The sequence below is a fragment of the Ceratotherium simum genome, chromosome 20, assembly GCF_057802395.1.
Source record: "Ceratotherium simum simum isolate JZ-2026a chromosome 20, ASM5780239v1, whole genome shotgun sequence".
Lineage (NCBI taxonomy): Eukaryota > Metazoa > Chordata > Mammalia > Perissodactyla > Rhinocerotidae > Ceratotherium > Ceratotherium simum.
The window spans coordinates 55,481,325-55,737,490 of NC_141919.1; the positions used below are offsets into that span (position 1 = coordinate 55,481,325).

Here is a 256,166-nt window from a genome sequence, read left to right on the forward strand (position 1 = left end):
TTGTTTCAAGTAAAGTGAAAGAGAGCCCCACTCCCACCCATGTAATTAGCATGTACTGGGAGAACGGCAGGCAGGCTGCGGCTAAGCCTGGATCTGTGACCCTGGCAGAGAGCGGATTAATCCCTGCTTGGGATCTGAGCCTGTAGCGTTTACCTAGCACTAGGCTCTAATCTGTTAATTGATTGTCAATTTAAATTACCTGGCAGAGCACACAGGTACCTCTACAGTCTTGAGGATTTTGTTGTTTTGTTTTGTTTTGGTATTCAGGAATTAGAATGTGCTTTTTGTCTTTAGTTATGTAGGTTAAAAGTCCTTTTCACAGGTGTGAATTCATTTACTCTTTCAACCATAATTTTTTAAACAGGTATACAGTTATAGTTTTAAATTTAAGTCAGTGGGAAAGTAAGCAAATTTCTATAAATTCACATTTCTGATACTCTTCAAGAATAGAGGGAGTTCCCAAATGCGTGGCTGACAAACATTTTATGTCATCAGCTGGTTACCATCTCAGCTGAAGGGGCGCTGCCCTCCCTGGTCACTTGTAGTTCTCCCTTCCCTACGACAGTTGGGGGCACTGTGGTGCCCATTCTTTCTGAAGTCTGCAAAGGACTGTCTGTGTCCCCTCTCCACCACTTATGGGAATGCCCAGAGGCCTTCCCAACGCTTCCTGGGCATCCAAGACCTCTTCCTCCCCGCATCCATCCTTCCTGACACCAGAGACGTGGGGATCAGACTGTCTTGACTCCCACCCTCACCACTGGGAGCAGCTGAGGAGCAAGTGGACCAACATGCACAGAGATGCCTTGGAAGACAATATTCAGTTGTGCATATATGCTCTCTTATTTGGATAGAAGAACTTTATAGTCTTAAAATACTACCTGATGGAATCTTCAAAATTCTTTTTTTTTTTTTAGTAAACTAAATTTTATTTTTAAATATGGTATAAATCAATGAGAAACTTATGTTTTTAAACCAGAAATTCCCATTCATAAGCACAAAACCATTTTAAGATTTCATCATCTGGAGACTAGTTATTATTAAATGGTCTATTAGATTTATGCAAACCATAAAAATGTTTCTGGAAGGAGCAGTTCTCTCACACCAGAATAAAAAGCACCCAGGCCTGACCAGGCTGGAACACGTGAACCTGACCTCCTCCAGGGAGTCTCAGACACAGGTGGGAGCACACAGTCATCCTCCAGAAACTGAGCTGAGGCTCCCGGCACAGACTCTGCTGCCAAAGGAAGAGGTCAGGGTTGCCTGCAGAGCTACAAGAACACAGTGCCCCTGGAATGCGGGGAGAAAGTTCTGCCTTAAATGCAGATGCCCTCAGGGTGGAGCAGTAGCCTGAGCCTGGGAAAGAGCTGAAGGCCAAAACGGTCCCCTCCTCCCCTGCTCACCATGGCCTCCTCCCCACCCTCTCCCTGCAGGTCCAAGGTGGGTGGTGCAGGCAGCACCAGCCCAGGCTGGGGGGCTGGGGGCTGGGGCATCCATCTTCCCCGTCAGTGCAATGGGGAGTAAGGGTTTCAGCACAATCATGAAAATTGCCTTAGTCCGTCTTGTAACAGACATTTTTGTTAAACCAGGAAGCACTATAATGTTTTAAAGTAAACATTTCCATGTCACTAAAAAAGAGAAGGTTATAGACTCACATTTACTTCTCTTGAGCTGCACTGTTCAATAATACTTTCTGCGATGAGGGAAATGAGCTGTCCTGTCTAATATGGAAGCCACTAGCCATGTGTGGCTATTGAGCACTTGATGCAGACAACTGAGGAACTTTCTAATTTTAATTTTTTATTTCATTTAATTTTAATTAATTTAAATAGCTACATGTGGCTAGTGGCTATGGTCTCAAAAGGTTTCAATTCCTAAAGAACTGAGCAATTGCATCAGCTTAGCCCCATATTACATTACACTTAATGTAATTCGATCAATAAATTACTTAGTAACACCTCAACATAACATCATGTTTGTATGGTGCTTTATAGTTTGTAAATTGCCTTTTCTTTAAAAAATCTCCTCAGCTCTCTGATGGATGGCTAGCTACTTGTAGAAATGTAGAAATTATAAAATAAGCCTACTTCCTCTATTTTCAGTTTTCCAGCCTACATTATTTCTATCATGTAGCTTGTAGAGTTCTCACCACCTAGGACATACACTACCAGATGCCTTTCCAGCTTGTCAGTAGTCTTAAGAATACTTTGCTCACTGAAGATACCATACCGAAGTTGCTGCCTGATCAGCACAGTGTGCATTAAGACTGACTTCCTGAGATCTGGGTAGGTCTGTGAGCGCAGCCCAAGCCTGTGTTCACTGCAGCAGACCTTCTTCACAGGTTGCTCACAGTGACTTTTAGTCAACTCAACAGCCAGCTCAACTGAAAAGACCATGTAAAACCCCACGCCTGGACAAGCAAGATTGCACATTACACTGTATCAGTTTGGGATCTTATGTCACAAGCAACAGAAACAACTCTCTCTAATATAACTCACTCTAATATTACAAGAATATTAGGAACTCATACATTAATTTATGAAAGTTGGAGAACCAGGATTAGAAATGCGTGGGAATGAGGAATGACGATACAGCTGGGGTGCTGATGAGGATATGAACGCACTCCAATCCTTCCTTATCCTGTGGTCACTTGCTCAAGATTCAAAGTCATGGAAAAGCAGAGTTGAAGGGACTAAGCTTAGGTAAAATGTCTCCAACCTGACAGTGAAAAGAACATGGCTCCTCTGGTTCTAATATGGAGAAGGAGTACCTGGATTGACCGTCTCACCGAAACTATAGTGTACAACTTCTGAGGAAGATATCTGGGTACCTTTAGGAAGGAGAGAGGAACACTGAATGTCCAAAATAGACATAGGTTCATGACTCATGTGACAAGACCCTTCCTATACCCTGTCCTTAAAAGACATAGACACTATAAAGCCATGCCTTCTAAATCTTAAGCCACTGATTGTATACTGAATCACTGCTAAACCACGTGTCTAAAAATCTGTCCTGTTTTAATTTGATCCATTTGCCTTTTTTTTGCATGTATTTAACTCACCACAAATCCACTTACCTACACTAAGAAACCAATTTAGGTATACCTCGTTTTATTGTGCTTTGCTTTATTGCCTTTCGCAGATACTGCATTTTTTAAAAGACCCTCGACCAGCAAAACGATTATGATTCACTGAAGGCTCAGATAATGGTTAGCACTTTTTAGCAATAAGATATTTTTTACTTAAGGTATGTACATTGTTTCTTTAGACATAATGCACACTTAATAGATTAAAGTATAGTGTAAATGACTTTTATATGCACTGGGAAACCAAAAATATCATATGACTAGCTTTATTGCAATATTTGCTTTATTGGCGGTGATCTGGAACCAAACCCACAATATCTCCGAGGTATGCCTGTATGTGTATCTTATCACAAAGTTTCTCATAAGAAACATCATGGAATTCCTTACAGCTATCAACATACATTATGATGTTTCCATGACATACAAGTCTAGAAATCCTATGCCAAATAAGGGTAATTTTTAATAGTTTAATCCGTTAGGAAAATGCTTATTACTCAGCCATAAGAAACAATGAAATCCAGTCATTTGTGACAACATGGATGGACATTGAAGGTATTATGCTAAGAGAAATAAGTCAGAGGGAGAAGGTCAAATACTGTATGATCTCACTCGTAAGTAGAAGATAAAAACAATAACAAACAAACACATAGAGACAGAGATTGGATTGGTGGTTACCAGAGGGGAAGGGAGGAGGGAGTAGGATAAAAGGGATGATTAGGCACATGTGTGTGGTGATGGATAGTAATTAGTATTTGGGTGGTGAACATGATGTAACCCATGCAGAAATAGAAGTATAATGATGTACACTGGAAATTTATACAATGCTATAAACCAATGTTACTACAATAAAAGAAAGAAAGAAAATGCTTATTAAACATTCATATTTTTCATATTTGTAAAGTACCTATTGTGACTCAGATTTATATCTTACTCTCCAGAAGCTCACAGTCTACTAAGAAAAGATAAAGTATGTGCATATATAATTTGTATTACCAAGAAAAGTGTTGATTAGTACCGATGGGAAGATCAGAGAATATATCCTAAGAGATCATATGAAGAAGAAATTCATTTTAAATTCGAGCTTCAGCCTTTCACTTTCAGCCACAAAGTAGCAAAAGGGACTGATTACCCTCCCACCTAAAACAACAATAACCACCAGAAAATCCCAGACAAAATATATAAAACAATGGTTCTTAAAACATTGAACATCAATCAATGAAGGCCAGAGATCCTTGAGAAATGGGAAACGAAGAAGGTGAGCCCTACAATTGACCAGCTCACTGCCTGGTGAAAGTTTCCAGGCCGTGATGTGAGGAAGGGAACCCACAGAGCCTGGCAGCCTCCCCAAGTGGAGGGGATGGAACTGGGAATCTGGGTGGGGCAAGGTGGCTAGAATTCACAGGGCAGAGTAATGAGGAGAGGAATGCTGTACAGGGAGAGGAATCCAGAGATCTGCAGAGGCTCCTCCTCCAACATGCAGCTGAGAATTGATTAGTGCACGCATGTGAGCAAGCTGTCCAGGGCAGAGGAGAAAACTACTAGGCGGGATGAGAGGGTACAGTGCCTGAAGCTCACACAAGGCCAGAAGTAGTGCCTGCTCCCAACAGATTGGAAAATCACATCATTCAGAAGTCATCAGCTAGAGTACTAAAAAGAGTCTTCCTTCAGTAGTGAGATAAAATTAACCCTAGCCAAGGATTCTGGGAAGATGGCAGAGTAGGAAGCACCAGAAATCCGTCTTCCCACCTGGATAGCAATTACACTGACAGAATCTGTCTAAGGTAACCATTTTGGAACTCTGGAGTTTATTGAAGGCTTACAACTTCCAGGGAAGGCTTGGGTGGTAAATTGTGGTTAATTTTGGTCATTTTTAGCTCTTAGCACAGCAGTAGCTACCCATCACCCATTCTAGCCACATGGCAGGGAGCTGTGCACGTGTTGTTGAAGCAGCTTGCACGCAGCTTTCAGGAGCCAGGGTGGGCAAAAAGGATCCTGTCCTCCAAATATTGGGGACCTGTGCTCTGATCACTGCTTCTGATCACAGAGGTACAGACAAAGGTGGGCAGCCATTGTTGCTTCAGCTCCCCACATTGTTGCAAGCCCCTCCTCCTCTGGCTGAAATGACTTCCAGGAGATTTAAAAAGCTAATGCCCTTTTTTTCCCCCTTCATTTTTTCTTTTCCTCTTTCAGAAGCCAGACATTACAGACTTGGACATTCAAAAACAATTGCATATATGGGGAAAATTAGAAAGAGACTGTGCATGCCCAAGAAAAGACTCAGATAAGACCTAAGAAGACATTATGTTTACATCTCAGGCTGATCTTTGGCACACAGAGAGCCTACAACAATCAGAAAAACAAAAACAATTAATGAAAATAATAATAAAAAGAGCAAACCCTGGGGAAGGGAGGAGAATCTGATTTCCAGAGTTACTGCATTATTAGATTAAAATGTTCAGTGCTTAATGAAAATCACAAAGCATACAAAGGAACAGGAAAGTACGATCCATTCAAAGGAAAAAAATAATTCAACAGAACCTGTCCCTGAAAAAGACTTAATGTCAGGTACATTCAATAAAGACTTTAAAACAACAGTCCTAAGATGCTTAAAGAACTAAAGGAAGATGTGGAGAAAGTTAAGAAAATGATGTATGAACAAAATGGAAATATCAATAAAGAGATAGAAAACCTAAAAAGAAACCAAAAAAGAAATTCTGGAGCTGAAAAGGACAATAAATGAAATGAAAAATTCACTAGAATGATTCAAAAGAAGATTTGAGCAGGCAGAAGATTCAGTGAGCTTCAAGATAGGACAGCAAAAATTATCCAGGCTGAGGAATAGAAAGGAAAAAGATAGAAGAAAAGGAACAGAGCTTAAGAGACCTACATGAGACATCATAAAGTGTATCAACACACTCATCATGGGAGCCCCAGAGGGGGAAGAGAGAGAGAAAGGGGCAGAGAAAATATTTGAAGAAATAATGTCTAAAAACTACCCAAATTTGATGAAAGACATGAATATAAACATTTAAGAAGCTCAATGAACTCCAGGTAAGATGAGCTCAAAGAGACCCACACCAAGACACGTTATAATCAAACTTTCAAAAGACAAAGAGCAAATCTTGAAAACAGCAAGAGAGGAGTGAATCATCACATATGAGGGGTGCTCAATAAGATTATCTGCAGATTTCTCACCAGAAACTTTGGAGACCAGAAGACAGTGGGCTGATATATTTGGAGTGCTAAAAGAAAAGAACTGTCAACCAACGATCCTATATCCTGCAAAACTATACTTCAAAAGTGAGGGAGAAATTAAGACATTCTCAGATAAACAAAAGCTGAAGGAGTTCATGACCATTAGACCTGTCCTGTAGGAAATACTCAAGGGAGTCTGGCAGTGTGAAACGACAGGACACTGGACAGTAACTCAAAGCCATATGGAGAAATAAGGATTTTAATAAAGGTAAGTACAGGGGCAATTATGAAAGCTAGTATTATTGTAACAATGGCTTGTAACTGTACTTTTTGTTTTCTACACAATTTAAGAGACTAATACATTTAAAGAAAAAAACATAATTATTAGTATAAAAGCTAGTATTACTGTAACATTGGTTTATAACTCCAGATCTTGTTTTCTACATAATTTAGGAAACTAATGCATTTAAAAAAGTTATTAGTTTATGTTTTGGTGCACACAATGTATAAAGATGTAATTTTGTGACATCAACCACTAAAAGAGGTGCAGATAGAGCTGTAATGGAGGAGAGTGTTTCATGTTATTGAAGTTAAGCTGCTATAAATTCAAATTAGAATGTTACAACTTTGGATATTAAATGTAACCCCCATGGTAGCCACAAAGAAAATAGTTATAGAATGTACACAAAAATTAAGAAGAAATTTAAGCATTTCACTATGAAAAATCAACTAAACACAAAAGAAGGCAGGAATGCAGGAAATGATGGACAAAAAAGCTATAGAGCGAACAGAAAACAAATAGCATAATGACAGAAGTACCTACTTATCATTAATTACTTTAATTGTAAATGGTTTAAACCCTCCAATCATAAAACAGAGATTGGCAGAATGGATAAAAACACATGATTCAACTATCTGCTTCTACAAGAGACTCACTTGAGAACCAAAGACACAAATAGATTGAAAGTAAAAGGACGGAAAAAGATATTCCATGCAAATGGTAACCAAGAGAGCAGGAGTGGCTACACTAATGTTAGACAAAATAGACTCTAAATCAAAAACGTATAGGAGAGACAAAGAAGAACATCATATACTAATAAAAGGTTCAATACAGCAAGAAGATATAATAATAATAAACCTTTATGTAACTAATGACAGACCATCAAAACATATGAAGCAAAAACTGGCAGAACTGAAGAGAGAAACAGAGAGTTTTACAATACTAGTTGGAGACTTCAATCCCCCACTCACAATAATGGACAGAACAACCAGACAGAAGATAACTAAGGAAATACAGGACTTGAACAACACAATAAACCAACTAGATCTAACAGACATATACAAAACACTCCACCCAACAACAACGGACCCATTCTTCTCAAGGACACATGAGACATTTGCCAGGATACACCATATGTTAGACCATAAATTACATCTCAATAGATTTTAAGAGATAGATATCATACAAAGTATCTTCTCTCATGACAACTGGATGAAGTTAGAAATCAATAACATAAGGCCAACTGGAAAATTCACAAAATTGGGGAAATTAAATAACACACTTTTAAGCAAACAATGGATCAAAGAAAAAATCATGAGAGAAGTTAGAAAATACGTAGACACAAATGAAAATGACAAGACAACATACTAGAACTTACGGAACACAGTGAAAGTGGTACTAAGGGGAAAACTTATAGCATTGATGCTGACATTAAAAAATCAAGAAAGATCTCAAGTCAACAATCTAACTTTACAACTTAAGGAACTAGAAAAAGAAGAAAAAACTAAATCCAAAGCTAGCAGAAGGAAGAAAATAATATGACCATAATGCTGTGAAACTAGAAATCAACTACAAGAAAAAAGCTGGGAAAGTCACAAATATGTGGAGACTAAACAACATGCTACTGAACAACCAATGGGTCAATAAAGAAATTAAAGGAGAAATGAAAAAATATCTGGTGACAAATGAAAATGAAAATACACCATTTTGGGATGTGAGATGCAGCAAAAGCAGTCCTAAGAGGGAAATTCATAACAATACAGGCCAACTCTAACAAACCAGAAAAATCTCAAATAAGTAATGTTAAACCACACCTAATAGAACTAGAAAAAGAAGAACAAACAAAGCCCAAAGTCAGCAGAAGGGGAGAAATAATAAAAATTAGAGCAGAAATAAATGAAATTGAAACCATAAAAACAGTAGAAAGGATCAATGAAACTAAGAGCTGGTTCTTTGAGAAGATAAACAAAGTTGATTAACCATTAGCCAGACTCACTAAGAAAAAAAGAAAGACGGCTCAAATAAATAAAATTAGCAATGAAAGAGGAGAAATTACAATGGATTCCACAGAAATACAAAGGATTATAAGAGAATATGATGAAAAACTATATGCCAACAAATTGGACAATATAGAAGAAATGGATAAATTCTTAGACTCATACAACCTCCCAAAACTGAATCAAGAAGAAATAGAGAATCTGAATAGACCAATCAAAAGCAAAGAGATTGAAACAGTAATTAAAAACCTCCCAGGCCGGCCCTGTGGCTTAGCGGTTAAGTGCACGCGCTCCGCTGCTGGCGGCCTGGGTTCGGATCCCAGGCAAGCACCGCTTCTCCGGCTATGCTGAGGCCGCGTCCCACATATAGCAACTAGAAGGATGTGCAGCTATGACATACAACTATCTACTAGGGCTTTGGGGGGAAAAAATAAATAAATAAAATCTTTAAAAAAAAAAAACCTCCCAAAAAATAAAAGTCCATGACCAGATGGTTTCTCTGTAGAATTCTACTAAACATTCAAAGAAGATTTACTACCTATATTTCTTAAACTATTCCAAAAAATTGAAGAAGATGGAACGCTTCCTAACACATTCTACGAGGCCAGCATCACCTTGATCCCAAAGCCAGACATGGATAACACAAAGAAGGAAAATTACAAGCCTATATCACTGATGAGCATAGATGCAAAAATGCTCAACAAAATATTGGCAGACCAAATACAGCAATACACTAAAAGGATCATACACTATGATCAAGTGAGATTTATACCAGGGACACTGGGATGGTTCAACATCTGCAAGCAATCAACGTGATACACCACATTAACAAATGAGGAATAAAAACTACATGATCATCTTAATAGATGCAGAGAAAACATTTGACAAGATCCAATGTCCATTTATGATAAAAACTCTCAAAAAAATGGGTATAGAAGGAAAGTACCTTAACATAATAAAGGCCATATATGACAAACCCACAGCCAACATCATAATCAATGGGGAAAAACTGAAAGACATCCCTCTGAGAACAGGAACAAGACAAGAGTGCCCACTATTGCCTCTCTTATTCAACATAGTACTAGAGGTTTTGGCCAGACCTATTAGGCAAGAAAAAGAAATAAAAGGAACCCAAATAGGCAATGAAGAAGTGAAACTCTTACTATTTGCAGACAACATGATTTTATATATAGAAAACTCTAAAGAATGCATCAGAAAACTATTAGAATTAATCAACAACTACGGCAAAGTTGCAGGGTACAAAATCAACTTACAAAAATCAGTTGCATTTCTATACTCTAATAATGAACTAACAAAAAGAGAACTCACGAATACAATCCCATTTACAGTAGCAACAAAAAGGATAAAATACCTAGGAATAAATTTAACCAAGGAGGCGAAAGACGTATACAATGAAAACTATAAGACATTATTGAAAGAAATCCATGATGACATAAAGAAATGGAAAGATGTTCCATGCACATGGATTGGAAGAATAAATATAGTTAAAATGTCCATACTACCTAAAGCAATCTACAGATTCAATGCAATCCCAATCAGAATCCCAATGACATTCTTCACAGAAATAGAACAAAGAATACTAAAATTCACATGGGGCAACAAAAGACCCCAAATAGCTAAAGCTGTCCTGAGAAAAAAGAACAAAGCTGGAGGCATCACAATCCCTGACGTCAAAATATACTACAAAGCTGTAGTAATCAAAACAGCATGGTACTGGTACAAAAACAGACACACAGATCAATGGAACAGAATTGAAAGCCCAGAAATAAAACCACACGTCTACGGACAGCTAATCTTCAACAAAGGAGCCAAGAACATACAATGGAGAAAGGAAAGTCTCTTCAATAAATAATGCTGGATAGCCACATGCAAAAGAATGAAAGTAGACCATTATCTTTTGCCATACACAAAAATTAACTCAAAATGGATCAAAGATTTGAAGGTAAGATCTGAAACCATAAAACTCCTAGAAGAAAACATAGGCAGTACACTCTTTGACATTGGTCTTAGAAACATCTTTTTGAATACCATGTCTACCCGGGCAAGGGAAACAAAACAAAAAATAAACAAGTGGAACTTCATCAGACTAAAGAGCTTCTGCAAGGCAAAGGAAACAAGGAGAAAACAAAAGACAACCAACCAACTGGGAGAAAATAGTTGCAAATCTTATATCTGACAAGAGGTTAATCTCCAAAATATATAAAGAACACACATAGCTCAACAACAAAGAAACAAACAACTCAATCAAAAAAAGGGCAGAGGATATGAACAGACATTTTCCCAAAGAAGATATACAAATGGCCAATAGGCATGTGAAAAGATGTTCAACATCATGAATTACCAGTGAAATGTGAGTCAAAACTACATTGAGATATCACCTTACACCCTTTAGAATGGCTATAATCACCAAGAAAAAAAATGAAAAAAGTTGGAAAGGATGTGGAGAAAAGGGAACCTTCATTCACTGCTGGTGGGAATGCAAACTGGTGTAGTCACTACGGAAAACAGTACAGAGATTTCTCAAAAAATTAAACATAGAAATACCATAAAACCCAGCTATTCCACTACTGCGTATTTATCCAAAGAACTTGAAATCAACAATTCAAAGAGAGTTATGCACCCCTATGTTCATTGTGGCATTATTTATAATAGTCAAGACCTGGAAGCAACCCAAGTGCCCATCGACTAATGACTGGATAAAGAAGATGTGGTGTGTATATATATACACACTAAGTGTTGGTGTTACCAACTCGTCCAAATGGGGCAATTGAGCCCGGGCCCTGAAAGTGGCTGGAGTAATTACACACTGGAGTAATACTCAGCCATAAAAAAAGACAAAATCGTCCCATTTGCAGCAACATGGAAGGACCTCGAGGACATTATGTTAAGTGAAATAAGCCAGAAAGAGAAAAACAAACACCATATGATTTCACTCATATGTGGAAGATAAACTAACACAAGGACAAAGAGAATAGATCAGTGGTTACCAGCAGGGAAGGGGGTTGGAGGGTGGGCATAAGGGGTAAAGGGGCACATTTATATGGTGACTGACAAATGATATGTACAAGTGAAATTTCACAATGTTGTAAACTATTATGACCTCAATAAAAAAAAAAACAAGAAAGATCCCAAGTCAACAATCTAACTTTACAACCTAAGGAACTAGAAAAAGAAGAACAAATGAATCCAAAGCTAGCAGAAGGAAGAAAATAAATATTAGAGCAGAGATAAATGAAATAGAATATAGAAAAACAATAGAGAAAATCAATGAAACCAAAAGTTGGTTCTTTGAAAAGATGAACATAATTGACAAACCTTTAGCTAGATGGATTAAGAAAAAAAGAGAGAAGACTTAAATTACTAAAGTCAGAAATGAAAGTGGGGTCATTACTACTGATTCTGCAGAAATAAAAAGGATTATAAGAGAGTACTTTGAACAACTGTATACCACAAAAATGGATAATTTAGATGAGATAGACAAATTCCTAGAAATACAAACCTTATCAAGACTAAATCATGAAGTAATAGAAAATCTGAATAGATCTACAACTAGTAAGCAGATTAAATCAATTATCAAAGATCTCCCAACAAAGAAAAGCCCTGGAGCTGATGACTGTGCTGGTGAATTCTACCAAATATTTAAAGAAATCTAACACCAGTTCTTCTCAAACTTTTCCAAAGAATTGAAGAGGAGGAAACACTTCCTACCTCATTCTTTGAGGCCAGTGTATCCCTGATACCAAAGCCAGACAATGACACTCCCAGAAAAGAAAACTACAGACAAATATCCCTTACGAACATTGATACAAAAATCCTCAACATAATTCAGCAGCATATTATAATGATTATACATCATGACTAAGTGGGATTTATTCTTGGAATGCAAGGGAGATTCAACGTATGAAAACTGATCAATGTAATACGCCACATCGACAAAACGAAGGAAAAAACCACATGATCATCTCAATTGTCACAGAAAAAGCATTTGACAAAATCCAATGCCCTTTCATGATAAAAACACTCAACAAAATAGGAATAGAAGGAAACTACCTCCACATAATAAAAGCCATATATCGAGGGGGGCCCGGTGGTGTAGTGGTTAAGTTCACGCATTCTGCTTCGGCAGCCCAGGATTCACAGGTTTGGATCCTGGGTGTGGACCTACGCACCACTTATCAAGCCATGCTGTGGCAGGTGTTCCACAAATAAAGTAGAGGAAGATGCGCACAGATGTTAGCCCAGGGCCAATATTCCTCAGCAAAAAAAAAAAAAAAAAGCCATATATGAAAAAACCTGCAGCAAACATTATATTCAATGGTGAAAGACTGAAAGCTTTTCCTCTTAGATCAGGAACAATGCAAAGATGCTCGCTTTCACCATTTCTATTCAACATAGTACTAGAAGTTCCAGCCAAAGCAATCAGGCAAGAAAAAGAAATAAAAGGCATCCCAATTGGAAAGGTAAAATTGAAATTATCTCTGTTTGCAGATAGGATGTATATGTAGAGAATCCTAAAGACTTCACCCCAAAAAAGCAGTTAGATCTAATAAATGAATTTAGCAAAGTAGCAGGATACAAAGTCAACACACAAAAATTAGTTGCATTTCTATACACAAACAATGAACAATCTGAAAAGGAAATTATAAAAACAATTCCATTTTGTCTTTTTTTATGGCTGAGTAGTATTCCATTGTATATATATACACCACATCTTCTTTATGCATTCATCAGTTGGTGGGCACTTGGGTTGCTTCCACGTCTTGGCTATTGTGAGTAATGCTGCAGTGAACACAGGGGTGCATAAATCTCTTTGGTTTGTTGATTTCAAGTTCTTTGAATAAATACCCAGTATTGAGACAGCTGGATCATATGGTATTTCTATTTTCAATTTTTTGAGAAATCTCCACACTGTTTTCCATAGTGGCTGCACTAGTTTGCATTCCCCCAGCAGTGTATGTATGTTACTTAGGAATTAACTTAACCAATGAGGTGAAAGACTTATACAGTGAAAACTATAAAACATTGCTGAAAGAAATGAAAGAAGACATAATAAATGGAAACATATCCCATGTTTATGCAGTGGAAGCCTTAATATTGTTAAAATGTCAACATACCCAAAGTGATCTACAGATTCAATGCAATCCCTAACAAAATCTCAATGACATTTTTGCAGAAATAGAAAAACCCATCCTAAAATTCATTTGGAAACTCAAGGGACCCCAAATAGCCAAAACAATCCAGAAAAAGAAGAACAAAACAGAAGGAATCTCACTTCATGATTTCAAAACTTACCAGGGCCGGCCCCGTGGCTTAGCGGTTAAGTGCGTGCGCTCCGATGCAGGCTGCCCGGGTTCGGATCCCGGGCGCGCACAGACGCACTGCTTCTCCGGCCATGCTGAGGCCGCGTCCCACATACAGCAACTAGAAGAATGTGCAACTATGACTTACAACTATCGCTTGGGGCTTTAGGGAAAAATAAATAAATTTAAAAAAAAATTAAAAAAAAAAAATTAAAAAAAAAAAAAAAAAACCTTACCACAATAAGATACCACTTCACACTCATTAGGATGGCTACTATCAAAACAACAGAAATCAACAAATGTTGGTGCAGATGTGGAGAAATTGGAACACTTGTGCACTGTTAGTGGGAATATAAAATGTAAAATGGTACAGCAGTCGTGTAAAACAGTATGGAGGTTCCTCAAAAAATTAAAAACAGAATTACCATATGACCCAGCAATTCCACTTCTGGCTATATACTTGAAGAATTGGAAGCAGGGTCTTGAAAAGATATTTGTATACCCATGTTCCTAGCAGCATTGTTCACAATAGCTAAAATGTAGAAGAAACCCACATGTCCACTGATGGATGAATGGATAAGCAAAATGTGATATATACATACACACAATGAAATATTATTCAGCCTTAAAAATAGAAAAAAATTCTGCAATATACTACAACATGGATGAACCTTGAGGACATTTTGCTAAGTGAAATAAACCAGTCACAAAAAGACAAATGCTGTATGATTCCACTTACATGACGTACTTAGAGTAGTCAAAATCACAGAAACAGAAAGTATAATGGTGATTGCCAGGGACTGAGGGGAAGGGGAAATGGGGAGTTATTGTTTAATGGATATAGAGTTCCAGATTTACAAGATGAAAAGAGTTATGGGGACGGATGGTGGTGATGGCTGCATAACAATGTGAATGTATTTAATACCACTGAACTGTATACTTAAAAATGGTTGAGATGGTAAATTTTATGTTACATATATTTTAACACAATTTTAAAAAATTAACCCTAGACAAGACACAGCTCTGGGCCTGCGTAACAAAGCTTAACAACAAGCTCAGAAACATTTGTAGGAATACAAAAATATACAGCACTCAACAAGGTAAAACACACACTGATATCTAATAAAAAAATACCAGGCATGTGAAGAAGCTGGAAATCACAAACTTTAATGAGGATGTATTAGTTTCCCATTACTTTTGTAATAGGTTACCACAAGCTTCATGGCTTAAAACAACACAAACATTATTTTATAGTTCTGGAGGTCAGAAACCTACACTGGAAGCTCTAAGGAAGAATGTGTTTCTTTGCCTTTTCCAGGTCCTAGAGGCTGCCCACATTCTTTGGCTCATGACCCCACATCATTCCTACCTCTGTTTCCATCATAACATCTCTCTCACTCTGACTCTGATCCTTCTGCCTCTCTCTTATAAGGACCCTTGTGATTACATATGGCCCACTGTGATAACACAGGATAATCTTCCAACATCAAGATCCTTAATCACATCTGCAAAGTCCTTTTTGCCATGTAAAGTAACATATTCACAGGTTCAGAGGATTAAGACATAAACATCTTTAGTGGGGGATGTTACTCTGCCTACCACCAGCAGATAAATCAAGCAATGAAACTGACCGAGAAATGGAACAGGTGATAGAATTAGCAGAAAAGGAAACTGACAACAGTAATTATGACTGTGTTCCATGTTTGAGAAGGTAGAGGAAATATTAGGCATATTAAGTGGAAAGTTTTAAAATATAAAAAAGATCCAGATCAAACTTCTAGGGATGAAAACTACAATGTCTAAAATAAAAAGTACGCTAGATGAGATTCACGGATTAGACACGGCAGATACTGGTGACATTACAATAAAAACTCTCCAAAGTGAAACAGAGAGCAAAAAATGATTGGAAAAAAATTAAAATAACACAGCATCAGTGTGTGGAACAATATCAAGCTGATAAATATACATGCAATTGGACTCCCTGAACGGGATGGACTGAAAGAATATTTAAAGAAATAATTTTTCAAATTTGATGAAAATTATAACCCTACAGATTCAAGAACCTAAACAAACCCCAAACACAAGAACTGTGCAGAAAACTACACCAAGGAGCAATATAATCAAATTCTTCATAACTAGAGAAAAAGAGAAAATCTGAAAAGGTTCCTCTGCACCCCCAAAGATCCATTACCAAAAAAGATAGAAATGACACCAGATTTCCCATCAGAAACAATGCAAGCCAGGGGAGAGTGGAGCAACATCCTTAAAGTACTGAAAAAAACGAACAAAACAAAACCTCTCAGTTATTACTCAGCAAAATATCTTCACAGAATGAAGGCAAAATAAGGACCTTTCAGACAGAAAATGCTAAAGAATTTGCACTACAAGAAATATTAAATGACATCTTTCATGCAGAAGGAAATGATATCAGAAGAAGCCTAGACTGACACAATGAATGAAGTCTACCAGAAATGATAACAACATGGCCAGATGTAATTTTCTTATATTTAAGTCTCTTTAAGAGATAATCAGTTTGTCAACTGTTTACTGAAAGTGTAAAGCAAAGTAATAACAATGTCCATTAGTCCTCTTGGGCTGCCATAACAAAATACCATACATTGGAGGGCTTAAACAATAGAAATCTATTTTCTCACAGTTCTGGAAGCTGGTAGTCCGAGATCAGGTCTTGAGTATGGTCAGGTTCTGGTGAGAGCCCTCCTCCTGGCTTGCAGACATCAATCTTCTCACTATGTCTTCACATGGCAGAGAGAGAGCTCTCTGGTGTCTCTTCTTATAAGGACACTGATCCTATCATATCAAGGCCCTACCCTTATGACCTCATTTAACCTTAATGACCTCCTTATAGGCCCTATCTCCAAATACAGTCATATTGGGGGTTAGGGCTTCAACATATGAATTGGGGGGGAGGGCGACACAATTCCGTCCATAACATCATGTATTGTGGGGTTTATAATATGTGTAGAAGTAAACTTTCTACATATGTATGACCACAGTAACACAAAAGCTTGGAGAGGAGAAATGAAAGTACATTGTCATAAGGTTCTTCTGCTATATGTGAAGTAGTAATATATCACTTAAAGGTAGAGTGAGATGAGATGAAGGTGTACACTGTAACCCTAAAGCAACCACTGAAACAAACAACAAAGAATAATAGCTCCTAAAACAACAAAGGAGATTAAACAGAGTCATACAAAATACTCATTTGATCTAAACAAAGGTGGAAAGAGAAAAAAAGGAACAAAGAATACATGGGACAAATAGAAAACAAACAGCAACATGGTAGATTTAAACCAAACCATGTCAATAATCACATTAAATGCACATGGTTTAGGAATCTACTTCCAGAAAGATGTAATAGAATTACTTTTACCTTTGCCTCCTGCTAAGTAGAACTAAAGTCCCAAGATTACATGTATAATAAGCCTAAGAAACCTCTGAAAGATGGGGAGAAGAAGGCAGACTCGCTAGGTACCTCCAGGCCCTATGAACAACATGGTAGTGAGTTCCATGGGTTTTCTTTTTGCCCATGTATCCAAGATTTGTTAGGGAAGCTAGCAACAGGGAAACACCAAGAGGCACAGACCAAAATTCAAAAAGCTTCAGTGGAAGGCAGCTCTCTATCTAACCAAAGGACCAGAAAAGGGGCAGCCTAGAAAAACAGAAAACTTTCAGACAATAACTGCTCTATTCCAGCCAAATAACACATAAGAAACTGTAGCATGACCTCCAGCACCACCAGCAAAGGCTGAGAGTGGGGCCTAGTCTTCCACCTTCATCAGGCACTAGAGAAGCTCCCCAAGTTCCCTACAAAGGTGGTTTCAGAGAAGCCTGAGTACGGAACCAGCACTTTCATCTCTACCCCATGGCTTCACATGAGACTACATGGGGAGCCTGGACTTCCACCTCAACCCTCACCTCCATGCTAGGGTGGTGTCAGGGGAGGTCTAGTGGAGAATCACCCACTGATAATGAGTCCACTCCTCTGCTGTGACATTAGAGGCCATGTGGGGAGCAGTAAGGAGGCACCCCAACCTCTATTAGCCAGGGTAGTATCAGCAGAGGCCTAGTGGGGAGATGAAATTCCCATGCTTGACTACTAGTGGCAAGGAAGCTGAGGGGGAACCTGGACTCTCACCATATGTGGCAGTCACAAGGCAGAGCTCCACCCCTCCTCTGCCAAGGCAGTGTCAAAAGAAGCCAACTAAGAAGATTTAAATAAGAACTAGTGTCTTGTAATACAGTACCCAAAGTGTCCAAGTTTCATTCAAATATATTTGTCATACGAACACCTAGGAAAATCTCAACTTGAATGAAAAATGTCAATCAAGAAATCCTAACACCAAAATAACAGAGATGTTATAATTATCTGACATGAATTTTAAGCAACGATCATGAAAATGCTTCAACGAGTAATTCGAACACACTTAAAACAAATGAAAAATAGAAATTTCAATAAAGAAATAGAAAATCTTGGCAAAGAAATAGAAAATCTGAAGAGCCAAATGGAAATTTTAGAATTGAAAAATATAATAACAAAAACAAAAAAACTCAGTGGATGGGCTCAATAGAAAAATTGAGGAGATAGAAGAAAGAATCAGTCAACTTTAGGATATAACAATAGAAATTACCAAAACTGACCAAAAGCGAGAAAAGAGACTGAAAAAAAAAGAACAGAGCCCCAGGTCTGTGAGACTATTACAAAAGATCTAACATTCATGTTATCGGAGTCCCAGAAGGAGAGGTGAAAGAGAGCAAGACTGGAAAAGTACAAGAAGAAATTATGGCTGAAAACTTCCCAAGTTTGGCAAGACATATAATCTCACAGATTGAAGAAGGTGAGCAAACTCAAAATATGATAAACCCAAAGAAATCCATGACAAGACACAGCATAGTCAAACTTCTGAAAACTGAAGACAAAGAAAAAAATCTTGAAAGCAGTGAGAAAGAAATGACATTTTACCTACAGGGAAAAGCAACTAGAATGACAGTGTATTTCTCATTAGAAATGATGGAGTACAGGAGGAAGTGACAAAATATTTTCCAAATGCTAAAACAAAGAACTGTCAAACCAGAACTCAACATACCTAAGTAGGAAGGAGGAATCAAGACATTCTCAGACAAAGGAAAACTAAGAGAATTTGTTGCCAGCAGATCTACCCTAAAAGAATGGCTACAGGAATTTCTCCAAACAGAAAGGAAATAATAAAAGAGGAAGTCATGGAACACTAAGAATGAAGGAAGAAAAGTGAAAAGAGTAAAAACGGGGGAGAGGTAAATGCAATACATACTCCTTCTCCTCTTGAGTTTTCTAAATCATGTAAGATGGTGAAACAAAAATGATAACAAGAGTGATGGTAGTTTACAATTACAGAGAGGGAATATTTAAGGCAATTATAGTATAAATAGTGGAAGGTACAGGGATACAAAGGGAGGTAAGGCTTCTACACTTTAATGAGTAAGATGTTGACACCACATAGAGAGTGATAAATTACATATACATGATGTAATACTTAGAGCAACCCGTAAAGAAGATATACAAAGAGATACACTAAAAGTACTTTAGATAAATGAAAATAGAATTCTAAAAATTATCAAGTATCTCATGAGAAGGCAGGGAAAATAAAATAAAAAAACAAAAAATAAAATGGCGAGTCCTAACATATCAATAATTACATTAAATATAAATGGTCTAAATACACCAATTAAAAGATAGAGATTGGCAATGTGGACTAAAAAACTTGACCCAACTATATGCTATCTACAAGAAACTCGTGTCAAATGTGGTGATATGGGTAGGGTGAAAGTTAAAGGATGGAAAAATATACCATGCAAACAATAATCAAATAAAGCAGGAGTTGCTATTTTAATACCAAAGTAGATTTCAGAAATAAAATTGCCAGAGACAGATAGAGACATTGTAGAATGCTTTAAGGGTTAATCCACCAAGAAGACATAGAAATCCTAAACTTGATGCACAAACAAAAAATAGAGCTGCAAAACATGTGAACCCAAAACTGATGGAACTGGAAGAAGACAGATGAATACTCAATTATAGTTGGAGACTACAGCACTTCTCAACAACTGATAGACTAACTGGACAGAAGATCAGCAAGGATATAGAACAACTCAACAACACCATCAGCCAACAGGATCCAATCAACATTTATTGAACACTCCATCCCATAACAACAGAATACACAGTCTTTTCAAGTAGCACAGCATATAGTATACACCTAAATATACCTAAATCAACCATATCCTGGGCCATAAAACAAACCTCAACAAATTTAAGAGAATTGAAAAGACACAGAATGTGCTGTCTGATGACAATGAATAAAACTAGAAATTAATAACATAAGGCTAAGAGGGAAATCTCCATACACTTGAAAACTAAACAACACATTCTAAATGATGCATAGGTCAAAGAAGAAGTCTCAAAGAAAATTTAAAAATACATTGAACTGAATGTAAAGGAAAACACAACATATTTAAATTTTGGGGAGTCTGCTAGGGCAATGCCAAGAGCAAAATTTATAACACTAAATTCTTTTTTTTTTTTTTTGTGAGGAGATCAGCCCTGTGCTAACATCTGCCAATCCTCCTCTTTTTTTGCTGAGGAAGACTGGCCCTGGGCTAACATCCATGTCCATCTTCCTCCACTTTATATGGGACGCCACCACAGCATGGGTTGCCAAGCAATGCATCAGTTCGCGCCCGGGATCCGAACCGCCAAACCCTGGGCCGCTACAGCAGAGCACACACACATAACTGCTTGCACCACCAGGCCAGCCCCATATAACACTAAATTCTTACATTAGAAAAAAGAAAAATTCTCAGATCTAAACTACCATCTCAGGAAACCAGGGGAAAAAAGAGTTAAATAAGTCCAGAGCAAGTAGAAGGAGGGAAATAATGAAGAAGAGCAGAAAGAAGTGATATTGACAACAGAAAAAATAGAGAAAATCAATGAAACAAAAAGTTGGTTCTTTGGAAAGATCAGTAAAATTAACAACTTCTAATAAGGCTGACAAAAAAGAAGACACAAATTCCCAATATCGTAATGAAACAGCCCTACACATATCAAAGACAACAAGGGAATGCTACAAAAACTCTACGAATGTAAATTTGAAAACTTAGATGAAATCTTGAAAGGCATAAGCTACCACGTCTCACCCATTATGAAACGGATAATTTGAATAGCCCAATAACTATTGAGAATAACTTTAAAAATCCTGAAAAATGAAATCTGCAAGCCCAGATGATTTAACCATAGAATCCTACCAAATATATCAAAAACAATTGACACCAATTCTACACAATTTTTTCCAGAGCATAGAAGAGGGAACACGTCCCAATTAATTTTATGACCCAGTATTACCATGACAAAAAAAATCAAAGACAGTACAAAATTAAGGAACCACAACCAACATCTCTCATGAATATAGACACAAAAATCCTTAACAAAATATTAACAAATAGAAATCAACAACATAAAAAATAATTTACACCATGACCAAGTGGGGTTTATTCCAAGAATACAAGACTGATTCCATATTGGGAAATCAAAATCAAGCTAAAAAAGAAAAATCATATGATCATATCAATTGATGCAGAAGGGTTTGATAAATTCAGCCCTCATTTTTGAGAAAAACTCTCAGAAAAAATAGGAACAGAAAGCAATTTCCTTGACCTGGCAGAGATCACCTGCAAAAAAACAAAAAATAAAACAAAACCTCACAGTTAACATTATATTTAATGGTGAAAGACTGAACGCTTTCCCTCTAAGATTGAGAACAAGGTAAGTGTATTTCTTCTTACCACTATTATTAACCAAAACATTGGAAGTTCTAGCCAGCACAATAAAGCAAAAAAGAAAATAAAAGTCATACAGATGGGAAAGGAAGAAAACAATTGTGTCTATTTACAGATAACATGATTGTGTACATAGAAAAATACCAAAGAATCTACTAAAATCTCATGGAACTAATAAATGAGTTCAGCAAGGTCACAGGATACAAACACAACACACAGAAAGCAATTGTATTTCCATATACTTAGCAATGAGTATGTGGACATCAAAATAAAAAATATACCATTTACAATTGCTCACAAAAATAAAATACTTAGGTATAAATCTAACATAATATGTACAAAACTTGTATGCTCAAAACTTCAAAATGCTGACGAAGGAAATCATGGAAAAATCTAAATAAGCAGTGATATACCATACTCATGTGGAAATGCAAGACCTACAATAACCAAAATAACTTTGGAAAAAACAGAACAAAGGTAGAGAACTCACATTATCTAATTTAAAGACTTACTATAGGGCCAGCCCAGTGGCGCAGCAGTTAAGTGCACACGCTTTGCTTTGGCGGCCCAGGGTTCACAGGTTCGGATCCTGGATGTGCACAGAGGCACTGCTTGTCAAGCCATGCTGTAGCAGTGTCCCATATAAAGTAGAGGCAGATGGGCACGGATGTTAGCCTAGGGCCAAACTTCCTCAACAAAAAAGAGGAGGACTGGCATCGGATGTTAGCTCAGGGCTGATCTTCCTCACACACACACACACACACACACACACACACACACAAGACTTATTATAAATCTAGAGTAATTAAGGAAGTACAGTACTGGCATCATGATAGAGAAAGAGATCAATGTAACAAAATACAGAGTCCAGACATAGATCTTCACATTTGGGGTTGATTGATTTTCAACAAAGATGCAAAAGCAATTTATGGAGAAAGATAATCTTTTCAAGAATTGGTGCTTATATAATTGAGTATCCATATGAGAGTAAAACAAATAAATTTGATCTATACCTCACACAGTGTACAAAAATTAACTCAAAATAGTTGTTACATCTAAATGTACAACCTAGAACTATAAAAGGTCTAGAAAGAAACACAGGAGAAAATCTTTGTGATCTTTGGTTAGTTAAAGATTTTTAAATTGTGCCAAAGGCATGATCTATAAAAGAGAAATTGGAAAAGTGAACTTCATTAAAATTAAGAATTTGAGCTATTAGGAACATACTGTTAAGATAATGAAAAGACAAGTAACAGTGGTAGAAAATATTTGCAAATCATATATGTGATAAAGGACTTGTATTCATAATATATAATAAACTCTGAAAACTCAATAAGAAAAAAAAACCCAATATATAATTTGAGCAAATAATTTGACCAGACTCATCACCAAAGAAAATATACAAGTGACAAATAAGCACATGAAAAGATGCTCAAGATGCAAATTAAAACCACAATGAAGTGATATCAGGTAAGACAGCAGAGTAGAAAGCTTCAGGAATCCATTTCTTCACAGAAACAACATCTGGGCTGGCAGGAACTGTTTGAGCAACTCTTTTGCAACTCTGATCTAATACAGCTCTTGCAGCATCCAGGGGAGTGCTTGCTGGTAAATTTCATAAAATCTTAGTGAATTTCAGCTATTGCATGGTAGTGGCTAGCCATCCCTCATACCCCAGTACCCCCACAAGCAGCAGCCCAGTTCTAGTGTAGCTTGCTGGAGCCAGGGTGGAGAATAAGGACCTAGTCCTCCAGAAATTGGGATCATGAGTTTTGATTGTTGATCACTGGTTTTGATCACCAAGGGACTGGCACAGAAGTTAGCCAATGTTTCAACCCCAGAGGGCTGAAGTGCTTCCTGACTAGGTGAGGATTTAAAGATACAATACATATTTTTTCTATTTTAGGGAGCCAGATATTTAAGGAGATCTTTGTCAGGTTGCTGGTTGACTGCAAAGACAATGGAACAGAAACTTTAGTGATCACACACAACAAAGAGTACATGCTTCCCAAAAATAGTTTGGAAAAGTTACAGTTGTAAGGCTTCAGCCTTCAATAAGCAAAATCCAACAATCCCTGGTAAGGGGGAGAATTAGAATTCCAGATTCCCACAGAATTATAGTTTGAGTTACCACGACTCAAAATGTCCAGTTATTAACAAAAAATTACAAAACCGACAAAGAAACAGTAAAGGATAGCCCCTTCATAAAAACAAAAGAATTTGAGAGAAACCATCCCTGAGGAAGTTCAAAAGTTGAAATGATCAGTCAAAGGTATTAAATCAATTTTCCTAAATATGTTAAAGGAAATCATGGGCAAAGAACTAAAGGAAATCAGGAAAACAATGTCTGTACAAAATGAGAATACAAATAAAAATGAACAGTAAAGAGATAGAAATCACAAAAGGAACAGAATAGAAATTCTGGAGCTGGAAAGTATAATAACTGAAATGATAAATTCACTAGAGGTGTTCAACATCAGATTTGAGCCAGTAGAAAAAAGGATAAATTTAAGATAAGGACAGTGGAAATGATAAAATCAGAGGAGCAACAAAAAAAATGAAGAAAAATTAACAAAGCCTGAACGACCTTTGGGATACCATCAAGTGGACCAACATATGCCTTATGGGAATCCCAGAAGGAGAAGAGATTGAGAAAGGAGCAGGAAAACATAGTTGAAGAAATAGTGGCCAAATATTTCCCAAATCTGATGAAAGACATGAATATAAACATCTGAGAAACGCTACCAACTCCAAGCTGGATATACTCATAGAGATCTACACCAAGACATATTGTTATCAAATTGTCAACACCCCAAGACAAAGAGAGGGCTTGAAAACAGGAAGAGAGAAGTGACTCACCATGTAGAAGAGATCCTTGATCAGATTAACAGCTGATTTCTCTCCAGAAACCATGGAGGCCAGAAGACAGTGGAATGACATGCTTAAATGACATGCTTTCTTTCTTTCTGAAAGAAAAAATCTTGTCAACGAAGAATTCTGTATATGGCAAAACTATCCTTCAAGAACAAAAGAAAAGTTAAGACAATCCCAGGTAAACAAAGGCTGAGGGATTTCATTATAATATATCTGCCCTACAAGAAATGCTAAAGGGAATCCTTCAGGCTGAAATGAAAGGACACTAGACAGTAACTCACAGCCATAAGAAAAAAATAACAAACACTAGTTAAGGCAACTTCATAGGTAAATATAAAATCCAGTATTACTGTACTTTTTGTTTGATTTGTAACTTCTCTCTTTTCCTATACAAATTAAATGGCAAGTGCATAAAACAGCAGTCACAAACTCATGTTAAGGAGACTACAATGCATAAAGAGATAATCTGTGATATTAACAACCCAAAGGGGGAGAAATGGAGATGTATAGGGGCAGTGATTGTAAACTATTAAATAACAGTTAATAGTAACAATAGTAAACAAATAGTTAAATGCAGAAGTAAATTTTTTATCAGTAATCACATTACAGGTAAAAGGATTAATCTTGCCTATTAAAATACAGATTGGGAAGATTAGATTAAAAAACAGGAACCATATATATTCTGTCTACAAGATATTCACTTTAGATGTGAGGACACAAATACGTTTAATGTAAAAGGAAGGAAAAAGATATCCCATACAAATAGTAACTGAAGTGGCTATATTATTGTCAAAAAAAATAGACTTTAAACTAAAAAAAGTTATGAGACAAAAAAAGAATATTAAATATTGATAAAAGATTCAATAAAGCAAAAAGATATGACAATTACAAACATTAGAAATCTACCATCTTCCCATATGTTTTCTATTTGTCACATATGTTCTTTGTTCCCTTCTTCTTCTTTTTTTATCTCCATTTGGATCAATCAAGTATTTTGTATGATTCTATTTAATCTCCTTTGTTGTTTTAGTAGCCGTTATTCTTCATTGTTTATTTTAGTGGTTGCTTCGGGGTTGTAGTGTACATCTTTAACTCACGTCAATCTACCTTCCAGTGATATTGTACTACTTCATGTACAAAAGAAGCCCCAAAATATATGAGGCAAAAATATATTGAGAGAGAAATAGACAGTTCTATAATAATTGTTGGAGACTTCAATACACCACTTTTAATAAAGCACAGGAAAACAAGACAGAAGATCCATAAGAGACTGTAGGACCTGTACAACACTTTAAACCACGAACAGATATATGCAGAACGCTCCACCCAACAGCAGGGTACACATTTTTCTCAAGTGCACATGGAACATTCTCCAGGATAGACCATATCTTAGGCCAAAAAACTAGTCTTAATAAATTTAAAAAGATTGAAATCTTTTTAAAGTATCTCTTCTGATCACAACAGAATAAAAGTAGAAACAAATAACAGAGGTAAACTAGAAAATTCACAAATATGTGGAAATAAACAACCCACTTTTACACAAACAATAGGTCAAAGAAGAATCACAAGTAAAGTAGAAAATCTTTGAGATAAATGAAAATAAAAACAATCTACAAAAACTCATGGGATGCAGTGAGAGCAATGCTAAGATAGAAATTTATAGTTGTAAATACATATGTTAGAAAAGGAGAAATGTCTCAAATCAATAACCTAACTATACACGTTAAGAAACTAGAAATAGAATAGTAAACTAAACCCAAAGCTGGCATAATGAAGGAAATAATGTTAGAGCAGAGATAAATAAGAGTATAAAAACAATAGAGAAAATCAATAAACTCAAAAGTTGGTTCTTCAAAAAAGTCAACAAGATTGACAAAGATTGAGTGAAAAAAAGAGAGAAGACTAAAATTACTAAATTCAGAAATGAAAGTAGAAACATTACTACCAATTTTACAGAAATAAAAAGAATTATAAGAAAATACTGTGAACACTTGTAAGCCAACAAATTGGATAACCTAGATGAAATGGACAACTTTATAAAAACACACCATCTACAAAAAGTGAATCATAAAGAAATAGATCTCTCTCAATAAATCTACATCTAGCAAGGAGATTGATTAAGTAATCAAAGGCCTCCCAACAAAGAAAGCCCAGGACCAGACGGCTCCAATGTGAATTCTACCAAACATTTAAAGAGAATTTAACACCAATCATTCTTAAAGTCTTCAAAAAACTGAAGAGAAGGAAAGACTTTAAAACTCATTCTAAGAGACTAGAATTACCCTGAAAACAAAACTAGACAAAGACACTGCAATAAAAGAATATTATAGACCAACTTCCCTTATGAATACATGCAAAAAATCCTCAATAAATTACTAGCAAACTGAATTCAGCAGCATATTAAAAGGGTTATACATCACGACCATGTGGAATTTATTCCCAAAGTGGTTCAAGGGTGGTTCAACATGAAAAATCAATCAATGTAATACACTGTGTTAATAGAATGAACGGGAAAAAAGCCCATGATCATCACAATTGCAGAAACACCATTAGAAAAATTCAACACACTTTTCTGATAAAAATACTCAATAAGCTAAGAATAAAAGGGAACCTCCTAAACACAATAAAGGCCATATGTGACAAGCCCACAGCTGACATCATACTCAATGCTGAAAGACTGAAGGCTTTTCCTCTAAGATCAAGAACAAGACAAAAGTGCCCATTTTTACCATTTCTGATCAACATAGTACTGGAAGTCTTAGCTGGAGCAATGAGGCAAGAAAAAGAAATAAAAGTCATTTGAATTGGAAAGTAAGAAGTGAAATTATCCCTACACAGACGACGTGATCTCATGTATAGCAAACCCTAAAGAATCCACACAAATGTTGTTAGAGTTAATAAATGAATTCAGCAAAGTCGTGGAATGCAAAATCAATATGCAAAAATCATTTGTATACCTATAGACTTGTAATGAACAGTCTGAGAAGGATTTTTTTAAATTCCATTTACAATAACATCAAAGAGAATAAAATACTTAGGAATAAATTTAACCTGGGAGGCAAAAGACTCATATACTAAATCCTACAAAACATTTCTGAAAAAAATTTAAAAGATCTAAATACATGGGAGGATATGCCATGTTCACGGATTGGAAGATTTAATATTATTAAGAGGACAATACTACCCAAAGGGATCTACTGATTCAATGCAATCTGTATCAAAATCCCAAAGACAATTTTTACAGAAATAGAAAACTCATCCTAAAATTCAAATGGCATTTCAAGGAACCCCAAATCATCATATCAATCTTGAGAAAGAACAAAGTTGGAGGACACATACTTCTCAATTGCACAAGTTAGTACAAAGCTACTGTAGTCAAAACAGTGTGGTACTGACATAAGCATAGACATATAGACCAATGGAATAGAATAGAGAACCTAGAAATAAAATCTCACATAAATGGACAATTTTGAAGAGGGTGCCAAGACCATTCAATGGAGAAAGTACAGTCTTTCCAACAAACGGTGCAGGGGAAATTGAGTATCCACATGCGAAAGGGTGAAGTTGGACCCTTACCTCATACCGTATAAAAAAATTAACTCGAAATGGATCAGACTGAGACTTAAGAACTAAAACTCTTCGAAGAAAACTTAGGTGAAAATCTATGACCTTGGATTAGGCAGTGATTTCTTAAGTATGACACCAAAAGCACAGACAATAAAGAAAAACAGACGAATTGGACTTCGTCGAAATTAAAAACATGAAAGGACAGTTATGAGGAGAGTGTGAAGACGACCCATGTAGGTGGATAACATATTTGCAAATTGTGCATCTGATAAGGGATTAACACCTGGAACATGTAAAAACTCCTACCCCTCAATAAAAAAAAAAGCAAACACAATTCAAAAGTGTATAAAGGATTTGAATCTACGTTTCTCCAAAGAAGATATACAAATGGCCAATAAGTATGAAAAGATGCTCAACATTATTAGTTTTTATGGAAACGCAATTCAAAACCGCAATGAGATACACACACTAGAATGGCTACAATTTAAAAAATGGCAAATAACAAGTATTGATGAGGACATAGAGAAATTTGAACTCTCACATATTGCTGGTGGGAATATAAAATGTTGCAGCCACGATGGAAAACTGTTGGTTCCTCAAAAAGCTAAAAATAGAATTGCCATATGACGCAGCATTCTGCTCCTATGCATTTACCCAAAGGAATTCAAAGCATGAACTCGAGCAGATATGCCAATGTTCATAGCAGCATTATTCACAGTAGCCAAGAGGTGGAAATAAAACGTGTCCATCAACAGATGAATGGATTAATAAAATGTGGTTTATAAATGCAATGGAATATTATCCATCCATAAAAAGGAATGAAGTACTGATACATGCTACAATAAGGACGAACCTAGAACACATGCTAAGTGCAATAACCCATACACAGAAGGATAAATATTACACAAGTCCTCTTACATGAAATATGAAGAATAGGCAAATTTGTAGAGACAGAAAGTAGATCAGAGGTTACCGGGGCTGGTGGGAGGGAAGAATGGGGAGTTATTGCTTAATGGTACAGAGTTTCTGCTTGAGGTGGTGAAAACTTTTGGAACTGGATAGTCGTGATGGTTTCACAACATTGTGAATGTAAGTAAAGCTACTTAAACTGTGCACGTAAAAGAGTTAAATGGGAAATTTTATGTGATATATATTTTACCACAATTTAAAAAAAACTAATATTGTAATATAGCAAAAACTATCAAATTGTACAAACTGCATGAATTGTATGTGAATTATGTCTCAATAAAGCTTTTTAAAAACCACAATGAGATCCTACCACACGTCTATTAGAATCGCTAAAATTAAGAGAGCCTGTTACCCAGTGCTGATGAGGTTGAGGAGGACCTGGAACTCGCACACTGCTGGTGGGAAAGCAGGCTGGAACTGTCTTTAAAAAGTCTGGTAATAAGGTCCCTGTGAGCCAGAGAGGGTGGCAGTAATCCCTATTTTTTTTCTTTCTAATCTATTTTCTCTCTAAGTCTTGATCTGAAGTCGACCCTAAACATGGAGAAGCCCTGCAGAGGCTAGTGGGATGACATGGTCATCTCAACCCTGAGAGAAAACCTGCCGTTCCAGCCAGGGGAGGCAGGAGGAAGTGACCCCGTGGTCTGAAGGATGTGCAGGGAATCCATATTTATTTTTTCTCTGTTTTGTCTCCTCATTTTGTCTGAGGGCAGTTCCTTCTGGCAAAATCATGGGGCATGTGGGCAAGGAATAAGCAGAGAGAAACCCCATCTTTCTAGCCAGAGCATCAGGAGAAGGGACCCCAGGGAGCCAGAGAGTCTGGGGGACATCCTAGAGAGGAGAGACCTGGAAAGGGGGCTCCCCAATTCTGTGTGTGAGCAGACACACATGTGTGCTCAGCCCAGAGCTGCATGTGTGGGGCAGAGCAGCAGCACTTTGAAAATGAACTGACATTGGAACTGCCACCAACAGAGGGCAAGACAGGAGCTGCTGTCTGAGGCTGACCAGGGTGATTATCTGCTAAAACAAAAAATAAACGTCCCCCAGAGAATTCTTTAGAATTTTAGCACAGAGTCTCCCAACATAAACAGACAGTCCTTGCTTCGCACAGCAGTACGGAACGGCAAAAATGGCCATGCAAGCTGAAACCGTGCCCTGCAGCCTTAATAACCAGTGGGTAAAATGACGATTTTCTGTGACTTTTAGAAATTTTCATCAAAACATTAAAAACTCATACTGTCAGTTACATATGTATAAGGAAATGAGCAAAATAGTAAAATTGATATTTATTTTCTACATTGTAATTGAAAACATTAGCAACACTGAGAATTAAAGTGTTTTTAGTGTTTGTAAAAAACTCACCAACAGTCATCTATCTAACAGTGCCTATCTTCCTAATAAGTGGTGTAACTTATTGGACAACTTGTCGTACTCCTTTCTACGTTTGGATCAGCTTCCAACATTTTCCCTTTTGTGATTTTAAGGTCATGAAATATCTCCAGGTTCCTTTAATGTGAGTTTTTTTGCTGGCGTCCCTTCCTCTGGGACGTCTTCATCCTTTCTGTCACAACCTCTTTCCTCACTTCTTTGGTAAATCCACCTGACTCAGTTCTTTTGGCTGCATGTCTGCAGCGTCAGGCCCAGCAGCGATGGCAACATCCCCACAGCTGCTATTTCTTTGATGACCCCATTTCTGTTTGTTTTGAATTTCACTCTCACTGTTTCCAGCTTCCATTTCTTCACCACACTTTTATCCTTCTTGGCCAATTCCCTCTTTGGATGATCCACTTTTGTAAAGTCGTATGGGTTTATCACTGGAGACAAGGAGGCAACACAACCACACGCTTTGCTGTCTGTGTGTGAGCTAAGAGATGTGGAGTGACCAGTCACCGACAGACTCTACAAGAGGCCACGTCCTTGGTCACCGAGCATGACGCCATCTTATTTGTGTGGTGATCTGTGGACTGGAGAGCTAGCAGCACAGTTTGCAGCAAGTTAGAACTTTACGCAATTACTCACAGTTAACATACTGAGGCAACTGAAATTTGGTCCATGGTGTTGGGGAACTGGTGTCAACTAAATTGTTAACTGAAATTTCAGAATCATAAAATGTCGTTTCTACACTATGCTGTTCATTAGACATGAATCTCTAATTCTGGCTCACTCTCAAAAGGAGGGGAATTAAGCTCCAGCTTTTGAACGGAGGATGGTCAATGGATTTGTGGACATATTTTAGAATGACCACATTCCCAAAGAATATTTTCACTGAATACAGAATTTTGGGTTGATGGTTGTTTTCTGTTAATACTTTAAAGATAGTGTTTCTGGCCACTGGACTTTTGATTTGATGTCCGTGGGCAGTTATCCCCAATTCAAATGGTTGTTCCTTGTGTTGAATGTGTTGTTTGTTTTCTGGCTGCTTTCAAGGTTTTTTATCTTTGGTCTTCAGCAGTTTGACTACGACATACTGGGCATCATGTTTGGATTTTCCCCAAGTTTCTTGAGCCGTAAATTTATATTATTCACCAAATTTAGGAAATATACAGCAGTTATATCTTCAAAACATTTTTTTCTGCATCATTTCCCCCCCCCCTTTCTGGGACTCCAATGACGACATTTTAGGCCTTTTGATGTTGCCTCACAGGTTCCTGAAGCTCCGTTCATTTTGTTTTATCTTTTTCCTCAGCATTCCTCAGAATCAGTAATTTCTATTGATCTGTCTTCAATTCACCGACTCTTTCGTCTGTTATTTCCGTCCTGCTATGAAGTCCATCCATTACATTTTTTTAAATTTCAGAAATTATATTTTTCAGTTATAAAATTCCTATTTTGAATTTTTATAGCTTCTATGTCTCTGCCAAGAACTTCTATCTTTCTATTCGTCTTAAGAGCGTGGTTATAATAGCTGCTTTCAAGTTTCATCTGATGATCCCACATCTAGGTCATTTTTGGCTTAACACATGTTGATTGTCTTTTCCCTTATGAATGGGTCATATGTCCCTGGTCCCTTGTGTGTGCAGGAAGTTTGTATTGTATCCTGGACATTTTGAATATTGTGTTGTCAGGCTCTGCAACCTGTTAACATCCTCTGGAGAAGGCTGATTTTACGCAGGCAATCGACCCTGTTAGGTTCAGACTGCAAACTCGGTCTCTCCTACTGCGGTGATTGTTCTAATGCAGTTCAGGTCTCAAAGCTTTTGTTTGCCTCTTTGGGTCTGTCCGTGCGTGTGCGGCTTCGGCTCGGCTGGGACTCGCGCCACTTCACACGCAGAGGCAGGTCCCCTCTCCAGCACTCTCTTCTCTAGAATTCACCCACTCACACTGCTTGGCCTACAGTAACTTCTAGGAGTTTTTGTTGCCCATCCTGCCTTTTTCTAGAACCAGGACTGGGGTCTCCCTGAAGCAGGGCTGAGAAGAAAAGGAAGCAAGACATAGCTATACAGTAGTTCCCCGTGACTCATGGGGTATAAGTTCTGGGACCCCAATGGATGCCCGGAACTGCTGATAATAGGGAACCCTGTGGATACCATGTTCTTTCCTAACTAGTGGGCTAACGGGTGGGGAGTGCACACCATGTGGATCCGCTGGACAAAGAGATGATTCATGTCCCAGGCAGGACGGAGCCAGACAGCACCAGATGTCATCACACTACTCAGAATAGTGTGCAGTTTAAAACTTATGAATTGTTTATTTCTGGAATTTTCTATCTAATGTTTTCAGACCACAGTTGACCACAGGTAACAGAAACTGTGGAAAGTGAAACTGACGATAAGGGGGGACTACTATATATATCTTTATATCTATATCTACATCTATATTTATCTATACGTCTGTATCTATGTCATCTCTATCTATCTAGCTATCTATTGAGAGAGAACACACAGGGATGTCCCCCTGCAATCTCTTTGGCTGGTAGGGACCCTTTTTCCCGGTCCTCCGGGCAGAAAGACAGGCCTTTTCTTGGCGTTTTTGGTGCAGATGCTGCCTGGGGAGTTCTGTGACTGGGGCCTCTTTCATGTCAAAGCTGGAAGAGTTAGGAGAACACCCTGGGAACCTCACTCCTGCACAGGTCGCTTCTTCAAGTTTTGACCCCTCCCTTCCTTTGCCTGCCATTATTTACTTTTCAGAGTCTGCAAGGAGTTGATATATAATTTTGTCCAAAAATTTTAGTTGTAGTGAGTGGGAGAAAATAGGCTGTAGTGTGCTTTCTCTGTCTTGGTCAGCATGAGAAGTCTCCAAACTTTTAAAATCTTATAAAATTTAAGCTTGAGTTTATTTTATTTTTTTGGGAAATCAAGTGTTTTTACCAAGTGGCTGCAGTGTTCTTTTTTCTCTCCTTCCCCAGCAACAGGGATTGTTAGAACAGTTTGTTTGGCAGGTGAAGAATTCTCGATGTTATGGTCTTTTATTACTAAATGAAAAACTGGCAACTTTACCTGCACTGCATTTGCTCCTGGCTGCTGAGCTTCCGGCTCAACAGAACTGAGTTTTACTGTTTCTTAGAGATATTTTTTAAAAGTTTTTGATTTCTCAAAGCATCATAGTACCGCATTTTTGAATCCCACATTGGCTTCTGCTGTGTATTTGAATTTGATATAAGATATATGAAGATTAATTTGTCACTACTCTCTTTATTCGAAATGCTATTTATATGAAGCAAATTTTCATAAGAAAAGGTATTTGGAAGAGTTTTCGTAATAAGCTTAAAATCATGTCTATTTTCTTTGGTTTAAATGTACGGTAAAAAGATTTAGGTTATTTCAATTAAAAGGAATCTTTTTAAGCAAAAAGATTGTTCTAAAATCAAGCCAAACAAGTACACAAATTTTAATAAGAAACATTTGACTTTAAAACATACATTTTCTATCTCACTGCAGTTTAAAGACAGACCAAATGATGCAGCCTGCAGTAATATAGCACAAGAAGCTGTATCTGCAGCCCTTGGGTGAGTAAGTGCACACACGTTCTGCTGGCTCCTTTGTAGCTGCCACAGGAAGGACGAGCTAGTTAACCTGTTGCTAAGCGACAACACTGCAGAGACCAGAACTCCTGGAAACCAAAGGGCCAGTAGGGGTATGGACTGTCCAAATTCACAAAGAGACAATGAGGGTGCAGTGCCCACATGAATAGAGATCCGGGAAACTACCTTTTGAAAACTAAGCAAAGGCAATTCAAATGAGTATTTGAGAAATAAATCAAAGACCCAATTCTTGAGTTGTTCCGCGCACATAACACACACTGAGCTCTAAGGAGCTCTGCGAGTGTAAAAAGATTAACCCCCAAAGAGCTTAACCAAATAAAATAATAATGATAATAATAATAAAGTGAATTTTTATTAACACACAAGGTGTTTTGCTAGAAATGCTACCTTTCATAGGTAGTGAAACTAAAATTTTACTAAGAGAGTGTTAAATTTCAAATCTGAAGCACAAAGAATTCAGCAAAATCAAATGGGAAGGTTAACATTGTTATAGATTTAAGAACTGGATTTTCCCTTAAATTACATTGCTAATACTATAGAGAGAAAGTGTTTAAAGAAAAATGTGAACATTTCTGTTTTACCTCAGTTGTGAAGACATTAAAATTTCTGTGTCCTTTAGAAAATCTTAAATATGTAAATACAGGTTCTTTTCAGGCAGAACCACCAAGTAGTCCCTGGCCCATAGCCTTTCTGAACTTGGGAACACATTGAATCGAGAACCAGGAGAATAGTTGGGATGGAGATACTGTTATCCTGAGTCCTATGGTTACCAAGTAATTTTCCTTTCTTTTTTTCTGGTTTTATTTTTAAATTTTTTTCCAGCTTTACTGAAGTAAAATTGACACATAAAATTATAATATATTTAAAGTGTACAATGTGATCATTTGATATACATGCACATTGTGACAGGATTCCCACAGTTGCATCCATCACCTCAGTAGTTACCTGTTTTGTGTGTGTGTGAGAATGAGATCTACTCTCTTAGCAAATTTCAATTATACAACATGGTATTCTGAACCATAGTCACCACGCTGTACACTAGACGCTCAGAACTTACTCCACCTAAAACTGAATGTTTGTGTCCTTTTACCAACATCTCCCCACTTCCCCCTCCCCAGAGCCCCTAGCAACCATCATTCCACTCTCTGTTTCTGTGAGTTCAATTTTTTTTTTTTTAGATTCCACATATAAGTGATACCATGCAGTATTTCTCTTTCTGTGTCTGACTTATTTCACTTAGCATAATACCTTCCAGGCTCATCCATGTTGTCACAAATGGTAGGATTTCCTTCTTTTATAATGCTAAGTAATATTTTATTGTAAATATATATACACCACATTGTCTTTGTCCATTCATCCATTGACGGACACTTAAGGTGTTTCCATATCTTGACTATTGTGAATAATGCTGCAATGAACATGGGAGGACTGATATTTCTTTGAGGTAGAGATTTTGTTTCCTTTGTGGAATTGCTGGATCCTATGGTAGTTCTATTGTTAATTTTTTGAGGACCCTCCATACTCTTTTCCATAGTGGCTGTACCAATTTACACTCCCACCAACAGTGCACCAGAGTTCCCTTTTCTCCACATCCTCACCAACGCTTGTTATCTCTTGTCTTTGTGATAATAGCCATTCTAACAGGTGTGAGGTGGTATCTCGTTGTGATTTTGATTTGCGTTTCCCTGATCATTAATGATATTGAGCACATTATCGTGTATCTGTTGGTCATTTGTATGTCTTCTCTGGAAAAATATCTATTCAGGTCCTTTGCTCATTTTTTAATTGGGTCATTTATTTATTTTGTTTGCTATTAAGTTGTATGAGTTCCTTATATATTTTATATATTAACCCCTTATTGGATGTGTGGGCAATATTAACCCCTTATTGCAAATATTTTCTGCCATGCCATAGGTTGCCTTTTTATTTTGTTGATGGTTTCCTTTGCTGTGCAGAAGCTTTTTAGTTTGATGTAGTCCCAATTTTTTATTTTTGCTCTTGTTGCCTGTGCTTTTGGTGTCAAGTCTGAAAACTCATTGCCAAGACCAATGTCAAGGAGCTTATCCCGTATAAACATAGGAGTTACACAGTTTCAGGTCTTACGTTCAAATCTTTAATCCATTTTGACTTGATTTTTGTGTATGGTGTGTGGGATAGGGGTCCAATTTCATTATTTCGCATATGGATATTCATTTTTCCCAACACTATTTATTAAAGAGGTTATCCTTTCCCCATGTGTATTCTTGGCGCCTTTGTCGTAGTTTAATTGACCATATATGTGTGGGTTTATTTCTGGGCTCTCTGTTCTGTTCCATTGTTCTATATGTCTGTTTTTATGCAAATACCACTCTGCTTTGATTACTGTAGCTTTGTAATACAGTTTGAAATCCAGAAGAGTGCTGACTCCAGCTTTGCTCTTCTTGTTCAAGATTGCTTTAGCTATTTGGGATTGTTTCTGGTTCCATATGAATTTTAGGATTTTTAAAAATTTCTGTGGAAAATACCATTGGAATTTTGATAGAGCTTGCTTTGACAAGGATAGGGATCTATTGCTTTTTTTAGGGATCAGTAGATGGCTTTGGGTAGTATGGATATTTTAATAATATTAATTCTTTCAATCCATGAACACAGAATACCTTTCCATTCATTTATTTCTTCTTCAATTTCTTTCATCAATGTTTTATAGTTTTCAGTGTACAGATTTTTCACCTCTTTGGTTAAATTTATTCCTAAAGAATAAACAGTATTTTATTCTTTTTGAAACTATTGTAAATGGGATTGTTTTCTTAATTTCTCTTTCCAATAGTTTGCTGCTAGTGTATAGAAATGCAACTGATTTTTTTTTTTTTTGGTGAGGAAGATTGGCCCTGAGCTAACATCTGTGCCAATCTTCTTCTACTTTTTGTATATGGGACGTCACCACACCATAGCTTGCTGAGTGGTGTGCAGGTCCACACCCAGGATCTGAACCCATGAACGCCAGGCCGCTGAAGCGGAATGCACAAACTTAACCACTACACCACTGGGCCGGCCCCAAAATGCAACTGATTTTTGTATATTGATTTTGTGTCCTGCAACTTTACTGAATTTGTTTATTAGTTCTAACAGTATTATGATGGAGTCTTTAGGGTTTTCTATATATAAAATCATGTCATCTGCAAACAGAGACAATTTTACTTTTTCCTTTCAGATTTGGATGCCTATTATTTCTTCTTCTTGCCTAACTGCTCTGGCTAGTACTTCCAGTATTATATTGAATAGAAGTGGCAAGAGTGGACATTCTTGTCTTGTTCCTAATCAGAGAGGAAAAGCTTTTAGCTTTTCACCATTGAGTATGATGTTAGCTGTGGGCTTATCGTATATGGCCTTTATTATGCTGAGGTACAATCCATCTATATGTAATTTGCTAAGAGATTTTACCATTAAAGGATGTTGATTTTTGTCAAATGCTTTTTATGCATCTATTGAGATTATCATATGATTTTTATCCTTTATTTTGTTAATATAGTGTATCACATTTATTGATATGCATGTGTTGAACCATCCTTGCATCCCAGGGTTAAATCCCACTTGATCATGGTGTATGATCCTTTTAATGTGCTGTTGGTTTCAGTTTGCTAGTATGTTGTGGGGAATTTTTGCGTCTATGTTCATCAGAGATATTGGCCCATAATTTTCTTTATTGTAGTGTCCTTATCTGGCTTTGGTATCGGGTTAATTCTGGTCTCATAAAATGAGTTTGGAAGTGTTCTTTCCTTAATTTTTTGGAAGAGTTTGAGAAGGATCAGCACTAATTTTTCTTTAAATATTTAGTAGAATTCACCAGTGAAACCATCTGGTCCTGTACTTTTCTTTGTTGGGAGGTTTTTGATTACCAATTCAACCTCCTTACTTATAATTGGTCTGTTCAGATTTTCTATCTCTTCATGACTCAGTCTTGATATGTTGTATATTTCTAGGAATTTATCCATTTCTTCTAGGTTATCCAATTTGTTGGTGTATAATTTTTCATAGTAGTCTCTTATGATCCTTTGTATTTATGTGTTATCAGTTGTAATGTTTCCTCTTTCATTTCTTTTTTTTTTTTTTATAAGATTTTATTTATTCATTTTTTTCCCCCAAAGCCCCAGTAGATAGTTGTATGTCATAGGTTCACATCCTTCTAGTTGCTGCACGTGGGACTCGGCGTCGCGTTGGACGGAGAAGTGGCGCCTTGGGGCTTGCCCGGGATCCGAACCCGGGCCGCCAGCATCAGAGCGCGCTCACTTAACCGCTAAGCCACGGAGCTGGCCCAACCCTCTTTCATTTCTGATTTTATTTATTTGTCTTCTTTTTTCTTAGTCTAGCTAAAAGCTTGTCAATTTTATTTATCTTTTAAAAACACAGCTCTTAGTTCTGTTGATCTTTTCTATTGTCTTTTTGTCTCTATCTCATTTTTATTTGCTCTGATCTTTATTTCCTTCTTACTACTAACTTTGGGCTTATTTTGTTCTTTTTCTAGTTCTTTGAGGTGGAAAGTTAGGTTGTTTATTTGAGATCTTTCTTTTTTTTAAAATAGGCATTTATCTCTATACACTTATTTCTTAGAACTGCTTTTGGTGCATCCCATAAGTTTTGATATGTTGTTTCCATTTGCATTTGTTTTGAGATTTTTTTAAATTTCTCTTTTTATTTCTTCTTTGATTGATTACTTGGGAGCATGTTCCTTAATCTTCACATATTTGTGAATTTTCCAGTTTTCCTTTTGTTATTGATTTCTAGTGTTATGCCATTATTGTCAGAAAAGATGCTTGATATGATTTCAATCTTATTAAATGTGTTAACACTTGTTTTGTGGCCTATTGTGTGATCTATCCTTGAGAATGTTCAAAGAGTGCTTGAGAAGAATGTGTATTCATCTTCGGTTGCATGAATGTTCTGTAGCTGTCTGTTAGGTTCATTTTGTCTAAGGTATAGTTCAAGTCCAATGTTTCCTTATTATGATCTATCCATTGTTGAAAGAGGGGCATTGGAGTCCCCTACTATTATTGTATTGTTGTCTATTTCTCCCTTCAGATCTGTTAATATTTGCTTTATATATTTAGGTGCTCCAATATTGGCTGCATAAATATTTACAATTGTTACATTCTTTGATAAATTGACACCTTTATCATTTTATAATGACCATTTTGTCTCTTGTTACAGATTTTGGCAGATACAAGCATAGCTATACCTGCTCTCTTTTGGTTTCTATTTACATGGGATATCTATTTCCATCCATTTGCTTTCAGCTCATGTGTGTGCTTACAGCTGATGTGAGTCTCTTGTAGGCAGCATATAGTTGGGTCTTGGTTTTGTTTTTGTTTAATACATTTATCTACTCTATGTCTTTTGATGGGAGAATTTAGTCCATTTACATTTATGTAATTATTTATAGGTATGGATATACTGTTTCCATTTTGTTAATTGTTTTCAAGCTGTTTTGTAGTTCCTTTGTTCCATCCTTCCTCCCTTGCACTACTCCTTTGTGATTTGATGACTTTCTGTAGTGTTATGCTTTGATTCCTTTCTCTTTATCTTTTATGTATCTACCATAGGTTTTTGATTTGTGGTTACCACAAAGCTTGCATAAAACAGCTTATAGTTATAAGTCTAGTTTAAGCTGATAACAACTAAACTTCAAATGCATACAAAAGCTCTACATTTTTACTTTCCTACCATTTTATGTTTTGATGTCATAATTTACATCTTTTTATATTGTGTATCCATTAACAAATTATTGTAGCTATGGTTATTTATAATACTTTTATCTTTTAACTTTTATACTAGAGTTAGAAGTGATTTACACATCACCATTATCATATTAGAGCTCTGATTTTAACTCTATATTTACCTTTACCAGTGAATTTTACACTTTCATATGTTTTCATGTTACTAATTAGTATCCTTTCATTTCAGCTTGAAGAACTCCCTTTAACACTTTTTATAAGGTCTGTCTAGTGATGATGAACTCTTTCAGTTTTTGTTTGTCTGGAAAACTTTTATGTCTCCTTCAAGTCTCAAGGACAACTTTGTTGGGTAGAGTATTCTTGGTTGGCTGTTTTGTTTTTTTTTTCTCTTTCAGCACTTTTAATATATTATCCCACTCCTTTCTGGCCTGCAAGGTTTCTGCTGAAAAATCTGGTTCCCTCATATATAGCAAGTTGCTTTTCTCTTGCTACTTTTAAGATTCTCTCTTTGCCTTTGACAATTTAATTGTAATGTGTCTTGATGTTGGTCTTTTGGATTCATCTTTTTTGGTAGTTCTTGGGCTTCCAGGATCTGGATGTCTGTTGCTTTCCCCTGGCTTGGAAAGTTTTCAGCCATTACATCTTTGAATAAGCTCCTGTCCCTTTCTCTTTCTCTTCTCCTTCTGAGACTCCTGTAATGCATATATTGGTCCATTTGATGATGTTCCATAAGTCCCTTAAGCTATCGTCACTGTTTTTTTTCTTTTTGTTCTACTGATGGATGATCTCCAGTGACCTGTCTTCAAGTTCACTTTCTTTCACTTTATGTAGTATGCTGTTAATCACCTCTATTGAATTTTTCATTTTAGTTATTGTATTCTTCAGTTCTATGATTTCTGTCGGTACTTTTTAATATTTTCTATCTCTGTTGAAATACTCACTTAGTTCATGAATTTCTCTCCTTACCTTGATAAATATCTTTATGACCATTGTTTTGAAATCTTTGTCAGATAAATCCCTGATCTCTGTTTCATTAAGGTTGGTTTCTGGAGATTTATCTTGTTTTTTGTTTGTAACATATTCCTTTATTTCTTCATTTTCCTTAACTTTCTGTGTTGGTTTCTGCACATTATATAAAACAGCCACTTCTCCCAGTCTTGACAGATTGGCTTTGTGTAGAAGATGAACCTTGTCAATTCACCTAGCTTGAATTCCTAGTTGCCTCTCAAACCTTGTGATTGTTCAAGCCACTGTCTTAGTGGCTCCCAATAGATTAGGATGTGCCAAGACCCATCAGTGTCCCAAATGTGTGGGAAATCCCCATACACTTGTTTAGGCTACCCCTTCAGTTCCCCAATGCAGGTTAATTGGAAGCCCAACCTTCAGTCAGGAGCAGGGAAAGTCAGGACATTAGTATGCAGTCTACCCCCTATCAAGGGGAAATCGGGAACTGATGTTTTCGCCTTCTCACTGTCTGCTGAGCCAGAGGGAGTAGTCACTAGGAGTGCTTGTGTGCCCAAATAGACCCATCTTTTGGGGGCTTTTTTTGTGGTCCTAGGGGATTCATGAATGCCAAGCCCTTTCAGCTCCCAGAGCTAGGTGATTTGGAAGCCAGTCTCTCAGGTGGCAGCCATAATACTTGGGGTGCTAGATGTGTGGACAAGCTCCTTCCAGGGAGAAGTTGGAGACTTAGTTTTACTGTTGGAATGAGCTAGAGGAAGATGGTGCAGATGAGCCCACCAGCTCTTTCAGGCTCCTGGGAGGACCAGACAGCTCCCATGTGCAGGCAGATTAGAAGCCAGACCTTCAGGCGGCAGCTGGGAAAGTATGCAGTTGATCTTCTCCTGGGATAAACTGGGAGGTGGGCTAATTTGTCTGCTCCCTCTGTGCTGAGCCTGAGGGCAGAGGTGTGAGGAGTGCTTATGTGCCCATTTAAAAACTGCTTCCTTACACTTGAAACTATTATAATGTTATGTGTCAATTATACCTCAATTTAAAAAAAGTCTTTGTTTTCTATGGTCCTACAGGACTCATGAAGGCAAGCTCTGTTTGCTCTCAGAGCTAGGTGATATGAGGGCTCAACCATCAGGTGGTCACCATAAAAGTTGAGGTGCTGAGTGTATGGTCCAAACGCTTCACTCTTCAGACAGAAAATGGGAGTTGAGGGTTCCCTCCTGATTGCAAGGTGCTGTACTGGGGGTGGGGTTTATGGTGAGAGTGTGTCTCAGCCTTTTCTACTCATTTCAATGTAGGTATTTTCTCAGTCACCTGATGCATAGGTTCTGGATTTCTCTTGGAGGGACTTGTTCTGTGTGTAGCTGTAGATTTGGTGCTTCAGTGGGAGGAGGGAAATTCAGGAGATTCCTGTGTCACCATCTTGGTGATGTCCACTTAATAATTTTCAAAATCTCTCCAGTTAAGCCCGCATAAACAATTTTATATAGTAATGTAGCTAACTATACTCATTTTGCCTTTCTCTGCTCCATTCATTCTCTACCGTTCTCTACCCTGCTCAGTGCATCAGGGGCTGACTCCTGTGGGCTGCACCACATGTATGTCCCTCTTTGTGTGCTTCTGGTTGAGTTTGGTCAATAGATGAAGGTCAGAGAGCAAGAGGAGAGAGGCGTTGGGATATTTCAACCTCCACTCCCTTCCTGCCTGTTCGGGCTGAATCCCACTAAGATAAAAGTTCCCCCCCACCAGTAGCTCCACCGCTCACTAGTCAATAACACCATTTCCTGCCCTTGCCCTTTCAGGCCTAGTCTGGTAACAGCTTCCCACTCTTGCTAGTCCCTTGGTCCCTCAACATCCTTTGTTGGTTCCCTTAGTCCTACCCACACCTCAGTAAACAAGCCCTTCATGAAATTCTCCTCTAAGTCCAAGAAGAGTGTACCTTCTATTTTCTGAAGAATTCAAACAAGTACAAAAATTATTTAATTATTATTAAATATAAATAAAGTAGTAAATAAAGAATGTAAATAGAAATAATAAACAATTGTTTATTTTGCATAAAACAAATCTAAGAATTTTAGTTTATAGTTTTTAAATGTAAGGAAAATTTTCCCAGAAAGATTGCTATCAACCCATCAAATTGTATCAATCATAAAGGGAAAATAATCAGTTCTATTAGTTATCTTGATATTGTTCATATCTGTCTTTCAAAAAAGGTGTAATGATCAAATGCCACTCCATTAAATAACTGTGCTGAAATAAAACAATTCATAGTGTATTGGTTTTAGAATATTGTGATGAATATAATAATAGAATATTTTTCAAATTATATTGGAATGTGTACACTTAGCTTTAATAGTGAATACTACAATTATTACTTTTTCTAACCAAAAATCAAAAGAAAACTGTATACAAAGACTTTTTGATGGAGAAGCTTCAAATCTAGATAATAGAGTAACCAACCATTTCATCTCCTCTTCCTCCTGAGACCTCACTAAAACTAGAGGAACAGAATAAAAAATATATTAAATCTACAACTATAAAGAAAATGGGTAACATCAACAGATAATGGATATTTTGGAGAAGGAGAGCACAGAGCAGAGGTTATTGGCTTAGCAGAGTGGAAGAAGCCAAGTCCTAGAGAGCTTGCTGCAGAACACACCAGTGGGGAGACAGCTGCTTGCCTGGCAGAACTGAGTGTTATCAGGCTCCAGACACCAAATACTTGAGAGCACTAGTCTAACACAAGGCACCTGGGTGAGAGTCTACACGCAGAGGAGTTGATTGCCCTGAACCCTCCCCCAGCACATGCAGTGAGGTGATCACTCCTTCTCTTGCCCCAGGTGAGAAACCATAGATTTATCTTCTGTAGGCATTGAAAGGTAGCAGCTCCAGACACAGGGCCAGCAGACACAGATGAGAGGTGAGGCTCTGAGCTTAAAAGAGGAAAAAAAAAAAAAGAAGGAAAGCATTAAAATTAAATCTGTATACTGAAAATGAAATCCTTAGCGTTCTTCCTTCACCTCTGCTGGGTCGCTTCTGGTCTTGAGGCTGATGTCCCACCCCTCACACAGGAGGGATCAAAGTGCCTACCACACTGGGCTGATGTGGGCCTGCCCAGAGTGAGCCCTCAACCGACGACAATGATGGCCTTCAGTGTGAATAAAAGGTTAGGCAGGTTCCCCCAAGGTTCATCTGGGCAGGGTTTTAACATGACCAATAGATGCTGGTCAGCTAATTGTCTAGATTAATCACTTGAAAACAATTATACATGCACACGCATGTTTGTGTTATGCACACTGTTTTGTAACATGATTTTTTCAAGATAATAAAATATTGGAACAAAACTTTATGTCAAAATTACACATCTAGATCATAATTTTTAAGTAGCTACATTGTATGGTGATATACAAAGCAGTATTTAATGAACCTCCTAATATGGGGCATGTAAGTGGTTTTCCATTTTTTATTATGTAAAATATTTAGTGGAAAATATGTGTATGTTTACAATATCATTCCCTTGTCTGATTTTCCAGAATGTAATTCTAGAACTGGAATTCCTGGGTCAAAGGGTATGCATATATTTAAGGTTTGTTCCTGTTAATGTTGGAATTTTGCTAAAGAAATTTTACTAAAAAACTAATATAGCAGATTTGTGAATAAGTTCTCTCTTTTTAATTGTGGTAAAATATGCAAAACATGAAATTTACTACCTTAACCATTTTTAAGTGTACAGTTCAGTGGCATTAATTACATTCACTTTGTTGTACACCACCACCTCAATCCATCCACAGATCTCTTCTCATCTTGTGAACTGAAACAATGTGCCCATTAAAAATAACTCCCAAATTAGTTGAAAACTTATATCCACACAAGCCTACATATGGATATTTATAGTAGTTTTATTCATAATTGCCAAAGCTTGGAAACAACCAAGATGTCCTTCAGTAGGTGAATGGATAAATAAACTGTGGTCCATCCAGACAGTGGAATATGATTCAGTGCTAAAAAGAAATAAGCAATCCAGCCATGAAAAGACATAGAGGAAACTTAAAAGCATATTACTAAGGGGAAGAAGCCAATCTGAAAAGGCTACATATTGTATGATTCCAACTCTATGACATTCTGGAAAAGGCAAAACTATAGAGACAATTAAATGATTACTTTTATTGGGGGCCAGGGCTTAGGGGGAAGGGAGGAATTAATAGCTTCAAAACAAATAATATGAATAGCCCCACAACTATTAAAGAAGTTTAATTAATAAAATTGAAACTTTCAAAGAAAGATCTCCAAGCTCAGATGGTTTCATTGGAGAATTCTGCCAAAAGTTTAAAGAGAATTAATACCAATTCTACATAATTTTGTTTTATAATTGAGCAAAACATTTATCTACAGAGTTCTAAAGTCAAAACCATAAAACAACCCAATAAAAAATGTTATAACAAATGGGAAGAAGGAATTGGGAATGCTCTGTTAAAAGGTATTGGCACCATCCAGGAAGCAGTGTAGTGCTATTTGAAAGAAGAGTAGATTTGTTGTATATGTAATGTTGACTTTAAACAAATAGACAACCAGTTACTTCTCCAGCAAAAATGGGTTTATTCGGGATCAGCAAAGAATTGCAATTCGGGATGTGCATGCTATGGTGAACCATAGGCAAATCCAGAGAAAAAAGGAGGGGGCTTATTTTTATAGAGCAAAGCAGGGCCAGTAAAGACAGGCTATTCTAAATGAAAATCCATTGGAGGAAAGTAACAGTTCAGGGCGGCAAAGGCTTCTCATTGGCTGAGCTGTGGCGTGTCTGATTGGCTGGGCTGTTGCCAGGTGGGGGGGGGAAGTCTTCCCTCAGTAGTAAAGTAGTTTTACCTCCTGTCAGAGATGCAAGTCGGTCTCTTCCTGTTTGGAGTAATTGACTTCCTGTTTGGAGTAATTGATGATGTGTGATGGGAGTGACAGCTCCCCCTGCAGACTTTCATCACCCAGTTTAGCTGAGGTTTCTTTTATTAATTTCTACAGTAGGAAACAACTAAGAAAAATTTAAAGAGAAGTATAGCTGATATGCTAAGAGAGGAGATAAAATGGAAACATGTAAAATGCTCAACTAATACCAGAGAAGGCAGGAAAAGAGTGGAAGATGAAAAGAAACAAAGGACCAGGGCAACTAGTGGAAAATAGTAACAAAATATGATTGACATTAATCCAAATAGATCAATAATCAATCTACATATCAATGGTCTAAATACGTGAATTAAAGATGGAGACTGTCAGAGTGGATCAAAAGACAAGAGGAAACTCACTGTAAATATCAAGACACAGAGTGAAAGAAAAGGGACGGAGAAGGGGATGCCGCGCAACACTGGTCGAGGAATCTGCAGGATCTGTATCACCAACAGACAGGGCGACTGCAGACAGGAGATTGTGGGGGGTTAGGGGAGGGAGTGGGGAGCAGGTGGAGCTCGGGGCATCTCGGGCGGTGAAACTCCTCTGTATGACGGCGTCGTGATGGATAAGGACATCACGTCTTCGTCAAAACTCACCGAACTGCACAACACAAGGAGTGAACCCTGTGTAAACTGCGGGTTTAGCTGATAATCGTGTATCAATACTGATTCGTCAACTGTAGGAAATGTTCCCACCAATGCAATTGCTAATCCTAATGTGCAGGGGAGGCAAAGGGGTAACGGGAACTCTCCATACTTTCCTCCTGATTCTTCTTTAAACCTAAATGTTCTCTACAAAATAAAGTCTAATTAGAAAGAAAAGGAGAAATACTTCTCACTTCAGGCCTTTGCCCACCTCCTCCCCACGCCCAGCCTGGCCAGAGTCTCTTTTCTCTGCATCCATGGGGCCCCTGTGACCTGAGCCCTGGCCCCTTCAGGATGTGCAAACTGGCTTCAGCTGACCCTTCTCTCATTTCCCTCTAGGGGAAAGTTCTGGGGATGAGTTGCTCACGGCAGAGTCCCAGGGGCAGGACGAGGAGGCTCTGAGCCTAGGTCAGCCTTGGAGATAGTAGGAGAGGGAGCATAGAGTCACCCCCTTCCAGGAACACTTGGATTAAATGGGGAAAAACTGGCTCCACTGAGATCCTGAAATTTGAGCCCCTAGTTTCATTGACTTCTCCTGAGTTGTTATGATTGGAATCTCGTCTCTTAGTTGGTGCTTTTGGGGAGACTCATCAGTCCTGTGCCCCTGCCCACCAGCATTGACCTAATACAAGGACAGAGGGAACCTCAGAGTGGGGAGATCACTGAGACCTTTGTAGCAGGACCACGCTTCGTGACTCAGCAGACTGGGCCTCACCCAGGGATGGGGCCACCCCTGTGCCTGACACACTCGAAGAAGGGAGATGTCAGGGTCCTAGATGACCCTCTAGGTTTCATGTAGGGCCAGCTGGGCAGAGTGGCCCAAGCTCCAGTCTGCAGTCAGCCCGTCCCACCTCCCCTGAGCACTCAGTAATAATACCACTCTCTATCTGTGGGAAAGCTCCCCAGGCTGAGGAAAGAGAATGTTCACCTCAAGCAACACTGGCTGAAGTCGAGTCAAGTTCCAGCCTTTCCCAAGTGCTACTCCTGCCGCTCCGCCTGCCGCCCAGGGACACAGAAGTCCCCGGGGCTCCCCAGGTCCTGGTCTCCCAGGAGGGGGGATCACACTGGGAGGGCTCTGAGGCCCGGGGTCATCTGCAGGTTTGACTCAACTTCACAGCAGCTGGGCCCTGGACACCCACAACCACAGCAGATCTGCCTGTGCTTCCTCCCCTCGAGTCATTTGATTCTCTTGCGTGAGTTTAGATCCTTAATTTAACTGACGCTACAAAAGTTCTTATCAAAGTTTGATATTGCATTGTAATTGTAAGATAGTATTTTTCAGTAAAGGTTTATTTAATATAACGGTGTGAATACATTTTTCTACGTCATGAGATCGTCTAGAATGACTAAGCAGTGTACTTAAATTCTCATGCAGAGTCCCTATTGCTTCACACATCATGAAGTTTGACGTGGACTGAGACGTTTAAACCACTGAAGATCATTTGGTGTACTACGAGCTGTTATCATAAATCTGCATACATAAATCTACCGGAATAAATTTTAACAGGTTTTTAAAAACAATGCAAAAAAAGAAACATAAACAACAAACCCCCTCCATTCAACGTCAGAATGTTGTTGCTAGTGTAGTGTGGACATTCACGGACTAATTTAAAGGGTGACAATTTACAATTATTTGTACTTTTTCATACTTTGTTTTGTTTAAAATAGTATTTTTTGTTTGACCATATCTAAATTTTATGCAGTCAAAATAAAAGTTTTCCCTTGATGGCACATGCACGCACGCACACACACACACACACACACACACACACACAAGCACTATGCAGATACAAGCATCTAGTTGTAATGCCTGTATCTGAGGAAAAGGTAAAACTAAGGGGAGCTGTAAAGTTTGAAAAATGTTTTTAGACAAATAAGTAAAGGGAGAAAGAAAACATTGCACACCACTATTTGTATATGCCCCAAATCCCTAGCTATATACACACGAAGGGGAGTTCCCTGATGAATCAGACAGGATTCCAGCAAGAAGCTCCTCATGCAAGTGTGAGATGGAGAGACTGTGATGGAGGCACAGGTTCCTGAGCGGAGGGCAGGATAAGGGATGGACAAGGGATGCAGAGGCCCCCAGACACCAGCAGTGGGGACACTGTTGCCATCCTGGGCCTGGAGGGAGGGAGAGGAAGAGGTGTCATCTGAACCCAGTGAGGAGCTGTCCAGGGACCAGGAACCTTGCCCACCATCTCTCCTCCTGTCTTCCCATTTACTGCAGGAGCAGCAGGCAGTCAGCTCCCTGCAGGGCCCGGAGTGTGCAGCTCAGAGGAGAGAGCCTCCTGGGACAGAGCCGGCCAGACTAGGGCCCAGAACACATTGGGAAGTGACCAGGACACTTGACTCTCTAACGTCTCATGTGTGTGTGTTTCACTGCCTCATTTGCGTCCATTTATTTAATAAGTATCTCGTGAGCTTCTACGATGTCTTCAGCACTGTTCTAGGGGCTTGGGAGGCAGCGATGGATAAAACAACCCACAGAGGCCTGTGGAGCCCCAGAGCTGACGTTCTAGTGAGGGGCAAGTTCAGACAATATAGAACAAAGAAACAAATGATGGTAATCCATGCTCTGCAGACAATCACAGCAGGGCGATGGGTTCCGATGCTGATGGGGTGAAACCCAGGAGGCGACATTTAGCTGAGATTAAAGGTAAGAAGAGGCAGCCGGGAGGGTCAGGGGGAGAATATTCCAGGTAGAAAGCTCAGATTGTGTAAAGGCCCTGAGAACTCGGCTTCTGGGGCTGGGGAAATGGAGCGAAGGTGACGAGGGAGGAGGGTGAGCAGGGCCCAGGGCACAGATGTGATCCTAGTGCAGGGTGATAACCCCAGGGAGGGTTTAGTCCTGCGGGGTGGGGGAGGTGGCAGGAGGACAGGTGTGATGTGTGTCCACATGGATCTCCATGGCTTGGAAAGAATGCAGTATGGGGGGGCGGGATTGGGTGAGGGGCCTTACAAGGGTCTGCGTGGGGGCCCTGGGGACCGAAACTGGGCTGGTCGTTATGGAGATGGGGAAGGGACAGAGGGGGCTGAGTTGGGGTGGTTGAGGAGGCAGGGAAGAGGAATGAAGAGGACTCACATGTTTTCTAGTAATCATGTTGGGCAGTCCTTTAAATAAGCCTAGTAAAATCTCCACAGGAGACCCTGGGCAGTCAGCCAGGCATGGATGTGCCACCCCCACTGAGGCCTGCTTCTCTGTGGACTAACAGGTGCAGAAGTCGCGAGTGTCTGGGACTCCATTGGTGTCCACCATAGCTAAAGCCCTCAGGACCACGTGGTTTCCCCTCTGTGGGGCTCCCACAACAGGGACTCCACATGTAGGACAGGAAGGCTTGAGTGCTGTGAAGGTTCTCCAGTGTGAGACACCTACAGCCTGTGTTGAGTCCATATGATGCTACTCTTGGGGACACCAAGATGCATAAGAAGTTTAGTCCCCAGAGCTCACAGCCGGTGGAAGAGAAAGACTCATGAACTACAAATGCTCATGAACATGGGGGGTGCACTCATAGCTGGGTCTGTGCCTGTTTCTCTAACTGTCCCTGCTGGAGGTGTGGGAGGGGTGGGAAGGTCAGGGAGGGCTCCCTGGAAAAGGAGGCCCTGAAATAAAAACTTAAGGATGAGTAGGAGTCTCAAATGCCCTTGAAACTTCAGGTGCATGACAGTCACTTGGAGCCCTTGTTACAATCAGATTCTGATTCCTCAGGGTCCTGAGGGGCCTGAGGGCCTGCATTGCCCCATGTGACTCCAATTCTGGGACGAGATGTGGACTGCCCGGGACCTTTAGATGATTATGTTGTAGGAGTGGGGTGAAAATGAGGAGAGCAGGGACATTGCAGGCAGAAGTCACAGCACAGGCCAAGACAAGGTCATGAACAAGCCGGTCTGGGGAGTGGGCAGGGGCCAGTTTGTGCAAGTGTCATTGGGAGGAACCTAGTCCCAGAACACCTCCTGTTTCAGAGGCTCCGAACAAACCACAGACCAAGACTGTCCTTGGGGAAGCCAGCTGTGGAGACCCGTCTGCCTCCAGAATCCCCTGGGTCAGTAGACAGCCCCACGTCCTCTGCGACGTGCAGCCCAGGCTCCCAGGAAGCCTCCTGACCCATCCTTGTTCCTCACCCTCTACATCCAGGCCATCACCAGATTCTGCCTCCTAACTCCTCTCTCCTGTCTTCTCACCCCTAGTACCCCTCTCCAGTGCAAACACCCGGGAGCATGTCTCTCTGTGACCGTCCCTCTCCTGGGCCCCACCTCACTCCTGCCCCTCCCATCGATCCACACCCAGCAGCCACAGCAGACCCCGCAGCCAAAGTCCCAAGCCTGGTGAGAATGCAGCCCAGCCCGCGGTGAAGGTGCAGCAGACCCTGCCCTTGGTCCAGTGTCCTTGGCACTGGTTGCACTCAGCAAGGTGAGCACACGTCTGTTGTGCCTCGGACAGGCCTGGAAGGGACTTGGTTTGTGCCTGGCACACTATTAATAGCTCCCCTTCCCACTCTTACAATTGATCCGGGCAGGACGATAAATTATATGGTAACAAAATGATGACACACTTGAGTTCAAACTTTTCCAAAGCTGCCACATTTTTAAAAATTATACAAGCTCATGAACAAGACAGACAGCACGAGCTGAATCTGAATGTAACAGCGGCCATGGCGGTTGAAGAAACGCTGTTGTTTTGCCAACTCAATTAACTTGGAGGACATGATGGTTTTTTTACTGAGGAAGATTCGCCCTGAGCTAACTTCTGTGCCAATCTTCTTCTATTTTGTATGTGGGTTGCTGCCACAGCATGGCTGCCAATGATGGTGTAGGTCTGCACCTGGGAACCGAACCCAGGCCACCGAACTTAACCACTAGGCCATGGGGCCAGCCCTGGGACATGACATTTTTGGTTAAGATGATGCCATCCTCTTGAAGGCCAAATATAAGCCATCTTAGTTTTGAGAAGGTCCTAATAAAAACAGAGCGGTATGTGAAATCCACACATTGCCGAGCGTGCTTGGGCTAAAGTTAAGGCCCCTCCAATCTATTGTGGAACCAGGAGAGGCTGCAGTTATAATCTTCCACAAGAGCCTATTTCAGTGGGAATTTCATGTGACACAACGTGCATGTGAGTTACAGACAAACGGCTCATCTGTTTGACTCAGACTCAAGGGCATATTTATGGTGAAGACAGACACTGAGTCTCACGATGTAAAGACACGCAGTTGCTGTGCCAGGGGAAGATCTCCCAGAGAGACAAGGCAACTAGGAAGACAGCGGGCAGTGGACATGCACTGTCCGGGGCCCCTCCCTGACGCTCGGACTCCCTGGCCCTTGGGTGGGGCCTGGACATCTGTGTTTCGACAAGCTCCTCCCCGATTCTGATACACAGCAAAGCCGGGGACCCATGGTTGGGCATCAACTCATGGCTCATCACAGGGAAGAGCCATGCCCCTCCTCTGACCCAGTGCAGGGCTCCTTGCTCCTCACAGCTCATGGTCTGTGGTTATCGTCGGTCCATCCTTCCATCTCCGCTCTCCGTCCTTCTCCACCCTGCTGTTGGCTGCTGACCTGCAGGACACTGACCACAAACAGGTTCCTGTCCTTCCAGATTTCTTGGCGTCCGGCCGCTGGGGAAGCCAGAGGATCCTGGAGGGAAAAGGGTGGCGCAGGCATTTAATCTCCGGCTCCTTCCTTACACGGTCACCTGGAGCTGGCTGTCCCTGGGTCAAGGCCATGCTCCTCTTTGGAGGCTGAGTCTACATGGCGCCCCCTGGGGCCTCCTCCCAGCAACCCTGCCCCTTGTCCCTCAGGCCTGGTGGTGGTGGTGGCTGGACTCATCTAGCCCAGGCTCAGGCCTGTGTTAGCTTCCTGTTGCTGCTGTAACCAATCAGCACAAACCTGTCAGCTTAAAACAACACAAATGTAGTACCTTCTGGAAGACAAAAGTCTAAAATCAGTGTCACTGAGCTACAGCTCAGGTATCAGCAGGATGTCAGGCAGCTTCTGGGGCTCCTTCTGCCTTTTCTAGCTTCTCGAGGCTGCCTGCTGTCCTGTGTGGAGCCCCTTACTCCAGCCTCAAGGCCAGCTGCACAGCATCTTCTCTCCCCTCCGATCCCTGCTTCTCCTGTCACAGCTCCTGCCATGACCCTCCTGCCTCCGTCCTGTAGGGACCCTGTCATTACACCAGGCCCATCTGGATAAGCCAGGATAATCACCCCGTCTCAAAGTCCTTTACTTAACCACAGCTGCAAAGTCCCCTTGGCCACATGTAAGGTAGCATGTCCACAGGTTTTGGAGATTCGGATGTGGCCGTCTCTGGGGGTGCACTGTTCTATCTACCACTCAGGCCTCACGATTGCAGCTCCCTTCATCCTCACCATTAAAAAGTCCCTTGGTTTAGAAACTTTCCTCCAAGGAATGTATTTTCAGTGTCATCTGTTTCCCTGACTGGGTGTGCCATCCTTGGCACTTATTTCAAAAGTGGATTGAAAAGATAAACTCAATTAGCATTTAACAAACATCTTTCCAAGGAAGTAAATAGATTATAGTACTTTACTAATAGTTAGAGGTGCCCGTGGAAATGTCAAAATGTAGATGGATATGTTGGTGGTTACCATGAACTCAAGCTGATGCGGCCTGACAGAGTTGAAAGAGAGAGAGAGAGAGGGCGGGAGGGAGGGAGGGAGAAGGGAAGAGAGGGCGGGGGGGGAGGGAGGGAGACTCAGGTCTCAGGTGGTTTCAGTCTTCGTTTCCCTCACATCTTGTAATGAACTGATTGGCCGTCTATCTCATTTTGTAAAATGTCTGTTCGAGTCCTTGTAAACTGAATCGTTTGCCTTTTTATTATTGAATTGTAGCAATTTTTTTTTAAACTTTATTTATTTATTTTCCCCCCAAAGCCCCAGTAGATAGCTGTATGTCATAGTTGCACATCTTTCTAGTTGCTGTATGTGGGTCGTGGCCTCAGCATGTTCGGAGAAGCGGTGCGTCGGTGCGCGCCCGGGATCTGAAGCCGGGCCGCCAGCAGCGGAGCGCACGCGCTTAAACTCTAAGCCACGGGGCCAGCCCCGAATTGTAGCAGTTTTAAAAAATTGTTCTTGACACAAGTCCCTTGACAGATATATGTGAATATTTTCTCCTAGTCTGTGATTTGCCTAGTTTCTCAATAATGTCTTTTGATGGGCAGAAATTTTAAACTTTGATGAATTCCAATTTATCAAAAAAAACGTATGGCTAGTGCTTTCTGTGCCTCCTCTAACAAATTTATGTCCACTCCTGAGTCATGAAGATATTCTCCTAAGTTTTCTTCCAGAAGCTTTATAGCTTTATTTATTTATTTTTGAGGATGATTGGCCCTGAGCTAACATCTGTTGCCAATCTTCCTCTTTTTCTTTTTTCTCCTCAAAGCCCCAGTACATAGTTGTGTATCATAATTGTAGAGTGTAGCTCTTGTATGTGGGACACCGCCTCAGCATGGCTTGATGAGCGGTGAGTAGGTCCACGCACAGGATCCGAACCAGCAAACCCCGGGCCACCAAAGTGGAATGTGCAAATTTAACGGCTACATGACCGGGCCGGCCCCTAGCTTTATTTTTATAACTAGGTCTATGATCCATCTTGGCATAATTTTTGCGTATGGTGTGAGGTGGAAGTTAAGATTCTCTTTCTTTTTTCCATACAGATATCTAGTCATTTCCACATCATTTTTGGAAAAATATTTTCTTTTTCCATTGAATTGCTTTGGAGTCTTTGTTGAAAAGGTCCTTTGACTATACGTGTGTGGGTTTATTTCAGGAACCTCTGTTTTGCCCCATTGATCTATTTTGTCTCTCCTTTGTCAATACAGGACTCTCGTGATTACTGTAGCTTTATATTAAATCTCAAAGTCAGGTAGAGCAAGTCCTCCCAATTTGTTCTTATTTTTCAAAGTTCTTTTGCTTATTCTAGGTCCTTTGCATTTCCGTATAAACTTTGGAATCAGCATGTCAATTTCTGTTTCTGTCACCGGCTGGGACTGGGGTTGGGACTGCATTCCGTCTACAGGTAAATGTGGAGAAAACCGACATCTCAACAATATCGCCTTCCTGTCCGCAGATGCTGTGTGTACTCGTGTTTAATGAGGCTTCCTTTTATTTCTCTCAGCAATGTTTTATAGTTTTCACTATAGAGTTCTTACATACCTTTTGTTAAATTTATCCCTAGATATTGCATGTTTTTGGATGCTATTGTAAAGAAAATTTTTTAAATTTTATCTACAAATGCTACCTAACTCTGTGTGTGTGTGTGTGTGGTATAACACTTTTAGAGCAGACTTTAATAAATATATATTAAATATTCATAAATAACCATATATACATGGATGTCCATTGCTCAGAAGTGGATAAATTATATGCCTCAGTCCACGGCACAATCTCATCATCGGTCCATGCCCAGCAGATACATTTCTGCACGTGTGTGTGTTTTTGGTAATGTGATAAGCACCCTCCAATCTGCCTTCCCAAACAAAAGCTCACTGATACTAACCTGCATCTCACCATATGGTCCCCTCTCCCCTAAATCTTATCACCTGCTCCTGAGTCAACCGGCAGCATCCTGAATCTGCCCCGGAGTTTCTGAATCTTTTTCCTGTTACTGAGAATTGATACCTCCGACTTGAGACTGGGAGAAAGTGGTCTCTCCCCAGTTGGGCAGAGAGTAGGTCTCGGAGCAGAGACCCAGCCCGGATCCCACGTCTGTCTCATGACACGAATCCCGGCAGGTGAGCAGCCAGGTGAGGCTCCCACTTTTTTCTGGTTTTACCACGTGTTTCAGAGATACTTATTGAGTAATTCTTTCCTAACATTCTGATTTGTGGTGTTTCCTTGATTAGATTCTAGGTTTGAAGTGTGCTAGAGTCTGGTTTTAAGCTGTGTCTTCTGTATTATTAATTTTTCTTTTGAATTTTCTGCCAAAATAGTGTGCCACACTATTTCACTTATCATAGGTTTATTCAATGATTTAACAATAAGCAGTGTAAGTTCTAATTACTCTTCCTTTTTCTGGACTCATCTAGTGTCTAGCCCTTCTAGCGACTTCTCCTGGGACAGACTTTATTTCTAGGTGACAGGCTAGAGGGCGTCCTCCTGGTCCTCCACTGAGTGCACAGGGTGCGAGAGCTCTCGTGGTCGGCCCTCCCCCGGAGATGCCCACGTCCCCTGCAGGAGCCTGCGAGCTTGCCCCGTCCCATAATAGCAGGGTCATTAAGTTAGGAACCTTGAGATGAGGGAGATTATGTAGGTGGGTCCCCGATAATTACGAGGGTCCTTACAAAAGGGAGGAGCAGGGTGGAGTCAGGAAAAGGGGGTGAGATGACACGAGCAGAGGTCGGAGGTCAGAGCAACGTGGGCTGAAGGTGGAGGAAGGGCCACAAGCCGCGGATCTGAGGCCTCTGGGGTTGGCCGGGGTCGGGGACGGACTCTCCCCGAGCCTCCAAGGGGGCCCCGGCCCTGCCCTCTCCTGGATCTGAGCCCAAGGAGACTCGTTTCGGACTTCTGAAGTCCGGAACTGTAAGGAAGCACTGATGCTGTTGTGAGCCCCGAGTCTGGGGTACCCGGAAGCAGCGGCGCTAAGGAGCTCCTCCCGACCCTCTCCAGGGCACCGGCGGCCCTGCAAACGTGCGCCCTCCACCCTGCCTCCCCAGGGCCTGTCTGGGTTTTCAGTTAAGTCAACATCATGACTATGTAAGTATTTTTCCCTGAGAAAATAACGAAATATGATCACGTTTTTGTCTGGCACAATCGTTTTTATTCAGGTTAATGACTACCCTATTTTTCTCCGGGCCGTAATGGCTCATCTTCGGAAGCTACAATCCCCCTGAAGGCCTCTCTCGGTTTTATTTTCCACACAGACGACACGTGGGTCGATTTTTCAGTTCTGTGTCTTTCCTGCAGGAGTGCTCCCTGGCTCCCTTGGTCTCCCTGCTCCTGGGGACCCCGGCTGGGGCTCCGTGTCCACCTCATGCTCAGAGCGCTCTCTCATCTAGGGGGGCACGTGCCCAGGAGCTGCTTGAGAGGGGGTGCAGGGGAGAGAAATTATTCGAGAGCTAGAATGCCTGCAGATGCTGGTTCTGACCCCAGACTTGTGAAGTCTGGTGAGCAGGGAATTCCACGTCAGGGGCACTTCACCTTCAGCACGTGGAGGGGCACAGGACAGACGGCTCCGGCACCTGCCAGCTCCCTACGTGGCGCTGGGGGTCCTAGTCACGGCCTGAGGTGAACATTCTCCTTCCTCAGCCTGTGGAGGTTTCCTCTGTCGACAGAGCTGCCACGTGCTTTCCTGAACGCTTTTCTCTCACAGGAGGATCCCTTTTGACAGGAGACTGTGTTCTCTCAACTCTGCCCACGTCTCCAGCCGTCTTCCTGGAGAGAGTGCGGGTCTGACAGGTGGACTTTGGCTCCTGCCCGCTTTGGGAAGTTTCTTCTCCATTTCTATGCAGTGTGTTTCCCCCTCAGGTGAATTTCTCTCAAGTTGCAGGACATGTTCTTCATGTAATTCAGGCATATTTGAAGCTTCAGCTGGAGCTTCTGAATCTCACTTTCAAGCTGGGAATTTTCAAACTGCAAAGATGCTTCCTCAATTTGGAGACTTGTTATTTGTCCCGTAAGCTCTTCAGTCCTCTGATCGTCTTCCAACAGTTCTCTGGATAGTTCTTCTCTTTCCCCATTAGGAGCGTCACAGGGCCACTGAAGTTACCACCATCTGTGACTCCCTTCAGATGGACTTCTGACAGATGGACAGGGCAGTCACGATTTTCTACTTCCCTCCTTCTCCTTCCGAGTCCCTGTCAGCCCTGTCATCTCTAATGAGCTCAAGCACATAGGTCATGTGCAGCAGGGTCTGGCCCAGGGACGTTAATCAGCTCACTCAATCTCTCACAGCCTGCTGCATCTGTGCATTCGGGAGCTCAGCCTTTCTTTCTCCTCCTCCTTTCCCTGCACTCTCTGCTTCCATCTTGCAGTTTTCTGGGTGAGCAGTTCTGGACTTCCCTGAAGATTAAGGATGTCAATCGAACTGTCTGTTATTTCCCTCCCAGATGGTTCTCCATTGTCCCGTGATGCTTCTAAGGTGGGATTCTCATCAGTCACTGAGGAAAATTTAGGAGGCTGTCTGTTCCATCCTTCTTTTAGAAATTCTACAGTGTGCTCAAGTGAAGGCCAGCTCTGACTTCCATTCAGTGTAGCCAGAGAGAGGGTTTGTAATGTTGGAGGTCTGGCCTCCCCCACAGGCGACATGAGGGCTTCACTTGTTGTGTCACTGGTCCAGTCTTCTCCACGACTCTCCCGTAGGCTTCACCCTGGGCAGATCGCCTTCTGGGCTGCTCTTTTCCTCTTCTGAACTATGTCGACTCTCTACTATCAGCCCTGCCACAGCAGCACATACCAGGATCTCCTGGGGAAACCCAAAGACTCCTGGCACATGTCTCAAGCTTTCACACATCACCAGCAGGGCAGCCGACAGCTACTCTAGGACCAGCTCGGGAGTCCTCTCGGTGGCCACCAGCCAGCCCTCCATGTCTCCACAGGGCCTCACAGCTCTGCCTCCGATTGCCTGTGTCCTGTGGGCCCCAACTGACCACACAGAACCCTGTGGGGGGATCCGTCTCAACACAAACAAGTGCCTGGCAACCAGGGCTAACCAAGATGGCTGGGGGAGGGGACGCCAGCTGGGTTCTAGAAAACAGGGCTGCCTACCTTTGCTCTGCACAGATATAAAGTGATATTGTTACAGAGTGCACTGAAGAAGTGGGATGGGCTGACTGCAGACTGGAGCTAGAGCCACTCTGCCCAGCTGGCCCTACATCACACCTAGAGGGTCATCTAGGGCCCTGACATCTCCCTTCTTCGAGTGTGTCAGGCACAGGGGTCGCCCCATCCCTGGGTGAGGCCCATTCTCCTGAGTCACGAAGCGTGGTGCTGCTACAAAGGTCTCAGGGATCTCCTCATCTGAGGCTCCCTATGTCCTTGTGTTTAGTCAATGCCGCTGGGCAGGGGCACAGGACTGAAGAGTCTCCTAAAGGCACCAACTAAGAGACTAGATTCCAATCATAACAGCTCAGGAGAAGTCAATGGAACTCAAATTTCATGGATTTTCCATGAAGCCAGTTTTCCTCTTTCAATCCAAGTGTTTCTGGAAAGGGGTGGCTCTTCTTTGAGGTGACATATATCACTTTCCTTCAGTTTGACAAAATTCTTTGTTACTGTCTTTGCAAGGCTGGTGTACCAACCACAAATTCCTTCAATATTTGTATTTTCCTGAAAGTCCTTATTTCTCCTTCATTTTTGAAGGATAATTTCACAGGATACAGAATTCTAGTTTCAATTCATTAATATTTCGTCCACTCCCTGGTTGCATGGTTTCTGAAAATAAGTCTCTTGTAATCCTATCCTTCTTTCTCTGTAGATGAGGTGCTTTTTCCTGTCTGAATTCTTCCCAATTTTCTGGGGAAAAGTTGGGAAGAATTTCTTTCTTTTTTTTTTTTTTTTTAATTTTTTGTTTATTGCAGTAACATTGGTTTATAACATTGTATAAATTTCAGGTGTACCTCATTATACTTCTATTTCTGCATAGATTACATCATGTTCACCACCCAAAGACAAATTACAACCCATCACCACACACATGTGCAGAATTATCCCTTTCTCCCACCTCCCTCCCCCCTTCCCCTCTGGTAACCACCAATCCAATCTCTGTCTCTGTGTGTTTGTTTATTGTTGTTATTATCTACTACTTAATGAAGGAAATCATACGGTATTTGACCTTCTGCCTCTGACTTATTTCACTTCGCATAATGCCCTCAGTGTCCATCCATGTTGTCACAAATGGCTGGATTTCATCGTTTCTTAGGGCTGAGTAGTATTCCACTGTGTATATATACCACATCTTCTTTATCCATTCGTCCCTTGATGGGCACTTAGGTTGCTTCCAAGTCTTGGCTATTGTGAATAATGCTGCAATGAACACAGGGGTGCATGTATCTTTACGCATTGGCATTTTCAAGTTCTTTGGATAAATACCCAGCAGTGGAATAGCTGGATCATATGGTAGTTCTATCCTCGATTTTTTGAGGCATCTCCATACTGTTTTCCATGGTGGCTGCACCAGTTTGCACTCCCACCAGCAGTGTATGAGAGTTCCCTTCTCTCCACATTGTCTCCAACACATGTTGTTTCCTGTCTTGTTAATTATAACCATTCTGATGGGCATGAGGTGATATCTCATTGTAGTTTTCTGTGTTTCTTTGATTTCTGGTAGTTTGAATGTGGTACGCCTATGTATAGATTTTTTGGTATTTATCCCGCTTGGTGTTTCTGAGTTTCCTTGATCTGCAGGTTGGTGTCCTTTATTTTTGAAAATTCACAGCCATTATTTCTTCTAATCTTTCTCTTGTTCCTTTTTCTCTCTTTTCTCCTGATATTTCCATTACACGTTACACCTTTTATAAAGGTCTCAGTTTCTCAGATATTCTGTTCCTTTTTTTTCTGATTTTTGTCTTCCTTTTTCAGTTTGAGACATTTCTATTGCTATATCTTCACCTCACTAATTCTTTCCTTGGCCATGTCCAGTCTACTAATGAGCCCATCAAAGGCATTCTTCATATCTGTATGTATTTCCAGCATTTCTTTTTTATTCTGTCTTAGAATTTCCATCTCACTGCTTACATTGCCCATCTGTTCTTGTATGCTGTGTACTTTATCCATTAGCGCCCTTAGCCTATTAATCATAGCTGTTTTAAGCTCCTGGTCTGATAATTCCAACACCTCTGCCATATCTGAGTCTGGATCTTGTGCTGTCTCCTTCTTCAAACTGTGTTTTTTGCCTTTTAGTATGCCTTATCATTTTTTGTTGCAAGCTGGATATGATGTGCCAGGTAAAGGAAATGCTTTGAATAGGGCTTTAGTGATGAGGCAGTGAGGTGAGGGGCTTGGAAGTGTTCAAGTGTCCTGATTAGATCTCAGTCTCCAGTGAGCCTGTGCCCCAGGGCTGTGATCTTCATAAATGCTTCTCAGGAATTTCCCCCTCGCAGGTGGGACAGGAGGGCTGGAGGGGGCTAGAGGTGGTATTTCCCTTCTCCCAGGTTGATTAGGTCCTGATAAAACCCCTATACGTTAGGCTCTGGTTAACTAGTTTCCCCTGAGGATGGTCTTGCTAAGAAAAACAGAATGCTCCAGGGATTTTCAAAATTGTTCCTTTTCCCCTTGCTCTGCTGGAAGCACAAGTGGATTTTTCTCAGATCTTCACGCTGAGAACCTGGGAGGGCTCCTGGAGGTAAAACTTACAAAAGGGTCTCACCCTCCTCTGCCCCGACGACTGGGTCCCTCAGAGTTTTTCGCTCTCAGGCTTGTCTGAGGGTTGCTGAGCCTCCAGCAATTTGTCAGTTATGGTTCAGGATCGCCGCCCCCAGCACTGGTTCCCACAGTGCCATCTGCTCTGGTAAGTCATGTTTCTCTGTATCTGCCTGTCTATCTCTCCAATTTTGGGGGCAGTTGTTTGTCCCGCAACCTCTCTTCTTTGACAAGTCTAAGAAGAGTTGTTAATTTTCAGTTTTTTCAGCTTTTTAGTTGTTGTTAGGATGGAGTGACAACTTCCAAGCTCCTTCTATGGCAGACTGGAACCCAGAAGTCTTGACTCTGGTTTTGAAAGATATTATCCCTGGTACACAATTCTGGACCCACAGCGTTGCCTTCACCACTTTAAGATGTGGCTCCATTTACTCTTCACTTGCATTGTCTCCAGTGGGAAATCTGCTGTTACCCCTCTATTTCTTCCTGCATGCTTAAGCCGCCTTTTTTTGTCTGGCTGTTTTATATATTTTCTTTTTATAGCTTGTTTTGAGAAATTGGATTCAGATGTGCATTGGTGTAGTTTTCTTCATGTTTCTTGTGCTCTTGGTTCATTGAACTTCTCGGATTGAATTTTTATAGTTATTATCAAAATTGGAAAATTTTTAGGTATTATTTATTCAAATATTTTCTCTCCTCCCCAATGCCTTGGGGATACAAATTCCGTATAAATTAAACTCTTGAAGTTTTTCAACAGCTTATTGATGCTCTATTTTTTCAAAATATTTTGTATCTGAGTTTCATTTTGGATAGTTTTTGTTGCTCTGTCTTCATGTTCACTAATCTTTTCTTCTGCAATTTCTAATTGATGCTAATCTATCCCAATGTATTCTTCATCTCCCAATTGCAGTTTTCATTCCTAATAATTCAATTGGGTGTTTTTTATATCTTCACGTGTCTCTATCTAACTTTTTAAACATATAGAATACAATTATAAATACTGTTTTAATATCCTTGTCTATTAATTTCAACATGTGTGACAGTTCTGGGTCATTTTGGATTGATCGATTAATCCTCTCATTGTAGGGTCTTGTTTCCCTACATCTTTGTGTACCTGGTAATTTTGATTGAATGTCAGAGATTGTGAATTTTACCTCGCTGGGTGCTGTGTATATTTTCCTATATATATTCCTGACCTTCTTCTGGAAGCAGTGACGTGTCAAGGTTAATTCTTTCAGGTCTTCCTTTTATGATTTGTCAGGTGGGTCCACAGCCCCACTTGGTCAATGACTCATTGTTCTCCACCACTGAGGCACCACCTCTCTTAGCGTTGTGCCCAATACCCTGTGAGTTATGAGGGGTTATCTGTCAGGTAAGTGGGAACAGGCATTATTCTTGGACTTGCATGAGGGCTGGCACTTTTCTCTAATTCTTTTGAGTTTTTTTTCACAGTCTCAGGAAGTTTTTTCCTACACTTACTCTGCTAAGTTCTCTGCTGAATGCTCAGGAGACCCTCTGATGGTCTTGGCCGTTCTCTCTCAGTGCTTTCTTTCTCTTCAGAATCCTGTCCTGTTGAGCTCCAGCTGCCTTGAGCTCCCTGGGATCACAGCTCCATCTCCTCACTCAGAGAGCCTGCTGCACCCCACCTAGGCTCCCCCACACTGCTGCATGGAAACTCTCTCAAGGCAGTGAGCTGGTGCAATTGTGGGGCTCACCCTTTTGGTTTTCTGTTTGTCAGGAACCATGTTCCTTCATTACTGAGGTCCACTATATTGAAACTATTGTTTCTTATATGTGTCTGCTGGAAGCAGATTTGATCAGCGCTCCTCAGGTCAGCTGGAGCCTTGCAAGGCCTGAAATGGGGACCAAAAGAGCTTAGTACTAAGAGCGGCAGCTTGGGGTGTCAGAGTACATGGCAGAGCTGAGTAATGGGGACCATGGTTGACCAGCACTGCTTGTGGCACCGATCAGCTGGGCACTGGTCATAGTGGTCCTCTCTCATGTGGGTGGAAAAACCAGACCCACCCTCCTTTAGTTAGTAAGTCCCAGGGTTCCTGGTCAGTCACAGGGGAAGAAGCTTCAAGAGGGAGATGCTGGCTTTCTGACCAGTAAGGGAGAGCTCGCTGGAACCATGAGGTGTAGCCATATGTGCACTGCTGGCTGTGGAGCCCTTTGCATGAAACAAGCAGTGATGTGCCCACTCCCCACTAACAGAAACTTACTCTCCAGAGTCCAAATAGCCTTCTTTTCCTGAGAGCCACAATCTGGCCTGGATATATCAAGCCCCAACGTCTAATTGGAGGGTGGGAGGATGGAATTCAGCTCCACTACAGAAATGGCATTTGTGGGGCAGCACACACCATACAAAGGGATCCTCAGCTCCGAAGAGGAAGCGCAGAAAGCAATCTGCTGCCCTAAATGAAGGGGAGACTGTGCGTCTTGGCTAAGAGCACATTCTTAATGGCCCAGTCTCCAGTACACCTCAGCAAACTTGATGGATGAGTCAAGAGAGGCAGTTCTGAAGAAAGATAAACATCACGACATAGCAGTTTGTGAACCGTACGATATTAATTCTCTCTCGGCATGTGGGAGGACCACTAGCTACACAACTACAAGTAACTGAATACAATGTTCCTGATGCCAGCTGTCTCATTGTGCATAAAGGGCCTTTAATCCCACTGTGGAGCTGCGTTACTCATGTTTTCCAACTGGTGCACTCATTTTGAGTCCAGGTCTGCTCTCCACACCCTGGGGACCCACTCAGCTCCTGGGAATGTGTCCAGCATCTCCATGAGTGATGTCGGCACTTTGTGCCCCAGTGAATGGCAGCTCTGAGCCCATCACCTTCAGTTCAGGCCATCAGCCAGGTATGGAGCCTGCTGGCTGGCCCTGGACTCTCCAACACTTCTTAGTTGCTCCTGGTTTGCAGCTTACAGCCATCACGCCCGTGATCGGGCAGTAGTTTGGCTTATTTTTACAAGTGCCGCCAACTGCAAAATCTCACGTCAGCTACACAGCCTGCATCTGAGACAACAAATGAAGGGTGAAGACCGGAAGGTGCAGGTTCCAAGGTTACCCCACGGGGACTGTGAGCACCTACCCACGACCACCTGCCATGTTCAAGACCCTGGTGGCAACCAAAGAAGGCCCAAAAGACACCACAACACATGTTTGAAAAACTGTAGGGAGTTATTAGCAAGAGATAGTAAAGGAAATAAAGGAAGCAAAAATAAATCATACTGTCTCATTGTTTAAGTAAAAATGGATAAATAAACATTTAGTGGAGCTCAATAAAACTTTAAAACCCTTAAAAACTTTTTCCAATTTTAAGCACAGGTTCTTTTTTCACCCCACCAAAAAAATTTTCACTCATGCTATACTATTGATCTGCAAATTTAATTTCCGTAAATAAGACTGTTTTTTTTTTTTTTTTGGTGAGGAAGATTGGCCCTGAGTTAACGTCTGTGCCCATCTTTCCTCTGTTTTTGTATGTGGGACACCTCCACAGCATGGCTTGATGAGTGGTGTAGGTCTGTGTCCAGGATCCAAATCCATGAACCCAGGCTACGGAAGTGGAGCATGCTGAACTTAACCACTACACCACCGGGCCAGCCCAAGATTGCTTTTTTAAGAAAGTTAATTAATTAGTCATACAATTTGTTCATTATGAAAAGTTAGAGAATACAGATAAGGAGAAAAGAGGAAACTAACAACCAGCTGTAATCCTAACAGTCAGAAAGCATCACCAGTAACATCTTAGCACAGTTCCCTGCAGTTTCTTCTCTACATACATGCAAGTAAACAGAATGTTTGAATGAAAATAGGGTCATTCCACACAGATGGTTGTGTAGCTTGATTTTTCATTTTTGATTTCATGACCATCTCTCTGTACCAGCATCCTTCCACGTTCTCATCCCCATGACTGCATCATATTTGATGTATGGATGAGTCATTATTTAGACAGGTTGCTGTCTTAAAATATTTTTTAATTTTGAAACAACCCAAACTTACAGAAAAGTTAGAAGCAGAGTACAAATGTTCTTCCTGAACCACTTAAGAATAAGTTGCCAACTCAATACCTCAGCACCCTGAATACTTTAGTGTCTCTTTCCTATAACAAGGAAGTTTTCTTACATTAGGCAAAACAACAATCTGAATTGGGAATTCACACTGATGCGTCACTGCCATCTAATCATCAGACCCCATTCAAGTTTTGTCTCAATGATGCTTTTTATAGCAAAGGATCCAGGTCAGAATCACGTTTGTGCTAGTTGCTGTTCTCATTGGTCTCCTTCTATTGGGAGCAGGCCTCCGTCTCTGTCTTTCGTGCCCACTGACACTTGTGAGGAGCACAGGTCAGTTATTTGTAGGCTGTTTCTTGATTTAACCTCGTCCACTGCTTCTCTGTGATTCAATTGAGGATGTGCATCTCTGCAGGACCTTCACAGGAGTGATGCTCACGTAAGAGTGTGCATTCTTCTCACTGCGCCCTCTCAAGTGGTGCACAGTTTCCATTTGTCCTATTACTCAGGATGATCACTTGATTAAGGAGGTGTCTGCTAGGCTATCCTTTTCCTCTTTGTAATTAACAAGTATTTTGTGGGGAGGTACCTTGAAACTATACAAATATCTAATTTCTCATCCCACTTTATTCATCTTGGTCAAATCTGTTTTAGCTATTGTAGGGCTTATGCCTTTTCATATAAGTTTTAGAATAAGCTTACCTATGGTTCCAAAAAATTTGTGGAGATTTTGATAGGAAATTGCACTACGCCCATAGATCAGTTTGGGGAGAAGTGACATCCGTGTTCAGTCTCCCAATCCGTAAACACAGTATGTCTCTGCCTTATTTCATAAACAGTTCGCAATTTTCAGCATACAAACTCTATGCTCTTCTTAACTTTACACCTAAGAGCTTAATTTTCTTTGGAGCAATTATAAGGGGTATTATGCCGATTATTTCAGTTTACACATATTCATTGCTAGTATGTAGAAATATGACTACTTTTGTGTATTAATCTTGTGTCTGTGACTTTGCTGAACTCAATGATTAGTTCCAGAAGTCTTTTTTGTAGATTACTTGGGATTTTCTACACAGATAATCACGCCAGCTGCAAATAGGGAGAGTTTTATTTCTTCCTTTCCAATCCATAAGCCTTCTAATTGTTTTTCTTGCCTTATTGGAGTGGGTAGAACTTCCAGAAATATGTTGAACAAGAGTGGTGAGAGTGGACAGCCTTGCCCTGTTCCCAGTCTTAAGGGAAGACGTTTAGTCTTTCACCAGTAAGTGTGATGTCAGCTGTAGGTTTTTTGTAGATACACTTTATCAGATTGAGGGAGTTCCCCTCTACTCCCAACGAGCTGAGGGTTTTTATCATGAATGGGTGATGGATTTTGTCAAATGCTTTTTCTGCATCTACTGAGATGACCATACAAATTTTCTTCCTTAGCCTGTTGATATGTTGTATTATAATGACTGGTTTTCAAATGTTGAACTAGCCCTTCATAGTCATTATAAATCCCACTTTGTCGTCGTGTATAGTTCTTTCCTTACATTGTCAGATTTGGTTTGCTAATATTTTGTTGAGGATTTATATTTAAGTTCATGAGCAATACTGATCTGTAGTTTTTTGGGGGGGGGGTTGTACTGTCTTTGGTTTCATTATCAAGATAATACTGGCCTCATAAAATGAATTGAGTTTTCCTTCCTCTCCTATTTTCTAGGAGAAGTGTGTAAAATTGGTGTTAAATCTTCTCTAAGTGTTGGCTAAAATTCTCCAGTGAAGCCATCTGAGCCTTTGGGTTTCTTTTTAGGGAACTTCAATTTCTTTATTACAGGATTATTCTTGTTATCTTTTTCACCTTGTGTGAGTTTTGGCAGTTTGTGGGTTTTGAGGAATTGATCCATTTCTTTAAAGTTGCCCGATTCATTAGCATAAAGTTGTTTGTAGTATTCCCTTACTACCCTTTCACGGTGCAGGGTCTGTACTGATATTCCTCGTCTCACTTCTGGTCTTGGTGATTAGTGCCCTCTCCCCTTTATCTTTGTCAGTCTGGCTAGTTTACCAATTTTAATAATTTTTTTCAAAGAACCAACTTTTAAACCAAAGCTGATTCTCTCTGTTGTTTTCCTGTTTTCAATTTCATTGATTTCTGCCCTTAATTTTATGATTTCCTCCCTTTCGCTTGCCTTAGGTTTATTTTGTTCTTCTTTTTTTCGGTTTTTAGTTTTCTAGGTTATTAATTTGGGACCTTTCCTCCTTTTTAACACGAGGCGTTAGTGCTGCATATTTCCCTATTAGTACTGCAGTCACCGTGTCCCACACACGTTGATATGTTTCATTTTCCCTTTCATTCAGTACCTTTTTTTTTTTTTTTTTTACTTCTTTTAATGTACTCTTCTTTAATGTACGGATTATTTAGGAGTGTACTTTTCTAAATTTCCAAGTATTGGAGATATTCCTGTTGTCTTTTTCTTATTGGTTTCTAGTTTATTCCATCATGGTCTCTAGCATACTCTGTATGAGGTATTTTTAACGGCCCTGCATATGGTCTGTCTTGGTGAGTGTTCCACGGGCTCTTGAACAGAATGTGCATTCTCCTGTTGTGGGGTGGAATGTTCCGTGACGTCAGTTAGACCCTGTGGGCTGTGTTGTCTGATCTCCTGCACCTTTGCTAATTTTCTCTCTAGTACTCTCAGTAGTTAGTTGAAGGCCCTGACTACTTTTGTGCATTTGTTTACTTCTTCCAGCTCCGCCGGTGTTTGTGTATGTATTTTGAAGCTCTGTTGTCGGGTTCATACACGTTTAGAATTTCTATATCTTCTTGGTATTTGACCCTTTTTTCATTATGTAATATCCCTCTTTGACCCTAGAAGTTTTCTTTCTTCTCAGTTCTACTTTATCTGATCTTAATATAGCCGCTCCTGCCTTCTGAAAATTAATGTTAGCATGATATACCTTGTTCTATCCATTCATTTCAACCTACCCAATGCATTGTGTTTGAAGTGAGTTTTTGGTAGACAGCATATAGCTGGGTCAGGTTTTCAAATTCTCTCTGCCAATCTCTGTCTTTTAATTGATTTATTTAAACCATTTACATTTAAGGTAATTGTTGATGTGGTAGGACTTTAGTCTAAGCCTCTAGTATTTGTTTTCTGTTTGTTTCCTCTTTTTCTCATTCCTCTGTTTGTTTGTCTTTTCTTGGCTTCCTGTAGGCTTCCTAAACTTATGTTTAGGATTCCATCTTGTTTATTTATGCTATTCTTAGTATAGAGCTGTGTAGAGTTTTCTAGATGCTATAATATACATGAACAACTCATCATGGCCTGCAGGTGTTGGACTTTCACCAGTTCAGGTAAAGTACTGAAATCTTCCTTCCACCTAGCTTCCTTTTCCTCCCCCACTGTTTAAATATAATTGCCTCCAGCCCCACAGCTGATGTTGTTATAGTCTTTGCTTCAATCATCAGATATGATTTAAGAATTTATGGGGATAAATACGTTTATTATATTTACCTCTATTTTTGCCCATTCCATTGTTCTTTCCTTTCTGAAGTTCCAATCCTTCGTCTATTATCATGGCCTGTATGTTTGGAGAGCCTCTTTGTCATTCTTCTGGGGTGGGTCTGCAGGCAACAAATTATCTTAATTTTTCTTCCTCTGAGAACGTCTTTATTTCCACTTCATTCCTGAAAGATACAGAAAGACAGTTTCACCACACGCAGGGTTCTCTGGTGCCCTGACTGCATGTATGTGAGATAAAAATAAGACCCAGGGAACACATCACGTTGTTTTCTTTGTATGCTAAGGTTCCAAGTGAGCCTACCCTCCTCTTTCCACTTTCTGAGTCCTTTAATGATTGCCTGTTGGATTATTTCCAGGTTATTTAGTTGTAGGTAGAGGGGAGGGGCCGGGAAAAGTGGGTCTATGGCCTCTTTTCCTGGAATGCAGGTCTAGAGTGCTTTCTAGACAAGCTTCATCATAAGCATGACAGAGCAGTCTCCATCTACACTCGGCTGTTGAAATTTCTGCCTTCCTCCCATGCTTGGCAGCCCCCATCCCACTGTCACTTTCACATTCCACTTCAGGGCACTGTACACTCTCTGACTCCTCCATTCATAACCGACCAAGAAATACAGCAGAACACTGGTGGCAGAAAATTTAGAAAACCTGGGTTCCAACCTAGCCACTTGTTAAGTGATCTTGGTTAAGTCAGACACTTAGTGCCCCTGGGTCTGTTTTGTTATCTGTGGAATGAAAGGTTTGGATGGGATCAGTAGCTTCCAAATGCCTATGGGGGCCAGGCAGGTCATAGAAATGTATGAAGCCTAACCAGGTCTAAGACAACACAGAGTGGTGGAGTCTGTGGCAAAGTGGAGATTCCCACCCTGTGTAAGGACATTCAGGCCAAATCTTTAAAACGCCCAGTAGGTCCAAGTTAGTACACAAGCCTTCATCAAAGTGTCTTCTTTCAGGAGCTGAAGAGATGAGAGAAGCCCTAGTGCTGACCGCAGGGCTCGATCCACACCCTCCCTCTCTCGGCAAGCTCTTGATTCCCTTATTGTGTTAACACAGCAGAAGAGCCGGGGCTGAGTCCGTCACCAGCCGTGGTGTGTACGCTTCAGAAAATCAAGAGCAGCTGTGTGCATTTGGCTTATGTTTCTACCCCTGAGCTCCACATTGGTCTCTGTTTCGGGGACTCAGCGACAACTCACCAAGTCCTGGATCCCAGATGGGGCAGAGACGGCGTGTGGCACGTTACGGTGCAGCATCTCATGGTGGGGGCAGTCGTGGACTGAGCCTGGGGAACACGTGGCTGCCACACTTCTTGCCGTCCCCGAACACAGCAGCTGCTGGAGACGGGCCTCCCCGATTGGGCCCGAGAGCTGCTGGCCCTGCAGCTTTACTTGTAACAGCCGGGGTCTGGAAACAGCCCAAGTGTCCATCAACAGACAAATGGACAAACAAGTGGTGGTCCGTCCATAGCATGGAATTCAACTCAACAATAAAAAGAGATGAACTATTTATTCACAAAACGGGATGACTGACCCTCAAAAGAATTATGCTGAGTGAAAGAAGCCAGACAAAAAAGAATATATACTGTATGATTGATTGCCTGTGTAGAAAACTCTGGAAAATGTAAATGTAACTAATCTTTGGTGACGAAAAGCAGATCAGCGGTTGCTGGAGGGGAGTGAAGGATTACAAAGGAACACCAGGAAACTTCTGGAGGTGATTAATAAGTTCACTATCTTTATTGTGCTGACATTTTCACAGATGTATGTGTGTGTGGAACTTATTACACTGTACACTTTAAATATGTGTTGTTTATTGGGTGTCAATTTTACGCCTATAGAGCTTAAATTTTTTTTAATAAAAAAAGAAAAAGATGTAAGAAGGACACTGTTCTTGTCAAAGTTTCTTCTTAAGTCATGAAAACAAGGTGGTATCCTTGCTCCCATGGCTCAGCGCAAGCCCATCACCACAATAAAACATGCTATTTTTATCTCCGTCCAGGTTGCGTGTCTGATTAGCAGGTCAGTCAGAGGTCTCCTCCTTCAAGAGCATCTGGGTTTGCAGGGAGCTCCCCGCACCATCCAAACGTCTGTGAACCACCCTGGGAGGAAGACACAGCCCTGGTCTGGGAGCCACGGCTGCTTTCCTGAGGGGAGGCAGTACTGGTGTGCCAGTGGATCTCAGGACCCCGGAGTAAAGCTTGTCTACACTGAGGATCCCGGAGGAGGACAGAGCTCAGACCGCATGGTGACCTGGCCACATGCTGGGCAGTGCCGCTCAGAGGCTGCTTCCTCCCTCCCCCGTGCTCTCTGTCTCCGGTCTCCTGGAGGAATATGACAGTCTGTTGGCCATGCAAAGTAAAATGTGTCCCCCATCCTCAGGAGGACTGTCACCCACCTGTGGCTTGGAGCTTGGGCTAAATTTGGAGTTACATTGTCTGGGTCTGGCACCCCACGTGGCGTGTTCCTCCAGGTTACTGCAAGCTGCAGTGGGTTCCGAGGGGCCGGGCCTGCCTCTCCCTGTCCTGCCTCCACTGGGTCTGAAGGCAGGGACTCCATGTCAGCACTTCAGGACTGGACCCTGCCTGGACGCACGAGAGAGCATTTTATGGCTAAGAATCAGAAATTCGGAGAGGCACAGTCACGGGCTAGTCATCCAGCACATGCGGGAGGAACGTCCTGGAGCACAGGGCTCTTGCCTTCCTGGTCATTCTCTCTCACTGGTCAGTCTCTCTAAGGCCAGCTTCTTGCTGGTCAGTGCTCTCTCATTGGTCCGTCTCTCTCACTGCAGCCCTCTTTGTTCATTTATCCCACAAATGGTCTTTGAGTGCCTACTATGTGCTGGGAGCTGGGGATTTGACAGTGACACAATGGCTGCCCGTGTGGGCTTCCCCTCCACGTGTCTGTGTAACACACTTGAACCCAGGTAACAGGGTTCTCGCACCCAGGAGCTGTAAATCTGAGGATGTCCTGCCACGCGTGAGGGTGTGCAGTGGAGCTCCTGGAGACGTCCACTAGGAACGCGCCCGGGACTGAGCCCTGACCCGCTAGACTTTTCTCCATCCACTGACGACTGTCTTTTTCCTCACAAACCCTCCAAAATATCCAGGCTTATATTCTCCTCTCCGAGTCTGACATTTTGAATGTGTGTGGGGAGCAGGAAGGATGGGAAGGCAGGTCAGAAGTCAGTTCTGGACTGAAACAAAGTAAGTCCAAAATTCAGCTTCTCGAATGAAGTGAGAAGCTAAGTCATTCCAAACGAGCACACGATTAATATGGAGGCAGCTACGGACAAGCACAACATCACAGCCCAACGCTGTCGGCCTGCCAACAGCCAGGCTGGAGCGGGCTGGACACTCAGACAGACGTGTCCACGGGCACGGGCCAGGGAGACTCACGTCCCCCTGCTGCTCATGACCTGGGCCGGGCTCCTGCCCTCTGAGCGTCAGTGTCTGCGCACGGGAGTGAGAACCGGCCTTCCAGGGTTAGAAGAAGCTCTGCACATGGGAGTTTGGCAGCCCGGCCAGGAGCACTCGCCGACATGAGCATCCTTCCAGAGCAGGAGCCACTCGTCCACCCCAGAGAGGCCTCCTGCTCAGAGCACAGGCTGGCCATCAAAAGTGGTCCAAGAAGCGCAAACCTTTCCCTGAGGTTTCTCTGCGGACATGACCCAGGGCATGCCACGGTGCTACCCGGACCCCTGATGGTCCACGTGTGTTAATAAAACCACATTGAACGTCCAAAAAGCCATCTCATCAAGAGGATTTTATATGGACATTTCTATTTTGATAGCTGTGTATTTTTAAAATACGAATTAGACTAAATATAATTAGAACGAATAATTATGTTCTAAACCATATCCTATGGATACCATTTAGCACAAGGCTAAGGTGAGAAAAATGAGCTGATTTAAAGTAGATTTAAAGAGAAGAGAAATTCAGATCACTTAAGAAATGACAAAGCGTTGTGAGGGAAGTACCTAATGACTAAAGTGGGGGAAATTTGCCTTCACCCACGATTTGAAGCATTTCCCTTTATTCTCCTAGGGCCTGTCCTTCTGGGGCCCTTCCCTTCACACCTGGCCCCGGTCCCACATGATGGCGGGAGCCAGAGCTCTCCTTACACTGAGAGAGGGGCTGGTTAGACGAAGTCTGAATTCTGTTCAGAGGGTGGGGAGGGAGGGCACACACTGAAGGTGATACCTGGGATGTTTGTGTTCTCAGACAAATAACAATGATTTATTTTACAACTCCTATAGACCAGCGTGTTCCCACAGAACCTTCAGCGATGACAGAAATGCCCTGGGCTGTCCAGGATTGTGGCCCCCAGTCACATGTGACTTTTGAGCACTTGAGATGTGGCTAGTGTGATGAGGAACTGGATTTTTTATTTTATTGCATCTTAGTTAATTTAAATGTAAGTAGCCCCGTGCAGTTCCTGGCTTCCACATTGGACAGGCAGCTCTCAGGGGCTGCTGGATGCTCTGGAGCGCTTAGAGCAAGGTCTCCTCTCTGGCGGGGGCTGACGGCAGTTCAGGCTGACTGTGTGTGCGTTTACAGCATCGAAACGACCCATCATTGAGGGGGGAAAACTGCGCAGGAGTCAGCAGTCCCTGCCTTCCACTGTCTCCACTGTCCATCAACTTTGTTCCAAGCAGAAGCAGAAGTGCTCCCCACCGTGTCCCCCGTCTCCGTCTCTCTCCGTGTGTGTGTGTGTGTGTGTGTGCGCGCGCGCGCGCCTCTCTCTCTCTCTCTGTCTCCATCCCCGTGTGGAGGTAGGCGTCCCTACCTTGTTGCTTGGCCCCCAGGAGATGGGAGATGGGAAGGGGTCACCCGCCTGGGTTACTCCTGCAGTCCCTGTACCCCAACTAAGCCCCGGGCCCCTCTGCCTCCGAGCATGGGGCACTTTGGCAGTGACCCTGCCTTCTGCAGTGTCCTTCGGGGACTCAGGGTCTACTCTCCACCCTTTGGGGGCTCCTCTCCACCTGCAGTCCCTGTGCTTGTTTTGCTCCTGAATGTGGCTTTGTATTTAATTTTTATACTTTGTACTTTTGCACGGATTTGGTGGTGGGTGGGGGGCTGCAGCATGTGCTCAGCCCGCTATCGGGAAACAATTTTGTAATGAACAAAGTTAACATTTTTTACAGAAGTTTAGTGAAGCTGTTCCCTTTGCTGGCCTTCCGAGGGATGGCAGCCAGGCAAGTCAGACTCAGTCAGCCGCTGGCATTGGCTCGAGGAGACTACTACAGAAGACTTCCGTCACCACAAGTGACCTGTATGGGACCTAGCCACACCCGTGCCTGGCCATCCTGCTGGCCTAGCCTGGACGTCATGCCCCAGGCCTGTTGGTGAGTGGCAGACCTTGCTCCATGGGCCTTTGCGCCCAACCCAGAATCCGCTCAGGCCTCGCCAGCCCCTCACCCTTGCGAGTTTCCATGGGAACAACTTTCTCTTTGAAAATTCCCTTCTAGAGGGGACTGCCCTGGGGTCGGGAGGCTGCAGCGCTCGGGCTCAGGGATGTGGAGCAGACTCTGCATGGTGCTCACTGCCTGCCGCGCCGCCGTCCCTGCCGCCCAGCTGCCAGGCCAACGACAGAAGCAGGACGCGTTGATGGGCCACTTGGCTTTCCAGGCCCTCTCTCTGGGATTCTGGGGTGATCTTTCTGGGCCTCAAAGGTTGGCAGTGGCTTAGTTAATGTCTATGGATCATTCTGAAAATCTTTAACGGAAAGCTCTACAGAAGTAAACGGCGTGTTCGGTTTAGCGGAATACCGCAGATGAGAGGGGAGAAACCTTATTCAAAAGAAAGTGCACCCTCCTCACTTGAGACGGACGTGCATCAAATGCAGTCATGGGGAAACACAAAGAGCTTCCGAAGCCGAGAGGCCAGGCACCACAGGGGCCCAGCAAGGTCGGGACACGCACCCACTTGTTCCCCTGACCCCACCCAGGAGTGATGGGGGTCTGCGTGTCCTGAGAGGAGGGAGGAGGGGGACGGTGTGTCCCGAGAGGAGGGAGGGGGTCTGCGTGTCCCGAGAGGAGGGAGGAGGGGGACTGTGTGTCCCGAGAGGAGGGAGGAGGGGGACTGTGTGTCCCGAGAGGAGGGAGGAGGGGGACTGTGTGTCCCGAGAGGAGGGAGGGGGTCTGTGTGTCCTGAGAGGAGGTTGGAGGGATCTGTGTGTCCTGAGAGGAGGTTGGAGGGGTCTGGGTGTTTGGATCGAAGAATGGCTCGGTGGCATCCGCGTCTCATTGTTGGGTGTTTCAGCCAGAGCAGGATTGGCTTGTCCAGGGTCACCCTGTTTCGGTGAGTCCTGTGTGGATGCACAGTGGGCCCCTTGTGTGCCTTGGGCAGGTGTGATATGGTGGGTCGCTGAATTTACAACTGTTATTGATCCAGGAGCACCGGACTCATTTCCATATAATCAAACCTAAAAATCGCAGCCTGGAGGCCTCGGGGGCTCGTGATCCTTGAATCCCTGTTCTGCTTTTTCACCTGTTGGTTTCGCTGAGTCCCAACATTCAGAAGTGGGGAGATTTTGTATGGAAATCACGCGTGTGGTAATTGCCCTGGGATCTCCTGTGCCCCCCACACCAGGCTCCAGTGGCTCCTGCCCGCGGTGGCCCTGGATACAGTGGGTGGCCCCTCCTCACTGAGTCTCCTTTAAGATAAAGCTCAGACTTCACACCCCATGTGCAAAGTGCGGCTGGGTGCTGGGGACACAACAGATGTCCCCTGTCCACACAGGATGGAGTGCTCAGGAGCCCCATTCCAGAGCCACAGGAGCCGCTCTTGGGACATTCCTGGTGCACCTCCTGGGACCAATGCTGAGAGTGCTGGGGGCACCCTACACCCTCGAGGGGGCAGGCAGAGCCCGGCACCCACCCCCTTCTCCGACCACAGCAGCAACCTTGTTCCACCCAGACAGCTCCCACTTTCTGTAAAAGTTAAACAGAAAAGAAGCTGTCCCCAGGAGTGTGCCATTGCACGTAACACAGCAGAAACGGGGGAGGAGGGCTCCAGACTCAGTTTCCCCTCCTGTAAAACGAGCAGGTTGACTGAGAAGGTCAGAGGCCCCTACAGAGTCAGAGGCCCCTTCAGCGCTGACATTCTGGGTGTTTAACAGCCAGTCCCAGCTCGCTCCTCTGATTTCCCTGAGACTTCACACTGAGGGCTGGGGGCCGCTTGGATAAGGCTCTGTTCCTCGGAGCACAAACACTTAATTTTCTTCTGACAACTACTGGCCCCATGATTGCACAGAAAGAGCAAGGGCATGTGAGAACAGGACAATTACAGCCCCATTCCTCCTTTTTTTTGAGCTCAGCCACTCAGAACTTTTCAAAACACACCCTGCAATTATTTTCCGAGTTCTCCAAACCCCTCTGGAAAGAAAGGACACCAGACCCAGAGGGCTTTTCAGTTACAGGTCCAGTGAGACCCCAGAAGCAGCCCTCACTCTCCCCGCACAGGCTCCCTGCCCCTCAGGGATCAGGAGCATGGCCTTCCTTCTGCCCTCACTCCTGGCCCCACCAAGCGGGGGTGGCTGGGGACACAGGGGACGGGTACACGCCGGTTATGACGTGTTGGGTTATGCGTCACATAAAGGGAGCAAAGATTTTTCGACTTTTCCACATGGGGTGAGAGCTGTCCCTCTCACAGGCCAAGGGAGGCAAGTGGGAGAATCCTGCAAAGTCTCCTCTGGAGGTTCCCAGGGTGCAGGCTGGCGGCCTTCTACAGTGAGCACGACACCCTCAGCTGAGACCACACAACGGGCGTGTGGCCCGGGCCAGCCTGCAGAAAGGTGTGGTGTGGCCTGAACAAAGTCTTGGTTTGCTTGGGGTAAATGTTCAAACAGCTGCAAACTGTAGAGTGTAGTATAAGGATGAGCCCCAGGGACCCATGGCCAGCTCCAGTAATGACCACCTAATGGCCCATCTTACTGTCTGTTACGGGCTGGACTGTGTCCCTCCGAAAATCCACATGCTGAAGTCCTAACTCCAGGACCTCAGAATGGGCCTGTGTTTGCAGATATGGCCTTCAAAGAGATGACTGAGTTAAAACGAGGTCATACGTGTGGGCCCTAATCCAACATAACTGGTGTCTTTGGAAGAAGAGGAGATCGGGACACAGACACACACAGAGGGACGACTGTGTGAGGACACAGGGAGGAGACAGCGTCTACAGGCCAAGGAGAGAGGCCTCGGGAGGAACCAGCCCTGCTGACACCTTGATCTCAGACTTCTAGCCTCCAGAATTGTGAGCAACCAGTGTCTGCTGTTTAAGCTGCTGTGGTATTTGTTACACAGCCTAAGCTGACTGATGCACCATCTCTACCCTCACCCACCACCCCTGCCCCAGGTGATTTTGAAGCAAATCCCAGACATCATGATGTTTTCTGGCATAGAGTGTTTTTAAAGGGTTTCGATTTGTTTCCAATTATATAAAAACCAGGGTTATCGGGCTTCTCTTAGAAAAGGAGTTCCAGTGACACGAGGCACTCAGCTGGCGGGTGCTCATGGACTCAGAGGAGGTGCTCTGGGGAGAGCAGGGTGGCTGCCTCCCTGCTCCCCTCCTGGCCATTGCAGCATCCTGGGATTTGTCACTTCCCTTCGCCGAGCTGACCAGATGAGCAGGAAGAGAAGGTTGGAAATAGAGGCTCCAGGCCAGCCCCGATTTCACATTTCCCTGTTCAGACCATGTGCCCTGCACAGCCAGTGGGGTTTCTCCTGCCAGCAGACCAGCCTGCTGGGGAGTAGGGTGCCCCTGCCAGGGCTTGGGGAGATACCTGGGCACTGAAACCAGGGGCGACACTGCCTCACCATGACCTACTGTGACCCGGGCCAGCGGCCCAAATGGTGGCTGAAATACTGCAATTTGCTGGAAGGTGCATGTGAGATAGAAGCTTCCGAAACTTGGCTCTGATGCAGACCAAGAAATGGGGAGGGCCACACCGCGGGGTGTCAGGGTTCACATCTCCATCTCATCACCTGCCAGTCGGATGTCATGGTGTCTGATTTGCCACAGCTCCGTTTGCCCCCTACAATGGAGACTGAGCAAGGTCATTAGGGGCTGCCCTCTCCTTCCGGGCCTCTGACCCCTGACAGGGCGGGAGCAGCCCCTGCCCTGCAGCACACCGTGGGGCCTGTCCCTGCCCTGGCTTGACCTGGGTCATGCTCGTTCCCTGTCCACCAACCCATTCACTCACCAACAAGGAGCACTGAGCACTCCCGAGGGGCCGAGAGGTGACAGAGCAGGCCACTGTGGTGGAAGGCACGCTCTACTGCGGGAGACCGGAAACAAGGAAAGAAAGAAAACAACGGAGTGACTTGCTCCATGGTGGAGAACGGACATGGTGACAAAGACTATGGGGCAGCCGGTTGGGCCTCATGCTGAGTGAGGGTCTGGGCTCCCCTGGAGGGGAGGGGGGCAGCCTGTCGATGTGCACGTGACACACAGCACGCTGTACATATTCAAAGTGCACCGTGTGGTAAGTTTTGTCAACATACACACTGGTGATGTCACTAACGGAACAGCGGACTTGTACTCTCCTCCAGAAGTCTCCTTCTATCCTCTGCAATCTCCCAGCCCCCAGGCCCCCCAGGTATCATCCCATCCCTGGAGATCCCACCGCATTTGCTGTAAGCAACATGAATGCAGCCACTCGGCTCAACTCCTTTTCTGTTGAGCTTCACTCAGCACAACTTGGGATTTATCCGCCTTGCGGGGCTTTTGGGGAGTTGATTCCACCCTGTTGCCAAGAAGGATCGGAGGGAAGGATGGAGCGCGTAGTGCCTAGTGCTCGCCTGGGCAAGGGCGGTTCCAGGTCTCGGCTCTTCTAGAGAAGGCTGGTGTGAACGTCAGTCTCTGTGAGGACTTGTGCTGTCACTTCTCTGAGGCCAACACCTGGAGTGGCTGGGTCACAAGGTAAGCAGATGTTTAACTCTTTAAGAAGCTGACAAATTGTTACCTGAAGTGCTCGCACAAGTTTGCAATCCCACCAGCAGCGTGAAGGTCCCAGTTCCTCCAAGCCTCACCAGCACTCGGCGTGCCCGGTGCTTTTAATGTCAGCCATTTCAGTGAGTGCGGAGCGGATTTTAATCCGCATTTTCGTAATGACTAATGATGTTGAGAATCTTTTCCTGTGCTCGTTTGCCATCCACAGCTTGTCTTTGGTGAAGTATCTCTTTAAATCTTTTGCTCATTAAAAAAATTGGTTTGTGTTATTATTGCATTTTTAAAATTCTTTATGTCTGGAAACAAGTTTTCGTTCAGGTATCAGTCTGTGGCTTGTCTTCTCATTCTCTTAACAGTGTCTTCTGAAGAGAAGTTTTTAATTTTGATGAACTCCGATTCACGAGTTTTTAAAAAATATATTGTGCTTTTGGTGTTGTATTTAATAAATCTTTGCCTAACTCAAGGTCATAAAGATCTTTTCTTATTTTTTTCTAAAATTTTTACACTTTTACATTTTATATTTGGGTCTGTAATCCATTTTGACTTGATTTTTGTATATGGTGAAGTATGGATCCAAAGTTTTAGGTTTTTACACATGGATATCCAACTGTTTCAGCCCCATTTGTTAAAAAGATTATCCTTTCTTCACTGAATTCCTTTGTGCTTTTGTTGAAAATCAAGCGTCCATATATGTGTAGGTCTGTCTCTGAACTCCTTATTCTGTTCCATTGAATTATTATTCTATCTTGATGCATTAGCACACAACCTTAATTACTGTGTTTCACGATATGTTTTATTTGGGTTATCTATTTCTTCTTAAGTAAGCTTTGGTAATTTGTATCTTTCAAGTAATTTGTCCATTTCATCCAAATGGTTAAATTTATTGGCATAAGATATTCATAACTGTCCTTTATAACCTTTTTAATATCTATGGGATCAGTCTTGATGTTACCTCTCTCATTTGTGACATTGATAATCTGTGTCTTCTCTTTTTTCCTGATCAGTCTAGCTAGCGATTTTTCAGTTTTATTGAGTTTCTCACATGTTGGCTTTTGGTTACATTGATATCTCTATTGTTTTCCTTTTATCTATTTCAATGATTTTTATTGTTCAATTTCTTATGCTTATGTTGGATTTAAACATGTGTGCTCCTCTTCCTTTGCTAGTTTCTTAGGTGGAAGATGAAGTCATTGACTTGATCGTCTTCTTTTGTGATACAGGCTAGGTGTTATCAATTTTCTCCTAAACACTGCTTTAGTGCGTCCCACCAATTTTAATATGGTGTGTTTTCATTTTCATTCAGTTTAAATGTTTTTCTAATTTATCCTTTGATCCATGGGTTATTTAGAAGAGTGTTATTTCATTTCCAAATATTTGGATATTTTCCAGAGATCTGTTGTTGATTTCTAATTTGATTCCATTGTGGTCAGAGAACATCGTTTGTATGACTTGAATCCTTTAGAATTTATTGTCCCTCATTTTGATGGCCCAGAATATGGCCTATCTTGGTACATAGACCATGCACACACAAAAAGAACACGTGTTCTGCTGTGGGGAGAGTGTTTAGAAACGTCCACGAGGCCGAGCTGGTTGACAGTGTTGTTCACGTCTGCTATATTCCCAGTGATTGGCCACTCAGCAGAAACAAGAGGGAGCTCCAGCCCAAATTTGGTTTGGATGTTGATATTGATGATGCCACTACACACATGCCAGGAGAGGATGAAAAGGCTTGTTACTCACATAATGAGACTTTCAGGTCCAAAGGGGATTGAGGGAGCAGGGAAGGGAGACTGGCTTGGGGTGTTTTTATGGTGCTTGGGGGTAGGGTCAGGATGGTGGCTTCCACTCATGGCATGAATTTCCCACAGCACCAAGGGAGGGAGCACAGCGCTTCTTGTCTAAGCGCCCAGAAGCGGACAGAAGGGGAAGAGGGAGGGTGAGGCTTAAACACTGTCAGCAGTCAGACGCCAACAATGGGAAGGAGTCAGGCTTTATCACGGTGGTTTTCTGTCCACTTGTTCTATCAATTATCGAGAGAGCCATGTTGAGTTATCTCACTATAGTTGTGGTTTGTCTATTTCTCGTTGCAGTTACATCCATTTTACTCAAGCATTTTGAAGCTCTGTGATTGGGGAAGAAATACTTAGAATTGTGTGTTTTCTTGATGAGTTGTCCCCTTTTCGTTATGAAATGATGTCTTTGCTCTCATAACAAGCTTTGCTCTGAAATCTGCATTGTTGGATGTTAACAGAATTGTTCCGGCTTCCTTTTGACTGATGTTAAGATGATCTATCTTTTTTTGTGTGTGAGGAAGACCAGCCCTGAGCTAACATCTGCCAATCCTCCTCTTTTCGCTGAGGGAGACTGGCCCTGTGCTAACATCCATGCCCATCTTCCTCCACTTCATACGGGATGCCGCCACAGCATGGCTTGACAAGCAGTGCGTCGGTGCGCGCCCGGGATCCGAACCGGCGAACTCCGGGCTGGCGCAGTGGAGTTTGCGCACTTAACCGCTTGCGCCACTGGGCCGGCCCCCAAGATGATCTATCTTGTCCATCCTTTACCTTACCTATGGGTCTTTATATTTAAAGTACATTTACCGTAGGCAACATACGGTTGGATCTTTTTTTAAATCGAATCTGACAATTTCTCTTAGAGTGATCAGATCACTTACATACCACTACAAATGTGGTTATTGACATACTAGGGTTAAGTCTATCACCTTGCAATTTGATTTTATTTATCTCATCTGTTCTTTGTTCCCCTTTTCTCTTTTCTGCGGCTCTGTGTGCTTAAGTTCCAAGCCAGGAGCTCTGTGGCCTCTGCGTCGGTACGCTGACCAGCCCTGTGCAGCACACCTGGTGTGCTCACCACCGTCCTCATCCCGGATGCCAATGCTTTAGAGTTGGGGAGGGATGCTCAGCCCCATCAGCTCATGTGGGGTGCAGCAAAGGGAGCAGGGGGTGGCTCCTTTCAGTTTTCTGCCACAAATATATTTTGATGCGCCCTCCCACCCCCATGTATATATATTTGGTATTCACTTGATTTTAGTTTTAAAATTTGTGCAAGTAGAGACAAATATAGACAGATTCCATCTTACGAATGGATTGTGTACCAAAATTATTTAATAAGCCATGAGCTATGGACTGAATGTTTGTGTCCTCCCAAATTCCTGTGCTGAAGCCCTAACCTCCAGTGTGACTGTGTCTGGAGATGGGGCCTTTATGGAAGTAACTGAGATTAAATGAGGTCATAGGGTGGGGCCCTGATCCCATAGGATCAGTGTCCTTATACAAAGAGGGGGAGAAGCAGGGCACGCTCGCTCTCCATGTGCTGTGCACAAAGAAGGGGTCATGTGGGCACGCGGTGAGAGGACGGGGCCTCCGCGCCAAGAGGAGGCCTCAGAACGAAACCTACAGGCTGGCACTGCGATCCTGACTTCTGGCCTCCAGGGCTGTGAGAACTGTCTAACTTGCCGCGTCTGTGTGCCAGAGATGCAGGTGTTTTTGTTTCCCAAAGAAAGGACATAATAAATCAAGGCTGGGCTCACAGGCCAGAGAAGGAAATGATTTATGCCCTGGGAGTGTAGTACTGGGACAGCGTAACCTCGGTCACACGGAACCCTTGGGGACACTTCCTTTTGTTTGCCGGGTTTTCCTGGGTCATGGAGAACCGACCAGCACTTTAACAAGATGCACATTTCAGAGCTGAAGCTGCTCAGCCCGGAGCGGAGGCGCACGTCCCACGCAGACACCGGAGAGCGGGCCGTGGGGACACAACGAGGACGGAGGACAGAGTCTGTAGCTTGGCGCCGTGGCCCCGCGGGAGGAGCTTGGGAGAACCTGGAGGAGGCTGCCGTCCCTGTCTGCGGGGGGCCCGGGCTGGGCCCTGAAGCTGCTGTGGGGAAGGCACCATGCATGGGGCAGGTCCTTTGAGTAGCAACGAGCACCCCTGCGGGCTTCTGCCCAGAGGGAGGGTTTGGCCTCTGACCATGATTCACTGCACAGCAGCTGCGCTCTTTGACGGCTGCTCCTGGAGGTGCGGGATGCAAAAGACACCCTTGGGCTCTGCCCTGGAGGCTGAAGGCCCAGTGTGACATGTGAGACGCACACCGAGAACTCTTCACGAAGGGCTGAGCCTCTGGTTCCCACGGAGGGGAGATCCCGAGGGTGGGAGGGCCGGGGGACCCTGGAAGCCTGGAGGAAGAGGAGTTTTGCAGCAGAGCATTGCGGGAGGGTGGACAGTAGCGGAGGGGCAGAGGTGGGGTGGGCAAATTGTGTGCCGCAGCCAGGTCTGAAGCAGGGGACACGTTTGGAGGGTGAAGCCAACTGCAGAGAGCCACGGACTCCCAGACAGGGGTTACGCTCACCCTGGGGGCTCCAGAGAGCCGCTGGGCATTTCTGAGCAGTGGAGGAGGCTGGGCGCGCAGGGCCCCTGGAGGCCAACGCGCAGGATCCCCGAGTGTCAGCTGGACGTCACCACCCCCTGCCCATCCTTCCACCTGTGCTGATCAAACGGCAATCGAGAGCTGCTTCCAGAGGGCCGTCCCTGTTTGTAGGCTGTGCCCAGTGTGGGGTGGGGCAGACTCTGCTACTCAGGGTCCCAGGAGGTGAGGGGGTGCCCATAGCTCCCGCTCCAAAGATGTGTTGGGGGCCATGGGAAGCTCTCAGCTGTGCTGTGGTGTGAACAGTCTTCAGTCCGTCCAGGTGTTCCATCCCACCCTCTCCCCTGGCCCGCCAGAAGCTGCCTGCAGTCAAGGAACCTGGGTGCTGCCCACACGGAAATTCTGGAGGAACCCTTGGCCCTCTCAGGCTCTTGCGTCCGAGGGCTGTCACGACCGCGTGCGAGCCCCTGGCTGGGCTTCCAGGCCATCTGCCCTCACAATCTTCACCATTACCAACAGTTACTACTATATTACCACCGGTGTTGACCATTAGCACCTGGACTAGTACTGCTTAAAAGGAATGATTTAAACGAGTTTGCCGTCTGGAAAGGTGAACTGTGCGTTACTACCGTCAATAGAAAATCAGTAACAGGAGCCGCAGACAGAGGGTGACAAAACGAACACAATGAAAACACGCCATGTCGTGACACCTGGCTGCGCACCTGCCCGCTCTGCTGTCCCAGGAGAGCAGGGGTCCGAGGCCACCGCATGCGCCAGGGTGTGTCCGCCTGAGCTGGGCAAAGGCACCAAGTGGTGGGAGCTGGGTGGGCGGCCCCCACGCACGTCCCCTAACCGTGCCTGCAGGCCGGGCAGCTGTGGGGAGGCGGGAAGCCCATGGCGCTCTGCTTTCTTCAGCCAGTTGGACGGGAGTTGAGTCTCAGGGGCTGGCATTCTGTCTTGACAAACATGACGTTTAGGGACTCATATGACAAGGGCAAGGTCACAGCAGCATATGGGGACATCAGTGGTGACACAACCCAGGTGCTGCTGTCCCTCCCCACACTCATCACTGGAGGAAACGCTAAATTGCAGAGATTAATGAAAACAAAGACGCAAACCCCCATCGGATGCGTGGGGCCCCGACGTCTATGCCCGACCCCGGCCGGCGTGAGCCCCTCCCTGCCGGCCAGGCTGTGTTCTCACCACCACGTGTTTCCCTGTAAGGCCGCTTGACGTTTCCCACTTTCACACTGTGCGCTGGACCCCCCACCCTGGGGGTGCAGCCCTGTGAGGGCCAGTGCGCCTGGCCTGCCACCCACCGTAGCCAAGCTCTCAGGTGCACGTGGACTCTGGAGGAGGGGCCGTATCGGGCCGCCGTGGATGCCCGCGGTGCCTGGGGGTGGGTGACAAGCCTCCAAGTGACATGCAGCAGCAAGCCCGAGGAGCGGTGAATGAACGGAGAGCTGTGCGCACAGGCCCAAGTCTGTACGGGCTGAGGGCCGTCACTGGAGATGGACACCCTGCCCGGCCTCCCGGGGTCTGACCTCCAGGGCCCCACAGAGAATGGGGCTGCCCTGGGAGTGACGAGGAGAACCCCTGAACACGGGAGCCAGGCCACCACGATCCATGGCCTCGGCTGCTTCTCTAATAGGAGGGACCTTGTCACCTGTCTGACCCGTCCCATGCCATCCTCACCTGAGGACCCTGAGCCAACAGGTGCACCAAAAGGTGCCGTGTGAAACACAACCGTTCACCACCACACCCAGGACCCCCACGAAGGGCGCCCCAGACTCGTCCCCGCCGTGGCCCGGGGCTCCTCCGCACCGCACTCGGCACCGCACCCGTTCACCACCGACTCAGCACCTGCCTGTCTGGGGCCACTGGCAAGGAGAGTTTGAAAAACCAAAGTCCTTTCTCCCCTAAAATATTTTTTATTCTTGCATTATATTTGTGTTTCCAATTGTGAATAAAAAATGTTTAGAAAGTGGTTACAAAACAGCATGAACCAGACATGAGGCGCGGGCTCGGCTTCTCCGAGAGACGACACGGGGCCTGGCGTCGGGGTCTGGTCCGCCTGCCTGGGCTCAGTCGGGCTTCTCACTCTCAGAATCTAGAAAACAAAACCGCCACAGCTCATTACAGGCCCGATGCGGTCACACGAGGCCCTGCTCTCCAGGAAGGTGGACCGGAGACACCAGAGCGCTCACGCTCCTCGCGGGCTGGGTGGCCTGACCGCGGCCACGCACTGCGCAGACTGAGTGGCTCCCACAACCCGACAGGGCCGCCCGGCACCTGCGCTCCCGCGGCGTCGGACCGAGCTGCCTCTGGTTCCTCGGGCAACCGGGAGAGAAGCAGCAACCCCAAGGTGCCCGGCCTGGGCCCAGGGCCAGCGCTGAGATGAGGTGCCCAACGGGGCCGGGGGCCCCTCCCTCCAAGAGCAGTGGGACCAAGCCAGACCGCATCTCGGCGGGAACGCGGGATGAGCAGGCGGGGCAGGAGGCGCTGCCACACCCAATGTGGGCACTTGCAGGGGCGCAGGCCGCTGAGCACAAGGCCATCAAGGGTGGGCCAGCTGGGCACACGTGCTGCGCCCCAGTGGGGCCTCCCCAAACCTGCACCTGCCCCAGGCCCTGCGCCTACAGGACACAGAGCCCGTCATGTGACTCCGGGGCGGGTAGCCCGGCCCCAAGTCCTCCTCTCACAAGCCTGTGAGCTGACGCTGATCCAGGACAGGGGACAGAGGAGCCTTGCCTCCCCCCAGCTCTGTCCATGTGAGTCATGCAAACCCGGCTTTCTGTGAGACAGCCCACATGGATGGGGTCAGAGACGCCCCTTAGTTTGCCACGGGACTCATGCCCTCCATACAGCAGACCCTGCTGCATGTCTAAATGTAGTTCAAGTTCAGCGTGATCAAAAGCCGAGTGAACAGGCCGACTCAGGCCTGGAGCCAGCAGAGCTGGGTCCTTGGGCCCAGGCCACACCCAGCGGGTGCCGTGTGTAGAGGACAGGGGCCCCACCCAACACTCTACTCTCGTCCCCCAAGCTGGGTTGGCTCAGCATCCACCACACCTGGCTCTAGCCAGGGAGACGGCACCCGCCACTCGGCGCCCACGCCCATCTCAGCCACCCTAGCCTCCTGGGCGAGGTGTCGACGGTGAGCACGGAGCTGTGGTGAAGCTACGCCCAGGACAGGGCAGCACTGCCTGCCCGGGCTATCCGCTCCTGTCCTCCCTATGAGGCTGGCCCGTTAGGCTTTTACGTGGACAGAGGGTAAGAAAAAGATGTTGTTCCACACTGTTTTCGAGCAAAAATGTTTATTTTTCTCCTTCATATTTACAGTCTCTTGGGGTTCTGTGCCACTGACCATCTGTGTATAAAGCTGGGACCCCAATCCTATGTCCGGTGCAGCAGGGGGGCGGGGGGGGCTGCCTCAGGACCAGGCACACGTGATCCTCAACAAGGGACCCAGGGCCACGTCACAGAGGACAGAAATCTCTTACTACAGCATGTGCCCTGGCAGAAGATTCTGCCTAGTCGCCTGGAAAACTCAATTCTAAGTGAATTGATGGAATAATAGATTTAAACCAAAATAATTTAGCCACTCCTAGTGAGGTCCCAAAGTACAGCAGGACCATAAAGTCACGGCTGGGTGGCCCAACCGGCCCCCTCCCAGCAGGAGGTGGAAGCATCTTGGCCAGTGAGGAGCGGGGCCCTCAGCTCCCTCTGGGGGTGTCTGGTGCCCTCGGGGATGAGCCCCACTGAAAGCCCCAGGAGAGGAACCCTCCCGCCCCGGCAGGGTGGCCTTGGTGCCTGGAGAGCAGTCAGGGCTGGAGGTGGACGGAGCATCCTGGGAGCACTCAGCAGAGCAAGGCCCAGGCGGACACAGGCCTCAGTGCAAATAACGGAGAAGGAAGGCAGGCCGGCACGAGGGTCAGCGGGATCGCCCAGCAGAAGGGGCTGCGCTATCTCTGCAGGGTGGGCAGCCTACCTGCGCTCCTGCACCCAAACACTCACTTCCCTCCCTACACTCACAGCAGCCCAGCCGGCTTTGGGTCCTGAGGGCGTGTCTGCTCACCTAGCACTTTCCAGCAGGTTCTGCACAGCCAAACACAGCGGCTGACATTCCTTACTGGGAGACCACCTACCACTAGCAATGCACCGCCCAGTAACCACACATCCTAGGGTGTGTGTCCATCTCTCTGCTCTCAGCGCCCCCAGAAGCCCAGAGAGACCTCATTTTATGAGTACAAAGCAGAGTTCCCTAGCATTTGCAACGCATCAATATTCAAGATGGATAATTCAATTTTTTTTCAAAAAGGCATTTACAATAGAAAACTAAAGATCAGACTTTAGCTTCAGATTTGTAAACCACTCATCTTTCTGCAACTTAAAATGGGAAACTACGATATCAACGCACAAGCCGATCACAAATGAAATACACCTTTTCCAATATATGATTGTTTTGTAACATCTCTTTCCATCAGGGAACGGAAAAGCTGGAATTCAAGGCACTGTACTTCTGCAGGATGATCACAATGTTCTAACCACCAATTCAAGCACGGGAGGAGGTGCAGAGACTGAGAGTAGACCAGGGGACTAGGAGGGGACAGCGTCTGCAGCAATAAAGGAAGCGAGGATGCTGCCCACACCGGCTCCCACACCTGTGGGCAGGCGGGGCAGGACGCGGAGGCCCAACCACCACCCGGCTCCTCTAGGCTGTTCAGTTCAGGCGTTCCATCTGCTAAGTGGCTGGACAGAAAGCTACGTGATCCGCAGCCTGGGGCCGGGCTCACTGACTGAAGGCGGCTGCAAGGACACAGGAAGCATGGCGCCCGCTGTGCCCATGCCTGGCCCCCAGGCGGGGTTCCAGCTGCCCACGTGGGCTGCCCAGGGTGCCCAGGACACTGGAGTCGGGAGCAGGCTTCTGTACTGGCCCAGAGGCAGTGCACAGGGTGGGGCTGGGAGGCCGGAGAGAGCAGTACCTGGCATGGGCACAGGCAGGACCGAGGCGGCTCCAGGAATGACCGTGGTGGGCAGAGGGCCAGGCGCTGGGGCCAGACATGGCGTCCCCACTGCTGTTCGAGGCGTGCTCATCTACAAGACAAGAAGAGGAGGGCACACGTGGCTGTAACCAGCTGGCCTCCCCACTGGCTCCAGGGATCCCCACAGTGTCTCCCTCCTCGGGAGAGTGTCCTAGGACCTCCATGGGCGCCTTCCAATGGCTGACACCAGAGTGACAGCATGGGGCCAGGAAGCAGCCACCCTCCCTGCCTCATTCCCCACAGCTTCAGCCCGGCCACCTCTGGACCGCACACTATGGCTGTCCATGGGCCACGGAGTTCGGAGCAGACCCCGCAGGGTCGGACCCCTGGAGGCACAGTGAACACCCCCCACCCCCACTCAAAGGCCTCCTGCTTGACTGGTCAGACCCATGGCAGGAGGCGCTGTGCGGGGGCGTGCACCAGGCAGGGGCGTGTGCCCAGAGCCCACAGGCAATGGCCGGGCAGCCCCTGTGCTCTCCACACCCAGAGGACAACAGCACAAGGACAGGGAATAGAGCTGCGATGGCTGGTGAGACCAGTGTGGCCATGATGCAGTAACCTGATGAGGCTACTGCGAGGGAGGAGACGACAGACAGGCAGCCTCCAAACCCTCTCACCAGGCAACTGTAAAAAAGGTCACACGTCAAACCAAGCAGGGTTTCCCAGAATGCAATGCTGCTGCCCCAGCGGGCACCACTGCAGTCCCCGCAGCCACACCCCAAGGGAGAGTCCACATGGTGCCCTCCACAGACGCAGCAGGGCATCTGGGCAACTCTACTCCTTCATGGAGGCACAGCAGCCGAGGCCAGAGGGCACCTCCTCCATGTATGGGGGCCCCTCCAGACCCACAGCCAGCCCTGGGCCAGAGTGAGATACCAAATGCACTTCCCCAAGCTCCCCGCTCCTAGTCAACACGCATGGGAAGTCCCCGCCAACGCAAGAAAAGGAACGACAAGCACAGAGGGGAAAGGAAAAGGAAAACCATCCTCTTCTGCAGACGATAAGACTGTGTATGCAGAAAACCCAAAGGAACAGACAAACCAATTTCTAGCACTAATAAGCAAATGTAGCAAAACTGCAGACTACAAGGTACGGAAATTAATCATATTTCTATATACGAGAAACATACAACTGGAAAACGAACTTTAAAAACAATACAATTTACAACTGCATTCCAAAACATCAACTACCTAGGGATAAATTTAGTGAAGGATGTGTAACACCTTTACACTGAAAACTACAGAACTTTGCTGAGAGAAAATAAAAAAGACATGAGTAAAGAGAGATGTCATGTTTATAGGAAGACTCAATACTGTCAACACGTCACATCTTACCCAGTTGATCAACAGACTCAATACAAGCCCAACCAAAATCCCCTAAGGCCATTTTGTTGAAATTAACAGGCTGTCTCTAAAATGTAGATGGAAATATTAAGGACCTAGAAATCTTGTTCAACTAGAATGTACTCAACGCCACCGAACTGTATACTTAAAAATGGTCAAGATGGTAAACTTTGTTATAAGTATTTTACCACAATAAAAAAATTGGAATAAAAGAGTGAAGTTCTGACACATGCCACCATGTGGATGAACTTGAAAAACATTATGCTGAGTGAAATAAGCCAGACACAAAAGGGAAAATACTGTGTGATTCCACTCATATGACGTCCCTGGAGTAGCCGAATTCATACAGAATAGAAAGCAGAAGGGTGGTTCCGGGGCTGGATAAGCAGAGTGACCAGAAGGGGGACTGGCAAATTATTTCTTAATGAGTAGTTTGTGTGTGGGATGATGAAAATATTCTAGAAATGGACAGTGGTGAAGGCTGCACATTGTGAATATAATTAATGCTACTGAATTATATGTGTAAAAATGACTAAAATGGTAAATTTTGTTATACAGATTTACCACAATAAAAAGAATAGTAAACCAAACAAACAAAACCTTAGCAAGAATCCCAGCCATCTGAACAACAGGCTTAGCAGAGCTGGCCGCCAGGCACAGCCCAGCACAGGTCCTACAGCCAACCTGGTGGCGTCCAGAGGGCAGCAGAGCCCAGCCTGCCCAGGGCTCAGGGCGCAGACCCCGTGGGGCCGTGGGGCCATGTTAAGGACTCTCAACTCTGTTCCAGAATAAGGGAGAGTGGACTTCAGGAGTCAGACTGATGGAGGTGTGGCTGTCAGGACGGTGCTGTGGGCATCCAGAAGTAAATGGCGGGTTCAGACTGGGAGTGTGGCCTGAGAGGGAAGGAAAGAGGTGGCCTCAAACACTGTCAGAGCGGCAACCAAGACAGACGACTTGAGCCAAAAAGCCAGTCCCAGCAAATTTTAAAGAACTGAAAACACATAAAGTTTGTTCTCTTATCACAGTGCAACTAGGCTAAAAAAAAAGTAATAAAAATATCATGAGGAAATTAATAACTCTATTACTTCAAATCACAGTGGAAATTACAAACTATTTTTAACTGAAGGTTAAAGAAAATGCTACATATCAAAACCTTGGGGATGCAGCTAAAACCACTAGAGGGAGCGTCACAGCCTGAAGGCCGAAAGGATAAAAGGAAGGCTGGAAATCCATGAGCCGCACACCTCAAGAAACTTTCTAGAACAAAACATTAACCTAGACATAGAAGGAAAGAAATAATGAAAGGAATAATTTAATGAAACACAACAAAGAATATCATCAAAGCCCAAAGGAGTTCTCTGAAGAGGCGGTAAATGTATAAACCCCCAAGGAGGCCGTGTGAGGGGAGAGAGAGCACGCGAGAGAGCACGCGAGCGAGCACGCTCTCGGAAATCACCGATATCGGGGATGGAAAACAAGACATCGCCGCAAACCCTGCCAAATGGGAAAAGAGAAGGTCTTATGAACAACTTTATGTCAATTAACTTGAAAACTTAGATAAATTTAGAGATGTACCAATTGCCAGAAAAGCAGAGTTTAACAGAGAGAAGAAACAGAAAATCCAATCACACTAAAACTAGAAAAGGAACTGAATCCGTAAGGAAAACCTTCCCCTTGGGATGCAGAGACGAATGTGTGATAAACACGGCAAACCGTCAATCCCAGCGTCAGGGTGGCGGGTACCCGAGAGGTCACCGCAGAACTTTCAACTCTTCTGTATGTGTGAAGTTTTTTTAAAAAAAAGGTCATAGAGGAACCTTTTCACACTGAAAAAAAGAACTCTGGCCCAGACGGCTTCACCAGTGAACTCTGTCAGGAATAACACAATCTTTCACAAACTCCTCCGGAAGATTGAAAAAGGAGCACTCCTCCTGCGAGCGGGTCTGGAGCGGCAGTCCCAGTACAGGAGCACACTGGGCGACAACACCCCAGACGACAGCTCCTCGCCTGGCCCCTCGCGAGGCCCCTCCGGGTGCCTGGGAGCTAAAGCCCAATGAGGGTGTCCCCAGGTGTGGCGTGCAGGGCCCCCCACTCCGCCAGCCTGGGGTCAGAGGGAGGACAGGGGCGTGGCCTGCCGGGATGAGGCCGCATCCTCTGGCTCTGGGCCAGTTCCACCTAGACCCCGAGCTGGGGGCTGTTCTGCCGGATCCGGGGTCGCAGCCCCACTCCTGCCCATCCCCCCAACCCCCTGACTCCGCTGCACCCTACTTACAGCCCGGGCCTCGCCAGGGGCCGGGGGCCGGCCTGCCGTGGCCTCCATGTCATGCAGCTTCTGTGTCTGCTTCAGCTGGTTGAGCGACGGCTTCAGCTGCGTGGTGCCCGCCGTCTTGCTCGTCCACTCGTCCACCAGCTTGTGCAGGTCGTCCGTGAAGGTGCCTTTCTTATTGTTGCTGTTGTTCACCTGCGTCTGGATGTGCAGGGCCGGCTGGGGGCCTGGCTCGGGGCCTGGGACCAGGCTGCTGGTGGAGGACCCTGGGGAGGCACACACAGGCCAGGGTTGGTGACACTGCATGCCAGCCCTGCGGCCGGCTGCAGTCATTCTTACAATGGTCTCGCTTAAGCTGGGCAACACCTTGCCTCAGGAGATGGTCTGCACTTGTGGGCCCCTGTGCCAGTTTCAGACACGGTGGAGCACTCCCAGGGGCCGAGGGGGACTGGGCTGTGCCAGGTGGCCATCACCCATCTCATCAGCCAGGCCAGGGGACAGGAGCCCAGCAGCCGGCAGCCTTACTCAGCACCCACTCTGTGCTCACCCTGCCCGTGATCACCAGACTCCTGCGTAAGAGCTCAGGAAACTCCTTGCGCAGCCGGACACAGACGGGGGCGAGTTCCTCTGGCCTCTGCACTCGCGGCTCTAACAAGGACTCAGAGGAGATGCGGCAATGCTTTGAGCAGAACGCTCAGCACACAGCAGCTGCCCCATCTTCCAGCAAAGGGGAAATGCTGGCCACAGCTGGATAGCTGGCATTCCCACGAATGTTAAGGGCCGGGTGGTTTGGGATTTAAGACAGAAACTGCACCTCTCCTCCTCAGAGCATGTGGGGAAGGTACTAATAAAGGGCAGAAACACCTTGAGCCTTCCAACGTGGGTCCCCCAGCCGTCGGTGGGGCTGATGCCTGCGGCAGGGGAGCTGGGAGGCCGGGCGGCCCGGGAAGGCCTGGGGGCCACAGCTCACGTGGAGCTGGATGACCATGAGCACACCTGGCCACTTCACTGAAGATTTTTTTAAATGACCAAAACAGGACTTTTAAATTTTTTTTAATTGTCCCCTCTCTCCCCCGCAACACCTAATTTCTGGCTAGCAATTTTGAATAAGCCAATTTTGGCATTTTCTGCATTAAAAAAATAACCTAACGACCATCTCTTCAAACAAGCTGTTGCAAAAATGTAGTCTACTTTAGTGGCTAGCAATGAAAAAGCACAGACACAGTTAAACATTAGTGATGAGAGTTCACACACACAGAGCTATTTCTACATGAATGTTTCAGCCAGAAAAGAAAATGGGGGAGGAAAAAAACAGGCACGAGATGAGAGCGGTGGGCGGCCCAGGTAGATTGATACCCATTTCGTCCCGGCATCTCTCCTCTGGGGGGCACTCATCTTTAGCACTTCAGGGAAATACTCATTCCTACGGTTTTGGAAAAGGAGCCAATTAACGACTGGCAACGTGTGGCCGTTCCGGGGAAGGAGCGCCTGCTAACGTGAACTGGCGGGAACAGAACTCTAGGAGCCACGCAGACGCAAGGGGCGCCCGCAGGCAGCTGTCCCGCCTGGAGGAGGCGGAGGGGTGCTCGCGGAGGGTGGGCGAGGAGCAGGCCCAGGCCCGCACGCCCTCGCCACCCTCGGCTCCTGGCCCGGCCGCGGAAATCCTGCTGTGCACTAGCCACAATAAAGCCCATGCGATGGAGAGCGGACAAGGGGGAAAAAACCCGATAATTACGACTGCTGTGCTCTTTGCCTAGACAGAGACGCTTCAAGGCAGACCCTGCAAGGGAAGAAGAAACGACACAAGACCACAGGGTTAGGCAGGACAGCACACACAGGGACAGGCCACCACATCTAAGCAAGTCATCAGTGTGCGAGGAGAGCAAAGGCCAGCAGTTCAGAGAAGGGGCCGGCCGCCGGGGCTAATGGGCGGCCCGCGTCAGTGTGCGGGTTCACGCGAGCTTCGCCGAGGCGGAGGTGCCGGCCAAGCCCTAAGCTTCAGATAGAAGTGTGAGTGTTTTAGAAGCATATTCCAAAAAAAACAGAAGAAAAACAAAACAAAACGAACAAAAAGCAAGTGCACTGCTTTGCTCCAAACATGAGCTGGGCGCCCCCTGGAGGCGGGAACCCACTGAGTCGGCCAGGGGCTCTGCGGGCCAGGCCCGTGGGGGGTTTTCCAAGTGCAAAAAGATACATTGTTTTGTAGTTTTGAGGCCAATCCTGGATCCTGGATGCTGCCCTGGCCAGGCCAGCATGGGCGTCAAAGGGGAAACACGGGGGCCTGTCTCCAGAGGTGGGGACAGGGCCAAGCCCGATTCTCTGCAACGGCTGCTTCGGCTGGTATTGTGTCCACCGGGGCACTGAGAGGCCTCCTTGTCACCGGGCCACCACCGAGAGCTGCTGGACCCTGCGCTCCCCAGAGGCTGGCTGTGCTCGACAGATGGGCAGTCCGCTGACTTTAGTGTCTCCATGAACTGACAATCAGGGCTCACCTGGAGGGCAGAGGGGCTGCCGCACCCAGCTTATCCTGTGGCCTTCCAGGGAGCCAGGCAGGCAGAGGTGGGACAGGCGAGGACAGCTCAGGCGTCCCCAAGGTCACTCAGCAAAGCCACGCCAGCATGGAGGGTCTGTCTGCAGTCCCACCCACAGCCCGTTGCCCGGAGCACGGCTCCCTGCACACCCCACGCTCCCTGGAGGGCGCCCACCACAGCGCCACGCCTGGCCCTCTCACAGTTGAAGGCAGGACACCGCCTGCTGCGTTTAGGGACAGGGCAAAGGTCAGCCCAGGCTCCTTGGGGAAAAGCTGTGTGCACTGGACTTGGAAACCTAGCTCAAATTGAGTTGTTCTTATTTTAATTCATCCTGTGAGTTCTGAGGCCGACCTAGGGAAAGGGAGGTGCTGTTCTGCTGGGGTCTCTAATGTGCAAAAAAACCCGGAAGGGCTGAGCAGAAGCAGTCCAGACCACCTGACTCTTGGTGGGAGCCTTGAAGGGCCTTTGCTGGTCTGTGTTCCCAGCTGGTGGAACCTGACTGGGAGCACAGGGCCCCCGGGGGGCTCCACGGGGCGCAGGGAGGAGGGTATGGTGGGGCACCAATTTCCCTGTCTGGTCCCTGTGGTTGCAGTGCCCCCTGAGCTGCAGCAGCCCCACGGGGACCACCCGAGGACATGGACTAACCACCCTGCCAGGTCCCTGCGGCCAACGGCAGCAGGTTCTTTCAGAAGGCCGCCTGTGCCCACCTGGCAGCTCCGTGTGTGGCAGAGCTCCACGTTCAGGGCCAATTCCTGTCATCCTGGCAGGAAGGGGAACACGCTGGCCACCACGGCCAGCTGCCTGCTCAGAACCGCCAGAGGGAGCCTGGGCCTGCAATCAAGCCCCAGTCAGACGTCACGGGAACACAGGGTCGGGGCCATCAGCCACCAGGACACTGTGCTCGGAGCCGGAGAGCAACACTGGCCCACTGAGCCCGCCATGCCCTCCTCAGATACAGACCCATGGTGACAGGAGCACGGATGGCTCCTGGCCCTCAGGGCAGCCCTTTAAGCACAAACCAACCGGATTTGGGCCCCTCCACACCAAGGTCACGCCATCCGGCTCGGTACAGAGCTGTAGCTGAGCGGCCACCACGCGGCTGGTGACCAGCCCTCACTCACACCGGAGCCCCGTCCATTTCCAGGCGGCCCCTTGAGTCTACTCCTCCACGTCTGTGCCCTGGCCTGGGTGCTGCCCTGGACGCCCACCACACAGACAGTGTCCGATGGACAAGCCTGCAGCCAGCCCACTCACCCTGCTCCGTGCTGGTGTACACACCCCCAGGTCCTGCCCACAGAGTCACTAGGCTACCAGGCAGCAACACAAGCGTGTGGGGGCCACAAAGGACCAACATGGCGCAGGATGGTTTAAGCCAGCCCCGCGCCGGGTTTCCCGTGGAGAGGGGAGGCCTCTCCTGCAGGTCTTCCATCCGTGGCCAAGGCCCTGGGAAGAGCGGGCTTGCAGGCCCCAGAACTACTCAGAGAAGCTGCTACGTGGGTGGGGGCTGGGGGTGGGGAGACACGCAGCCTCACCCAGCTGCTGGGAACACCCTGTTCTTCCCAGATTGGGGAAAGGCAGCATGCAGACCGACCTAGCGTCTCGTCCCTGTGCGGCACGTGTCTGCAGAAGCCCCCACAGAGCAACGGCCGCCTGCCCTCACGGCCAGGCCAGGGGTCTCGGGCAGTGCCCAGGCCTGCATGCTGTGAGACCCCTACCCCGCTCGTCCCCACATTCACTGTCACGGAAACACAGGCTGCCCTGGTGCGGACAGCATGGCACTTGCTGCCATCGAGACCCGTCTGGCTGCCTTCTAATCCGAGGGTATGTGATGAGACAGAGTGCCTGAGCCAAGGCTGGGCCCTGCGCCATCACTTGCTGCTCATCCCGGGGTTCAAACACTGACGCAGCTCACAAGGACCTGGGGGGCGGCAGCCTCAGTGCGATCAGCCGGGCGCCTCCCTGCCTCTCCCGTGACGAGAGTTTTTATCTGACACAGCATTTGATACTTGGTTCCGGCCCGGAGAAGAAGTGGTCGTATAGCACCAAAATGCCATCCAAGGTGTCTCTGTACAGAGCCCCCAAGTTCTCAAGCTGAGAAAAGCACCAAAACTTGTCCATAAAGCACAAACTAGGAAGCGGGAGGCATCTCAGCTCTGCCCTGAGGGGACTTCACCCTGAGCTTCGCCGGGCCCGGAAGCAGAGAGGCCTGGCCCAGGGGGGCTCCTCCCTGGGGGTCCTCCTGGCCCCAGGGCCCTTTCCCACACCCAGAGCAGCAGGTCCCCACAGGGAGGGACGAGGACTCTCCAGGGTGAGGGCCTGGGGGCTGCAGGGGGGCATGGAGTCCCAGAGACAGACTTGCTGCAGCGTGGACGCCAGGCCCACTGCCGATGGACGCGAGCAGACCCCACGGCCCTGTGAGCACAGAGAGGCCGGGAAGGCTATTGGCAGCTGCCTCCGGTCAGGGAGGGTCAATGGATCTGACGACGGCTTCTGACCAACCAGACACCAGGATGCGACGGCTTGTGCAACCTAACTGCACCCTCCTGACTCCCGGAATATGGTCCCTGAGCCTCCCCGAACCCTCCACGGGCCGAGGGAGGGGCCTGTAGGATGGGCGGCGGCCGCAGGGTCTGCCCTGCCGTGAGGTCCAGCCCTTCCCCAGGGGCCTGCTCAACTGCTGTTCTAAAGGCAAGCCTGTCCAGATGCTGTCCGTCCTGGGCCTGGCAGCCTCTCCCACATGGGGTCACCTCCCAGGCCCCCACAGCTGCCTGCGGCTCTACCCTTGGCGGCCCCCCACCCCCATCTCCGACCTCATCCTCACTGAGCCTCAGGGGAGCCAGACCCTCTTTCTGTCCTTCAAAACTTAACACGGATTTTATTTTCCTGGAGCTTTGTCTCCTGTTCCGTTCAAGGCAGCAACTTCTCTAGGCTCCATCTCTGCTCTGGCTGGGCCAGGTGCCCCCACACCCCACAGCCACAGCCAAACTCCAGCTCCCTCTGCCCCTCGCAGCGGATCTGGATCCAGATCTGTATGCTGCAAGGTATTCCCATCCTTGGTCCGCTCTGCTCACGCAGCCTCTGCCCAAAGTCCCCCAGCCTCTCGGCCCTTGGGGGGGCTGTGAGCAGCTCTGAATTTCCCTCCAGCCTTTCACACATCATGCTCAGTCTCCTCTCAGACCTCCCACCTCCCCAGTCACCCAGGACCCAGCAGACACAGCTCCAGGAGGGGCCCCCTGAGGGCTGCAGAACCCAGGAACATGGGATGGGAGGCGGTGTCCCGGCACGTCCGCCGCATTAGAGCAGCAGGGGAGCTGGACTGGGTCTTCACATCCCCCCATCCTCGCTGTGGGCGAGAGGGTCCCCAGGCAGGAACCCGCCGTGCTCTCCCGACCAGCAACCTCAAAGTGCGTGGGGGTCTCGTCGTGGCGGAAAAGACTAGGAACACAGCCAAGGCCTGTGAGGGGCCCTGTATGTGAAGGCAAGCAGCATCTCATCGGTCACAGCATCGGAGGAAACAAGGCCCACCAGGCTGGCACGCGCCACCGCCTAAAACCAACCCGCCAGGGCCAGGTCCCCTGTCTGCAGCCCAGCCGTGCCTCACACACTCCTCTCCCCCCGGCCACCAGGACAGAAGTAAAACCTAAACCCTTTGTCCCTGCTGTGCCTGAGTTTTTTCTATGTTGGAACAATAATTAACAGTGTAACAAGTGAAGACCCTTAAAAAAAAAGCAGAACCACGTGGGTGCCAAGACAGAGCCGTGAGGACCGCAGAGGCGCCTGCGGTGCTGCTCACTCCCTCATTTTTACCCCAAGTGCCCGGGGGACCCACTGGCTCCGACCTGCTCCCCAGGCCTGGCCAGCCGCCTCCTGGCAGCACCGCAGTCACCCATCTGAGCTAAGACACCCAGAGACCCAGGCACCCCTACATCATGGCTTCCCGCACAGAAGTCTCGCGAGGGTGTGTGCACAAGGGCAGAAGAGGGCCCGTGAGTGACGGGTGCGGCAGGCAGGGAGCCAGAGGCACACAGACCCCCACCCCCCGCCACCCAACTCAGCAACTGACCAGCAGCCCGACGACACCTGACTGAAACAGGCACCTGTCAGTGGACGAGGAGCACGGGCATTTCTACCTGGTCCTGAGCCCCCAACTGTCCTGGCTGGGGGAGGATGATGTGGGCCCTCTGATGGGCTGGACACCTGCTGTGGACGTGGCCTCGGGTCCCGACAAACACAATGTATCTTTATTGTACCAGCAAAAAGCCACGTGCCCTAAGCCTGCATGTCCAATCCAATTGGTAAAGAGCTTAATTTTTCTGTTAAAAAACAAAAATCTAAAAACCTCACAGCTTTTAATTCATTTGCCAATTGAGCTGAGGGATAAGAGCAATTCTGGACGGCCCTGAGGAGGCGCACCATTCCTAGGCCGAGTCCTTGGTCCTAGGAGGGCGTTCAGGGAATCCAAGGACAACGGGGGTGAGTTTGGTTTAGCAGAGCTTTGAGGAACTGCGTAACTGACTTCATCTCTGAGGTCCACGAGATGAGAGGGAAATACACCGAGTAAAGTGCTCCAGCCAGAGAGAAGGCCAGGAGGGGCGGCCCGCAGAGCCGCAGCGGGAGGCTGGGAGTCCCATCTCTCGGCGTTGGAGAGATTCTCGAGGTGACCAGGGTGGAGAGGGGTTGGCGTCCTGGCTGGAGCACGTTCTCTCGGCATTTCCACATGCAGGGAGCCGGGCGGTGGGTTAACAGGACTGAATGTTGTGATACGGCCCTTGTACAGAAGTTACACCCTCCAGTGACCTTCTAGAACTGTCTCGGCTTGCTACACGCATGTCTTCCGAGTCCAGACACGTGTGAAACACACCATGCGTCTAGAGAAGGCCGAGGCTGTCTTTTTGTTGTCGCTGGAACTGGGGACAGCAGACGTGTATATTTGCCACAATCGCAACAGAAATAAAACTACGTCCAACATAAAAAAAAAAAAACAAACATTAAACAAACGAGTGACCAGAGAAATGCAGAGCGCCTTGGGAGTCTGGGGGCAGAGCACCAGAGGCTGGGAGTGGACAAGCCGCTGCACATGCTGGCGCCTGGGTACGAGCCGAGAGCATGCACCGGCGCTTTCTGGGCCAGAGGGTGGGCATGGATGGGGTTCTGTTTTCAGTATTCAATAGGTGACTTCAATGGGGCGGGGGAGGCAGCCCACACAGTATATGGAAGGTAATGAAGACAGGGAGGCAGGGGAGAAACCAAGGGCCAGGAGGTGATAAAATACAAAAGAACAAATACAGACAGATGGACACAGACACGGGTCCACTGAGGAATCGAGCGCGAGGTTTGCTACTAGACTTATAGGTCACTCTCTCAGACGTTGGGTGGTAAACCGTCCAGCCTGCAAATGAATATAGAGGGAAGAGAACAGAGAGACAGGCATCAAGTACAGTCTCTGGGATTCCTCCTACACACCACCAGCCACATTCGCCTTGCCACTTAGCATCCATGGCTCCACCTAGCCCAGCCCGGAGGACCACGGCCATGGACCACGTAACAGAAAGGAGGCACACTGGAGCGGAAGAGAAGCGGACCCCGGGAGAGCGTGCGGGGCGGGTGGGGGGATAGAGATGTTCTCTGGACAGAGGTGGTGGGGTGGAACACCTCATTGCACAGCTGCTGCATCCACGGCAGCGGTGACGAGCACGTCCTCCTCAAGGCCAAACTCCCAGCTCGAGAGCTGTGCCCTGATCCTCCCAGCTGGCCCCCCCAACAGAAGGACCTGTGTTCAGCGGGGAGCAGGGTGGGGCAGGGCGGGCCAGTGCCTGGGAACCGGCGCAGAGCGCACCGCAGCCACGTGTCTGACCTCGAGGTGGTCCCACGCCTTCCCAAAGGCTGGCTCTAGCAAAGCAGCCTCCCACTGAGCCACTCCCAGCAAGACTCTGTGGGGCGGGCCCTCCACTCCTCGTTCAAAGGCTACGACTACTGTTGTTTCTTTAAGAAGCTCTCAGCAGCCTTGGCCGCAGCTCAAGTCCCCTCTACGCCACTAGGCCCTACGCGGCTAGGCTAGCACATGCTCGGGGACAGCAAGCTGGGAGTCACCTGGGCCGTGCGCTCCGCCTCCATCACTGGCTAAGCCGGAGCAGATGTCCGCAGACAGGGAGGCCCGCACGGAGCAGGGCTGCTGAGTCTGAACTGCCTTCCCACTCGGGTCTGGAGCTGCCGTGGGCCCCGCCCCCGCGTGGGCAGGGTCCTTAGCAGGAGGGGCTCTGCCGCACTCTGACAAGTGACCTGGGGGGGAGAAGGGGGACAGGCACGATGAGGCGCGGCAGGACAGACTAGCCGGTGTGGGCACGCCGTCCTCCCTGCTCTTTGCTGGGTGACCTCGGGGAAGCTCAGCCCCCACAGGCAATGGGCACGTGGCTGGTCGCCCGTGTGGGGGTGGCAGGAAGATGAAGGAAAACGAGCGCAGTCTCCACCAATCACTAGTACGGGGCCAGGCATATGTGCAAAGGCGCCGAGTGGCCCAGGCTCCCCTGGAGATGCTCACCTGGGCCCAGTGGGGCCCGTGGACTTCCTCACTCTAACGAGCCCTAGGAACCGGCATGGAATTCCTGTAACTCTTGCAGTTTGTGGACGTGTACCTGTGGGTTATCCACAGCACTGAGAGAGAGGGCTGACGGTCACTCACCGCCAGCTGCCTGCCTGGCACACCTGGGGATTTCAGCTCACTGGTCCCCACCCCAGAGTGCGGGTACTCAGGGTCAGCGTGCGGCCTCAGTGCCGGGCATCTTGGTCAACACACCCAGGGGTCCTCAGCATTCTCCCCTTCCCACAAAGGCAGTTGCTCGACCCCTACTGTCAGCAGGTGACATATGCCTGAGACACCGGCCAGAGGAAGCAGCCCTGTCTCAGGCAGCGCTCTGCAGGGAGACGCAGCAGGGGGAGAGCAGCCCCCAGCTCTGGAGACCCTGAGCCTCCTCCCTCACACACTGCAGCCCATGGGCGGCCGGGGTCCCCTCACCTCCTGATGGAGCACCCCCTTTGGGGCTGAGGCCTGGCTCCAAGCACGCCTGCCCACTCAGAGTCCTTCCCTCTCGGCATGGGGGCAGAGGCCCTGGCCCTCAGTGGCCTGCAAAGGCTTCCCTGCTCCAGTGAAAGGAGATTCCAGAAGCCCTCTTCCAAGTCTGAGTGCCGCACCTGCATCGGGCCTTCCCTGCTCCCATCCCAGTGTGCGCCCCTGCCCCAGCCAGCCAGGAGGGCGACAGCCAACCTGTGCTGGAGGCCACGACCTTGAGCTGCTGCACCAGCGGGTTCAGCAACTTCCCCGCCTTCAGCTTGCTCTTGCTGGTCTTTCTCCGGCGGCCAGCTGGGGGCGCCGTGTGGAAGAGGCCCAGGTTGGGAGGCAGCGGCTTGCCCAGGCGGCGGTACAGGGCCTCGATCTCCTGCTTCTGCTGGCTCTGCAGCTCCGAGATCTCCTTCAGGTGCCTGCAGGAGGGGAAGGAAGAGGGAGGGCAGCTGGGCATCTGGTCGTTCCCAACACACGCAGCCCCTCCAGGAGAGCCTGCAGCAGGTAGGACGGGTGAGGAGTGGGCAGACAGGCTTGGAAGGGACACAGGGGCATTTAAATGTCACTTTCTGATTACATCTAAACCAAGTGGGCATCACTGGGGCCTCTGGCATGAACACATCCAAGGACACAGCAGTGCACGAAGGCCAGCCTAAGGAGATCCAGGTTTTCAAGTTTTCAGATATCCAAACTTGTAACACTGTTGCACATTTTTAGTGGTGGTGGGCGGCAGTGGGGGTTGGGGAGGGTGTGGACGACTTCACAAATTTATGTTCACAATACGAACCCTACACACAAACACAGGTGAAGAGAAAAATGATCAGTGCTCAGAATTGGGAGGCTGCCTCTGCTTATCAGGCAAGTAAGTGTTCTTTCCTCCACGTGAGGGAACCAAGAGCACAAGAGACGTCTCAGATGAGTGGACGCCCGCATGAGCACGTCTACAAGACACGTGTCATCAGCCAGGGGCCTGGGGCCCGGGCTCCAGGCCTCTCTGCCAGGGGGCTCTCAGGCTGATCCCCGCAAGCAACACCACCCCCATACAGAGCGGAGCTGAGGTCACATGGGTGGGAAGCTGCCACTAAGATGTGGGTGGGATCTCTGGCTGTGGTCAGGATCAGTTTCTAGAACAAGTCAGGGGAGGGCCAGGTGGTCCTCACTGGCCTCCCTGAGGGACACGCTGGCCAAGCCCCTGGCCACTCCCTTCGCCCGCTGCCCTGCCCTCCTGCAACTCACATGGTGCTGGGCCAGATGCCAGCCCCGCAGCTGTATCTGATGGGCCCCGGCCACCCCGGCCAGGGACTAGCCCTGCAGCCTCACCCTAGGCCCATCTCCCCCGCGAAGGGTTGGGAAACGTGTTTTTCATCGTTGGACATAAGAAAGCAAGTACAGATTTTACCTTTTTGATGGCTGCCAGATTGTTTTAGAAAAATGACTCTCTAAACAGTGTGAAAATTAATAAAGGGAAACTTCATTTAATGGAGTCAGAAGGCCAGAAGGGGGCGCTCCCACACAGTACCACTGGAGGTCCATTACAGGAAGATGGTCAATTACACACTCCAACAAGAAGAAGCCTGAGCAGGAAAGAATGGTCAACTACAGGCCCCAACAGGAAAGACGTGCATTGCCTCTCCTGGAGGAAATCCACCACTCCAGCAACTCAGCCAATGAGAACCTGTCCACTCTGAACTCTTGCTTTCCCCCAATGGACTTTCGTTCAAAACAACCCCTCCCAACTTCCTCCTTTTTCTCTACATAATAGCATTCCTCTCCTTTTCTTGCTGGATTTGCCTATGGTCCACCATGATATGCACATCCTGAATCGCAATTCTCTGGCTATTCCCGAATAAACTCATTCTGTGCGTAAAACAACTGGCTGATTTACTTTTTAAGTTGACATGTATGGTGTCAGAAGTAGAATCCAAAGGAGGTGATGCCCAAGAGACGATGACCCCCGGAACCAAGCGAGGTGCCTGCATTGAAGCCCTTGTGCTCTTTGCTTCTGTGAGTTGCCATCTGCTTTCAGTTTGGTGAGTCTCCTCTTGGATTCTGAGCTCCGCTCCCTTTGTGTTCTGAGCTCTCAGACTTTATTCGGGATCTAGAGAGGCTTGTCCTCTGAGGGAGGGACTTTGTCCTCCGAGTTCAAGGCTCTGGCCTTGGGTTCAAGGCATCATCCTCGGCGAGTACTCAGTTGTTTTCTGAAGGCAGCACAGTTCCTTTTGGGGCTCAGGCTTGCTGACAATCCAGGAGTTTTTCTTTGATTTTCAGATTCTTTTTGGAATCAGGGCTAGAAATCCAGCAACTTTTCTTTTGTTTTTAGATTCCTTTGGGGATAGGGCTAGGAATTGAGCAACTTTCTTGTGTTTTCAGAGGAAATTTCAGAAATGGGATCCCAGTCGTCTAAATGTTCTGAGGGCAGCCCTCCTTCAGGGACCCTGGCCTGGTTTATGTTTAAGAACTCTTGGCCCCCTACATGCACATTTTTAACTAAGTGGGCCAAACTGACCGAGAGTAGACAAGAATTACAATGGCCACTATGGGGAACTTTTGATCCACCCAAACTCAGTTTTCTTAAAACCAAATTGGATTGGAAGACCGTGGCTCTAAAATTAAGCAAAATGAACGATATGTTTATTTCAGTTTACACCTGGAGTCTTCCAAACGTGCACAAAATTCTAAAATCACCTCATTACAAGATGGTGTATCTAAATTAGCCAAAACAACTAAAAAACTGAGGGAAGACAAAATGGCTTCTGAGGCCTCTCTTTCCCTTCCCCTGTTTTCTTTGTCTTATGCTCAGGCCCCACCTCCAGTGCCATCTTCTTTCTTCCCTTCTGCACTGCCTCCACCTCCTCTATTCCCTCAGTTTCCCCATTCTAATTCTCTCACCAAACTTCCGGGGCTCCAAGGAACTACAGGGACCCTTCCCAATCAGAGAAACAACTCCTCAGATAGGGCATGCAACCCCACTGCTGTAAAGCAGCCCCTGCCTCGGGGTACTAAAATGGTTAAAACAGTGGGACTCTCTAATGACCTCAAGAAGTTCCTACCTCTGAACCTCTTCCCTTTTGTTTAGGCCCTTTGAGAGAAACCCACCCTTTCTCCTTAGTTCCTCTGCCTCCTATTCATTTATTAGCCCTAGACTTTCTAGAAAAGTATCATGTTGGAATTTATTTCTCCCAAAAGGGGCAATAATTCTAGAATTTGATAGCAGCAGTGACAGCAATAACCAAAATAGCCAGCTGGAGAAATTAAATGACCCTACAACATCTTCTATTTGTTCTATCACTGATGCTGTTAGCTCAGCTCATCAGCCCACCTCCCTGTGGCAAAATCCACAGCTGACACCGACAGAATCCACAGAGCACCCCATGTTGAAGTTCAAACAGATCCTTCAAAACCTCTCCCAGAAAGGAAGCCCTTCAGTGTGAATCTTTTATCTCTTGTGTAAAGAGTTCCAGGGAGATTCCGTAGGCTTTTGGTAAGGGCACACAACTTGTTCTTCAATGTATTCTCATCTTATTTCTGAATCAACAATTTCTAGTGATTTTATTAAATTCTGAGAAAGTACTTTACTTTTCTGTGAGCCTACTGAATTTCTGTTAGAGTCCAAAGAGGAAGCATTATTTTCAGAAGGTCTACATTTGTTACTTACAACAGTAGCACTTGAATGCTGATTCCCACTTGACACATCATCCCCAACTGCTATTTTCAGTGTCTCGACATTCTTTGATCCAACATGTAGATGATTTGCTTCTCTGCTCCTTTCCCAAAACTCTTCTACTAACCCCTTTTCCTTTATCTGAAATCCCCTTTTTCTCTAGTGCTTCTCTGGCCATCTGAGCAAGTAACCCTAACTTAGTCCATCTGCCAGAAACACAATTTGGATCCAACTATTCCTTTGAACTTTGTACATAAGACATGGTTGAAATTTTTAAAACAAAAGCTATCAGGTATCTGTGTCTATCTATATTTTACGTATGTCCATGATATTTTTCTACCTCTGGGTGGTAATGCCAAAATTAATTTGTAAAAGAGTGCTATTTAATTGGCTTAAGGAAAAGTAAGTGCTTATATTAATTAAATATTCCTAAAAATTCTCAGAAATATAATAGAAACTAATCTTTTTAGGTTCATGTGATCTGGTAAAATATTGAAAATTAAAGCTATTTTAAGTTTGTTGGTTTAATTGAAACAGTTGTGTCTTTAGAGTTATCAACATTAAATATAATACTTTTATTCTACATGGTTTTATTGGTCAAATAAGTTCATATTATCTCTGTTGCACAATTTTTCAACAAGAAAATTTGCTTGAGATGATGGCTAACTTTGTCTAACATCTCATGAAGTTTCTGTGAATAATCTAAACATAATTTTTGGGAACAAATTATTTAGATAGATGAAAATAGGATAAAAGTTTTTAGGTGCAATAATTATGTTTTATGGTATGTGTGATTAAAAATAACATCCCCAAATCTTTTCAGTATCTTCAAACTTTAGAATTTTTGCTAAGTTAAATTAAATGATAGAATTTCATTGAAAATCTGGATCATTTTCCAAACAACATAAAATAGTAAAACATTAATTACTGAACAGAGGTCTATCTACTTTGGGCTTCCTATTGTAGAAAAACTGAAGATAAATTTGAGCCTTTTAGTAACCATGTCTTGTTCCACGTTGAAAGATGGCACTATTGAAAAGGGTACATGCTTCTAGAAATTATAAAATGTATAAATTTACTAGTCCACAATTGCTTAGTTCTTACTTTTCACTAGGAATCAAGGATCCTAAGAGTTAAGAATTCTAATTAACATATGTGATTAAAGCTATTAGATGCAAATAAAGTAGGATGTGTGTTTTAGTTAGAAAAAATATGAGGTATGCAGATAAATTCGTTGAAAAGAAAAAGAGGGGGTGACATCAGCATCAAGGTAGAGTGAGCTGTTCCCTTAGTCTCTCTCCCCTAAGTTAAACCTGGGGAAGGAACTGGACTTACAACTATATGAAGAAACTAGAACTCCTATTTACATCAATGCAAAAAGACCTCCTCCAAACAATATAATAGTAAAGCTGGCAAAAGTCAATGACAAAGAAAAAATATTAAGGGCACCAAGGCAGCAGAGAATAATCTACAAAGGAACCCCTATCAGGCTTTCAGCAGATTTCTCAGCAGAAACCTTATAGGCAAGGAAAGATTATAATGATATATTCAAAATACTGAAAGATAAAAACTTTCAGCCAAGAATACTCTATCCAGTGAAACTATCCTTCAGATATGATGGAGAAATAAAAGCTTTCCCAGATAAACAAAAGCTGAGGGAGTTCATTGCCACTAGACCTCCCTTACAAGAAATGATCAAGGATGCCTACATACCTGAAACAAAAAGGCAAAGGTTTACAAAGCCTTGAGCAAGGAGACAAATAGACAGAAAAAATCAGAAAATTGCAAATCTCTATCAGAACAGGTTAGCAAATCTGCTTAATTACAACATAAAAGATAAAGGGAAGGAAAGCATCAAAAATAACTATAAACACTTCATTTTAATCACAAACTCAAAACACAAAACAGAATAATTTGTGACAACAATAACTTAGAAGGAGAAGAGGAAAGGGATGGAACCAGCTTAGGCTAATGGAGATAAGAGGATACCAGAAAATGGATTATCTTCTCTACAAGATCTTTTATACAAACCTCATGGTGATCACTAAACAAAAAATTAGAGCAGAGACACAAATCATAAATAAAGAGAAAACCATCACAGAAAACCACTAAACTAAAATTGCAGTCAGAAATACAAGGGAAAAGAAACAAGAGAAATATAGAACAACCAGAAAACAAGAGATAAAATGGTAGTATTAAGCCCTCATATATCAATAATCACCCTAAATGTAAATGGATTGAATTCTCCAATCAAAAGACAGAGTGGCTGGATGGATTAAAAAACAAGACCTAGGGGCTGGCCTGTGGCATAGTGGTTAAGTTCATGCACTCTGCTTCAGAGGCCCAGGGTTCACGAATTCAGATTCCAGGCATGGACCTACACACCACTCATCAAGCCATGCTGCGGCAGCGTCCCACATACAAAATAGAGGAAGACTGGCACAGAGGTTGGCTCAGGGACAATCTTCCTCAAGAAAAAAGAAGATTGGCAACAGATCTTAGTTCAGGGCCAATCTTCCTCACCAAAAAAAACCCAAAAAACAAAAAACCCCACACACAAAAAGACCCAAAAATATGCTGTCTCCAGGAAACACATCTCAGCTCTAAACACAGGCTCAGAGTGAAGGAATGGAAGGTGATACTCCAAGCAAATGGTAAGCAAAAGAAAGCAGGCGTTGCCATACTTATATCAGACAAAGCAGACTTCAAGATAAAAAAGGCAGTAAGAGATAAACAGGAGCAGTATATAATGATAAAAGGGACATTCCACCAAGAGAACATAGCACTTATGAATATGTATGCACCTAAAACAGGAGTACCAAAGTATATAAAGCAACTATTAACAGACTTAAAGGGAGAAATTAACAGCAACATAATAAGAGTAGGGGACTCAACACCCCACTTACATCAATGGATAGATCAGCCAGACAGAAAGTCAACAAGGAAATAGTGGACTTAAATGAAACAGTAGACCAGATGGACTTAATAGATATATATAGAACATTGCATCCAAAAACAGCAGAGTACATATTCTTCTCAAGTGCACATGGAACATTCTCAAAGACAGACCATATGTTGGGAAACAAGGCAAGCCTCAATAAATTTAAGAAGACTGAAATCATATCAAGCATCTTTTCTAACCACAATGCTATGAAATGAGAAATCAACTAGAAAAAACAGCTGGGAAAGTCACAAATATGTGGAGACTAAATAACATACTACTCATCAACAAATGGATCAATGAAGAAATCAAAGGAGAAATAAAAAAAATCTGGAGACAAATTAAAATGAAAATAGATCATACCAATTCTTACGGGATGCAGCAAAAGCAGTTCTAGGAGGGAAATTCATAGCAATACAGGCCCACCTTAACAAACAAGAAAAATCTCAAATAAGTAATCTTAAACTACACCTAACAGAACTAGAAAAAGAAGAATAAACAAAGCCCAAAGTCAGGAAGGAGGAAAATAACAAAAATTAGAGCAGAAATAAATGAAATAGAGACCAAAGAAACAGAAAGGATCAATGATACTAAGAGCTGGTTCTTTGAGAAGGTAAACAAAATTGACAAACCCTTAGCCAGACTCACTAAGAAAATAAGAGAGAAGGCTCAAACAAATAAAATTAGAAATGAAAGAAGAGAAATTACAACAGATACCACAGAAATATAATGGATTATAAAAGAATACTATGAAAAACTATATGCCAACAAATTGGATAACCTAGGAGAAATGGATAAATTCTTAGACTCATACAATCTCCCAAAACTGAATCAAGAAGAAATACAAAATCTGAATAGTCACAAGTAAAGAGATTGAAACAGTAATCAAAAACCTCCCAAAAAACAAAAGTCCAGGACCAGATGGCTTCTCTGTAGAATTCTACCAAACATTCAAAGATTTACTACCTATCCTTCTCAAACTATCCCCAAAAAACTGAAGAAGATGGAATGCTTCCTAACTCATTCTATGAGGCCAACATCACCCTGATCCCAAAACCAGACAAGGACAACACAAAGAAAGAAAATTACCAGCCAATATCACTGATGAATGTAGATGCAAAAATCCTCAACAAAATATTGGCAAACCGAATACAGCAATACATTAAAAGGATCATACACCATGATCAAGTGGGATTTATACCAGGGACACAAGGCAACACAAGTTCAACATCTGCAAATCAATCAATGTGGTACACCTCATTAACAAAACGAGGAATAAACATCACATGATCATCTCAATAGATGCAGAGAAGGCATTTCAAGATCCAACATCCATTTATGATAAAAACTTTCAATAAAATCGGTATAGAGGGAAAGTACCTCAACATAATAAAGGCCATATATGACAAACCCACAGCCAACATCATACTCAATGGTGAAAAACTGAAAGCCATCCCTGTGAGAAAAGAAACAAGACAAGGGGGCCCTCTCTCACCACTCCTATTCAACACAGTACTGGAGGTTTTGGCCAGAGCAATTAGGCTAGAAAAAGAAATAAAAGTTATTCAAATTGGAAAGGAAGAAGTGAAACTCCTACTGTTTGTGGATGACATGATCCTATATATAGAAAACCCTAAAGAAAGAATCCACTGGAAAACTATTAGAAATAATCAACAACTACAGCAAAGTTGCAGGGTACAAAATCAACTTACAAAATCAGTTGCATTTCTATACACTAATAACGAACTAGCAGAAAGAGAACTCAAGAATACAATCCCATTTACAATCGCAACAAAAAGAATAAAATATCTAGGAATAAATTTAACCAAGGAGCTGAAAGACCTATACACTGAAAACTATAAGCCATTATTGAAAGAAACAGAAAGTGATATAAAGAAATGGATGATATTCCATGCTCATGGATTGGAAGAATAAACATAGTTAAAATGTCCATATTACCTAAAGCAATCTACAGATTCAATGCAATCCCAATCAGAATCCCAATGACATTCTTCATGGAAATAGAACAAAGAATCCTAAAATTTATACGGAACAACAAAAGACCCCAAATAGGTAAAGCAATCCTGAGAAGAAAGAACAAAGCTGGAGGCATCACAATCCCTGACTTCAAAATATAATACAAAGCTACAGCAATCAAAACAGCACGGTACTAGCAGAAAAACAGACACATGGGGGCTGGCCCCGTGGCTTAGCGGTTAAGTGCTCGCACTCCGCTACTGGCGGCCCGGGTTCGGATCCCAGGCACGCACCGACGCGCCGCTTCTCCGGCCATGCTGAGGCCGCGTCCCACGTGCAGCAGCTGGAAGGATGTGCAGCTGTGGCATGCAACTATCTACTGGGGCTTTGGGGGATAAATAAAAATTAAAAAAAAAAAACAGACACATGGATCAACGGAACAGAACTGAAGGCCCAGAGATAAAACCACACATCTACGGACAGCTAATCTTCAACAAAGGAACCAAGAACATACAATGCAGAAAGGAAAATCTCTTCAATACATGGTGCTGGGAAAACTGGACAGCCAAATGCAAAAGAATGAAAATAGACAAATATCTTACACCATACACAAAAATTAACTCAAAATGGAAGGTAAGACGTGACACCATAAAACTCCTTGAAGAAAATATAGGCAGTACACTCTTTGGAATCAGTTTCAGCACCATCTTTTCGAATACCATGTCTACTCAAGCAAGGGAAACAAAAGAAAAAATAAACAAATAGGACTGCACTGGACTAAAGGGCTTCTGCAAGGCAAAGGAAACCAGAAACAAAATGAAAAGACAACCCACCAGCTGGGAGAAAATATTTGCAAATCATATATCCGACAAGGGGTTAATTCGCAAAATATATAAAGAACTCATACAACTCAACAACAAAAAAACAAACAACCTGATCAAAAAATGGGCAGAGGATATGAACAGGCATTTCTCCAAAGAAGATATACAGATGGCCAACAGGCACATGAAAAGATGTTCAACATCACTAATTATTAGGGAAAAGCAAACCAAAACTACAATAAGATATCATCTTACACCTATCAGAATGTCTAAAATTACCAAAACAAAAAATAACCAACGTTGCAGAGGATGTGGAGAAAGGGGAACCCTCATACACTGCTGGTGGGAATGCAAACTGATGTAGTCACTATGGAAAACAGTATGGAGATTTCTCAAAAAATTAAAAATAGAAATACCATATGACCCAGCTATCCCACTACTGGGTGTTTATCCAAAGAACTTGAAATCAACAATTCAAAGAGACTTATGCTACCCCTATGTTCAGTATTATTCACAATAGCCAAGATGTGAAAGCAACTCAAGCGACCATCTACTGATGAATGGATAAAGAAGATGTGGTATACATATACAATGGAATATTACTCAGCCATAAAAAATACAAAATTGTCCTATTTGCAACAACATGGATGGACCTTTATGGTATTATGTTAAGCGAAATAAAGAAGACAGAGAAAGACAAACACACGCATGATTTCACTCATAAGTGGAAGATAAACAAACACATGGATAATGAAAACAGATTAGTGGTTACCAGAGGGGAATGGGGCTGGGGGTGGGTGAAAGCAGTAAAGGGGCACATATGTATGGTGATGGATAAAAATTAGAGTATTGGTGATGAGTATGATGCAATCTATACAGATACTGATAAATAATAATAAATACCTGAAATTACACAATGTTATAAACCATTATGACCTCAATAAAATAATTGAAAAAAAGAGAGAGAAAGCAATTTTGTCCTAAAGTAAAATGGTTGCCAGAATAAGAAAGGACAAAATCTAAAGGTAAACCAAAAGTTGTAGAAGGTTTGTGAAACAGGAATCTTTGGAAAGAAATTTTATATGTGATTAAGCCAGATGAGATTAAATAAAATTGCTATAAAAGTTTTAAAATAAGCTTTAATATCAATAGTGTACTGATGTAAAACTGAAACAATTTTCTTTCATCTGTAAAAAGGACAAAGTTTACTTATGCTATTGGTCTGCTCTTGATAAGAGCTTGTGAAAGGTTTTTCCTTACCTTTTTGTTTTTTATCAGAACTATTTTCTGTGCTTTATGTTAAAAGCTGAGTCTTTTCTACTAAAAAGGTTTTTGCAGCTAGGCAACCTTCTTTGAAATCTGTCACTTTGAAATTTGTCTTTGAAATCTGTGACTTTGGTTAAACAAATAATTAAGTATTGCTTCATAATTTTCTGTGATCCTATTTTGTCAAATGTCCAAAACCTTTTGATATTTTTGACAAACTTTCCAAAAATCAAATTCTAAATTAAAGTCTTTTTGACCTGAAAGTAACATTAGTAATTTCCAGAGACACCCTGGGACTTCTCAAAGGATTTGTTCTCTCTTCTTATGAAAAAGGAGATGTTAAACTAATTAGGCTTATTTGGTGTGTCAAATTACATGAGAAGCATTGTCAAGTAAATGATGATAAACTTCTTAGGTTATATTGTATAGGTGAATGTTATTAAAATAAATGTTCTAGAAATTGTATAAAAATTCCTAAAATTCTGATATGTCCTGGTACAATGTTATCAGCCATAATTTTAAAATATATGTTACAGAAATGATCAAATTCACTTGTCAATTATGTTATAATGAGCTTTCATCAGATCTTTAACCCTTGCTGTTTTTAAGTCTGTCACTTACAGACAGTTACTGTATTACTCTGATGCTTCTGCAAATATGTTTTATCTTCAGGGAAATTCATGGAGAAGATGTTGTCAAATACTGTACAGAAGTATTTGATAACTTTAAGATCACACTGAACTAGATTTAAAGGACCCCCTTTCTCCTCTCCTTTGAGAAAATTTATCTTTACAACAAATGTATCTTTATCTTTTTCTCCCTACCTGATCCCTCCAGAATTTGGAAACTCTTAGGTATTCTTTTCATGACAACATGTGTATTTGCATAAATTCAATGAGAATCTATTCTCCTTAGAACACAACTGGAAATATTGGCTATATCACCAGGGCTTTGACTGGAATGTCATATTTGAGAGAGACTCAGATATTTACTATGATTATCTTTGATAAAAATGGGGGTAATTGGGGGAGAGAAATTATGCTTGCATCTTCGTAGATATTAAATTCTAGTCCTATTGTTTGTCTTTAAGGTCTTGTCGTATACTTGTAAGGTGGACTGGATCCTAAATTCTTCTAGTTTCCTTAAATGCCTGGCTATCATTCTCCAAACTAACACTTCCAATTTTCTCACTGCTCTTGGAATCTCCTTGGAAGGGACTATCCCAGGTCCTCCTGACTATCCAGATGGCAGCCAAACTTCAGGGACTCGAGCCTTGGGTACACACCTCACAGCTGAGGAAGGCTCCACCTGACATGCAGTGCTGTATAAGCACTGGGGATCTCCAAATCAAAATGACTCGGAAGAGAAGCAGCCAACATCTGAAGCAGACAGTTTTCCCAAGACGACTGGACCAGGCCAGTACACCCTCTTCCCACTGCTGCTTCTTCTCTCTCTCTTTCATGGAAAGACAATGCCCTTGTCTGCTTTCCCCAAACCCTTGCAAGAGGGGGAAACCTCTTCTTTTGATTATGGCCTTTCGGAAACAGCCTCGTCATGATCCCAAACAAATTAATCTTTTCACTTGCTTTTTCTAAAGTGTCAGAAGGTTCAGAATTCACAGAAGTCTTTCTTTCATCTGGACTATTAACTGACTCTTACTCAAATCCATGGTCTCTAAATTTGCAACCCTACACACTGTATTATCAATAACACATTTGGTTCTCAAGTAGTTCTTTTCAGATATCAATACTGTTTTAATACATCTTTGGAGTTTCTGCTATTTTTGCAAACAGTTCATCAGCTATTGTTTCATGTCTATTCCTGTGCTGTGTCTTCACAATGCACTCAGTTAATTCTTTCAGTTTTAGCGTGCTCTTACTGTATTTCCCATTCTATTTTCTCTTCAAAACGAAGAAGCCTCTCATAGGTCCACTCCATTTAGCTGACTACCTTCAGGTTTGAGCTCCTACTTTAGAACCATCATACAATTTGGAATTGTCATGTTACTTTTAATTCTGTTTTGTATAATTATTTTAAGTTTTGTATTTTGTTGCCTGTCAAACATTTTGTGAAAATGATGTACCCAATAAGGTGATGCTGGCTCAGCACTCTGAGATGATCTCCAACTCCTGCAATCTTGGAGAAATACAAACTTTAGATGGGAAGTGCCTGAGAGTTCTCCCTCCTAACCCTCCTTGTTACTCAAATGTGGCCTAAACGGTTTGCAACTGCTGTGCACTTTCCTTCCACCGTGGGACACAACAACCAGGAAAGGTCCTTCCCGGCCCTGAGGGACAAGACCACTATGTGAGAGAACCCGACTGCTGATCACCGATGCTTTTGGAGAAAGATCTTGATCAAAAGGGAAAAATGTGAAAATTAACCAAGGGAAACCTCATATAAAATGGAGTCAGGAGGCCAGAAGGGGGCGCTCCCACACAGTACCACTGGAGGTCCATTACAGGAAGATGGTCAATTACACACTCCAACAAGAAGAAGCCTGAGCAGGAAAGAATGGTCAACTACAGGCCCCAACAGGAAAGAGGTGCATTGCCTCTCCTGGAGGAAATCCACCACTCCAGCAACTCAGCCAATGAGAACCTGTCATCACCCTGAATTCTCGCTTTCCTCCAATGGACTTTCGTTCAAAACAACCCCTCCCAACCTCCTCCTTTTTCTCTATATAATAGCATTCCTCTCTTTTGCTTGCTGGATTTGCCTATGGTCCATCATGATATGCACAGCCCAAACTGCAATTCTTTGGATATTCCCGAATAAACTCACTCTGTGCATAAAACAACCGGCTGATTTACTTTTTCAGTTGACACCAGCAAACTGTTGTTGCATCAGATTAGCTTCTAACAAGATGTGCCATTTCCAGGTGAAAGCTGGCAGAGGGGGAAGGGATGCTGGGTCGGTGGGGGAGCGTTTGATTCAGGAGGACTAGGGGGAGACCACACTCGGAGACTCCTGCCCTGAAGCCCAGCCTTCCCTCCACCCTGCTTCAGGAGCTGGAGCAGGCGTCTCAACGCCTGGGGCTCCTGGGGCTCTAAGAACCGCAATGCTGGCTGACCGGGCACCTGCCTCCCCACACGGCGCCCAGTGGGTCTGCCGCAAGGAAGCCTACATCCCATCAGATGGCACCAAATCCTCTCAACTTAGGTCCAAAATCTCCTGCCCCCTTCTAAACGGTCACCCTTTCCACTGGGATGCACGGCCCTCCCACCAGGTGACAAAGCCTGGGCTCCTTATCCTTGATTTCCCTCTTTCTTGGGCTCCCGGAGCCCTTTTCTGTGAGGTGCTTCTCCCATTTTCCTTTCCCCTTCCCTTGCCCCCATCTCTAGGCCCCCCCCTTCACCTCCAGGCCCCCATTCACCTCCAGGCCCCCCCATTCACCTCCAGGCCCCCCTGCACCTCCAGGCCCCCCCTGCACCTCCAGGCCCCCTTCATCTCCAGGCTCCCCCTGCACCTCCAGGGTCCCCTGCACCTCCAGGCCCCCTTCACCTCCAGGTCCCCCCTTCATCTCCAGGCCCACCCCTTCATCTCCAGGTGCCCCCTTCATCTCCAGGTGCCCCCTTCACCTTCAGGCCCCCTGCACCTCCAGGCCCCCTTCATCTCCAGGCCCCCTGCACCTCCAGGCCCCGCCCCCTCAGAGCTCACAGCAGTTCCTCCCTGATTTTCTTGCACCCAGACCCTCCTGCGCCCCACAGCTCCCCTCACAGCAGAGGGCGGCTGCGTCCAGGCTCCCCCCCATTACCCTTTGCTCCTGCTGACCTCAGGCTCCCAGGATGACCCCCTTTGAGAGTGCACAGCGAGCCCCCCCCGCCCTTGAAGGGCCCAGCTCATGCCCCCTTGGACACCCCTTTCCTGGATGCGTGCACCTCAATGGCCACTGTGCCCAGCCCTCAGCTGTCGCAGGGCACCAGGGGGAGGGGGCTATAAGCATCCAGCAAGTCTGAGGCTCCTGACCACCTGTGGCCGGGAGAGTCGGTGGTGGTTTGAAGGGCAGGGCAGGGGACAGGGGTGAGTGTGGCTGAGGGAAAGGTAAGGGTGGGGCTAGGCCAGGGTAGGCGGGGCCAGAGGTCAGGGCGCAGGGTGGGGTCCAGTCCTGGGGGCAGGGGCGGGCAGGGGACAGGAGGCGCTCTTCCCCACACACCCACGGCCCCTGGAGCAAACCATGGGGAGCGCTGGCATGCACCTCTGCCATTCTAGGGCCCATTCCAAGAGCTCTCAGCCCACGGCCACTCCTTCCCCAGGACACCAGCCTCTACACACCTCAGTAACCACACTGGGCCTCCTGCCCTGAAGGAGACTTCAGGGTGCCATGTGCATCTCGGTGTCCCCGACCACAGCGGGGGCAGCGGACAATTGCTAGGGGAGAGTGAGTATGAAGAAACCTGTGTCTGGGCGACCCCAGGGCTGTCCTGCTGAGGGCTACGGGAGGAGGGGATGGCCACAGGAGGAGAGGACGGCCACAGGAGGAGGGCTACAGGAGGAGGGGATGGTCACAGGAGGAGGGGATGGTCACAGGAGGAGAGGACGGCCACAGGAGGAGAGAACGGCCACAGGAGGAGAGGACAGCCCCAGGAGGAGGGCTACAGGAGGAGGGCATGGCCCCAGGAGGAAGGGACAGCCACAGGAGGAGAGGACAGCCCCAGGAGGAGGGCTACAGGAGGAGGGCATGGCCCCAGGAGGAAGGGACAGCCACAGGAGGAGAGGACAGCCCCAGGAGGAGGGCTACAGGAGGAGGGCATGGCCCCAGGAGGAAGGGACAGCCACAGGAGGAGAGGACAGCCCCAGGAGGAGGGCTACAGGAGGAGGGCATGGCCACAGGAGGAGGAGACGGCCACAAGAGGAGGGAGGTACAGCCCCTGGAGACCAGGGACCAGGCTGACCACCAGCAGGGACATCGCCTCAGCCCTGTCACTCGGCCCAAGCAGCTCCAAGTGGACACAGTGGCACCTGGACTTCAGCTGCCTGGTGCCTCCCCAACACTGCAGCCCGGGCCCTGTGCAGGCTGCCACTCTGACCCACAAGACCTACTTCTCTCGCAGAGTCTGCAGCTCCTTCCTGATGTCAGCGTCCTCGATCTCTGAGTCATTGTCACTGCTGATGTAGGATGACTGGGAGTGGAAGGAGGTCACGCTGATGGTGGGGACCTTCACACCAGTCCTGCTTGGTGTCTCGGGGCCTGGGGAGCCAGCCCGTGAGGACCTTTGCAGGAAGGCGGTGGCTTTCTTCACGAAGTCACTGGCCATGCTGCCACCACTGCCGGGCAGGGAGGCATGCTCCTGCACGGGCGGCCTCAGGTGCAGGCATTCGTCCCCGGAGTCACTGGACACGGGCTCGCCTACACCGACCTCAATGGTGGAGGCCGTCTGCGCCCGCCGCACGGCCAGCTTCACGTCAGGGCTGTGGGGGGCCTCGTCCAGGTACACATCCGGTGGGGCTGAGTACCGCAGGCTGTTGGGGGAGGCCAGGGTCCACTCGTCCTGGGTGCTGACCACAGAGAACCGACCCACAGTTTTGGCTGGCGAGCTGCCATCCTGCTGTGCTGGCCACTTCCGCGGGGACCCCGAGGCCAGAGCACCAGGCATCTCGGGGTGGCTGGCCTGGCCGCCCTCTGTCAGTGTCCCCAGACAGCTCCGTGTGGGCTCAGCTGAAGCTTCCCTGGGGACTCCGCTGCTCCAGTCTCTGGGCTCCAGACTTGCAGGGATGGCAGAAGCGGGGGCATCCTTGAGAAACAGAGACAGAAAGAGATTCCACGTGAACACCAGAGAGGGCAAACGCCACCAACCGGCAGAGCCTCACATCAGAGAAAACTCCTTACCTGGGGGGCGCTGGGGGCTGCAGGCAAATCTGAGGCCACCTGTCTTCGATCAGAGCCCAGCAGAGCCAGCGTGTTACTCAAAGACGATTCTGCTGTAGGAACGTCAAAATTGTTACTGGGATTGGTGCGGAGGACAAGGCAGGAATGGCCCAAGGCTGCACTGAATCACAGGGGGAGGGCAGCCGGTGGGAGGAGAGGGAGCCAGCGGGAGGAGAGGGAGCCAGCAGGGAGGAGTCGTGTGTGCACAGCAGCTAGGAACACTAAATACCCCATCACGTCCTAACCCAGCCACTTCGCGGAGACGTCCTAGAACCCGGGGAAGGGAGGAGCTGTTAGCTCTACACCACTCAGGTCCCTCGGGAATAGCCAGGCCCCTACACACCGGATGCTATCACCTGTTGCACCTGCCATCTCTACACACCTGATGGTGTCACCTGTCGCACCTGCCATCTCTACACATCTGATGGTGTCACCCATCGAACCTGCCATTTCTATTACCTGATGGCATCACTCCATCTCTCCCTGACATGTTACGATAAAAGGGTCTCATGAGGTCCCGGAAGGATCAGAACAATAGTGCTGATTCCTAACCCTTCTCTTCCAGTGTCTAGGGAAGGTCCACGTCATCTGAGGCCGCCTCAGTTTCCCTGTCTACAGAGTGGGAACACGGCGTGATATTTCTGACCGGCTTTCCCAGGCTGCTCTGAAGAGCGAATGACAGAGCAGAAGGAGCTGATGTGTGAGAGCCCGGGCCTGAGCTGAGACCCGCTCACGGAAGAAAGCTGTGGGCAGGTGGGGCTGTGTGGCAGCCCCAAGCTGGACCAACAGGCTGCAGCGGTGGATGACGGGCCCACATAGCCTCTAGCCAGGCTGCCCCCCCCCACAGATTCCTGGGGTGACCCAGGCCTGTCTGTCATGTACCCCTACCCATAGGCAATGCCTGACACCCCTCCTCACATGGCTGTGGTGGGGATCATCCAACCCGTTTGAATGCCTCCAGGGATAAGGGGCTCACTACCAACCACATTCCTATTTCTGGACAGCTCTGACAGCCAGAAAAGTTTATCTTTTCCAAACCAGTGTCTGTCTCCTCAGAGATCCCCCCCGAGTTCTGCGCTCTGGAAGGAGTGGATTCTGCAGTGGCTCCAGCACTTGAAGTCACTGTGGCTGCACAAGGGACCCATGGGACACGTCTCACACACAGACGTCCAAAGGAGATGGGACACGCACTCAGGTGCGTGTCCTGAGGGCGGCGTCCTGAAGGCCAGGTGACCTCTGGCCTTTTCCCGCCCCAGCACGCTCCTGCTTTACCCCAGGACCCTCGGCTTCCCCAGGTAAACATCATGTGCTACAGCTTCTGACCCATGCCAGCTGCCCCCAGCCCTCCCAAGTGTGGCATCTACGAGTGAATGCAGCGTCCAGGGGTCCCACCAGAGTCCACCGTCCCACTCCCTCGCTCTGCAAACTGGTGGGCTGTGCCTGCCGCTGGCGCACATCCAGGGTCCTGTTACAAGGCTCAGCTGGATTCTCATCTTGCTAATCTCCCAAGAAATTCCAGGCCAAGAAGGAACCCACACCCTGGAAGGTCAGACCCACTCCCTCAGGAGGGGTCACAGGGGTGCAGTCAGGTAAAGAGTCGAGTCACAGCTCAAGTCCCGCAGATGCACAATGCCCGGGAGCCAGGAGGAAATCCCACTTCAGGACCGCAGGATGGCCTCTGTCCAACTGACCACGAGCATCTTGTCATCTTCCAAAGAGAGGGGGGCTCAGGAAGCCCACCGGAATGTGTGGGGAGCACTAGGTGGCCAGACAGTCCCTGATCACGCCCGGACACCCAGTCAACGGGGCTTTCACCCATTTCCACACAGGACTCTCTCTCCTTGGGGCATGACCACGTGGTTTGTGCTAAAACTCAGTGAGTTTTAACTAAGGCATCCCGACAAGCTCCCGCATGTCTGGTCCCACCCTAGATGCTGCAGGGAGGCAGGGCAGAGATGCAGAATGTTCCGGAGTAAGGAAGGCTAGTGGCACCTAGTGCATGCTGGGGGTTGGGCCGGTGACCCAGGGCTCATTACCTGTCATCGGTGAGGACATGGCCTGCTCCCGCGGGGCCCCTCGTGCAAGGGCCATTTCTGACTTTTCCAACTGAGGAAGAAACCGAGAGGAAGAGCTGTGAGCCTCGCTTGCTGACACGTCTGCTCCTCCCCAGGCTGTTCCGAGCAGGGCCCAGCCCGGGTGCTCCACGCACACAGGTCTGTCCAAGCCGTCCCGACCCTGCACACGCAAACCCCAAACCCCAGATGTGTGGGTCGGGCGTGGGTCTCTGATACCAGGACGGCCCAGGCTGGGGGAGGTGGCGCCTCTGGGTGAGGCCAGTACTCACCACAAGCTGGGCAGGCAAGGCTAGGTCCTCCCCGGAGGCCTCTGTGTGGGGCTGGTCCCCTCTCGGGGGCTCCAAAGCAAAGTCTCGGTCACCAGCCTCCACGGGGGTCCCGGCTGAGGCCGAGGAGGTGGGCACATGCTCCTGGTAGAGCAGAGTGCGCAGCTTCTCATCCAGGCTCTTGATGGTGCTGTCCACGAAGCCCACCCTGGGCGGCAGACCCTCCCCATCCGACTCCAAGGCAGAGGGCGGCTGCGGGGGGGGAGCGGGCCCCAGCGGGGGGCTGGGGAGTTGGGGGGGGGCCAGGCTGATGGCCCCCACCGCGGCGGGGAGCAGGGGCAGGGGCTGGCCCAGGGCAGGCTGAGGGGCTCCACCGGGCACGCCGGGCCCAGGAGCCGTAGCCGGCGGGGTCTCCCTGTGGGCACTGGCCTCCCAGGCTGAGATGGGCTCCCCCAGACCCGTGGAGAGGCGGGGGGCCTCTGGAGGTGGGGCGCAAGGCCTTCGGTCCTCGCCCAGGGGCTGTGCGGCAGGCTGGGCGTCATGAGTCTCTGCCAGTGGCTGGGGGGTCTCGCGCTCGCTGGCCGGCCCCCGAGGGGTCCCAGGGGCCCCTGCCTGCACGGCAGACCCCATTGCTGGTTCTGGCTTGGGGCTGGCGGCTGGTGCGGCCGTGTCCTGGGGCACAGCAGTCACAGGAGGGGAAGATGGCACCAAGGGGGCCGGTGCACCGCCAGGGGCCTCCCTGGGGCCTGCCTGGCTCAGGCGCTGTGGACCGGCCAGGAAGCCGGGTTTTTCCTTCAAGGACAGCTGGTCTTTTGAGGGCACTGAATCTAGAAGAAATAGGAAAACACCTCTGTACCGGTCTACTCTGGTCCTAATTACCTGGCACTTCCCTGGCCAAAAAGATGCCTTCTGTCGGCTGGCAGCACCTGCACGCTGGTCTTCTCTCCTTTCCTCCGACGCCAAGTGCACATGTGGGCTGGGCTCTGCCTGAGACGCCTCCCCGGGTCTTCCAATCTGCGTCCGACCTCAGACCTCTGTCCCAGCAGCCTCTTCAGATGAACCAGCACACCTGCCCCTCCTTCTGATTGTTCTGCAGCATAACCAGCAGCTGTAACCCGCTGCCCGTCTGTCGGGCCCCTGTCCACCAGGGGAGCTCACGGCTCTGGTCTCCCTGGCACTGGCCATTCCACAACACTGTAAAATTAACTTTTTAAACTCTGGGGTCTAAGGAGTGAGCCACACACACTCCCCAGCCCAGAGGGAGCAGGAACCTCCTGAACCAGACGCCACGCTTGGTAAGGTCAGATGCTTGGAGCACCAGCGTCCCGCCAGGGCTGGAAGGGGTCCTTAGGGGAGGAACCCTGGGCACCCAGCTCAGTGCATCCCCTCCGGACCTCTCAGAGCCTCCATGTGCTCAGGGGACCGGGAACGGTGAGAGGAGGATGCAGGATGCCAGGTTTCCCAAACTTACGTGGCCTTTGAGCCCACTTTTCTTTACTTAAAAAAAAAAAGACAAAGCTTTGTCCTTTTAAAAATACAAACAAAATGCATAAAACAAAAATGAAAAGCTTACAAAAAGAAAGGTGAGGGAGAGAGCACCAGGACCCCAGCCCGACTCGCGCTGCCCCTCCCCCAGCAAAGGGACCCTGACCGGCACAACACTGGTTCTCACACGGCCCCATGGGAGCACGGGCTCTCAACGCTGAGTCCAGCTGTGCCCGATTTTGAATACTGTATCCGTGCACTCACACCGTGCCTGTCTTTCCTGTCTTGCTTCCCTCACCGTCGTGCCTGGGAGAGGCACCCTTGCTGCGTGTCTGTGGACTGGTCCGCTCCCCCGCTCTCCCACAACTCACGAGCCGTCATGTGGCTGGTCTGCACTAGCGTGCTGACACTTGGGAACATCGCTAATACTAGCGCACAAGTGAGGGTGTGCCCGCGCGACCTGCGGGGTGTGCACCCAGGAGCTCTAGCCTTCAGGAGCGGGTGCTAACTGGACCCCTCCCAGAGCCGCCTCTGGGCGCTCCCCAGCCTCTTACCTCCCGAGTCATCCTTGGGGGGTAATCGGATCTTCATGTGATTTTGTTATTTGTTTTCTTGTGGTAAGAAGACTCAACACGAGATCTACTCCCTTAACAAAATGTTAAGTGCACAATGCAGTGTTGTCAACTATAGGCACGTTGTTGTACAGCAGATCTCTAGAACTTTTTCAGCCTGCATAACTGACACTTGATACCCATTGATCAGCACCCCGTCTCCTCCCCTCACCCATTTCTCCTCCCCCAGCCCCCAGCAACCACCCTTCACTCTCTGCTTCTGTGAGTGTGACTACTGTGGGTCCCTCACATAAGTGGAATCATGCAGTATCTGTCCTTCTGTGACTGGCTTATCTCACTGAGCATAGTGCCCTCAAGGTTCACCCATGCTGTAGCGTGTGTCAGAATTTCCTTCCTTTTTAAATAATATTCCATTGTATGTATATACACATTTTCTTTATCCACTCATCCATCGATGGACACTTAGGTTGTTTCCATATCTTGGCTACTGTAAATAATGCTGCAGTGAACATGGGGGTGCAGATAGCTCTTCAAGACAGTGATTTTGTTTCCTTCGGATAAATACCCAGAAGTAGGATTGCTGGGTCATACGGTGATTCTATTTTTAATTTTTTGAGGAAGCTCCATACTGTTTTTCACAGTGGCTGTACCAGTTTACATCCCCACCAGCAGTGCACAAGGGTTTCCTTTTCTCCACATCCTCACCAACACTTACCTTTTGTGTGTGTGTGTGTGAGGAAGACTGGCCCTGGGCTAACATCCCTGCCCATCTTCCTCACTTTATATGGGACGCCACCACAGCACGGCTTGACAAGCGGTGCATCAGTCCACGCCCAGAATCAGAACCCAAGAACCCCAGGCCGCCGAAATGGAGCGGGCAAACTTAACTACTGCACCACCAGGCCAGCCCCAACACTTACCTTTTTTTGATAAAAGCCATCCTGACAGGTGTGAGGTGATAGCTCCTTGCGGGTTTTCATTTGCATTTCCTTGATAACTAATTAAACCAAGCACCTTTTCTTATGTTGATCTGGAGATCTGGTTTCAGGACATCTCTGTTTTCCTGGTGAGCTGCATTCATTTCTTCTGATCCATAGCAGTTCTTCACGTATGCTGCATGAGAACCGCGTGCACTGTATCTTCTCTCACTCTGTGATCTGCCTGTTTGATCAGTGGTGTCTTTGATGAATAATATTTCTTAACTTTAATGCAGTCAAATTTAGCCAAATCTTAGCCAGGCTTTCCTTCCGTGTTTTTTGTGAACTTCACTGTGTCTGCTCTGCACCGGGGTCATGAAGATGTTCTCATCACTTGGACATCGAGACTCACAATCCCCTTGTAAGGAGCTCTGTTTACAGTACGAGGTTAGAAGCAAGGTCACTTTTTCCCCACGTGGACAGCCTATTGTCCCAACTCTTTTTTTTAAAAGGCCCTGCTGTCCCCACCACTCTGCAGTCCGACCTTTCTTGTCAGTTGAGGCTCGGGCCTGCTTCCGGCTCTTTCACTGCACTGTTCCATTTACGCTTGTTCCAGGGTCACGTTTCCAACGTTAGTCACAACACTCAGCAGGACAGCATCCGGCCCCTAGAGGGTCTTGGTTTTTCCTGGTCTTTGCATTTCCACAAATATTGTACAATTAGCTGGTCGATGCCCATTAAAATATTGTTAGAATTTTAACTGGGATCACACTGAATCTATGGATCCATCTGGGGAGAACTAACGGGTTACAATACCAAATCTTCTGATCCACCAACAGGGTATATATCTCTCCACTCACTTCTTTTTAAATTTCTCTCAGTGTTGTATGGTTCTGGGTACAGAGGACTTACATATTTTTTGTTAGATTCATCTCTAGTTGATGTTTCGTATTATTATGTTAATATAAATGGAATTTTTCAAAATTTCTCATTTTCTAACTATTGCTGATATAGAAAGATAACTGGATTTTGTATCTACTTACCTCACTAAACTCACTTATTAATTCTAATAATTTATCATATGTAAATTTACATTTCTATGTATATAGTCACTTGTCAACAGTGATAGCATATTTCTTCCTTTCGAATCCTTATAGCTTTTTAAAACAATAATTATTTAAATGTCATTAAATAGAGATAAAAAAATTATATTATTACCAAAAAACCACAATAATTTCCACCAAAAAATGGGAAAAGTTTTAACAAACATATTTCTTGGAAAGAATTATAATTTGTCCCAATACAATAATTTTATAGCAAGAGCTTCTTAGTAAAAGATGGTTATCTTGTTCTGTCCAAATTTTTAATAAAAAGTAGTAATGTTAAAAGGAACATCACTTTTCATGCAGCATCAACATGGAATTACACTGAGAATCAGAATCATCACCCAGCTCGAGCGTCTCCTCCGTGGCACGAGTTCTGTATTTATTTCCACTTACAGAGTGGTTGATATTGGAACAGATAACAGAAGGAAGCCCGCCTTAAGCTGGCACCAACTCAAACAAGCAAAAATTTGCTTTGGGAAATCTTGTTTTGAGATGAATGGAGTTTTCTTCAAATGAGAAGGAAAGCTGCTGTGCCACCATGACATCTCCTTGAACACTTACAGAGAGCGCACTGGACATTGGCTCTCGAGCCTGGCTGCAGACTGGACTCACCTGGATGGTGTGACTGAGGATCTGCTGGTGCCATCACAGAAACAGACCTCACTGCCTGAGGCTCCTCAGCCCTACCGCTGTCTTCCTCTTTTCACTTCTTCTTTCTCCCTTCTCCTTGTCTTCTCCCTCTCTCCCTGCCTCTCTCCTTCCCATCCTTCTTCACATCTTATGTACTAAGATGCACTGTCCACGTGCACCATCCAGGACCCCCAGGAGGGTACGGAAGACAAGTGGGGATAACGGGTATTCTTAGGGAAAACATTCAACATATCACCATTGAGGATAGTTGCTGTTGTTTCTTAAATGGATATCCTTTGAAAGATTAAACAAATTGACTTTTATACCTATGTTCCTATTATTTAAAGTCATTAATGGATGTTGAACTTTACCAAATGCTTTTCTCAATCTACTGAAATGATCACAAGATCCTCCTTTAATCTACAGCTCTGGCAACCACCATTCCACTCTCTGGTTCTGTGTGTCCAACGTTTTTCTTTTTTTTCCTTCATATTCCGCATATAAGTGAGTGAGATCATACAGTATTTGTCTCCCTCTGTCTGGCTTATTTCACTGAGCATAATGCCCTCCATGTTCATCCACGTTGTCAAAAATGGCAGGATTTCCTTCCTTTTATGGCTGAATAATATTCCTTTGTATATATATCACATTTTCTTTATAGCCATCCTCACAGGTGTGAGGTCTCATCTCACTGTGGTTTGGATTTGCATTTCCCTGATGCATCATTCCTGATGATTTGTGATGCTGAGCATCTTTTCATGTACCTGTTGGTCATTTGCATGTCTTCTTTGGAAATGTCTATTCAATTCCTCTACCTATTTTTTAATTGGAATATTTGGGGTTTTTTGCTATTGAGTTGTGTGAGTTCCTTACATATTTTGGATATTAACCCCTTATCAGATACACAGTTTGCAAATATTTTCTCCCATTCAGTAGGTTGCCTTTTCATCTTGTTGACTGTTTCCTTTGCTGTGCAGAAGCTTTTTAGTTTGTAGTCCCACTTGTTTATTTTTTTGTTTTATTTCTTGTGCTTTTGGTGTCATATCCAAGAAACTATTGCCAAGACTGATGTCGAGGAGCTTTCCCCTATGTTTTCATCTAGGAGTTTTACAGTTTCAGGTCTTACGTTTAAGTCTTTAATCCATTTTCAGTTGATTTTTGTGAGTGGTGTGAGGGAGGGTCAGTTTCATTTTTCTGCATGTGGATATCCCATTTTTCCAGAACCATTTATTGAAGAGACTGTCCTTTCCGCACTGTGTGTGCTTGGGTCCCCTGCCATAGATAGCTGACTGTATGCGTGGGTTTATCTGGGGGCTCTCAGTTCTGTTCCATTGATCTATGTGTCGTTTTTATGCTAGTACCATACTTTTTTGATTACTATAGCTTCGTAATATAGTTTGAAATCAGGAAATGAGATGCCTCCAGCTTTGTTCTTTCTCAAGATTGCTTTGACTCATTGGGGTCTTTTGTGATTCCATACAAATTTTAGAATTGTTTTTTCTATTTCCATGAAAAATGCCATTGGAATTTTGACAGAGATTGCATTGAATCTGTAGATGGTTTTGAGTAGTATGGACATTTTAACAATATTAATTCTTCCAAACCAAGAACACGGGATATCTGTCCATTTATTTCATTCTCTTTCATCAGTGTCTCATAGTTTTCACTGTACAGGTCTTTAATCTCCCTGGTGAAATTTATTCCTAAGTATGTTATTGTTTTTGATGCTACTGTAAATGAGATTGCTTTCTTAATTTATGTTTCAGATAGTCTGTTGTCAGTGTACAGAAATGCAAATGATTTTTGCACATTGATTTTGTATCCTACAACTTCACTGAGTTTGTTCATTAGTTCTAACAGTTTTTTGGTGGAGTCTTTAGGGTTTTCTATATATAAGAATATGTCATCTGAAAACAGAGACAATCTTATTCTTCCTTTGTGATTTGGATGCCTTTTATTTCTTTTTCTTGCCTAATTGCTCTGGCTAGGACTTCCAGGACAATGTTGAATAGAAGTGGTGAGATTGGGCATCCTTGTCTTTTTCCTCATCTAAGAGAAAAAACTTTCAGCTTTTCATGACTGAGTATAATGTTAGCTGTGGCTTGTCATGTATGGCCTTTATTCTACTAAGGTACATTCCTTTTATACCTTACTTGTTGAGACTTTTTATCATGTAAAAATGTTGAATTGTCAAATGCTTTTTCTGCATCTGTTGAGATGATCATATGATTTTATCCTTCATTCTGTTAATGTGGTGTATCACATTGATTGATTTGCATATGTTGAACCATCCCTGCATCTCATGAATAAATCCCATGTGATCCTGATGTATGATTCTTTTAATGTGCTGTTGGACTCGGATTGCTAGTATTTTGTTGAGAATTTTTGCATGCATGTTCATCAGGGATATAGCTTATAGTTTTCTTTTGTTGTAGTGTCCTTATCTGGTTTTGTTATCAGGATAATGCTGGCCTGGTAAAATGAATTTGGAAGTGTTCCCTCTTCTTCAGTTTTTTGGGAAGAGTTTGAGAAGGACTAGTGTTAATTCTTCTTTAACTGTTTGGTAGAATTCACTGGTGAAGCCATCTGGTCCTTGACTTTTCTTTGTTGGAAGATTTTTTTGTGTGTGTGTGTGAGGAGGACTAGCCCTGAGCTAACATCTGATGCCAATCCTCCTCTTGTTCCTGAGGAAGATTGGCCCTGAGCTAACATCCATGCCCATCTTCCTCTACTTTATATGGGACGCCGCCACAGCACGGCTTGACAAGTGGTGCGTCAGTGCATGCCTGAGATCCGAACCTGTGAACCCTGGGCCACCAAACTGGAGTGCACACACTTAACTGCTTGCGCCACGGGGCTGGCCCCTCTTCGTTGGAAGATTTTTGATTACTGATTTAATCTGCTTACTAGTTATGGGTCCATTCAGATTTTCTATTTCTTCACAATTCAGTCTTGATATGTTGTATGTTTCTAGGAATTTATCCATTTCTTTTAAGTTACCCAGTATGTTGGTATGTAATTGTTCATAGTAGTCTCTCATGATTCTTTGTATTACTATGGTATCAGCTGTAACGTCTCCTCTTTCAATTCTGATTTTAGTTATTTGAGTCCTCTCTTTTTTTCTTAAGTCTAGCTAAAGGTTTGTCAATTTTGTTTACTTTTTCAAAAAACTAGCTCTTAGTTTTGTTGAGCTTTTCTTTTTGTTTTTTTGGTCTGTATGTCATTTATTTCTGTTCTGATCTTTTTGTTTCCTTCCTTCTGCTAACTTTGGGCTTAGTTTGTTCTTCTTCTTCTAGTTACTTGAGGTGTGAGTTAGGTTGTGTTAGATTTTTCCTGTTTCTTAATGTAGGCTTTTATTGCTATAAACTTTCCTCTTAAAATTGCTTTTGCTGCATCTCATAAGTTTTGATATGTTGTGTTTCCATTTTCATTTGTCTCAAAATACTTTTTGCTTTCTCTTTTGATTTCTTCTTTGACCCATCGGTGTTTCAGAAGTGTGTTGTTTAATTTTCAATTATTTGTACATTTTCCAGCTTTCCTCCTGTTATTGATTTCTAGTTTCATACCACTGTGGTCAGAACAGATAATTTGATGTGATTTCAATCTTCTTAAATTTGTTGACTTGTTTTGTGATCTAACACATCATCTGTCCTGGAGAGTGTTTCGTGTGCACTTGAGAAGAATGTGTATTCTGCTGCTTTCAGGTGGAATGTTCTTTATATGTCTGTTAGGTCCATTTATTCTAAAGTGTCATTCAAGTCCAATATTTCCCTATTGATTTTCTGTCTGGATGATCTATCCATTGTTGAAAGCAAAGTACTGAAGTCCCCTTCTATTAGTGCATTGCTGTCTATTTCTGCCTGCAAATCTGTTAATATCTGCTTAATATATTTCATTGCTCAAATATTAGTGCATATATATTTACAATTGTTATATCCTCTTGATGAATTGTCCCCTTTAGCATTATGCAATGACTTCCTTTGTCTCTTGTTAGATATTTTGGCTCACATATTTGACAAAATCTCTTTTGTCTGATATTAGTACAGCTACCCCTGCTCTCTTCTGGTTTCCATTTGCATGGGATATGTTTTTCCACCCTTCACTTTCAGCATATGTGTGTCATTAAACTTGAAGTGAGTGTCGCATAGGCAGCATATAGTTTTGTCTTGTTTTTTAAAATCCATTCAGCCACATTATGTCTTTTGATTGGAGAACTTAACCCATTTACATTTAAAGTAATTATTGACAAGTAAGGAGTTACTAATGCCATCTTGTAATTGTCTTCTGGCTGTTTTGTAGTTCTTTTGTTTCTTTCTTCCTCTCTTACTGTCCTTCTTTGTAATGTGATGATTTTCTGTAGTGTTATGCTTTGTCTCCTTTCTCTTTATCTTTTGTGTATCTATTATAGATATTTGCTTTGTGATTACCATGAGGCTTACATTAAAATATAGTTATCATGGTCTATTTTAAGCTGATAACTTTGATTGCATAGAAAACTACACTTTTACTTTCCCCAAACACATTTAATGTTTTGATGTCAATTTACATCTTTTCATATTGTGTATCCATTAAAAAATTATTGTAACTATAGTTATTTTTAATACTTTCATCTTTTAACCTTTATACTAGAGTCAAGTGATTACACACAACCATTATATTATTCTGAATGACTATCTACTCTCTTTACCAATGAGTTTTACACTTTCATGTGTTTTCATGTTACTAATTAGCATCCTTTCATTTCAGCCTGAAGAATTCCTAGTAGCATTTCTTGTAAGGCAGGTATAGTGGTGATGAACCCCTCAGCTTTTGTTTGTTTGGGAAAGTCTTTATTTCTCCTTCATTTCTGAAGGACAGGTTTGCCAGTTAAAGCATTCTTGGTTGGCAGTTTTTTTCTTTCAGCACTTTGAATATATCATCCCACTCTCTTCTGACCTGCAAGGTTTATGCTGAAAAATCTCCTGAAAGCCTTCTGGGTGTTCCCTTGTATATAGTGAGTTTTTCTTTTTCTCCTGCTGCTTTCAAAATTCTCTTTGTCTTTGATTTTTGAATGTGTCTCAGTGAAGTCTTCTTTGATATGAATCTCTATGGGGACCTATGAGATTCATATACCTGGATGTGCATATCTCTTCCTAGATTTGGGATTTTCTTAAATCCCAATTAAATAAGCATTCTGCCCTTTCTCTCTCTCTTCTCTTTCTGGGAGTCTCACAACACGAATATTACTTGCTTGATGGTGACTCATAATTCACATAGGCTTCCTTCACTCATTCATTCTTCTTCTTTCTTTTTTGGATCATTTCAAATAACCTGTCTTCAAGTTCACAGACTCTTCTGCTTGATCAAGTCTGCTGTTGAAACTATCCATTGCATTTTTCATTTCATTCATTGTATTCTTCAGCTCCAGAATTTCTGTTTGGTTCCTTATGATTTGTATTTCTCTGTTGAACTTCTCGCTTTGTTCGTATATTGTTTTCCTGATTTTATTGTCTACATGTGTTTTCTTGTACTTCACCAAGCTTCCTTAAAACAATTATTTTGAATTCTTTGACAATTTGTAGATCTTCAATTCTTTGGGGTCAGTTACTGGAAAATTATTGTGTTTTTTTGGTGGTGTCACGTTTCCTTGCTTTTTTGTGTTTTTGGTAGCCTTGTGTTGACAGCTGTGCATTTGATAGAGCAGTCATCTCTTCCCGACTTCACAGACTGGTTTTGGTGGAGAAAGAACTTCTCCTGCAAGTGGGTGCAGGGACTCCAGCTGGGTGGGATGTGGTGGTTCCAGCTACAGGGTAGGCCCAGCAGTGTAGTGTCTTTGCAGCTCCCTCAGCTGAGGTCAGCAACAGCAAAGATGGCAGGGTTCCTCAACTGCAGGTGGCTGCAGTGGCTGTGGGGGCCAGTGGGGACTTCAGGGGCAAAGGCTGCTGGGCACCTCCTGATCTCCTTTTCCCCCATGGGGGATGTCGTGGCTGAAGGGACCCTTCTTGGCTCCAGGTGCAGCTTGTGGGCACCCTTGTGGTGGTGGTAGCACTGGTGTCTGATGTGTAGGTGCCCACGATGCAGAGACGGAGCAGAGGTCTTGAGTGCAGGCACTCACAGAGGGATGATGGCTCCAAGTCTTGGGGTGCTGGTAGCCCACAGCAGTGGTAGCTCTAATGCCTCAGGCATGAGTGCGGAGCTTCTTTGGAGCCAGGGTCTGGAGCATGGGTGCACCCGGAGCAGCCAGGGCCCTGGGGTCTGGGGTACACACAGTGGAAGGCAGGGGCAGCTGGCAGTCCTGGTCCCAGGGTGGCACCACAGCAGCATCTTCCTCCATGGGAGATCCGTGTCAGCAATAGCCATTGGTTACTTTGATGGCAAAAGTTGCTAATGCCTTCTGAGGAGCAGGCCACTGGGGTCTGTGCCAACTAACACTATGAGGTTCTCTGTAGTGAGAGCTTTTGGGAGCCCATGGCTGCTGTGGGGCTGTGGAAGTCCTCAGCTGCAAAGGCTGATGGGGTCCTCTGCAGGGCAGGCCACTGGGGACCTTGATGGCACCCACCATGTGGCAGATACAGATTCCCACCCTTCTTTGTTCCTAGCTGTCTCCTGACATCTCAGCTAACCTGACCTCCCCAGCAATCCTTTTTGTGCAGTTATTCTCCGTTTTTGCTCCAATGAGTTGCCACAGGTTCTTAATTGGACTCTTGAGCCCTCCCAGGGCTACTTCCATCTATGGATAGATGTCTAGTTGTCGTTTTGGGGGGGAAGAAGGCTGGTATCTCCTACTTTGTCATCTTGCTGAAGTCACTCCTCCCACTGTCTTCTGAGGGGTCTCTCTCCCTCTCTGTCTGTTAACCTGGGCAGAGTTCTCCACTTCTCACATGAACTTCTTGTGTCCTTTCCCTGGCTCTTGACAAGGGTCACTTCTTTTCCAACATTTGGGTGAGTCTACCTTTCTCACTATCGTGAACATTTGTCCGTTTCAACTCTGTAGCATCCATCCCGCCTCGATGTGTAGCGGCACCCTGAATCTCCTCCAGCGAACAGCTGTCCCTACTTTCAACTCCAGGGATGTACATGTAACTGGGGCACGAGTTGGTCTGTGCACTGCAGCCACCTGGCCACATGATTGCTTTAGAGATAGCTATGACTCCTGTGTCGTGGAGTCAGGCCCAGAGCTTCTGAGTTCTTCTGAAAAGAGAGAAGTCTCTTTTCTGCCTGCGCTTGACCTGGAAGACTGTACACTGAGCTGTTCCAGCAATCCTGCACCACATGTGAGAAGGTTTTTAACTACTGCTTCAATTTTTTAAATGTTTATAGCACTTTGCAGGTTTTCCGTTTCTTGTTATGTAAGTTTGGTAAGTTATATTTCTCTAGGACATCATCCACGTTAAGTTTTCAAATTTATCGGCATGTTATTATACATAATATACTCTTATCTTTTTCTTAATGGTAATCAGGTTGTCACAATGTCCCTCTTTTTCATACTGATACTGATTGCACCTTCTCTCTCCTGTAGTCAGTCTCATCAAGGGCTCACCAATGTTATTAGCCATTTCAAAGAACCAACCTAAAGCTCTGTTGATACTCTATTGCATGATTGTCTTATATTTCATTAATTCATGCTCTTCTCTGTCTTATTTCCTCCCTTCCTTTTTTTTTTTAAGATTTTATTTATTTATTTTTTTCACCCCAAAGCCCCAGTAGATAGTTGTATGTCATAGCCGCACATCCTTCTAGTTGCTGTATGTGGGACACGGCCTCAGCATGGCTGGAGAAGCGGTGCATCGGTGCGTGCCCGGAATCCGAACCCGGGCCGCCAGCAGTGGAGCGCGCACACTTAACCCCTAAGCCACGGGGCCGGCCTCTCCCTTCTTTATTTGTGTTCAATTATCTCTTCTCTTTATAACTTTTGCAGTGGATATAATTTGATGATTGACTTTGAGCCTTTTCTCCTTTCTAATATATGCATTTAAAGCTGCAAAGTTTCTGCAAAATATAGCTTTACCTGCATCCCACAAGTTTTGATATGTAATATTTTCATTTGCATGATTTTCATATCATTATCATTCAGAATGTTTTTTTAATTTCCATTATAATTTCTTCTTTGCTTCATGGGATATTATTATTTATTTTTTGTGTGTGTGAGGAGATCAGCCCCATGCTAACATCTGCCAATCCTCCTCTTTTTTTTTTTTGCTGAGGAAGACTGGCCCTGGGCTAACATCTGCACCCATCTTCCTCCACTTTATATGGGACGCCGCCACAGCATGGCTTGCCAAGCAGTGCACTGGTGCGCGCCCGGAATCTGAACCGGTGAACCCTGGGCCACCGTAGCAGAGTGCGCGCACTTAACCACTTGCGCCACCGGGCTGGCCCTAATGGGATATTAATATAAATTCATTTCTTAACTGTCAAATGTGTGGAGACTTTTTAGGTATCTTCTTGTTTTCAAATTCTAGCTTACTTCCAACTATGGTTAGAGAACATGCATTGAATGATTTTGATCCTTTGAAATTCACTGAAATTTGCTTTGTGTCCTGCATATGGCTAATTTTAAAATATTCCATGTGGACCTGAAAAAAATGTGTATTCTTCAGCTGTTGGGTGTTCTACATACAGAACAAGACTGCTAATTCTATTGTTGAAAACCTTTATATCCTTATTGATTTTTGTCTTCCTGTTCTAAAGGTTAAAACTCCCATGATGATTGTAGATTTCTCTATTTCTTCACTTAGTTCTGTTAATTTTTGGTTCATATATTTTGAGGTTGTTATGAACAATACGCAAATATGGAATTATTCTGTCTTCCTGGGGAGCTGAATCTTTCACCATCGTGTTTTTGCCTCAAAGTCTATTTTGTCAGATGTAAAAAGATCTACACCAGCTTTCTTTAGGTTAACATTAGGCTAGTTAGTATTAGATTAGTTGCATTAGGTTAGTTTGCATTAGGTTAGTTAACATGCTCTTTTTCCATTTCTTTACTTTTAACCTTTCATATTATTATGTCTTTGTTACTGGTTTCTTCTCTTTTTTTCACATTTGACAACCTTTGATATTTGGTTCATTTACATTTAATTTAATTACTGATCTATTTGGGCTAAGACTACCATCTTGCTAATGACTGCCTATGTGTTCATCACATTCAATGTTGCTTTTTCTCTATTTCCTTGCCTTTTGTTTTTTAAGAATTGTTCCCCACTCCACCCCTCCACTGCGAGTGGAGAGTTATGTGCTATTTTACAGTCCTCCCAGGGGAATCTAGAGACAATGTACTTTCTTGATTTTTGCTCTCTTCCCCGACAACGCAAGAACCTGTGAGCCCTGTGAGTACAATTCTCTCCTCTTGATAAATATGCCCTTATTTTCATGTATTTTAACACAAAACATGTATTTCAAATCTCAGAAGACATTATGTTTCTATCAGTCAACGTTCTTTTAGAGCCACCCACGTATTTATAATTCCTCTTACTGTTATTCCCTCTTGCGTTTCTGACCTTCCATCTGAGGTCACTGTTCTTTGGCCTAAAAATATCCCCTCCGTGTTTCTTCAGTTGAGACGTGCAGGTGACGAATCCCATTGGTCTTTACATCCTCTTCATTTGTGTAGGATCCCATCTCTGGGTAGAGACTCGAGCTGGCGCTCGTTTCCTTTAGTGCATGGAGGACAGTGGTAAACATTGTAGCTCCTGAGATGGGAGCTGTCCACATCATTCCTGCTCCTTAGAAGGAACCTGCTGTTTCCCCTAACATCCTTTAAATCTTCTGTCTGCCTTTGGTTTTCAGTACTTTCACTGTGACATATTTACGTGTAGTTTTTCTCTCTCTCAGAGTTTGAAGGGCTTCTTGAATTTGTGGCTTAATGCCTTTCAATTCTCAAACTTGGTTTTGTCTCATTCTTCTGCTTTCTGGGACTCCAATTATATCATATGTTTGACCAGCTCACAGCAACTCCTATATTTCTTAGCTGCTCCTTTGTATTTTCCATCATTTTCAATATCCTTATTTTACTTTAAATATTTTCTTTTGAGTTACCTTTTAGTTTGCTAATTCTCTCTCGCACCCTGTACAAACCATCTAGCAAGGTCTTAATTGTAATTACTGTATTTTTCAGTTCTAGAATTTCCATTCAATTTTTTTTGTATAGTTCCCAATTCTTTGGCATATATCACTCTAGTCATTTATCTCTTTTTGTGTGTGTGTGTGAGGAAGATCAGCCTTGAGCTAACATCCATGCTAATCCTCCTCTTTTTGCTGAGAAAGACCAGCTCTGAGCTAACATCTATTGCCAATCCTCTTCCTTTCTTTTTTTCCCCAAAGCCCCAGTAGATAGTTGTATGTCATAGTTGCACGTCCTTCTAGTTGCTGTATGTGGGACGCGGCCTCAGCATGGCCGGAGAAGCGGTGCATCGGTGCGTGCCTGGGATCCGAACCTGGGCCACCAGCAGCGGAGCATGCACACTTAACCGCTAAGGCACGAGGCTGGCCCCTCATTTATCTCTTGTAACACGGTCAGCAGACAAGTTATCTGTCTCATATCTCCACTATCTGGAGCCCCTGAGACTGCTTTACTTATTACTATTGTTTTGTTTTTAATCAATTTGTTGAGGTTTAATTAACATGCAATAAATTGTACATATTTAAAGTGTACAGTTTTATAAGTTTTGACACAGGTACATAAGCAAAACCTTCACTGAAATCAATAATGAATACATCCATCATTCTCCCAGATGTTTCTTTGTGAATCTTATAATCTATCCCTCCCTTCCTCTCCTGCCACACCTCATTCCCACACAACTACTGATCTGTTTTCTGTCCCTATAGATTAGTCTGCATTTTCTAGTCTTTTATATAAATGTGATCATATAGTATGCATTCTTTTTTGTCTGGCTTATTTCATCCAGCACAATTATCTTGAGAATCATCCATGCTGTAATGAATATCAATAGTTTGTTCCTTTTTATTGCAGAGTAGAGTTATATTGTATGTTTACATATTATATATATATTATATTGTATGGATAAACCACAATGTGTTTATCTGTTCACGTGCTGATGGACACCTGGGCTGCTTCCAGGTTTTGGCTATTATAAAAGTGCTATGAACATCCTGCATAAGTCTGTATGGATGTCTGCTTTCATTTCTCTTGGATACATACCTAGGAGTGGAATGGCTGAATCCTATGGTAGTTGTACATTTATTTTTAAAAGAAATTACCAAACTGTTTTCCAAAGTGGTTGAACCAGTGTATAAGAGTTTCAATTCTTCCACATCCTCACCAATACTCAGTATTTTAAATTTTAGCTATTTTAACGAGATGTGCAGTCGTGGTATCCCATTGTGGATTTAATTTGCATTTCTCTACTGAATAATGATCTTTTCATATACTCATTTGGCACCCACATATCTTAGGTGAAGTGTCTGTACAAATCTTTTCATTAGCTTGTTTATTTTCTTATCATTGTATTTTGAGAGTTTCTTATATTATCTGGATAATATGAGGTTTGCTATTATTACATATATGGTTTGCAAATATTTTCTCCTAGTCTCCAGCCTGTCTTTTCATTCCTTTAGTTTCTCAAAGAGTAGATATTTTAAATTTGATGAAATTCAATTCACCAATTTTTTTCTTTTGCAGACCATGTGTTGGTGCTGTATCTAAGAAATCTCTGTCTAACCCAAGACCACACAAACTTTCTCCTATGTTTTCTAGTATAAGTTTCACAGTTTTCAGTTTTCTGTTTAGGTCCACATCCCATTCTGAGTTTATTTTTGCACATAGTGTTAAATGTGGATTGACATACAGATGACCAACTGTTCTAAGACTGACAAGACTGTCCTTTCTTCACTGAATGTCCTTTGCATGTTTATAAAAAATTAAGTGTCTCTATGTGTATGGGTCTACTTCTGGATTCTTTATTTCATTGATCTATTTGCCTATATCTCCACCACAATCAAGATACAGAACAATTCCATCACCCAAAAAATCTCCTCGTGCCGTCCCTTTCTAGTCACACTCCCCCTACCCCCTAACTCCTGGCAGGCACTGATTTTGTTCTCTATCACTATAGTTTTTTTGAGGATGTCATTATAAATGGGGTTATACAGTATGCAGCCTTTTGAGACTGGCTTCTTGCACTCAGTCTGCCTTTGAGGTTCACTCGTGTTGTTGTGTGTATCAATAGTTTGTTTCTTTCTCAAGGCACCACAGTTTGTCCATTCACCCGCTGCAGGATGTTTGGGTTGTTTCCACTGTGGGCAATTAGGCAATTATGAGTAGAGCTGCTATAACCATTCATCTATAGGTGTTTAAGTGAACCTCAGCTCTCATTTCTCTAGGGTCAATATTGAAGAGTGAAATTGTTGTGTCATATAGTAAGTGTATCTTTTATGTAAAAAATGCCAAACTGTTTTCCAAAATAGCCATAGCATTCTGCATCCCCATCAGCAATCTATGAGAGACCGAGTTGTTCCCTATCCATATGAAGACTTGACATTGTTAGTGTTGCCATTCTAACAGGTGTGTGGTGGCCCTTCACTGTGGCTTTAATTTGCATGTCCCTGGTATTCAATGACATTGAATATTTTTTGATGTGCTTAACTGCCATCCTTATATCCTCTTTGGTGAAGTGCCCATTCCAGTCCACTGTCCCTTTTTTAACTGAGTTGTTTCCTTACTGTTGAGTTTTGAGAGTTCTTTTTTGGGAACAAATACTATGTTGAATACGTGACTTGCAATTATTTTCTCCCAGTATCATGACCTCTCGTTCCCTTAACAGTGGTTTTGACAGAGCAAAAGATTTTTACTTTATGATGTCTGATCGTTTATGATGTCTGATGACGTATGATGCTTGATTATTTATGATGTCTGATCATTTTCTTCTTTTATGGATCATGCTTTTGGCGTCAGGTCTAAGAACTCCTTGGCACAGGAAACAAAGATTTTTCTCCAATGTTTTCTTCTAAAAGTTACATAATTTCACATTTTACATTTGGATATACGATGCATTTTGAATTAATTTTTGTATAAGATGTGAGGCATAGGTCAAAGTTCAATTATTGCATATGGATGACCAACTGCTCCAATACCATTCGTTGAAAAGACTATCCTTTCTCCATTGAGTTGTTTTTGCATCTTTGTCAAAAAGTCAAATGGCCATATTTGTGTGGGTCTAGTTCTGGGCTCTCCTTTCTGTTCCATTGATCTATGTGCCAACCCCTCTGCCAACACCACACTGTCTGGATCCCTGTAACATTATGGTACGTCCTAATATTGGGTAGTGTGGTTCCTCCAACTTGATTCTCCTTTTTAAAAACTGCTTTGCTATTTCAATGACCTTTGCACTTCCATACAAATTTTAGAGTCAGCTTGTCTATATAAGCAAAAGTATTGTTTGGATTTTATTTTTTATTATTCTTGTGTGTGTATGAGGAAAATTAGCCCTGAGCTAACATCCGTTGCCAATCCTCCTCTTTTTTGCTGAGGAAGATTGGCCCTGGGCTAACATCTGTGCCCATCTTCCTCTACTTTATATGGGATGCCGCCACAGCATGGCTTGACAAACAGTGCGTCAGTCAGCCCACAAGATCTGAACCTGTGAACCCCAGGCCACCGAAGTGGAGCGTGTGCACTTAACCGCTACACAACCAGGCTGGCCCCCTGTTTGAATTTTTACTGATATTTCATTAAATCTATGGATCACTTTGGGGAAAACTGACATTTTTACTATGTTAAGTCTTCCAATCCATGAACACAGTACGTTTCTCCATTTATTTAGGTCATCTTTGATTCACTTCATCAGTATTTTGTAGTTTTCAGCATATAGATTCTGTGTATGTTTTGTTAAGCTTATAGCTACATATCCTTTTTTTGGAGCTACTGTAAATTATATTCTTTCAAAATTTTAGTTTTTAGTTGTTCACTGTCAGCAAATAGAAATATAAAGTTATTTTTGTAGGTTGACTGCGTATCCTGTGATCTTGCTAAATTCACTTACTGGTTCTAGGAGTTGTTTGTTTAGTCTCCTTGTGATTTTCTCCACATAAAATCATATTATCTGCAAACAGACAGTTTTAATTCTTCCTTTTCAATCTACATGTCTTTTATTTCTGTTTCTCACCCATCTGGAATCTGGCTAAGATTTTTCTGGCCAAGTTCAATGGTGAATAGGAATGGAGAGAGTGACAGCCGTGCCTTGGTCCCAGTCTCAGAGAGAACGCATTTGGCTTTTCACCACTAAATATGATACTAGCTGTCAGTTTTCTGTAGATGCCCCCTATCAGGTTAAGGAAGTTCCCTTGTGTTCTTAGTTTGCTGAGCATTTTTATTATGAATGGATGTTGTAGTTTGTCAAATTTTTTTTCTGTATCAGCTGATATTATCGTGTATCTTTCCCTTTGTAAGGAAGAGAAATTCCCATTGATATTAATATGGTGGATTAACTGATTTTTGAATATTGCCTTCCCAGGATACACTCCCCTTTGTCATGGTGTATTGCTCTTTTTATATATTGCTGGATTTGACTTGTTAATATTTTATTGAGAGTTTTTCCCTTCTATGTCCATGAGAGATTTGATCTTTCACTCTCTTTTTGGGTACTGTCTTTGTCTGTTTTTGATATAAGGGCAATGCTGGCCTCATAAAATGATTTGAGAAGTGCTCCTTCTTCTTCTATTATCTGGATGAGATTTTGTAGAATTGGCGTTATTTACTTTTTTAAATGTTTGATAGAATTTACCAGTGAAAGCATTTGGGTCTGGAAAATTCTTTTTGTGGAGATTTTTCACTACAAATTCAATCTTGTTAATAGGTATAGGAGTATTGAGGTTATCTATTTCATCTTGGATGAGTTTTAGTAGTTTGTGGCTTTTGTGGAATTAGTCTCTTTCATCTAAGTTGTTGAATTTAGGTGCATATGTTTGTTCGTAGTATTCCATGATTATTATCCTTTTACGCGGGGTCTGTAGGGATAGCTCCTCTTTTACTCCTGACATTGGTATTTTGTGTCTTTTTCTTTGTCAATCTTGCAAGAAGTTTATTATACAATTAGTTTTTTGTTTCACTGTTTTTTTCAAAGAATTGGTTTTTTGTTTCATGGTTTTTTGTATCATTTTTGTTTCAAATTTCATTGATTTCTGCTCTTATCTTTATTTCCTTCCTCCTGCATGCTTTGGATTTTGTTCTAGTTTTTCTGGTTTCTTAAGATGGAAGCTTGGGTCATTGACTTGAGAACTCCTTCTTCATCTAACCATTTAATGCTATGAATTTCCCTCTACTGCTTTAGCTGCATCCCACAAATTTAATATGTTGTGTTTTCATTCTTGTTCATTTCAAAATGTTTCTAATTTTCCTTGAGACTTTTCCTTTGACTTATAGATTTAGATGTGTTATTTAATTTTAAAGTGTTTGACAACTTTTCTGTTATCTTTATTATTGATTTCTAGTTTATTACATTATATGAGAGAACACACTTGGTATAACTTCAATCCTTTTAAATTTGTTAATTTTTTTGGCATAACTCAGGATATGGTAATTGGTCCATCTGCACTTGAAGAGAATATGTATTCTCTTGTTGGGTGGAGTGTTCTATAACTGTCAATTTGATAAGGATATTCAGATCTAAACACTTGCTGATTTTCTGTCTACTAGTTTTATCTGTTACTGATATAAGAGTGTCGAAGTCTCCAATTACAATTGTCGGTTTGTCTATTTCTCCTTCCGGAAGAAAGGAGTCAATTTTGAAGCTCTTTCATTAGGGACATTTATATTTAGGACTGTTATGTCACATTGATGAACTGACCCTTTTATGAATATGTAATGCTTCTTTTTATTCCTGCTAATTTTCTTTGCTCTAATGTCTATTTTGTTTGATATGAAATAGCCACTCTAGGGGTCTTTTACTTACTATTTGCATGGTGTATCTTTTACCATTCTTTTTCTTTTAACCTACCTATATCATCATATTTGAAGTTTCTTGTAGACAGCAAATACTTAGATCAAGTCTTTTCTTAATCCATTCTCACAACCTCTGTCTTTTAAATGATTTACATTTAATTCAATTACTGGTATGTTTAGATGTAGGTCTATGATTTGTGTTTCCTATTCTTTTCTCTTTTTTAAAATCCTGTTTCTCTTTTCTTTCTTTGGATTGTTTTAATTTTTTTCATATTCTATCTCAATTTATCCACTATGATTTTGACTATATTTCTTTGTACAACTCTCTTAGGGGTTGCTCTACGAATTGCAAAATACATATTAACTCTTCACAGTCTACCTAGAATCAGCATTTCACGACTTCAACTGGAATGTAGAAATATTATCAACATATAGGTCCTTTACCCCCCAACACAGTTGTGTCATATATTATTACATTTACATAAATTAAAGCCCAATTGGACAGTATAATTATTTCACCTGTCAGACCTGTTTTAAGAGCTCAAGAGGAGAAGAACAGTCTATCCCATCCCCAGACACCGACCATTTCTGTTCCTCTTCCTTTAGCCCCGATGTCCCAAGTCTCCCTCTGGTATGACTTCCCTCCTGTCTGAAGATCTTCAGCCATTCTTTCAGGGCAGTTGTACTGGCTACAAATTCTCTTAGTCGTCTGTACCTAAGAATGGCTATATTTCAGTTTTGTTTCTGAAGAATACTTTCTCTGAATACAAAATTCTGGGCTGACAGTTCTTTTCTTTCAACACTTTAAAAATACCATACGGCTTCCTCTGGGCTCCGTGGTTGCTGGTGAGAAACCTGCAGACACGGAACCACTGTTCCCTCCAGGTAATGCACCCTTGTTCTCTGGCTGCTTTCACGATTTTTTCTTGTCTTTAGTTGTCAGCAGTTTACGATGTGTCCAGGTGTGGATTTCTTTGGGTTTATCCTATTCAGTATTTGCTCAGTTTCTTGAATCTGTAGATTATGTCTTTCACCAAACCTGGGACATTTTCAGCATTATTTCTTCAAATATTTTTTCAGCACTGCACTTTTTCTCCTCTCCTGGGACTCTGATGACACAAATGTTAGCCCCTTGTTCTTGTTCCACAGGCTCTGTTCATTTTTTTTGTATCTTTTGTTCTAAGTTCTGATTCGATAGTCTCAGGTATTTTAGTTTTCAAATTTCCATTTGCCTCTTCTTTCTATCTTCTATTTCTTTGCTGATACTTTCTATTTTAACATTTGTTTCAAGAATGTTTGTGATTGCTTGTTCAAGCATTTTCACAATAGCTGCTTTAAAGTCTTTCTCAGATCATTCCAACATCTATGTCATCTTATGATTGTCATGTGTTGGCTGTCTTTTTCCGTGCAAGTTGAAATTTTTATGGTTCTTCATTTGAGTTTTGGATTGCATTGGTTAAACTTGATCAGACTGGATTTTGAATAATATTATGAGATCCTAAGTCTGTTTAAATCCTATGGTGAATGTTGATATTTTTGCTTTAGCAGGCAATCAACCTGGTTAGGTTCAAGCCACAAGTTGCAACCTGCCTTTTATGAGCTGTGGCTACAAAGTCAGTTCAGTTTTCAATATCTTTGCAGTACTAAACTGATCTGAAACATGAGTGTGCCACTCAGGGGCCAGTCTGGAACCTGACTGGGAGTCTACCCATTAGCTCAGTTCTCAACGTTTCTTATATGCTAATTAGGCTCAGATCCATGCACACAGAGGTTGCGGTGAGCCCAGGAGTTCATAAACAACTTTATGGGGTTGCTTTCCCAAGCTCTTCCCTGTCTGTGGTCTCCCTGGTATTCCTGGTTCCCTGGGACTCCCATTTCTCGGGAGAAAAACCATCAACTCCCATAATTGTGAGAAGCAGGGCCAAGTGGTAAGAAGACAGAGCGAGAAAAAAAGTAACAGGTATTGGCTCTGCACTCTGAGCCCTAGCTCCACCCAAGGGAGAGGAAGGCTCTCCCCTCTCGTGGTTTTGGCTCCTGTTACCTGCTGCTGCCCCCAGAACTGTCCGCAGGCTGGGGCACAAGAAAAGGGGAGAAAGGAAAAACAGACAGATCTGCCACCTTCTCTCTGAGCTTTAGGAGTTCCCTTTCCTGCTCTGCGAACCAAAACCAGAGGGTGTCTCCTGGAGCTCCTCCGTCTGCATCCTGTGCTTGCCCCAGCCTTCACGCGGCCGAGCCCAGGCCAGGACACACCAGAGGGAATTGCCAAGCTCACCACCAGCTCAGTGGTCCTTGGAATTCCCGTGCTCTTTCCCACCCTCCTGCTGCTGCTTATTTCCCGAGTCCTCAGAAAGCTGTGCCCAGCACCGGTCCAGATCATAGTTACGTTCAGTGGAGAGAAGGGCTAGTGGCGTGTGCATATGCTGTCCTGCCCAGAACCAGGACTCTGCCTAGCTATATTTTATTATGTGCCAAATACTACGTTCACAAAAGCATTTGTATAAGTAACGTGAGATCCAGAATGGTGCTACCTTCCTGCAGAAAGGACCTGTGTGCTTCTGCCTGAGCTGACAGCACTCTGAGATTGCCTTCATGAGGGCGCCATGCTCTGAGAAGACTCCTTTCAATGCCTGGCCTATCCACTTCCAGGAGGTCCTTCCTCCTCCAGCACAGCACTCCAGCAGGGCCACCTGCCTGGCCCAGGGCTCGGAGCCCCTTTTTCTCCAGCCTGGTGAGTTATTGCAGCTTCAGCACTCAGCCTCTCAGCCACCCTGCAGGAATGGGAGATGCCCCAGAGGAAGAGTCCAACACTGGGCTCACGTCCTGGGCTCCATCCTCCCCTGGATCCTGGCCTGATAATTCTCCACTATCTTCAGATATCCCGAACACCTTCAAGCAGATGATCTTTAGAATCCGTCCAACATTTTGGTCATCCTAAGTGAATGATTAATCCAGATGAACAGATCTGCCATCCCTGGAGCTGGCTGCTTCCTTTTTATTTTCTTATAGATAAAGAAGTTGGCTCTGAAAGGCTTCCTGAGGTCAGTGCACTGTGAAGCACAAGGTGTAACTCTGGGCACGTCCTCTTACCCAGCACGTCTCATGGAAGATTGGCTTTTTTTTTTCACAAGGGTTTTCTTTTCCTTATATTAATTGTGTATGTACCAAAATCAAGAAGTCATAGATGAACATATTCTTATTTTAAAACTAAGCCACTGCAGACAGTCTGCTTCTCCGTGACCCCTCAGTCCAGGCTGGGCCTGGCCCTTTGCCAGACTCAGGTCTCAGTTCATGGCTCCACTGGGGGTTTTGTTATCAGGCTGACATTTCCCCAGAGGAACGAATCTCCAAAAGTATAACGGAAGTTACTGGAAACATAGGGTATGAGCTTTAAGATGACTTACAGGTATTTTTCGCAACTGTACCGTAAAGTCAGGTCAAGGTATATAATGGACAACTTTTTCCTGCCATCTTACAGGAAATTAAATCCTAAATCTGTTCAAGTGACTATGTGCAGCCTCCCAAGGGACCATAGTCAGGATTTAACTGACAGCCCCCAGGGCAAGCTTGCTGGCATCTGTCCACGCAGGTGCAGATCAATATCGGAGTGTCAGTTTTCCTTGGGGACAACTTACAATCAAAGAGTCTTAGCACCAAAAGGGACTTTCTGACCCCACTCCCAAAACAAGTGGAACAAACAGGGGCAGTCTCTGCAGGTGGGCCACGGGGGGCGTGGAGTTGGAGTCACATGATGACACTGGTAAGAAAGGGCGCGGGCAGAGCCCTTCAGCACACACCTATGCAGCCCACGGGCCTCACCTGCACAGCCAAGGTACTGGGCAGCCCAAGCCCGAGTGCTGCCTTGCTTGGCTCATTCAGTGAAAGACCAAGAACCAGGATACAGATAGAGATATGGCCCTGCAAGCCACTCTGTGCTTCGGGGCGACAGTGCAGGGCGAGCCCATCGCACGCAGCAGGGCACAGGGTGCCTGCCAGCGAAATGTGAGCATGAGTAAAGCTGGGCTGAGGACCACGGGGTGATGCGAGCAATACGGGGGAGGAGGCAAGCCGAGTTCCAGGGAGGACGGCTCACGGCCTCTGCTGTTCCTACCTTGGCTGGCTTCCGGCTGCAGGGAGCGCAGAGGAAGTGGGGGCGAGGATTTGGGGGCCTCTGCCGCTGGGTGCTCAGCCACCGGACAGACGATAAACCACCTCTTCCCGGTGTGCAGGACTAAGGGGCAGGATGAAAACAGCAGGTGAGAGCCAGTGGGTTTCTCCTACAGCCAGCGTGACCCCTTGCTGCCAGTACCCGACCAGCCATAAGGGCTTTGGGGAACTCTTCTCCCACCAGTGGGGGACGTGCAGCCCGCTCAGGGGGCTCCTCACCGGCAGCCGGAGGCTCTCACAAGTACCCCCGGCATGGGCTTAGTTCCCGGGACACCCTCGGTGCCACCAGTGAAGGGGTAATGCTGGCTGGGGGACCAGAAGGCAGTGGTGAGTCCCCACTGGGGCCAGACGTGGCTCCTTAGACAGGGCAGCAGTCCCCAGATGGGGGGACGCTCACCACGAGCTGCGGCAACCCCCAGTGGGATGGCCAAGCCCCCCTTACGAAAAGCTCAAGGGGCTCTTATCAAATGGCTGCTGGAAGACAGAGACGGGACCACAATGGAAACGCCTGCTCCAGAGGCAAGCCCGGGGGCGACATGGCCGGGGGCAGACATACCGTTCTGCTGATACACCGGCGCGTTCGCTTGGGACTGGCGACTCTCCTGACGGAGTTAAAGGATAGAAATCAGCAGACTGCGCAGAACGAGGGCTTCCTTTAGAGCACAGCGCGGCCTCACGACATCCAAGGGCCTCAGACGTCTCTAACTGGACAGAAGGCGCCCGCCCCGCCGGCTGCCGCACCTGGCCTTGCTCAGCCCGCAGGCCCCTCCAGCAGGCGGCAGGCGGCGTCCCAGCACTGCACTCGGAGCTGGGAGTGGGGACCCTGCACCCGGGACTCACCTCCCCGGCGCCCAGGCCGCAGGTGCTGATGTGTGGCGGGCTCACCCCGGGGTCAGAGCCACGGTCCACGTCCGTGTCCTCGCTGAGCATGTCTTCCGCCTTGTCCATGACGTCCTTCATCTGCTCGATGAACGTCTCCCGCTCGGCCTGCAGGATGAAGTCGTGCTCCACCTGCAGTGGCACACGTGGCCCCACTCGTGACGCGCCACAGACCGCCAGCTGCACTCTCCTCACTGGCTGACTCGTCTGCTCGGGGCTAAGCCCACAAGGGGAGCCACAGCCGGGGCCCGTCCCCGCACCGGGGGCTGCGCGGCTCAGCAAGGGGAGCTGCAGCTGGAGAAGTAAACTGTCCAGGTGACAGGCCAACACTACCCCAAGCAGATGGCCACCTGCAGAGGCCGGAGGATGGGGAAGGCTGCCAGCCCACATTCCCTCAGCAGGGCTGGCAGGCGTGTGCCCAAGAGACATGGTGGGGACAGGCTCGCCATCCCGGAGAAGGTGCCGCTGACTCAGCCGACTGGTCAGGACACCAGCCTCACCATGTAGGTGGCAATCTCGTCAGGCGCGTCCCCGTCCAGGTCAAACTTGAACGTCACCATCCTGTGGTTGTGCGTCTCCAGCTGGCACTCCACCATCTTGTCTCCCGTCTTGCACACCTACGGACGCACAGGTGGTCAGGCCAGGGAGGAGACCACGCCCAGTGAGCCCCCTGCCCATGGGCCACCCTGCCTGGCTACTCACGTTCAGGATGGTCAGCCGGGGCCGGCTGGCCCTCTCCTGGCGGGAGCGCACACGCGTGGACCTGCGGTGATGTTTCCGGACGGCCTTGCCTTCCAGCTTCCCCCCACCAAACGCACCTTCACAGCTGTCGCTCATCTCTCTTCCAGAGGCGACGTCGGAACCTCCGAGGCTGCGCAAAAACCAACACAGTGCCCATGGGAATGACCCGCAAGCCAGCCTCACACGGAAGCATGCCTTTTCAGGAATAGTCAAGAGCTTTAGCACCTCATGTGCTCAGCCAGAGGATCTGAAGCCAGCCATGCCCGGCAGGGAGACCCCTGAGCCTGCCCCCAGTGCCTGAAGCCCCTTCTCCCGCTGCAGCGTCTGTCCTGGGGACGTGGGGAATACATAGGACCTTGGTCCTCTCAGCCTCCTGACTTGTGAATCAGGCCCAACCGGCTTGATCCAAACGTCTGGATCAAGAAACAATCCTCCCCTGTGCCTCAGTTTCCACATCTGTGCAACACGCCAACTACGTAGGGCTGCTGCAGGATTCCTGGAGTTTGTGGAGGGCAGAGCTCGGTGCCTGGCCATCAGGAGGGAGGGACACACGGTTGCTTCTCATAACCGGCTCCCTCCCCAAACGCGACTCCATGACTGGGAGGTAACAGGTGCCCGAGGCGCCCGGAGACCTGAGTGTGGGCTGGACTCTGCCCTGCCCTCCTGGTCTCCCCATGGCCTCGGGCCTGCCGACTCTCTGTCCATGGCCTCTCCCTTCTGGAACGTCCTTGGCACTGCAGACCAGCGCCAGGACCCAGAACACAGCCAGGAGCATCTGACACCCGAATTTCAACAGGCTCTGACCAAGACCCCAGAGGAGCTCCGTGCAGCTCCACCAGATCAGGCTGGGAAACGGGCGACACAGTCAGAAGCCCTGACACGTGAGGGCAAAGCATGGCAGCGACCTGTGTGAAGCAGCAGCACGCCACGAACCGAGTCCACAGGTGGCCCACACCCGCCCACGCTGATCCCGGCCAGGCTGGGCCATTACCTCTCACAGCTCTGGAGGAGGCCGGGCTGCTTGTCCTGAGAGGCCTGCTCCTGAAACAAAACCACGGGAAGGAGGACGGGTCACGTCCACTCCTCACAGCCCAGCTTGCCCGCTCCCTTCTGACTGCAGCCACCATGCGGGCCAGCAGGTGTGAGGATTTTCATCTTCTTGAAGGCCTGGAGCCAAGGGCGTTCCTGAAAGCTGGGACCGCCCCCTCTCCAAACACGCTCACGGCTGACCAACCCCACGGGGGAGCACATGGGTCCAGGAAGGCTGGTGACAGGCCTTCCCACCACCTCCAAGGAGGCCCTCTAAATCCTCGTGTGAAAACCACCCCTCCACCTGCACGTGTGTTTGAGGAAAGCGTGACATCCAGGGACAGCGAAGGGAGGTGACAACAGCACCCGCCTGGCCGTCCTGGGGCACATGCTTCCACCTTCCCGAGTACGTCCCCCACTCTTACGGCTGAGACCAAAGGTCACCATGCAGGGGACCACCATGATGCCAGGGTCGGGGGTCAGGGTGACGCGCTGGCGCTGGGGGCTGAGCCCCAGGGGAAGGGCACACACCTCCAGGGCCGGCTCCACAGTCAGCTGGACAGCCGGGCAGAGGCCGGTGATCCCGGGCCCACTGGGCAGCGGTGGATTAGCAGGTGGCAGGAGCGTGGCAGTCTGGACGGGCAAGCTCTGAGCAGCCGCCACCACCGCGGGGGCCAGGGAGCCGGGGAGCTGAGGCAGGAGCTCGGGGCCAGCAGGTGGCAGCACTTCTGGTAGAGGTGGGGAGAGGATGGCAGCCGGTGTGGGCAGCGTAGGGACCTGGGCGGTGATGTCCACAGCATATGGAGGTGGGTGGCCAAGCAGGATCTGGAGGCACAGGGGACAGGGATGCAAGTCAGAGTGCCAGGCCACCACCTTCCCTGCAGGAAACTGGGGGGTCCTGGAGCGAAGCAGGCACTGCCCCAGCCGGGCAGTGCGCACACCGGGGCTCCGATCCGCCCTCCCCTCCCCTCCCCCACAGGCGAGTCCTGGCCTCAGAGCCGTCAGCACACAGACTCGCAGGAAGAAACAAGAATGGCCCTCTCATGTCCCCGTTTGTGTAAAATCAAACCTAAAACCGCACCTCACTGTGACCTCCGGCTGCGTCAGGCTGAGAAGCCCTGAGTGCAGCACCCCGCCGTCACCCCGAAGCCCGACCGGCCTACTACCCCGTCCCAGCCCCCTCAGGTCAGAGCCTGCACTCTGATCCGGCCTCTCGAAGGGGCCGTGGACCCCAGCCTCCTGCGGGTTGACTGGCGCTGGGCCTGCCTCCACCCCATCCCCGTTAAAATCTCTCAAGGGAATGCCCCGACGTGAAACGGCCCAGTTCACAGTTGAGGTCAGGAATGGCGATGACCCGCCACTGGGCCCACCAGCCTGAGACCCGTCAGCAGTGTAGTGTGTGGGGTCAGACGCAGAAGCCACAGCCTGGCTGTGAGCCTGTCCCTCCTGGACCAATGCCCTGGCCCCCGCATTCAGAGCAGTCTCGGCCCTCAGCACAGGGAGGCCCCTGGGTGGCTGACCCAGCCCATCAATAAACCCCAGACCCTCCAGCTGGCAGCAGGGAGCCCAGCGGGCCTGGCCGGCAACCTCTGAGCACGCAGCGCCTCCTCCAGCCACAGGCTGAGCAACGACCCAGCAACAACGGTCTGCCAGGTCCACAGGGGCAGCAAGGTGCCAGTCCAGGCCATCACTCGGCCTCTGCCTTTCCCCAAACAGCCCTGGCCCACAGTCGGCGCTGCTCTGAGTCACAGACTGTCCAGGCACTGGCTCAGTCAGGCCACTGGACTGCCGTGCCTCCTCACACTTGTTTTTAAACAAACACCCTCCTGTTGGTCAATAAAACCGTCCCTTCCTTCTCCAAGTACACATCCTTTCTGGAAATCAGACAGCGAGCAACGTCCAGGAGAACCTGTGTGTACTCAGCACGTGGAGGCTCATTCCAGACGGGAACAGGTACCACACAGGCTGGGGGCACCGGGCACCTTCGCACACTTTCAGGATGAACCTTCATGACAGAATCCAAAGGGGCTGTCAGCCCCACCTCACAGGAGAGGAGCTGGAGCTCCAAAGACAAAGGTTGTGCCCACGGGCACACAGCTGCTGTGGCTTAGAGCCAGGGCAGGGCCAGGTGAGAGGCTCCCCCAGGTGGGATGCGCCAGGTGAGAGGCCCCCCAGGTGGGAGGCCTCCCCAGATGGGAGGCGCCAGGTAAGAGGCCTTTATGCCGGCTCCTCTCCTCACCCAAAGTTTGATAATAGCCCTGAAGCTCCAAAACACATGTGGTCTACACAGGTGTGTGGAGCCACAAGGAGGCCCGCCATCCAGCAGGGCACGTGTCCCTGCGTCCCTTCACTGTCAGCATGGCAAGCTGCCTGAGGTCCCTACCTGACTTCAGGACATCGTCCGTATCCGCCACAACCGCCTTGGAACCAGTAGCCGTGTGCCCCCAGCACTGCCCGGTCCATGGCCACAGACCCCTCGGAACCCTGTCGGCCTCATCTCCCAGCTGCTGAGACGGGATCATCCCCCCGCCTCACTCTGAGAGGGGAACAAACAGGCAGTGCAAGCCTCCCTGGCGCCCATGGAGGGGCCAATGCAACCGCCCTGAGGGGAGGGCAGGTGCCACAACACCCGGCCGGGGACCCCCAACCACCAGCAGCTGCTACTGACCCTCGGGAAGGGACCGACGGTGGAACCTTTAGCTGCCCCAATTCCTGCGGCCCCTGATACATGCTGGGAAGTGGGAGGAGGAGCAGATGCCCCCACACTGGACAAGAAGCTAAGGCCAGGGGACGGCACTGCTTGCCCGTCCCTGCTGTGCCCCCAGGTCAAGGTGCTGATAAGGAGCAGAGGCCCGAGGACTCGCACCTCTGGGTGCCCAGGAGTCTCCCAGAGCCTGGAGGGCAGGCCCTGCCCAGCAGGTGGCTACCTGGCTCCCAGCACTGGTGGCCGAAGCAGCCTGCTCCGGAAGGCGAGCGATGCTAGGCTGGTGGGGCTGCGGCAGCGTGGGTGGCACCGGCTTCGGAGGGGCAGCCCGCACGGTCTGTACCACATGCAGGGGAGAAGGCGGGACATCACCGGGCACCATCTGTGGAAAGGCCGCTGGGTACACGGGCTGAGCTGGGAGCTGGGCCACAGCAGGGTGAATGGACAGAGCAGCCATGCCCTGCGGGGCCACGGCCAGCAGAGGGATGGCGGTGGTGGTGGCCACCACATTTGGCACGATGGTCCTGCACGGCACAGCCAGCGGCGCCCCAGGGGGGTGGGGCAGCTTGACCGCCTGCAGAGGCAGGGCCGGCGACGCGGGCAGGGGGGCAGCGGCGGCAGTGAGCGGGAGGCTCGGCAAGATGACGGCCGGAGAGAAATACTGAGAGTGGGGAGGCACAGTGGGCCCGCTGGCGGCCGGCAGGTCGGGGACGGCTGTGGGGAGGCTGTCGATTGTGGCCAGAGAAGCAACTGGGGGGATGACAGGAAGCGGAGGCATCTGAAAGAGAAGCAAGCATGTCAGCCAGGGCTTGTCCCCACCCGTGGCACGCCTGCACCGGGCGAGAGCGGCCGTAGGGAACCCAAATGTAAGCCCGATCTAATGGAACCCAGCGTGTGACACAGGACAACCGAGGAGGAAGGTCAGGAGGCCTCGGCGGGTGCGAGAGCCCCTGCGGCACCACGCGGAGGGGCCCACTGGACCACTCTGGGCTCCGTCATTTACTGCCAGGTGCCATGAGGATGGCAGGGCAGCTCAGACACGAGGGGTCACAGGAGTGACGACCACTTCACAGCTTTGCCTGTTTTTGTTCAGAAAGGCCAGACTGTCAGAGCCTCCAGACAGACCCCGGACATCTGAAATTACTCTGCCAGATCCCCAATCTGTATAAATTCACACTGGGGCCAGATCCTTTGGCAGGTTCTCTCGGGGGAAAGCATATCTTCGAGCCTCGCATGCTGGCTGAGGCAACACCCACGTGTCTGTCCCCAACAGTGGAGCCCTGGAACCTTCTGCATTTGATGTTCCGTCCTGGAGACACCCGGTGTCTGACGTCATGGTTTTAGCACTTCAAACATTTCAGCAAGTTCTCTGACAGTTTTCTCTTTAAAACATAGCCTTTCTGGTGGTGGGCACGTGAACGTCACGTGAAACACACTTTTGTGTAATTATAAGGCAGCGAGAACACGCCCATCGACTTCTGTGTATTTGAAAAGCAACTAAACGGCATGACTGCTGATGAGCACTGTGGAGGTTCAACCAGATGGTGAGAACAACTCTGACGTGGGCGTGACGAGGACAAGACCGGGCGACAGGTGACAGCTGACAGGGTGGCCCCATAAACCGCAACAGTCGCGCCCTCCACAGGAAGCGGCACCTCCCAACCTAGCCCTGACGACACAACAGTGACGGGACTCGCGAGATGAAAGCCGCCCCGTGACCCAGGGTCACCAGATGACCAGCACGACCATCGATGGCACCAGCCTGGACGACAGCCCGGCCTCCAAGGAGCCCCAGTCAGCATGGCCCCGATGGCTCCGCAGTGGACAGGGACCGCAGCTTCGTGCTCACAGCTCCGCCCTAGCTCCTCGGCCTGACTCTCGACTAAACCTTTCCCGTTCTGGATGCCTGGGACAGAGGCCGAGGGCAGGGGGCACGGCAGCCCGGCTGCCCCATCACCAGGGATGTTCCCACCCGAGAGACACTCACAGCACAGAGGACAGAGACCCTCAGCCAGCCTGGGGGAGAAGGCGAGGCTGGAGGGGAGGGGAGGTACCTGCGGAGGGACTTGAGGCAGATCCTGCAGGGGCGGCGGCATCTGGAGGGGCTTCAGCTGAGCAGGGGCCACCACCTGGGAGGTCGGAGGCAGGTACGGAGGCAGGAGGGGGGCCACCGGCTGGAGAGGGCCCTGTGGGGCCAGGACCTGCGGCAGGGGCACCGGCTGGGCCAGCGGAGGAGGCTGGAGGGAAAGAAGGGGCTTCTCTTAGACCAGCGTCCTGCCGAGATGCACCCCCGTGCCCAGAAAGGACAGAGAAAACCAACTTGTGCACACACCTGCACACACAGCACACACTCGCACACACAGCACACACAGGCACACACCACACACGCACATGCACACATTCTCACACACACACCCACGTGCACGCACACCCCACCCCCCCAGCCTAGACGCGCAGACCTGGGAGAATCGATCTGGCGGCCGGGCCCCTCCCCGTGCTGAGGTTCCGTGAACTCCAGACACAAGAGCCTCGCCCCCCAACCCTGGGGAACTGCAGAGAAGGACTGGCAGGCCAGTGGCCGGGGCAGGGGTCGGGGGAGACTGAGGCATGATGGCGGCCGTGAGGAGGGGCAGCCCGCACTCACCTGGTGGCTGGGGGGTGTGGACTGGCCTGGGCCGGTTGGCACAGGGGCGAAGCTCACGGCCGGCTCTGGGAAACGCTGCTGTGGGAGTGGAGGATGGGTCGGGGGCGGGACGGAGCCCACCGGCAGGCCAGGCTGCAGAGAGCACGAGGGCCAAGCTCAGCAGCTGCCCTGAGGACCCCCCAGCTAACTCTCCACAACCACGGGGACCCGTCTCTCACTCCTCATACCCGCTGTCCTGCCAGGGACACTTTTTCTAGGAACACAATTCGGCAGAATCAAGGTGTGCTGGCCCCTAAACCAGAAAAGCCACAACTCCCCACCGTGGAATGTTCTGGAACATCAGCTCCACGGAACACTATGCAACCATGAGGAAAGATCATTATAAAGGCTTTGTGGAATTGTGCAGAAACACTTGTGACATTAAGGGAAGGAGAGATACACATGCCCACGCTCACCGTCTAGAGGACACATAACACGTATACGTGTAGACACGTCCACAGATGGGATACAGAAACTGGGGAACGGCCGGCAGGACGGCGTGGGGCAAGGAGCACTCTGCAGAGCCAGGGTCCCACTGACTCAGCCACCAGGAGAGAGAAACGAGGCACAGACATGAGCCCTCACCCCCAGCCACAGTGCAGACACCGACCGGGAAACACTCGGAAATCTGATCACCGGCTGTTGGGTGCTATTAAGAACTGCTGCTAATTTGTTCATTTTTAGGTGCAATAATGGTATTAGGTTTTGTTTTCAAGGGTCCTGATCCTGCAGAAACACGGACTGAAATATTTATGGGCAAAATGTCTTTCTTTCCAGGATTTACTTCAAAATACTGAGGATACAGAAGCAAGTGGGGCGATGGAGGACCGGTTTGGACACAGCAGTGACTGAGCCGAGGGCCCAGCTCTCCACATCAACAACAGAAAGTCCTCTCACATGGGGTTTTCTGGATGAAACAGCTGACAGTAATTTCCACAACTGTGGCCACTCCTTGCACCTTTCGCAGTGCACATGTTGTGACAAGCAGCACTGGTGGGAGGGAACCACTTCTGCATCTACCTGAAGCCATGGCGCGGAACAAGCCACCCGTGCACTTGTTCCTTGAGCCGCCACCACCCCCAGCCCAGCGGGAATCAGGAGCGTGTGGCCCTGAGGCCTCAGAGGAGAGGCGGCCGTCTGTTCTCCTCCCTCACTGGGTCCCAGGGCACATCACTGCAGCAACCCGCCCCAGAGCCTCAGCGCACCCTGGGGACCTCCTCCAGCCTCCCCCTGCTGTCCAAGGTGTTTCTGCACAGCTGGCAGATGAGGACAGTGCTCTGGCCGTGTCCATCTGGGTGCGTCCTGGCTGGGCCCTCGACCTCCCTGTGCTCGGGCTCCCGGCCTCTGGGACAGGCACATGCTGAGGCCCCAGCAGACAGCACAGCATGTGGCCAGGGAAGCCCTGTCCCTGACCCGGGAGGGGTGCGGGCCGGCAGGATGTTCTGGCTCAGTCCCGGCACGGAGACCCAGAGCCCAGAACCAGCGCTTGGAGCAGCACAAGGCCTTTTCCTGAATGGGCGCTTCCTGTAGAGTGAAATCACAGCTCTCCTCCTTTCCTGAACCCAGGGAGACTGCAAACGCACACGAGCACGAGGACAGGAGGGGAGGGAGGGAGACAGGACCGGGCGGGAGGCTGGGCGCCTGGTGCTCAGACAGCCGGTGAGAGCCACGAGTGAGAGCCATGTAAGTAACCGAGTGCCAGGCGGGAGCGGCTCCTCGGAGGGGTGCCCAGCTCTGACCCGTTTCTGGCCTGGGGGTCTAAACCTCCCGCTGGACCCCCTCCACCACCCGCCTCAGGGGAAACTTCTCTGTGCTGACCGCTTAGGACTGTGAGGCGAGCAATTGTTTGCTTCCTTTTGTGTTAAAAAAAAATCAAAATTGAAAAATAAACGCCAGATGCGACCCCCTCATCTACTAATTTCCATTTCACCTGTTAGTCAGTCTTCCCACATCTCAGAAAGATTCCACAGGCAGAAACATGAGGTCCTTTCAACCTGCTTCTCACACGTCCCTGAAAACGTGTCCCACGAATCGGCCGCATGCACAGCCCTGTCAGAGCCGCAGAGTGCCCAGGGTGGGCGGGGAGGCCAGGACACACCCAACACCCCTCGGGGAAGCTGGACCCCGAGACGGAACCGAAGGTTTCAGCACTATAAATTACACCTTTCTGTAACCTCTGCTCCAGTCTGAGGTACCATCTCAGGCCCAGCGCGGCCACGGGGCGGGTCCCTCACGCTTTATCACAGCTTTGCCAGCACTGGTGTGACTGGCCAGCAGGTCTCTCAGAGGAGGTCCCAGACTGCTCTGGCTGCAGCCGTGCCATCACCAACAGGGTGCACCGCTGCGGGTGGCTCTGGCACGAGGGGCGGGGACTCACCGAGGCGGGCTGCTGGTAGGACCCCAGCCCAGGCAGGCTGGGCGGCAGGCCGGGCCCGTCGCTGGCGCTGGCACTCACGGGGGGGCTGCACACGCACTGGGCGGGGGGCGCTGCATCTGCCAGCGAGCCCAGCGCCCCGCTCCGCTGGCTGCTCTGCGAGTCTGAGTAGACGGTGGAGCCCTGGCCGCTGTCGAAGGTGCTGTCGGCTGCGGAGGACAAAGGCACAGCTCAGAGCGGCCCCCGTCGCTCATGGCGCCCCCGTCGCGGGAGCACAGCACGGGCAAAGGCGCTGACGCCCAGCTCGGCTGCACGTTTATCCTGCGAAACAAAGACCACGTGGGTCATACACACACGTTGATTTAGACAAACAACTCCACAACAGCGCAAACGTTGGGGGCTGTATGTGCAGCGCCCCGAGGTGGCCTGGCATTGGGGGGCACCTGCCGTGGGGCCACGGGCCCCAGCCCGGCACCTCGCACAACCGCGGGAAGGACGGTGGCTTCCACTGGCCCACAGACAGGCCCACCTTCGCCCCGACCCGACCTTGAAAGTGGGCCTGTTCAGTCTTCAGGGCACGAGGGTCTCAGGGGGCTCAGGGCGTGTCTGGGGTAGGAAAAGCTACGGGGTCAGGTTCGGTGGTGGGGAGGAAACGATGACACTGTGCTTGGTAAGGTGGGAGGGGGTCACAGACCCTGACCACCTTGCTCACCGCAGCAAAGAGCTAAAAGTAGGAAGATCTGGGTCCAAATCCAGCCCTCACGTCACAGGCCTGGGTCTAACTCGGTTGGGAAGTGGGGCTCCACAGAGACGCCGTGAGGGGGGACTCAGAGGCTCCACAGCCCTCGGAGACCCCCAGAGCCGGCCTCACCCGCGGTCAGCCCAGCACGGCCCGTCAAACCAGCAGCGGTGGACAAGCCGCCCACACACAGGGCACAGACGGCACCACACGGCCCACAGGCGCGTCTGCCAAGACGGAGAAGACAGGCCACCGGCGGGGCCATGCCGTGAAGAGAGAACAAAGAGCCGTCTGGAGCGGCACCTTCAGGTGACTGCCGCCAGACCCCACGAGCCACACAGACGTCACCGTTTGCTACCTACAAACACCAACCATTTCTACAGTGTTGGCATCGAGTCCACTTGTAATTTAAACAAATACAGTAAAAGGGAATCTTGTCTGCTTTGCATCAAAATAATTTTTCCCTGGGGCTGATCTGAATTCACTTTAACTTGGGAAGACATAAAAACGCTGAGGTGTGAGCGCACAAAACTAACCAGACAAGGGGCTCTGAGTGTATGTAGTGAGGTGGCTGGTCGTCCTTTCCACTTACACAGAGACAGAGAGACAGGGAGACAGGGGGAGACAGAGACAGACAGAGAGACAGAGAGAGAGAGACGGGGAGGACATAGAGACAGAGAAAGAGACAAAGAGGCAGAGACAGAGAGACAGACAAAGACGGAGAGACTAAGAGAGAGATGGGGGACAGAGAGAGAGAGAGACAGAGAAGGAGAGACAGACAGACAGAGACAGACAGAGAGTGCACACGAGAAAGAGAATGTGTACAGACTTGACAAATTTCACATAAAGCAACCCTAACCATATAGATAACATCTTACATTTTTTAAGGGAATGTGTTTGTTATTGGTATAATTCAACTTTAATTTAAAACATGGTTTTTAAACCTGTTCTCGGGCTGGCCCCGTGGCTTAGCGGTTAAGTGCACGAGCTCCGCTACTGGCGGCCCGGGTTCGGATCCCGGGCGCGCACCGACGCACAGCTTCTCCCGCCATGCTGAGGCCTTGTCCCACATACAGCAACTACAAGGATGTGCATCTATGACATACAACTATCTACTGGGGCTTTAGGGAAAAAAAAAAGGAGGAGGATTGGCAATAGATGTTAGCTCAGAGCTGGTCTTCCTCAGCAAAAAGAGGAGGATTAGCATGGATGTTAGCTCAGGGCTGATCTCCCTCACAAAAAAAAAAAAAGAGAATAAAAAAAATAAACCTGTTCTCACAGTCAGTGGGGCCGGCCCAGCCCTCCCCTCGAGCTGGGTCTGGACTGTGGTGAGAAGCCAACAAAACACGTGGTGGAGAATCACAGAATATGAGGTTTGCTGTTCCTTCCGACACAGGAAGTATGAGTGTTTGCCTGAGACCAGGTCTTTTCTCTGGTGACGTGTGTGCTCCCTGGCGCCCCCCTCAGCGCACATTTATGAAGCATGGGGCAGTCCAGCCGTCCACAGGCACTGCAGCCAGAGGGACGATGTGCATGGGCTTCCTGCTGTGACCAGAGCAACATGCGGAAGAGTGTGTGCAGGAGCTGTAGGTTGTGGGATAGAGGGAGACACGGGGGCGTGCATGTGTGAATGCATGTGTCTGGGTGTGCGAGTGTACACGTGTGTGGGTGTCTGTGTACATGTGTGTGCTGTGTGCATGCATATGTGCATGTATGTGTGGGTGTGTGTATGCGGTGCATGTGTGGGGTGTGTGCATGTGTGCATATGCATGTGCGTGATTGTGCTGCGTGCACACGTGTGTGCCCATGTATGTGAGTGTCTGCATGGTGGACTGTATGTGTAGATTATCTCTGGAAGGTACAGTGAAAAGATGGGTGACAATAGTGGCCTCCAGGGAGGAAAACTGCCTGGCTTTGGCTGTATACCCTCTTGGACTTGTTGAATTTTATATGATGTAACTATATTATCTACTTGAAACAAATTACGATAAATGGGTAAAATCCGATTTGAGAAGCGTGGCCACTGCGTGAAACACAGAGAACCACCCTGAGTTGGGCAGGGAGGGGTCTGTTTGCAGAGAGAACTCCCCTCCTGACTGAACCCCCCTGTTGAGTCACGTCTACACAGCAGGTGGAACCTGTGCCTTGACCTCCGACCACAGCGGAGTGTGTTCTAGGCCCCAGATTGTCTCTTCAAAGGGTGACAAAACGGAATTTTTTAATTCCTGTCCTAGAAATTGTTCAACCAACAATCAGTGGTGCATCAGACATGGAGAGCTTTCTCCTACAAAACGTTTACCCTCTTTAATTAGTTTTCTGGTTTATCAGAAAATGGAGCGCTGACGTCATGACTTTATTCTCCAAAGCAAACCCGGCCAGGCTGGAGGAGAGGAAACAGCAGGCCAATTTCTCAAAGTGACGGCCAGCCAAGGTTTGAATTTAAACAGCCGACTCTGAAGAACGTGTGGCTATTTTAATGATAAATGAAGGATGTGCCTATTAAATAAATTAAACAGACTATTTCCGTCTTTCCACACGAACAACCTGACATAGCGGCCTGGGCAGGGTTCTGGGCCTGCAATTTTACTCCGAGCTTATTCACAGAACAGAGAGAAGGGCCACATCCTCCCTCCTCAGCTCACAGCTGAGTTTTGGGGACGCTGAGGGCAGAGGAGGACGTGTGTCAGCCCAGGCATGCAAGAGGCACTGGACTCTCTCCCAGTGGTCTGAGAGGAGGCCGCGTGAAAACGGTTCCCGCCCATCCATCGGCAGCACCCCCTCCATCTTACTAAAGATCTCAAAGGTTCGGCACTGGAAGGGAGATACCCTGGGGACAGATAATCTCAGCAGCAAAGGTCACAACTGAGATCGGGGCACCACCACTCGAGGCCACAGCCACTCACAGCCCCAGGGCAATGGCGTCCTGGCCCAGACGCCCCACCAGAATGGGGTACAGCCCTCAAGTGCCCCGTGTGGCCGGGGCTGACATCGTCCAGACGGGATTAGCAGCCGGATCGAGCCACCCTAGCCCCACTGGCTTGGGGCATAGGAGGTTCTGGGTCTGTGTGCACATCTGCCCCCCGTCCTGAGAAGCTGGACCGGAGCCAGCCTCGAACCCCTCTGGTCACAGATCTCTGTGCAGCGTGGGGGACACTCCCGATCCACCCTGGAAGAGTGCTTGCCTGCACAATCCATACCCGCAGCAGGTAGGGGCACTCAGGGAGGGCAGCACTCACAGGCCAGGGAGGTGGCGCTGGCCGGCAGCGCAGCGGGGAGGAGGTGCTGGTCGGCCTCGGGCTCCTCGGGCTCCGGCGGCCCAGCCTGCGAGTGGTAGGTCACCTGGACCTGCAGGGGTGCGGGCAGGCCCCTGGCCTTGTCGGGGCTGCCCGGGTCCCGCGGCTCCTGGGGCTGCAGCGCCGGCCAGATCCTCTCCCGCCGCCACTGGATCAAGGCCACGCGGTCACGGATGGACTTGGCCACAATCTTCAGGTCGCTCTCGTGGAAGAATCCTGACTCAATCTGCAAAGAGAGTCACCCTGTCGTCACTGGTACCAGCCCTGCCGTCTGCACCGCTGCCTCCCGCTTTTGGGGTCTCCACCCCAAGTCCTCTCCCTGCGCCCCTCACCCTGGCTTATCCCTCTCAGGGATGCTCTCGTCACCGTGTAAGTAAACATCCTCTGGCCATCAAGTGTAAGTCCGCAGGGAGAGTGACCGTCTGAACCTGTACCAGCCCCACTCCTGGGACGACAGGTGCTGGGAACCGTGGGCGAGTGGGGAGGGGAGACCCCAGCCTGCCCCCCTCGGGGCCCTGGGGCTTCCCGGAGCCTTCCCCACGCTGACCAAGGGCGGGAAGGGGTCCTGGCCGCATCTGTGTGCTCGGGGGCAGGGACAAGCAGCCATCCCCGGCGTTCTCAGAGCAGTCCCGGAGGCTGGGGGGAGGCACACTCTATAACGTGAGACCAGGAGGGTGTGCACGTCGCCTGGCAAAACTCTGAACCCGATTTACCCAACGGAACATTTGAGAGCGTCTATAAAGGAGCCACCGACCTCCAGGAAACACGCGGCTCTCTCTGACGATGTTTGTAGCAAAACCACCAAAGAGCGGAAGCCAAACGCCTCGCATCACCGTGGGACTCCCCACGTGGAAGGGAGGAAACCAGAAAGGAACCCTGTGCTCTGGACAGGACTGTGTGAACTCAAGGTTTCCAGCGCACCACACACACAAATGCACGCAGAGGCAGACGGGAGCCTGTGCACGTGGTACAGTGTGCACAAGGAACAGAACACAGGAGTGGGCCCGGGCACACTCAGGCCCGGCCACTGTGAGAGGGTGGGCTCCCTATGGAACAGCAGGTTCAGGCTGGCAGGGCAAGGACAGGGGCCTGGATATCTCGCTGAGCCCAAAAGGACGTGCTCGGAGAATGACGACGTGCGGAACGACACGGGAGCCAGCGCCCACGGCCGCCCACCGGCCGAATCTGGGACATTCTGAGCATCAAAGCATACAGCCGTGCCAGGAGGGTTTGAAGGACGTGTCCGCAAATACCCACGGGAGGAACGCGAGTGATCATGGTGGCAGAAGTGACGGCATCACTGCCTCCCTGAGGTGACAGTGGGGGCCACGCCAGGCAGGTTCGCCCTCCCTCTTGTCTCCCTCTCTCAGTCTCTGTCTCTCTGTGTCTGTCTCACTGTCTCTGTGTGTCTCAGTTTGTCTCTCTGTCTCTCTCTCTTTCTGTCTCAGTCCCTGTCTCTGTGTCTCTCTCTATGTCTCTCAGTCTCTTGTCTCCCTGTCTGTCTCTGTCTCGCCCTCTCTCTCTGACTCCCAGTCTCTCCTGTGGACCACCTGCTCACGAGAAGCCATGTCACAAGCAGCCCTATGGAACATCCCAGCCGGCTGAGAACTGAGTCGGGTGAGCGAGCGTGGTCGCTGACCTTCGGCCCCGGTCAGCCCTGGCCGACACCCAGCCGCACTCGTGAGGGGCCCTAAGCCAGAAGTGCCTGCTCAGCCGCTCCCGGAATGCTGACCTGGGAGACCATGACCACAGTGTGCACAGAGTGCGTTTGGGGTGGGCTGTCGGGCGGCGAAAGGTAACTCCCCAATGGAGCACGTGACCTACTGAATAAGAGGGAAGCCGTGGGTCACAGAGATATAAGTAAGTGGAAAGTCTGGTGAAAATGGAGTATTTACATAGTTTCAAGCCACCTCCCCACAAACGGTTATCAATTATAGCTTCACATGGAGCCCCCGGCAGACACCCCTCAGCCACGTGACCGCGGGAGCGTCGCCACTGGGTGGCCGCGGCATGGACACCGATGCTGCTGGGACCCAGAGGGAGCTGAGCCAGGGGGTGGCTGCCGCGCCCTTCACACAGACGACTGACCACAGACACGACCCCCACGCTGGACGACTGGGCCCCTGAGCCAGGCTGCTCTCCTGGCTCTGACGGCCGAGGAGGCTGTGCAGGAAGGCCCTGGTCGGTGGGAAGGAGGCATAGGCATATTCGGGGGACACAGCATCAGGGGACGTCAGTCACCTCCAACAGTTCTGTCTCACGTTTGCAACTTTTCTCTAAGTTTGTGATGACTTCAGAAAACTCCTTCCCGAAGCTGACCCTGTGACAGAGGGACCTGCTGAGATCCCGCAGATGGAGGCCGCGGTCTCCCCGCCAGGCTTGGCCCAGGACAGCGGGAGTCAGTGGGGCCCACGCAGCTGGGACACGCGCGAGGGCCGAGCCTGGGTCAGCGCCCCCGCCCACCCGCCAGCGGGACCCATGCGGCCGACCTGAGCAGAGGCGCTGAAAAGAAGGCATCCCACAGACGCACCTGCCCCGCTTCTGTCTGCCCACGACCCACTTTCCCTTCAGCCTCCGTCTTCACAGTGGCCCCCAGCGAGCCTCTCCAAGGTGTTTCTTCTATTTTCTCCCAAATGGGGGAGAATTTAGCCACATTCTGTGCCGCACCGCAACGGCCCATTATCCAGAGGCCGTGAAGGCGAGAGGAGGGGCTGGCATGGTGGACGCGAGAACCGCTGAGCTGGGCCCGCAGCCCCCGTCCCTGGGGGTCCTACAGAAGGGTCACTCCAGATCAAAGCCAGCCCAGGTCCCCAGAGAACCCGCCCTCCTCTCAGACCCCGGGCACCTGCGTTCTGATCCATGTCCATGCATGCCTGCCCCGTGTCCCCGCCTGCGGGACCTGCTGGGAGGTGACTCTAGGGGGACAGGAGAAAGCTGTCCCATCGGCCTCCCTCCCACCCTCAGGAAGGCGGCCTCGTCTGGTTCCAGAACTTCTTCAACACCCAACCCTCACTGACTGCGGGTGTTAAGAACACGGCCGCCCGACCCCACCGCGGGTGCCTGGAACCAGCAGTGGGCGAGCCCTACGCGTTCACTACCTGTTCATGACAACTGACGCTGCTGTTCCATTCCTGGTTGTCTCCTCGTTAAATTACTCTAAGTTTTGAAGCAGTGGGTGTGTTGAGTTAAAGCCATCAGTAAGTGATGCCCAGCAGAGCAGCCGGGAGAGTGGGCCCTGAACCGCCACCCCCTTGGGCCTCCTTATCCCGCCCCAGCTCAGGAACGGCCCAGAAGGGGCCCAGAGCGGCTCTCAGGGCCCCAGAAGGAGGGCTCTGGACCCCGATGTCGGCTCTGGTCCCGCAGATCTGTTGCCCACGGGAGCCTGCGCAGGCGCCTCCCTCCCAGCTCTTCCAGCCCACCCTCCGGGCCGCAGTCCACGTTCTCCTCCTCAAACCCACGCGTGCCCAGGAGTCCAGCTGTGGAACCCACTGGCGTTCCTGAAAGACGTGCTGCACTTGGTGAAAGGTTTACTTAAGAAAAGAGGACGGCCGCGCCCCTCTGTGACGAGCGCTCGCTCTCGCCACGCCCACGCCGGCTTCGCTCTCGCTCAGTTCTTCCAGTAAAAATCAGCGTCTCACTTATTTCTCACATGCAAATCTTCCCTCCGCGATACTGAACTCTCCACACCCCTGCGTCTGCCGGGCCTGCTGGACCAGAGCGCCCTCAGACACAGAATGAAAGAGAGCTCGAACTCAAAGGCCCACGTGTGCACAAAGGCAGCAAGAATCTGGTCAAAACGGGGCCTTTCCTGACACACGAAGGCCCGGGTCCCTCTCAGCGCCAGTTCCTAGGTGATGTTCCGCATCTGTGCAGCGGGCGACTCCGACCTACGCGCCCCGTGGACGGGGATCCCGTCTGCACCCCAGAACTGCTGCTCACCGCAGGACCACGTGCCGTTTCTGACTTCGTCCTAACCTTTGGAAACCACGCGCTGGCGAGGCGCGCGCCCGGCTTTCCCGCTGCCCTCCTGCACCCGCAAGCAGCCACCTTACCATCTCCTGCGCCACGTCGTCCGGCGTCTCCCTCTCCAGGTCAAAGGTGAACTCAATGGCCCCGTTGTCCTTGGGCTTGCCCTTCAGTTTCTTGGGGTCCTCGACCCAGAGCCGCAGGGCGATGGTGGACTTCCTGCCGTGGTCCTCCTCCGCCAGCTCCACTCTCACGCCCGTGTCCTCCGCAAAGAAGGCGTGGCTGAGCAGGTCCTTGATCTCGTACCTGGGGAGGGGGCACACCTGCTGGGGGGCTCTACACACTCTAGAAAGTGCTCTGACTGTACTCCCCGGGAGGCGGGCGGCACACCACAGTTCCCATCTGCAACGCTAACTTCTAGGGAGGAGGAGAGACCACACCTGACACGTCTCACTGCGTGGTCTTTAAGACTTCTTTCCTCTCAGTATAAAAAGAAAATATGCCCGCTCTGAGACTCAGGAGTTCACAGCATTTTCACAAGGGCTCCGCACCGTGCAGACAGGCCTGCTGAGGAACTGCGGGCTCTCAGGCATCACAAGGCACCTGCTCCAGGTAAGACTGAACTGGACCTTCGAGAGGCAGACCCCGCATCCCAGAGCTCACACCCGGCACCCTGAGGGGTCCTGGCCTCTGGGAGCAGGGATGTCTTCAGGGGGCTCCTCAGGATGGGTGGGGGCGTGCGGATGCTGGGTGTTGCCATGGTAACCACCCGGCCACTCAAACCCGCATCCCTAAACACTAAGTCAGTTCCTGTCTCCAGCACGAAGGGATCCACATGCTGTCCTGGGCCTGGCTTCCTCCCAGGGTCCTGTCTGCGGTCACCCCGGTCTGCAAGGTCCAGCGGCCCATCCCCCCGGCAAGTGGAGCCCACCCCCATAAACGGTGTGCGGGCCACAGCCAGCAGAGCAACCCTCAGCCAGGGCAACAAGTGCCTGTGGGGCCCCTGGGGCAGGTCAGAAGTCACGGTCCCTGGGGAGTGGAGGTCATGGCCCCTGGGGGGACAGAAGTCATAGTCCCTTGGAGGGGAGGGATTGTGGCCCCTGGGAGGGAAAGGTCGTGGCCCCTTGGGGGGGAAGGTCGTGGCCGCTGGGGCTCTGTCTGTCCTGCTCTGGGAGGTGGTCTCACACGCAGGGTCTGCTCTAAGGATTCTTTGGTTCTACATGGTTGTTTCTGTACTTTTCTGATATGGGTTATATTTCACAACTTTTTAGTATTTTTCTTAGAGAATAAAACACGATAACAGGGGGCAGGAGAGAAGGCCCAGGGACCAGGACAGGGACCCTGTGTGAGAGATCACGGCCATGGAAAAGACAGTGGTCAATGCTGGGGACGGTGACAGGGGATGGAGGACATGTGCTGGGTGTGCAGGGGTGAGGAGGGCACCCAAGGGGGCAAGGAAGAGGTGAGGGCAGGGAGGAAGAGGAATGGGGAGGATCATGGGGGAAGGGAAGAGAGGAGGAGAAAAGAGGGATGGAGGGAGGAGGGGAGAGGGAGAAAGGCTCAGGATGCACGCCAGTCTTCCTGGCTGACCAGCTGAGGAAGGAGGGGCCCTGATCTGAGGTGGGGCTGGTTTGGGGGCATCTTGAGGGCTCATCTTGAACATGAGACTTGAGGTGGCTCAGACACAGGTACACGGAACACGCAGCCTGGAGTTGAGAAGAGGGCAGGATGAGACGCACCGAGAGGCGGGCACAGGGTTGTCCTCCAGGCCGGGGGAATGGATGGGCCCACGGGGGACAATGCACAGAAAAAAGATCAAGGGCAGAGCGAGACCCACGCTCCAGGCTGGATGGGCGAGAAGCAGCCAGTAAAGGAGAGAGAAAGGGGCTCCAGGATGGTCCCCAAAGCAAGGGAGCATGTTCCAGGCGGCAGAGGTCGGGCCAGGGCCACCCCACAACTGCCTGATAGGCTCGCTGGCACCCGGACGCCAGGGCCTGAAGCGGCCTGTCTGTCTCCTAAAGCTCTTCTCTGGGCAAGCCGGCTCTGTGGACCAGGGGGAGCACTGCGACCGGCGCAGCACCGAGGCCCAACGTGGCGCAGAACTCACCTCTCCTCCTTGTTTTTGCAGATGCACTCCCCAATGATCTCCTTGATTTCGGGATCGTGCACCTTCTCAAAGCTGGCCGGCTTGATGCCCTGAAATGACAGGAGCCAGTCATCTGACCCTGAACCGGCCGCTCCCCTCACACTAGCTCAGCAGAAGAGAAGGCGAGAAGGACAGGAGGCTCATTCTGGGGTTCGTCTCATTCCAAGTCCCCACTCTGGAAGGGCTTTTGGGAGTAGTGAGGTCTGGGGAAGAGAGACTCAGGGACGCTCGCTCCTCCCGACCAGCTAGAGGCTGCGTGGAGAGGGCGAGGCGGGGTGGGATGGACCTGCCCGAGGACACACACCCGCCAGCCAGAAGGTCCCCACTGGACGAGGAACCAGCCCCACGGAGCCACCCCATGTCACCACACCCCTGCTCAAGGGTGCTGAGGGCACGCTCTGTGGTCACTGCTGCTGGCCGAGGGCCACCAGAGACTCAGGCCCCACTGTGGCCACAGGCAGGGCTGACTTCCAAGGCCTGGTGGCTCATTCTGTGGCCAGCAGCCAGGCCAGGTGACTTTCAGGCAGGGGGGGCAGAGGGTGACCGAGCGTCCATGCCAACCACAGACCCAGTGGGTGCCAACCTGGGGGTGGCCACAGCCCAGCCAGCCCAGAGCACAGACGCAGGCAGAGGGGATTGCCCTGGAGGCAGGACCTGACCGCGGGGTCTGTTTGCCGTCTGCTGGAGGTAGGGGCGTCGGGGCAGGGGCCCCTGGTTTTTAAACACACTGAGGCCTCAACCACCTCGTTCTTCTTCCCTCAACAAAACTGTGTTTCCAGGGGCCCCGTCCTGGCCTGTGTTTTTTAATGCAGAGAATGTGAAGCCTGCGTTTTCCCATGGCGGGTGCTCAGTCCCTGTCTCCCCGAGCCCAGCAGATGGACCGCCAACCCATCCACGTGTGCAAACCACAGGTCGGCAGGCTGCTTCTCCGCACACGGGCACCAGCACCCTCTCAGGCCTGGCAATGAGGCCCTGACCTCCCTCGGGTCCCCCCGTCCCCCGCAGGACAACTGCCCACAGGCCATGGGACCACCCTCTCCTGCCAGCACCCCCGCAAGCTGCACTTATCTGTGGGTCTCTGACGCACGCCCACAAGTGCCACCAGCCAAGGACTCTGCCTTCCCGCCTCACAGCCTCAGCAGTACACGGTGGGGGGCTCAGAGCAAACAAGCGACCAGTAACTTAGAACTAAGAACCAGAGGAGAAACGAGCTGTGGCCTGCGAGGAGGGCTGGGGGGGGCAGGTGCCCAGATGCCAAGAGCCACTGCTCCTCGTGTGTCTGCAGGAGTGAGGAGGGTGCACTGGGGGCTGGGTGAGGTGGCCAAGACTCGGGGGCTGTGGGGCCTGGTGCTCGTGAGTGCAGACCGGCAGTGAGGGACCAGGGCCCAGAAGGTCCAGGCCTAGCTGCCCCACCCCGGATGCTCCCTCCTTGTCCCCACCCCGCGGGACGCTCAGAGGGAGGGCAGGACCATTTGCTTGCACAGCTGAAGCTGTCTGATTAAAGCCAACGACTGCCTGGGGATACACGTAAGACGGGAAAGCCAGCGGCCCGGGGCGGCCTCGCCGGTGCCTCAGCCTCGCAGCGCCGTGGGGACTATGACAGCCTCTGGCAGCGTCCCAGCACCCACGTGACTCTTACTGCCATGGGGTTTCCACCTCGAGCGTGGAGACCTGAGCGACCCCGCCGCCTCAGCCTCAGTTTCCCCACCCGTAAAGTGGCTTCGTTCCCTTCCCCACACAGCCGCTGTGAGGATCTCACAGGGCACAGAGCCCAGCCGGGACACGGCCCGTCGCAGCGACAGGTGGACTCACACAGGTGACCTTGCGGTAGATCTGGGCGGCGTTCTGGCACTCCGAGTAGGGGTACTCCGAGGTGGCCATCTCCAGCATGCACATCCCGAAGGCGTACACATCCACAGACTCGTCATAGTGCTCCTCGTACATCTCGGGGGCCATGAACTCGGGGGTACCTGTGCCCAGGAGCGACAGACTCAGCATCAGCGGTCACTGGGCCTGGGAGCCCCCTCGGCCTCTCAGAGCCCCACGCCTCCTCCCTATCCACGTGCCAGGGCCAGCCCGGCCCCCACGCTCTGCACCACTGGACCCAGAATCTGGGATTCAAACAGGAGTGCTCTGTGGACATAAGTTTCCCAAAACTCTCCCTGACCCTCCTGAGTCTGCTTTGGATCAGCTCGCAGCACCATCACCCGCCCACAGCTGGGAGACCATTCCTTCCCGGGGGAGAGGGTCTGTGTGCAAAATCCAGGAGGCAGACCCCTGAGCGTACACCCCTCCTGGCCACAGGTCTGGATAGCCCAGAGCAGACAAAAACTCGCGGTCACCACAGAGCCACTCCACTTGCAAAAGCCCAGAAAGGCCCAGTGTCCCCAGAGAGGCACCATGCAGCCGAGCTTGAGGCAGCACAGATGACGAGACAGCCACCAGAGACAGCTGGGCAGGTGCCATTCACCCGGCAGCTACCTGCCAGGGGTCATGGTGGGAACTGCTCATGCATTCTAAGCACAAAAGGTTTAAAATAACGCTTATTCTGCATTTTTAAGGACATGGAAGACTTAACCATAGGCTGAGAAACATAAAATACACGATCGTACATACACGCTGACCCCCACATAAGACCACAAGCACAGACCAAAGGACTCGTTTGGAGGGGTCACGGCTGACTTTTCCTTTAGTTACACTGGTCTGGGTTTTTAAATTTTTCTTTAACAAACTTGTGCTTTAAAAATCACAAAATCTTTTCATTAAAACGGGTCCAACTGGGCTGGCCACGTGGCTTAGCGGTTAAGTGCACGCGCTCCGATACTGGCAGCCTGAGTTCGGATCCCGGGCGCGCACCGACGCACCACTTCTCTGGCCATGCTGAGGCCACGTCCCACATACAGCAACTATGACATACAACTATCTACTGGGGCTTTGGGGGAAAAAAAGGAGGAGGATTGGCAATAGATGTTAGCTCAGAGCCGGTCTTCCTCAGCAAAAAGAGGAGGATTAGCACGGATGTTAGCTCAGGGCTGATCTTCCTCACAAAAAAAAAAAAAAAAAAGTGTCCAACTGAGTGTCTGTTGAGCTGAATGCAAAGAAAAGAGGCCGCTGACCTCGACAAGGCTGCTGCAACTTCTCCATCTTTATTGACTCTGGAAGATTTTCAAAATGTTTCAGTTTTCTAAAAAGCAGATGCAAAACAGCACAAACTGTTGTGTTAGAAAGCAGGTGGGGACCATCACGTGTTCACAGGCATCTCTGCAATGCAGGGAGGTTACTGGGGATTGTGATTTCTTCTTGCTTACCCATAATTTCAATTTAACATGTATCATACGTTTAACAAAAAAAGTTAACATCTGGGGAGACCAAGAATCTATGTTTAGATTTACGTATGTGCATAAAGAATTCTGGAAGATTCCATCAGAAATAATGGGAGCTGAGTGGAGAGAGAACAGGAGTCCCAGGGACCTTGCACTGGGAATTTTTCATCTTCTTGGGTTTTTTAACATAATTGTGCTGAAAAGTTTTTGCACCTGGCGTGTCCATCCACAGGGAAGAGGGAGAAGGGAGCCCCAGGGCTGCTAGCGGGAAGCTGGGAGCTGAGCTGGCCCAAGGGGATGCCCACTCACCCAGGGGGACCCCCACTTGCCCGGCTCGGTCTCATCTGAGACCTTTGGGAACCAGGAACACTGCTCTGGAAGAAACACCCCAAGGCCCCAGACGGCCTGCTGTGGGGTGGGCAGCGGGCGTGCGGGGTGCCCAGCTCTGCACATGTGCTCGGGCCAGGGACACAACCTTTTTCTCTTTCCTCACACTGTAGCCACTTAAATCCGAACGTTAAAAAGAACACGTGTGCTCACGCACATACACACGCGTGTCCAGTGCCCTCCGGGCAGGCAGGGCACCTCCTTGGCCCCCACAGCCAGGCATTCGCCTGCTCCTCCCATTTCACAGACAGGGAAACTGAGGCCTAGATCAGCCCCCGCCCCCATCCCTCGGGTCCCCGGGGCTGCCAGAGGCCCCATGCCCAAGGGCACCCCCAGCGGCCACCCTGCCCAGCCATCACATTCCAAACCCACTGCCCCTGCCAGAGAAGCTTCCAGATTCCCAGCGGTTTCATTTCCCACAAACAGGCCAAGTTCTATCTCCCAACGTGCAGCACAGCCGTGAACTTGAAGCCCTAAGATTAACCTCACGTCAGCCTGCTCGCGTGAGAACCAGCCCTCACGTTGGGCATCAGGGCCTCACCTCGCTGGGGAGCCTCTCCTGATCCTGTCCCACCAGGTCCTATCCATTCCAAGTTTCTGGGGCCACAACCTGGAGCCACCTGGCCCCGCAGCACTTTCCAGACGTCTGGAACCCCCTGAACAGTTGCCCGGCAGCCCCTCGAGCACTCTCTTTGCAAAGCCCAGGAGGGCCCCCGCCCAGGCCTGGGGGACACGTCACGCCCACTGTGTGCCAGGACCCTGCCCGGGGCCAGCACACAGGCACCAGACTCCCATCTCCGCACGGCAGCTATGGGCCGGAGCCCCACCCAGAAAGGCCACGAGGGGCTTTTCAGAAGAGGATGGAAAGGCAGAGGCAGAAACGGCCAGCAAATGGGCATCCACACCGAATCCCTCAGCCCCACACCCCACACGCTCACTCCATGCCCCAAACACCCCAGGGCTCCTTCCGTGGGCCTCACGGCCTGGGTGCCCACCTTCCCGCCCACTGATGCCAGCTCCAGCCTCACCGGCCACAGTCCTTGCACCCCTCTGCCGTCCAGGCCTCCTTCCCGCTCCCAAGTGCCCACAGCACCCACAGCCTCACACCTGAGCTGCACAGCCGGGGATGCACATGCAGGCCCTTCAGGGCCGCAGGCTGGCCAAGGGGGCCAGGGACATGGAGAGACCAGCTTACCGATCACACTCTTCGCAAAGGACGCTCTCTTGAGGGTAGCCAGGCCCAAGTCGCCGATCTTCACGGAGCCGGTGGGCCCGGTGATGAAGATGTTGTCGCACTTGAGGTCCCGGTGGATGATGGGGGGCGTCCTCGTGTGCAGGAACAGCAGCCCCTTGAGGATCTGCCGGCACCAGCTGCGCAAGACCTTGGGTTTCATCACCTTGAACCTCTTCAGGTACCTGCGGGGGGGGCAAGGCTCAGCGGTGGCTCGTGGGGGAGGGGCTGCCGGTTGCTGGGGACCGTGTATTTATCACAAAACAGGGACGCTTCTGAGAGAGGGGTGCTGGCCGCACACAGCCAGGACCGCCCCAGGCAGACACGGTGCCCGGAGCCCCAGCCATCACAGCCCCTGTGCCCTGGGCCAAGCCCACTCTGAGGCCCCGGCCAGCCGGGTGGGCAGCATGCTCACGTCTTCAGGGTCCCTGAGGTCATCAGCTCGGTCACCAGCACAATGCACCGCTTCCCCCTGGCGCTGGACTCCCAGAAGTCATAGAAGCGCACGATGTTGGGGTGCTGCAGGCCCTTCAGCATCTCAGCCTCCTCCTTGAACCGCTGCCTCTCCAGCTTGGTGAGTTTCCGGTCCTACAGAGAAACACAGGCTGAGACAGACACCCTGCACTGCCTGCCCACGGTGCATCCACGGAGAGGAGGCGATCCTGGGCCGGAATCTGCCAGGCCGCTCTCTCAGCTCCTTCCATATGGAGCACAGCGGAGGGAGAGGACCAGACGTCCGGGGTCACAGAAAGTCTGCCCCAGGCCGAGCCCTGCCAGTCCTGACCCCCTTCACCCAGAGAGAGCAGAGCGGTCACTCCTGGTCCTCCAGCATCCATGACATCCAGCCTGTGGCCTCGTCACCCCTGCAGCCTGCGTCCTGGCCCTTCCCTCCCTAAGACCCTCCAATGGACTCACCACAGAGCCCTCAGAGCAAACCCCAACATGCTGTGTCTCCAATGTCATCTCACGGTCGACCCTGACCTCTGCAGACCCCAGCACGGCCTCCTCCTCCCACCTGAGTGCGCGCCCCCAGTGTCACCTCCGTCCTGACCCAAGGGGCCCACAGAGGCTGGGCCTGCACCCTCCCGCAGGAGGACTGACTCCCAGAAGGAAACCAACACATCTGAACACGGGGCGGCGAGTCCTGAGGAGCCAGGAAGACAGACACGGGCGAATTTGGAGATGGAGGGAGAAATCAGAGCCGAGAGGAAATGCAGGCGAAGACCCCTGGGGTCCTTCCAAGAGACCTCAAAAGATACCCAGCCAGAAGCCAACCGATCCAGAGAGAGGGGCCCGGGACTTCGAGGAGGTCATCTGGTTAAGGAATTCTATCCCAAATGGGCTCTTCCCATTGGGCATTCTCCCTCCCGCCGGCCCCACCCCCACAAACCTTGCGGCCTCTTCATGTACCAGCGGGACCACACGGCAAGATTACCAATAGGCAAAGAGATACCAGGAGAAACCACCGGCACGGCTGATCCCAGAAAAACAAGCAATTCAGGGACAAAGGCAACTTCAAAAAAATCTAGTTCACGTCCTCATAAGGATCCAAGAGGCTGACACACATAAATAAGAGTGAGCTTCCACGTAAGAAGGAACAATCGAGAAAGAGCTCTTGCAAATTGAAGCTCGATGTTTTAAAAATAAGATATTCTGTGATTCAATGAAACACTAAGTACAAAAAAGTCAATGTTTATTCTAGATAAAACATGGACACATGTTCTGCTCATCAAAAATCATGATTTATTTAAGAAAATAAACGTCAAGCCACTGACTGTGAGAAACTATTCTCAATAAATGTATATGACTCGGGACTCAGATCCAGAATACAGATAGAACTCCTACAACATGATAATAAAAATAGACATGAATGGACACATCACAAAAGATGCAGAAATGGCCAATAAGCACTTGAAAAGGTGCTGGGCACCCTGAGGCACCAGGAAAATGCCAGTTACAACCACGAGACCCCACTCCCCACCCACCAGCTGGGCCGACATAAAAGGATCGTCCCAATCGCTGGGCAGTGGAGCAGCCAGCCTTCCAGGCGTGGCTAGCGGAGCAGGTGGTCCAAGGCTCCGAGGTTCACACCTGCTCTAGGCCCAGCCCCTCCCCGCTGGGTACCCACCTAAGACAAAGGGAAACGCGTCCACTCAGAATAGCCCCAAACCCCAGAAAAGGCAGAACGAACACGTGGGGTTGAAACTAGAACACTGCTCGCCTCCAGGGTGGGGGAGATGCCGGAGCTGAGAACCAGGCGCCGACAGGAACCTTCTACATCAACAGAGGATGCGGTCACACCGGCGAGCATCTGTCAAAGCTCATCGGCTTGTACACCTAAGATGCGTGTTTCATTACATGTAAAGTGCAGCTCAATGTTTCAAATGTAAGAAATAACATGAAGACATCCGAAAACCAAATGAGAGAAACAGAAGAGAAATATCAAGAGACATGAAAGAACCAGCTGGAAGTCCCAACAGCAGGTACCAGGAGAGGACAGACGTCAGGAGGGAGAAGGCGACAGCGGAACAGCATCTCCTGAGCTGAGAGGATCACTGAGAATAAACGCGTGTGGGCCGCCAAGTCAGAGTAAACGGAAAATGATCCACGTCCAGACCCGTTCCAGCGAAATCAGACTCCCGAGGACCGAGGGCCAGTCCCCCTGCCCAGATGGGCACCCAGTCTCATGGGCAGCTCTAGGCACAGCCGATGGGCAGCGTCCTCAAAGTGCCGACTCTGACCTGGAATTCTATACCCAGCCAAACGGACAGCAAACCGCGCGGCCAGGACTTACTCTCAGACACGAGAGAACCCAAGGTCACTTCCCACCACCAGCGAAACAGTTACTGAAAGAAGAGTTTCTGCAAAACTCAGCACAATGCAGCAGAGGGGACGTGGCAGAGCCCACCCCGGCAGCCCACAAACGTGGCCCAGAACACCAGAGGCTGGAGAGGAGTGGCGGCGCCCGGCAGCACGGCTCCCTGCCCGGGAAGCCCACTTTGGGCAATGACATCTCAGTAACAATCTCTTTCCAATGATCTGTTCGCTGAATCTAGAGAAAACTCACAGAATCATTTACAGTATAAATTGTTTTTGCCAATATTTCAGCATCAACAACAAAAGTGAAAGATTTCACAGTCGTTTCAGAGCAAAAGATTCATGTTATAAACGGCATAACTAACGGAACTGAGGCAGAGGAGCACACGCCACAGTCTTCGCTTCAGATACCAGCAAAAGGCGATGAGCCAAAGACTCAAAGACAGCCGGCCCCACAGCCTAGTCGCTAAGCTCAGTGCGCTCTGCTTCAGCCGCCCAGGGTCAGTTCCCCGGGCGCGGGCCTACACCACCCTGTTAGCAGCCACGCTGTGCTGGCGGCCCAGACACTAAAACATAGAGGAGGACTGGCACAGATGTTAGCTCAGGGCGAATCTTCCAATGGCACCTCTTGGCGGGCCGGGGTAGAGATGGGAGGGGACAGACCTTATTTATGTCCTAAGCCACCAGGCTATTTTTAATGAGGTGACACACTGCTTGATAATTTGAAAGGTCAGCTAGCATGTCCTCAGTGTGCTGCCTGGCATCCGCTCGCAGAGCTGGCCTGAGTCCTGTTTGTTGATGGCTGATCAGCCCCATTAGATCAGCGACCCCATGGAGGCAGAACCACCCCAGCGACTGGGACGTCGTTACCGTTTGTGGGATGAACTCCTCGACCGACGTGCTGGGACGGCTCGAGGTCAGGACCAGGGCAGGAAGAAAGCCCCATCCTGCGAGACCCCCAACCCCGCCGGAGTCAGGTTGTTCTCGAGGTTTGGTGAGAGGGGTGGGCTCCGCTGCTCACACAGCATCAACAAGGAATGGTCCACCCACCACAGGGCAGGGAAGTCACTCTGACCGGCCTCCCTCCCCACCGGTCCCTGGTGCCACATAAACAGTGGCTCCTGTTCCCCCAAAGACGGTGAGAGTTGATCGGATTATAGAGGATAAGAGCAGAATTCCAGGGCAATGCTGGCTCCGGGGAAAGGCCCAGCCAGCCACAGACGGCACCCTCCAGGCGGGGCAACAAGGCCCCGGGTCCGATGGGCCTCTCCTACACCACCCGGGGTGACGAGCTCTGCCGCGAACAGCCCCATAGGCAAGGGCTGAAGTTGTCAGACCCAGAGGGCCACCCTCCCTGCTCTTGGGGGATTCTGCAGCCATCTCCTTCCAGCCAGGCCAAGCCCGACCAACCCTGCGAGGACAGAACTGCCTGGCGACCCCGAGTCCAGCAGATGAAGGCGCAATCCACACACACAGAACAGAGAGGGGACATGAGCAGCCGGAAGGAGAGTGCCCAGAATCAGCAGAACCAGAGTCCTGCGGTGACAACCTCTCTTGCCCCATCTGGTCTAGAACAAAAGAAAGCCTCAAGGTCTTTGTTGAGAACTGTCCCATGTATGGCGAATCAGCCCGGGACGGGGGCTCCAGGGGCAGGGTGGGCCTGGGGAAGGGGTCACCAGCCCCGGCCAGCGTCTCTCCACCCTGGGCCCCCGGATGTCCCTGGGGAGAAAGGCCTTCCCAAGTCTGGGGGATGTGACCCAGGCTCACCCTGGGCTGCAGGGCGGCGTGTTCCTTGCCCACCCTCTCACCTCGAAGCAGGGAGAAGGTGGAGGGTCCGGGTTGGGACGTCTCTGGGGTGCTGAGTGCACAGAGAGTGGAGTGGGCACTGCTGTCCCCTGACCCCTGCTCCTGGCGGTGTCCACATGCCTCGCTTGGTCCCCCGACAGTCACTGGGGCCCTGGGCGTGCAGGAAAGGGCTGTGGGCAACCTCATGGCGGGACAGATAAACACACAATCACACGCGCCACAAGACAGGGCGAAGGGACAGGTGGGCAGTGCCAGACAGGGGAGAAGGGCAGCCCCCCATCCAGGGCACCAGCAGGGTGGGGGTGCTGGGAGAGTGCAGTTTACTCAGCACAGGGACTGGTGGCAGCAGGGATGGCAGGCGCTGGGTGGGGCTGTCCTGACCCCTCTCGGGACCGGGCTCCCACAGTGGCAGCACAGGACAGACCTGATGGAGGGACGCCCTCACCTCTCCAACATTTACCGCGGTTTTAAAACAAACTCACTTCTTCATCCCACTCATCTTAAGCTACAAAATACGTGAAATCAAGGAGAGCGCTGTCGGCTTTTTCTAACCACGTTTAAGAGAGAGGCAGTGTTATCACAATGAAAGCCCTCCCACCCCAACCTTGTAAGATAAGGCCCCCGTGTCCAAGGAGGCGCAGCCCCAGCGGGAAGGATCTGCAGAGTTGCAGAAAATAGATCCTCGGGGCAGGGGCTCAGAGGAAAACCTCAGTGGACAGCAAGGGTGGGGCCACCACACCCATGGCTTCTTTGTCCTGGCCAGCAGGCTTGTGCCCTGGGGGAGAAACAGTCTCTATCCAGTGCCCCCCATCGCCCCCCCACCGCTTCTGAAGATAATACTACCTTCTTTAAAGGGGGACGTGGAGGCCCACGAGTGGCTCACAACCAGTGTCTTTAAGGGGAATTTGCTCTTTTAAAGATGACCTGGGCCCCTGCCCTCCCAACAAAGGCAGAGCCACCAGTGGCCGGCCCTGCTCGTCTGCCTCCTACAGGACCATGTAAACCGGGAGCCCTCACCACAGGGAACTGGGGCTCAACCACGTCCCATAAACTTCAGTCGTTGTGCAGGGCGTCATCTAGAGCATTCTGTAAATATTGACCTTTTTTTAATGTTCCTTGGAACGGTTCCCATGGGATCTGACAGTCTCCACGGCCATTTTATAAAAACATGAATAAACGTCTCTAACTCTAGTCCGGACTCACATCTCCACTACACGGACCTAAGGTGATACGGTTTTCCTGAAAGTCTCTTATTGATCGCCAACCACATTTTTCTGCCGTAAAATGATGCAGAGTGGAATTTAGGGTTTTTTATTTCCCATGGTCTTTCGGCTCTGAGGGCCAAACGTCCTTCTTCTGGGTGGAGTCACCATCACAAAATACAGGGCACGGCTGATGGAGCAAATAGACCACACACGTGACACACATGTCCCACAGAGCCAGGGGCGCCCCTCCCAGGCTCTTGCGCACCGTCCATGGAGACCCTCGCTGTCACTGCACTGGGGCTCAGCCAGCTCTCCTCACTCCGGCTCGTCTCAGCCACAGATGGGTCAGAGCTCTCCAGACTCCTTCCAAAGGTGTCCCCAGCCCCGAGTGAGCAATCCTTCAGGGCCCGCTGCAGCCCCATCAGGGCCTTCTCCAGTTCTGTGGACACACGGCAGGTCTGTCACCCCCTCGGTGGTGGCCCCATCCCCGAACCCTCACTGGAGTTTAGCGTCACTTTCCACCCTCAGTAGGGCCAGCCCTGCTGTGAGAGCCACCCGTCAGGGAGCCCCCTCCCTGGCCTGAGGGTGGCGGGTCAGTTTGGAGACAGGCCCTCTGCCCATCCCCTACTCAGGCTCTGGGTCGTGGGTGGGCTGCAGGACCCCACCCCAGGCCCACCCACCACCCTCATCTCAGGGCACAGACAGGGCCACGGTGGGAAACCAGCGGGTCGGGAGGCAGCGCCTGCTCAGCCACCAGTGTCCATTGGGGCGCAGGTGCCAGGGGGCAGGAACGTGCTGGGCAGGCTGGAGCCCTCCCGTGGTGCCCACCCCCAGGCCCCGCCCTCCACCCCACAAACCTCTCCTGGGACCTCAGGCCTCGTGTGGGGCATGGACAGACCTGAACCAGCCCCAGAGACTGTCTCGGGCAGTGACAGACCGCCATGGCCAAGACAGGCTTCCTCCTGACACAGCCCCTCTCAGGCCTCCCCGAGCAGTCCTCCCTGACAAGCCCTGGGGGCCCAGCCCTCCGCTGTCCAGCCAGCCCCTTCAGGCCTGGCCACAAGGTCTCGACTCCACAGTTGTGGCCTTGTTCCCTCCACAACGGGAAAGGACAGAGGTCTCCTGGGGGTGGACAAACGCGGGTCCATTCTCTCCTGGATGCAGGGGGATGAGGGAGAGCCGGCCGGGGGGCCACGAGGTGGTGGGACCGAGCAGGGCTTTGCTTTCCTCATGGAGAGGTCTGCCCTAACCCTGGGACCCAGGCCAGAGGGCAGGTCACCACGGTATGAAATGCCAGCGGGAGCCCGGTGAGCACAGGAGCCAGGAAGAGAAACCCCTGCTCCGCCTCCTTGGGCTCCCAGAGGACACCTGGCCTCCCAGCCAACTAGACTGTCAGCACTCACCCAAGGTGACCCCAAGCCCCAGCGGGCAGAGGCCGGGCAGCCACCCTGATGCACCTGACCACACCACATGTCTGGTTTCTAGAAAGGGCCAGCCCCACCCCAGGCCACTGCCCCATGAAGACACCTAAAGATAGCTGTGGACGCACCACGGACATGAGTCAGCAGGCAAGCACATCTCAACCAAGGACACGCTGTAGGGTGGGCGGGACAGGACAGCCAACACTGCCCCACCCCAGGGCTGGGATGTTGATGGGTCAGCCCCATTGGGGCGGGGCCAGTCAGGAGTCCCCCCACCCCACAAGCAGCTGCCCTGCCCCCTGGGCTGGGGCACCTCAGGTAGCAGTGGGGTGCAGGGTCCTTGTAACAATCTGCTGAATGCTGTGGACCCTCCCCTAGAAAGCAGACCCCTTGCCCCCGCACCTCCAACCCTGGGGAACGTCCAGACCCCAGCTCCGGGTGCTCAGGAGCGGAGAGGAGAGGGATCCTGATGCCTCCTGCTGCAGAAGACCCCATCCTGCCAAGTCCTTTAATCCCCACCCTCAGAAAGAAGTGGCCCAGACCTCATGTCTCTCCTATCCAGAGGCACTGGGCGGCCTGAGCAATCCTACCAACAGACTTAAAATGGCCTCAGAAGCCAAACTGTAGGCGCTTTGGCCACCGATGGCCTCAGGCCAATGTCTGCTGAGTGGACCCACTCCCAGGCCCGAATATCCACAGCGTTCCTCTGGGCCGGGCGCCAAACCAGGGTGCGGGGCGGGGGGCAGGAGGGCATCAACACATGGACCTAGTGCATGCAATCCATGGAGGCCCAGGGTAGCCTGGGGGTGAGGGAAGGCCCCAAGGCTCATGTCTGCCCCAATCCTGTGAACTGTCTCCTCGGTCCCTCCCCAAGTTGGGAGCATGAGCCTTGGGGCCACAATCTAGACAAGACAGCAGGTGCTCAGTGCACACGCCTGTGAAACGAGCCACCAGCTTGGGGTCTACTCCCTGGAGAGAAGGGAGCCCCCACATTCAGCACATTCTCCCCTAGGGCTGTGTGGCCTGAGACAACAGCTGTGAGCCACAGGTGGCTGTGGGCACTTGACATGTGGCCAGTCCAAGCTGAGATGTCATCTAAGCATAAGATAGATTTTTAGACATGGTATTTTTTTTAAAATAATTTTTGAAATCTTATTAATAATCTTATATTATTACGTATTAAAAAGACAATATTTTGGATATATTGGATAAAAGAGAAATATTATTAAAACTAATTCCACCTGTTCTTTTAACACATTTAATGTGTCTATTAAACTGAGTATTACACATGTGGCTCAAATCACAGTTCTACAGGACTGTGCTGCCTTAGGGCATCGGCCTCTTTGTAGTAGACTAGACACTGAGATGCTGGACAGAGCCTGGGCAGTCTGACAGGGCCTGCCGAGGAAGGGAGGCCTTGGTGAACACCCAGGCTTCAGTCTAGTCCCTCCAGAGGGCTCCGGCTAGGAGAATGGATAAACGGAACACAGCAGCTCTCACAAAGGCTGAAGCTCAATCCCAGACTGGATTAGCACAACCTGCTCTTATTCTAACTGCCTGTAAGGAGCAAAAGTAAATCGTCTCTAGCGAAAGACAAAATTACCCAAAACCTGAAATATCTCCCTAAGTTTTAAACACGTCGATCGGAAATGGCCAGGCAGACTAGGAGACAAGACCAAGGGATAGAAAATCAAGAGGAAAAAAACCAGACAATAGCAGTGAAGCCCCAGAAGATCCACATATTGCTGTTACTAAACACAAACATTAAAATTACTGTGATGGGTGTGGTCAAGAAAACAGAGAGCAAGAGGGACAATTTGCCAGAACTAAAACCTATGAAATAACAATCAAATGGAAGCTAGAACTAAGAAATGAAACTGGGAACTCGATACATGGATTTAACAGCAGATTAGACACTGCTGAAGGCAGGACCAGCAAAATGGAAGACAGGTCAGTAGGAAATACAAACTGAAACATGTAGAGACAAATGGGTGGAAAATATATGAAAGAGGATAAAAAACTCACAGAACACAGTGAAAACATCCAACCTATATGTAAATGGGGTTCCAGAAGAAGAGGGCATGAAGAATGGAACAAAAGCAATGTGTATAAAATAATGCCTCAATGGTTTCCAAAATGGAAGCAAGACACCCAGACACAGATTCAAGAAGTGCTATAAACCCCGAGCAGGTTAAATATGAAGAAAACCACACCAGGGCACATGTCAGGAAAATAAAACTCTTGAGAATTGAACACACAAAGAAAACCTTAGACGCAACCTCACAAAAGACAGGCAAGGCGGGCAGAGGGAGTCAGTGTTCTCAGACCCCTGCACTGTCCAGGATGTGGCAGAGGTGCTAGTTCACACCAGACTTTAATAACTCAAGGATGAATGCTGGAATCTCCAATGGAACCACTAAAAACCTAGAAAAGAATGCATAACAAACTTTCTAAGTGCAAACTCTAAACTGCCCAAAGCCCAGGGCCCCAAGAATGGTCCATCCAATGAAAGGGTGGTTACACTTGAGGCCACAGCTCAGTTATTAAATTACCACTAAGTGGACACAAAAGTATGCGATGAAATAATGGCCAGAGATTACACACATACAGTGAAATGAAACGGCCAGTGAGACAAGCACAGCACCCCAGTGACCCTGCTCTGTCACCCTCCCCCTCCCTCCCCAGTCGTCCAGCCTATGGCCCAGGTCCCCAAGTGCATCCTTGTGGCCCCAATCGCCTAAAGGAAGACGGCACACGTGTCCTTCCCAAGAGTGGAACAGAACCCCAAAACCAACGCAGAACCAGTGCCCAGCGGGGCTCCCTTCGAAGGTGGGTTTGCTCCTGGGGGGTGGTGAAGCCACCTCCCGGTCTCACCACTGAGACTCAGAGATGCCGTGTCTGGTGCCTGACGGGGGCTTCTCCACCTCCACCTGTGACGTCTCACCTCCAACAGGTGGGAGCCGCCCCGAGGCCCAGGGGCGAGGCTCTGAGATCTGACATCCTGTGAACTCAGGGTCGGGCGAGTCCATGCCAGCGGTCTCTCCTTGTCACTCACACCCTAAGGGGTGAGGAAACACCCCCCCACACACACCTGCACCCCTCTCTCCCTCAGGTGAGCATTTACGCATGGCCATGACCCGCCGGACAGCCACGCACCGGGCCCAGGAAGGTGACCTTGAGACAAGACCTCTGCCCTCAGGGCTCAATCCTGTGAGCCATGCAAGTCAATATTGCCCCACTTTACAGAGGGGTAAACTGAGGCAGAGAGGCTCAACGCCTCCATAAAGGGCAGGTCAGAACATGACCCCTGGGCAGCCTGGCTCCCACTGCCTCCAGGCGTGTGCAGCTCCCGGGAGCGTGGCTGGCATGGGGAGGCGTGGCTGCAGACCACGGGCAGATCTCAGTCGGAATGGAGTGCACGTGGCTGTGGGCTGGGGGGCTTGAAGGGACCCCGGACCCCTGCACTCACGGAGGGCAGGGTGGGTGCCTGCCATTCATCCTCCAGCTCGCCCTTCCCAGAGCCGATCTGCAGACAGCTGAATCCCGCTCACATCCCGGTCGGCACCCCCATCACCAGCACAGGCCCCGGGAGCAGGGGCACCTGGTCTCCCCAACACTGCACAGCTGCAGTCACTCCAGGGCCTCTCCCGCACACTGGCCCCACACCGCCTGGTCCTCCCCAGACCCACAGGCAGGAGCACCACAGCCCAGTGCGGGGGGTGGGGGGGCGGCACTTAGCAGGGAGAGGTGGGGACACTACTCCCCATGAGGGGCTGTGCACGATGTGCACGATGTGGTCAGTGAGTCAGCCACCCAGCCACAGCCACCCAGGTGCATGGGTCAGGGCCCCTATTCCACCATCCTCACAGCACAACCCCTGTCCCAGCTAGAACGCAGGGCGCTGAGAGAGTGCCAGCGCTCATCAGCATCCTCCAGCGTCCCTCATCCCTCAGGCCACAGGTGGGATCCCCCCGTGGCCGTGCCCCAGGCATCCACGACTCTCTAGATCAGGGCCGGGGCTCAGGCTCAAGCGACCTGCACCAACCACCCTGTCGGCTTCCTCGCCATCGACTTAGGGACCTTCCTTCCGGGGCCTGGCTGCACAGGAAACACCTGAGGTGGGTGTAGACACTCTGCCAGTGTAGACCACAGGACACAGTGCTCGCTCACGGCCTCCTCTGCTGGGGTCACTGGCAGCCCTGTGACTCTGCAAACCAGGCATGCTGGCCAACCCCCCGACTCAGGAAGGAGCTAGGGAGGGTGCCCTGCACGGTCACTGGGCAGTGGTGGCTCCCAGTGCTCACACCACCCTCATCTGACCAGAGAGGTGAGCACCTGCCCCACCGAGGCCACACGGCTGGACGCCCCGAATGGGCCTGGCCGAACGCTCCCCCTCTGCCATGACACAGGTTTGTTCCCTCCGCCAGGCATGGCTCTCCCCTCGGAGCTGCTCCTCCTCAGCAACGGCCCCCAAACCCCAGACCCCCAAATCCTATGACCCCCACACCTCCAAGTAGCCGCGGGCAGGCTGGGCCTGGCCGACTGCCTGCATGTGAAGGGGCACACACAGGAGGACATAGGCAGAGGCACATGCGTGCTCGCAGCCCATCACACGCGTGGGGACTCCTCCCCATAAAGACCTGGTTCCTCTACTGTTCTCTAAACACCTCCCAGGAGAATGCAGCGTGAGGGGGTAGCAGACGACGTCAACACAGAACTCCACGTTTAGTGGCTGCTTGCCATTCCAGCAGACACAGTGACACAGGGAAGCCAGGAGAGGGATGCACCCGCTGCCACCCACCTGGGACTCCACCCTCGGGCCCCCACAGGGATGTCGTCCAAAGCCGCACGCCTGTGTGTGTGTCTGGAATTCTTCACTGGGCGGTTATTTATAATCATGAGAAATAACCGGACATCCCGATCACGCAGCGCACGGGGCAGTTACAAGACAGGACTTCCTTCCCAGGACAGCGGCGAGCGGCGAGGCCCACGGCGGAAGCCGCCAGGCTGGGATTTGATAAACCCACATGTGAGAGGAAAGGATGGGACTGGCCGAGTGCGTGAGGAGGGCACTGGGCTTTTTCCTTCCTTCCCTCTGTTTCCCCAATTCTCTGCAATCTGCTGAACTTCACCAAACTAAAAACAGGCACCGTCCCCGGCCGCGTCCCCGGCTGTCCTGGGGGCACAGTGTCTACCACGAGGCCATCCTCCTCTCCGAGCAGGGCACCCAGCTCGTCTCTCCAGGGCGCCCTTGGTGTCTGTTCTATAAACGGCTTCGGGGTTGGCACCAAAGGCACTCACTGGAGACAGAATCCCCGATGCTGTAAAACCCACAAACCCCGACCACCTCTCTCTGTGGGGCTCTGACTCCCTGACGGGGCAAAGAGAGGGGACCGGCCTGATCTCCTTGAGTGTGCACTGAGCACCTACTGTGTGCAGCGGCGAGAGACATGACTCTCCGAGGGAGCTGGGGGGGGGTCCTGCCTGTGGGGGACAGGCCGAGCTCCCCCTGAGATCTGGGCAGGTCTGACCCCCAGGTCTGCACTCGGGACTTGATCCAAGTCCGAGGGTTTGAGAAGAAGGTAAAGTACAGCCGATTCCTGATAGTAACAGGGTGGACGAGGCTTCTTAGTCCTTCTCTACTTCCCAGTCTGTGTGGAATTTCCATAAGTCAGAAATAACAAGGTTGGGTGTTCTGGTTCTAAGTAAGCCTCCGGCCCAGCTGGCCTCGCCTCTGATTTGAACGCCCCGGGCATGACCCTGTTGGCACAGCCTGGCCAAGCACGGGCATTGGAGGTGGCCCCACAGTGCCCTACAAGCCCCCGTCATCCCCACTCAGCAGATGAAGAGCCAGAGGGTCAGGGAGTGGCTCTTGGTGAGCCCGGGGCACCGCACACCCAGCGCCTGCACAGCACCTTCCCAAGGAAACCCAGGAGAGGGGGCGTGATGTCTGGGGGCTGCACCAGGCTAGACTCGCTCCCGAGGGCCGTGGCTCCCCGCCCTCATGGCGGCAGATCCACTGCGGGCCATCTTCAACACCTGCTCCTCGAGGGCAGGCCGGGCACGTGACGGCCCAGCACCGGCTCACGGGACAACCGTCCACCCCAGCCATGTGGCCACCACCCTCCCCAGTGTCTGGATCAAGGATACCCAGAAATCCACCCCCCAGCCACAACGCCCAGGTGTGCCGGGCCAGGCAAGGCGGACCCCACGCCCTTGGGGTCTCCTGGGCGCTACGGTGGCGCCCTCGGCAAGAGATGGAGCCACGTCTGGGCCAGGCGTCAATCGCTGTGGTCAGTGTGCTCACAGCCGCCAGGACCAGGGCGAGGGAGGAGGGCAGTCCTGTCCCCCAAAGAAAGGAGGGTGCCCCACCTGGTTGAGAAAGAAGCTGACCCCAGACATCACGCCATCCACGTGGGCTCCGGTCGGACAGGAAGACGTCTCAGAGGAGACGTCCAGCAGAGACACCCAGGACCACCCTGGTAGTGTCAGCGTCCCCGTCTGTAACCTGGGCCCTGGGCAGGATCGCGGGACTCGTCACATGAGGGTCTGCACGGGGTCTGGGCTGCAGATGGTGCCCAAAAACAATCAGCCCAGGCGCTCCCAGTGAACAGTTATCACCACCACTGGCTCAGCCCCGAAGCTCAGGGGCTTCGGTCAGGCCACCCCGGTGTCCAGACTCACCCACCCCCTCCTCTCGCCCAGAGTCACTGTCTGGACCCCCAGTACGACATGTAGACCCCAAGATCGGCTGCCCCAGAGACTGCTCAAAGGAGCCAGCATCCCTAACCCATCCTACAGGACCTCACGGGGAAGTGCTGGGTCCACGGAACCCCACGGGGAAAGACCAGGTCCACAGGACCCCACAGAGAAGAGCCAGGTCTACGGGACCCCACAGGGCAACCCTCAGGCCCGGTGCCCCTGCCGAGCAAAGGCCTCCTTGAACACTGCCCCTAGCTCTGTCTGTGTGCGGCTCACTCAAAGAGTAAAAGTCAACACCAAAGATAAAATAAAATAAAATCTCTCTGCAGTGCCAAAAATACCTCCCCATGGGACGAGGGAGCAGGAACCAGCTTCCACAGCAGCAAGTGTTGCTATGGATACAAGGCTCCAGCCAGCAGGGGGGTGGGGACAGAGATGGGGAAGGAGGACAGAGATGGGGGAGGGTAGACAGAGATGAGGGAGGGGGGCAGCGATGGGGGAGGGGACAGCGATGGGGCAGAGATGGGGGAGAGGGGCAGAGATGGAGAGGGGGACAGAGATGGGGGAGGGGGACAGAGATGAGGGAGGGGGCAGTGATCGGGAGGGAGATAGAGAGGTGCCAGGGGCAGGAGACATGTGCTGGTCAGTGAAAAGGGAAGGTGCCACCAGAGTGCCCGCCAGCCCTGGCCCTCAGGCCCATCAGTGGTAAAGCTGATTTGCAAATGCAGACTCGCTAAACAGTAACCTTTGCGGGAACGGAAGGAGGAAGACAGGGTCTCCCAAAGGGAACCATTTCTGATTCTCCTGACTCGAGCCACCAGGCTGACATCTAATGTTCAAGACCCCCTCACCACAGCTGTCTCCTCCTGCAGGGCGTGGACTCTGGGCCCCGGGAGCAGCCGGATACCCCCACTGGGCCCACAGCATCTCCCACCACCAGGAGGGGCCCTGGCAGGGCCATGAGGACAGGCCAGTGCGGCCTCTCCCACACTGCCCCCATCGCGGCCCTGGGGGATCCCACCTACAGGTGAGGTCCACTTGGCCCCTGGCCCCTGGACACGTGAGCTCCGTCGGGGGCGGACAGGGGCGCGTGTGCCACCCCCGGAGCCCGGCCCCGGGCAGGAGCTTTTAGGATAGAACCACAAGTCCTCCTGGAGCCCAGGGACCCAGGACTACACCCCAGTCCAGCCACCCCACCTGAGGCCCTGCCCCAGTGTGCTCAGGACTCTGCTCCCCGCTCTCCCCAGAGGCCTCCCTGCTCCTCTGAAGCTGCCCTGCCCAAGGCTGCAAGCCATTCTCCGTCACATGCAGCCTTGGGAGGCCTCATTTCTTTCTGCCACGGTCTCCGTCCCAACAGGGAAGTGAGCCAGGAGGCTGCCTGCCCGGACGGGTCCCCAGGGAGGGGCCACGGCCACCCTCTGCCTCGGCTGCTCGTGACACCTCACACGCGGCTGTCAGGCCCTGGTGCTGGAATCCTGCTTTTATACCACCCTCAAGAGGCTGCAACGGCCCCTCATACCCACTGACCAGGCCAGGCAGTTCCGACTCCCCACAATGTGGCCTCGGGACCCCTTCTCTCCAGCACTCACGCCAGACACCATCACCCAGCCAGCCGTTCCCCGACACCCGCCCCCAAGGAACGCCATCCCAGGGCACCGCCAACGGCCCAGCCCCACTCAAAGGGAGCTTTGCCCACCAGCCCCAGGATGTTCCGTCCATAGACAGCCTCTCCCAGCCCACTGAGCGCCGGCCCTGGGCTGCGCTCTGTCCATGGGAGGCAGGATGGCTAACAGACCCCCATCACCGCGGCTCGAACAGCACGCGCTTACTCTCTCCAGTTCTGGGGCGAGAGCAAGAAGGCAGCCTCCTAGGCCCAGTCAAGGCGTTGCACACAGGGCTGCTTCCTTCTGGGGTCCCGGGAAATCCGGCCCCTTGTCCAGCTTCCAGAGGCCGCCACGCTCCTTGGCTCGTGGGCCCGTCCTCCATCTCCCGTCATCACGTCTACCTGGGACCCCCCTGTGCCCTCTTATAAGGACCAAAGGATAACACTGGGCCCACCTGGGAACCCAGGATCATTGTCCACCTCAGGGTCCTCACTCAACCACCTCTGCGAGGTCCCTCCAGCCACGTGAAGTGGCACAACTGCAGGCTGGGGCATGAAGCTGTGGACGCCTCCATCACCCTGCTTCCCACGCCCCTCCCCAGCCCACCTGACCCTGGGCCTGGGCCAGTGGCTGCTCCTTGCAGGCCCCCTTCCAACCTTCCCTGGGGCCAGCCATTGCCCAGTTCACGCCTCCGGTCCAGGAGGCACCACCACTGCTTTTAACTTGCTTTTTCCTTCTCTAAACAAAGAAGGAAGCCCCCGTGTGCCATCTTTCATCTGCATCCCCAGCTACTGCCACCCACCCAGGCCCCTCTGCCCACACGGCCACACCCACATCCCCTCCCGGCCATCCCACCCTCTCCTGGGCCACACCCAGCCGCGAGGCCCTCGCTCCACTTCAGGACCCCAGGTCAGCCGGGCCCAAGGCTTGGACGGTGACCCCACCCAGTCAGACCCACCGGCCCCGCCCGCAGCCTCCAGGAAGGGCCCTCCAGGATCCAGCAGGGAGGGCTCCGGGCCAGCCCCCCAGGACCACAGACGTCCTGACCTCAGGGTGTCCACACCCCAGGGATAAGCCAACCTCCCAGGGCCCCAGCCAGGACCCAACGAGAGAACGTAACTCGCCCGTTAATAACTACATTCAGGTGAAGTATCTGGAAACCCTCGTGATTCAACCCCCACACAAGACCTACCCCGGCCACACCCACGGTGTTTCCCTCCCCCAGAGAGAGAACACAGCAGGAGACCTTTGTTGAGAGGCCAGCAGCCCTGGAACACCCGCCCACAAAGAGTTCCTGCTCCGCTCAAGGAAGCCATGGCTGCCAGCAGGGCCCTGCGCGGAGCTGGCTCCCCCTCGGCGAGGCCTCCAAGGGGCCGTCACTCCCACGAGGCAGGCAGGCCTCTTCCCTGGTGCGCAGACCCAGGACGACACACGTCACACAGGCCAGCAAGGCCTGACGGCGTCCTCACTGCACACATGGCCCACACACGCAGCCGCCGGTGGGCGGGGCAGCTGGGTCGGGTGCCAGTGCTGCCACTTGCAGGCCATGGGGCAGGGCCACAGGGGAAAGACCACGGGGTAGGGCCACGAGGCAGGCATCCACTGCACCTGTGGCAGCCCAGCCAAGCCCACCAGGGCCCAGTGGTACAGCCGGGCACTGACCCCTCTACTGTACTGTCAGGCACCTGGCCAAACCCTAGCCCCCAGCTCCTCTGAGCCCCTCTCCAGGACCTGTGTCCAAAGGTCTGTCCCAGGTTGCATCTGAAGGGCGAGACCCCACTGCAACCTCTGGCCTGGCCTCCAGCCCTTTCAGAGGCCCAGCTTGATTCCAGGTGGAAAGTTGGCGATGCTGTGTCCACGCCGCCTTGCCAGCAGCAAAGGGCCCCCGCTCTGCTTGTGAACACAAAGGGTCTGCCTCAAAAACGCATCCATAGAGCCTCCAGGAAGCAGCCGGCAGGGCCGGAACGTTCCAGTGTCACAGGCTCGCTCCCCTCTGGGAACAAAGCAGCCCTTGTGTTTTATCATCACCGTCATCAAATATTTACAGAGGCTGACAGACCATTTCAGGCAGGCCAGACGCGCACCAAATGCCACTCCCCACACACGTGGAGGTGCAGGTGAGCAGGCAGGGGAGAGCACGCCCACCAGAGGTCTGGTCCTTGTCGACTGGACAGGCCATCCCGGCTACAGGAAGGACGCAGGAGTGGGATGGAGGGCTCTCCATGCTTGGGCCTCCCAAGAAGCCAAGAGCAGGGGCATGAGGGCACGTCCACCCCAGGCCAGGCAAGCAGAGGACCAGGGAGAGAGCAGCCCCATTGACACGGGCCCCCCAGGACCCCTCAGCCTCCTCCCTGCAACCCAGAGCAGTCCAGACTGGAAACTGCCCAAGTGCCCGGCAGGTGGATGGATCGCAGACTGCGGTCACCCACATGGTGGAAAAGGGCCCACTGCTGATCGTGCACCCAGGGCTGAGTCCCAAGGGCATCCCGACGCCCACAGGCAGCAGCCTCGAAAGGCTGGACACATGGGGCAGGCCAGCATCCACACTGAGGCCGGGTCCCAGGGGCTGCCCGCTGGGCGGGCTCACCACCTCTAATGCCCCCAGGCTCCCACACTGTCACCTCCAAGTCAACGAAGCAGTGCCCTCCGTCCCTTGGCGCCTCACTTTCTTTCACTTTGATGAAACAACCGTCTACCTTTCCTTTAAAACTCTCACTTTTTTCATCTGCTTTGGTCCCATTTTATCTCCATTTCCCTCAGCACATCCCATCCTTCCTCCGACATTCGCCTGGCTGAGCTGATTCGCTTCCCAGCCTCCTTTTTAACCTTTTCAATGACAAATGTGGTCGTCTATGCAGGGCAGGTCTGCGGCCGTGGCATCCTGACCCCAGCCCGCGAGACCACCCGTGGGCCCTGAAACGCCCACTGGCCCTGCGGGGACCCGGGACGCCGCCCAGCAGACGTGGCCCTCGAACCTGCGAAGGCAACTGAGCAACAGGAGGCCCAGACCCAGCAGACGGCGTAGGAGGGCCCACCAGCATCTGGGGGCCAGGATCCCAGCACAGTCATCGGGGCGCCACAGCGGGAGACAAGGAGCAGGGCCCAGGACGCCCACCTCACCCTCTGCCACCCCTGAGCCAGCTCCACGTGACTCCAAATCACTCACAGCTGCCGCCTGCACCACAGAGAAGCCGCGGTGTCCTCCAGCACCCCGCAGAAAACCAGAGCCCCCACCGCCTGACCCAGCCCACCAGAGACACAGGAGCCCGCCACCCTCCCCGCACGCCACGGCCCGTGACCCTCCCCAGGCGGCGGCCCCTCCCCACACAGCGCCCGCACGAGGCCCACGGTCGGGCCGCCATGTCCTCACCCCGCGTCCTCGTGCACACTCAGACGCCAACTCAGGGGCGGCCGAGACGGGGAAGAATCACTGAGCGCAGAGGCCCCTAAGAAAATGTCCGGAAGCCTGCTAAAGGACAGACAGCCACCACCGAGGCAGCTTTTGTCCCCCCAGGAGCCCAGCAGTGCAGGTGACCAAGCCAACCCCCACGTCATGTCAGGGGGCCAACTGTCACAAAGCAAACGCTAGTGTGGCTCACACGCATCTGGGGTCTGGCGGGCAGCCAGGGCGAGGTGGGTGCTGCCTGTGTCCCCAGGGCCCGAGAACGTGCAGAGACCTGGACTGTTCCCTCGGGTCCTCCAGAACTGGCCCTCTCTGCCCGTGTGGCTGTGGCCATGCAGACCCAGACCCCTGGAACCCACTCCCAGTGGGAGCACAGGACGGCCCCTGATGCCCTGGGGAGGAGGGGGGCAAGGGTCCTCCTCCGAGGGTCCTTCAACAGCACAGGGCAACCTCACACTGCTGACAACTGACAAGCCTGCAGTCACATGGGCGGGTCACTAGTCTGTGTAAAAAGGCTTCAGGATGACAGTGTTCCCAAAACCCGAGCACACGCGGGGCCCCAGTGCCGCCCCCTGCCCTGCTCCCTGTCCTCGCCCTCCTCTGCCCTCTGAGTTTGCAATGCTTCTTCCAAAAGAGCCAAACTCCCTGTCCTGCTCTAACCTCTTAGTTAAAGAGAAGAAAGTCATCAGAACCTGTCCGGGCAGGTGTCAGTGGACTGCTGTCGGCCGACTCGGCAGGGCGACTTCCCAGTGTGAAGACCCAGCATGGCGGCCACCTTCCTTCTGGAGGCCCCGGGGTCCCCAACAGCAGCTGGGCTAGGAAGCTACACCCCACGGGCGCGGGAAGAGGCAACCCGATGCGCCAGGCCCCGCCTGGACGCCAGACAGACATGTGGGAGCCTGCGCCCAGCTGCGGGCAGGGCTGGGGCTGAGCCCACCCTGAACTCACCCCCGGAGGACAAGGGAGACCAGTGGGCCCCTCACCCTGAGGTCAGCTCGCGCCAGAGCTGGGGCAGGTGGCAGCCGCAGGCCGCAGGGCGATTCCTCATCACCATACACGTAAGCACAGACTCCACAATTACGACTTTGCAAAAACACCCGAGAACATAAAAAAGAGACCAGGACATGTACCAAAGTGAGAACTGCTATGTCAGAGGAAGGAAATTTGGGGCAGTTTTCTTTCTCAGGTTTCAGGGTCTGTCATGTCCGTCACCTGCATCTGGAAGTATCCCCCCTGTAATGGCCTCCCATCCATCGCCACCACCCCCGCCGTCCCCCACTCACTGGAGGGGTCCAACGCTGGAACGTGGGACTTGGCCCTCCCCTCCCCCAGTGTCCCCTCCCCCGGCGTCCCCGCCCAAGGGTGAAATGGGGCGCCAGGTGGACACGAGGCCCAGACGCGTGTCAAGGCCTGAGGATGCCCGGGGACCCCATTGCACTCCAGAGTGGATGGACAGGCAGCGGCCTCCTGGAGGTCAGGGTCCTCCTGACAGCAACCCTGCTGCAGGCCCCTCTCCTGCAGGAGAAATCCCGGGGGGCTCAGGAGCACAGCCTGAGAGACTTGACTTAAAACAGGCGGCTGTCCGCTCAGGGGCTCAGGTACTCAGGTGCCAGAAGGAAGGCAGGAGGCCAGTGCCCCTGAGCCCTGGAACGACCCAAGCCTGCAGTCCAGCCTCCTGGCAGCGCCCCCCAGCGGCCCAGTTCAGGTCCCAGCTCTGCCACTGACTGCCCACCAGGAGGGGGACCAAGATGATCAGATTTGTCTTTCCAAAAAGCCTGGACGATTCCCGAAGGATCATCCCTGGACGCTGAGGCCAGTGATCAGACGTCAGGGGGACAGCAGAGTGACCCCTTGCAGAGTCCCTTCTTCATCACTTGCGAGTGGACTCGCCTCAGCCAAGAGACCCCCGTCCACATGGGGACAGGCTGACCCATGTCTGTGATCTGCACCAGCGCCACCCATGGGACACCAGTGCCACCCACGGGACACCCGCGCCAGAAACGCAGCCTGAGGGTGGTCATGCGGGAGAAGAAGACAACGCGGCAAAAGATTCAAAAATAATCATTAAAAAGGTGGAGGGACTGTTCTGGGTTAAAACCGACATGACAACCAGATGCAACACACGACCCTTGACTGGATCCAGGATCCAAACAGAGCAGAACTGGGAGGCAAAGTCCACGTGAAACGCATGGCTGCTGGCGTCCACGTCAGACTTGAGTGCGACACGGGGCTGTGGTTTTGTGGGGAAAGGTCCTCGCTCCTACTGGAGGCATGTGCTGAAGAATCCAGGCCGAGATGCAAATGCGCCAGAACAATCGTACGCAAAGGGACAGAGAGAAAGCAAATGTGACAAAGGTTAACAACCAGTAATGCCAGCTTTCCTAAGTTTTCAAAATAAAAAGTTCAGGGGGGATAAAACTGGGCTGCTGGCAGAGAGAGACCCCACGAGGAAGAGAGGAGGGTGGGAGGCCCTGGGGGGGGGCGGGGCAGGGAGGAGCAACAACCCCAGCAGGCATTCAGAGCAGCCAGGCGTGTGGCTCGTTCCCGTCAGGGGACAGGTCCAGGCGGAGGCCACGTCACAGAGGGCACCGCCCAGACCTTGGAGAGATGAGGCGGCCCAGACAGACCCTGGCAGGCGCCCCCACCCACAGCCTGCCACCCTCCCTACTAACCACACTCACCGCGCCCAGCCCCAGGGAGCAGGTCATACCCGCCTGTGCCACCGAGCCTTCTGCGGACGCCCTTCCATCCAGGGGGGACCACACAGGCCCATGCTAACCAGAGACCAGAGGCTTACTGGTAACACCCACTTTATAGATTAAAACATGGACCCCTAGCCAACCCCCCCAACCACCCACTTGCTTCCTGCCTTCAAATGTGGTTGTGATGCCTGGAGCTGTGGAATACTTTCTGCAGCCATAAGGCAATGAAACTGGGGACAAATCCAACACGGCTGAGGAGAGTAGAAGAGAAAGAGGCAAAGCGATTTTGTCCCTGCCCACACTACCAAGCCACTCACACCCTCGACTGGCCATCTCCAGGTTTCAGATTCTGGGAATGATCAAAGGTCTGCATGCTTAGCCACACTCAGCTTGCAGCTAAGAATTTTCCCAGCTTATCTGCTCCTGAGCAAGCACACACAGAGCCTGAAAAGCAGGGGGCTGGAGGGAAGAGTGGACATCAGAAGGAGGATGGGTCCTTCCAGGGCAGCTTCTGGCCTGAGACAGGCGGGCAGTCTCAAGGGCGGGGCCCACTTTCCATCTCTAGCTCCAACCTCTGCCAACAACACCACCGATGAACGAGATGGGAGCTCCACGGTGTCTGCGACGGAGCCACTGTGGGAACATCTGCACCTCTACCAACAGCCAGCCAACAGGCCACTCCCCAAAGCCTGTCCTAGTCCCAAGTGACACTGGGAAAACGAAAGAAGAGGTGGAGGAGGTGCAGGGCCTCCACACCCCCTGGAGAGCTTCACAGCACTTTAAAGGCTCTGAGAAGTCCCGCAACATTAATGCCTGCCTGACCCAGCACTCTCCAGGCCTATTCAGTGACACCCCCCTTTCCGCAACAACTCTCTGAAGCACAGGTGGGAGAAGACGATCCAGGGCAGAGGATGGGTCATGCCAGCAGCCGCTGTCCCGCTGTGTGAGCCCCGATGTGAGCCACCTCCCCTGAGCCTCACTCTCATCTGTGAAAACAGATCCCAAGACCTCTGGAGGTGGTTCCGAGGACCCGATGAGGTCATGCGTGGTCCAGGGGTCCGAGAAAGTCCTCACCACGCCAGAGCTTCCTCCCTGCCCTCCCCGTCCATGCCCTGCCCATGGCCAGCGGACAGCCCAGCCTGGGCCTCCCTCCTAAGGAGGCTCCCCCCCGAAACCCAGCCAGGACCACCAGGACTTGGGGGCAGTGAGCCCCGAGCCCAGCACCCCCTCTACCCCGCTGGCTCCTCTGTCCGTGTGTCTGGGCAGGGCTCATGTCATGACACTTTAATTTTAGAGCCACTGTGGAGAGACCTCACTCCTGAATGCTTTGGGAAATACAGCCAGCTCGAGGGGAGGGGGACGTGGGGGGACTGCCTGCTCAGGCCCTCCTGGCACATGCGTGAGACCACTCGGCACCGAGGCCCCTGGGAGCAGATGCTCAGGGAGCCCACAACTCAGGGTCACCTCTGTGTGGCCCAGGAGGCTCTGTCCAGCCCCCAGCCTCCCTCCACCCGACCCCAGAGCATGGATGAGCAAAACTTTCTGGAAAAGCCCTCTGTGAGGACCAGAACAGCAAGCACAAAGCAAGAATGAACCCCAAACCACAGCCTCTCCTCAAAAACCAACAGCATTGCCCATCATGGATGAATGGATAAAGGAGATGTGATGTATGGATTCAATGGAATACTACTCAGCCATAAGAAAAAGACAAAATCATGCCATTTGCGACAACATGGATGGACCTTGAGGGTATTATGCTAAGAGAAATAAGTCAGACAGAGAAAGACAATTACTGTATGACTGCACTCATATGTGCGAGATAAACAAACAAACACATAAATGTGGAGAACAGACTGGTGGTGACCAGAGGGGGATGGGGCAGGGAGAGGGCCAAAAGGGTAAAGGGGCACATGTGTACAGGGACGGATGGCAACTAGACTTTTGGTGGTGAACACGATGCAGTCTATACAGAAGTCAAAATATAATGATGTACACCTGAAATTTACACAATGTTATAAACCAATGTGACCTCAATAAAATAATTTTTAAAAATAAAATAAAAGAATTTACATATATTTCAAGTAGAAAATAAAGAGAAAGAAAAAAAGATTGCTAAATTGAACGTTCTAAGAAAAGGGAGGGAAAGAAATCTGTTTTTTATTAAAGTAGTAAGCCTGATTAAAAAAAGAAAGAAACAGTGTTAAAAGATATAATGTAAAAGCTGTAACACTGTGATTGCAGTTCTATTTATAAAAGAGATACATGTGTGTGAACAAGAACTTGAAGGTAATATGCAAAAATAATAAGTAGTTGCATTCACTTGGATTACTTTTCAGTTGCATTCACTTGGATTTGCTTCTCAATTCTGCAAACTTCTTTAATGTAGCTATTACACTGGGTTTTTTTTAATTAATAGACTATCTTTTGAGAAGTTCTAGGTTTTCAGAAAGATTGAGCAGAAAGTGCAGAGTTCCCATGTACCCCCTCACCCCCACACACAGCCTCCCCTATTATTAACATCTTGCATCAATGTGGTACATTTGTTACAACTGATGAGCTAATATTGATACACTGTTATTAACTAAAATCCGTAGTTTACATCAGGGTTCAATCTTACTGTGCTATGTTCTATGGGTTTGGACAAATGTATAACGACATGTATCCATCATTATAGTATCATACGAGCATTTTCACTGCCCTATAAATCCTCTGTGCTCCACCTAGTCATCCTCCCCCCAACCCTGGGAACACTGATCTTTGTACTGTTCCCATAGTTTTGCTTTTCCCAGAATGTCACCGAGTTGGAATCACGCAGTATGTAGCCTTTTCAGATTGGCTTCTTTCACTTAGTGATATGCATTTAAGGTTCCTCCATGTCTTTTCATAGCTTGATCGCTTGTATCTTTTTAGTGCTGAATAATAGTCTATTGCAGGATGGACCACAGTTTATTTATCCACTCACCTACTGAAGGACGTCTTGTTTGCTTCCAAGTTTCAGCAATTATGAATATGCTGCTGTAAACATCCGTGTGCAGGTTCTTCTGTGGACATAAGTTTTCACCTCCTTTGAGTAAATATCAAGGAGTGTGATTGCTGGATCATAGGGTAAGAGTATGTTTAATTTTGTAAGAAGCTGCCAAACTGTCTTCCAAAGTGGCTGCACTGTTTTGCATTCTTGTTTTTTCATTCTTTTACAGTGTCTTTTGCAGAGCAGGTTTTTTTCATTTTAAGGAAGTTCGATTTCTAAAGTTTTTCTTCACAAATCAGGCCTTTGGTGTTGAATATAAAAAATTATCCCCAAACCCAAGGTCATCTAGGTTTTCTCCTGTGTTGTCTTGCAGGAATTTATAGTTTTGATTTTACATTTAGGTCTGTGATCCATTTTGAGTTAATTTCTGTGAAGGGTGTAGGTCTGCGTCCAGATTAATTCTTTTGCATGTGAACGTCCACTTGTTCCAGCACCATTCATTGAAATGACCGTCTTGCTCCACTGTGTCTGTCACCTTTGCTCCTGTGTCAAAGGTTGGCTGACCGTATTTATGGGGGTCTATTTCTGGGCTCTCTAACCTGGTCTGTAGATCTATTTGTCTATTCTTTCACCAATTTCACACCGTCTTGATCTCCTTTCTTTTATTCTTTTCCAAAAAACTTAATATCTATTTATAGAAAGCTGACATAAATTAGAGGTAGTAATCAAATACTCTGGAAAATTCTTGGAATTCAACTCCTCCAGGGAACAGAACTGGATTTGAAAACTATTTGAGACGAGAAAACCTGCAGCGCACCCTCAGGTTGCCAACCTCAGACGGGCTCTGCCCCTCCCACCCAGGGGCCTCTCCACCCGAAACACAGCCCTGGAGGTTCTGTGGCCAGAGCAGATCCTAGCCCGCTCCCTAGCGATTCCAGCTGCCGCCTTCACACCCTTTCCTTATCCCGCAGTGCGGAGAGAAGGCAGCAGCCGCCAGGTGCTCTGGGAGCCCACGAGCACAGGCCCTCAGCCCACATGCCCAGGGGCCCTGGTCCACCCCAGGACCCGACTCCTGCCTGCAGGCTGGCCCCCCTGCCCCTCTGGGTTCAGCTTGCTCTCTGTGCCAATCTCTGCTTCTTAAAAACGTTTACCTGAGGGGAGTGAGCATGGGTGAGAAGAGGCTTCACCCCAACTGCCTGCTCCGGCTCAGGGTGAACACACTTCTCAACAGTCCCCCAGGCCCCACAAGAGCTGGCTCACACCATCCCCACTGCTCAAATGAGTAAACCGAGGCTCACGAAGCCAGGTGCCCTCCCCATGGGAAGGTGCGGGGCTGGGGCCCGAGTGCTCTGGGGCCTTTGCACGCACAGGGCAAGCGCCCCCTTCCACCACCGCAGGCAGAGGCTGGCCCCCGCCTCGCCGCTCAGCCAGCAGACCACAAAGGAGACCCAGGCGCACGGCCCAAACCTTGGCAGGACCGGGTCAAGTTCTCCTCCACCAAACTGTGACCTGGAGCTCCGTGTTGGCCCCCTCGGCGCCGTCCAGCTCCGGCCTGAAGCCAGCCCAAACCACAGTACCCAAGACACACCTACAACCACGCGGAAGGCCGCAAGTCCTAACGATCTACAAGGTGATCTCAGGCACACAGCCAGCCCAGCCAGCCCAGAACTGCAGGACAGCCTCTCTCCACACTCGCCTCCTGCAGGCTCCTGCACGAGGACCTGGCTCTCCCGCCATGACGTGGCCAGTCCGACTCACCGTGGTACCACCGGGCTGGGACCAGGGCTCAACAGACGCCAGCTGAGCCAATGAACCACACCAGCCTGCACTGCCGAGTCCAGGGTCTCCTGGAACATCGCTCCCTCTCCTCTTAGCAATTCTTTTTCTCACCACCATCAGGTTAGAGCTAACAGCCTGCCAGCAAAGCTCACCCACCACAGAGGAAGCCCCCAGCCCCACCTGGAAATGGCACGGGGGTAAGGAGATGCCCACTAGCCCTCCCAAGAGTTAGCCGGTCCGGGGGTCCTGGCTCTGGGGCCCAGGTGCCTGGGCAATTCAGGGCTGAATCAGGCTCAGCCTGGCACCCCACATGCCAGGGCTTCCGAGGACACCCCGAGAGGCACATGCTTGGCCGTGGGAGCGCCTGCTTCCAACAGGGACCCAGCCGCGATGCCCAATGTGCCCACAACAGTGACCCACAGCTCGGGCTGCTCGTCCACCATCACTGACTGCACTCTCCCAGCTGACACCACTGGGGCGGGGCGGGCCCTCTGGGGGTTGGGCACCCCCACTGCTGCACTGGTGGGGGGGAGCCCATTTCACAGGCCTCTCGGGCAGTTGGCACCAACCTTTCTCACCAACCAAACCAGAACCATGGTCGGCATGGCCCGTGAAACATCTCACTGGGTAAAGCAAGCACAGAGTCAGCACCCAGCTGATTTCAAATTACAGCTCTCCCAACAAAATAAACTCTTAGGAAATTAAAACAGTAAAAATAAGAGAGGAGACTGACCACCAGGCAAGCTGAGTGTGCCCTCCCCCGAGTCCTGCGGCAGCACAAGCACCATCCTTCTGCAAGGCTGCTCCTCTCCCTACGTCGGCAGGGCTGCTGGGGGCTCCTCTGAAAGCAGACGAGGCCGGCAGCCGAGCCTTCTGCAAGAGGCCATCAGCGGGATCTCTCAACCCTGGCGCGAGGCTGCCCATCACCAAAGGGTGTGCGCCTGGCCTGTCCGTGAAAGATGATGGCACACCTGCAGGCTTAGGTGTGCGAGCTCAGTGCTCGGCACAGGTGGAGCATCCAAGGCTGTGGGAGAGGCTCCCAGCCACACTGACGGCAGGCAGGACCGGCCATCCTCTGAGGACAGCGAGGGGACCAGCACAGTCGGCACAACAGCACACAGAGAGCCCCCAGGGGCGTCATCGCCTCCCCGGGCATCATCGCCTCCCAGGGCACAGGCAGATGACCAGATGTCTGGCTGGGGCAGGCAAGTTGGGAACACACGGCGCCGACGTGGCTGCACGAAGGGGACACTGGCAGGTCACACAACCATCACAAGCCCCTTCCCGGCCTCAAGGCCAGGCCATCACCACCCTAGCGGAGCCCAGCCCGCTCCAAGCAGTGCAGAGCAGCAGCAGGACGGCTCCACAGCGGCACCTGTCCCCGGCTGGTGGGGCTCAGCCCTCACGGTACCTCAGTAGGACCCTCACAGCCCTGCAAGCGCTCCGGGTGGAGGATCAAGGACTGACACTTCTGTGAAGCAAAATGACCCCCACACCGGGCGCAGGGCGTGGGCCCGGACACCAGCACAGGAAACACGGGTTCCTGGTGGGATCGCCCAGGAGGCAGCCCCCAGCTCCCCAACAGCAGCTCCCAGCAGCCTTCTGTGGGGAGGGGGCAGCACAGAGAACCTGAGACCCCATCTCCCCTGAAGGCAGGGGGCTGCTGATGGGGAGGAGCTGACCCAAGGCTCTCTCCAAGCTCCCCCTAGGAAAGGCCAACATGCCGCCTCCAGCGAGGCTTCGGACGCTGGCCGGGTCTGGGTCAGCTGCGTTTTCTCTACAGGGGATCCACACCGACTCAGAGGTGGCAACAGGTGAGAGAGGGTGTCCTGAGCCGCCCTGGACAGCGTCAGTGGTCCAGACCTGCCCCCTAGCGCAGCCCAGAGCCACAAGGAGACCCCACTACCCCAGCGCTGTCTGCGGGACGGGTCTGTGCAGAACCAGAGCTGGCCAACAACGGCCTCCAGGCCATGGGATCATGAGCCGGGAGAGGGCAGCAGCCCGAGTGTTTGTGCTTCCTCCATTGCTAGTATAACGTGTTCTGGTGCCAGGAATAAATATTCATTCAAAAGAAAAAGGACAGAGAGATAACACTTTAAAATGGCTTCTCCCCAAAAGTCAGTGTCGGCTTGGACATTTGGACAATTCAGGGGGTGACACGTCTTGCTGCCCTTCACTGTGACATGAATGCACACGGCTCTCTCTGCAAAGCCCTCTCAACACTAAATTATGGGAGGAAATTAGACGTCACAGGACCTTACATCCTCCAAGCCAGATTTATTACGTCCAGAAATTCGGCCTTTCCTCCCCTTGGCAGGGAACCCTGGAAAAAGCGAGTGGGCGATGCCGTCTCAGTTCTCGGGGAGGTCGGTGGGTGCCCACGCCCTCCAGTGTCCCAAGGGTGGGAGCAGGAAGCAGCCTTCAGAGGGTGGGTTTCCAGGGCCCTCCAAAGCTGTGGCTGAGGCACTTCTGGGGGCTGGGGAAGGCGGGCAGGGGGCGGGAGGAAGCCTGAAAATCTCCCCGTGCTGAAGGCAACACTCCTGGAGACCCAACCTCCCCGAGGAGCCCCGACACCTGGAATCCTGGGGGTCAGGAGGATGAGCCCCTCCCCAGGCACAAAGCAGCATGCACCTGCCGCCCTCCCATGCACTGTGGTCCGAGAGCCCTAACCCAGCACCCTGCCCTTCATGCCCATCTCCTCTTCTTAGTGGACAGCCACGCCAAGCCAGCGGCCTCCACCCATGATGCTGCAATCTCCCCTCCACCATCTCTGTCCTCTCCAGTGACCTTGGGGGTCTTCCACAACAAAACCAGAAAAACCACAGCCTCCTGGTCGGTGAGTAGGCGGCAGGACACACAGCAGGTTCTTGGCTGCTGTCCTAAGTTGGTCCAGGCCCCTCTTCTAAGCTGGTCTCAGACCCACCCAGCAGAAAGCAGCTGACCCCAAATTCTGCACATCAACCTGGGGCAAATGTTAACAGGGCCCTCTTGTTAGGGGAGGCGCAGGGACAGTTTCCCCACTGGCTTGGGGCCCCCAGTAACCCTTGTTCAAGGAAGATCATGACAGACGGGAAGCCATCTCTGGCCTTCCCTCTCCCACCCAGAGTCCAGGAGTAAAAGACCCCTGGACAGCAGCCAGGCTCCACCTCTGTGCTGCTCTGCACGGGGACCAGAAGCAGGCCCACTCGCCTCTCCTTAAAGGGAATGGGAACGAACGACCTCCTCCAAGGGTCACGTGCGCCTGCAATGCTTCAACCGGATCAGCAGGGCTCCGCTGCTGAGGTCTAACTCAGAGCCGGCCTGCTGCAGCTCCCCGGCTCCCATCCTCCACACTGCAGAGGCATTCCACTCTGTGCTCGGAGCGCCACGCTGGGCCACTTGGCAAGAGCGAGAAGGTGGGGAGGGAAGGTGCACAGCCACACTCTACAATCAGGAGTCCTCCTCTCCTCTCCAGTCTTCCCTTCCGGATCCTCTCTCCTCTCTGCTGTCTCACACAGCAGTGAGGCCCAGCTCACTCCAGGGCCCCCAGACCACAGGCCGCCAGGGCCATCCTCAGCAGGGCCCAGGACCTGCAGCCATGGGGGGTGCTCTCGGTTCCTCCTGAGGGACTACACAGGACCCACTGGCCCCGCCACAGAAAGCCCACATTTCCACGGCAGAGCCAGGTGGGGCTGTGGGGAGGGGGGCCTCTGGAGCTCTTTGTCTCAGGAGAAAGGCTGAGGTCAGGTCGACGCCCCAAGTTAGCCCAGCTTACGTGCTCACACACTCACACGCACGCAGGCCACCCTGCAGGGGCCCGGAGGACAGAGCAACCAAACCGGGTTTGTGAGCCAAAAAGGCAGGCGCCTGCAGTGTGGCCTGGAAGTCAGGCCTAGAAGGCCGGCTCCTTTACAGGGTGCTGGGGCAAGCTTAAACCCGAGAGGCCAGCTCGGCCGGCTCTCACCAGGCCAACCCTGTGCCCAAGAGCTGCCCCCGCAAGCGAGGGAGGCTTGTAAACACCCGCTGTGACAGGCGCTACCCTGGCTTCCACAGCTGGCCCAGGGCAGCTCGGGTTACTGTTTATATAATCCTCCAGGGTTAGGGCTGACACAGCCAACGTGAGGGCAAGGCTATGAAAAATGCATGCCCACAGCCTTTGCATCCAAAAACCCCACATTTCACACGATTTGGTCTTAAGCCTTCTCACACATCCACCCTGTGACCGTAGGCTCGGGAGCACCCGGACGCCCAGACATCGCTCGCTGACAGCACTGCCAGGCAGGCCCCACCTGGACAGACCGTGTCAGAGCCAGCCCCGCAGGCATCCCCGGCTGGGGCACCCACACCTTTAAAGACAGGGAATGTGCTCCTTTAGGAGCAGCCCAGAGTCCCCAAGCCGCCCTGTCACCAGCTGGACACAGGGCCCTGTTGCCCCCACGCTGCTTCTGCAAAGACACGGGGATCTAGACAGCCCGGACCAGGAGTCAAGAAGGAGCGGGGCTGACAGACGCGGCGCCAAGCGCGCGCTCTCCACACCGGGCCACGCTTAGAGCCGCACCGGGAGGTCCGACCTCCGTCACCCGACCTGCGCCACGCAGGCCGCACGCACAGCCAGCCACCGGCACCGAGGGTGACACGCCGCCCCCAGGGCTGCCTAAGGCCAGGTAGGGCCCGCGCAGGAACAAGGCCGCGCGCAGGCCGCCCACGGCCCCCGCCCACCCGCTGCCAGCGCGCCCTCACCTGGAGCTCGCACCACGCCACCTCCACCCAGGTCTCGGTGTCCAGCCCCTTGTAGACCGTCTTGAAGGAGCCGCGGCCCAGCTCGATGTCGAACTTGAGGAAGCGACCATCCAGAGAGGTGGCCACGGCCTTGAGGTCGTCCTCGTCGTCCTTCTCCTCCTCGGGCTCGTCCCGGCGTGAGCGCCCGGGCTCCGGCCTCGCCTCCGGCGCCCCCGCGTCCTCCTTTCTCGCGGCCGCGGCCTCTTCGTCCCGGGCGCCGCCGTCGGGCACGGGCGCCGGGTCCGGGCCGGGGTCCTGCGCGCCGGCGGGCTCGGGGCCGGGGTCGGCGGGGGCTCCGGGCGGCGCGGCGGGCGCGGGGGCGGCGGGGGCGGCGGGGCGGCCGCGGGCGCGCTCAGCGATGAGGCGGCGCGTCTTGCAGAGAAGCATCACCCGGCGCTGCAGCGGCTGCGAGGGCTGCGCGCCCGGCGCCTCGGCCGCCTCCAGGCCCGGCGGCTCCTCCTGGTCCGACTCCACCACGCTGCGCCGCAGGAAGCGCTGGGGCCCGGGCCGCGCCGCCCGCGCCCTCGGCCCCGCCGCCGGCTCCGCCATGCCCGCGGGCCCCGCGCCGCGCCCGGCCTCCATCAGCGCGCCGGGGGCGTCTCGGCGGCCGCCATCGCCGTCCATCTCTGCGGGCAAGGACACACAGGCCCGCGTGAGCGCCGGCCGCGCCGCACCTGCCCGGGCCGCGGGATGAGGCAGCCCCGCCCCGGGGCCCGCGCCCTGCCCGCCCCGGGATCGGAGGGGTCTGCGGGGCTGTCCCTGGGGAAGCGGGCTGCAGACGGAACCGGGGGACCGGGAGGCTCCGGCTGGGTGGGAGGGGCACTCACGCCCTGCCCAGCGCAGGGAAGGGGGGCTACTGAGCTGTCCTGGCGTGGGGGTGGGGGGCTGCAGACGGGACCAGGTCCGAGTTGGGGGAAAAGGGCCGTGCCCTGCGCAACCGCGGCCTCGGAGGGGGCTGCTGGCTGTCTCGGGGGGCCCCGGGGAGGATGCAGGGGGGACTGGGAGGCCGGGGGAAAGGAAGGCACCGACCAGGTGGCGGCTCCACAAAGGACGCGGCCCGGGGCGCAGGAGGGGCGCAGGGGAAGGGGGCTGCAGTGGCGCAGCGCGCACACAAAGGCGGCGGGCGGGGGGCTCGGCACTCACAGAGCGAGCGGGCGCCGTCCATGCCCGCGGCCCGGCGGCCGGGGCGGGCGAGGCAGGCGAGGCCGCGCTCGGGGCCGGGGTCCGCGCTCCGGCCGGATTGTTCTCGGGGCTGGATCGCTCTTGGAGCCGGATCGCTCTCGGGTCGGTTCACTCTCGGGACCGGGTCACTCTCCGGGCCGGGTCGCGACGCTGCTCCCTCCGCCGGCCCGCTGCGGGGCCGCGCTCCCGCGTGTTGCTCCGGCTGCGCTCTAGCACCGGCTCGGGCCCGGCGCGCGGGGAGGGCGGGGCCTCATCCGCCTGCCCCCGGCGGGCGCGGCGGGGCGGGGCCTGGCACGCCCACCTGGCCTCGGGCGCGCGCAGCCACCTGCGGGCCGGCTCCCAGCCCCGCCAGCGCGCAGGCCTGTTGCGGCGGTGACGCTCTTGCTCCAGACAGCACTCCTGCCCCCAAAAGGCCCTTTGGAATATCCCGCGGGGCCGCTGTCTGCGGAGGACCCCACGTGTCCCAGAGAAGAGGCACAGACTCACCGCCTCACCGGGCCCAGCAGGCGCCCCAGACCTCGGAGCCCTGTGCCAGGGCAGAATGGGCAGGCTGGAAGGCGAAGGCCTGGGGCCGGGTGTCTCGCCAACCTCAGGATGAAGCCTGACCCCCGCCTCCCACCCGGAGACTCCAACCCAAGGCTAGCTAAGCCAGGTCGGTCGTTGGAGTGTCCTTCCCTCCTCCCTCTTCACCAGGATGCGTCAGGACCTCACCACCAGGAGGGCGTCGACTGTAACCAACATGCCTATTTTGCCGTTAGAGAAAGCCAGGTCCCAAAGGCAGAGGCTGAGCTGGGAATTCGGTGGATAGGGGCGTGGATAGGGGCGTGGAGAGGCTTCAGAAGCCTCTTGGTCCACAGTGTTCTTTCTCCCCCATCACTGTCAAATGCCACACCCCCACCCCAGCCATCCCTGACCCCTCCCTCCCCCTGACCCCTCTGGACTCCCAGAGACAAGCCCCGCTCTTGGGCGTGGAGGTGGCATACGGTGAAGACTGCATGACTGGTTTCTGCGCCTGCTCGGAGCAAGGCCCTGGACTCCCGCTCTCACCTGGGCCTCCACAAGTAACCCTGTGATGTGGTCCACCGCCCACGCCAGATGAGGGAGCAAAGGCACCGGGAGGCAGCTGGCCCTGGGGGAAATGCCTCCTGCTCTCATGTCGGCCCCAGCCCCCTGGCCTGGCACATGGAGACTTGCAGACAGGAGGGATACTGTGGGCTCCAAGCCTATGGCACAAATTAATCATGCAGCATCAAGCCATCACAATTAGAGGGAAGGCGTGCTAAGCCAACTGTCACCCAGAGCAGCTCCAGGGGGCAGAGCCGGCAGAGACAGACCCCTGAGGGCCAGCGTCTCTTCCCAACTCTGCTCAGTGAAGCCCAGTAATGCAGGGAGACTGCACAGATCAGGACCTCTTCCCCAGAGGGCCGTGGCTCCACGGCAGCAGGCCCTGGCTGGGCACGTGGCACATTCCTGCTAAATATATTCTCCAATCCTTACGTCTACCTTGTGGGACAGGCATCCAGCCCAGAGCTCGGACGGGGAAGAGACAACAGCGGACGTGGCTCTGCCAGGAGGAGGAGAAGACCCTGTAGGGCAGGGATCGGAGCAGGACCCGAGGATGCAGGCCTTCCAGGCTGAGGTAGGGGCAGGTGAGGATATTTCTATCTTCCCTGTGGAGCCTAGAGACCCTCGACCTTGCTCTGGTAACTGCCTGACCCCGGGCAAGCCCTGCTCTCACCGAGCCTCAGCTTCCCCCCTGCAAAACTGGCTTGGCCATCCTGGTTTGTCCACCTGGAAAGGCTGCCAATTCCTCCAAGATTCGGTCAGTCCAGGAGGGCACCCAGAGTCCCAAGCCCGTCCGTGATGGACATGCCCAAGCCTGTCCAAGGAAACCCGAGAAGGGATGGAGGGAAGTGTGTTCCAGACAGACGCACGCCTACCTGGCCTCCTCCCTGCTCCCCGGGCTGTGCTGGCGTGTGTGAGCATCTCGCCTGCCTGGCGATGGGGGAGGTGGCTGGCCATTCACATCATCACCTGCGGCCGCTGCCCACCCACAGCCGGCAGATGTGTGAAGTACGGCAGCAACATCCCCACGCATCTCGGGGCAGCCCAGGCCCTGGGGGAGTGGTGGGAACCTGTTCCTGACTGAGCGCTGCATGCTCCCTGAGCCTTAGGAGTGGTTTCAGGCAGCCCTGCTTCCATGCCCCCTGGTGACAGGAGCTCGCTCCCTCTGCTGACCCATGACCACTGGAGGCGACAGCTAAGCAGCTAGTGGACAGGTCACAGTCCTCCTGCAAGGACCCTTGGGCCGGGCTCACCAGCAGGTCCTGGGATCTGGGAAGGGGGAGCCTGAAGGATCCCTGGGGAGACCTTGAGTGCCAGGGCCTTGCCAGGATCGCTGTGTGTCCTTAGCCAGGTCACTTGGCATCTCTGAGCCTCCATTGTCCCAGCTCTGACAGGGAGAACAAGCACTGCCATCTGTCCTGCTGGTTGGTTGAGGCTCGCATGAGCCGGTGCTACAGAAGGACACTGCAGACCGCGTGACCCAGGCTGGTGATGATGCTCTGCTGCCTGGAGCAGCCATCTCAACGGCTGTCACTATTGGGCCGAGAGGGCATCACTCTGTGTCACAGGCGAGTGTGCTGAGGCCCAGTGCAGAGACTTTTTGACTTTAAGTAGCTTGCTCAAGGCCACAGAGCTGGAGCCAGTGCCCTCCTGCCCCCCACAGCTGTCACTTGGGCTCCCCAAGACTGCAGTGCCAGGGAGCCCCAAGTCCCCCCAAGTCCAGGCTGCCCTGGCTCCCCAGCCTGGTCAGGCCGGCGGGCAGCTGCAGGCACACAGCCGCCCAGGCAGACACATCTCCAGGGGCAGGACCCAGCAGATGACAGCACCGTGTCATCAGTTTGCTCATATGTGAGGTGGAGAGGGTGGTCGTGACCAACAGTGTCAGTGCACAGTGTGAACAAATGCTTGAGGATGGCAGGGAGAGGGGACAGGGTCCAGGTGGGCTCACTAGTGGGATGGGCGGGGTCTGGCCTTGCCCAAAGGGAGCCCACTCAATAGGTGCTTTTTGGGGTGGGTCTGCCTCTGAGTGGGCTTGGGCAGCTGCAGCCAGTCTAGTGGTCAGACTCAGTGCAGCCAGGCCGCCTCCCTGAGCACCCCCCACAGGACACAGCACAGGGAGGCGGCCTTGCCTGACAGCTGCGTGGGTGCAGGTGCAGGTGAGACAGCGGGGAGCCCAGGTCCTCTGGAGCTCAGGTCCCATGGGGGGGCAGACAGATGGCGGGACAGTCCCAGAGAGCAGAGCGGGAGGCACAGGAGTGTCCTGAGGGGACAGGGGCAAGGCAGGCCTTTCGGGGACCTGAAGGAAGGGTGCACATGTGGTGGAGTCGTGTGGGCCTCCAAAGCTTGGGCTCCTAAGCCTCGGGGGGCACATGCAGCTGGGAGGGCGAATGATGCGGCCCCCGCTTCCCTGGCCTCTCAGGGAGGGCTCCACACCCAATGGGGGCCCCGAAGTTCTATAACAGAATCTTTATTTTTCTCCTTCTTTTATAATTAATAAGATGATGTAACATTTCCTTTACTCCCAAATTTAAACACGTGTTGATTTTTTAATACCAGCTTCTTTGGGATGTAATTCACTTACCGTAAAATTCACCCTTTTAAAGTGTCCAAAAAAAAAAAAGTGTCCAATTCCGCAGTTTTTCATATATTCACAGGGTTGTGTGACCATCATCACTAACTCCAGAACATTTTCATCACCACAAACAGAAACCCAGCCCCTTAGCATTCACTCCCCAGCCCTTGGCTCAGCCCCAGCAACCAGCAATCCCCTCCGGTCTCGGATCTGCCCATTCAGGACTGTCCACGGTGGTGGAATCACACAACGTCACAACCTCTAGTGTCCAGCTTCTCTCACTTGGCGTGGTGTTTTGACTTCATCCATGTTGTAGCCTGTCTCAGTGGTTCACTCCTTTTTATGGCCAAATAATATTCCATTGTACAGTTACCCATACTGACTTTCTAAGAGAATGTGCTCATTACAGAAAATGTGTAAAAGTAGAAATAAAACTTTTTCTAGTTATCTATGTGTCACTCCCCAAGTGTGACCCTCGGTGCCCCTGCGGCAGGCACGTGTCTGTCCCCGTCAGCTGTCCATGGGACAGTGTCCGTGGGAGCTCAGCAGGCTCCCATGGCATGAGCGAGTGGCGACTTGAGCCTCTTCTGCTGTGCACGGAGTTGTTACTTTACTCAGGCTCACACCACACGCAAGGCCGCACGCCTGTTTTGTTGGGTCCGGAGAACACGGCTTCACCCCTCAGATGCCCTGGGACGCAGGTGTGGAAATCCTACCCCACGACCCTGCTGAAGCCGGCAGCCGCCGGGTGGGGGAACATGGTCAGCCCCCAGCCCCTGCCAAGGGAACTCTCCCTAACTGAATCGCTTATCTCCTGGCCCCAAGAATTTCATTTAGTGGACACAACTTTTAGAAACAGTTTATTTCCATTTTATGTAAAAGAGTCTCAGGAAGAACAGCTAAGACCACCCTGTGGTCATTCCTACCCGTCCGTCCACCTGAGCGGTCGGGGCTGCAGACCGGTCTCGGCGGGGAACTGCTGGGCGGGCACTGCGGGCACCCGCACACCCTCGCAGCCTGCGACCTCAGCGGAGTGAAGGTCAGTCCGGAGGCTGGAGCCGTCCGTTCCTCCTGACCGTCCTCCTTGGTCACGGCCGCCCTTGCTCCTCAGTCTCTTCTGGACTCGGGAGAAGTGGACTGGGCATGACCTCCAGGGTGCTGGGTGATGCCAGCGTCCTCCACCTGAGACCGCTGGACGGGCCCCTTTTAGTGTCTCAGAGCAGGATTCAAGTTGGTCTGAAACAGAGGGGCTGAGTGGCCCAGAGGCCTGTGTAGATCATGAAATACGGAGACGGCTGAAGAAGACACAGGCCGTTCCCACATGTTTTCATCTCTCCTTGAAGTCCCAGGAATGTGACCCAGGGATCTTGAGAACTGGGAGCCATCAAGATGGGGTGGCTGGCTGAGCCCGGTGGATGGTGGGGCCCTAAGTGAGAGGAGCTGCTGAGGTCACGATACTGATGGAGATCGCTGGCGATGCTGGGTACTGGGCGTGTGCCACATGCCGGGTGAGGTCTTCGCAGGAATGCTCTCATCCCAAAGCACGCCGTCCCACAGGTGACGATTGTCAGATAGCAGGCGGCAGAGATAGACCTGCCGGCTCAGCACCCGCGGGCAGCGGGCCTGGAGGTGGAGCTGGCCACGCGCCCACACCCACCGCGGCCACTACCGCCCGGCCTTGCTCAGGCCTCCTCTGCTCTGCTGGCCCTGCTGTCACACGCCTGTGTCCCCAGCCCACCTCTGGCTGCGCCCCAGGCGGCGTGGGGGCTGGGAGTCTGCCACCCACCTCTCTGGCCCAGCTGGCTTCAGGCAGGCATTGCCCGGGGCACTGCTGGCCAGAAACTGGAAGAGGTGCCTGTCAGCATCCACTGGGCAGGGGGCAGGCGCTCTCCATCAGGCTTCTTTTGGCCCCCAGAGCCGGTCACACTGCTTCCTTGCCCTCCAAGGGAGCAGCCAGCCCGCAGCGGCTTCCCCCGGGGCTGAGCACCGCCTGAGGTGGCCACCCCTCCAGCTCCATGGCTTCCTCTGTCCCCAGCCCGAGGGTGCACTGCCGCCTGCGTCCCTGGGTGCCCCCATCTGGCGGTGGGCACCTAAGCCCTCATATTGAATCCTCTCTCTCGGGAGTCCCTACCGTGGTTTCTCTTTGCTGAATGGCCGTCAGCCCCATCTCGGCCTCTGCTGTCCCCTCCAACTCGAAACTCCTTTCTCTTAGGGCCTCTGTCTTAATGGACGGGCTGTGGAGTCAGGACCCTCCCTCAATTCTAGCTTGACCTCAGGCCCAACCGTGTCTGTCCACTGCCCTCTAGGGCGGCCACTGCCAGGGGAGGCCCCAAATTCTGGTCTGTGTCCTTCTCGTGGCCCTGACAGCTCAGACCAGCCCTCGCTCACCATGGGGCCACTGTCTCTGTCTTGTCCTGCTGCCTTCGAGTGGGTTCCTTGGGCCAACGGGCACGGGCTTCCTGGAAGGCGATTCATGATTGGAGTGCGAGTCTAAACAATGTTCACACCCTGAAGTCAGTAATTCGCTTCTGGAGAATTTACACGAATGAGGTGACCAGCTGTGCTGAGTCGCACATCGAGACGTTCGCTGGAGGGCCGTCTACAGTAAGCGTGGTGAACAGCACACCTGTTCAGCCATTGGAAAACAGTTCGGTAAACTGTATTGTTCCTACATAATCAAGTACGACGAAGCCATTTAAATGCTCTTCATAGAGTTTTATAATGACACAGGAATTGTTTAGAGATCATTCCAAGTGACAATGCTCAGGAGAAAACACCGGAAGGAAACATGCCAAAATGTAAGCAGTGGATGCTTCTGCTTTTGTGCGTTTTTCTGCACTTTGGACAAGAGGCAGCTCCCCTAACACCTGGCCCACGTCTTTGGGAAAGGGGGGCATGTCGACAGAGGTGATGAGTCAAAGGAGGGGGTCCACCGAGACCAGCGTGTGTCTGGAGGCATGAATCCGGTTCAAATCTTGGCACCACCGGCTGGCCATGACCTTCGTCTGTGAGTTCATTTCTCTGAACTTCAGTTTCCACGTTAGTCCCCGGGCAGCAGAGGGACCCACCTCCCGGGGTTGGGAGAGAATCGCTGAAGGAATTCCCGGGTTCCAACAGCCCAGGAGGACTGAGACGAGGTGGCCATCCTCGACTCTGGCCAGCTCCTGCCTTGGTATCTGTCTCCTTGCCGGTGGGACCTACGCATGGCGAGGGGAATGGTCCCGATTCAGGAGACCCATCAATCCCCATCTCCACAGGGGGATTCAGAGCTTCGGGGGTCTTGGGGACAAGGTCAGGGCCAGAGCTGGGGGGGGTGGGGTGCAGGCCTGTGGCTCTTGTGGACTGAGCAGAGAGAAGGAGCAGGGGCAGCTTGGAAGCCACAGGTCATGGTGCCCACCAGATGGGCCTGGTGGGAGGTCCTCAGACCGGAGCCCATACCACTGTCCAGGACAGGTTCTGACGGGTCGCCAAAGCAGGTTATCCTGCCAACTGGGGCAACTGACACAGGCCCAGGGCTCACGGGGGTCTCTCCTGCCCAGAATTTCCCCTCTGCCCTCAGCGGGCCCCATGCAGCCCCGGGGGCCACATCACTCTCCACGTGATGCAGAAGAGGCTTTTCCTCTGGCCGGGCACTCAGCCTGCCTGACTTTGGGGTTTTCAGCAGGCTCAGTCTGAAGTGGGGTGCCTGCCCCCGGGAGTGCCTGCTTGTCCAGACTGAAGAGGTGCCCGGGTGACATACTGCAGCGTCAGACACCTACTGGCCTACTGTGCACCAGGCCCAAGGCACACCGACGTGGAAAACAACCACATCACACGGGGCACTGCCCGCCACGGGCACAGGGAGGTGCCTGGGGGCAGAAGAGATGGGAGGAGGAAGATGAGACGCGTCATTTCCTAAAGGATTCCAGGGGAGAGACACAGTCCAGAAGCTCGGTCCATGGTGTGTACAGTCGATCCTCGAGATCCACGGTGATTACGTCTATAAAGTCGCTGAGAACACTGGATCCATGAGCACTGAACCACCCACAGGGCACACACAGAGTTAGGTGCCCACGGGGCCCTGGTCACAGAGTGTCTGTCAGCCAACCAGCGCACGACTGTCCACATGTGTTGCTGTTCACGGAAGCCTTCTGAGTGTGTTGTTCACTCACACCCATCTCTCAGCTGACTGTGACCCGCGCCTGGATCACGAAGCTCGTCTGACGCATGCGCTCTCTCCATGGGGCCCTCTTGCACTCGAGGGCGGCAGACTGCACTGCAAGGCCGCAAATGGGGCCATTTTAAACAGCAAAGTCACCGACAGAAGGCACAAAAATGCAAAAACGTGCTGCTAAAGAGACTGTGAGGAGGACACTCGTTTACAGTCTGGGAGCTGGAGCTCGAAGGCGAGCGCCGCCTCCTGCCCCTGGGCTGGGGTCGTGCCTGTCAGGCGACTCAGATTTTTTATTGCATCCATAACAACCCCGACAGTGCAGCAACAGTCGGTTACGGGGTCACAAATAAATTTTAGCAAGTAGGTAAATTGACAAATACAGAATCCACAAACAATGAGCATCGACTGGGTGTATCTATATAAAAGATGAATTTAATTACATAAGACTCTGCCTGGCAAAAAGTACCATAAAGTAGTTTCTTTAATTCACGAAAAGTTCCCACAAATCAGTAAATTAAGACCAACCACCCAACAGAGAAACGGACTAGTGATGTAAGCAGAAAATTAACAATAAAAGAATACAAATGGCTTGTAAATATGAAAATAGTGCAACTTTGCTCATAATAAGATAATTGCCTGTGCGAACTAAGAGAACTCTCCTGATACCACACTCTGCCGTCGGCCTGAGAGAGATGAGGGCGTCTCAGGGTACGCTGTGAGTCACGGCCGTGGGGACAGGCTCTCCTGTTGGCAGCAGGCGGCGGTTCAGATGGACAACGGTCACAAACGCACATGCTCCTGGACTCGAGGACCCTGCCCCAGGAGTTTACCCAGAAGACGCACCTGAGCGTTTACACGTTCGTGCTCCAGGACAGAAGCAATTTACTATAAACGGCTTTCCTTTATTTTTCTTCCTATTTCGAGGGGCTCATCCAGATTCCTTTAGCTACGTGTCCAGGAGAGCGTTATCCCCACATCGCATTTCTCCAATGTCTGCGGAGTGAGACCTGTGGCTTTTGGCCTCCAAGACACTCAGGGTGGTGGGTCCCCGATGGGCTCCCCGGGGCAGGCGTCAGCCTGTGGGCTCACAGTGTGGGTCCTGGGGCCCAGGGTTGGGGCAGGTCCAGGTCTGAGCTTTCTTGTCTCATTCCCCCTGAGGCCTGGGTGGGGGGTGCCACGTCTCCCCACCACCACCACCCAGGGCTGGCAGAATAGGGATACTGTGTGCGGTGTGGACACAGTGGGGCTGCCAGCACAGACCACCTCCTGTGCTGTCACAGGGCGTGTCCCCAACACCCCAGGCACTGACCATCACCCCCGGCTGGTCAGTTCAGGCCCAATGCACACATCCTGATTTGGGGTCCTGGACCACCCTGTGAAGTAGGAACTGGGACCTGCCTTTTACAGATGGGCGAGCTGGGCGCTGGGATCCAAGTCACCTGCCTGAGGTACAGGGCGGGTCCTGGGGGCCAGATGCAAACCCAGGCAGAGGCCGGCCGGCCGCCGGGTGACCCGCGTCTGGTCTGCTCAGGGCAGCACCCCATATCCCCACTGTGGCTAACGGGGGGTTGGCACAGGCTTGTTTTTGTTTTTCTCAACTTTGATTTTGAAAAATTTACAACACAAGAAAAGTGGTGAGATTTTGCCACATTTGCTTTTACTCTGTGTTCTCCACACGCACCACACACTGGTCACTGCTGCTTCTGTGCCCCTGTCCCCTGAGCCCCTCCCCATCCTCTGGACTCATCACCTGGTAGGCCCCTCTCCCCTGCTCATAGACTCTGGGCTCAGAAGTGGGGATACTCCTAATTCTATTTATGTCCTCCTTCTGACTGTGCACATTATTCAGGACACTTCTTACAAGTGACAAAACTCTAGCTCAAACTGGCTTAAGCCAAAAAGGGAATTTATTGATTCACATAGTGGAAAATCTGGTGAGCAGCTTCAGTTTCAGGTGTGGCTGGATCCAGGGGCTCCAGTTCCCTTTCCTGTCTTTCAGCTCTGCTTCCTTCTGTGGTGTCTTTATGTACAGGCCGAGCCTTCCTAGAGGCACCACCCACGGCCACCAGCAGCTCCAGGCTGATGTTCCGGCTTCTCTCTCCTCAGCCCTAGCAAAAGCCCTGGGACGGAATCTTTTTGTCTAACAGGTCATGTGCCCGTCTCTGAACCAGCCCCAAGGACAGGCCTGGCATGCTTTGATGGGCCAGACCTGGGTCACGTGTCTCCCATGGATCCCAAGGACTGGATGTGAGAGGAGGGCTTCTCCAAAATCAGAGAAAGCGTCCCAGCTACGCCCTGACCTCGACCTCAGGGAAGCAGGCTTGGCTCCCCCTCAGGTCTGCACCAACCTCTGGGGTCCTTCATGGCCTCAGTTTGCTCATCTGTTAAATGGCTGCCTCCTCAGCCATGCTGAGGGAGGTTCTCGGAGGACCTGGCACGCAGGAGGGGCTCGTTAACGCTAACGCCCCCTCCAGGCTCAGCGCTCCGCACTCACCTGACAAGAGAGCGCGTCGCAGCCTCGAGGGGCTGTCAGGCTGCCATGCATGTTTTTCTAGAAGGTTTTATGTGAACTGCACATCCAGGATGAAGTCATCGATCAATAAACCACAGCAGTGACCCTTCGATGAGCAAATACTTATTGATCTTACAGACAGAAGTGCCGTTTGGTGAGATAAGTGGACAGTGATGACCAGAAGTGTCCTCCGCTTTAAATAAAGACCTGACGACCTCGGGCATCCTCAGGGCACCGAGGGCAGTCTCCGGCCCGGGGAGATTTCCGCATCAGCATCACAGGGACAGCCAGGCAGGAGCAGAGCCCCGGAGCCACGGGATAAGGGTGTGGGCAGGGTGTGCCGCGTGGGGTCTGACGTGGCTGTGGTCTGTGTCTCTGAGGATGTGGGGCTGGGGGGGCCTGGGCCTGAAGCTGAGGGGCAGAGGTCAGCGCAGACCCCAGGGAGAGCAAAGCAGGCCTTTTAACATGTGGAGAAACTGAGGCCCGGGGAGGAAAAGGGAGGTGCCCGGGGGCAGGCAGTGAGCGGACCGCAGGACCAGGGCTGCAGGTTCAGAGGAGGCCTCGTCCCAGCCCAGGGGGAGCTTCCTGTGGACATTCCTCAGAGGTGGGCTTCCAAACTCGAGAGCAGCGGGGCCTGAGGGGGATTTACAAAGGAAAGGTCAAGCCAAGTGAATTAAAAATATTCAGAAAGAAGACTGAAAGGCAGGCAACTACCTGAGGAGAAAGACTGGCAGCAGATGTGAAACGGAGGGGGCCATCAGTGAAATGCAGAAGCTCATGTGAGGCAATATGGGTTCAATATGGGTGGAAAAGGCCAAATTCCCCAAAGAACCAGCGAAGGACATGCCTCGTTTTAATAACAAGGCCCAGTGCGGGGGCCCAGATGGCTAGTCGGGTGGCACAGCCTTTCAGGAGAGCAGCTCGGCAAAATCTCAGGCTTGTTCCCACTCTTGGATCCACTCTTGGAATCTACCCCAAGGAGAGCAAAGATGTAGGCCTAGAGTTGTCTATCTCAGAGCTACTAAAAATGCCAAAAGATTGGAAACCATCAGTTTCCAACAGGAGGCTGGGGCAGCCCTTCGTCACCCAAAGCCAAGGGGTTTGAGATAGCTGGTTACCACAGCGGACTCCAACTGATACACTCAGCACCAGGGCCTGGCCCCACAGGAGAGCTCGGCATATCGTGGAAGCTCAAGGAACAATTGTTAGAACAGCAAATAAAGGAATGATCTCAGAGAAAAGTACAGATCTTCCTCAACTTACGACGAGGTTACGTCCCAAAAAACCCATCGTAAGTTGAAAATATCATAAGTCGAAATGCATTTAACCTCCTGACCTAGTGAACATCACAGCTTAGCCCAGCCCGCCGTCAACGTGCTCAGAACATGCACGTGAGCCTACAGTTGGGCAAAATCGTCTCACACACAGTCTGCTTGATGATAAAGTGTTGACTGTCTCATTGTAATGTATTGAACACTGTCCTGACAGTGAAAGCAGAGTGTCTGGGTGACAGAGTGGCTGTCTGGGGGCAGAAGGGCTGTAGGTGTGGCGGCTGTTCACCCTCGTGATCGCGGGGCTGCCTGGGAGCTGTGTTCACTGCCCCTGCCCAGCATCAAGAGAGAGGATCAGACCGCATATCACCAGCGGGGAAAAGATCAACCTTCAAAATCTGAAGTATGATGATTCACACCATCGTAAAGTCAAAAAATTGTAAGTTGGATCATTGTAAGTCGGGGACTGTCTGCACTGCTGGATATCAGCAATGGTTATTTCTGTTTGGACAAATTTCATTTTTTTCTTTGTGCTTTTCTGGTGTTTTCAAATGCCAGCCACAGCTGTACCGTGTGCTGTAACTGCTTGGCTAGGCCTGAGTCAACTGCTGGGTCAGAAGTGTATGCTTTTGTAACTGTGGTAGATTTTGCCCAGTCGCCCTCTGGGGAGGTCGTACCATTTACACTCCCACCAGTGACGCGGCCTCACCCACAGAGCAAGCTAACTGGCTTTTGCATTGGGAGAAACATGATTCCCAGTGAGGCTTTCATTCCACGCCCCCCATCACACGTGAGTTCAGCCTCTGCCCACGGGCCCAGGGCCACTCGACTGTCTTTTCCTCGAACTGCCCACACAGAGCCCAGTGTCTCGCTGCCCACCTCCAACACCTTCCCTCGGTTTCCGTGTGGCTGTTCTGTTTCCTCAGTCACCCCTTGGCTCAGAAGTCACCTCCGCAGAGAGGGGAGGTCCCTGCAGGCTCACAGCCGGCCTGAAATCACCATCATGATGGTTCGGCCTGTCCAGCCTGATAGGCCCAGCAGATCCGAGCCGGCAGAGGGCTCCTGTGCTGAATGGACCCACCTTGCTCTCCTGGGGACCCGCTGAGCAGGGTCTCAGCCCCAAGACGGAAGCCGGTTGGTGGCTGTTGAGAGCGTGGCCTGCAGTCAAGTCCAGCCCCGGGGCCACACCTGCCTGAGGAGGGATGCCGAGACTCCCGCTGCTGACCCCAAGGTCACCGTGCCGGCGACGGAGTGGACGCCTGCAGTGCTCGCAGTGGGCGGCCCGGGCCAGAGCGGAGGAGCGTTGGTCACTGCAGCTCCAGGCAGCTAAGACCCCATGCTCCTGGACTCTCTGGCCTCCCCCCGGTTCACACCACGGCTGGGTCGGCATCTCGCCTCCCAGGGCCCGCTGTGGGCTTGAGCCCCGGCCGGGTTGGGGGCTGTGGGAATGGCCACTTATACTACGCCTGGTCCCTACCTGCCAGACTCCCTCCCCATGGCCCCGGGGCCTACCTGCGGCCCACGCCAGCATTGGTGGCAGAGGCCGGGGTCCCCCACCCCACGAGGACCGATGACTGTGGGTGGCACTAACCTGGGTCCAGGGTGTTCTCGGGGTGGCATCTGGGGAGAGACCAGCACAGCCCAGGGGTGCACGGGGACCTGTGGTTCATGAAGCGCGAGCCCTGGCATTCACACACGGGATCCAGGCAGTGGGGCCATTATCACCCCCACAGAGGAGGTGACCAGCCGAAGCCAGGGATGTCCATCAGCTCACCTCAGCTGGGGCTCTGCGAGGTCACACCCTGCTCTCCCCAGAGGGGCTGGACTGGGTGGCCCATACCTGCCTGCAGCCCTGGCCACGTGAACACCTGCGGTCGTGTGAGCAGGGCACCAGCTCGGAATGTCCTTCACGAGCGTTTCAACCCAGTCTTTTCCAGCAGGAATACAGAGCAGGGCTCTGCATTCCAGGGCCCAGTGGGTCTCTGCCCCATTTCTCTCCACGTGGGCCATGGGAGGTGCTGGCTGCCATGGACCCTTTCAGCCCCCGTTTGCCCACTGGGGGTAGGCCAGCCACACTGCAGCTCACTTTCTGAAGATGCTGCTCATTTAGTGGTGCATCTATTCGCACTGTAAACCTTTTCCACTGCAAAGAACAGCACACACCTGGAAGAGTGTGTTACTCAGCAGAGCGTCATCGCCAAGCGCACACGCGAGTGACTCCCGGTGGACCCTGCCCTCCCGTCTCAGCATCTCTGAGCCCACCTTGCCGACCTGTGAGATGGAGACAGTGGTAACGGAAGGAGCGCCTGCCCTGGATCCCCAGCCCCGGGGGCTCCCGGACCCGGTGATGTTCCGGCGCGTTCCTTGGCTGTGTTTCGGAAGCCCACCGTCGTGGGTGCTCGGCACATGGTCCTGGTCAGCACGAGGCCTGCTCCCTGCCGCGCTGGGCTCCGAGGGCTGGTCCCACCTGGCCTTACCCTGACCTCACTGCAGGCGCAGAGGTCAGAGGTCGTCGCAGGCGGCCTGGCAAAACTTCGGACTCGCTGGCCGGGACACCCCTTCCGGCGGTTCTGTCTTGGGGCCAACTGCAAAACAGCATTGTCGTTTAGTTGAAGAAGTTCATCCGCTCCGAGGTCCCGTTTGTAACCATGGAACTGTTTTAAAATGTGTGGGCGTTGTGATGACAGACCCTGGGTGTGGGGTCCAGCGCTGGCCCCGCAGGAAGCCCCTCCCAGGCCTGAGGATGACTGACGGCCCCGCTGGCGTCTCTCCAGGACTAGACGCCCGGACGCGTCCTGCTGCAGGCTGAGCCCCTCCACTGTCGCTGCCCTAGGACAGCCCGGCCAGGCCCCGGGGACGGTGAACACTCCCACCCCAGCTTGCCGGCCACGCCCCCGGACACGCTCCTGTCTGCCAGACTGCAACTTCCCATCACGTCCCCCCAGAGAAAGCATCGCGGGGTGAAATGAATGAGAACGTGAATTCCACAAAAAGCTGAAAATGTCTGGAAACTGGGCAGAAACGCTTAAAAGCACCCTGGAGGGTGCCACAGGCCAGCGTCGCGAGGACATGACCAACGCTTAGCCACCACATTTTCGCACTGACCAGCACAGTTTTGTTTTTAAACTGAGACATAATTCACAAGCCCTAAAATTCCCCTTTTAAAATGTGCAGTCGAGTGGTCATTAGCACATTCACAGACTGCAACCGTCAGCACTAAGTCCAGAACATTCTCATCACCCCAAGAGAAGGCCTGGCTCTCCCAGCTGAAGCCCAGGGACCCAGTGAAAAGCTGGGACCAGGACAGCCCTCGAGTACCACAACCAACCACTTCAACGGCTGAGAGGAAACAGAATTTGGAAACTTTATTGTTTGGCTTGAAGACCAGAAAATCAGACACTACAAGATTGAATACAGAGGTAATCTAAGAAACGTCCATGGAGGTGATTGGCCCGAGTTCTTTGAAAAATATCTCAGAGATGCTACCTGCCCTTCTAGCTTCAAGAGGGTCAAGATGTTTTAGCTGTTAGACTTGAATGTGGGCATAATGCCCCCAATTCAAGGACTTGGCACCGGATAATGCAAAAGAATGCTGACAATGCGACTAGAAATGCAGAGCCCGTGGTCAATCTGGATGTAAATGACCCTGCTTCTGAGGCCGGCGCTGGCTCTGGCTGAGCGTCAGAGGCGGCTCCTGGTGAACACCGGGCAGCGCTTGAGGCCATTCGTGTTTTGGTCCAGGAGCCCTGATGCAGGAAGCCGCTGGGAATGCAGATCACACGGGGGACGCGCCTGCTGCTGCAGACGAGCACAGCCCGGGCTTTGACCCAGGACAGGCAGTTCTCATGCAGCTGCCCGGATTCTGCGATTGCTGCCTGCAGAGGAGCTCAGAGAGCTGCAGACGAAGGTCCGTGAGGCTGTGGTAGCTGTTCAGACAATTGCTGCCCATCCAAGACAGACCAGGGCTCGGGGGCCGGGTGGCGGACATTCTAGGATTTCAGCCTCCCACCAACTTGGTGCACTCCGGCACATGGGTGGAAATCAAAAAGACCACATTTTCAAGGGAGGAATCCCAGAAAACTGACAGTGTTCTAGAGGGTCACCATCACAGCTTTTTCTTTAATAAAGTTTGGGAAAGTGGAAAAAAAAAAAGACCCGAGTCCATCAAGCAGCCTCTCCACCCCCTCCCCCAGCCCGACAACCACTAATCCGCTTTCTGTCTGGATCTGCCTTTGTGGACAGTTCATATAAACAGACTCACACAATATGCGGCCTTTCGTGTCTGGCTTCTTTCACTCAGCATCACGTTCTCAGGTTCACCTGCGCGGCAGTGTGGCAGCACTCCATTCCTTGGTGGCTGATTAACAGTGCAGTGCATGGATGGACCACGCTTGGTTTATCTGTCACCTGATGATAGACACCTGGGTTGTCTCCGCTTTTGGCTGCTATGAACTTTCATGTACACTTTTTTGTGTATACCTCCGTGGGGTTTCTGGGTCAGAAGGTCATTCTGTGTTAACCATTTGAGGAGCCGCCAAACGGTTGTCCACAGCGGCTGCAGCATCTCACACTCCCACCAGCAGTGCTCGAGGGTTCCGGTTTCTCCACATCCTCGACAACACCCGTCCTCCGTGTTGCCCGTGGTAGCCGTCCTAACAGGTGGGAAGGGGCGTCAAGCTGTGGGTTTGATTTGCATTTCTCTAACATTAGTGATGCTGAGCATCTTTTCACATGCTCATGGCCCTTCGTATGTCTTCTCTGGAGAAATGTCTTTCTAATTCTTTGCCCATTTTTCAATTGGGTTGTTTGTCCTTTTGTTGCTGGGTTTTAGGGGTTTTCTATTTATTCTGGACACAAGGCCCTGGTCAGAACTGCGATTTGCAAACATTCTCTCCCGTTCCGTGGGTGGTCCTGCACCCCCTTGGCAGTGACCTTTGATTCACAAGAGTGTTTAATTGTGTTGAAGTTTATCTGTTTTTCCCGTGGTTGCCTGTGCCCAACAAAATCTTTCACGGAATTCACCGAATTCTCCACGCTCCTCCCCCTGGCCAGATCCCTGCCCAGTCCCTGAACGTCAACGCTCCCAGGCCGGGTGCACTGCGCCCCCTGCTGGCGCCCAGACACACAGCGTGTGGACTCCGGCCCCGAGGTCGCCAGGCTCTGGGGTGCTGTGAGGAAGGCTGGATCCGACAGAGGACACGGGCTCAGGCTGCTTCCCGTCCCCTGGGCAGGGAGGAGAGGAAGACGTTTCTGCTTCCCAGCCCCACGGCCGTCCCTCATTGCGTCCTGCCCACAGCAATACAAGTGAAGATCCCCGTCCCAAATCTACAGAGGAAGAAACTGAGGCTGGGGAAGCGTAGTAAGTACCAAGGTCTGGAGTACTGGTGGGGCAGTGGGGACAGACTTACTCATTCATTCATTCAACAAACACTTGTGAGGACGCACCCCACACAGACCCTGGCTGAGCTCACAGCCTGGGACAGACCTAACAGATCAGCACTGTGGGGGGTCCGGGTCGGGACCCCCAGGAACCCCGCCCGGGTCAGGGGTCAGGGTTTGGGGTCGGGGGAGCGTAGGGGAAGGGATGTCACCATCCCCAGGCCGCAGCACAGAGCTGGCCGCTGGCTAAAGAAACCCTGGGAGGGGATTCAGAGGCCTCACTGGTCCTGCTCCTGCCGTGAGCGGACCCGTCGCCCACGGAGCCCCGAGCCCCCCGGGGGCTGGCCAGGTGGGCCCAGCACCAGAGAGAAGCGTCGGGGAGAGGGGCAGCGTGTGGGACTGTGAGGACGCGGCCCCGCCTCATCCGTGTGAGGAGAGAGCACGCAGGTCTGCGTCGGCTTTACCCCTTCCCAGCAAGAGACTCCAAAGGACACGCAAGACCCAAAGGCAGTGGTGGCCGGGCTGTGGGGGGCTGGGCAGGTGGGGCAGGCGCGGGGGGGAGGCCTTCTTAGAATGTCTGAGTCACTTGAACGTGACTACTCAAAATTAAATTAAAAATAAATAAAGACGAATGATCAGAGCATCCTAGAAGTGATGGCGGTGATTGATGCTCGACTCTGAAGACACCAAAACCGTAGAAGGTGCCCTTTAAGTGGGTGAAATGTGTGGTGTGAGTTACATCTCAACCAAACTGTGCAATAAGGGGAGACTGTCTGTGGTCCTGAACGTTCTCAGTGAAGCAGTGGGACGGACAGCGCAAGTTCTGGGCTTCACCGGCGCAGATGGGCCAGGCCACAGGCAGAGATGTATTTGCAGCCTCAGGACCCCTGAGGGCTGGCCGAACTGTTTCCCGGTCTCACCCCCAGACCATCTACTTGGCAGGTCTGGGGGGGAACTGAGAATCTGCATTTCTGAAGGTTCCCCGTGATGCCGGTTGGTCCTGGGACCCACTTTGAGAACCGCTGGCCCAGATGATCTCTGGGGGCAGGAGCAGGAGGGAGAGGTCTCACCACACTGTTTGAATCTCATACCGTGTGATCAGGCTACTTAACAAAAAATATGTAAATAAGATTTGAACTTCCATTATTAGAGCTTCTTAGAATTAGGGACGTATAGCAGAGACGGCTAAGTGCCCTCCACTATCCATTCTCTTCTTCCTCCTTCAGAGAAAGCCTGACCTTGAGTTAGGAACGTGGATGCCTCCAGTAGAAAGTATACCTCCCTGCTTCCCTTCCACCTAGCTACGGTCACGGGGCTGAGCTCTGACCACAGATGTGAGTGGAAGTGTCCAGAAGCTTCTGAGAAGTGTCGTACAGGGTAGGGTGCACCATTCTTTCCCTCTTCCTCCTTCCCGCTGTCTGGGATGCAAACATGATGGCTGGAACTCAAGCAGCTATCTTAGGCCTTGAGGTGGAAGCTACGTGTTGAGAAGGGTGGAGCAGGAGGAGAGGAGGCACCTGGCCTCCTGAGCATGGAACTGCCACCCCCGCCCTGTCCTCGGGACATCCTCGAGGGGACAACCTCGATGTGATAAGAAAGAAACGCCTTTCTTGCTTAAGCAACTGGTACTGTGGAGTTTGTGTCACTCTTAGTCACACTTGCCCTGCACGACACAGCATGTGAAGTCCCTGGCACAGTGCCTGGCCCGTCACAGGCGTCCCAGCTGAGGATCCGACCCAGTCACACAGCGACAACTGGGGTGCCGTAGAAATGAACCCAGGCCTGGGAGCCTGGAGGGGAGCTGACACCGAGAAGACCACGAAGTCCCACTGCCCCAGCCCCAGCCCAGCCGCTGGTCGTTGGTCCTTGGTCTCTGAAAGCCAGCGCCACCTCACAAGACGACATGTGTCAGGCCACGTGCTCTTCTGACCACACATTTTGCCAATTGAGTTAGATTTCCCTTTGGCTGATGTTGGAGGGAGCCTTCATTTCCTGACCATCTGTTGTTTGGGTGGCAGGAAAGTCCTCTGAGTGCCAGAGGAGAAGGAGCCAGCGTTGCACATGCTCCACGGACACCCAGGAGCAGACGGACTGATGGTGCTGTTCCTTGGGAGGCCCCTACCGCCATGCCGCACACCAGGAAGCTCGGGGGCTGCCGGCCCGGGGTCTGAGCCCGCATCCAGAGTCCTTGCCACTCCAGACACTCGTGATATCATTCAGTTTAAAAAGGAAGGAAATTCTGACATGGTTGAACCTTGAGGACATTGTGCTGAGTGAAATAAGCCAGTTATAAAAGGACAGATACTGTGTGAATCCACTCATGTGAGGGACCCGCAGTACTCAAACGACAAAACAGAAAGTAGGATGGTGGTGCCAGGGGCTGGGGGCGGGAGATGGGGAGTGAGCATTCAGTGGGGACCGAGTTTCTGTTTAGGGGGATAAGAAAGCTCTAGATCTGCGAATCACAACAATGTAAACACACTGAACGTTGAACTGTGCACTTAAAAATGATTACGATGGTGAAAATATGTATATATCCCGTGTCTCGTTGGTCACAGACTTGCTTGGAGAGTGTCTCTGTGACTGCATCGGTCTGTGTCCAGTCAAGGGTAGGGACCACACAGGGACCTGAGCGGCACATTTAATAGGACCAGTTGTGAGCACCGACGAGACGAGAAAACTCCTGGGAACCCCAGGGCTGAGGGCGGGCCAGCAGGGAAGGGCTAGGCCTCCACGGAGAAGGCGCCTGAGCCCACTAGACGCCAGGGACGTCTGCTGGTTTTCGAGGGCCGGGCCGGTCTGCAGCCACCACGGTGCAGGCGCAGTGCCTGGTGGCTGGGCACAGAGCGAACTCAGCGCGTCAGGACCCAGGCAGAGGCTTGGAGTGCGGATGGAGCCCGGATCAAGGAGCTGCAGGAAGGTGATCACCAGCCTGGGGTGGGGCTGCAAGGGAACACCATTTGAGGCTCGTGGCTGGGCACCAGACACCCTCACCCCACATCTTGACCCCCCCCCCGGCGGCGCCCTGTCCTGGGAGAGCCTGTGATTGGGCTCCTCGGGGGAAAAAGACGCCTCTTGGACAGGATGCCAAACTAAATAACTATAAAATCTGATAAGTCAGACTTCACAAAATTTAAAACTTCTGCTCATCCAAAAGACACCTTTAGGGGCTGGCCCGGTGGTGTAGTGGTTGAGTTCGCATGTTCCACTTTGGTGTCCTGGGGTTCACAGGGTCGGATCCTAGGGGCAGACCAATGGACCTCTCATCAAGCCATGTTGTGGCAGCATCCCATATAAAGTAGAGGATGTTAGCCCGGGGCCAATCTTCCTCAGCAAAAAAAAAAAAAAAAAGACACCTTTAAGAAAATAATAAACAAGACTGACTTGGAGAAAATACTTACAATGCCTCTATTCAATAAAAGACAGGCATCCACGATATACTCAGGCGAAAGGTGAATGACCCAGATTTTAAAATGAGCCCAAGACTTGAACAGACACTTCACAAAGGAAGGTAGACGCATGCTGAGCACAGGAAAGTGTGCTCAGTGCTCCTTAAACCTCAATGAGATTCCTCTCCCAATTGTTATGATGGCTGAAAATCTGTAAAACAGAAAACGCCTAGTTTTAGGGAGGAGATGGAGCGACTGGGACTCCTTTGCTGGTGTGAAACAGTACAGCCACTTTGAAAATGGCCTGGCGGCTTCTTATAAAAGTAAATACACGCTTACCAGAAATTCCACTCTACGCGCCAGGAGAGATGAGGACATGTGCTTACACAGTCCCTACACACAAGCGCTGAGAATGGCTTCGCTCATACTGGCCCCGAAAGGGAGCCTCCTCCGTGTCCTCAGCAGGTGAACGCATCATGGCACCGGATGCCCCGCGGTGGAGGACGGCTCTGGGGGAAGAGGGAGGAGCTGCTGGCACAGGCAACAACACGGATGAATCTCAAAAACATTCTATGAGTGAAAGAAGCCAGACACACAATAAATGATTCTGTTTATTTGTGGCTCCAGAACCTCTGTGGTGGGGAAGAGGGCTTGACTGCAAAGGGGCTAAGGGAACTTTCCGGGGGACGGCAATGTTCTAATATTTCTAACGTTCTTGGTATTTGTGATGGTCTGTGTATACAATTTTCAAAATGCATCGATCTGGACCTCCACAATGGGTGCTTTCTCGGTGTTTGTGAGTTACAATTCAGTGCTAACATCTAAAACATGTCTCACCCTGTCCGGCCCCGCCCGGCCACAGGATGCCATATCCCCCGTGGGCCTCCCCATTAGAGGGAGACCCAAGGGAAGGATCTACGACGGAGGGGGACTCAACACGCACAGGGAAGGTCTGGAGATGGCGAGGTTTTGTCTGGAGGAGAGAAGCAGCCCCATCTGACGCGCAGGTCAAGGATCTGGGGGAAGGTGCTTCATTCAGCTGACCAGCAGGAAGCCAACTTAAAAAGTAAATCAACCAGCTGTTTTACTCACAAAGTGAGTTTATTCAGGAATAGCCAAAAGAATTGCAACTCAGGATTTGCACGCTATGGAGAACCACAGGCAAATCCAGAAAACAAAGAGGGAGACGCTTTTATAGAGAAAAGGGGGAGCAGGGAGGGGCTGTTCTAAAGAAAGTCCATTGGGGGAGAGTGACAGTTCAGGGCAGTTACCTTCTCATTGGCTGAGCTGCAGCATTTCTGATTGGCTGGGTTGTAGCATTTCTCATTGGCTGGGCTGTGGCATTTCTGATTGGCTGGGCTGTGGCATTTCTGATTGGCTGGGCTGTGGCATTTCTGATTGGCTGGGCTGTAGCATGTCTCATTGGCGGGGCTGCGGCATGTCTCATTGGCTGGGCTGCAGCATTTCTGATTGGCTGGGCTGTGGCATTTCTCATTGGCTGGGCTGCGGCATTTCTCATTGGCTAGGCTGCAGCATGTCTCATTGGCTGGGCTGTGGCATTTCTCATTGGCTTGGCTGCAGCATTTCTCATTGGCTGGGCTGCAGCATTTCTGATTGGCTGGGCTGTGGCATTTCTCATTGGCTGGGCTGCGGCATTTCTGATTGCCTGGGCTACGGCATGTCTCATTGGCTGGGCTGTAGCATTTCTCATTGGCTGGGCTGTGGCATGTCTCATTGGCTGGGCTGCGGCATGTCTCATTGGCTGGGCTATAGCATTTCTCATTGGCTGGGCTGTGGCATTTTTCATTGGCTTGGCTATAGCGTTTCTCATTGGCTGGGCTGCGGCATTTCTCATTGGCTGGGCTGCGGCATTTCTCATTGGCTGGGCTGCGGCATTTCTCATTGGCTGGGCTATAGCATTTCTCATTGGCTGGGCTGCGGCATGTCTCATTGGCTGGGCTGCGGCATTTCTCATTGGCTGGGCTGTTGCCAGGCAGGGCGAGAAGTCTTCCTTCAGCAGTAAAGTTGTTATGCTTCCTGTGGGAGATGCAACTGTAGGTCTCTTCCTGTTTGGAGGACTTGAGGATGTGTGCTGGGGTGACAGCTGCCCCTGCAGGCTTCCTGCTGCAGCTTAGTTAAGGTCTCTATTACTTTCCACATTGTAGAGGAGACAGAGAGATTCGGTCTTGATGTTACTGAACTGGAAGTGGGTTTGCTAACTCGTCTGGCAGCAAGCCAGTCTCTGACACCGGGTGTAGAGGAAGGAAGTAGGAACTGGACTGCAAAGTGCTGAGCAAGGAGAACAGGCAGCTCACGCTGGCATCCGGAACTCCCTGAGAAGCTACAAGCGTGGGTTTTTATTTGCAGTTTTAGGTGGGGAGGGGGACCGTGTGGCCTTGGGGCTGAAGTTCCGCGAGTCCTCTGTGCAGGCGTGACTGTCTGTTCTGTGTGTTGCACTCAGTGGATTTTCAGTCTGTGACGTCTGAAGTTTACAATCCGTCATTGTAGCATCTCAGTGTTCCTGCAAGATGCTTAGTCAGGCGGGGGCTGCCAGCAAGTTCCTGTCTTATCAGTGGTCCTCCTGCTCTTCTGCAAGGCAAGCTCAGAAAGTAACTCTGGTTACTTTGTTTCCCAGGTTAACCTTGTGGGTACAGGCACAGTTTCACCCTAATCCAGGGAAAATTTTAACTCCTTCCCTCTCGGTTTCCTTTATTTGGGGTAATCCAGATAAAATGTGGGGGTTCAGTTACTAAAAATCAAGAAGGAAAGAAGGGACATTGGGTGACTGCCTCCCAGGGACAGTGTATTTGGCCCAGGGGACAGGTCAAGACTGGGCCAATTCTGTTCCATATTTCCCAGCCTGCCTTGCAGCAAGGGGTGGCCCTGAGACCTAAAGGGCAGTCTACTGGGGAAATTTGGGGCTTTTACTTTCAGGATAAAAGGGAGCAGAGATGGATGATGGGCTCCTCCTTGTTTCTCCCTGGCCTGCACACAGACATGATGCCTGGAGCTGTGGCAGCTGCACTGTGACCATGAGGCAACTCTGAGAGGGCCAAGAGCACTTAGAGCTCCTACCCAGACAACATCAAGCCTCTGAGCCAGGCAGCAGCTGCCCAAGTCTGACCTCATGATGGGAGGGAAAAAGCTATTTCCATTACATGAAGCCCCCTCCATCCCTAAGGGGTGGAAGAATTTAGCTTATATGCCGCCCTGACAGCTGCCCCCAAGGATGAGTTCTGAGGATTCGGTGAGTGCTGCCCTTTCTCCGGCCACTGTCCCCCAGGCCAGGCTGCAGGCCGCAGGAGGGACACACATTTGGTGGCTCAGCTTGTGAAGCTGCCTGAGAACCCCCTCGTGCCACCTTCCTCGTTTCCCCTGATGCCCAACCTCTGGCGACGGTGAGCGTCTCGCCTGCCTGTTTGTCTCCACGGCCACAGCTGGCACTACTCCTGGAACTCACCTCCGATGAGTCCAGCGCCGCCCTCCGCCCCGGCCGGGCCCGGCCAGTGTGGAGGGAAGGAGGCAAAGAGGCCATTTGGACCCACTCTAATCGGCATATATTTTAAGCAGTTTCTGGAAAACATGAGAAAAAAAGACAGAGAAATAAATGCTGCCGTTTTCGAGTATGGCTGGAACTTCTGAAAGAGAAGGAGCTTCTGAGTCCTCAGTCCTGATGTCCTGTGGACACCGGGGGCCGACCAGTGTCCTTTACTGCTCCCTGTGCCTCCGCACAGCCCGGGGAAGGCAGCGAGCCCGAGGGGGTGAGGACCCACACCGCCTGTGTGGCGCTGGGCCTCCCCAGGGGCGTCCCCCATGTCAGCCTCAGGCAGGGGTGACACCGCATGGCTGGCCTGAGAGAAGGTGGGCGCTGGACAGAAGGAGGAGCTGCCACCCCAGTGGGGAGCTGGACACCAGGTCCGAGGGCCGCAGGGAGACGCTGGACCCCAGCCCAGGAAACTGGCCACGAGACCAGGCCTGCATCAGACGCCCAGCCCGAGCCCGGCACTGCGGCTCCCTCTCTCTCTCCCTCCTCCCGCGCTTCTCTCTCGCCACCCTCTGTCACTTTTGTCCTTCTCTGTGAAGCTTTGCGAGAACTCTGCTCTTTCTCCTCTGTTCCATTTTCTCAGGCCCTCGACAGCCAACGCAGGCCGTGGGGTGAGGAGTGCCCACATGTCCTCACGCCCTCGGGCGGTGATGGATTGAGAGCAGGGCTCAGTGTGAGAAGGACCCCCCGTGGCCGTGTGCCCCTGAGCAGAGCGTCCCCTCAGCCCCAGGTCCCGTCTGTGACGTGGAGCCAGATGGACAGTCCCGCGTGGACCTCTGCTTGGCGCCCGCGGGTCTGGGGTTCGCTCTGCTCCCGGTCGTCCTTGCAACGCTGGGCTCGCGCCACGTCTGTCTCTCTTGGTCTCTGGCCGCCTGCACCCGCCCTGGTTTCCCACAGGCCCTGAGCCAAAGCCAAGGGCCGTGGGGACCTCGGGCACACTGCGGCCTGGCCGGCACCCGCCTCTCCTCCCCCTCAGCCCTCAGTGGCCCTCACTCCTGCCTGGGAGGCACCGGGCTGCCCCACGCCTCTCTGCAGTCTGAGCTCTGATGGTGGCCCCGATCGTGGCCAGGGCCTGAGCCCGTCCTGTGCCCCTGTCCCCGTAAGTCTGGCCTGTGCCAGCGCGGAGCTGGAGACCACCCACCAGCAGGGGCTGCCCCTCACAGCCACCGTGTGGGAGCCCTGTGTGCAGGCCTCTGGGCTCTCACGCCCTCCCTTCCACCCTCTGGGCCTCAGTTTCCTCGTCTATAAAATGAGACAGTAGCACCTATGGCCCGGCTTGCTGTGAGGGATCCGTGCGGCCTGGTCCTGCCCATGCCAGGGGTGCCGTTCACCAGGACCACAGGTCAGTGTCCTCAGGCCTGGAGAGGCAGCTCCAACACGGGCTTTCCTCGACGCGGTTCAGGAAGTGAGACCATGGCTGAAGCCATGCGACGAGAAGGTGAGGCCAGCCTTGACGTGAGTGGGTCCCTCAGGTAGTTTGGCCTACCTGCCGCCAGCCCCCACCCTGGTGTCTGACTTCCAGACCCAGGACCTTTCCAGGCCTCACTCCTCCCCCCCCGGGGTTGCCTGGCGGACAGTGCACTCAGTGGGTGGTGGCCTGGGGGCAGAGGCCACCATTGGGGGCCCCCTCAGTATCAGCGGGGTGCTGATGGCATCAGGGGCACCGTGGGCATCATGGGGGGCCGTGGGCACCATGGGGGTCCATGGACACCAGGGGGTCCGTGGGCATCAGGGGGGGCTGTGGGCATTGGGGGGGCCATGATCATGATAGGGCTGTGGGCATCAGGGGGCCATGGGCATCAGGGGTTCTGTGGGCATCATGGGGGTCCGTGGGCATCATGGGGTCGGTGGGCATCGGGGGCCATGATCATCATAGGGCTGTGGGCATCGGGGTTCTATGGGCATCCTGGGGTCGGTGGGCATTGGGGCGGTCCGTGGGCATCGGGGGTCCATGGGCATCAGGGTGCCGTGGGCATCATGGGGGTCCATGAGCATGGGGGGAGCTGTGGGCATCATGGGTCCATGGGCATCGGGGTCCGTGAGCATCGGGGGTCCGTGGGCATCGGGGGCCGTGGGCATCAGGGGGTTCTGTGGGCATCATGGGGTCGGTGGGCATCGGGGTCCGTGGGCATTGGGGGTCCGTGGGCATCGGGGGCCGTGATCATCATAGGGCTGTGGGCATCAGGGGGTTCCGTGGGCATCATGGGGGTCGGCGGGCATCGGGGGGGTCTGTGGGCATCAGGGGGGGCTGTGGGCATCAGAGGGGGCCGTGGGCATCATGGGGGATCGTGGGCATCATGGGCGCTGTGGGCATCAGGGGGGCCGTCAGCATCTGGTGCCTGTGAGGTGGGAGATGTCCGCAGCCTGAGGCTGGGCTCTCACTTTTGCCTGACATGGGTGGCACCCAGGAGCTCAGGGTGGTCCCTGCCCAGTTCCCAGGGATGCAGGACCGGGACTCTGGTGCTCTCTGAAGCATCCCCACTCCTGCCCGGCCTGCACCCCCACCTGCATGCACTCCTGGGGAAGCTTCCGGAATACTGAGGAGCTGCCACCTGAGAAGGGACCGTGAAGCTGGAGATGTGTCTTTGATTAGGGATCCAAACACCAGCATCACTTTTTAAGTCGCCTCCTTTTCCTTTTTCTTCTGGTTATCAAATAACGCAGGAAGTGCACAGAACTGTGTCTGACAGAGGCGCGCCCTCTAGAGAAGGGCATCTTGTTATCTAACAGACGGATGGATGGAGAAAGAGGCCGGCGGGCTTCAGAGGTGCCACGGCCACGTGGGAAGCATGGCCGTGGGCGAAGGCACAGAGCAGGAGACCTGCTCCCACACCAGAGGCAGCGGGTAACACTCCAGCTTCCTTTTCTGTGTGAGTGTGTTTCCATCACCGCACTCATTCAGTCTGCAACCTGTTTCCGCAGCTCTGTAGCGCCTGCCGTGCCGAGCTGCACCGCCAGCCTCGCTCGTGGGGTCGCACGGTGCTCTGTCACAGAGGTGCCGTAGTCCCTCCTTCCCCGGGCGCGTGCGGAAGTCGTCCACAGGCTTTCATCACTTCCTGGGATGCCGAGGTGGAGTGTGCGTGAAGCTTTTATCGCGTTGAGGGATACCTCCTCAGACCGGTTCCCAGCGGCGGCAGCGGGTTCGGTCAGAGGCTATAAATGCTTCGCAGGCCCTTGATACAAGTTGCAAAACTGTTGTGCAGCTGTGTTTGCAGGTCTTGTTGCAAATGGGGAAGTTTGGATACTCTCAGGTTTTAAAAAAAAGGGTTTTGTTTATTCCACAGGAAGTGAAAAATTGTGGATCGTGGTTTCAATATGTATGTCTTTAGCTCTGCGGGTTTCTAAAAACTATGTAGTAGCCACTTACAGTTCTTTTCATTCACCGTGGCAGAGACGATGCTCAGAGTTTACCCAGTTATTCTCTCGGACCCGAGTCTGGTGTGATCTCGTGATTAATTCTCACGCCTGAGAGCGCGAGGAAGTGACCCTCTACTAGACAGAAAGACCCCGGGTCCCCGGGTGCCTCCTGGGTGACGAGGGAGCCACCCTACCCACATCAGACTTGCGAGTGAGAAATAGAACTGACCGTGACAGCCGCTGAGACGCTGGGGTTCGTCTGGTGCCGCCGCAGAGCTCGGCCTCCTGCCCAGAATGCTCAGTTTTAGTTATCACTGTGTAACAAATCACCCTAAAAGTTAGTGGCTTAAAGAAACAATAATCATTTAGTATCTCTAACAGTTTCTGGGGCCAGCATTCAGGAGCGACTCTGCAGAGGGCTCTGGCTCAGGGTCTCATGAGGCTGCACTTAGATGTCAGCCAGGGCTGCAGTGTCCCCTAAGGCTTGCTGCGGCCGGGATCCACTTCCCAGTCATTCACTCCCTCAGGGGAAGCTGGTGCCACTGTTGGCCGGGACCCCACTCCTCCCCACGTGGGGCTCTCCACAGCACGGCTGGAGCATCCTCAGGACAAGGGCTGGCTCCCCCAGAGCCAGTGACCCGGGAGAGGATGCAGAAGCCACAATGCCCTCTATGACCAGCCTCAGAAGTCACCCCACCACCTCTGTTGTAATTTATTGGCCACACAGACTGGCCCTGATTCACTGTGAGGGGAGATGACACAGGGGTGTGACTGAGAAAGCAGGGATCTTGGGAGCCATCCTGAGGCTGGGTGTCCACTCACCGAATCCACTTTTAGAAACTTATTCTTTAAAAATCACAGATGTGTGCAAAGATTTAGCTACCAGGAGAGGATGGTCACTGCAGTACTGCTTTTAGATGAAAAAAAAAGAAGGAAAAAGGAAATGTCTGTCAGGTTGAGTAAGTCACGATGTGACCGTCAGACAGAACGTACGCAGTCACGTTTGCAGAAGGATCTTTATGATGTGGAAAGACCTGTCCATAGCACAGAATTAGGTGACAGAATAACATAAGTGGAATGATTCTGTTGTTTAAGGAATGTGTCTTTACATAAAATCGTATAGGTGTGGAAGGCTATCATCTGGGGTCGTCTGGCTTACAGACGGGCACGTGTCCACACGCCTCCCCTCCCGCTGTGGGTGGAGGACACTGTCCACCACGTCGACCTCGGGCTGGCCAAACAACCGGCTTTGTCCAGTGGAACATGGCAGCCGCGGTGGCCGGTTCAGCCTAGACCTTCAGAGGGCTCACGTGCTCCACTCGCCTCTGGGGAGCTCCGGACCCCGACAGGAGAGGCGTGTGCCCTGAAGAGCGGGCCGTCCCAGAGGCCGGGAGACGCGGGGAGCAGATGGGCACGGAGCCTGCAGCAGCCCAGCCCGCACCAGCCCACGGGTACAAGAGCAGGACCGGGGCCTCACCCTCCGGAGCCTCCCAGTGTTCACGGCGGCCGAGACCAAGGACAGGGTATCAAACTAGGAAAAGCCAAGCGACAGAATCATTTTCTTTTTTTCTCTTACCCTCATTTTCTAGATTTTCTACAATGAACATATTTTTATTACAATAAAACTTAATTTTATTATGTTATTGTATTTGTATTTTATCTATTTTATTAAATATATTTTATTTATATTATTTATATATATTTTATTATTTATTATTGTATTGTTTTATTTATGTACATTTTTATTGTTTGTATATTTCTTTGTCTATATAAACATTTTTATTATTTTATATAAGGAGTGTGTGTGTGTGTGTGTGTGTGTGTGTGTGAGCGAGTTTTGGGGAAGTTTACAAAGGAAGCCAGTGCAGTGGCGCTGTCTCTGGCCCTTATGCAGAGGGCGGTAACTGGCGATGATCGGATGTGTCTTGTGAGGTCTTGCTCTGAAGTTACATTGTAAACACGCCTCTGTGTGCCTCACGTTCAGTGATGGACAGAACACCCCACCAACAGCATACAACACAGCGTGCTCGTCGGTTCCCCCTGGTGCAAATTTAAGTTTTTTCGGAGTTACCAAGCTGAGTGATTGCGGGACCAGGACCACATCCCCGCCTGCGAGTTTTGTTTCTCCTTTTGAGTTGTTTCCCAGAGATAAAGCCACAGGTGGTCCTATCCAGGAGGGAATGAGTATTTTACTCCCTCTCAATATGTGTTTAAATGTTTGCCTTCCAGAAGGAATCAGCTGCTGCACCGCTCCATCAGCTGTACTCACAGATGCCAGCCTGCAGCAGACATCACAGACCACTCACCCCATGTCCCTCAGGAAATGAGCCCTGGCTTTATTCTATGGGGCAATTTGCCCAGCCCACTCAGTAGCTAGGGGGAGCTAATGAGACGCAAGGAAAATTTATTGAATGAGTCATCTGAAAAGTTCCTTAAGACGAGACAGACAACTGGAAACGAGCCCCTTTTTGCCTCCTATGCCTGTTTCTTGATGTGATGGTTGGATCTCCAGCAGCCATCTTGCACCATGAGGCAACTTTGAGGCTAGAAGTTCCACACTATGCAAGGCAGAGAAGAAAGATCCCCATCGTGGAGGAGCCATGTCAGCCTTAGATTGACTATCTTCAGGCTTGTATCATATGAAAGAAAGATAAATCCTGTATTAGTTACGTCTTTGAATTTTAGATCTCTATTGCTAGCAACTGAGCTGCTGCTTAACCTCTTCAGAACATCACTAGCGTTGGTTGCAGCAGGTTAACAGTTGTAACGTCATTCATACATTTCAAGTGGGACTTAATGTTGCTTAACTGTGCATTTTGGGGGGACGTGATGGCACAAACACAGCTGCATCAGCTGGAAGGACAGGCGCTCCAGGGACACAGCAGCCACGTCCTGGCGTGAGGCTGCCTGCGCTCATCTTGGTAAGAGGGCGTCAGGGAGACACACATGCGCATCATGCACGCCACAGGGAACCACCGAGGCAGAGCCTCCCAACGGAGACTGAACCTGTGTCTCCCCGCCTCTCTCTCTCCCCCCTCTCTCTCTCCCCCCTCTCTCTCTCCCCCCTCTCTCTCTCCCCGCCTCTCTCTCTCCCCGCCTCTCTCTCCCCCTCTCTCTCTCCCCTCTCTCTCTCCCCCTCTCTCTCTCCCCTCCTCTCTCCCCCCCTCTCTCTCCCCCTCTCTCCCCCCTCTCTCTCCCCCTCTCTCTCTCCCCCTCTCTCTCCCCCTCTCTCTCTCCCTCTCTCTCTCCCCGCCTCTCTCTCCCCTCTCTCTCCCCCTCTCTCTCCCCCCTCTCTCTCCCCCTCTCTCTCTCCCCCTCTCTCTCCCCCCTCTCTCTCTCCCCTCTCTCTCTCTCCCCCTCTCTCTCTCCCTCTCTCTCCCCCCTCTCTCTCTCCCCTCTCTCTCTCTCTCCCCTCTCTCTCTCCCCTCTCTCTCTCTCTCCTCTCTCTCTCCTGGGCCTCTCTCTCTCTCCCCGCCTCTCTCTCCCCGCCTCTCTCTCCCCCTCTCTCCCGCCTCTCTCTCTCCCCGCCTCTCTCTCCCCCTCTCTCTCCCCCCTCTCTCCCCCCCTCCCCTCTCTCTCTCTCCTGCCTCTCTCTCCCGCCTCTCTCTCCCCTCTCCCCTCTCCCTCTCTCTCTCCCCTCTCTCTCTCTCCTCTGCCTCTCTCTCTCCCTGCCTCTCTCTCTCCCCTCTCTCTCTCTCCCCTCTCTCTCTCCCCTGCCTCTCTCTCTCCCCCTCTGTCTCTCCCTGCTCTGTCCCTCCCGCTCTGTCCCTCCCCCTCTGTCTCTCCCTGCCTCTGTCTCTCCTGCCTCTGTCTCTCCCCTGCCTCTGTCTCTCCCCGCCTCTGTCTCTCCCCCTCTGTCTCTCCCCCTCTGTCTCTCCCCCTCTGTCTCTCCCCGCTCTCTCTCTCCCCCTCTCTCTCTCCCCGCCTCTCTCTCTCCCCCTCTGTCTCTCCCCTGCTCTGTCCCTCCCCGCTCTGTCCCTCCCCCTCTGTCTCTCCCGCCTCTGTCTCTCCCGCCTCTGTCTCTCCCCGCCTCTGTCTCTCCCCGCCTCTGTCTCTCCCCCTCTGTCTCTCCCCCTCTGTCTCTCCCCCTCTGTCTCTCCCGCTCTGTCTCTCCCCCTCTGTCTCTCCTGCCTCTGTCTCTCCCCCTCTGTCTCTCCCCCTCTGTCTCTCCCCTCTGTCTCTCCCGCCTCTGTCTCTCCCCCTCTGTCTCTCCCCCTCTGTCTCTCCCCGCCTCTGTCTCTCCCCCTGTCTCTCCCCCTCTGTCTCTCCCGCCTCTGTCTCTCCCCCTCTGTCTCTCCCCCTCTGTCTCTCCCCCTCTGTCTCTCCCCGCCTCTGTCTCTCCCCGCTCTGTCTCTCCCCCCTCTGTCTCTCCCCGCCTCTGTCTCTCCCCCCTCTGTCTCTCCCCGCTCTGTCTCTCCCCGCTCTGTCTCTCCCCCCTCTGTCCTCGTCTCTCTCACAGGGGAGGGACCAGCCAGCCTCCGGCCGGGGCGGTGTGAGGCACTCACCAGGAACACGGGCAGGTTGCACAGTCTGGAGGAGGAGCCGGAGAGCTGCCTCCCTCGGAGCAGGGAGCCAGCCCTGCGGGCACTCTGTGAAAGACCGTGTCTGTCCTCCCTGCTTCAGACAGACACGCCATCCAGCCGATAAATGCCCCTCTGTGCTGGATGGGCTTCCATCAGCTCGCGAGAGGCCCTGAGCAAGAGCCGCTGACGCTGCCCCGGGCTCTGCCCGGCACAGGCCTGCCAGGCCTGGGCCCTGCCAGCCGGCTGCCATCGGAGCCAGGGAAGGAGACGTGGCATTTCGGGGAGCCGCCCAGAGACTGCAGCCTCTGCACATCGCACAACAGCCTCGGGCCCCGCGAGAGGCCAGCGGGTCACACACAGGGCCTGGCTCTTGGACCTGCTTGAACGTGCAGCCAGGGCCCCAGTGGTCTGGTGGCTCGGCCCCGGAGCAGCGGTGGCCCCAGGACGAGCCCTGGGGTGGGCCGGCTCCCCACCCCCGTGCTCAGCCACGAGGACACAGCTGCCTCCACCTGCCCCTGACGGGACGGGGGAGGGTCCTCTCCCAGGGGCGCTTCACCCCCACACCCCCAGGCTGGAGGTGGCAGCTGTGGAACCAGAACGATCTCCCTCAGCTCCCACACTCGTCCCCTGGGCCTCGGCTGAAAGAAGGAAAGAACGAGGCCGGCGACCACCAGATTCCAGCAGACTCGAACACGCGCCGTGGGGACGGCAAGCGCAGACCGAGGGCACAGAGCGGGTGGCGCGGCGGGCGGCCGCTGACCTGTCCCGGCGCCTGCTCCTGTCCCCAGCAGACGGGGGCTCTGGGTCCTGCTGGTCGGCGACGCAGCCTTAACCTGGGCGGGGGCAGCCTCGCCAGCAGGTGGACCCAGTTTGCTCATCAACCGAGAGATGTGACCAGGGACAGGAGACTGCCTGGTCCCCAGGAACCCACGCAGCGTGAAAACCTTGTCTGCCGCCCTGGGACCTGGTTGGGACCCTCCTTAGGGCTCTTTCCTTCAAGGATTTTTGCAGGAAAAGAACTAAACACGGAGCCTGTGCTATGCACTCGTTTCTGACACGTGACAGCGCCGGGCCTCGACCTCCAAGCAGAGGGACGCTGCCGGCAGAAGGGCGATCAGCGACAGCATGTGTGCGGAGGTGCCGGGCCCACGGCAGGTCCTCGGGCCCCTCAGTCAAATCCACAACTCGACCCAGACTCCCACCTCGGGGCTCCGGGGCAGAGCCCGGCAGCCACACCAGCCTCCCAGGGACCTGGGTGGAAATGCAGGGGGGCTGGCGAGCTGCGTCCCTCAGCCCTTCTGAGGTCGGCCCCCCCAGAAAGGGCACAAGGACGCCCCTCTGGATGGGGCCACGTGGTGTCTGGCAGGCGCAGGGCCGGCCGCTGTCCCATCCCTGCCACAGGGCAGGGACGGGGACAGGAGAGATCCGCGCCTGGGCCCACTGTCCCCTCCCCACTGCAGCTCCCGGGGCGTTTGCAGAGGTCTGTCTCCCCAAGGAGAACAAGGCGGGAGGTCAGCCTGGGGTCTGAGGGGGCCGTGCTTCTCCAGGGAAGAGAGGAAAGGGCCTTGCCACAGCCTTGAGGCAGCTCCCGGCACGCATCTAGGGCCAGTGGGTGGACTCAGGAGACCTAGGTTCAACTCTCAGCTATGGAGCCTCGGTTTCCCCACCTGCAGAACGGGGGCAGCGCCCCCCAGTGAGATGCTGCACCCCGGGACCCAGCCCGGGTCCTTTAGCCACGGCCGCCAGCTCTATCCTTGGCCTCTCAGTGGTGGTGTCTCCACGTTGTCATAGCCCAGGGGTCGTGGTGGGGACTCAGGGCCCGTGGACGGACCTCCGCAGCAGGGGGGCGGCGTCCTAGGAGCTGTGATGCTAAAGGCAGCACTGCTGATCCCGGGCCCTGAGCCTCATAGGGGAGGGGCCGGAGAGACCTCAGGGCATCTGGGGCTTCCTGGAGCAGATGGCCCCCAGACTTGGAGAATGAGGGGGCTCTGGCCCTGGGCAGGGGAGACAGGCAGAGGGAGCTGCAGGCTGGAGTGCTCGGGCCCGGCCGGCCCTCAGCAACTGTTCTCTGAGCTCCTGGAGCCGAGTTTGCTAAGGAGCAGCCGTCGCCTGCCCACAGGGTTGGGCCCTCCGCCCAGCTGGCTCCCTGGACAGGCCAAGGCCAGCAGCCGACCTCTGGGAGAGGAAGGGGGGTCCCTAGACCAGACTCGATCTGCCGGGCATCTCTTCGCCAAATCACAGACACGTGCCCCACGGGGCTGCGGTCGCTGTCCCCGCTCCCACGCTCACCCGTGGTCCAGCGGCTTCGCGGCCTGAGTCTGTGGTGGACGTCAGGGCCAAGAACACGCAGCCCTGTCATTAGCGGTTTCTGGAGCGTGGGCAGGGCAAGCCGGCTGGGCTGAGGGACACCCAGCGGCCGGGCAGAGTGGACACGGCCAGGGCATGCCCTGGGCAGCCACTGGGCGTGGGCAGAGGGTCAGCAGTGCTGGGACTCTGCGTCTCGGGGGGAGGGGGGCGGTCAACACGCCAGCCAACAAGCGCAGTGCTTCCAGGCACTGATCAGGACACGGGGAGAGGGGGCCACTGCAGACAGGTGTCTGCAATCAGGGGACCGGAAGGAGCCATCCACACAGAGGCCTGAGGGCAGGATCTTCAGGTGGGGAAGTGGGGAGTGCAAAGGCCCTGAGGCAGAGGGGGTGCACAGAACAGAGAGAAGGGCAGTGGGGAGTGCTGCGGGGGGATGCAGGGATGTCAGGTGTGCGGGTCCAGGAGTGAGGAGTTCTGGGAGAAGATTTTAGGGGATCTAACCTGGCCAGTGACATAATCTGATTTTCTTTTTCAAATAGGATTGAGGGGGAGGAGGGAGTGTTTGATCTGTTATATGTTCTGTGTTTAAAAAAGAAAACATTTATTAATGAAAAATATAATATATAAAAAAATAGGATTGAGATTTGCTGTATCAGAAAAAAAACAAAATTACAGTACCTTCAAAACAAGATAGATTTTTTTTCTTATTCACACTTAAGAAGTCTTGAGATGGGTAGCCCAGGCAGGGCCTGGGCTCCAAGCACTGGGGACACAGGCTCCTTCTGTCTCTAGCTCAGCTATGTGAGACTCCCACGCTCAAGTTCTCCTCATGATCCAACATAGCTGCTGGAGCTCCAGCCATTACATCCATATTTCAGCCCACAGGAAGGAAGAAGTAATGAAGAATGGCACATGCCTTCTGTTTAAGGTTCCTTCTCTGATGTTGCACACCCACTTTCATCACGAGGATGTAGGCACATGGGCACACCTAGCTGCGGGAGAGACTGTGAAATGCAGCTCCTATTCTGTGAAGCCATTTGCTGAGCTAAAATCAGGAGCCTGTGACAGAGGGAGAGGGGGAGAATCACCACTGTCCCTGCCACTTTTGCCCTGGCTGCTGGGGACAAGTGCTTTGCTGGGCATAGATGCCTGCAGGGGACAGTGGAGTCAACCCCATGAGGCCTGGGGGGGACAGACGCACGGACGGACAGGACAGACCGTGGATCACGGCTCCACGGAGGAAGGTGCCCCTCACAGCTCTCTCTCCACGGTCCCTGGTGGGTTCCTCCAAGCCAGCGGCCCGCCTCACTTGCTCTGTTAACGGCTGTGGGACATTGCAGAATGCAGACAGCCTTAACTCAGCGACCCCCTTGTGGGGGCTTCCACCGTGTTTCCGGGGTTCAGGGCCTTCCAGGACTGGCTGCGCCTTACTGTGTGGCCTTGGGCATGTCACATCTCACTTGGGGACCCTGTGAGGAGGTACGTACACCTGTGTGGGTGCCCACATCACAGTACCTGGCCTGTTACCACACTCAACCCAGGTGTATGTGCGTGACCTTGGCAAGTGGGGGCAACGGTGCGGCACCTCCTCACAGGCCCGGTCCCCTTCCTCCGTCCTTCTGGAAATGGGGTAGCAGCCCTGCCTCTCAGCTCTGTGCACCGACCTGGTGGGGGCTCTGGTCCCTGGAAGTCCCTGCCAGAAATGCAGAGCCCTGGGCACACCCCGCTCCCGTGTCACTGTCCCCAGCGGGCGGGTGGCAGGCCACCAGCTCCCAGGGAGTGCCTGACCGCCCGTCCCCCTCCACTCCCCCGCTGGTGGGCATGTGCAGGCCGCCTGGGCCCAGGCGCAGGCAGGAGCTGCAGCGGCAAAGCCAGCCCTCTGGCAGGCAGGACGGAGCACAGGCCTGCCTGCTCAGCCCGGGTGCCCCGGGCACGCCCAGCCCCCTGTCCAGCCTCAGACTCTCAGAGAGAGAGAGGGTCCAGGCGCCGGCCACTCCCGAAAGCTCCCGTCCACAAAACGTGGTTTGTCTGAACGCACGTCCTCCCTGGCCCCAGGTGACATCGGGGCCCTGGGCGTCCTGCTCTCTGGCCCAGACGGGGCGTGAAGCCGCCCCGGCCCTGGGTGGAGTCCACCTCCCTCACGTGCCGGGCACAGGTCTCGGCCTCACAGGGCTAGGTCACTTCCCCTCCTCGGCATCACCAGTTCACAGACAGGAAGTGCAGAAGTCACACAGTGGACAGAGCAGGTGAACTCGACACTGCGCTGCGAGTGTCTGTGCCTGCACACTCGTTTGCGTGTGTCTGTGTGTGTGCGCTCGTTGCACACGCAGCCCCTCGGCGGTGTCCCTGCATCTGTCTGCTGGAGCACGGTTGGCCGGCCTGTCCTTCCCCAGCCCACGCCCTCTCCCAAGGCACCCCCCGACGGTCACGTCCCCACGGATCCTCGCCTCAGTCCAGTGTCTGGGAGCCGGCCTTGCACACTCTCCAGGAGGCCTTGCACACTCTCCAGTCTCTCCAGGAGGATGTGAAACCCCAGGTAGCTGTGGGGACACACGGTGGGCACTGCCCCTTTCAGTCTGTGCCAGGAACATTCTGAGAAACAGAAGACACTTCGCAGGCAAGCGAGGATGACACAGCACCAGGGAACTCCCTCCCTGAGGACACATAGGAACAGGCACCCTGGAGGATGGAACCCTGCTCTGCATGCCCAACTGTTGCACCACCATCTTCCCTGGCTCCCTGCTCCTGGATGGAGGGAACAACGAGCCTGAGCTTGGAGCTGCTGTGGGGCCCACAGGAGAGACCCGGTGCCCTGAGCCTTCTGGTGGCAGCCCTGCACCGCCCACCGAGACCCTGTCACCACATGGGACAGGCGGGGATGGAGCCCTCTCTCCAGGCCCCTCCCGTACCTCCTCCCCCAACTTGCCCCTCACCCCCGGCCCCCACTACACCCTCAGTGCTCTCTCTCTTGTCGCCCTCTCCCTGGCCCCTCCAGGAGCCAGGACAGACTGGGATGGGAGCTTGTCCCATGCAGCTGGGGGAGGGGCAAGGGCTTTTGTGCGAATGGTGCCAACACTTAAAAATCTAGATTTCCAGCTGCTTGTCATCAGCCGGGTGCGGGTTATGTGGGAGTAGCAGTAACAGCTACTGTAACGGCCACCGCACCCAGACGTGCCCACCCCCCAGGCACGGCTGCGACCCCGCTCACAGCAGCCTCTGAGGCAGGACCGAGGCAGCGGCCACCTCTGTGAGCCTCAGTTTCCTTGGCTGCGAAGTGGGCCAACAGAGGCTACTCCTCCATGGGACAGAGAGGGGGACCTGAGGGCCCATGCCCTCCCACCACAGAGGCTTGGGAGCCTGACCCATGGGGTGTGGAATCTGAGGCTGTGGTCAGGGCGGCCCCCACATCCTGGACCCCAGACCCCCCAGCTGGGCAGACACTTGAGGGGTCAGGTCCAGACGCCTCGTGAGCAGACGGGGAACCAGCCTCCTCACACAGTGGGCGGGCCCAGCTGGGGTTGGGCCAGGGCCCTGGGCAACCCGCTGCCACCAGCCCAGCCCCACCGCAGTGGTGTGGACATGCCTGGGGTCAGGAGGAGGGTCTAGACCAGGGTTTAGTGGAAGATCCCTTTTTCCGATAAATCTTGAGAGTGATTTGCATTTTCCATACTTTCAGTTTCACTTAGAAACCCCTCCTGGCAGCAGGGGGGAGGCGCGGGGGAGACGGGAGGCCATCACTGGTGAGGCAGGCACTGGGTTCCAGCACCCACGATGCCTGCCAGCTGTGCCTCAGTTTCCTCCTTGTCAGACGAGCGGGGAGTGCCTACTGCCCAGGGCTGTAAGAGAGGCATGCTCCTGGCCCCACACACGCTGCTCCAGGTGCCTCCCAGCCGCCCCACAGGCCCGGCTCCCGCTGCCTTGTTGCAGCCCCAGCACCTAGACAGGGCCTGGCATATGGGAGGCTCTGTGATCACAGGACAGAGAAGAACCCGCAGCTCGGTGACCTAACTCGCTGCGACCTGACCTTGGCCCTGCTGCCCACCCGATCGGATCTTCGGTTTGTGGAGTGCAGAAGAGTTCATCACGCCCACACGGCCTGATAGAACGCAGGCCTCGTGCTAAGGGCACCTCGGTCCCCCTCACAGACGGGCAGGGGGCCAATCCCCTGCCCGAGCCCACACAGCTACTGCGGTGGCTCAGGGTCGCAGAGTTGGGCAGCCTGGCTGCTGGGAGGGCCGTGCCTCCCCGGGGCGGTGGCCCGCTCACTGCGCACTCGGGGGCTTTGGTGGAGAAATCGGCAAAGGTCGCGGGCGCGACTCGGGAGGGGTGAAAAGCAGCCAGGCCCGGGAGCGGGGCCAGGACGGGAGGACACTGGCCCGGCCTTCCGTACCAGCCCGGGAGATACTGCCCGGCCCTCCGGCCCCTCCGGCCCCTCCGCCCCCTCCGCACCCAGCTGGCCTGGGAAACAGGGGCCGATCGCCAAGGGCTGGAGGAGGGCGGGCGCGGGCCCCCCAGAACACGGGCCCGGCCGCCCCCGGGGACACGGAGGCCGCTCCGCGAGGCCCACCCGCGGCGCTTCGCTCCTCCCCCGCTCAGGAGCGGGGAGACCTCGGGCCGGTCCCCAGGCGGGGAGGCCGAGGCTCGGAGGGTGCAGGCCCAGAGTCCGGGCCCAGACGGGCCGGTCGACGCAGGGGCCGTGTGCGGGCAGACCCGCGCCGGGCCGGGAGGGCCGCGCCCGGAAAGACCCCGCGCCCGCGGCAGCGGCTCCCGCTCGCCTCCCCGCGGCCGGCAGTTTGCGAAGCGGCCAGGGCACCGCCAGTTCTTGGCCCCACTTTACGGATTAGAAGTGTCCACGACGGAGGCGCACAGGGGGACGCGCCCTGCCCCCGACCACGCGGCCCGGGCCTGCGGGAGCGGGGACGCGGCGCGCGGTTCTGTGGCCGCGTCGGCCCCGCGCCATCGCGCGGAGGCTGAGGAGTCCTGGGCGTCCCGCGGGCCGGCGGCGGGTCCGGGGAGGATCTGGGGGCGGGTCCGGGGGCGGGTCTGGGGGGCGGGTCCCGGGCGGCCGGGGGCGGGCGCGCAGCCGGGTCCCGGCGGGGAGGCGCGGGCGGCGCAGAGGCCGGGAGCGAGGCGGCCCGGCGGCCACACCATGGACTCGGGCCCCGAGGACCTCGAGCTCAACGGCGACCTGCGCCAGGGCTCGCCCGGCTCTCCGGACGCCTCGGTGAGCCCCCAGCCGCGCCCCACCGAGCGACCCTGGCCGGCGCCCGCGCCCCCGGCGCCCCGGGCACCTGTGCGCACCGCGTCCGCACTGGGGGTGGGGGGCTCCCCGCATCCGTGCGCCCCGCGGCCTGAGCCCCGTGCGCCTCAGCCGCGCCGTCGGGCGCCCGGGCGGTGGTCCCGGGGGCTCCGGCCACTCTGGCGGGTGAGCGGGGCGCGGGGCGGCCTAGGTGGTGCCCACGCCGAGCCGCGCGCCCGGGAGCCCGGGCGCCGCGGTCCCTCCCGCTCACTGGAGTCCGCGGGGCGGGCAGGATCCGGCCTCCGGGCCCCGGGCCAGCGGCCGGCAGACGGTTACGTCACCCTCGTGTCCGCGGCGGCCGCACAACCTGGTGCCCGATGGGGAACTCCGGCCGCTGGGAGCCCGCTCCTCTCTGCACCCGCCGGGCCCGCGGCCTGTGCAGAGCCCGGCGCCGGCCTGGAGGCCGCGGGCCCCGGAGGCCCGAAGGGGTCCCGCCCCACGTGGGAGCTGGCGCACCCCCGCCGCGTCCTTCCCGCGCTGCCGCTCCCGCCTCACTTCCCAGCGCCTGTGTCTGCGCGCCCTGGGCACGGCCTTCGGGCTACTTGTTACTTTGGACCGTCTTTCGGTTTCTGACCCCCTAGGGCTGGGGGCGGGGACGGCGCCCCTCAGCGGCGTGAACGAGACGGGGCAGAGATTGGCACTGCCCAGGGGTGGGTGACCGGTCGTAGGCCATGCCGTGGGGACACCCACTTTAAGGGGGCAGGGTGAGGGGGAGAGCTAGGTGGGGGACAGGGGGCGGGGTGAGGGGGCAGGCCTCCTGTGTGCCCCTGGCCCCACAAAATAATCCTCTCCGTCCTTGGGGAGGCTTTCCGAGGCCCCTGCTGTGGTGTGGCCCTTCAGTGGACCTGACAGCCCTGGGGTGACACAGGCCGGGAGCCCCTGAGTCAGCGGTGAAGACACTGAGAACTGACAGGTGTGCTGACCGCAGACCAGCCCTGCCCAGCATGCTCACTGTGGAGCAGTGAGCTGTGTGCGCGTGGGGAGGCGGCCTTACCTCTCTGGGCCTTCCATCCGTGGTCTAAAGAGGGAGAACAGGTGACCGCTGTCTGCCTTCAGGGAAGTGGGGGTAGCACGTCGGGTGACAAACAGGAAACAAACTGGGCAGCTTGAAAGGGAGGGACCCTGCTCCCCGCCCACCCTTGGCTGCATCCTTCACCCCAGGCCTGCTTCTGCAGCCTTGGCAGGCGGAACTGGGGCACCACCCGAGGGCCTGGGCACATCTCAGGCCCAGGGAGGTTGGGTGGGTGTGCTCGGTGGTCACTGCACTGTCTGGGACCAGCGGGAGAGATGCGGCCCCAGACCACAGAGCCCCGCACCACAGAGCTGACAGCAGCCCAGTGGAGAAGCTGCGGTCAGAGAGCTGAACTCAGGTCAGGAAAGCTTCCTGCACGGGGTGGGACGTGGGCACCAGGCCCTGGCGGACCAGAGTGGGTGTGGGCATGGCCCTCTTCGATGTGGGGAAGCGCATCCCGGGCAGAGGGAGCAGCGGGAGGAGGACCTGGGGGCTGGACTGCCGAGCCAGTCGGGCTGGGGAGAGGTGTGTGACGGGGCCGGGCTGGGGGCAGGGGCTGCTGTGAGCGTGGACATATTCACAAGGGGTCTCCAGTCATGGCAGAAAGGCCGGGAGGAGTGGCCAGCCTCAAGGCCGCTCCGCTCTCCCCGCTGGGGCCAGGCTGCCTCGGGACCTGCCTTGAGTTCCCGGGCACGTCGTTCTAAGCCTCACTGTCGTCTGTGAGACAGGGCGTGATGAGGGATGTGTGTGGAGCGCACGGTCTCCTTAACATCCCCGCCTGCCACCCCGCCCTCTCCTGGGATGGCACCCAGGCAGCACCTCCCCCAGGTGGGACCCCCATGGAGGCACGGCCCTCTCCCTGCGCCTCTCCTGGTTCTCCTGCAACACCGCCCCCTACGCCCAAATCTGAGCGGCAAACCCTGGGGGCTCGGGATGCGTCGCCACGCCAGTGGGAGCCCCCGACGGCAGGGTGGTGTGTGTTGTGTTACCACTGTGTCTCAGCGTGCCCCTGGCAGTGGGAGGACTGACCCAGAGGCCCGGGCCGAGAGCCCCCCAGCTTCAGTTTCCTCTTCTGTGAAGGGGGGCGGTCTCGTGCGTCCCAGGGTGGCTGGACTTGGGGGCGAGTCGCAGGTGTAATCCCCAAGCAGGTGCTACCACCCGAGGCCGGGCTTCCCAGGGCCCCTCGGGAGTGAGTTGGCGTCCTCCTCACATCACCTCACTTTTGGCTGACGTGTCTCGGCTTGGGGACAGCCCCATGGACCCTGCTGTGGGGCTGTGGGGACACAGCAGGGAGGGGGTGGGATGGGGCTCCAGTGGCCACTTCTGGGCCGTGCACCCCCTCAGCTGCTGGGGAAGTTTGCTCTTTTTCCCATTTCTGCTTTCCTGGCAGATCCTGAGGCCACCGGGGTCTCGGCCAAGTTCTAAAAGGGGCCTTGACGGGGCTTTGGGGTCAATGCTGGCCTGTGCTGAGCCCACAGGAAGCAGGTCTGTGCAGCCCAGCCCTGGCCCAGCTGCTGCGGGGACCCCCACCCAGCAGACTTCCTGCCGGGCCATGGATGGGGGGTGGACTCGCGGGTGTGGGGCTCTGTGGCCTGGGGCAGGTGCCCTCACGCCAAGCCAGGCAGCAGCACAGCAGCTGGTGCCCACGAGGGTGGGTCAGACAAGGGACACCCAGGCCCCCGCCAGACCCTGCTTGGTCCTCAGGTCCCACCCCAGAAGGAGGGTGCCAGAGCTCCAGTCCACTGGTGCCCGCTGAGCCCGAGGGGAGGGCCCTGTGAGGGAGGGCTGCAGTGGGCCAGCATCAGGAGCTGGACCCCGGGCCCCGGGGCCCCTCCGCTCACACGGCCCCCTTTCCCGGCTCATCCTTTCTCTTCCTTGGCCTGGATTTGTGTCACGGAGTCAATTACGAGTCAGCGCAGCCTTTCACAGCGGTGAGGGCTGGGTTGCGAGGAAGAGGAGTGTCCGGCTCTGCCTTGTGCTGGCTGTGCTCCGGTGGCTGCCCGGCCTCTGAGCTCCTATTCACCTCGTCTGCCCGTTTTACAGACAAGGAAACCGAGGCACAGAGCAGTCCCCCTGCTGGTCCGTGGTGTGGCAGGATGCAGGGATGATAGAGAGGAGGTGTGGGTGGAAGCCCCCACAGATTTGTTGGGGGACTTTGTCTCTCGCACTGGGAGGGTGGGCGGGAATTCCCATGTGGGCTCCTTGTTCCAAACTTGTCCTCAGGATTTGGGGTCCGTGGCGGAGTCGGGCAGGCAGGGCCAGAGGGAGTCAAGAGTCAACCCCCCCGGTCCTGTGGAGCCTCCGTGGGCCTCAGCCTGGCCTCTCCTTGTCTCCCAGGGAAGCAGGGGGTGTTCGGGCAGGAGGCTGGGTTGGGGGCCAGGCCATGGGCAGCCCCCCATCTTCTCCCATCCAAGCCGGGCTGGATCAGAGTGTCTGTTATGCTGCGCCCAGAGCTGGTGGTGGCTGTGCTGCAGACCTGGGTTCAAATGCTGTTTCCGTCCCAGCTCCCCTCCCTGTCCAGCTGAGTATGCCCAGCAGTGCGGTCCTGGGCCAGGCGGCCCGCTTCCCCTCCAGCTGCTTGTGAATGGCTGCTGAGAGGCCCTCTGTCCACAGAAGCTGGGCTTGGGAGCCGGCTCCCTCCCTACAAGGCTCTTCCTGGCGTTTAGGGGAAAAATCACATCCTAAGCTCAGCCAGCTCGCCCACTCCTGGGACCGCCTTTGAGGTTTCATGGAAATCCCACTGGCCCCGGGGACGCAGTAACCAGGTTGCATGTTCCCTGCAGTGCCCGGGTCACAGGCAGTGGTCTCCGTGGGGAGTTCCCAGAGTGGCTTTGGTAGCTGGGTTGGGGGGTGAGACGGGAGGGGGACAGAGGTGGCTGGTCCAGGCCCATGGGCTCCGGACCTGCCAGAGGGGGCCAGCCACCGCCCTCTGCCCACCGACCTGAGTGGGCCTCTCAAGACAGTGGTGTCCCTGGGACTCGCCCGCAGTGGTCACTTCCAGGGCCCAGAGCTCAGGGTGGGGGAGGCGGCTCAGCCCTGTAGCCCCCACCCTTCCCTGGGCTCTGCCCCACAGTCTCCTCGGCCCCTCCCCAGGGTGGACGCGAGTCTGTGCCGTGTCCCGGGCTGGGCTTTGGGGCAGACTGGCCGGGCTTGAGTTCTGATCTGCCCCCCTGTCGAGGTGGCCCTGGGCAGCCCCCTCTGAGCCCCATCCCCCGTCTGTAGAAGGGAGAATAACGCTCGCTCTCATGGTTAGCTCTCATGGTTAGTGGCAAACTCAGTGGGGGCGAAGCTTCCCAGAGAGCGGCCTGTGTACAGATGGGGAGACCAAGGCCAGCGGGGCGCGGGGAGTGCCTTGTCAAGGCCACACAGCCAGGTTGTGGTGAGCTGGGGCTTGACAGGGGCCCCCCAGACCCCCAGGCCTGCAGCCTCTGGCCATTGCTCCTTATCCCTCCAGGTTGAGCAGGAAGCAGATGGCCGCGTGGGCAGGAAGTGTGCTGCACCAGGAGGGGCGCGTGGGCCGGGGCGCTGCTTTCACCACAGGCTCCAAGGCAGCGGCCACACCCCCAGAACCTCCTGGGTCATCTGCTCCGTGGCACGCGTGGGGACTGAGGCCCAGGGGAGCTGGCTGTCCTGAGGTCACAGGGCTAGAGCCTGGGGCAAGTGCTCCGGGTGCTCAGGGGCCCGGGGATCGTGGTGTCAGCCACCAGGGTTTCTGCGCCCCGGGGCCTGGGTTCAAATCCCTGCACAGCCCTCACTTGCTATCCGCTTTGGACAAGGCTCCTCCCGTCGTAGCCTCAGTTCACCTGCCGTCAGTGGGTGCGAGGACAGCGGGAACAGGCTCCCCGTGCTGGGGCACTGACCGTGTCCTTCTGTGTTTGAATGTGCGTGTGCTGTGTGGCTGTGAAATAGTTGAAGGGTTTAGAGAGCTCAGAACAAAAAGGCGTTCCTCCTGCCCAGAGGCCTGTGTGGTTAGCCTGGACATGCGCGTGCATGTGTGTTTACACACGTGTGTGCAGATGTGTTTGTATGTTTACACGTGTTTACTCATGTGTGAGTTTGCACACGTGTATGTGTGTGTTTGCTCATGTGTGTTTACATGTGTGCATGTGTGTCTGTGTGGCTCCCCCGCCCCCAGAAGGTGGCAGTTGCTCTCGAGGTCAGCACCGGGCTCTTTTCCAGGATTGGGGATGAGGATGAGCATTGGGGTGACCTCCTGGGAGGGCACTTGGGCACTTCTGGTTTATGAATCTTGGGAGCACACGCCTGCCCCCCAAGAAGCACACGCGTGATGAGGCTTCGCCAGCCGGGTGGCTTTGCCAGAGTGGAGCTGGGGGACAGCCTCGTGCCCAGGGTGCGTGGGGCGTGGGGGCGGCCCACCCAGCTCTGAGTGCTGCTGGAGGCCCCAGTGGGGAGGCGGAGTTGGGTCCCAGTGGGCTCAGCCTCGTGTTAAGGCCTGGAGAGCCCGTGGAGGAGGCTTCCCTGTGGGCCCTCAGGTGTAGAATTTCAAACCAAGTGGATGTGCCACTTAGAGACACGAGGGAAGGCGGGGCAGGTAGCAGAGCCGCCAGTGCTCTGTGCTCACCCTCCCTTCCTCCTGGGCATATTAGTCTGGATTAAATTTAAACTTGAAAAGACACGGTAAAAGTGAGGCCCCACCCTCCTGTAGTTCTGTGTTTTCCATGGTGCAATTTCCAGAGGCAGAGAGCAGAGGCTGCGTGAACACCATGTCCGCCTCTCACGGGCCTGTTTCGGCCCCTCCCGGGCAGCCCGCCTCCCGTCCGTCCCTGCATCTTTCATGAGTCTGGAAACAGGATCTCGCGAGTGGCCCCGGGAGGCTGGCCAGGTGACTGGTCCCGAAGGCTGTGGTCCTGGGCCTGGTGGCTCAGGGGCGCCTGTAGACAAGGGCCAGGGCCGAGGGACGTGGGTCTGTCCAGGGTGCTGGGGAGGGCCCTGGCCAGGGGCAGCTTAGAGGGGCCAAGGGGCTGGGTAGAAAGGGCCTCCTGCCTCCCCTGCCCCAGGAGAGACGGGCCTCTCCTACCAGTGGAAGTCTCGGAGGCTACCTGAAAGAAGTGACCTCTGGGCAGGATCTCCGGGCCTGGAGGTCACTCGGGAGTGACAGGGCACCTGGCCCCGAGGCCCGGGATGTTCTCAGGCAGAGGTGAGGGAGGAGGTGTCGGAACTCATGTTCCTGTTTTACCGACGTGGACGTGAGGGCAGAGTGAGTCCCAGAGGCCCGTGTGCGGCACACGCTCTGGCCACCCTGTGAGGGTCACCTCACATGCAGTGTCCCTGTCACGGAGATTGATAGTAACCGAGTGGCAGGAGGGGACCTCTGGAGGGCAGACGCATGGCGGCCTGGACGGTGGTGACAGTGTCGCGGTGTGCACTGAGCTCCGAACTCTTCAGGTTGTGGACAGTAATTCTGATCAGCTTTTGTGTGGCAATCACACCTCAGTAAAGTGGTTTAGAAGTTGTTCTTAAAAATAAAAATTAAGGAAAAAGCTAAGCTCAACGGCACTGTAGATACCGAGGCATCTGTTGAGCGCCTGCTGTGTGCTCTGCGCAGCTGGGAGGAATCGGCCGTCCAGGAAGGTTTGCCTCACCTCTGGGCGTGTGGGCAGGAATGCGGGATCCAGCTCCCATCCCCGCACATCACTTCCTGCCCTGGCATCAACCGTCAGCCCAACCAGGGTGGGGGGTGGGGGCGCACCTTGGGCTGGCGGGGGCATGCAGGGAAGGCTGCCAGAGGCCTACGCCCGAGGGCAAGCGGGCGGGCGTGCGATGGGCACCATTTTCCCATCCAAAAGCCGAGTGTGTGCTGAGGCCATCCTGCCTCTGTCTCTTCTGTGGCCTGGTTCCCCGGAGGGTCCTGCGGGGGCTGCGCGGCCTCGTCTGGCCTCTGGTTCTACGAAGAAGCACTTCCTTTTGAGCCCTTGCCTGCAGGCTGACGGCCCACAGCCCTGCCCATTCCCAGGGAGGAGATGGAGCTCACGGGGGCAGGGGTCGCCAGGGGGCTGCCCAGGCCCAGGCTGACCGCACCCCCACCCCCACAGCCACCTCGCCGGGGCCGGAACCAGCCCATCAACGTGAACCATTACGCCAACAAGAAGAGCGCGGCCGAGAGCATGCTGGACATCGCTCTGCTGATGGCCAACGCCTCCCAGCTGAAGGCCGTGGTGGAGCAGGGCCCCGACTTCGCCTTCTTCGTCCCCCTGGTGGTCCTCATCTCCATCTCCCTCGTGCTACAGATCAGCGTGGGCGTGCTGCTCATCTTCCTCGGTGCGTGCGGGGCCTGGGCCGGCCACGGGAGGGCCCTGGTGTCTGCTTGCCACCCCCTGGCACGGGGTACTCACCGCCTGATATGCTCTGAGCAAGAGGGGTTTGCCGGCCCTCCTCACTTGGTCACACGGTCCCAGATGTGGCTCCCAGGTCACTCCCTGGAGGGCCCCCCATGTCTCTGTCCTTCCACCCACCATAGCTGAGGACACAGAGGAAAACGTCATAAACACAATAAGCGTTGACATGTACTGAGCACCTACTGTGTACCAACTAGTCCTTATGGTGGTCGACTGGGACTAGATGGTGGTCCCGCCCCCCTGGTGAGGGTCAGAGCTAGGAGCAGTGCGGAGGTGGGCTCACCTCCACTTCCGCCGGGCTGTGTGGCTTCGGCTGGGTTACAGGACCTCCCCGGCCTGGGTTTCCCTGGTGTTGTAACGTGCCCCTAAGGATCGGGCCCAGGGTGGGTGCCAGGAGCACTCGGTTACGGCGCCGGGCGCTGGGAGCGGAGCCTGCCTGCGTGTGCTCGGCATGTGAGCCTCACGATCCAAGCCTGGCCTTGGGCTGGGGCCTCCGCTCTGGCCGGGCAGCAGGCCCCCAGGGTGGTTCACGCATTGAGCGGAGCTGCAGATGGCGGCTGCCGGGCCAGGCCTCACAGCGGTGTGGGCGGGCGTGTCTCTGGGGGACACAGGGGTGTCTGCGGCCCGGTGCGGGCCCCATGCAGGCGGCCCGGGCAGTGCCCGCTCGCTCTTGCCCGCAGTCAGGCACGACCTCAACGACCCTGCGAAGCACGCCAAGCTGGACTTCCTCAACAACCTGGCCACCGGCCTGGTCTTTATCATCGTCGTGACCAACATCTTCATCACCGCCTTTGGCGTCCAGAAGCCCGTGGTGGATGTGGCGCCCCAGCAGTAGGGGCTCAGGTGAGCCGGGAGGGCCAGCCGGGCAGGCCTCGCTCCAGCACAAGCCCGCGTGCCCGGCTGGGCCGCTGACCACCGGCAGGCCTGGGGGCTCAGGGCCTTTCACTCGGAGCCCCTGTGACCTCGCGTCTGCCGCTGCCCAGGCCTTGCAGGGTGGGCGCCCCCAGCCATGTGCACCCGCACACCACGCTCAGCCGCCGTCCTTGCTCAGAGGCCGAGCGTCTGTCGAGGGTTACCCAGCTAGGGAGCAGGGGCCGCGGGGAGGCCGCGTAGCAGGCTCAACAAAGAAGCCTCTACTATGGGGGGCCAAAGGGGGCGACACAGGCGCCCCAGGTGTCGGGAGGCCGGAGGCAGGACGGCAGAAGAATCCGACGCCACACCCTGGCGCACGGGTGTCCTGCGTCTGGGGCTCTGGCCAGAGCTGCACACCACGAGTCCACACGGCCTCAGGCCCCTTGGGCCTGCCCCAGAGGAAGGGTGGGCACCACTAACAGACAAGCGTCCGTCCACCAGCGACGCCCCATGGCAGAGTGGCCAGGAGGCTGCCCAAGCACCTGTGTGGCGGGGCCTATGAGAAGATCTTCCAGAGTGGCCAAGTGGACACTGGGAGTGGGGTCTTTGTGCAGCCCAGTTGGAAGCTTCTGACCTCCACTGGCCCACACCATGGCCGTTGGCCCCACCTGGCATCCGATTTGCTGCCCGGCTGCTGGCCCCGGTTTGCTGCTAAGTCTGTCCCCCATAGAACTCTCTGGACGCCAGTCTGCTCCCTCGCTCATTGGGACATTTATTAATCACCTGCTGTGTGCCCCACATAATCCTGACTCTCCCGAGCATCAGCCCAGTGAGGAGGCCTGCGCGCCCCACAGCACTGGCCCCTGTTCTCCAAAGGCCCCACCAGAGCGTGCTGGGGCCAGTCCTTTAAATCCTGACAGTCACTCAGGAGGGGACACTGAGGCTTTCCCAGGTCAGAATTGGGCCCTTCTGACTGCAGTGTCAGAGTGGCCCCAATGCTTGGGGGGTGGTCACTGGACACACTGCTGAGGCAGGGTCACCAGGACAGGAGTGGAGGCCCCTCCGGCCCGGGCGGCCCTCATGCCTCTTCTCTTCCTTCTTTGCAGATGCCCCCGGATCATGCCAGGAGCCTCTTCGCCCTTGGGGCCCGCCGCCCTTTGGGCAGCTCTCCCCGAAACCACCAGATCTCGGGCTGGCCCCACAGGACCTAGTCCGGGACAAGCCTTATGTGGTCAGGCCACTCCAGCCAGTGCACGGCCTGCTCTGTCCTCAGTTGTTGCTCCTCCTGGAGTGTGGGGCAGAGAGCCCCCGAGAAGGGTCATGGCCGCCACGGACACGCGCAGGCCTGAGGATGGGCAGCGAGGGGCCAGGGCCACCTCGGTCTCAGGACGTTTCCAGAGGGACAAGGAGATGCCCCTGACTCTGCCAGCGCAGCAGTGTCCCAGCCTCACGTGTGGCCCCTCTGGGTGACCCACAGCCTCTGTGCTTCCTGTCCCAGGATATTGGACTGCCAGTCCCCCCTGGTCCCTGTGGTGGCCACAAGTCCTGCACACGCTCTCCACCAGCAGACTGGGCAGGGCCCCAGCCTCTCCTCAGGGGTCCAAGCTCCTGCTTTTCTAAGCACGAATGACCAGTAAAACTGATTCTCCTCCTCGTGTGGCTCCCAGTGTCGTCCTCCCCTCCCCCAGGCCTGGGCCCTGCACCATGACCACGGCCCTCCACTAGCCCCCCAGCCTGTGACCTTGAGGGGAGCAGCCTCCATTGGCATCTCAACGTCACCCCCACGTGTCCTCAAGACACTTGGCCCCGTGACCCCTGACCAGCCACTCATGGAAAGTTCCAGCACTCTGATGTTTCCTACAGTCTGCGTGCTCTCTGTACCCACAGTGGTGCCCAGTGCTGCCCTTCAGTCAGGCCAAGAGGCCCAAGGAGAGTGGGACTGGCACTGGGTGGGCCTTGACCCTGTGGAGACCGCAACTCCACAACAAGGGCCAGGTGCTGTCTCTGGGGCCCAGCCTGTCCTAAGGGTCCTCACCTCACCCAGCTAGAACCCCCACCTTCCTCGGTCCACCCCACAATCCCCTTATCTCCTCCTCCTTGACTCCTGCTGGCTGCACCATTCATCTCCTTGAGGGAGCAATGCCCTCAGCTGGTCCCCTCCAGGTGTGATACCTGGGAACCCCCATGGCCTTCTGCCCCCTCTTCTAAGCAGCCTTCAGAGCCCTGGGTGGGGATGTGGCCTCCCCCATCACTTCTCTCCCTGACCCTGTCGGGGAGGGGCAGTTCCCTTAAGTTGGTCAGGTGACCCCACCATCTCTTCTGTGGGGCTAAGTGATCAGCTCCCCACAAAGTGATTGACAAACACAAGGGGCTGGCCCAGTGGTGTAGTGGTTAAGTTTGTGCACTCAGCTTCAGTGGCCCAGGGTTCACAGGCTCAGATCCCAGGTGCAGACCTACGCACCGCTTGTCAAGCCATGCTGTGGTGGTGTCCCACATATAAAGTAGAGGAAGATGGGCACGGATGTTAGCCCAGGGCCAATCTTCCTCAGCAAAAAGAAGAGGATTGGCAACAGATGTTAGCTCAGGGATAATCTTCTTCACACACACACACACAAAAGTGATTGAGAAACACGAGTGTTTATGGGTGAGATGGTCGGATCCTGGGCTTTGCTTTAAACGACTGCAGGAAAAATCGTAGGGAGGTGGATGAAACAGGATTGAAAAAGTGCTGGGGACTGCAGAGCGTGGAGGTGCTCCGCTCTTGTGAGCATTGGAATGTCCCATAAACATGGTTTTCAAGATGATCCCACGTGGGACAGCCACCCTTCCTGCTGGTTCCCGGGAGCACATCTGACCTTCCCTTCTCGCTTTTGCCCAGCAGCAGTGGGATGAGGGGGTCAGGCTCCCTATCACCTGCCCCCCACCTGGCCCTCTTGCCAGCTCCCTGGCTCACCCAGTCCTGTCCCCGTTGCCCCCTCCACCTGGCCGTCCCTGTGTGTCCAGGACAGTGTCTGGGCCCAGGCTCCCAGGTCCAGCTCTGCCCAGGGCCTGGCACCTCGTCCCTGGGGTGGCCTGTGGTCACAGGGTTGGTCCACAGCCACGAGGGAGGGACTCACAGGGCAGCACTGTGGGTGTAGCCAACAAATGGCCCAGTTCCTCCTCTGGCCAGGACAGGAAGTTTGCCCGGACACAGCTGGTGGGGGTGAACCCCAGATGGCTGGACTGAGTCCTGGGCCTTGAAGCCAGGCTGGCCTCCATGGGTGCTGGGGGCATTGGGGACAGGGTATAACAGTGGGTGGGCCTGTGCATCACAGCCCCCCACAACCCCCTTCCCAGGTGGGGAGTGTGCATCCCCATTCCCACAGCCCCTGTCTCCAGGTACCCCACACAGGCACACATGACAGCCTCCTACCTCCCCACTGACCAGCTCCCAGGCTCCCGCCTCAACAGCCGCTCCAGCCCCCTAACCCTCACTCCAGATGTGTTCCCATCTCAGGGCCTTGGCACATGCTACCGCTCTCCAGGGTCAGGGCTCAGCCCTGAGGTCCTCCCCGTAGGCCCTCCCAACCACCTCTGCTGGCCATTCATGGCAGGCTATTTGGGTCTACTCTGCCTTTGGTGCCATGGGCTAATGTCACCGCCCACAGTGTCCCCATGGAGCCTGTGTCTGAGCCCTGCCCACCCCCACCACACCTGGCCCAAGGCCAGGGCTGCAGCCTGGAAGGCGTGTCCTGCCCTCCAGTCTCCCTGAGGGCTGAGGGGCTCAGCTTAGGCTGGGGTGAGAAGGTGGGCCCCCCATTCATGCCTGCTTATGGGCTTACTTACAGGCCCTTGGTCTGGCCCAGGTCTCCCACCAGATGCCACCATCTACAGCCTGTGCCATGGCACTATATCTGGCATACAGTAGGTAGTCAGTAGGTCTGCAGTAGATCCACTCACTTAACTGGGTAAAGGTGACAAACATGCCTGGGTAAAGATGATAGACTTTCTCCTCTATCCATGACCTGAGACTTGGCCGCACTAAGCCCAAAACCAGCCTGGAGCCATCCCTCATGTCCTCACATCTTAGTCACACCCTCCCTCACACCAGCCTCACACCCTCCAAACACCTTCCTCAAACTCTTCCTGACACCCTCCCTACACCCTCCCTCACACCCACCACAAACCTGCCTCACACCCTCTCTCACACGCTCACACCCGCCTCATACCCTCACTCACTCTCCCTCACAGCCTCCTCACACTCTCCCTCACACCCTTCCTCACATCCTCCTCACACCCTTCTCACACCCTCACAACCTTCTCACACCTTCCTGGCACCCTCCTCACACTCTCCTTCACATCCTCCTCACACTCTGCCTCACCTCCTACTCACACCCTGCCTCACATTCTCCTCACACCCTCCTCAGATCCTACTCACAACTTCCTCACATTCTCCCTACACCATCTCTCACACCCTCCTCACACTCTCCCTCACATACTTCTCACACCCTCCTAAACTCACAACCTCCCCCCCCCCTCTCCCATCCTCCTCACATGCTCCCTCACACCTTCCCTCACACCCATCTCATACCCTCCTCATACCCTCCTCACATACTCCTCTCCCTCACATCCTCTTTCACATCCTCTCTCACACCCTTCTCACAGGATCCTCATACCCTCCTCACATAATCCTCACACCCTCCTCTCACTTTCCCTCATGCCCTCCTGTCACATCCTCCTCACACCCTCCCTGGCACTCTCCTCAGATCCTACTCACACTCTCCTCACCCTTCCCTACACTCTCCATACATCATCCCTCACATCCTCCCTCTGACCCTCTTCACACTCTCCCTCACATCCTCACAACCTCCTCACACTCTCCCGCACATCCTCATCACACCATCCTCACACTCTGCCTCACATCCTCCTCAGACCCTACTCACACCCTCATCACACCCCTCTTCACACTCTCCCTCACATCTTCCCTCACGTCCTCACACCCTCCCTCACACCCTCCTCAGATCCTACTCAAACCTTCCTCACACTCTCAATACACCATCTCTCACACTCTCCCTCACACCCTCACAACCTCCTCACACCCTCCCTCACACCCTTCTCTGATCCTATTCAAACCTTCCTCACTCTCAATACACCATCTCTCACACCCTCCCTCACACCTTCCTCACACTCTCCCTTGCACCCTCTTTCACACCCTCCCTCACATCCTCCTTAGATCCTACTCACACTGTCCTCAAACCCTCACTCAGACCCTTCTCACATGATCCTCACACCCTCCCTCACACTCTAACACCCTCCCTCACATCCTTCTCACACTCTTCTCCACCCTCCCTCATATCCTTCTCACACCTTCCTCATATCCTCCTCACACTCTCCCTCACACACTCCCTCACACTCTCCATACACCATCCCTCACATCCTCCTCACACTCTCTCTCACACCCTCACAATCTTCTCACACGTCCCTGGCACCCTACTCACACTCTCCCTCATTCCTTTCGTCACATCCTCCTCAGATCCTACTCACAACTTTCTCACATTCTCCCTACACCATCTCTCACACCCTCACAAACTCCTCACACCCTCTCACACCCTCCCTCATACACTTCTCACACCCTCCTCACACTCTCCGAGACCTATTCACATCCTCCTCACACCTTCCTCACACTCTCCCTACACCATCCCTCACACCCTCCTCACACTCTCCCTCACATACTTCTCACACCCTCCCTCGCATCTTCTTCATACCTTCCTCACCCTCTGCCTCAGATCCTACTCACACCTTCCTCATACCTTTCTCATACTCTCCCTACACCATCCCTCACACCCTCCCTCACATCCTCTTTCACTTACTCTCCCCACACGTCCTCACAATCTCCCTACATCATCCCACACACCCACCCTCACACCCTCTTCACACTCTCCCTCAAACTCTTCTTACACCCTCACAACCTCCCTCACATCCTCCTCACACCCTCTTCACACTCTGCCTCACATCCTCCTCAGACCCTACTCACAACCTCACACCTTCCCTCACGTCCTGTTTCACATCCTCCCTCACACCCTTCTCACAGGTTTCTCATACCCTCCTCACACCCTCCTCTCACTTTCCCTCACACCCTCCGGTCACATTCTCCTCACACCTTCCTCACACCCTCTTCTCACTCTCCCTCACACTCTCCCTCACATCCTCCTTCACACCCTTCTCACAGGACCCTCATACCCTCCCTCACGTCCTCCTCACACCCTCCTGACACTCTCTTTCACATCCTCTTTCACATGCTTCCTCACACCCTTCTCACAGGATCCTCACACCCTCCTCAGATCCTACTTACACCCTCCGCACACCCTCTTCACATTCTGCCTCATATCCTCCCTC

At 51.3% G+C, this 256,166-nt stretch overlaps 2 protein-coding genes across 8 annotated transcripts; one reads left to right on the plus strand and one right to left on the minus strand.

The window, feature by feature from the left end:
* Positions 1-84,411: 84,411 nt before the first annotated feature.
* Positions 84,412-202,395, minus strand: WNK2 (WNK lysine deficient protein kinase 2). 6 transcript variants are annotated; one of them, XM_087444810.1, is made up of 29 exons: positions 202,162-202,394; positions 200,980-201,644; positions 170,269-170,441; positions 169,818-170,038; positions 166,725-166,882; positions 164,874-164,962; positions 162,853-163,072; positions 158,744-159,026; positions 154,772-154,977; positions 152,356-152,487; positions 151,766-151,948; positions 149,935-150,489; positions 147,539-147,832; positions 146,970-147,019; positions 145,940-146,108; positions 145,738-145,854; positions 145,199-145,369; positions 144,915-144,960; positions 144,303-144,422; positions 119,614-120,437; positions 119,306-119,375; positions 117,231-117,322; positions 116,444-117,135; positions 100,939-101,153; positions 99,768-99,956; positions 98,968-99,066; positions 91,153-91,412; positions 87,478-87,589; positions 84,412-84,605 (listed from the first exon to the last, which is right to left on the minus strand). In XM_087444810.1, the coding sequence occupies exons 2-29, from the start codon at positions 201,640-201,642 to the stop codon at positions 84,580-84,582; spliced, it is 6,429 nt and encodes a 2,142-aa protein (XP_087300936.1). In that variant the 5' UTR covers positions 201,643-201,644; positions 202,162-202,394; the 3' UTR covers positions 84,412-84,579. The 6 variants fall into 6 exon arrangements, with proteins under 6 accessions (XP_087300936.1, XP_087300933.1, XP_087300934.1 ...); XM_087444807.1 differs by lacking the exon at positions 84,412-84,605 and having other exon boundaries at positions 85,766-87,589; positions 117,231-117,319; positions 202,162-202,395; XM_087444808.1 differs by lacking the exon at positions 84,412-84,605 and having other exon boundaries at positions 85,767-87,589; positions 152,356-152,433; positions 202,162-202,395.
* Positions 202,396-241,372: 38,977 nt separating this feature from the next.
* Positions 241,373-251,444, plus strand: NINJ1 (ninjurin 1). Of its 2 annotated transcripts, none has more exons than XR_015555484.1 (4): positions 241,373-241,496; positions 248,637-248,862; positions 249,624-249,782; positions 250,898-251,444. XR_015555484.1 is itself a non-coding variant. In XM_087444812.1 (4 exons), exons 1-3 carry the CDS (start codon positions 241,422-241,424, stop codon positions 249,772-249,774), a joined length of 456 nt encoding a protein of 151 aa, XP_087300938.1. In that variant the 5' UTR covers positions 241,373-241,421; the 3' UTR covers positions 249,775-249,782; positions 250,898-251,444. The 2 variants fall into 2 exon arrangements, 1 of the variants encoding a protein (XP_087300938.1); XM_087444812.1 differs by having other exon boundaries at positions 249,620-249,782.
* Positions 251,445-256,166: the final 4,722 nt, after the last annotated feature.

Excerpts from the sequence above, each read along its gene's own strand:
- WNK2 (XM_087444804.1), bottom strand. The coding sequence starts at position 201,642 with ATGGACGGCGATGGCGGCCGCCGAGACGCCCCCGGCGCGCTGATGGAG. Across the intron at positions 120,438-144,302 it reads GCAGCCGGAAGCCAGCCAAG|ATTCAGTGCCCTCAAAAGAC; the intron begins GTAGGAACAGCA and ends TATTTCTTCTAG. Across the intron at positions 101,154-116,443 it reads CTGCAGACTCTGCGAGAGAA|GCACCTGAAGGAGATCTCGG; the intron begins GTAGGTCTTGTG and ends CCCCTCCTGCAG.
- NINJ1 (XM_087444812.1), top strand. The coding sequence starts at position 241,422 with ATGGACTCGGGCCCCGAGGACCTCGAGCTCAACGGCGACCTGCGCCAG. Across the intron at positions 241,497-248,636 it reads CCGGCTCTCCGGACGCCTCG|CCACCTCGCCGGGGCCGGAA; the intron begins GTGAGCCCCCAG and ends CCACCCCCACAG. Across the intron at positions 248,863-249,619 it reads CGTGCTGCTCATCTTCCTCG|TCAGGCACGACCTCAACGAC; the intron begins GTGCGTGCGGGG and ends TCTTGCCCGCAG.